We start from the raw sequence: 268952 nt of genomic DNA on the forward strand, positions 1-268952 counted from the left end.
TCGTCCCATAGAATGTAACTGCCTGAGAGCAGGACAACAAACTACTTGAATTACTAAAGCGTCAGAGTTGGGCTTTGAAAACAGCTTCTGGATCCTCCGACTTGGGGGGATAGCAGGGAAGGAAAAGAAGGAGGGGGCCCTGCCCATAGATGGCGTCAGGCTGCAGGGCTTCTTGAATAATTCACCATAATAACAACCTAGCTTCAGGGAGGGTTAGGGTGCGGCCAGACGACAAAATGAGATAGGACGAGACGGAGATCGGGTTTCCCAATGGGGCAGTTTCAGGGCACTGAACGTTCCCTAGCTTGACGCTCCATTGTAACTTCAGTGGGCTGGACTTAAGGAAGGATTTGAACTTCCCCCAACCCGTTTAAGCATGCAGGGCGGAGGATGGGGCTCGGGTACGCAGAGGCGCATGCGCTTCTCGCCTTCCGCGCCCACTTTTCACGTGGATTCCAGACTACGTTTGCGCCCTATCTCTCTTACGGCTGGTCAGCGAAAGCAGTCCGTCCCGAGAAAGACCAATAAAACGTGCGGTCAGGGCCTTCGTCCCGCCTCCCGACGATTAGGGGGCGCTCTTCCCCATAGAGGCCCCGCCCCGCTGACCCTGCGCGTCCCGCGGCTGCGCGTGGTGTGGCTGCAGCCCAGCTCGCACGCCGCCTCTGCTGGGCGCTGTTCTCCGGCTCCGCCCACTCCGCTCTGCGGGCTGCAGGGAGATTTCCCTTCGCCTCCGGTTGGGGCTGCTGTTTAGCTTCGCCCACGGTAGCTGTGATGGTGTCGAACTGCTTAGACGGTAATTCTCCCCCTTGCGTTTGCACCTCACCTTTTCATCATCATTATTAATTGTAGCTACTGTTATATTTTACTAATGAAAAAGAGAGGATAAAATCTTCAAATCCTCATCTATCCACTTGCTTTTTAGAGGGACGGAGTGGGAAAAAGGTCTGGATTTATTGTTCAGTCATTCGGCAAACGTTCACCGAGCACTGGACCCTGTGCCAGGCCCTGTGCTACACAATGGAATATAGCGGGGAGCCAGGTCAGACTGGTCTCACCCTTCCGGGCTTACCCACGGACAGATCAGCAAGCAAACGAGTTAGCAGGCCACTGACATTAAACCATTTGTACAATTAAGTACAACTGTGATAAGAGCGGCCAAGGAGATACAAGGGCTATGAGCTTGTGTTTACAGGAGAAATGTGTGTGAAGGGAGAGAATTTCTTGGAGAAAACGACATGTGAGCTGAGTTATGAAAAAAAGATGAATAACCAGGCTAAATGTAGGTGAGTTGTGATGTACACTGAAGGAAATTGCCTTTGTGAGGATTCTGAAAGGATGTAGAAAAGGGCAAGGCTTTTCTTTACAAGGCAGGCTGAATAGGAGGCTGGTCCCCCTGCCTTGGTGCTTGCCCCTTACAGTCTGATTTCTGTATAATAACCAAAGTGATCTTTTAAAAATATAAATCTAATCTGGTCATTTCCCTGTACCAAACCCTCCAGTGAATTTCCATGTGGGAGCAAAATTCAGACTCCTCACTGTGGCCACCAAGGCCCTACAGAATCTGACCCATGTCTTCTCCATACACATCTTACAACTATCCCATTCACTTGCTCTGTCTAGCACTCCCTACTCCTTTACTTTATTTTGCTTGGTTATTCTCATGGCCACCTGAAATTACCTGGCTTTTTGTCTGCTACCACCGCTTAGAGGATAAGATCCATAGGGACATTATCACCTTATTCATTGCTATATCCTCAAGACCTAGAATAGTGCCTGGCCCACAGTAGATGCCCAACTATTATTTGTTGAATGTGTGAGTTGGGGAGCACATGGCAAGGGTGCCTAACCCAGCCAGAGGCATCAGGAAAATGGTACTGATGGCAATGACATTAAGGCTGAGGCCTTAATGATAAAAAGGAGTAGCATGCATTTTTTTCAAGAGAGGGAAAGAAGACAATACTCATGGCAAAGGGGAGAGCAGCAAAATGGAAATGTGATTGGAGCTTATGGTTCAAGTGGAGAGGTTGGAAATGAGGGTGGAACCAAGATGTCAAATCCTTTAAGACCTATTACAGGTAGTGTGGAACCACTGAAGGGTTTTAGGAGGCAGAATGACAGTTTCAGAATTTGTGTTTTAGGTACACCACAGAGTTCTTCTTGGAGAATGGACTGGAGGAGGAAAGTGGAGACCAAAAGAGAGATATTTCAGTGGCTTAAGAGATAAATAATAGGGGCAAGAAGGACGAGTGGATTTGGCTGCAGGAGATGATCTCCTGATGGTCCTGCCGGAGAGTCTGTGAGACACCCAGGGGAAAGGTCTGGAGGGCAGAGTTGCCTCTAAGAGTCAATCTCAAGAGAAAGGTTGGGATTGGAGGTAGAGATTTTGATACAAAAGCAATTAGAAAAGAATCAAAGCCCTGAGGTTGTCTCTTTGGAGGGAGCGTAACATACAAGAAGAGAAGACCTAGGACAAAATCCTAAGGAAGCCCCTGGCCCACTGCAGAAAAAGAGGAGGTGAAGCCTGCAAAAGAGAAGTTGCAGCCAAAGAAGTGGGGGCATTTCCCAAGCAGCAGAGTGTGGAGTCATGAAAACAAAAGAGAGCTTCAAGAAGGGGGGATCATGTGTCAACAGAGGTCAAAAGTCAAGTCAGGTAAGGGCTGAACCTTATCCATTGGATTTAGCAACGGAGAGATAATTAGATTAGTGACCTGGGCAAGAGCAATTTTGGAGCAGAGAGGGTCCACAGCCCTGTGGAGTGTGTGAAGTGTGCGAGAGGACTCATCAAGTACAGTAATTTTTTCAGGAAGTTTGGCTCTGCATAATAACATCACATGCCCTGTGCATTGAATAATCATAACAAACCCTTGAGACAAGAGTTTTGGAGGTGAGGGAACTAAAGCTCTGGCTTGACTTCTTAGTCAAGTAACTAAAGAACTTGACTTCTCAGTCAAGTAACTTCCCAGTCTCAGAGCTAGGGAAATAGTAAGGCAAGGATTTAAATGCGGCGTCTCTGCTAAAACGCCTCCCACTTTGCCTCTCCTTAAGGGGACGAGAGAGAAATGGTGGCATCTGGAGAGGGTCAGGGCAGAAATAGGTCTTGAACAGAAGACTCCGTTGACTACACCTGGAGGAAAGAAAGAAAGGCTGAATACCTAGCACTAATAGTTCCTGCCAGCTATATGGAACTTTACAGCTCACATGGAATTCCTTCACAGACATTATTTTCTTCCGTAAGCTTTATTACAGTCCTGTGTGGGAGGCCCAGAACAGCGAGGAATGAGGAATGCGCATCAGGCTCATACGTGTTCAGGATTTGAATCCGTATTTCCTCCAGCCTCAACCAAATCCCCTCCATTAGGTCTCACTTTAGCTCTAATAATTGTGTTCAGAGTTAGCATCATTCTTCCTGAAGTTCATCACTCCTTTGCTTCAAATCACACCAACAACAGTCTCTGAAACAATGATAAGCAGCGCCTTGAATAGTGGGGTGTGGTTGGTAGCTTAACCCATTCAGTCAGCCAATGTTGAGCTCCAGTTTTGTGCTTGCCTTTGAGTGAAGAGTTCCTGAGGGTTCAAACAGGAACCATGAATTTGTTCTGCAACCGTTTATAACCTTTAAGAAAGACTAGAAACCTGCTGCTGAAATATCTGGGAGGTTACTTGACATGACAGCTAAGAGCTGCTGGGCTTCCAAGTAGGACAGATCTGAATTTAGGCTTCACACTGACAGTTAACTTCTCTAAGTCACAGTTTTATCATCTGGAACATGGAGTTATCATGCTAGTGGCTGTAATAAGCACTCAAGAAAAACTGGCTATTGTCATCTTGTGGAAAATTATAGGCCTGCATGTGAGGTACAAGTATTTTCCATTTGCATTGGGCCTTACAATGAATGCTATGGTTATTGTTTCAGAGTTGGTTCATCAAACTAACCTTATGATGGTGATCATTTTGCAGTATATACGTGTATCAAATCATCACTTTGTACACCTTCAACTTACACAGTGTTATATGTCAATTATATCTCAGTAAAACTTGGGAGAAAAAAGACCTGGGTGATCAGATGAATCCAAGTGTGAAGCCACACACTAGTGAGTAAGGAGCTGAAGGGGTCTCACTGGAGAAAGAAGTCATTTTGGGGGTCAGTAATCCATAGGAATGATGTATCTTCAGATAAGAAATCAGAGCTGAAAGGACAGGTGCTGGTAAAGTTTTTTATTCATTCATCTAGTAAATATTTTTGAGTACTATTCTCTGTGCAGGGAATAAGTGTCTCTCTTTCACTTGACCATGAAAGTGACAGTGGGACTAGGAGGGGGCACTCTCCTTGGGGAGTTGGTCTGAGGCTTAAAGAGCAAGGAGCCTGTGCAAAGGTACTTGCCAGTCTCCAGGGCTGGCGTTTGCTGTCTGAGCTGAGCCTACAGCCCGGCTTAGGGCAGGCTGAAGTGAGATCAGAACTCCTGTGCTCGGTCAGCCAAACTATTTTTGTACGTCTGCTTTTCGATTCTATTTATTTCTCAGTTGTCCTCTCTTGGTGTTTAGCTAAGTCTTTTAAAAGTGCTGTGCAAAGAGGACCAGGAAGGCATTTGTGGCCACCTCCCGTGCCCCTAGTGGCCACTGCAGCAAGGCCTAGGCATTTAAGGTGCCTCCCCAAAGGCAGTGGTCCTCAGTCGCCCCCTAGGGGGCATTTTGGAAACTTGTGTGTTTAGTGGAGGCTTTGATCAGGCAGCATTTTGAGGATTTAGGGGATGGATGGAGGACAGGAAACATGTTCCATATAACGTGCAGTACAGTCCTGTGCAAGGCAGAATTGTCTCTCATTCTACTGGCCTTTGGCATGTTCTGCTCAACACTGTATGCAAATATAAATTCAAATATAAATCAGCAGGACTTTATTATATAATAATGCAGAAAAGTTTTACAAGAACTTTTTTTTTTAAAAAGCCCAATAATTGCGGAGAAAATCATTATGGAGGAGGATGCTTAAATAAAATACATTTTCCTGAAATTATTGTATCAGTCCACTCAGTGGGTTAGAGCATTTCCAACTATGTGATGTATTGAATTGAAAAGAGTTTCACTGCAGTATTGTAGTTTGTTGGAAAAGCTATGAACTGACTCCAAGTACATAACTTTTTTACTAGTTTAATTGAGGTGTGATTTACATACTGTAAGTCTTTCCTTCTAAGAATACAGTCCAATGATGTTTAGTAAATTTACTAAGTTGTGCAACAGCTACTCTCCATTCTCTCTCCAGCTCCAGGCAACCACTAATCTATTCTCTGTCTCTGTAGATTCACATATTCTAGAATTTCACGTAAATGGAATTACACAATATGTGATCTTTTGTGTCTGGCTTCTTTCACTTAAGGTTTTTGAATTTCAGTCATGTCATAGCATATATCAATATTTGTTCCTTTTTATTGCTGAATAGTATTCCACTGTATGGGAATAACATAATTTGTTTATTCACCAGTTGATGGACATGAGCTCACCAATTGTTTCCATTAATAATGCTGCTGTAAACATCAACTGAAAGTCTTTTTGTGGACATATGTTTTCATTTCTCTTAAGTAGATACCTAGAAGTGGAATTGTTGTGTTATATTGTAACTCTGTTTACCATTTCGAGGAACCACCCAACTATTTTCCAACTACTCAACTATTTTCCAAAGAGGCTGTCCCATTTTACATTCCCGCCATTACCATATGAGTGTCCTAAGTTCTGCACATCCCTGTCAACACTTGTTATTGCCTGTTTTCTTTTATTATAGCCATCCTAGTGCATGTGACATGGTATCTCATGGTGGTTTAGATTTGCAGTTCCTCAGTGACTGAGTTCAGGGTTTTTTATGTGTTTGTTGGCCATTTGTGTATCTTTGGAGAAATATCTATTCAAATCCTTTGCCCATTTTTAAATTGGGTTATCTTTTCATTATTGAGTTGTAAGAGTACTTTGTGTGTTTTGGATACGAGGCCTTTATCAGAGATAAAACTTGGAAGTATTTCCTCCCATGCTGTGGGTTGTCTTTTCACTTTCTTGATGGTGTCCTTTGAAGTGCAAACACTTTTTGTTTTGATGAAGTCTGATTCATCTTCTTTTACTTCTGTTACTTGTGTTTTGAAATTACATATAAGAAACTATTGCCTAATGAGATTCTGGACTTTAGCTATAATAAGATGAGATTTTCGGGGACCTTGGAAAGAAGTAAGAGTATTTACATGTGGGGTGGATATGACTTACTGGTGGCCAGAAGGTAGACTACAGTAGATGGCTCCAAATGACCCCTACCTCCTGGTGTCTCACCTTTGTCTTCCCTCTACCCCACTGTACAGGGGTGACCTGTGTAACCAATAGGATATTGTAGAAATTTATGATGTGTGACTTCTGAGGTTAGGACATTGTGACTTTTGCCTTGCTTTCTCTTAGATCTCTCACTTTGGAGGAATCCAGCTGCCATATTGTGAGGGAAATCAGGCCCTATAGATGAATCCACGTGGTGAGGAACTGAGGCCTCCTGCCAACAGCCAACCCCAGTTGACACTCTCTGTTAGTGGCTCATCTTGGAAGCAGAGCCTCTGCTGAGTCAAGCCTACAGATGACTCAGCCCTGGCCAATATCTTGGCCACAATCTCATGAGAAATCTCAAATCTGAACAGTCCGCTAAGCCACTCCTGAATTCCTGACACACAGAAACTATGTGAGATAATGTGTTTTTGTTGCTTAAAAAAGAAAAAGAAACCATTGCCTAATCCAAGGTAACAAAGATTTCCTCCTGTGCCTTCTTTGAGGAGTCTTAGAGTTTTAGCCCTTACATTTAGGTCTATGGTCTATTTTGCTTTAATTTTTGATCATGGCATGAGGTAAGGGTCTAAGTTTATCTCTCCTATGTGGATACCCACAATTATCTCAGCATCATTTGTTGAAAAGAGTATCATTTTCTTTATTGAATTGCCAAACTTAGAGTCAAGTGTTGAGTTGGTTGGAGACATGTGCAACGCACTGATGCTTAGTCACAAAGATTGGCCTTTAAACATCTCAATTTATCATATATTTTACATTTTTGCAGCAGAAAGATAATTATGTACTGTAAAAATGACACGACAGTTACATATTGAAATTGTTTATTAATTCATGGGTTGTTAGTTGCTTCTATTAAATCCAAAATTGTTCCAGTTAGGTTAGTGCAAGATCTGAGTACATTCTGTCTTCTAGGTAGTTGTACCTAAGCATTTGCTTATTGAAAACCTAGTTTTTAAATAAAAAATAGTGCCATTGTTGTTACCTTATATTCCAAATAAAGCAACAGTATTGATTCTTTTATATTATGTTTGTAAGTAGGTCATTATTATCTATATGTTAATTTCAGGACAGTAAAGAGTATGTCAGGAAATACTTGTTATGGAAGCAGGGCGCTCAGGTTGTTGGCCTGAGCTCTCCCAGGATGGGGAGAGTGAAGCTCATGGACAATTTTCCTTCTCCAACTGAAAATCAACTATTCTTGCCCAACCTGGGAGTTCTGGAATTTGTTTCATTATCGAAGCGGTATCCCCTGACCAGTGTGCCTTTGGGGCACGTGGATCCAGAAATGTTGCCACATAGTCAGCACTCCAGAAGCCAGCTAGGGCTTCACCTTGGGCAGGTAGAACATGTCCTACACAACAAGGCACAACTTTAAAACAATACAGAGCAAACACTGCAGGCCAACCACAGCTGCGTTGGAAAATAACCAGCGCCTGGCATTGCATTTGGCATACTGGAGGCACTCATTAAGTATGTGATGTGTGCCACAGGACTGTGGACATGAATTCGGATCCTGTCACTGAGGAGCCAAAGGCCTTTGGGCAATTTAACGACCTTTCAGAGTCTTAGCTTCTTTATAGCACCTGCCTTGGGAGAATGAAATAAGACAATGTAAGAGGCACAGAACAAGCGCTCAACGACCATTAGCCTCCATAATCAACTTTATTTAGAAAATGAAATGTAAAAGCCTCTAGGGCAAATCACCGTGTGAGAGAAATCTGAAAGGTGAGATAGTATCCACTCTGAGAAATGTTCACAAAGAAAGGATAAGAAGAAGAAACAAAAGACTCACAAACTTCCTGCAGAGCAAAACCAGTGGGGAGAGGGTCTCCAAAGCCAACAGAGCAGGCAGCGTATTTGTGGAATGAATGAACTAGAGGGAAGTAAGGTATTAGGTATTACCTGCTGCCCTCCAGAAAACAACACTTCCTGGAAAAACAGGAAGTCTAGATGGGAAAGATTCTGACGCAGTGATGATGTTTCAATCCAATTCAACAATTTGGCACCTACCTACTTATTGCATGCCTGGCTGCAGAGAATGAGGAAGACATGCCTTCTCGGAACTGCAGGCTCCTTCCATAAACACAGACCTAACTTGTTGCAGTATTTGGTGCAAAGCAGTGTTCTAGACACACATTATCGTTCTTGAACCTCACAACAGTTAAGGTCAGAGTTATCACCCCCCTTTAAAAGCAGATGAGAAACAGAGGCTTAGAGTGACTGTAATTTGTTGAAGGTCAAATGGGCAGGAAATGATCACGCCAGGATTCAAACCCAGTTCATATCACTGAGACCATACTTATGTGCTGTAAGGACCTAGAAGAATAAATCAATTTTTCCTGGAGTGTGTCTGGGAAGACTTCACCGAGATCACTTAAAAAATGACCCTATAAGGTTGTGGTATTGCCTTCATCTTACAGGTGCAGAAATAGACTTAGGGAGACAGGTAATTGTGTATCACTCCCACTAAATCATGTATGACATGGCTCATGAGGCAATGTCATGGACAACCCCCTTGCTCACATCCACTGAGAACACAGCTTTGTACAACATTTTCCAGTTACTGAATTACTTTACACAGCCTCCCTGTCCAGACAGAAAGGAAAAAGTTATTAAAATCTGCATCTGGTTATGAAACAAGGGAGGCACCTCCCTCCCTTCAGTCAGTCTGCCCCTCTGCCTAGAGCCCGTCCTCCTGGCTCTTCGTGAGTTAACAGTGTCAGCTCCTCCTCCTCCAAGAAGCCATCCAGGATAACTCCCCACTGCAAAGGGTCTCTCTCCTTGTATACCTGTTACTATTCTGTGTCTCCATTTGTAGCTGTGTAAGTGCCAACTCGCCTGCCTACGAACCTCTGTAGGCAAAGGCTGTCTTTATCATCAATCAATGTTTTGCACAATGAACCTCTATTGTTAATATGATCTTTATTCGTATTCTTCGAAAATTTTGTCTCAATAAAGCAGTGTGCCTACTGTGGATCCCATACTCTGGGATTTGGGGGCCTCTACCCAATCCTTCACTCAGATCTTTGATCGAGATTCTTCCTTAAGTTGTCATCCACACGCCTTTCCGAATATCACAGGGTGTAGTATAATCGCCAGCAGCCCAGAGGAAGCCAGTCGCCCTTTACAAGTATGGTTGCAATTGCCTCACTTCCTGTATCATGTGACTCCCGTAGTCATCATATGACCCATCCGTTCCATTAAACCAGAATTAACCTGCGGGGCTAATCTGGTCTTTATAGCTACCCGTGGGACTTGCATCTTTGTTTTTATTTAGTGGATCCTCTATCCATCCGAGGCTCAGGAACCCTACAGTCTTCTGGTGATGGAGCCTTCAAGCCCTTCCAGAAAGGTGAGTGCACCAGGGCTCCCAGTCGGTTTTGTCACGCTGCTTCTAGAATCCTGGCTATCCGGACTCTGGAATTCAATGAACGGTAGACTCTCCTCCAACCCAGGCTATCAGGGCTCTCTGATGAAGTGACAGATGGAGGGAAGATGAAGTCGAGAGAGAAATGGGTAGGGACCGGGGTGGAGGAGGGTCCTCATTGGGATGGGCAAAAGAGCTGTTGCTAGTAGCCGGCTTGAAGGGAGGGCGGCACGCAGGTATCTGGGGGCCTTGGTCTATCATTAAAGGTCGGAGGCCAGGCTGTTGGCACTCATAGGCAGCTGGGCCTTACCTGGGAGAGTACTTGAGGGGTGGAGAGGGGCTTGCCCTCTAACCTCTCATTCTGTTCTCAGGGCTGCCTCAAATCCCTGGGCAGGGCTGGCATTGTGACTGCCAGCCTCATGGGATTGCTTCTGCTTCAGGCAGTATCATGGGCATCAGGTGAGTGAGTCTAGGAGTTGGGGGAGCCCTGAGGCTCCCTTCTGCCCTCAGGTCAGTTGGTCCTTCTGGCATACTGGTGGTTGACCTCAGGAGGTGCTAAAGAAACCCTTTTGAGTGATTGAGACCAACCTGGGGGTGCGAGTACAGCAAGGGGATTTTTGAAACTAGCATTTAGTGTCCCTTTCAACCAGTGTGTCCCTTCTCCCCATATTCATCCTTTAGCCCTTGTCTCTCACCCAGGTGCCCACCCCTGCATCCCTAAAAGCTTTGGCTACAGCTCGGTGGTCTGTGTCTGCAATGCCACATATTGTGACTCCCTTGACCCCCTCTCCCTGCCTGCCCCTGGCATCTTCAGCCGCTATGAGAGCACACGCAGTGGGCGCCGAATGGAGCTGAGTCAGGGGACAGTCCAGACCAACTACACAGGCACAGGTAACAACTATACCCCTTGCCCCCAGCAGCTGGGAGCCTCCTGGAACTAAATCATACCAGTGATCACCACGGGGCTGCCCCACTGCACACTGACACCCCTTCTTCCCTGTGTATGTCCTCAGGGCTGCTACTGACCCTGCAACCAGACCAGAAGTTCCAAAAAATCAAGGGATTTGGAGGGGCCATGACTGATGCTACTGCTCTCAACATCCTTGCCCTGTCTCCCCCCACCCAGAATTTGCTTCTCAAGTCATACTTCTCTGAAGAAGGTGAGAAGGAGAGGGACAAGATGACAGTGCAGTTGATACTTTGACCTTTCCTTTGACCTGACCTCCTCCCAGCCCTGATATTTGGATCCTCTCTTAATGCCCAGGGAGACAGGGCTGCCCTGTCCATCCTCTGCAAGTGCTTGGGGATGCTCAGGCTCCGATGCACTGTGCTTTGCCCAAGTGCCTGATCCCATGTGCCCAGGTTCCCTTTGGTCTTGACTCAGACATGATTTAGGACTGGCAAGTGATAGACCAGGTCCCAATTCTCTTACTGACTCAGAGTCCCATATCTTGGTCTTCCTTTTCTGCAGGAATCGAATACAACATCATCCGGGTACCTATGGCCAGCTGTGACTTCTCTATCCGTGTCTACACCTATGCCGACACCCCTGATGACTTCCAGTTGCACAACTTCAGCCTCCCAGAGGAGGATGTCAAGCTCAAGGTGGGCATTCTGACTGCCTTGGGCCCTGGTGGCATTAATTCCTGGTGGTTGCAAAGCCTTGGGCTAGCGGTCTGCAGGAGACGCAGAACCAGCCCCCTGCTCTCTCTGTTTTTTCCTTTGGGTGTGAGGGTGGGGACTGATGGCTAGGCCTGATGCACTGGTTGGGCCAGTCTATGTTCCAACTCTGGGTGTCTCTATCCTCACTGCCTTTGTTTCTAGATACCCCTGATTCACCGAGCCCTGGAGTTAGCCCAGCGCCCTGTCTCACTCTTCGCCAGTCCCTGGACGTCACCCACTTGGCTCAAGACCAATGGAGCAGTGAATGGGAGGGGGAAGCTCAAGGGTCAGCCGGGGGATCTCTACCACCAAACCTGGGCCAGATACTTTGTCAAGTAAGGAAGCAGCAAGGCCACGGGGTCTGGACTAGCCTCCCCTCTTGGATACCCTGGTTTATGTCCTGTCTCTTGACCGAGCTCCACCTCCAGATCTGACCCTCCCGAGGCTCACCTCTCTACCTTCTGGGCCTCTCAGACTCAGACCCCTCAGCTTCCTCACCTCATCAGGCCTCCCAGTCCCCAGTGTCCTGGTCCCCTTTCTTGGCCACTATCGCTCCTACTCTTTTCCCTGCCAGGTTCCTGGATGCCTATGCTGAGCACAAGTTACAGTTCTGGGCGGTGACAGCTGAGAATGAGCCTTCTGCAGGGCTATTTAGTGGGTACCCCTTCCAGTGCCTGGGCTTCACCCCTGAACACCAGCGAGACTTCATCGCCCGTGACCTGGGACCCACCCTCGCCAACAGTACACACCACAATGTCCGTCTGCTCATGCTGGATGACCAGCGCTTGCTGCTGCCCCACTGGGCCCAGGTGGTAAGGCCCAGGACCTCCGTGGGTTCCCTAGTGACCCCCAAGCCTGGCATACAAATGACTAGCTCCCAAACAGAGAGCCTTCTCTGCCCCAGCTCTCAATCCCAAGGGCAACCGGGCTTGGGCCAGGTACCCAGGTGGCACTCCTGGGATGCTGGGGCTGGTTGATAGCCGTCTCTGGATCTCCAGGGTCCCGTGGACCCCCCTGGTGGTCACTTTTCCCCCCCTCTAGCTGTGAGTAGCCCACTGCCTAGTTCTCAGGTCTCCAGTGCCTCTTCCCGAACACTCCTTGCGGGGCCCAAGTTCGATGGCCCCTTTCCCCAGGAGTCCCTCCCCTTCCCTGTGCAGGTGCTGGCGGACCCAGAGGCAGCCAAGTACATTCATGGCATTGCTATACATTGGTACCTGGACTTTCTGGCTCCAGCAAAAGCCACCCTGGGGGAGACACACCGCCTGTTCCCCAACACCATGCTTTTTGCCTCGGAAGCCTGCGTGGGCTCCAAGTTCTGGGAGCAGAGTGTGCGGCTGGGCTCCTGGGATCGAGGAATGCAGTACAGCCACAGCATCATCACGGTAGGGCACTGCGCCCCTTCCCAAGAGACCACCTCGGCCCCTTCGCCCCACTGAAGGCTAACAAAAGGCCCTCCTCTCCAGCTTCTCCCAGCTTGCTCTTTGGGGCACATTTTGAGATATCATGACTCCCTGTCTTCCCTTTGCTTCAGACCCACACACCCTGTCACCCTCCCTCTGAATTCTTCGGCCTCAGCAGTTTTATCTACCTTGGATTCGTCGTGCGAGGCCTCCATCCGCAATCCCTGTCCTGAGGTATATAGCAAGGATGTAGTGCACCCCCATCGCAGGGCCAGGGCGCCAGTGCCTCCCTCCTGTGACCCTTGACTACATTCTCCAGGGAGCTGGTGTGGAGTCTTTGTCTCTCTGTCCTGTGTCACCCTAGAACCTCCTCTATCACGTGGTTGGCTGGACCGACTGGAACCTTGCCCTAAACCCCGAAGGGGGGCCCAACTGGGTGCGCAACTTTGTTGATAGCCCCATCATTGTGGACATCACCAAGGACACGTTTTACAAACAACCCATGTTCTACCACCTTGGCCACTTCAGGTGAGGGGAAGGGAGGCACCCTCACCCCTACCAGGCCTAGCACTGGGCTTACATCAGCTGACACGAGGAAGCAGGGAGGTATTTAGGGTGGGAACCTTGGGAGAGGCACCGTTCCTCTTGCACCATCTGGGCAGGAAGCGACTAGATGCATCAGATAGACAAACCCTGAGTGTGCGATGCTGAGCTGAGGCAGCAGGGCAGGGAAGGCCCGGCAGCATGGCGTGAGGCCTGGAGAGTAAGTGCAGAGCTCTAGCAAGGGTTCTAGTGGGGAACTGATGGGAGCTGCCATCAGGGCCAGAGGGGCCAGCTGGGTCCCTGATGTGATGTCTGTTCCCCCTTCAGCAAGTTCATTCCTGAGGGCTCGCAGAGAGTAGGGCTGGTTGCCAGTGAGAAGAGCGACTTGGAGACAGTGGCACTGATCCGTCCCGATGGCTCTGCAGTTGTGGTTGTGCTGAACCGGTGAGAGCAGCAGGGCCTGGGCACTGGGCTGACAGGAAGGTGGGCTTGGCAGGATCGCACACTCAGTTCCCCCTTCCCTCCATCCCCAGCTCCTCTAAGGACGTGCCTTTCACCATCAAGGATCCTGCCCTGGGCTTCATGGAGACTATCTCACCTGGCTACTCCATTCACACCTACTTGTGGCATCGCCAGTGATGGAACAGATACCCAAACAGGCACCTGGGCTCAGCATGGGCATTAGAGGGCCAGTCAGCTCACATGCCATCTGTGGCTAAAAGGGCATAGCAGGGCCAGGGTGAGCTTAGGTGACGTAAGCCCAGGGGCAGTGGTTTGGGTGACTCACGCTCCCCTCTAGCTGGTGCTAGGGGCTGGAGGCCCCTAGGGGTTGGATTGGGAAGCCCCAGTGGCCCCCGCCCCCATGCTCGTGTGAGCGTGTGCAGTGTGTTCATTGCTGGTGGAAACTGGACCCAGGCCCAGGGTGAGCTCACTGTCTGTACAGACACAAGATGGGGGTGGGGGGAGGAAGACTAGGAAAGTTGGGCCCAAAACTGGGGACTGTCTGTCTTGGAGATACAGAACTGGCCCGGAGCAGAAGCAGTGTCAGCATCAGGGCACAGGCAGCTGAGGAAGCCAGGTACCAGTGGGTAGGCTCAAGCACCCAGACACCCCCTTGGCACCAGCTTGGAAAAATGGCAGCCCCTTAAAGGAAAGAACATCTGATCCCAGTCAGTGTGAGCAGTTTTATTCAAGGGGTGATACCCCATTTCCGGCCGTACAGGAGACACAGGTCTCTGGAATGCATCAGTAGAAAACTCAGTCCTGGGAGCACGAAGACCTATCATTCCTCTTCATCCTCCTCAGCCATGCCAAGGGCCCGCGTGCCTGGGGCCCGAGCAGGTGTCGCCCGCTGGATAGAAATGATGCCACTGAGCAGGGCGTAGCCCACCATGGCTGCCAGCCCGGCCAGCACAGACAGGATCTGGTTCCGGCGTCGGTATGGTTCCTCCTCAGTCTCTGGGCCCACTGGTGTCTGGCGTGGAGGTGGCACCTCAGCTGAGGGCAAGGAAGGAAGGTTCCTGGATGCCTGCCCTGTTCCCCCACAGCTGGCACCCACCCCCCACCCATCCCCCTGTACCTCCATCCCAGGGGAAGTAGAGGCTGAGGATGTGGGTGCAGTAGGAGCAGAGGTTGTGCAGTCCCTGCAAGTGGGCCTGCAGCTTCCCACTGGGCAGCTTGGCTTGCAGCAGCAGGGCCAGGTAGCTAAAGACAAAGGCGTCCAGGGAGGCAGGGCTGGAGCAGAGAGAGGGTGGGATGAAGGACGATGACTGAGGCAGAAGGGGTAGAGTTGGCCCTGGGAGGTGGGCTCTGGGCAGCAGGGGACCACCAGGGGAGGAGAGGATACAAAGTTCTGGACCTGCTGTGGGGAAGGCTCCCCAATGGCGCCAGCCCATCCCTAAATGGGCCTCTATCCCAGGACTGCATAAAGGGCACATTGAACGCCCCACAGCTCTGCAGGCCCCTCCTGTGCCTGGCAGCCCTTCCACCCTCCTGTACCACTGCGGCGGCTCCGGCCCCACACACAGCCCTACTGTCACCAGGCCGCATGTCTGTCCCAAGCACCTCTTGTCCAGAGCCTAAGGCCACCCCCGCCCTGGCAGCTACATCTGAACCTGTCGCTTCTTCCAAGCCACATATTATTCCCCCGGAGGCAGACTCACGCATCTCCAAAGAAGAACTTCTGAGAGCCCAGGCGCTGAGAGAGAAGGGTCAGGCATTCCCGAGCCTCTCGGTACAGCTGCAGGGAGGACACGGTCCACTGGCAGCTGTGGGCACAGTGCCGCCTCCCCTCCCAAGCACTCCCATTCCGGGCCATCATCCCTGGGACTCTTCTCACACAATAGCCCCGTCCCAGAGTTACCTCCTTCTCCAGCTCTTCCTCGTTCTCAGGCCTGTGCTCCCCACACAGCAGCTGTAGCCGCTCCAAGTACTCCCGCTGCATGCGGCCAGGTAGGAAGAAGTTCAGGGGAAAAGGCATAGCCTCTGCGTACCATTTCCGGGTCACTTCCACGTAGTTTTTGGTATCCACCCAAAAAGTATGTATCTGGATGGGATAGGCAGGAAGGAAGAGGCAGCTCTGAGCCAGTGCACCTGCTGGACTCAGGATGGGCTTCTGACCCCCACGCTGCTCCGAGCCTGTGCATGGGGTGTCAGTGCATGTGCCTGACCCCCACCCCTGCTGACCAAGAATGCTGGGAGGTCTGGGCACACTCACCAGCACTGGGAGCAGCTTCTCCTCTAGCAGAGACATGAAGGCCAAGGTGTCTGCCCCTTGCCGGGCCGACAGATCATAATCAGCGTTGTACTTCTATGAAGGAAGTGTACGTGGTGTGGACGCTCTCCAGAGGTGCTTCCCCAGGGAGGGAGGCATCCTGTCTGGTACCCTCACTGGCCTCGAGTGTAGCAGAAGTAGAGCAAGGAGCTTCTTCTCCCGTTGAGGCCCCCTTACCTGGGCCCAGCCAGTAGCCTGTTGCTGTTGGCAGACAGCCTGGGCCTTGAAGCCTGCTGGCCGTCAAGGTCCTGCGCCCACTCGGGGGAGGAGGGAAGGCCCAGCCGCAGACCAGGAGCAGCTCCCAGAGTTTCCACGGAAAGCTGGCAGCACGCCCGCTGACGGCAACTTTAACAGTAGCTCCCAACCCAGCCACCACAAGGCTAGCAGGGCGGCACTCAGATGCAGTTTAGGCTTCGGTCCGTGCCCCATCCTCATACTCTTGGGACCCAGCGAACCCATGCCAGGGCCCCCTGGCTTGTTCACTCAATACCCAGCTCTTGGCTATTTCTTCTATTTCATTCCAAGGTCTCGGCGCCGCCACCACACATTCCGACCACATCCCCAGGTCTTAGCCTGCCCCACCTTCCTAGGCCCCAGTGTCTGCTCCTCAGCTCTCCCCTCCACATCCTGGGTAAGATTTGTCCCCAGAGAGCCTCTTGAGCATGATCCTTAAGTCTCTCTAAGCCTCAGTTTCTTCCCTGGGAAATGGGGGTAATAATCTTCTCTCAATGAGGCTGTGTTATAAGAAAACTCTGAAAACTGGGAAAGCTGTTTGTACGTGAGGGATCAGGGCAGCAGCCCAGTCCCTGCCAGGAACTTTAGCTTTTACCTGGGTCTCTTCTCTCCATGCTTCTCCAACCACCATTAATTCCCCAGCTTCCTCAACTCTGGGAAAGTAGAAATGAAGAAGAGGGTCCCACTTCTGACGACATGCTTCCTTTTGGAAACAGCCCATGAAAGTCAGAAGAACCCTTGGGAAGCCCCCTAATTTTATAAATCCTCTTCAAACTGCCTCACTGTGGCTCAGCCTTGTCCACCCCGAGTCCCATATCCAGCCCGACCTGGTGTCTGAAAAAAGGGAGGGCAATGGCCCATCGAAGTCCCTGCTGTCCCTCCTCTAAGGGCCGCATCTGAGCCAACTGCTCTCTCCTCCTCTGCCTTCCATGTGTCATCGGCCTGTTCCTCTCTCCCTCCCCACTCTGAAGCCAGAAGGCACTGTGCCTCCAGATGGCCCGAGTGTCCCAGCTTACTCACCGGCCTACTGTTACTTCTTCACAGCAACATTGTGTGTCTCTCCCACCAAACTGCTCCTTGAAGCTCTGGGTCACCTGGGTTTAGCTTGGCATATACTTGGTGCTCAATAAATATGTGCTGCAGTGAATTGACTGGCCTTCTCTCACTGGCAGCTCCCAGCACCCCAGCCCCAAGCCACCTACCTCTTTTCGAAGGTGGGTGATGATCTTGTGTGGTAATAAAATGACCTCTCCATGACTGGTCCGAAGGGCAGGCAGAGTTCCTGACATTCAGAAAGAAGCATGCCCACCAGACCCTTAACTGCCTATCCACACATTCTCCTGCCACATTGCTGCTTATCTCCTGCTCCTCCCCTTATTCACTCCCTTCCTCACCCACCAGGGACACTGGTACCTGAAGGGCTCCGCCACGGGTTGGTGATCTTGTGCACCTTGAGGGGGGCACCAGTAAATCTGGCATAGGTCTGCAGGGAAGGAAGCAGAAGGCAGAGAGGCCAGGGATGTAGCCCCACAGGGGAATCAAAAGCAGAAATAACACTTATTGAATACCTTTTGTGCTATGTTCTATGCTTAGTACTTGCCTCACAAAAAAAGGTAGGCATTACTGCTTCCATTTTACAATAGGCAACATGGTTTAGATTATGGATACGACCACAATTACAAGTCAGCCAGGAAAAACCCTCTATTTCCTCTCCTGCCATCTTCCTGGTGAACACCTAGCTTCATAATTTTGCCCTAACCAATATCTTTTTTTGGAAGCACTGACCACGCCCTTCTGCAGTCTCTGTGGCCTGTTGCTACTTACACCTTAACAGCTGAACATTTTATGGCATTTATTTGCTGACATGTCTGCCTTTCTGTAAACAACTCCAGGGGAGGGACCAAGTCTTATTCATCTTTGCATGCCAACGTTTGCTATTTGGAATAGGCCTAAAACATGCTTATTAAATGCCGGAGTGAGTGCGTGAACTAGTCTCTGACTTCACAGTCAGAGAGCCTGACTGTGGACCTTCTGGTTCAATAAGCAATAAGCTCAGTAAATGTTTCATGAGGAGGATGAAGAAGGGTAGCTGAGGAGAAGACAGGTATACCAAGCCTGAGAACTCAGCGCATCTGGCTTTAGTAAACCTCCAGATGAAGAAACAGCGCTCCGAGAGAAGGGATCGCCCCAAGGTCGTACAGCCAGTAAATGGATGAGCAAGATCTAAATAAAATCCATTTCCTAAAACCTCCACCAGGTCTTTTCCTATTGCTGCACAAAACCTAGGCTGCTAAGACGTAAGACACTGAGCCCAATAGGCCAGGCACGCTCTTAACTGTCTCAGTTTCCCCCACTGCTCCCGTGCAGAGGCGCCCTGGCAACATTCGGATGATCGACTAGGTTGGGGCCCCTCCCCGGTCCTGCAGGGCAGCACTGGGCGCCGGCGCCACGCCTCACCAGCACCGCCAGGCTGTCCAGGTCCACGGACGGCAGCCCCCAGCCCCCCGACCAGCAGAACAGCTCCATGGGCGCCGCCATCTTGCCCGCCCTCTGTCCCGGAAGCACCTCCCCCCGCGCTTCTCCTCCCGCGCGCGGACTCGTCCCCGGCCGCCGCCCGCAGGCCGCTCTTGGCCGGCGGCCTGAGGGAGGCCCTCGGGGAGGCGCGGCTTCTGGCGGCCCGAGAGGCAGCCCGCCGGCGGGGGGCGGAGCCCAGGGCTTCCCGCGAGGGCGGCCGCCGCCTGGTCCGCTCGCGGCTCCCGAAGGAGGGGAGGGCTGTCGGTCTGGCGCTCCTCGGACAGTCGGGGCACCTTTGCCCGAGAGCCCCGATCTCCTGAAGGCGCGGTTGGCCCGGGAGAACGGGGTCTTGTGCGCCTGGGCCGGCTCCGGGGGCTTTCGCAAATCTGCACGTGGCCTGGACTGCTCCAGGGGGCCCGGCCCGGAGCGGGGCTGCTGGTTGGGGGTGTCCCCCGAGCCGCATGTTTTCCATAGCGCGTTATGTTTGGAGCGGGCCCCGCGCCGCCTGTCGCCAGGGAAACAAAACAGGGGCGGTGGCGGCGGCCGGAGCTGGGCCGGGCTGGGGGAGGGGAGGTGGGGGCTCGCGGACTGTTGCCTTGGTAACGGGAACTGAGGCGCCCTTCCGCGTCATCCGGGTCATGGCCCGTCCGCCTGCGTCCACAGTGTTCCCAGTCTGGCCCCTGGCCCCTGGCCTACTCCTGTCCCTGGTGTCTCTTTCCTGGTTTCACTCCGACCTCACGACCACTGTTTTAAGACTCTCCAGTTCCCATCGGACAATGGGACGTTTTCCTAGGAATGAGGGAAAATGGATGCACAGGCACATGTCAGGGGACCCTCACCTTAAGAAAGAGCACTTGCTCTGAGCGGCAAACTTCGTGCCATGTGGGCATCCTCGGCACTAAAGCAAGCTAGTTTCTGCACTCCCTTGGCATCCTTTTCATGCCAGCCGTGGAATAATGCCCACTGTCTGACATTGCCACTGCCAGGGGTTCCTGACTTCCAGAAAACAGTAGCATTCGGTAGTGGTTCCCAGTAACCAGATGCCAAGAGAGGGAGGCATCTGGGGGAGAGGACCTTTAGGGAAAGACAGGAGGCAGGGAGGCCTCCAGGACTCTTCCCTGGTGACCCTGGTTCCCAGAGCTGGGGATGCCTCCAGGGTGATTGGCAGCTCTTTGTTTCAGCCCCCCCTCACCCGCCTGCTGGCCCCCCCCCTTCAACTCCCCCTCCAGTCCCTCCGCCCCCCGCTCGGTCTCTCTCCTCTCTCCGCCTAGCCTTTTCCCCTCCCAGCCGCCTGCCTGCCAGGGGTAGTGAGCCAGCTGAGCGGCATGGAGACGCAGGAACTTCGGGGGGCCCTGGCTCTTCTCCTCCTTTGCATTTTCGCATCTGCTAGTCAGGACCTGCAGGGTAAGCCTATCTCCATCCTCCTAGACCCACCCCTCTCTGCCTTCTCTCCATTTGCCCCCAGCCTAGTAGCAGGGACCATGTAGGCAAAGGGAGAGGAGGAGAGTCCTGAAATTGAGTGGGAGGGAACAGTTGGTGAAATTATGGCCCTGTGGGGAGGAGAGAACACCAGAGGGTGGTGGGTGGGTGGGAACTGGCCAGGGTCAGCATGAGGCCAGGGCAGACGACTCAGGAACTGGATGCTAGGGCTGCCTGGCTGGGTTGGTGTCTGAGCATCCACAGGCACCCCGGAGTCTGGGAGAACTGCCTGAAGTTTTGCGCACCGTGTGGGCCCCTCGGCTTCTTCATCCGTTCGGCTCCTGGCTGCCCAAGGACTGCGTGGGGGTGGGGGCCGAGAGGTCTGGGCTCTCCTGGAGGTCTGGTGGTGAGATGGGCCAGTGAGTTGTGGGAGAGGTAGCTGGAGCAGATGACACAGGCACAGCTTCTTTACTGGCTGGAAGGGAAACCACAGATTGGCCAGGACACAGGAGGCAGAGGAGCTGGGTCCTACATTCCCGTGGGAGAGGGCCAGACTGGGAGGGTCGGAGCCCTCAGTGGGCAGCTGTTCTCCTCCAGAGTGACTGTGCTGAGCCCCGGGGATAGGAGGAGGGGCATTAGGGTGTGGAATGAGCCAAACCTAGCAGCGTAAAGATAAACTGCCTTCCCATTTCTGCGCTGTGGGCACCAGGTGCTACTTCTGCCTGGGATCAGCAGAGTGACTCCTTTGCGCCACCTGGTGGATGCATATCAAGTTTGTGGAATGCTATTTCTGTATTTCCGAGTGAGCCTCAGCCCTGGAGGGCCCCAAAGGGTGGCAGTAGGCAATATTGAGGAAAAGGAAGACACGATGCCTTTTCCTCTTATGGCAACAAAGGTTCCACTTCAAGAAAGTGACTAATACTGCCTGGTGGTGGTGGGGAGGCAGGGAGGAGTGATGAAGGATGCTCCACCCCTGAGGGCTCAGGGGAGAGGGCCGGCCTTAGCATTTGACCCCTTGATAATCTTGCTCTGACCCTGATAATTCCTGCCTGGCCAGTGATTGACCTGCTGACTGTGGGCGAGTCCCGGCAGATGGTAGCAGTGGCAGAGAAGATCCGGACAGCCCTGCTCACTGTTGGGGACATCTACCTCTTGTCGACCTTCCGCCTGCCCCCCAAGCAGGGTGGTGTCCTCTTTGGCCTCTACTCCCGCCAAGACAACACACGATGGCTGGAGGCCTCTGTTGTGGGCAAGATCAACAAAGGTGACTGGTAGCCATCTCCTTTCCTGCAGTGGTGACCCCCCTGAAAACTCTCCCTTCTCCCTACTCCCACATCGCTCTTAATTCTCCTTGGGCTCCACTGGGGACTATGGACCCATCAGGCTGTGTCCAGGCACCAGGGGGCACCTTGTACGGGGTGTTTATGAGGTGCCACAGAAGGCCAGGTATTTGTAGGGATGGAGTGTTGTACTTGAAGATGCCTAGGAAGAGGGGGAGGCATGTCTCTGCATCCAAGCAGGGGTACAGTGAGGTCCCACAGATTCCTGGGGCAGTTCAGTGGGTACAGAACCAGCTGTTAATCTAGCAGGGGACAGAGTGATCTGTGCTCCTGAAGACTAATAAAATCCTAGTCTTTGAATGAATTTGGAAAACATTTATTGTGTACCCACTGTATACAAGGTGTTGGGAGAGACATAGCTGAATAAGGGATGATAGCCCTAGAGATGTGGTATCCAGAAGAGTTAATCCAAGGCCCACCTGGGAGATAGGGGGTGGGGGACAGTGCCCATACTGACCTCCCCTCCTGGGCAGTGCTGGTGCGGTACCAGCGGGAGGATGGCAAAGTCCATGCAGTGAACCTACAGCAAGCAGGCCTGGCTGATGGGCGCACACACACAGCTCTCCTGCGACTCCGAGGTCCGTCCCGACCCAGCCCTGCTCTGCAGCTCTATGTGGACTGCAAACTGGGTGACCAGCATGCTGGGCTTCCAGCACTGGCCCCCATTCCTCCAGCAGAGGTCAATGGGCTGGAGATTAGGACTGGACAGAAGGCTTATTTGAGGATGCAGGTGAGCAGGAAGGGAAGACCCTCTGAATTTCTGTGGAAACACACTTTGCACCAATGGGAGGAGAAGTTGGTACGTCCTCCCACCCTACTGTGCTCCTTTGTCCCCAGGGCTTCGTGGAATCTATGAAAATTATCCTGGGTGGGTCCATGGCCCGGGTCGGAGCCCTGAGCGAGTGTCCATTCCAAGGGGACGAGTCCATCCACAGTGCAGGTAACACAGAGACTTCTGTTCGCTGACACCCTGGACCCCAGAGCACACCCTGTGGTCTTTGGCGACTGCCATCCTCTTGACTTCCCCCTTCACACTCATTCCTTTGGCTCACCTATTCCTCGGCATCTGATCCTGTTACCCCCACATCTCCATCCCCTCTGACTCTATCATCCCCAAATATTACAGTGATCCCAGGATGTGTAGGCCAAAAAAAAATCTCCCTGTTCAGGTCACCCTGTCTACCAGGGTTGCCAGAAAAATAAAAAAAAGAGAATGTAACTCTGAAGAACTTCAACTAGGAGTGAGAAAGTTAATTGCTTGGTCTTGGTTGACTGAGATAAGGGTCTGAGTCTTCTTTAGTTCACATTGGTAGCTGTCACCTACCAGCAGTTTCTCTGAGCATTGCCCATCTGCTTGGTCTGACAGGGATGTTCGGAGATTCTTACGTAAATAAAATGCCCACTTTTCCCAGATATTTCAAAGAAAGAGCTCTGGAGGAAAAAACTGGGGAGGGAGGAAATGGAATGTACTGGGGCCCTGGCCCTACTCAGCATCGCCTCGCACTTGGACCCCTTCTGCCCCTGCTGTGCCTGGGAACCAGGGGGATTTGGGTTTTGACTACCACCCAGTGTAAAGTCACCTCTGCCCTCCTACATTCCAATACCCCAATCTTTATTCCAAAGCTCCAGTCCTTTGTCCCTGTCCTTCTTTTCCCTCCTTCCTTTCACAGCCTCCACCTTCTGACTGTTTTCTTCTCCTCCCTAGTGACCAATGCACTCCACTCCATCCTAGGTGAGTAGGCCACGATGAAGTGCAAGGAACACGAGGGTGGGGAGGAGGCCTCCTGCTCTGGCGGTTGCCTGAAACTAAGCCAGGAATGGAGTGGGGTTTAAAGGTTGGGAGGGGTAGGTGGCAGTGACAGGAGCTGGCTTATTAGCCAAAGAGGGACCAGGGCTGGTGCCCCAGCTCTGAGCCTCTCCACACCCTGGGCCCTGAACAGGGGAGCAGACCAAGGCTCTGGTCACCCAACTCACCCTCTTCAACCAGATCCTGGTGGAGCTACGGGATGATATCCGAGACCAGGTTTGAGGGGGCCAGTGAAATGTGGCACTGATTCCGGGGTGGGGCGACAGATGCCGAGAGCTGACTTCCCCCCCATCCTGTCCACCAGGTGAAGGAAATGTCCCTGATCCGAAACACCATCATGGAGTGTCAGGCATGCGGTGAGAGGGAGAGTAGGGAGGGCTCAAGCGGCATTGCTGTACTCCCTGCCCCGTGGCTTGGCTTCCACTGGTGACCACCGGGGGGCTCTGACTGTGCCCACACCTCAGGCTTCCACGAGCAGCGTTCGCACTGCAGCCCCAACCCCTGCTTCCGAGGCGTGGACTGCATGGAGGTGTATGAGTACCCTGGCTACCGTTGTGGGCCCTGCCCCCCGGGCCTGCAGGGCAACGGTACCCACTGCATGGACATCAATGAGGTGAGGGAAGCAGCATCTGACGGGCACAGAACGCTGGGGTCCAGGAGTTAGGATAGGCCCAAGGAGGTGGGGTGAATGTCTATCAGAAGCAGAGGAACCTTCTTTAGGAGAGGTTGGAGACCAGAAAAGAAGTGTGAAAAGGGAGACAAGTCTGAGGGAGAGACCAAAGGGCCACACAGGGAAGGAGCTGGGGGAGTCTGAGGGCCTAGTGAGGAGGGAGCCCAGAGCAAGGCTGGAGGAGGGGACCCGCACAGTGAGGTGGGGTAGGGAGGGCTGCACATGGGAGCCCAGGAGCAGTGGTCCTAGGATCACAGGCAGGGGCCTGATCTCTCCCTTCTTATCTGGCCCCCAGTGTGCTCAGGCTGACCCATGTTTCCCTGGCTCCAGCTGCATCAACACCATGCCTGGCTTCCACTGTGAGGCCTGTCCTCGAGGCTACAAAGGCACACGGGTGTCTGGTGTAGGCATCGACTATGCCCGGGCCAGCAAGCAGGTTAGGTTGGGTAGAATATATGGAGAGATCTTGGCCTTGCAGGGGCTACTGGGTTGGACATGGCACCCCTGTGATACATGGGATGAGGCTGTTGGTTTATCTGCTGGCTTTGCGTTTGTTTTGGGTCTGGGCTTCACGTCAGTGTTCACAGATAAGGCCACACTAGTGCCCTTTCCTGTATCTGAGCACACCCATCATGTGTCTGGTTCTACCCGAAGTCTGTCCCTTCAGGTCTGCAACGATATTGATGAATGCAATGATGGAAACAATGGTGGCTGTGACCCAAACTCCATCTGCACCAATACGGTGGTGAGCTGAATACCCTGAGTGTGTCCAGGGTCACGGGAACATGCAGCAGCCCGTCCCCCTTCAGATTTCCTGTTTCCCTTCCTCCTTCTCTAGGGTACTACACATAATAAGTGTTCCACATGGCCCTGCTTTGGAATTCTGGTTCTGCCACTTACTAGCTGTGATCTTTAGCAAATTGTTTAGCTTTTCTGAACCTTGGTGTCCTCACTTGGAAAATGGGGCTACCTGGAAAGGTGGTCAGGAGAGCCTACAGGGGATTATCGATATACCTGGCATATAGCTCTGAGTGCCCATCCTGTACCTTTTGGGTGGAACAGTGCTGGTCCTGGGCACCTGGTGGGCTGCCTTCCTTCCTGAGCCATTGTTCCCTACTTTCAGGGTTCTTTCAAGTGTGGTCCCTGTCGTCTGGGCTTCCTGGGCAACCAGAGCCAGGGCTGCTTTCCAGCCCGGACCTGCCACAGCCCTGCCCATAGCCCCTGCCATGTCCACGCACACTGCCTGTTTGAACGCAATGGTGCGGTGTCCTGCTCGGTGAGCAAGGGCTGGGGCTTGGAAGGCAAAGGGAGAATCTAGAGAAAGGAGTAAGGCTAGTGACAGGTTTGGGGCCTGGGGATGGGGGCCTGCAGGGGAAAGGGAGGTGGGCCCTGGCCCAGGAACTGGTTGATGAGAATAGAGCCAGAGCAGGAAGAAGGGTGGGGTGTGGGGAGCCAGCCCAGACTGCTGAGCCCCACCCTTTATGTTGCCCCAGTGCAATGTGGGCTGGGCTGGGAATGGGAACGTGTGTGGACCTGACACGGACATTGATGGCTACCCGGACCAGGCGCTGCCCTGCATGGATAACAACAAACACTGCAAGCAGGTGCTGGGGGCAGGTGAGTGGGGCGGGCGCCCTGGCTGGGCAGGCCGGACCTCACTTGACGCAGCTGCCTCTTCCCCCTGACCTTTAGGACAACTGCCTTTTGACGCCTAACTCGGGGCAGGAAGATGCTGATAATGATGGTGTGGGGGACCAGTGTGATGACGATGCCGATGGGGACGGGATCAAGAATGTTGAGGTGGCTTCCCAGGGGTCCTGCCCCCTCCAACTCATGCTCTCCTCCATGTCTCTATTGCCTTGTCCAATGACCCTGTCCCCTTGGCCAAAAAGCACCTCAGTATTCCAAATGAGAGGCATAAGCCTGGTGCCCAGAACTATACTATAGTCCAAGGCGGACTACGTGGAGGCTGCGTGGGTGGGCCTGCACCAAGCAGGTGGACTGTGATAAGAGTAGTGATCACAAAGGCCAGTGGTTTGAGGAAGGTTTCTTTCCCTCCTACCCCAGGACAATTGCCGGCTGCTCCCCAACAAGGACCAGCAAAACTCTGATACAGATTCATTTGGCGATGCCTGTGACAACTGCCCCAACGTTCCCAACAATGACCAGAAGGACACAGATGGCAATGGGGAAGGGGATGCGTGTGACAACGACGTGGATGGGGATGGTGCAGGCCTGGGGCTGAGGGGGTAGCTGGGAGAACTGTTTTGGATACAGGTGGGAATGGAGCAGGCAAGCTAGGAAGTCTGTGAATTGTGGGGTCGGTAGGCTGCTTATGGGAGTCAGCCTGGGCGACCCTACCTGGGGCAGATTTGCTGGGAATGTGAAGTGGGGTGTGTTGGGCAGGTAGTGGGCAAGAATGTGAGACAAAGTATAGGCAGATTTCCTGACCCGCTGTCCTCTTAATGGGAGACAAAGCTTGGGGCTTTCACTAATCTAGAAGTGCGACACATGCTAGTGACAGCCTTATGCTACCCCATGTCTTCTAGGCATCCCCAATGGATTGGACAATTGCCCCAAAGTCCCCAACCCCCTACAGACAGACAGGGATGAGGATGGGGTGGGAGATGCCTGCGACAGCTGTCCTGAAATAAGCAATCCTACCCAGGTACACAGGAAGGGGTGGGGGGAGCTGGTGGATGAAGCCCCAGGCCTTTGGATGGGAAGTGGTTGGGCTACCCTCTTCAGTTACCAAGCAGCACTGGTGAGAGCAGGCCCCTCTCAGACAGATGCGGACAGTGACCTGGTGGGGGATGTCTGTGACACCAATGAAGACAGGTAGGGTCTTGGCCAAGAGATGGAAGGTCAGAGATACTTTACTTTCCTCTAGGATATTTTCAATCCCTTCTATGGTTTAGCCCTAATCCTCTACTCCTATTGGGCAGGAAGTCATTCTCATTGTCCACCCTCTCCTTCTATTGCTGGATCTTCACCTCATCCTTGCCTGACTGCAAGGGGTCTGGTTGAATGGAGGGTATCCCCCAGAAAGACACCTATGCAGGAGAGGGGATGTGGTACCTTTAGAGCCTTCATTTGGTGTCTGTTCTCCTGGGCAGTGATGGGGATGGACATCAGGACACCAAGGACAACTGCCCCCAGCTGCCCAACAGTTCCCAGCTAGACTCAGACAATGACGGACTTGGAGATGAGTGTGATGGGGATGATGACAATGATGGTGTCCCAGATTATGTGCCTCCTGGTCCTGATAACTGTCGCCTGGTACCCAATCCCAACCAAAAGGACTCAGATGGTAAGGCTGGCGTCCCCCAGAGGACTGGATTGGTGTAGGCTTTGCTCAGCAAGAAGTGGCAGGTCCTGCTGGGGGGCGAGGAAGAGCAAGAGGGAAGAGCTCTCAGGAACGCTAGTGGCAGCAGCCAGGGCCTTCCTGAGTGCCTAGCCTCACTCTGCCCAGGCAATGGTGTTGGCGATGTGTGTGAAGATGACTTTGACAATGACGCAGTGGTCGACCCCCTGGATGTGTGCCCTGAAAGTGCGGAGGTAACCCTCACGGATTTTCGGGCCTACCAGACTGTTGTCCTGGATCCTGAGGGTGATGCTCAGATTGACCCAAACTGGGTCGTGCTCAACCAGGTACTAGGGCAGTGGGCTGGGCAGGTACTGTCAGACCAGACCACCAGAAGGGGCTGCGCACCTGGATCAGGGCTTTCTTCTTTACTGCACACCACTAGGGCATGGAAATTGTTCAGACCATGAACAGTGATCCCGGCCTGGCAGTTGGTATGTAAAGGACACCCAGTTCGATAATTTCCACAGAGGAATCCTATAGGGGCAGAGAGTGGGGGGCATATGCAGCAGGCATCCCTTCCACCCCCCACCCCACAATGGGCCACCAGAAGCTTTGCTGCCCCTGACCTTGATCCCACTCCCCACCCCCCCCAGGATATACGGCCTTCAATGGTGTGGACTTTGAAGGGACCTTCCATGTGAACACAGTGACTGATGATGACTACGCAGGCTTTCTCTTCAGCTATCAGGACAGCGGCCGCTTCTATGTTGTCATGTGGAAGCAAACAGAGCAGACCTACTGGCAGGCCACACCTTTCCGGGCTGTTGCCCAGCCTGCACTACAGCTCAAGGTCCCACAGCTGCCCAGATTCTCCCATTCAGGGCCCTCTCCTAAAGCCACCTCATGCTAACCCCAGGGCCTCCCCCACTGTCTGAGTGGGCACCCTCTCACCCAGACCACTGGCCTGGAGGTTGGCTCCCTGGGGCTCCACAACATTCCCCTGACCACCTTGACTTCCTTTTACACCTGCACTTACCAACCTCTTCTCTCCTTGCTGGGGTCCTGTGGTTGATCTACTGTCTTTGGCAACGCCCCGCAGGCAGTGACTTCAGTGTCTGGCCCAGGTGAACACCTCCGGAATGCCTTGTGGCATACTGGCCACACCCCAGATCAGGTGCGACTGCTGTGGACTGACCCACGGAATGTGGGCTGGCGTGACAAGACTTCCTACCGCTGGCAGCTGCTGCACCGGCCTCAAGTTGGCTACATTCGGTGAGAGGAGGGCCTGAGGGCTCCTGAGGGACTGCAGGCCCAGTGTTGCCTTTGCCTTTAGCTGGGACTTACCAGTGACCTTCTCTCTACTCAGTTCTTTGGTGCCAGGGGCTAGGCCTGGGCCATTTCTCTCCATCTCCCCTTTCACCACAGGCTGCCCGCCTTAGCCCAGCTGTCCTCCTGACATCAGGCAGCCTGGGCTCTGGTGCCAGTGTTGCCAAATATCTACAGGCAACATTGGGCAAGTCCTTCCTTTTTGGTGCTCCATTTTTTCCCCTCTGTAAGACGAGGGCACCTCTGGAATGCCAGGCCAGTCTGGGGAGAGGCATATAATATCCAGAGCCTCCACTGGTACAGCCCAGAACTTGCCTCATCAAAGTGTCTGACCAGAAGGGATCATCATTTACAGAAGAGTAAACCAAGGCCCAGACTTCACACCTTTTCACAGCAGAGCTGGGGCTTCTCACTTCAGCACTCTGTCCACAATTTTGCATGTCCTAGTTGGTGGTGATGACAGGGGAGGGAGGGGAATGGTCCAGAGTCCAGGGACTTGGGTTGGTTCCCCTTTAAGGTGCCTGGAACTGCGGGGTGCCAGGGCAGAGGATAAGGGGGGGGTGGACAAGAGCCTGGGAAGCGGGTGACTTCACCCCCCAGCCCATTGTGCTCATCGTCATGGCAACCCAATCCTCGCTTGGAATGCGGCTGGTGCTTTGAGATGCAAAGGGGGCTGGACAAAGAGCCAGGGGCCCCAGGCCTGAGAAAAGCACCCCCCTTCCCTCCCCTTTCCTTCCTCCCTCTCCCTTCCTCCTTTCTCTCTCAAGCCCGGTGAGCTCAAGGGGGGTTGGCAGTGAGCAGGGCCCTGGCCAGGGTGGCACGGTGCCCACTGGCACCCCAACACCAGTGGACACCCCTATCCTGGACAGAGTGAAGCTCTATGAGGGTCCCCAGCTAGTGGCAGATTCTGGGGTGATCATTGACACGTCCATGCGAGGGGGGCGTCTTGGTGTCTTCTGCTTCTCTCAAGAAAACATCATCTGGTCCAATCTCCAATATCGATGCAATGGTGAGACTCTAGATCAAGATCAGCCTGACCTCTCATGCCCTCATGGGAAAGTCACATTTTCTGACCTTGATCATTTCTTCTTCCTCAGACACAGTGCCAGAGGACTTTGAGCCATTCCGGAGGCAGCTGCTCCAGGGAAGAGTGTGAAGAGGAGGCCACCAGATTCAGAGTCCTGATTTTAGACCTTTTGGCCTTGGGGGTCCATTCCGGAGACCCTGGGGTCTAATCTACAGCCCCTCAGCCAAACACAGACCCTCCTCTGGCACCTGCCAGGAGTTCAGCCCCGTAGGGGTGGTGACCCCACTGTTCAGGAGATGGGGATGTTTTCAAGGGGTATTTCTCAGGCACTAACCCCAGGAAAGATAACAGCACATTGCCATAAAGTCCCAGCTGTTTTCTAAGCCAGTGCAATTGCTTATTTTAGGGATTCTGGGATAGTGTGGATTACAGGAAGGAAACTGAGGGAGGTGAGGGAGAAGGCTGGTTGGAAGGAAGTTGAGATCTAGAGGAAGTTTGGCTGAGTGTGGGTGCAGGTGAAGGATGGGGGTGGGGGGGTTAGGTGAAAGATGAGGTGCTGGTTGGAGGATGGCTAACGTCCTCCCAGCCCCCTACTCACGGTGGCAGTGGCGACACTCCAGTCTGTCTTAGATCAGCCGGGATCGGGAGCCAGGAGGGCTGTAGCGACCCCGCTCGGGGTGAGGGGGAGGCCGGGAGGCCGGGGGGTCGGAGGGGCCGGAGGCCGGGACGAGTGCAATATTGGCGGGGGAAAGAACAACACTGCACCGCGTCCCGTCCCTCCCGCCCGCCCGGGGCCCGGGATCCCGCTCCCCACCGCTTGAAGCCGGACCAGCTGAAGAGTCGGGGGCACGCTGAGGAGCTGGGTTCACCTTGGAGGCCAAAGAGATTTGGCGCCCAGTAGAGGGTGAAAGGGAGACTATAAGGGGGAGGGGGTGAAGGGAGAAGGGGAGACCGCGGTATCCCGAAAGGCCGCTTTCCGACTCCCGGGCGTTGCGCGCGCTTGCTCTTTAAATACTCAGACTGCGCGGCGCGGAGCCGTCGCCATGGTGACGCGTGTCCCAGCAACCGAATTGAATGGCTGCTGCCAGGCAACGCTGAGGACTGAAGTTTTGGGGCCGCCCACCTAGATACTCGCGTTTCTCTAGCCTGCTTGGGGGGGATGGGGGGCTTCCCCTGCGCGCTGACGTAAAGGGCCCGCGGTCCGCGCTAGTGAATCTCTTGGCCGCGCAAAGCAGCGCCAACTACGCTGCGCCCAGGAGCTGGTCCATAGCTTCAGACTCGGCTTCTCTCCACTCCTGCCACATCCAAGTGTTTTTAAAGTTTGTCAGTCTGTATTCATTGAGGCTAAAAACTGTTTTTCTAAATAAGACGTAACTGCTTCCATTGGCCTAGACCACAACCCAGGGGGACCCCCGCATGGGGACAGATAACCTGAGCTCCACGTGCCACTATGGCGCCATTCTGCCTTTCGAGATTTCTCGGGATTCACAAATTACGCACCCTCACATACAGTTTTGACCCCCATCATGGGCCTACCTGCCCCAAATAACCCTCTGCTCCCCAAAGGATAGTTTGTGCCCCCAAATGCCTGTTCCGTCGCCCACCCTACTCTCTGCTTCCTAAATACTAAAGTAACCTGTACCATTGCCCCTCCCACATTCCGATGTCCTCTCCTACATACCTGGATGCCCCTTCCCCGGACCTCAGGTCCCCACCCACTTAGCGCCATTTCTTCCAGACACCGCCGCCACGCGCCCCAGAGTCCCCTCTTAAAGTTCCCAGCCCTTCAGAGGTGCAGTACTTTCCTCCCCTTTTCTGTCCAAACCACTGACTCTTCTCGCCGGGCCCCAGCCCTTCCCAGGCTCTGTCTGTCCCCGCTTCAGGGAGTGCCGCCCAATGTCCTCTCCCCCGACCCCGGCAGCCCCTCAGCCTCCTGGGTCACGCCCCGCGAGGCTACCGGTGACCACTAGAGGGCAGGAGAGCCCGGACGGCGACGCCGGTTGGCCGCCGCTACAAGGTGGACAGGAAGGAAAGACCTTAGGGCTCGGCGGAACCCTATTTCGCTAAGTGGAAATTTCTTCCCCCGCCCCCTTCTCGGGAGAACGCCAGGAACTCAGGCCGCCGTAAAGCCCGGCAGGGGCGGGGACTGTGGGTTTCGGGGTAGAACTGCGAGTGGAACGGGTCAGGGGGCGGTTGGAAGGGGGCGGCTATTCCGGGAAGTGGCGGGGTGGGGGGTCCACAAGGAGCACCTAGTCCACCCATTATCAAGCCTTCTAATTTCTTCTAGCCCCAAGAGTGGGCCTTCAAGGGACCCAGTGAGAATGGGGACGCGGAGGGGGCCCCGAGGGTGAACTTCCCCGGCCTTGCAGTCCAGGACGTTGACCTAGCCCACTTTCTCTGTTCCTTTTCTCACCTTGTTGCCCTGGGGCAGAAGCCAGAGCCTTGGGGACCCAGGTTCCCCCGACTCCCCCCACCGCCTTCTGGAGTCAGGGAGTGGTTGGTGAAAGGGGGGAGGCCCGTCGGAGAACAAACAAGTTGTCAGAGGGTTGAGTGATTGGGGCCTCCGTACCCCTCCTGAGGGGCCAGGAATGGTTGGGGAGGAGGAGGAAGAGGTAGGGAAAGGGGGAGGGGGCGGGGTTTGTCCCCTGTCACCTGCCCTGGCCGAGCCTAGGGCGGGCGGGGGACCGGTATAAAGCAGAAGGCGCCTGCGCCCGCTCCACCTCTCTCAGCGCCGGCCTGAGGCTGATCGGCCCCTTCCCCACCCGGTTCACCACCATGACACCAGGCTTCCAGGCCCCCTTCCTCCTCCTGCTGCTACTCTTCCTGGTGCTTACAGGTGAGGGGCACAGGTGTGGAGGCGGCTGGTCGGCCCAGGCGTCTTCCCAGTCTTTCTGTGGGTTTTGTTTCCTAGCGAATGGCACCCCAAGAGGCCAAAGTTGCGGACAGGGGTGGCCCAGTCTGTACCAGAATGAAGGAGAGGAGCTAAGGACAGGCTGAGAAGAGATGGCCCCCAGGAGAGAGGGTGCCAGGGCCAGGCTAATGTCCTGAGAAGCAGCCTGGGGTGGCGGGAGGGGAGAGTCCTGGGAGGTAAGTCTTAAGAGTGGAAAATAGGACAAGCTAGAAGCAGAGGAGAGTGGAAAGAGAAAAGGAAGCTGCCAGGCAGGAAGAAGAAATTGGCCCCACTCCCCATATCTTTCTCTGGCATTACTTCTTCAGATTCCAGAGGATGTATTTTCCCATTGTTCTGATTTGTCCCCTACCTGGCTCTGTGACCTCAATTTCTCACACCTGTCACTCTGGCAGCCTATAGCAACTCACTAAATACTGCCGGCCCCCAAGACACCCCGTCCCTGGCCACCAGCCTGACCTCAAGCCCGGCCACCACTCCACCGCACCAAGGTGCCCTATCCTGGGCCACCAACCCGGCCACCGCTCTGCTGCACCAAGGCACCACATCCCCCGCCACCAGCATGGCCTCAAGCCCGACCACCACTCCGCCGCACCAAGGCACCCCATCCCCGGCCACTGCTCCACCGCATGAAGGCACCCTGTTCCCCACCACCAGCCCAGCCACCACTCCGCCGCACCAAGGCACCCCGTCCCCAGCCACCGGCCCGGCCACCGCTCCGCCGCACCAAGGCACCCCGTCCCCAGCCACCGGCCCGGCCACCGCTCCGCCGGACCAAGGCACCCCGTCCCCAGCCACCGGCCCGGCCACCGCTCCGCCGCACCAAGGCACCCCGTCCCCAGCCACCGGCCCGGCCACCGCTCCGCCGCACCAAGGCACCCCGTCCCCAGCCACCGGCCCGGCCACCGCTCCGCCGCACCAAGGCACCCCGTCCCCAGCCACCGGCCCGGCCACCGCTCCGCCGCACCAAGGCACCCCGTCCCCAGCCACCGGCCCGGCCACCGCTCCGCCGCACCAAGGCACCCCGTCCCCAGCCACCGGCCCGGCCACCGCTCCGCCGCACCAAGGCACCCCGTCCCCAGCCACCGGCCCGGCCACCGCTCCGCCGCACCAAGGCACCCCGTCCCCAGCCACCGGCCCGGCCACCGCTCCGCCGCACCAAGGCACCCCGTCCCCAGCCACCGGCCCGGCCACCGCTCCGCCGCACCAAGGCACCCCGTCCCCAGCCACCGGCCCGGCCACCGCTCCGCCGCACCAAGGCACCCCGTCCCCAGCCACCGGCCCGGCCACCGCTCCGCCGCACCAAGGCACCCCGTCCCCAGCCACCGGCCCGGCCACCGCTCCGCCGCACCAAGGCACCCCGTCCCCAGCCACCGGCCCGGCCACCGCTCCGCCGCACCAAGGCACCCCGTCCCCAGCCACCGGCCCGGCCACCGCTCCGCCGCACCAAGGCACCACGTCCCCTGCCACCGGCCCGGCCACTGCTCTGCCGCACCAAGGCACCACGTCCCCGGCCACTGCTCCGCCACACGAAGGCACCCTGTTCCCCACCACCAGCCCTGCCTCAAGCCCGGCCACCGCTCCACCGCACCAAAGCTCCCCGTCCCCGGCCACCAGCCCGGCCTCAAGCCCCGCCACCCCTCCTCACCAAGGCACCCTGTCCCTGGCCACCAGCCCGGCCTCAAGCCCAGCCACCGCTGTGTCACACAAGGCCATCTCTGCCAAGACTTCCATAACCCCAGTTGACAAGAGCACTCCATCCTCAGTTCCGAGCCACTACTCAGATACTCCAACCACCCCTGCCAGACACGGTACTAGGACTACTTCCAGCAGCACTAAGCACAGCTTAGTACCTTCCACCTCCACTCATAGGACTTCTACCCAGTTGTCTATTAGGATCTCCTTCTTTTCTCTATATTTTTACATTTTGAACTGGCAGTTTAACTCTTCCCTGGAAGATCCCAGCACCAACTACTATCAGAAGCTGCAGAGAAACATTTCTGAATTGGTGAGTGTCAGTCTCCCCTCTGGCGCGCTCAGCCGCGGCAGCTTTCCAAACCGCTCAGACCTGTTGCATCAGGCCTTAGCCCTCTCCCTCTCATCCCAGTTTTTGCAGATTTACAAACAAGAAGGTTTTCTGGGACTCTCTAGTATCAAGTTCAGGTACAATTCTGGGTGTGGACTATGGGGGTGGCGGGTGTGGACCGTGTGGGGCAGTGGATGCTGTTATGATGTGGGGAGGGCCTGGACTTCTGGCTGGGGTACGCGCTGACCCAGAAGCTGGGATCTGTGGCTGAGCTGCCCATTTCCCTGTGACCAGGCCAGGATCTGTGGTGGTAGAATCAGCTCTGGCCTTCCGAGAGGGTATCACCAGTGCCAACATCGTGCAGACACATCTTGTCCAGAGTGCAGCAGAAGCAGCCAGATATGACCTGGTCATCTCAAACATTAGCGGTAAGGCCCCTCCCCTGCTGCTGGCCGGCCCTAAGCCTCCAGGGCCCCGTCCCCTCTAGCATCTGGGTTTCGGCGCTTCCCCTTGGTGCTAGTAGGGGGAGGGTCACCTCTTTAGGGAGACTCCCTGACCACTGCTTTTCCTTTCAGTGAATGACATGCTATTTCCTTCTGCCCAGTCTGGGTCTGAAGTTCCAGGCTGGGGCATCGCCCTGCTGGTGTTGGTCTGTGTTCTGGTTCTGCTGGCCATCATCTATCTCATTGCCCTGGTAAGTGCTCAGCCTCTGGCCTTGACCGGAGTCCTCCTGACAGAAGGAACTCCAAGGCCCCTCATAACCTCGTCTCCCCAGGCTGTGTGTCAGTGCTACCGAAAGAAGTGTGGGCAGCTGGACATCTTTCCAACTCGTGACGCCTACCATCCCATGAGCGAGTACCCCACCTACCACACCCATGGGCGCTACGTGCCCCCTGGCAGTACCAGACGGAGACCCTATGAGGAGGTGAGGTTGGGCCCAGGCCTCACAGGCAGAGGGAGGTGGAAGCTTTGGCTGGGCAGGGGTTCCGAAAGGGTACTTGGAAAGCCCAAATAACTTAGAGGAGGTGAGAGGGGCTGTAAGGAAGCAATGGAGGACCTGGCAGGGATGGGGGTGGAGGTCAGAAGAGTTCTGGCGGAAAGTTCTGGAGAGGAGAGCACGGGAGACCGGACCTCAAGAGGGAGCGCCCCGCCCACCAGCATTTCCAAAACAGCATTCACTGCTCACTCAGCCGCCTGGAGGTGGAATGGGTGGGGCGCTGGGCCCTCGGAGCCCTTCATGCGGGACTCCCCAGCAATGACTTGGCTCCTAAGAATGGAGAGTAGGTCGAGAAAGGCTGGTAGGAGGGGAGGAAGACGTGTCACTGGGCCAGGTGAGTCTTGGGGCTGGTGGGGTCCTTGGGAGTCTCAAGGAGTCCAAGACTCCTCCTCCCTCTTTCCTCTCCTGGCTTTTCAGTCCAGGACCTAGTAAATAATTACTTCAGTCACCTGGGGCTGGAATGCCATTCCAGGTGGGGGACGGGGAAGTTTCCTTTTCTTGACCCTGTTTTGACTCTGCCTGGGAATTTTCTTCTCCCAGTTTTACACAGATGCACACACACTTCCTTGGGCTGGAAGAGCAAAGAATGGAGGGAGAAAGGGGGAAGGAGGAGCAGGGGGGCTGGTTAGAGCCAAGGGGAGGGAGTGCAGGGGAGCAGAGAGGGAGCAGCCCTGTTTACAGTCACCTGGTGGCTGGCACTGGAGGCAGGTGCTGTCTCCGAATTAACCCTCTGAGAGCCAGTCAGGCTTCTGGACCTATCGCACCCTAGACCTGCTACTGGGGTGCCATTCAGGAGCCCTGGGGCGGTAGCTTCTCCCAGGAAGGCTCCTTCCCTTCATCCTGGATTCCTTTTCTCCCACCTAGGTTTCTGCAGGCAACGGTGGAAGCAGCCTCTCTTACACAAATCTAGCAGCCACTTCAGCCAACTTGTAGGGGCACATGGCCTGCTGAGCATCCAGCCAGCGCCAGCTGCCTCCCTAGGATCTTCACTGCCAGATCCCCCACAGCCCCCCGTTTGGGCTGGTGAGCTGGGAATTCAGGAGGGCTGCTCACAGGCCCCACCAAGCCCCCTAACCCATCTCAGCCCTGGTGAAGCCCATGCCCTGGAGGACCGGCCCAGAAAGCCCTGGGATGAGAGTGGGAACCTGAACATAGCTGAATAAAATGTGGGCCTCCTCTGCTCTGACTGCCAACCTCTGATCTGTCATCTGTGACCTGTATGTAGGAGGGATGGTCACCATGTGTGTGTGAGGGGCCTCTGTGGGAGAAGACAAGGAGGGAAAGAGCAGGGCTCATCTGAGAAGCAGGAGGCATGGGGAGATGACACTGGGCCGCAGGAGTGGCTGGTGGAGGAGCTCCAGTCACCTCTGCCTGATCCTTGGTGGCACAAGAGGAAGCAGGAAATGAAACCTTTGTGGCTTGCACAGGCCAGCGTGACCTGTCCCCACCTGTGTGCCTGTGGCTCTCCCCTTCTCATTCTCAGACCTGGGTTTCACTTGGGCTGAGCACTGGCGGTGGCTCTCCCCTTGGCACAGTGCCCCCAGGCAGCTCTATTCTTAGCTGCCGGGGTGTGAAGTAGGTCCTCAGGCAGCGATAACATTGGCAGAGTCAACATGGGCATGATAAGTGTGGTGTCAGATCCGGGGGCTGGCACCAGGCCAGTTCCCTTGCTGACCTGCAGGCTGCCCCCACCTGTCCCTGGGCTCTGGGGTCTGCTCCCAGTGCACCCTGGGAATGAGGAAGTGGTTCTGGTTCCCTGACCCTTTCAGGCGCGGGCACAGTGCCTGCCCTCCCAACCACATTCCCTAGGGCTTGGGTGCTGTCTCCTCCTTGATGCCCAGTTGGGGAGCTGACGCAAGCAGCCAGCAGAGCAATGTGCCCCCTGGTGGCCGTGGGCAGCTAGGGCCTGGGTCGGGTACCTGTGTGGCAAGAGGCTGGGGAACCTTCTCCCTCAGGTGCCACATCTGCCGGGCACCCCTCCTCTGAGCACTAGCAGAATGCCCTGGATCCTTCCCAACTGGCCACACGCAGCCAGAAACTAAGAGGAATGCTCAGGCTCAGGAAATGCAGAGATGTGCCTGCATCACAGTTTATTGTTTATAAACCATGACAATAACAGCTGTGGCTTGGCACAGGCCTAGCAGTGCCCACTGCAGGGGGGCAGCCGCAGGTACCAGAGACCATGCCTGGCCCAACCCAGTGGGGACATCCACCCTCCACTGGGGTCCCAGGGGAGGCTTGGCACACTGGCATAGGTGCAGGACAGGCAAAGCATGCAGAGGGAGAAGAGGGGCAAAAGAGGCATGCGGCTGAGGGGTGCAGACACCCAAATAAATAAAGCAGGACGATAGGGGCCCCTTCCCCTCACCAGGGAGTGCCTGGGCAGGAGTCCTGCTGAAAAGCCTGTCTGCCCCAAGGCTGTAGTCCGGAATGGGGCAGGGAGCTTGGCAGGGCAGAGGGCAGAGCTGGGACATGCCCAGTGTCCCATGGGCCTTCCCTCCCCACCGGCCTGGGGGACACCTCGGGACAATGATGGGGAAGGGGCTCTCGCCATGGCTTGGTAAGATGCCAAGAGCAGGATGTGGGGCAGAGACTTGGCAGTGGGTGGGGCCTGGGTTAACAGGCAATGGAGAGAATGGGGGACATCCAGAAAAATGAGCAGAGGAGAGCCCCTTGATAAAGAGAAGACCCTGGGAAGGCATAGGCGTAGTGTAAGGGAAAGTTCAACATGGTAGGAGTAGTTTGGGGGAGAAGCTGCCGGAGGAATAACCCGGCTCCCGGAGGCTTAGAGGGCCAGGGCCCAGGACGGGCCTGAAAGGGTCAGTCCAGCTTGGCAAAGCCGCCAATGGTGACCTTCCTCTCGGGCTTAGTGCCCACGGGCTCCTGAAGCTGCACTGCACCACCCCCAATGAAGCAAAAGGCAGGGCACACAGGCCCCGAGCAGTCCAGGGGGCACTCCAGGAGCCCGCGGAAGGACACAGCATCCAGGAAGGAAACCCGGCCCCGCTCGTAGTCCAGGCAGATGCCCAGGCGTGGCGGCAGGGGCACTGTGCAGCTGGCTGCCGGGCCATCCCTCCCTGTCAGGCCTGCGTTTGAACTGGCCCCGGATCCCAACAGGATCTTGCCCATGCCAATGGTTAGGAAAGCGAAGGGCGGCGACGCCTCCACGGTGGCATCCTCGGCACCGCTGTCATGCCCACTGTCCGGGTCGTACCTGCGGGAGCGGGCATTGGGGAGGACGTTGGGGGGGTGGAGCAAGGCAGCAAGGGACAGGGTACCAGAGGGCTGAGATGGCGGAAGGATGGGATGTGGGCAAGAAGTGTTTGAAAGGATCGGTTTGGGGACTGAGGAGAAAACATGGGAGAGACGGGGTTAGAATAGAGGGCTGGGGGTTTGGTTTGGTGGGAAAGAGGAAAAGAAAGCACATTGGCAAGAGAGTTGTCATGGGGAAAGGAATAACAACATCTTAGTAAAGCACATTGAAGAAATGTGCTCCGGGAGACTAGAAGGTGGTGAGGAAGATGGTGTTTTGGATATCAAGCTGGGAGGGTCAGAGAATGCTGGGAGGTGGGGTAAGGGACCACAGTGCTGGGGAGAGGGGACAGCAGGGAAAGGGGGTTGGGAGGGAGATGAGGGCAAATGCCACAGATGAGGGAGGTGAGAGGGATGCAGGGATGGGAAGGATGGGTTAGGAGGGAACTGGTACTGGGAAGGAAGCATTTGGAAGAAATGGGGTGTTGGACCCAGTGTCAGGAGAAAGGATTGGGGGAGAAAACAGGACAGTGACAAACAGGATGTTGGGGTAAGAGGCAGGAGATGGAAAGTATAGGGGGAGAATTTTGGGACGTTGAGAAAAGATGTGGCAGGATGTATGGGAGAGAAGAGGTTTTGTGGAGAAGGGATGTGGGAAATGGGGTATAGGGAGAAGGACATGGAGGCTTGAGGCGATGGGTAAGAGTCATGAGCGACAGATGGAAGGATGTGGGGATGGGTCCCACCTTCTGTCATTTGCTTCCCCAGCCATACTGGAAAAATCAATCCTCAAAGCCCACATCTGCCCTGGCCACAGGATGCCAGTCTGACTTCCAGGCTCCTGCTGCTTCCTCCCAACCTCCCCAGCTCCATCCCAGTGGCTCTGCTCCTCCTGCTCCCCTGTCTGGTCCCCAGCACCCCCGACCCCAGGGGCCCCACCCCCATCCCTTCCAGAGTCCTGACCTGGGGCTGATCACATCGGGGGCACCCTGGAAGCTTTCCTGAAGCTTGCTCTCCAGCCCGACGCCCACCTTGACCAAGTAGGAGGCTGGGTCTACAATGCAGGCCCAGTAGCTACGGCCCTGGGTCACAGCCACATCGCCCAGGACCACATCCACGCTCAGGTGACAGCCGGTCAGCAGCCGCTCAGCAGCCAGCAGCAGGGGCAGCCCTGGAACGCTCCGCACGGCTCGCTGGTCCTTGCTGATGGCCAGCCGCTCACGGCTTGCGCCCCAGCGGCCATCCAGGAAAAAGTGTAGGACTGGAGCGGGGTTAAGGTTAAGACAGAAGGAAGGATTTCAGGACAAACACTGGCACAGGGGACCATGAGGTGTTGGTTAGCACAAGACACTGGGAGATTTCAGAATATGGAACAAGTTGCCAAGGGGTGGGCAGGGGGCTCTGGGGAACAAGGACCAGAGAACTGGAGTGGGGGCACAAGGAAAAAAGAGGGGCATCCCAGATGGGCGTGGGACCGCAGGAAGGGTCTCAGTGATGACTAGTGGGCACAGAAACCAGTCCCCCAGACTTGCAATGTTTCCTTCAATCCCCTTTCCCCGGCTGGCCCCCCTTCCAGCCCACACTCTGGTGCTCACACCTGGCCCTTGCACCCCACCCTTACCTATTCTGCCTTTGTGGGTGGTGATGCTCCTTTATTATACCTACACCCCAGGTTCCACACTATTTTTTGGAAAGTCGCTTTCCTAACATTTATTGAGCCCTTGCTATGAGCCAGAAACTCTGCTAAGACTTTACACCTATCATCTCACTTAATTCTCACCACACCCTATGAAAGAAGCATTGCCATTATCCCTACAGAAGGGGAACTTGAAGTTCAAAAGGGTGAATGATTCGCCCAAAGCCACACAGCTGGCAAGATGCAGAGCTGGGATTTGAACCCGGGCACTCTAGCTCCAGAGCTGGTGAGTGTGACCCACTATGTGATACTATCTCTCCAGTGCCCATCTGGCACCAGCTATTAGTGCCTGGGTCCCAGCATGTCCTGTGCCCTTCCCAGGCCATGTTGTGCCCACCACCTGCCCACTCACCAGGTGCTGGAGGTGTGTGCAGATGCACGTCCTCACTATACTCGCCATAGCCGGCCTTGTTGCAGCCACGGACACGCAACACGTACACCGAGCCTGTGTCAGGGTTCTCAAGCAGGGCGCTGGTACCCCTCACTTCCTCCCGCCGCTGCCAGCGGGTGGGGCCTGGCTGGGCAGGCACATCTGTGCGCCGAAACTCAATGGTGTAGTGCCAGGCAGGTGGCGAGTGGGGGGGCAGCCGCCAGCACAGGAAGATCTGGTCGTAGGCAAAGGTGCGCTGGGTGTCAATGACGGGAGCCTCAGGCACTGTTGGAAGAGACAGTGGAGGGGTCAGTCAGGGCTTGGCGCCGGCCTGGCATGGAGGGCAGGCAGGACAAGGGAAAGCAGCGGGAGCCGGGGGGTGAGTGTGGGTGAGGGGGAACTGGGGAGAAGGCCCATCGATGCACAGGGCAGGGATGGGCAGGCCAGAGCCCAGGGCAGAAGGAGAGAGGCAGCAAGCCCTGCGCAGGGAGGCAAAAGGCCTCTGTGCAAAGCCGGGTCTGCCGCTCTCACTCTGGCCTCAGGTCGGTCACTTCCCCTTTCTGGGCCTCAACTGCATCCTCTGTCAGATGAGGCCATCAGACCAGGCAGGACCCTTCTTTCTATGACTCTTTTTATTCTATGAATAAAGAGGAGCCCCAGGGAAAGGCAGACAAAGGCCAATGGAACCCAGGCAAGAGGGCACTGAACAGGGAAGAGGGGCCAGAGCGGGAGGGAGACAGACTCGAGAGTCAGCAAGACAGGAGATGGGGGACAGGGGAGGGCAAGCAAAAGCTTTGCGGCAGGGACGAAAGTCACGGAGAAGAGAAGTCCAGAGGACAAGATCGCAAGGGCAAAAGCCCAGAGGGGCAAAGATGAGGCAAGAGCCTTAGAAAGGCAGAAGAGAGACAGAGGGTACTGGGTTGGGGGAGGATCGATAGTCTGGTTAAGGCAGGAAAGAAAGGCAGCAATGAATGGGTGGCTAGGCTGCATGGCGGCAGCAGGGTGGTACAGGGCAGGAGGCCTGGGGGGCAGGGCCCGGGAGCAGGGCCGCTGACTTGCCTGGGGTGCTCCGGAGCAGAGTCCGCGATGGCCACAGCCTACAAACAAAGAGAGGGAGAAGCGGGGCTGAGCGCATGGGATGGTGTGGCCGGGTGGGCAGGTGGGAGGGGTGGCTGGCCAGGCCGAACAGGAGGCTGGGGAGGTCCCCAGTGGGCACTGCCCCCCGGGCCCGCTGCTGGGGAAGAAGGGAGGAAGGCTCTGATGGGGCATGGGGCCTGGCCACCTCCTTACCTCGCAAGAAGTTCAGCTCTGTCAGCAGCTTCATTTCACGCCCTACGTCCAGCTGGCAATGGCGGAAGGAGGAGCTGGCAGCCGGCCGGTAGGTCTGGAGGGCCTCTGTGGCTCGGGCAATCCTGGGATGGGGGCAGGCGAGGGTCAGGCACTGCCGTCTGGGCAGCCGCCCTTCCCCTTGATTCTGCCTTGCCCGCCCCTGAAGCTTTGGCATCTGCCTTGGGTCTTCTCCTTGTGCCCTCAGCAAGCTACGTATGAGTTTGGCCTGGTGAAAATTCCCAGGGCCCAGCTCTCCAGCAGGCAGCATTCTGGACATTGTCTTAGACATTGGCTACACCCACGATGCCCCTGCCCCGAGGAGCCATGCCCCTTTGCCATGCCCCTGGTACCTGTTGTGCAGCTGCTTGGCTGCTTGCACAAAGCAAGGCTGGTCTGTTTCCTTAAGAACCTCCTGGGCATAGCCCACTAGCCCTGAGCCATCCAGCAGGCTCCGGTGCTCCTGGATCTGGGCGCTGAGATGGGCCAGCCGCTCCTGCTGGCATTCCTCAATGGCCTGAAGCAGCGATGCCCGCTTCTCCTCCAGCAGAGCCCCCAGCCCCCGCACCAGCTGGGACACTTCCTCCTTGGCCTGCTGACCACTCACCTGCCCAGAGACCAACACTTATTATCTTCTTCTTGAAGGCAGCACCTGTGCCAGCCTCCTGGGGCACCACATCATGGCTAGGAACACAAAGGATCTGGGGAAATCCTACCCACCATTCCACTAGGGCCAGGCTCCTGGCTCCAAAGGCCCCTGTACACCTTAATGGGCTCAACTTCTGACCATCCAAGTTAACCTTCCTGGATGCCCACACCCTAATCCTGACCCTTTAAGGACTCCCCAGAGAGGCCCTGAAGGCCCTTAATGTCCATTTGGACTGTGCTAACATCTACCAGCACCTATGCCATCCGAATTGCCCATCCCATGTCCACTGACTCAAGTAATCTGGCAGATGGTATCAGAGCTTACCCTAGCTCCAGGGATATGTGCCCATCTTTAGCAGGAAGCTGAGCCTAAGGGCATCTGAGCTATATTCCTGGGGCTTTTCAAGCTCTTCCTGTTCTGGGCAAAGCCACCCTATCCTCACTGTAGCCCCAGGTACAGCCTGACATGGTCCACTGACGTTCCTGCCAACCTGGTTTAACCAGAACCTCGGCACATCCATGGGCCCACATGGACTTCCTGCACTTACACCCAGGTGACTGGGCCATGCCCATCCAACACTCTTCCGGCTTCCACCCCCAGGCAGGGCCCAGGGCCCACCTCCGTGTCCTTCCTCACCTCAGTGTGCCTTACGGTCTCCTCAAGCTCACAGATCTGGGTCTGTACTGTGTCCTGGTTTCCCAGGATGTATGTCAGGCTCTTTGTCAGTTTGTCCTGAGGAGAAGAAAGAGGTGGGCATCACGCCCAGCTCAGCAGATGCCAGCAGTTCAGAGGAGGTGCGAGAGGGTGTGAGTATGAGTTAGCCCTGGGGGCGAGTGAGGCAGGGTCCTCACCTTGAGGGCCTGGTAGGCGCTGAGCACAGGTGTGATCTTGTGCCCGCTGTGGGTGCGCCTCACTCGGCAGAGTTGGCATACCAGCCGTTGGCATGTCTTGCAATAGTGGGACACCTCCTCCTTGTGGTCTGGGCACATGAGGCCCTAGGGACAGAAAGAGCAGTGACACAGTCAGCCAACGGTGCGTGTAAGGGTGCTGACCTACCAGAGGGGCAGTTTGGGGCCCTCCCTCCATGGGCCCTGTGGGAGGAGGTCAGCTGGTGTGCTCCACAGTGCCACCTGGTGGTACACACCGGCGTCAAAGGGGGCCTTTCCTGCACCCTCCAGGCATCAGCATTGCTTTCATCTATCTTAAGATGTGTGGTAACAACAATAATGATGATAATCCTAGCCTTGTGGTTAATAGTTAACGTCCATCTTGTTCACTTCCGTATCCCTAATGCCTAGAATAGCACCAGGCCCAAAGGTGCTCGATAAATATTTGTTCAACGAATGAACGCATAAGACATTTTTAGTATACAGGTAACTTTCACAAACATTGTTTCCTGTGATGTGCTCAACCCTGTGGGTGTACGTACTGCAGGGCAGAAATTATTGCCCTCAATTAGCAGATGACGTGGAGACTCAAAGATGTTCAAAGATTTGTCCAGCGCCTTTTTTTGTTACCAAATAAGGAGCTTGGCAATGGCAAAAGCCCTGACCACCTCCTTTTGGAAGCCCACAATGCCAGGCAGGCACGCCCACTCCCCATCCAGCACTACATGCCCCTCTCTTCCCAAGCCCTGCAAGGACTGGCTCACCTTGGGGCGGAAGGAGAGGGTGGGTAAGGTGGGTTCATGCTGGGCCTTCTGGGTGCCCCAGGGGTGGAAGAGCTTGAAGCACTCGTTGCAGAAGGTAGCGCGGCACTCGGTGCAGCCCTTGGTGGCCTCTAGTGGTGGGGGCTTGCACAGCTGGCACAGGATGGCGCCACCCACACTCACACTCTGGCGATACCGCTCCACCACACGCTCCAGGGTCAGATTCCGGAACAGCCCTGCCAGGCCCCGTTCTCCCAGCTCCACATCACACTGGCAGGCTGGGCACGGGAACATGATCACCTGGGGGTGCAGAGTGCCTCGCTTCCGCCCAGGGTATGTCCCAAAGCCTGTGAATGGGCCGGGGAGGTAGGGAGGTGAAACTACAGCTGGTTCGGGGTGGGGGAAGTCTGTTAAGTTAAAAAAATTAATTTTTATTGTGCCAGAGCTCAGCTCTCACTAGAGCCTAAATGAGCATCATATCCACCCTCTGAAAAACAGATGCCCCTGACCAGCAGTGGAACTCTTCCATCTTTCTGATGGACAGCCCAGCATCCCCACCCAACGCCACAGGCCCCAGGCCCCAGCCCCACCTGACTTAAGCAGCCGGTCCAAGCGGTCTGGTTTGGGGAGAGTTCTGCGGGAGAGGCGGGGACTTCGGGTGGAAGGGGTGGAGGCAGGAGAGGTGGGTTCCGAGCTGGGGTCCCCACCATGGCCTACATAGCCCTGCTGGCCCAGCACCTCGCGGGCACAGGCCTGGCACACGTTGTGGGTACAGGGCAGCACTAATGGCTGCTTGTACGTCTCTTGACACACTGGGCACAGCAGTTCCTTCTCCATGTTCTTCATGCTTGTCTGCGGAGGGACCAGGACGTTGGGTCAGAGATTGGACACCTGAGCATATCTCCACAGGCCCCTCAGAAGCTCTTAGAGAACCAAGGGATCTTTGGAAGGGGCAAGACAAGCTCCTTATGGCTTTTCCCCAACGTCAGTCTCAGCATGGTTCACAGACCTTCCCAGCTCTGTCCCTTGCCTCTGTTTCCCTCCTGCAGAGCTAAGGGACTAAGGCAGAGGGCTGGCTGGCACTCCCGGTTGGCGCTCACGCCTCCCCCAGCCTCAAGCCCCACCCTGCTCTCCCTGCCCCAGGCCGGCCTGCAGGCCCACCCACCTGGCCATTATCCCCATCCCCCCATCTCTGGGCCTCCTGCCCCTGGCACTTCTCTCAAGGACACCGCCCATTCTGCAACTCGGTGCGGACCCTCGCCCCCTTCTCTGGCATCCCACCCCGCTCCCTCGCGGTACTCCTCCCTATAGCCGGGCACCGCCGACTGTCCATCCTCTAGCTCACCCGTCCTCCCTTACGCTCTGGCTCTGGCCTCGGTCGCCCCAGCCTCCATTCCCCATCCTTCACTTCCCCATCCGTCTCCTCCAGTTGCGCGATACTAACCCATTCCCTTTCGTCCCCCACCACCCAGCCCTCCCGCTCGCGCCCGGGCGGCAAACACCTTCTCCAAGCAAAGGGGGAAACAAGCGCCCCGCCTACTTGCCCCCTCCCCACCGGAAGTACCCCCTCCCTTTTTTGGTAGCGGGGGGTCCTCAAGCTTTGCCCCACCCCCACACCTCACCTTGGTCCCCCTCTTCGCAGCCATCCCGGTCAGGGGCGCAGCTGACACAAAGGAGGGAGGGACAGGGAGCGAGGGGGAAGGAAGTGGTGGGGGGGAGCAGGGTTGGCACCGCCCATGGGAGAGCCGGGCACGGGTTGCCATGACAACTGCTGGCTCGGAGGCAGCCCAGAGTGGGGGTGTGGTGGGGTGGGGTCTCGCGGAGGGGTCCAAATTGGGAACTGCATCCTGGGTTGGCTCCGTCATCGCCCCCCATCTGTCCTCAGTTTTCTTGGAAAATATCCAAGCTCACACACACCCCTCCTCACAACATAGCCCCGTTGCCCTGCAGCCCCACTCCCGGTGCGCCGCTGGCGGCTGCCCCAGCCCACCCGCTGAACTCTGGCAGCTCCTGGTTCTACACACCCGAGCAGATGGACGCTCTCACGGCACTCACCTCCTGGCTGCCCCCGGAATTACCCTCTCAAACCTGCATCCCGACCTTCCCAATCTTTTCTGCCATCGCCAGCCCCCTGTCTACACCGCAGCGTCTTGCCGGATCTCCACCTGTTCAAGGTCCCGGTCTACCCCGGACCCCTATACTCCTCCTCCCCTTCCCCTCGACCCCACCTTAACTCACACTGATGCGGACCAGGGCATCCATGATGGAAGTGAAGGTTTGCATATCCTCACCCTCAGCCATGGCCCTACCATGCCCGCCCGCCCCCGGTGCCCGGTCCCGGTTGCGGCTGCGAACCCCGGGCTTAATGCTGGAGACGGGTGGGGCTTTGGGGAGGGGTAGGGTGACATGTCACTGCGCATGCTCCAGGGACTAGCCTCGCACAGCGCCAGTCGAGGTAGGAGGTGGGAAATAGTTCTTCCCACGTGGTTCTCAAAAGGCGGTGGTGGGCGATGGGGCGCGCGGGTTGAGTAATGTGGAGTGGTATTTGAGGGAGAGCCATTTATGCTCGCATTCCTCAGTGGCTCCTAATCTTGCTCAGAAAGCAGAAGAATAGGAGAAAAAAGGGCTCCAGGATGGGAGGAATAGATTTGGGTTTAGGCGAAAGTCCACGGACCTGCCGAGGCAATGATCATGGGGAATGGAGGTTTGGGGAACAGGCACTAGAGTGACATAAAATGAAAAGGAGACAGAGGTGGACTAGAGGCTATGGACCATTGGCCCAGCGACTTGAAGAGATAAGTGCAGCTGCCCTGGGAGGCAGCAGATGCTCGGGATGCTGGGGAGGGCGGCGGACCAGAGCGGCGGCCAAGAACGCTCTTGTACGCAGTATTTCCTCCCTGGCTTAAGAGGGCGCTGCGTCCATGTCCCGCGAGGAAGAGAGAAAGACGTGACCGGGAAGCAAGTCCACGTTGGGGGGTGACGCATGCGCACAACCAACAGCTCCCGGTTCGGCTTCTTTCTTGGCCAGAGGCGCCGATCGCACCTAAGGGCAGGGCATGATGGGTAATGCAACCAGCGGGATCCCCCGGACCGACTAGTCGGGGTCTGAGTTAGGTGGACTACTTCTCCCGGCCTTCTCCCTGCAGAGCTGACGTGTCTTTGGCTCTAGGGAGCAGGCATTTCCACGGGACGGGAGGTTTTGGGGAGTCCTGGGCTGAGGAATTCTTGGGTGTCTCCGCGGGGTGGAAATTGGGGAGTGTGGCTGCAGTCCCAGTAGCGCTTGGAAGCCGACCGGCCTCGAGCTCCGGGACCTGCCGAATCTGCCTGCGGCTCCTGAAGGGAGGGTCGGGCCTAACTCCTCTACTCTTATCCCCTTCAGTGGTGGCTACGGGCACCTCGCTGGCGCTCTCTTCCCTCCTGTCCCTGCTGCTCTTTGCTGGGATGCAGATGTACAGCCGCCAACTGGCCTCCACCGAGTGGCTCACCATCCAGGGGGGGCTGCTAGGCTCCGGCCTTTTCGTCTTCTCTCTCACTGTATCCTCCCTGCGGTGTAGGGGGGAGGGCCACGCAAGCTTGTGCTCTTCTCATTGCCCACACAGCTCTGCCCCCATTGCACACCTTACTCCTTAACCCCCTCAATCCAGGCCTTCAATAATCTGGAGAATCTTGTCTTTGGGAAAGGATTCCAAGCAAAGATCTTCCCTGAAAGTAAGTGAAAATTCGGGGTTGAGTATTTGAACCCTCTCCTCCAACCTCCCCCCAACATGGTGCTGAAATTCCAGGTGCTTAGATGGTAAAAGTTGTTTAGGAGAAGAAAGACGTTTGCTAGATTGTTTTCTGTTTGAAACAACCCTTGGATTGCTTGATGATTTAGTTATTTATGAAGAATTAAGTTCATAAAGCAAATTAGGTATCAAGGCTGAATATCCTAGGGAATGCCACATGCTCAGAATTGACAGCAGATGCCATCTTGTGTGCAGCCTTCATCTGGCAGAACAAAGACCCATCAGTTTTGCCCTCAGTTCTTAGCCCCTCCTTGGATCTTGCTGTCTCTGCCTAACCTTGTTGCAGGCTTCCAGAGGTCCTTCCATCCAGCAGTCCTGGACTTCTCTGTGTTATGTTGTGTTTCCATGTGCATTGTCTTTATTTGCTTCTGGAAGAAACCTTTGTTGTCTGGCAAGGTGCTTGGCCCTCTCTGCCTGCCTTGCCCTTCCCCATGTGGGCATGTGGGGTTTGCTTTCTGCCCTCCCACCTTCACTGCAGCTGTACTCTAAATACCCTGAGACCCATTTCCTGCCACTGTGCACCTGTATATCCAGACACTTTGCCCTTCAACTTGTGTCCAAGGAGTGAGGTCCTCAGCTTCTACCACTGGCCAGTTTAATGAATTGATCCCCATTGGCTGGCTTTTGTTGGAAAGACCTTGACCCAATAGGAACAAGCCTTGCCCTTTAGACTCTGCTGTCACTTTTCAGTTCCATTTTGCTGGAGGAAAGCCAGGATAGGCAAGTAACCGATACTTGGGGCACAGCTGGTAATGAGCATGCATCTTCTGTCATGGATGTCCTGGGCATCATGAAGGCTGTCTAAGATGCTCCTGCTGTTGTCATGCCATACCCCTCCAAGCAGGTTCCCTAAGATTCAGAGAGGCCCAGATTTCTCCTAGACACCACATGCCTGGCATGTCCATTCAGACCACCACCCTCTTGCCTCCCCAGTTCTCCTCTGCCTCCTGTTGGCTCTCTTTGCATCAGGCCTCATCCACCGAGTCTGTGTCACTACCTGGTAAGTGCCTGACAGCTGGGGAAAGGGTGCAGCATCTTGTCCTTTGGTACCGGATGCTGCTATGATGGTTCCAGACATCCCCCATACCTCTTTTTCCCTCTGTTCTCCCTCCTTTCCCCTTCTCCATTTTCCCAAATCTGAGTTTGGATTCTTTCCCTGATGCTGGTGTCTGCCCTAGGAGGCACCAGGCTGGCAGTATGCCCACTGATGCTGTGACCTTTATATCTGTGCCCTGTAGCTTCATCTTCTCCATGGTCGGCCTGTACTACATCAACAAAATCTCCTCCACTCTGTACCAGGTGACAGCTCCAGTCCTCACACCAGCCAAGGTCACGGGCAAGGGCAAGAAGAGAAATTGACCCTGTGTGTCCAATAAAGTTGATTCTTTGTAGCTCTGTGAGCTGTGATATGTTATGGGCCTCTCCTGCCAATGCCCACCTGGGTGTGCCCAGTGCTAGGGCAGATGGGCACCTGTTGTTCTCAGACCTTGGGGATGGTGGGGCTTTCCTTCCTCCAAGGTTCCTTTTTACCAGGTATTCATTGAGTGCTGTCAGGGCCAGGCATTTTGCCGCACACTGGAGTGGCATATACTTGTGTAAGAATCTCATCATGGAAGAAAAGTGTGTGAACGATCTGCAGTCTTGACCTTTGGGGAAAAAGCTAAAGGCAATACAGGAAGGCCTGGCCATTGGAACTGGAATAGATCTTGGAACAGAAGAGTAAAAGAAGTAAAGGCCCTTCACACCTACACCTCCCCATGGGGTGGAGTTCAGTTTACAGCCGTGGGGGCTTTGTTATTCCAGCAACAGCTCTCCAGCCTGAGCAAACACGCCTCTTGCCCCTTCTGCTCCAAGTTCCAGGGGGGATTTCTTCACTGCCCTTGCCCTCCTGGACCCATCTCTTCTACTCCAGCATGGACTTACACCTGTTAAGAAAGACTCCCAACGTTGATCACTGCCTCATCCTCTGTGTTCGGATGCCTTTCTTTTTCTCCCCTGTCTCACATCTAAGAGATTAGGAACATCTTAAGTTTTAGCAAAGTTCATAAAATGACAGGGACGAGGCCATCCACCTCTGAGCCAGCCTTGATAGAAATAAGGGATATGGCTTCTCAGGTCCTACTCTGCATTGCCTGCCAAGAGGAGTGCCTCTGTGTCCAGATTACCTGCCCTTTGGCGCACCTCGGCACCCTCCCTCCTGCTGGGTGTTGTGGGCTTTGGGGTGCACACAGTGCCCTGGTCAGTTTTGTATTCTCCACAGGGTCTAGTAATGGGCAATAGACTGGTGGGCTGGTTGAAGGATTCTGTCCTAGAAAAGAAAGTCCTGTACATAGGATGTGCTTTGGTTAGGGAAGATGATCCAGTGAAGATGCAGAAGTGAGTCAGAGGAGTTCTGGTCAAGGATGAGAGGTGTCTCCCTGATTAGAGGTCCACTCCACCTACTCCCCTTTGCTGCTGCTATCCCAGACCTTGCTCCTGTGTCCCCAGGCTGAGGGAGTGCTGTGCAGTTTATCCGGGATGCCTGCAGGGGGCGCCATGAGCTCATGTCTCCCAGACACAAGCAGCACTCTCATGAAGGCCTGCCCTGAGGGTCAGGGGATGTGGCACTGGGGTCTTGGGGTTCTTGCTGAGTCCCTTTGTGGAAGCCAGTGTTCCGGGAGGGCCCAAGTAACTGGCTCACTTGGGAGAACTGAAGCCTGAATCACCTCTCCTTGCTTCCCTGGGCTGTGAGTAGGGGCAAAGAGAGTTTATTGGGGACCAGAGCCTCCCTGAGTGAGAACCGCAGATCTAGGCTCCAGCTTACCCACTGTTGGTTGTGGTGTGTGAGACCCTCTGGGGCAAGAGAGGTTGTCTAAAATGGGCCCTGTACCTGCTGGGAGGCTGGGTTTGCTCTAGGTCTGTGTCAAACCTTGACTTTCTCCTGACCTGGGATGGGAGCAGTGGGTGGAGGGTCAGGTCCTAACCCAGGAGAGCAGAGACACAGCCAGGGGTCTGGTCACCTGAAGGCACCACGCCTTCCAAGATAAGTGATTGGGTGGGGCCAGATTAGGGGAAGGTGAGGAGCAGTCAGAGAGCAGGGGCCAGGGCAATACCCAGGGATCTGGGCACCTGCTGCCACCCACTGTGAAGGCACCAGGGACAGCATGTGGCCCAGGAATAGTGATCTCTTCCTCAGGAATGGGAATGAGTGTATTTGCATTTACAAGGCAGGTTGGCGCCGACCTGATCTCTGGGGTGCCTAGTTGCAGGCTGCCTGCGCCTGACCTACCAATTAACCCTGGCAGGGGTATCCCAGCCACCTAATCACCATCATTAAGTGACGGGGCGTGAGGCCATCATGGCTTCTGGAGGCCTGAAGGTGAGAAGGGCAAAGGTGCCAACCTCTTGGCCCCTGGACTCCTGGGGCTCTGCTCCACCCCGGAGGCTGGAGGCCTGGGGGAGAGAGGGGCCTTCCCGCCCCTGGAGTGCAGAGGGAAGCCAGATGTTTCCTCCTGCTCCCTCACACGTGGCCCCGACACCCGCAGGCACCCGCCACCAGCTCCGGAAATAGGAGTAAATAATACGGGTGGTGGTGGGGGGCCTTGGATGCAAGAGGGGAGGCTGGTGGGGGAGGGTACACTTGCAGGCTCCTGGCCCTGGAGGCATGCTCCTTGGGGCAAAGGTGATGACCCCCCAAAAAGAGGGTGGTGGGAAGGTGAGACATGGGGACTCCCCGGCCCTGGCAGAGGCTGGGTTCCCTTCACACTGGCAGTGGCAGGAGGGGATGCCTGGCATTTAGGGCATGCCAGAGGGTCAGATCGGGGGTGGGGGCGCCCAGGGCAGGCAGGGAGGGGGAGTCCGCGCCAGACCTTGGCTCCAGCCCTTTCCGGCCCTTATTGTCGTTGGTGAGAACAGGACGCTGTCCCGTTCCCACTGCCCGGCCCCCCCAGCTCTGCTCCCCAGGGGCTCGGGAAGGATGTCGGGGAAACAAGAGAGAGCCAGAGACGCGTGGAGACAGAGATGCAGAGACACAGAGACAGATACAAAGGGGAAAGGTTCAGTCAAAAGCGAGCATTGAAGCTCATTGTGAGCTGAACCAGCCCTGGGCGCTGTGGGAACCACAAAATAATGGGAAGCTGGAGGCCCTGCCCTCGGGGATCTCCGGGCCGGCCTGCCCTGTGCACACTCTTCCTTGACTTGGGGGTCACTCACAGAGCCAGCTCCTAAGCAAACAATGGCTGGAACCCTTGTGCTGTCACAGTTGGTGGTGCTTAATGGCTTACTTAAGGCACATTTCTTTGCCTCCTTCCCAGTTGACTGGAAGGTCCTCAGGGGGCAGGGCTGAGATCAGGCTCCCAAATCCCACCCCCTACCCACACCTGAGAGCTCATCTCACCCCTGCCTCAGAGACTGTGGACTTGGGGTGGGCATCCTTCCTCCCATCCGCTTCTACCTGGGCCCACAGTTGTCAACAACTGCTTCCCTGGGAGACTCGTCCTCTGAAGGATGAACAGAGGTCCAGTCACATCCCTCCTATCTAGTGAGGCTCCAGGTGCACTTCAAAAAGAAGAAAAACTGAGGTATGTTTGGAAAGTTTATATTTAACAAATCAATACTTTTAACACAAAATCACAAATAATATAATCATGCGATTGCAGGATCATTACAGGATTTTTAGATATTTTTTCCTTTACAGGAAAACTTTCTTCTGCAGGCCCTATTTTATAATGTAAAGTTCTATGATAATGGGCATGTCATATTCATTGTACGATTCTTTCTACTTTTATATATATTTGAAAATTCCATAATAAAAGGTAAATCACTTGTATGGTAAATCCCTTCTTTCCATCCTGTCCTAGAGTAACAGTGTGACTGTGGGTAACCACATGTGGTGATAACATCAGAAGTCTAAATTTGAGGCCCTGTGTGACGACAGGCCTGAGCCAAATGGCCCCTGTGCCTGTGAAGAGCCCCTTCTCTGAGACCTCCTTTCTCTCTAATGAGCTCAAAGAGCAGGGGAGGCTTCCAGTACCAATCCGAGGCTGAGGCTGCCCTTATCAAGATGGACCGAAGGAGAAACCTTCCACATACCCCCGTTTCTGGGCCAAAGTTGCCATGAGGGCTGGCCTGGGATGCTTCAAGGGAATTTCTGGGGCTGAGGTATGTGAAGATCTAGGTGGAACCCTAGGGAAACCCTCCCCTTTCTGCTCTCAGCCTCCAGCGCCATTTTCAGCTTCTGTGACTTGGGCCTTTATCTGACTCAGTTTCAGGTTTTAGACACTATGTGGGACAGTAGGAAAGAGCCCGGATCTTGAAATCAGACAGACTTGAGTTCCAGTTTTGGCCCTGACACTTAACAGGAGAGGATCCTTGGGTGAGTGGAGTGACCTCTCTGCACCTGAAAGTCCTCAGCTGTAAAATGGGGATAATAATTCCTTCCTCAAATTGGGGCAGAGAAGATCTGAATTAAATAACAAAATGGAAGAGCCTGACCTACTAGGCATTTGAGAAATGTTATTTTTTTTCCTTTTGTGATGACAACATTTAATTGAACATTCACCGCTTGCCAGTCAATGTATTTAGTGCTTTACAGATATTCTGGATTCCAACCCTCACATCCACTTTACGAGACTAACCTTTTTACTCTGTGTGATGTATCAAGTCGGCTGGGCCATGGTGCCCAGGTATTTGGTCAGACATTATTTTGGATGTTTCTGTGAGGGAGTTTTTAAATGAGATTTGTATTTGAAAGAGGAGTAAAGCAGATTGCTCTCTGTAATGTGGGTGGGCCTCATCCTGTCCATTGAAGGCCTACATTGAACAGAAGACTGACCTCCTCCTCAGAGGAGGAAATTGAGCAGCAGACAGCCTTCAGGCTTGAACCAAAGCGCTCATTCTTTCCTGGGTCTTCAGCCTGCTGTGGCTCCCTGGCTGTGTGTATGCTCCCCTGGGCTTGGACCCATGCTTTTACCCCGGGTCAGGAGGAAGTCAAGGTTTTACAGAGTGAGACCCTGCAGATTTCTTACTTGCCAGCCTCTACAACCACATAAACCAGTTCCTTAAAATAAATCTCTTCATATATATATATATATATATATATATATATATATATATATATACACACACACACACACACACACACACACACACATCTTATTGGTTCTGTTCCTCTGGAGAACCCTTAGTAATACACTCATTTTAGTGAAATGAAATGGGATCAAATGGAAGGGAGGTTAAAATAACCTTGAGAGGGTAAGTGAGGGCTGGGCTGGAGCTGATGCCCAGATCCGCCGGCGCTGGCCATGCTGCCTAGCCAGTGTGGTCAGCACACACCTTTGGGCCCCCACCACCTCCCTGAGCTCATCTCCTGCCCTCTTCCTGCTCCTTACCCATCCCACCCCTGCCTCTGTGCGTCCCCTGCGCCAGGCACGCTTCCACCTCCCGGCCTTTGCACGTGCAGTCCCCAGTGCCCAGAGCACTTGCTCTGCTGATCTCTCCGCTTCTCCCTCCTTCACAGCATTCAGGTTTCCATGCAAGCATCTCCTTCTCAGAGAGGTCTTGCTGACTATGCTGTTACAGCACAGTATGCTCTGTCACCCTTTAGCCACTTACCTAGCTGTATTTTTCTTCAGTGTTTCTCACTACTTGATATGCTAAATATTTATAGGTTTGTTTCTTGTCTGTCTCCTACCACTTCACTGAGGCAGGGAATTTATCTGTTTTCACTGAAAGCTTCACCTAAGCGGGGGATTTGTTTTGTTCACTAGAGCACTGCTTGAGGTATAATAGGTACCCAACACACTTACTTGTTAAAAGAATAACTGAGAACCCATTAGCAACACACCATTGTTAAACTTTGGCCCCCTGCTGAAACTCAACTTTTACCTTGCATCAACTCCAAATTGCTTAATCCCCAGAATCAACCAAATGTTTCAGCTGCCAGGCCCATACCTGGGTCCCTTGTCCCTTGAGTTATCACCTTGTTCCATCTTGGTCTCCTCTAATTTACCTTCTCCAGGAAACCTTGGGTCATCAGCCCCTTCTCCAATCAGCAGCTTGGGATCTACCATTTCCCCTCAAAGCCTGGCTATCATTTTGTAAGTATATGTGTTTTGTTGATGACATGCGTGTCTGTCCTGTGGCTCCTATGAAACTGGATAACCTAGGACAGGGATGGAGTCACACAATCTGACCACCTGGAACCTTTCCTGAGTTCTCAATAATCACCAGGGTACTTGCAGACACCCAGAAAGCTCTGTTGCCTGACAGGATACACACAGGAGCACATGGGGGTCACCCACTCCGCTCCGGGGTGAAGCCACTGACCTGAGGGATCAACCCCCCTACAACACAAATATTTTTAGGAGTTTTTAATAGTCTGGCGCCTGCCAGCTTTTCCAGCCTCGGCTCCTGCCACTCCCCCATGATGTAGTCTTTGTCCCAGACACAGCCACAAAGCATTACTCACCATGAGTGAACTCTCATGCCTCTGTGCCTTTGTTCAGATTTACCTTGGCCTTGCAAGCCCCACCCCCGTCCCCCATCTGAACAAATCTTACTCATCTTTTCAGTATCAACTCAGGCTTCGGGGCCTCTATGAAGCCTCCCCACCAGAAGGCAACCCCCACTCTGTGTTGGGTATAATTTTGCATATTCCCACATCTTCAGTGCACTTTAGAATAAGGGCTCCCAGATTTGGAATTTGTCTCCCCCTGAAACCAAAGCTTACAAAAGCCAAAAACCCCAACAAAAATGAGCATAGCTGTCTGCAGAATGGTGGTAGGGAGCCTGGGGATACAGCGCAGGGTCTCTGGGACATCCTAGGCCTTGAGGTATAACCAATGACAGCTATTTGTTGTTAGAACAGAGTAACTAACAGCCATGATGCTTCCTAAATGCCACACATTAAGCACCCTACATATATTATCCCCTTTAATCTTGAGAGCAACCCCATGAGGGAGGATCAATTCTTGGTTCCCTTGTACATCTGAGAAAACAGACTACTCAGAGAGGTTGTTATTTGCTGAAGGTCACATAGCTAAGTAAAGCAAAGAGCCAGGACCCATCCTCAGGACAGTGGGGCTCTGAGAGCCCAAGCATTTAACCCCCAGGCTGCACTGCCTCTCACATCCTGCTATCATCTCGTGTTCTGGGGGATGCTCTGCAAAAGACTGAAGAGAAAGGAGTTGAACCATAAGAATCTGCTGGCTTTTGTCCAGTGCGATCCAAGGCCAAAAACCCTGAGTCTGGTAGACAGGAGTCCCAGGAGTAGTTACATTTCCTGGGATCAGGAAAGCCGGGTCAGTTTGCCAGAGTTCTCAAGTGCTAACCTGCCTTTTGTTCGGTCCCTCATCTTACAATAATAGAGGCCTGCTGGGCTTCCCACACTGTGCTTGGTCCTGAAGATACATAGTCCTGGGCAGGACAGGCAGGGAAACAAAAACCCTACAACTCAACATGGTAAGTGCCATCTATAAAAGAGGGTCTGAAAAAAAAAAAAAAAGAGGGTCTGAGGGCCAGAGAAGGAAGATGGTGACTAACCTTGCAAGACAGGCTTAAGGCTCAAAAAGGCTGCCTGGAGGACAGAAGGCTTGAACTGAATGTAAGAGAAATATGTACCCACATTTTCTTGTGGCATATTTAGGGTTTTACTTTCCACATTAAAATGTTTTAATATACTGATAATTTATTTTGGTAGAAGGTGTGGTGTTGAAATCTAACTCAATTTACTTTTTGAAATGATAAGCTGGTTGCAAATGGTTTCCAAACAATCCATCCTTCCTCACTCACTTGGAATGCCATCTCTGTCAGATGCTAAACTGGCATACGTTTGATCTATTTCTTCATTTTTTATTCTGTTCCACTGATCAAGGGAGGGAGGTGGTATATTGTAGTGGCAGTTTTGCAGGCTCTGAAGTCAGATTATCTGGGGTTCACTTTGGTTTCCTCATTGTGAAATGGAGATAATAGCACTTACTTCGGATGGTGGCTGTGAAGATTGAATGAGATGATGCATATAAAGTACTCATTATAGTGCCCAGCACAAAGTGATCCATCAGGGAATGCCAGCTGCCATGAGGATCCCTCTCTGCCCTCTCCTGTACCAGTGACCCAGGAGGGTGAAATTACTGAGCCCATAGCTTTGAGTCAGATGGGTCAGCTGTGCTACTTACAATCTGCATGACCTTAGGCAAGTTACTTACCTTTGACCCTCTCTCTGTTTTACAGGTTTCCTCATTCATACATGGGGATATAAAAGTACTTACTGCAGCATGTTGTAAAAACTAAATCTAACAGTGTCACACAGGAGGACACACAATAGTCCCTCGACGAATGTTTATTCTTCTGTAGATTATTATTATAACAATTTATTTCTGCCTTTATATATTTTAGGGCAATCCCCTTCTCATTCTTTCCCCAACAAATTTTCTAGGAAGGGGCAGTCTTTCAGAGCCAGGCCTACTATAGATGAATAAGGTAGAATTTTTGGATCTGCAAAGCTGATACCTGGTCTCTGAACTGTGTTGAAAGTAACAGTGAACTGTGTTGAAAGTAACAGTGACCGGTAAGGTCTTGAGAAAGCAACTTGTAGGATTTGGGGGGATTTTGAAGTTCATATAGCAGGTTTTTAAAAACGTTTTTATTTTGTCTTCATTTTTACTTTTACAAAGGAATTTGCATAGTTTAAAAAGTTGACTAGTTCTAAAAGGCATTTAATGAAAAATAACAGTCCCCTGCTTTGCTTCTCCCACCCCTACACACACTCTTCCATAAACTAGTCGTTTCTTGGCTGCCTCTTCTGGTACTTATCTCTTGTCTTTCTAAATAACATGCTCATATTATTATTTATTTTTTCTATTTTAGATACAATCAGTTGCCTGCCTGTCCTGGAAGATGAGGATATAGTTCTCTCTAATCCTTACTCTCCTAATAGACTCCCCTCCCCCACTCTCTCAATGCAAATATATTCCAATTTTTAGTTAAATGAATACTCAGTGTTTACAGTATTAGGGCTGTGAAAATATTCTTCACAGCTGAGTTATGCAGTGTTTGTACTAAGACTGTGTGTATCTGTAGAAACTTCTTTTGTTAATTAACATCAAGGACACGGGCTGAGATACTTCCTCCTCTAAAATCATTTAGTCACAAATTGCTGTTTGAAAGCAATCAGTGAGAAAGGAACATTTCATTCTTGCCTGGAAGTCTGGCCATGTATCAGTTTGACACAGAAGCAGATTTCCAAACTCAGTGCAAAACTTCAGATACAGTTTGGATACAACATTCTACATTTAATTATGTAGTTTTTTATTATGTAATTATCTAAAATTGATTGTCTTAATTTTGTAGTTTCAAAGTGGACCCTCAGTTCACCTCTCAGCCCAGGCTTGTTGATTCCTTCTCTTACATCCTCATTTACCTTGATCCTATCAAAACCCTGCTTCATTAAAATATTACCTAAACTTAACCCTTTCCCATATCCTGCAACGACCCTGTTTTTTTCATTTGATGAGCCGTACCATAGTTCCTCTGCCGTGTGTTCTCTCTTGCAACAGCGATTTAATAAACCAAATTCTGTCTAACCACAGTTATGTTCCTAATGGTTTTCATCAGTTTTTATCCATTCTCTTTCTTTTACTCAGTGTTTTCCCTAAGGTTGAAAAATCGCCTGACCTTTTCTTTTACTTGGTCTTCTATATATATATTGTGAATTCATTCCCCAAACTCTTTGAAAGATGTATATACTTTTTCTCAATACCTTAAATGCATCAGGTAATCACGTCCCCACACATGTTTTTTGTTTTAGTTTTTTCTTAAAAACACCTTCCTGGAGCCCTTCTTCCTATGGCTCCAAGCTTTACTAGTTGCTCCCCTGCATTTCTTTTTTAAAATATTACAGCCTCTGTTCTAACAGTACGTCAAGGCATCCCGGTGGTTGTCAATGCAGCATCTGCTTTCTTGACTCCTGCTTTCCCCCGCCTTCGCAGGAGGGGCCAAGTGTTTGTTTCTCCAAAGTCTATCGCGGCGCTCAGGAAACGTTCGAGTGAATAAAAGAGTAAGTAAGTGAGTGAATGAATGAATGGGATCTCTATGCGTAAGTGAAGTTTAAAGAGAACGGTACTACATACCCACCAAAGTGCTAAATTCTACAAGCCCCACGCCAGCTTGGAGCAGGACACCGAAGCCCCTAGGGGCCCAGAAAGGAGTTTGCGGGGGCAGATTCCGTTTAATTCAGTTTCGGTAAGACCGCGGCCGCCAGAGGTGGACTACAAGTCCCATAAGGCCACGCGGAAAGAGGTGCGCGAGCCGTTAAGGACTTCCGGTCGCTGAAGCAGGAGGCGCGCGGGCAACGGAGACCCGCGGCAAAGGGTAAGTGGGTTGAGGGTTGAATGGAAAGCACTACGAGGGCGAGAGCGCTAGAGAAGTGGCACGGGGCGTGGGTGAGGTAGGACAGGGAATTGGTATTAAATGAAGAGGGGGTGGCAACCAAAAGTAGCAAATACTCAGAAGAGGGACCCCCAGCAGGGCTGCAGTCTGAAGGAGCACAGCATGCTGCAGGCGAGAGGGTGGAAGGGACCTCGAGCTTTGCCTTCTCTTCCCACAGTGACATGACGAAATTAGCGCAGTGGCTTTGGGGACTGGCACTTGTGAGCGCCACCTGGGCGGCCCTGACCCTCGGAGCCGTGGGCCTGGAGCTGCCCTCGGCATGCCGGGAGGTCCTGTGGCCACTTCCCGCCTACTTGCTGGTGTCCGCCGGTTGCTATGCCCTGGGCACTGTGGGCTATCGCGTGGCCACTTTTCACGACTGCGAGGATGCCGCCCACGAACTGCAGAGCCAGATCCAGGAGGCCCGAGCCGACTTAGCCCGTAGGGGGATGCGCTTCTGACACCCTAACCCCATTCAGGCGGGCGCGGCCTACGCTCCCTCCCCCATTAAAGAGCAAGTTCTTTTTTTTCTCTAACTTTGTTTAGTGGGAGTATGGTGAGTGGGAGTTAGGGGTTCTGTGTACCAGTTGTTGAGAAATGAGAGGTAGATGAGCTGCCTTCCTGAGATGCCTCTGTTTTTGCATCTTGCTGGTGTTCCTTTTTGTTCGAGGCAAAGACCCTTTCTCAAGGTCTCTCAGGATGGAAATGTCATTTCACTTTCTTAGTCGTTTTAACCCTGTCAGGAAGTACTTCTTTAAGCCTAACTTCCATTCTTCATAACATCCAAGCTCTGTTCTTTTTATTATTATTTATTAAAGTATCATTAATATACAATCAACAGTCCCTGTAATCAGTTTATATTGTGATTGCAAATTATTATGCCCCTTTACCCGCCTCCACTCTCCCCAACCCCTCCCGCCCAGTAACCACTAGTTACTTTCAGCGCCTATGAGTCTACTGTTGTTTGGTCCTTCTGTTTTGCTTTGTTTTTATATTCCACAAATAAGTGAAATCATACGGTATTTGTCTTTTTCTGACTGGCTTATTTCACTAAGCATAATACCCTCTAGATCCATCCATGTTGTTGGAAATGGCAGGATTTCTTTTCTTTTTATGACAGAACAAGCTCTGTTCTTTTTAATGCTTTCCTAGGTCTTTCCAACCTCTTGGTCAGATACCTTTTCTGAGCTAACCTTAGCAACCCAAGAATAACTGCAGGTCCAGCCAGTGCAGCTCTACCCTTCCCCAGACCAGGCAGGCTGAGAATCACTGAACACAGCAGGAACCTTGAGGGGCAAGGATAGGGAAGTTTATTTTAAGGCACATTCTAAAGATTTCACCCCAACCTCCAAAATTAGAAAATAGGATCTCTAAGAAATAAAGTGGTTCATCTCCTAATCCTCTAACTAAAACTGTTTCTTTTTTGGTTTCTCAATTTTCAGTTACTTCTTTCCCACAACCCACTGCACCTGGGGAACTGGTTGGCAGGAACAGCTGAAATTAGGCACTCTCTTTGGTAATAAGTTGGCCTTAAGGTGCCAGTGATCAGGTGAACTGCCTCAGGTTTGCAGGAGCTGATAGTTCCTGTCTTGCTTGTGGGGGTACTTCCAGAAAAGCCAGAAGCGAATGAGGCTGGTGAGGATCCCTGGGAAGTTGGGCACCTGAAATCACAAGGGCCGCCATGAGGAAAGGAGCCGATTGCCCACCTTGCACATCTGTGACACCATCTCTATTCTGCTTACCATGATGTAGGGATCTCTGAGTCGAAACCCGTAGAGGGTCCAGGAGGTAGAGGTCAAGAGGGTGGCAATGGTGAGTGAGAAGGAGAGACGTTGAGTTGATTTAGTCTGAATGACCTTGGCCTGTGGGAAAAGGATGAAAGACAATCCTAGCCCAGACACACAGTGAAGCTCCCACCTTGCCTAAGAATTTCTTTAGAAAAAGTCAAATATCCTCCCTATTCTGTTACCCAAACTTTTCCTCTGGCCTCCCACTCACCCTCTTCTACTGCCCTGTCTCCTTCTAGAGTTTCGGATCTTCCCTTTCTCGTCAGTGTAAGCCACAGTCTCTAGCTAGTAGGAGCCCGATCCTTCTTATCTCCCCCACCTGAACACCCTCACTCACCAAGTCAGCCAGTGGTGAGAGGTACATACTGATGGTGCAGGCACTGGAGAAGAGGCCCAGCTGCTGAAGCCGGGCCTTAGGGTCTGGCACCACCAACCATAAGTAGCAAAAACCCAGGAGAAGGACCCCCAGCAGGACTGCAGTCTGAAGGAGCACAGTATGCTGCAGGGGAGAGGGTAGTCTCACTTGTAGATGTATCAGGAGCCCTCTCTGACTCCCCTGCTGGAATTAATTCCTCCTGCTTCGTCCCGTGCTCCAGTGGCAGAGCCAGCCGTTCTCTAAGCTTAAAGGCTTGCACTTGCCACAGCCTATTTCCCTCCTGGGACTTGAGAACGTGTCTAATCCACCCACAATCACCCAGTGATTCCACCCACTAGAAGTTTCTAGGAGAGGGAAAGGTATTTTTGTGAACCTGGTACCTACATTAGCAGCTTAATAAATGCTTGTGTTGATTGAATGGGGAAACAGAGCTGATCAACTCATTCTCAATCACTGGCCCTTGCTCTAAAGGAACTATGGGGAGACAAAAGCCCTTTCCCCTCAGCTTGTTGGGCAGCAAGGTACCATCAGGCTAGGCAGAGCTACCAGCTTGCCACAATAGGGGGGGTAATGACTGCAAGGCTGGAGCGGCTTTCCAGGAAGAGGTGCCAGTGCCTGCCTGTTAAGAGTCTTCTAGGAAGCACTGTTTGCCCTGCCAGCAAGGCAGGGCGTGTAGCAGAAAGGTGGGTCCAGGAGAAAGGCCTCTACCTTTCGAGGGCAGTAGTGCAGATATACCAAGATATACAGGGTCTGAAGCACAGCACCCACGGTGTTGACGATGATTAGAGTCCCATCACCCTTCAAGGCCCCATAACTCAGCCAGCTCAGGTTGCTGCAGGGTGGAAAGGAGGGAGATACGCCCCGCAGAGTTGAGTGTGGGAGTGGGGCCTGAGAGGGGGGGCCTCTTCCACATTCCTCCTCCCACTCCCTCACCTCCCTTAGATAGCCTCTCCCACCGCAGCCGTCTCCCCTCTCACTTGAAATCCGTGGTGAGAAAGGGCAGGAACTGGACACTGTCCACGCTCCGAGTCATCCGCATGTGCCTGAGGTCCGAGCTGTAACGGAGCCCCGAAGGCATGGGTGTAAGGTGGGAGGGCAGAACCAGGCTGCTGGGAAGTCGAGATCCCCGATACCTGTCATCCTCCCTGCACCGCTGCAGGCCCCCTGGCCCCGCCCTCAGCTCCCTTGCCTTCTTTCTCAGGTCAAGTGATCCACCTCGCCCTCGTACCCCGACCCCCAAAACCCTATTCCACTTTGACCCCAGGTTCCGGACGCAGCCTGGGGCTGCCGCCACGTCTCTGTCCCCCGTTTCTCCTTTCCTGACTTCCTGGTCCTGCCCAGCCCGGCCCGGCCGCGCTCTCACAGGCCGGTGGAGAACATGCCGAGGGTGAAGAGCACACAAGCTCCGGAAAGGAGCGAGTCGGCCACGCCGCCCGCCTCCATCCCTCCCGGAGCCGGAACCCGCGGTCCACCGCCGGCGACGCCGGAGTCCCGCCCCTCGCGTCTCCAGCCCCGCCCCCGTGGCATCGGCCGTCCCACCGGAAACTGAACCGGAATCCCGCCCAGCCCTAGAACCTCAAGCCGGAATCAGGCCCAGCCCCTCCGAGCGCTGGGCCGTCTCTGCGGGCCTGCGGCAGACACGCAGGATTCCTGTCCTGGCGGCGGCCTGCAGATCCCAGCCGGACCCCTTCCTACGGCTCTGCAGATTTGTGCCCGACACCCGCCGTTCCTCTCCTGCTTACTCCCTGAATCATTTAGACCCCCATCCTCAACTCTTTCCCACAGGCCGCGAACCTACTACGTAGTAGACCTCAAAAGCTTGCTAGACCCAACCAGATTTCAACACGCTTCTCATCAGAGCTCCAGATCAGAACCTCAGATACCCAGAGCTTGGTAGGTTTTCCTGAAGCCTCTTGTTTTTTCCCCCAAATAACAGGGGTAGCCAGGTATCACAAGTCTGTCAGGTGCCCTCTCCCTTTGGCCACACTGCCAACTTGCCATGACTTGGCCAGCCCACTGAAACGCGCATCACTGACCTCCTGGTCCAACCAAGGCTGCTGGCAACTTTCCCTCCCAGCTTCCCACATGTCCCTGTTGGTGGGGCTGTGGGGTGGGGTCGCATGCCTCAGCCGGCAGCTGCCCTGACTCACCCAACAGCAAGAGTACCTGAACAACACGCCAAAGCCAGGCACTGAGAAAGTGGGAGTGAGGCAGAGGTTAGACGGGAAGAACTTCCAGAGTGGGGTGCAGCCTAGAACCTGAGCGACTGCTGTGGGGAGTGCTCCTGTGTAGGGCAACCCTCAGAGGAGGAAACACCCCACCCTTTTGGGCTGGTGATGGGCATATTTTTTTCCCCTTTCCACAGAGAGGGGAAAAAATTTCAAACCCAATCGCTACCAGAGTTGCACAGAGCCTAGCACATAGCAGGGACCAGTGTTCACAAATTAGGATGGAGGGCCTGAAAAGCATGTCCAAAAAGACAAACACATTGCTTTATTTTGAGACAAAGAACATTGTATAAAAAAACTCCAGTTGTAGAAATCAGCACAAACACACATCAAGTTTATATACAGACTCTATACACGTGGGCCCTGCCCTTCAGGCTACACTCTAGGCACAGACTCTGTGCTCATGGGCACTGCCCTCAGAGCTACACTCTTAAGAACAAGTTGGCACAGCCCCCCCAGTGGCACAGCTCTGGGGAGTGCTGCCCCAGGATGGGAGAGGATGCACACCCCTCTGTGGCAGGTCCATAGACAGAAGTCTTGGGGGAGATGTGGGGTCAGCCCAAGCGTGCTGCCTCTCTTGTCCCTGGCTCCCAAGCAGGCAACTCTCCTGCTTTTCCTTCAGTTAGTTCATCTGGGCATCCTTGGCTCTCTCTGGGAGGGGCATCTTTGCCAAGCTCAGTGTCCCATCTGCAGGACCCCAGGCTCCTTCCAACTTGGCTCCCACAGTGCCCTTTTTAAGAGGCTGTATCTGCACAGTTTGTTTCTTTGGCTTAAGGGCAGAAATGTTGGGGAAAGAACTGTCCCCACTTCTGTGTCCATCCCTCTGAGGTGGAGGTAGGGGTGGCACTGCCCAGCTTGCAGACCTCCTTTGGGTTGAAACCCTTAATACTGACCCGTTTTGAGGCTGCTGGCTGGCAGCTTGTGCATGTGATGGGAGTGGTTCCCAGGAATGGGGCTTTGGGAGGGGCCCCAGGACAGGTGAGGGGTGCCTGCGCTTGCCTCCTCAGCCCCGTTCCAAGCCTTAGGCCAGATGTGGTATACATCTTCATGGGGTTTGCAGCAGCAGGAGTGGAAGGAGCAACACAGCCCAGGCAAGTGGGAAGAGGCGGGGGGCAGCACTGTGACCAATGCTGTGTAGAACCTGCACCTCTGGGTCATCTGTAAGGTGAGAGGGCAAAGGCCCCCAAGGTGAGAGGCCCAGTTGCTGGCACTGGCCCCCAGAACCCAGTAAGGTTTCCCCAGCCCCTGTCCAGCAAAGGAGCCACCGCCTGTACCAAACCTCCTCAAGCAGTCCCCCTCTGTGCCATGAGCCTAATTTGCTCCAGCTACCTACCGGCTGGAAGTCTCTTCTCTTGTGGATTGGCATGGACCTGAGGGCTGTGAGCTGAAAGACAAGAGTGGCTGTAGATCAGGTACTGGACTGGGGAGGGAGAGGGATGGGAGTGCTGGCTGGGCTGGGCAGTGGGATCCTGGATCACTAGACCAGGCCCAGTACAGAGATGCAGGCAAGAGGCCCCCAAGACCCTGACACTCACTGATTTTGCCATTGACGGTCACCTTCAACCTTAAGCACCGGTGGTCTTGGTGGTAGATGGGTTTGGCTGCAAGATAAGCCCACAGGGTGTTAAGGAAGGAACCTTTGTTGGAAGAAAATATAAGCACAAATGCCTCTGGCCCTGGTTTCTTTGTCTCTACTCATTTTAATCCCTCTCTTCCCTCTAATCTTTAATCCTTACCTTCCTTAGTTTTTGCCTACTTTCTGAAGTCTTTGGGATACCATTGGCTTGATCTTGTAACTCTTAAAATCCAATACTGTCTCCACTGTTCTCAGGATGAAGTCGAACCTCCTTAGCACTTCTTAGGCCCCTATGATCTGCACTGTCCACCTCTCTGAGCCCTCCCCACTCCTGCCAGGCTGAGCCACAGGGAGTTCCCTGAAGATACCTTGCTCCCTTTGCATGTGTTGCCTCAAACCTAGCCAGCTCCTCTGCTTGTCTTAAGCTTTTGGGTTTTCTTCCCCAGGAAGCCTTCTCTGAATCCCCACCCCTGCCCGGCAGGTACCGAAGTCATTTTGCCAGGGCCCCTGTGCTCAGATCTAACCATATTGTACTGTTCTAATGCTATGTTAATCTATGTGTGTCCCTTCCCAGCTTCCTGACAGGGATCCTGTAATGTTTTATTTATCTCTGTGCCTATAGTGCCAAGCAGAGTGTCCAGTGCACTGTAGAAGTGCACTCCACATTTGTAATGTGAATGAATGAGAACAGAATTCAGGATTGGAAGGGGCCATGTGCTGCCCGACTCCCTAAGCATGTACCCAAGCATATGCACCACACTGGCTGAGGCCCCCAGTATAGGCACCTGTCTGCATGCCTCCCAGGTACTCACAGATGTAGTAGTAGCTGTGTCCCTCTTTGAACTCTTTGCCCAGGGTAAAGGGTGTGAAGCGCTGAAACTTCTCTGATAGCTTTTCCGGGCCATGTCTGGCATTGGGCTGGTTGCACTGCCAGCGGACCTGGTCTTTGGATTGGGGTTGGCACAGTTGGTACTGTTCATGCTCCACCAGGTACAGTGTGTACTGCTCCATGGCAGCGTCTCCCACAGTCTCATCCTCGTAATGTGGGCAGATGATGTCCAGGTAGTCATTCAGCCGCACATGTACTGTGTAGTCCTCATTCCGGAACCTGGGCATGCGCAGACGGGAAGGAAGCAAGGCGGCTCAGAAGCCAGACCAGTCTTGAGCCTCCAAATGTTTACATGCCCCTTATATTTCATACTGCTCCCCCTAAAGGTTTTTTGAAAGTCTCAACTCTTAGTATTTACTGATCTTGATCTCTTAAATATCCTTCTACCATCTCCAAACATTCTCCCCACCATCACTGTCTCCCATTAGTCCTCTAAATAGCATCCACTTAGTATCTTTCAGGTACCAAAGCACTTCCCATAACCCCCTGATATTTACTAAGGATGGGCTTCTAAATACTTCCTTAGCTCACTCATCATTCACTTCTACCCATAAATATTTCCCCAAATCTGTTTCTACCAGTTGCTCCTTTAAATGCTCTTAGACCTCAGTCTCAGACCCTAGTGGCCCATTCTATAATCAGGATCCAGAACCCCTTTCTCTTCACCATGCTAGCCTCAGCCCCCACACATGCACATCTTCACCTTTCGTACTCCTCTCCTTTTGCTGAGCCACCAAGTGTATCTCACATTTCTCAGCTTCGCTTTCCTCCAGACGCCCAATACACCCAGGCTCACAGATGATGCCCAGACCTTCAAATGAAATCACTTACAACAATTCATTCTAGCTATTCGTACTTATGCTCAGGTCTCCTTGTCCACTTCTCTCAAAGCACTCCAAAACTTCTGGGGCCCTCTATCACCAAAAGCCACACACTCCTACCTCCCTGGAGATGAGCTCCCGAAATGCTGGAGTTCTCAGACTTGAGACTGCCTCTCCCCTCCCTCCCCTCCTCCCAAGGTGGAGCCAGCTCCCCTCCCCCAGCCCATTCCCCCCAGGCTCCACAGGCTCCAGCCTGACTGCCCACCGGCCCCTCCCCCAGCTCCAGACACCTGGCTCCAGTCTGGGTGGGGTCCTAGCAGGGGGAAAAGTGCCTCCCCACCTCCCTCTCTAAGCTGGTCAGCTTCTCTAAACTCCCCCAAGCATTGCCAGCTACAGACTCATCAGAGTTGGCTGCCAACTTGCTTCAAACCAAAGCCCAGGGCATGGGGGTGGGGTGGGGTGGAGGGGCAGGAGTTAGGCCCAGAGGCCTCTGAGGTGGGCACCCACTGTCCAGTCAGCATGACCCCTAAGAGGCGGGGCCTTGCAGCAGCCTGCCAGTACTCAAGCTAGGCTTACTAGGGCCCTGCCCCCACCCTGGGGAAAAGAGAGAGAGAGAGAAAGAGAGGAGCAGAGAGAGGCTTTTAAAATTCCTCTCTGGAGAGATAAACATAGAAGCCATTTCAGAACAGGTATTTCAGCTCTGGGCCTGGCGTCTTTCCCCCATTCCCGTGACGGGCACTGACTCATTCCTCACCCACCTCTGCCACCCGCCCCAGATTCATGAGAGCCTGTACAAATTCACCTTGGCAAATGTGGACATCCCCCAGGACCCCAGGATGACACAGTGCCCACTTGCCCTAGGCACTGGCAGGTCTGAATGGGCAGGCTACCTGCCCCTCCAGCACCAAGGAGGCCAGTGCCAAGCTCACAGGGGCACCACCCTTCTTCGCACGCTGCCCCAGCCTGGGGCCTGGAGATCTCCATGGCCCATGCCCACTGCCCTGAGTCACCCATGCCAGCCTCACACCCGAGCAGCTCATGGCCACCTCATCTTTGCCCTCAAGCTGAGCCCACTTGGCTGCCTGTAGATTCCACTCTGGGCTGGCTTCTCTTTAGTCCTGAGTATGGTAGGCTGTGTGTGTGTGTTTGTGTGTGTGGCCAGATGGACAGGGGAGAAGCCGTGCTTGGTGGGGCACCCATCACCCCCCTCCTGGTGGCACAATCTGCTCCACTTCATGCTCCTTTGACTCCTGCTATCCATCTGGGAAAGGGGACAGCGGCGTCAGGGAAGGCGGGGAAGGGGGGCAAGGAAGAGGCTCCTTCCTGAAAGAGAGGAAACCTGGGAGCTTGGGAACGGAAAAGGCTAAGGTCCCCCCCTCCCTACTCCGGCTTCCTGTTCCCTCCTCCTCCTTCAGCCAACACCTGGCATGGACATAAACAGGGACTTTGCTCTCTCCCACTAGAACAAGATTGGGTCAAGGAAGCAAAGACTAAGCAACAAGGAGTGGGGTGGGGGTAACTGGATGGCGAGTGGGCAAGAGGGCATTGCTCTCTGGGGTTGGCAGCGGGCTCTTTCCTTCCCGCGCAACATGCCACAGACGACAGACCCCCCACCAAACAATGCTGCCACAGGGTCAGAAGAAGCTGGCACAACATATTTCTCAAGGGGAGTAAGGGACAGGCACGCTAGGGCTGGGGTGGCTAAGCTAAGTGAAGCATTTTTTCCTGACCCCAAGCGGCACAGCCCTCCTCGCCCTGCTCCACCCTACCCCCCTCTTCAGTTTTCCCGCAAATATTGTTCCTATAACTACAGAAAACTCAAGGGCAAGAACAAAGGGTGTAAGCAGGAGCTTCTTCCTTTAGTACCATTTGCCTCACAGCCCTAAACGTACCCAGCAGAAATTAACTCCTTCCTGCCCAGCATCCTGGCAACCTTATTAACCCCTTCCATTCCTTCTAAACATTTCCCATGAACTCCCGCCCCACCCGTTTTCAGTTTTACAACTTTATCTAAAGAATAGGTGACTCTCTCAGCCAACCCCCACATAGCATGTGCCTCATTCATGCTACCTCAAAAGATCCCTTGTGGGAGAGGGCTTCCCAGGGACACCTTAAATACAGAATGAACTTCTAATGTCCACAGCCCAGATCTCTCCAGAAGGGTCCTTCCAGGATTACTGTGAAAATTCTGCTTACTTCTGATGTCATATCAAGTACCTGTCACTGTGGACAGATGCCCAAATGACACACAAGGAGAGGCAGGGAAGCTTCCGTGGTGGAAGGGCCTAGAACAAGAGCCCTGGCCGCCAGGGAGGTGCTCCATGCAGGAGGCAGGAACATCAGCATGGATCCTTCACTTCGGAGTAATAGGGGTGCCAGAGGGAAGGAAAGGAAGTACAGAAATAGTGGCAGTACAGGCAGGCAAGGGCAGGTTCTTGCTCTGGGGTCGGGCATTCCCAGTTAGGGGGGAAGAAGTGAGGGGAAGAAAACCTACGAAATCCCTCCCTCCTCTGGTCACCTCCCAAGACACCGGTCAGGGGCTGGCCAGGGCAGTTAACCTGGGTGGCGGGGGCGCGGTGCTAATCGGGCACCCAGGCTGTCAGCCACAGACTCGGGGCTTACTTGGGGTTTGAACTGTTCCAGAAGACGGTGTGGCGGTCAGCAGCGGCCAGACTGCAGCACAGACCCAAGAGAGGGGCCCAGAGGAACTCCATGGCGCGGGGCCTGGGCAGGCCGGGCGAGGACGAGGGGCTCCTCTCGGGGGTCTGAGTTCCCGCTGGCTTTCTCCGCGGCGCTCTCGGCACAGCGCTCACAGCTCTGGCCCCTTCGCCTCTCGACTCCGCCTTTTGGGCCGGCGCCGCCAGCCACCCCGCCCCGCCCCCGCCCCGCCCCGCGTGAGGCCCTGGGGCTTGGGGGCTGGGGAGGTGGAGGAGGGGAGGATCCGGGACGCTCGGGGAGCGACGCGCAAGCCCCAGCCCCAGGACCAACCTGCCCAGCGCGGCGTGTTCACTCACTTGTGGGTCTGCGTGCAGCTTTGAGGGGTGTGCGGAGTGGTGGGGCCTTAGTCCCCCGGGCACGAGAAGGTGGGGCTGAGTCCCCGGGAGGGAGAAGGGAATGAACTCCACGTGCAGGTCCGCCAGCACGCGGGTGCGGGACCCAGCTTTGCTGCGCCCCGCGCGCATCTTGCAGGGTGCAACATTGTTGATAGGTCCCGCACCTTTCCCGAGCCTCTCACAGCCAGGCTTATGCGCCCGCCTTCCCACACTTCCCTCATACTCCCCCATCCCGGACTCGGCGCTCGGCTGCTCCTCCCCACACACGCGGCTGTTTGTTTTTGTTGGGTTTGTCAATGTTGCCTTTGTTCGGGAGATTGTGTCATCGCCTAGATGCCGGGAACAAAGTGCGACCCTGTGTGATTAAGTGCGTAACGTGTGCGGTCGGGGCTAAGGGCGCCTCTGTCCGCTCGGGACAAAGGGAGGGACACTCGGGATCCTGGGCCTTCCCTCTTGTTTCTGGTGCGCCAAAGGGCACTAATGACCTGTGTGTGTGTGCGCGCGCGCGCCGCGCCAACACACGTGCACCCTGCAAACGGGCTTTGAATATGGACTGTGAGAATCTGGGCACTAAGGGTGACAAACTGTAACCACACATGTGCATCTGGCATGTGTAACTACGTGTGATGGAGCGCAAGTGTGAAAGCATTTGTTAGTAGTATCACAGTCGCCTGTGGGGAAGCGTGTGAAACTTTGACGTATGTATACTAATGTTTGTGAACTGCGTGTGGAGAGGAGGGGAAAGGTGTACGGACGAGCAGCGGTCGTGGGGACGCGCGGGGTGTTTGTGCGAGTCGCCAATCTGGGCTTGGTCTCCAGTCAGTCAGGCCCCAGTTCCCAGTTCGTCCCCCCTCCCCCGCGCCATGAAAACAAACCCGCTGGAATTCGCCTTTCGGGGCTCTTCACCCCCTCGGGAGCCACTGCAGTCTGGAGAAGGGTTGGCGGGTGGTGTCTGCCTCCCGGCTCTCCGAGTGGAGAGGGCGGGCTGGTGTTTGATTAGGCTCGTGTGTGTGTGTGCGTGTGTGTGTGTGTCTAGAGCGGGAGGGCCAAACGTTATGTTTCTGCGGCATTTGGTGGCTTATGTGTGATTGTGTGGCTGTTTGTATGCGCCCCCCGCTTGGTGGTGCGAGTAGTGTGCACCCCTGGCCAGCACTTCCACGCGGGGGCGTACCGCGGGAAGCTACAAACCCGCGGCCCCCAGCAGGCTCAGGCCCAGCTTCCCCGGTTCCCAGGCCGTTTCATCCTCCTCTTTTACGGCCAGGCCTGGCGACAGCCTCTGTAATTACGCGGGGCCGAGACGCCGCGGCTAGTCGGGCGCTGACCGCGCCGGGGAGGAGCTTGGGACAGGGGACGGCCCGGGCCGGCCCCCACCCGCCGTGGGGCGCGAGCTGCTAGAGGCCTGACTTGCCGAGCTTAGGATAAATATTTACCAAGGTGCTCGCAGCCGGATCGGGTCTGCTTTTGCACACAGCCTCCACCCCTTACCCCCTCCATCCCCTGGCTTGCACCTGCTGCAGGCGACGTGCCCAGCCCCGCGTTTACGGAGGTGCGGCCCGCCCCTCCCGCTGGGGCCGAAGTCTACCCGCCGACCAACCCCAGGGCAGCGCCTCACGCGCGTTTTGCTCACCTGGGCAGACATCTGGGTGTCGTCCTTCCACGTGCCCCCCGGAGAGATCACCCCATCCCTGCTCGTGTGTCCCATAGAACCGAAGCCCCACGAGGGCAGGGTTTTTTGATTCACTGCTGTTTGGCCAGCGCCTGGCACAGCGCCTAGTACACGTAGTAGATGGTCAATAAATATTTGCTGAGTGAGATCACAGTTCAGTGAAGGTACTTCTAATGGACCTACTGCTCTGAAAAGAAACCAGGAGAGGGGTTACACAGAGGAAGGGTGGTGGTAGCTCTACAGAGACGGTGGCCCAGGATTGCCCTCTGGAGGTTTGGGGCATGTTTCCCTGTGTCTCTGACAGCTGGACTGCTTGCTGGACGGGAACGTGTGGGGTCCCTGGGCTGCACCGCTAGGGCCGGGCAGGCTCAGGCTCGCTTGGCCCAGCCCGGCGGGGCCACGTCCGTTCCCGCCCTGCCTGCGTCTAGGGCTGCAGCAAGCGGAATGCAGAAGAGGTGAGGGGAAATTCTGGGCCAGAACTTGACATGGAACCCTCTTTCCCAGGCTTGGCGCTCTCCCCAGTATTCTCACTTCAGGCTTTGATCTCATCACTCTTCTGTCCAAACAATGGTGCGTTTGGGGATCATTGGTCAGACCTAATGGCACCCCAAGGCGCCGGGTGTTGTAATGGGCACCGAGGGTAAGGGTGTTTCTAAGTTCAAATCTCTACCCTTGGGGAGCCCCTTGACCAGGAGGGGAACTGGACAAGCCACCGTTCATAGAAAAACTTACCAAGTGCTAATAGCTCAGACCCACAGCACGCACTCGCACTGCCCGGACACCCCTAGAGCTGCTGTGACGCCTGGCGGACCAAGAGGAGAGTTGCAGGCACTGTGCGATGCAATCGCAGCCCAATTTAAGGGATTAAAGACTGCAAGCCTGGACCTCAGGCTGCAGACAACTCAGCCTCCATCCCGTCCCATCACAGCCCCCAGCCTGCCCGGACGGGTCTAGTCTTGGTTCTTGCTGTGGGCCACCTCTCACCACAAAGTGGTGCGCCTGAGCTGGCTTTCAGCAATGCCACCCCCAGGCAAACATCTGTGCTAGGTGGCAGGAGCTGTCTGAGGTGACTGTCTGCCTGTCTGGGAAATTCCCCTGGTGAGTACTCTGTGGGAATTCCTGAGGGGCTTAACTCTTTGAGTGCCTTGGGAGAGGCCTGACCTCTGGAAGCGGGGTACTGTCCACTTGAAATGCTATTTCTAGTCTGGAACAGGTAGAGCTATTTTGATTGTTTCTCCCTTGCTGAGCGGCCAGTGGTTTACAGTGTGTGGGGAAGGACAGAGCCACAGGGCCTTGGGGCACCCATTTATCTGGTGCAGCCCCTGAGGGCATCTCTGGGCAATGGGGTGAGGGGAGGGCTGCTTCAGTGGAATCCTGAGCCTGGAGCAGTCTCTGCTCCACTCCTCACCGTCATTTTGAAAAATAAAGTGTATGTTTCCCATTTTATTAGTAATGTGTGTACATTTTTCAAAAGTTAGAAAATAGAGAACAGGGGAATAAAGGGAAGGACTCACCAGCCACTATTCCCATCTTTGTCCCTTCCATGACAGCCTTTTGCTTGGAGATTTTCTTTGCTCGTTTTTAGATAGTGTGATAAACATGACTCATTTCTACTATGTACTTCTTCTCCCTTTAACTTTACAACAGAAGACATTTTCCATGTTGTAAATGCTATATAAACAGTATTTTTCACAGCAGTGTAATGTTTCATTAAGTGGGTGTTTCAGAGTTTGCCACTGTAACAATACAGGGTAGAAATAAATGCATTCACACGCACACTCAAGCATGCCTCAGCTGCTAAGCAGTTGAGTTGACTGGCTCTTAGAACTTAGAAATAACCCTGAGATTGACTTCCAGTCAACAAACATTTACGGAGTACCCACTCTGGAATGGGCTCTGGACTGGGGCTGGGAACTTAGTGGAGGAAAATAGGTGAAGGCCCTGCTCTCATGGAGCTTACGTTTTAGATGAAATCTGGGCATCTTCTTTTCTATATTTTAGAGAATTTCACAGATGTGAGTAAATGCTTTTGATACTGCCAAACCAGAGCCAGAGTCTTTTGACTACTAGTTAAGTTGTTTTACTGAGGACCAAGGTGACCAAAACCTAATGGATCTGTCCCTTCCCCACATCCAGCTCAGGATGGGGCCAGACTCCATGGGAGAAGGTGGAATTCTTCCCCTGGGAGCCCACTGCAGGGAAGGGTGGTTTGGGAAGGAGATGGGAGAGACATTGCTAAGGAGGGTGGGAGGGACTGTGGTTTCTGCACAGAAAACACCAGAAGGTGTCTTGTACTGTCGCCTTTTCCAACAAAAATTGATTGATCGCTAATGTTGAACACTGTCCTGGGAGGCCCTGGCAACTCTGAAATATATCCTGGCCCTACAGGAATCTAGTCTGCTGGCAAATATATAATTAGAATATAGGAATTTAATAAAAGTACAAGTGGAATAACAGGCTTCCTCACAGAAGAAGCAATGTTTCTTCGGGCAGAGGAGGGGATATTTGAAATGGGTTTTGCAGGATAAGTAGGCATTCACATTCAGGGATGAGGAAACAAAACACAGGTAGATGGGTGAGAGCTTGTGCAGCGAATGCTCTCGTGTAGCTAGAATTACAGAATGGGCCCGGGAGAGAGGCGGGAGGTGAGAGCACAAGGTGGTTTGGGGGCCACACTGTCAAGGGCCTTGCATGCCAAACTCAGGATTTTGAACATTATTCTGTAGTCTGTAGATGCGTAAGTAGGAAACATACTCAGACGTGCATTTTAGAGAAATCACTGTGGATAACGGAACTTGGGTAGAGGAGGGAGCTCAGAAGTAGGGGGCTGGCTAGGCCTCAGCTGTAGGAGCTCTGTGGGAGCGAGGAGGGCTTGATGCTGAGTAGTGACAGGCTAGAGAGCAGAGCTGAACTGTGGGCATGAGGCAGGGAGGGGTCTGGCTGGCTTGGTGGGCAGAAGGGCCACTTGGAGACAGAAAGGAGAGGAGCAGACCTGGGAAGGATGGATGGAGAGTGCTGTTTTGGATGTGTGTCAATTAGGAATGATCTGGGCTGCAGATAACAGAATACCCACCTACTAGCTGAGTAGACAAGAGGTTTTATGTTTCCCCCATAACAAAGCACTTCTGGAAGTGGGACAGCAGCTCAACAGTGTGGTCAGGGACCCAGTGCTCTGGGCCTTTCTGCTTTGCTGTCTTCCTGACCCTTTTTACAAGGTGGCTGTGTCAGCCATAGAGCTACATTCAAGCTACAGGAGCCACAGGAAGAAGGGGTGGGAGCAACACAAGGCATCTTGCAACACAAGACATTCTCCTTACAAAGGTCCCCTTTTATCTGGTAAGAAAATTTTTTCTAGAAGCTTCCTAGACAACTTAGCCTCAGGAGACAGAACTGGCTTAGAGTCCATGGCAACACCTGCATCTGTGAAGGAGGAGAAGGGACTGGCCTGACGTGGGCGGGGGCCCTTCTCCCCTAAATGGGATTGGTTCTGCTCCCCAAAGAAACTGGAGCGTGTTAGGCTGGCAGTAGAGATGAGTCCTGAACGGTGCCTGCCTACGGCAGACGTGTTGCATTTGAAGGGCCAGCAGAAGAACTTCCATGGGGAGGTGTCCCAGGGGCAGCTGGAGGTGGGGGTCTGGAGCTCAGGGGGGGAGTAGGAAGCTCAGAATACTTACTGCTTTGGAGTGTCTTTGTGCGCCTTGAGGCTCAGAGAAGGGCTTCCTCTAGCGTCCTGCTGTAGGCAGGGAAGAAGAGCAGAGCGGCCGTAGGGGCAGGAATCCCTTCCCTGTGATGTGGTTGGAGGAACAATCCGTCCTTCCTGCCCCCCAGCTTCCAGCCTTCCAGAGTAGAAAGGCCAGGTTAAGGGTGGGCAGGAGGACATTCACTCGCAGGGCAGCCCATGAGCCTCCTTTCAACCCCTGGCTAGAATCTTTCACTATAACTTAGTTTTAAAGCAGGAGTCTCAATATTTTTATTTCAGAAGTATTAGTTTATGTAACGTTTTCTGCCCCTGATTATAAAAGGAATACACGATCAGTGCAAACAGCTTGGAGAAGCTCAAACGAAGGAAAAAAGTCACGCACAGAAGTTAAAGCTCAGGAGCAAGCACATGTCTTGATTTTTTCCCCGAGGCTCTGCAAATTTTTATGGCAAATATCTTTGAAAGGTTTCGTTTTAATGCCCATGTTAAGGCCTGCTCAGAATCCCTTTCATTTGTGTAACGTTTTACGATCTTCCAGGGTTTTTGGCTGTGTATTTTGTCACATACTATTTCATCTTTATAGACTCCTGCACGTTGGATGGTGGGCAAAGAGGGACTTATGCCCCCACTGGCTAGGTGAGGAAACAGGGGCTTAGAAGTGTGATGGAATTCAGAACTTGAGGGGTTCCTCTGCGGGGCTTGGGTGGGTGGGTCCTGCCCTGCATTATTCCTTCCACACCTTGTGGCCGAGCTGTCCTAGGTCTAAGGGAAAGACCTGCACAGAGTGCCGAATTTGCTGTGCCCGGAAGGAGGAAGGGTGTATTGAGAAGGAAAAGCAAGGGGTGGAGAGGGGGCAACTCCTTCCAGCACCAGAGCGCATGGGTGCGGGAAGGGGAGAGGGGACGGGGAGGTGGGAGGATCCTAGAAGGCACGGAAGGGGGTTTGTGGGAGAGGCTTGTGAGATGCAGTCCTCCAGGGCATAAGCCTGCCCTGGCCTGCCTCTGCAGCCAGTAGATGCCCAGATAATGGCTTACTTTCCTCTTCAGCAAACATTTACTGAGGTCAGTTTGTTTATATGTCAGGTACTCTGATAGGCCCTGCAGGGGAGGCCAGATAAGGCCACCTGAGAACAGGGAGAGAAAGCAGCAGAGTAGGCTGAGGTCTCAGCTGTGAAACCTGAGAAGCTCATTTAACCTCTCTGAGCCTCCGTTTTTTTCATCTGTAAGATGGGAGCAAGATGACTTTCTTCACAGGGATGAGATGAAATGGTGGCTGTGACCTGAGGAATGATGGAAATGTCTGGCCTCGGCTGGGGAACAGGTGTTGATAAGCACTGGCTGGCATGTGTTTCTCTCTACATGGGCGGCCCTCCTGGGTGGACTGGGGGGGGAAAGTGCTGATAAGGGGGTGTGGAGGGGAGCCTGCAGGATGTAGGGAAGGTGGGGGAGGACGAACCCCAGGAACACAAACATTTGCTCTACCAGTGAGTACTTGATAAATGCCCCAGGAACGTGGCAGCCAGGAGCTCTGAGGGTCAGTGGGGGCACAGATGAGTGGGCAGGATCCTTCTGAGGTTTCCCCAGGTAGGAATGGTGGGCAAGGGTGTTCTATGCCCAGAGGGCCAGTGCAGGCCCTGCTCACTGACCTGAAGGGGCGAAGTAAGGAAGAGAGGATCTGTCCCTCCGAGCTGGCTCTTCTCTCTTCCAGTTCCTCACTGGCCCCTGGTTCTACTCCAGCCCATCCCTCCTCCTCCCCAAGCCCCTCTTTCTCAGGCTCTTGGCATCTTCAATGTCTGCTAACGGTGGGCCAGTCACTGTAGGGTCCTGGGGAGCAAGTGGGGGGAAGGCACGCAAGAATGGAAGGGAGACAGAGCTCGGGGCTGAGCAAAGGGTCAGAACCACCCAGAGAGGAGGGGCAGGAGGTACAAATGACTGGGGTGCAAGGTGGAACGTGGTAAATACCTTGGGGGAAAGCTGCAGAAGAAATAACTCCTCTCAGGGCCTGAATCCCCATGTCCGGGGGTGTCCGTACAGACACCCTGGACGGGTCCCTTCAGAGATGTGGCTAACAGGGAGAATGTCCTCAGTGCTGAAGACATTCCAGATTGGGTTGGAGAAGGGCCCTTGGGCCAACCCAGCCTGGCCTCAGAGACAAGCCAAGGGCGTTGTATTTCACTGGGGAACCAAAGCCGAGGGAAGGCAGAGGGAGCATGAGGGTTTGGAGACTCGAGAGTGGGTAAAGGGCAAGATGCCCTGGGAATAACAACACCCCTCATGTTTATACATCATGGTCTCCATTCCAGGCTCATCTGAAGCACCTTGAGTACATTAATGCACTTCATCTTCATAATCACCACAAGGGACAGGTAGTAGTAGCCTCAGGAGCAAACTGAAAGCACAGAGAAGTTAACAATTTCCCTGAAGTCACACAGCTCTTAAGGGGTGAAGCCAGAATCTGAAACAAGGCAGTCTGGCTCAAGCATCCTGATTTAACCACTGCGCCATCCAGCTGATCAGGCAGCTGCCCCTAGAGATGAGCAACATGTGCTGGCCTGGGGTGCAGGCCGCTGGGGACACAGAGATCCAAAGCAATTCTGGAAATTATCTCTACAGGATGCAGCAGCTGTTTGGATGTGGGGAGAAGATGGGGTTCTCTTCAGCATCAGGAGCCCACGTGGGAGGCACGACTGCAGATAAAATGCTTGCTCTCCCAGGTCTTTTCTCTAGAGCTCAATCAGATGCCCCACCCAGGGCTCCCCATGCAAAGGGAAGACGCAAAGTTGTGGGGAGCTTAGAATTCATTTCCTACTAGCTATTTCCAGCTGTAGTTCTGGCTGCCCCCCTGTACTTGGTCCCTGCCCATCTCTCAAGGCAGGTTCCCAGCCTTCCCATTCATTGTAGGAGTGACCACATTCCTTCCAACACATCCCCTTTTCTGTGTCCTTGAGATGGTTTCTGTTACTGGCCAGCCAGAACCTGGACTGGTACAGAGCAGGTCAGTGATGGTGCCAAGGTCTAAAGCCTGGGAGACCAGAAGGGTCAGTTGCAAGTGTGTGTTTTTGGGAAGGACAAGGAGTTCTATTTCTATTTCAGCAGGTTAAGCTTAAAGTGCTTGAGAAAGCCTGGAGAATGGGTTGAGAAGCTGCATAACAGGGGCTGGGCCTGGGGACAGTGCCCTGAGTTAGAGGTGTGGGGATGCACCAGAGAATTGGGGTTTGAGGCCCTAAGATTCATAAGAGAGAGTAGAGAGCTGACTTGCAAACACAGTGCCTGCCAAGAGCCAGGCAGGAATCATAAAAGAGGGGGCTGGGTACATTTGTCAGGGAGGCAAGGTACAGGTTTCTGCCTGACATCATGTCACCTTAGTCACCCCAGGAGAACACCTCTGGTATTTCAGCAGGAACCCAGGGAAGATGCCCATTATCCTGCCTTGGGCCACAGGTCCATTCCCAAACTAATCCCTGCGGCCTGGAGCTGCGGTGCTGACACTGGCCAGGCTAAAGACACTAGCTTGCCACCGGACCTGGAGGTGGAGGGAGAAGGAGGGGGCCTCACAGGAAAATTGGGATTCTGTGACCCCAGAGTGGGAAATGGAGCAGGGCAAGCAAATAAGCAGGTGTTTATTAGGAGAGGTAGCTTGAGACAGCTTCAGAATGGAGGGAAGGATTTGTTTTGAATGGAGAACTCTGGGCCCAGTTGTAGATGAAGAGGAAAGAACCACCGGGGAAAACTTGTAGATGCAGAGGGGAAACTGAGGAAGCAGGCCCCAGGAGGAAGCCCATGTGGGAATGGGGTTCAGGGCAGAAGTAGGAGTCCATCTTGGCCAAGGGGGGAGCAGCTGTTTTTCAGAGGAGAGGCAGCGAGGGAGAAGGTGGTGGAAGGAGGGCTCAGGGGTGTTAGAAGGAAGCCACGAGAACCTGTTTCCAGGTCACCTGCTTCCCCAGGCCTCACTCGTCTGGGCTAAGGGACAGACTTCAGGGATTCAAATCCCAGCTCTGTTCCTTCACTAGGTCCCTGGCACTAGGATGTGACCCTGAGCAAATCACATCTGTGCCTCAGTTTACTCATGTATGAATTGAGAGTAGTAATAACAGTGCCTGGCAAAGAATCATGGTGAGGATTAAATGAAATAATGTATTCAGAGTACTTAGAAAAGCTGGCGTGTCTGGAATATGGAAGGATCTTGGTGTGAGCTCTCATGGTGGTAATTACCATGACTTTTATCGCAGAGGGCTCACAGTGACAGGCGTGAATTCCATTCCAACGCACTCCTGCTCCTACCTGCTGATGGGGGACTTCAGCCCCTTGCAAAGTCCTCCTCAAATACTGCCGATGGTCCCCACAGGTCATGTCACTGGCTCATCTCGACGGCCCGTGCTGGTTGAGGGCTGCAGCTGCTCCTCAGGGTGCCTGGTTTTTCTGCTGGTGGGGGTGGGGTGGCAGGAATCTCTACCTCCCCTCCCGGGTCCCCTCTGCTGGGGGTCCCAAGAAAAGCCCCATGTTAAGCTTTGCTGGGGCTGGACAGGGGGTGGATTTGGGTGTTGACCACCTTGCTCCCTTAGCAGTGGGATTTCCAGCCCTCTCTGAGGATGGGCTTTGCTGCTGAGCCTTGTGGGGCTTCCTCAGCCCCTCCAGCAAGGACACTCCTGTGAGGTGTTCCCTCCTGGCTGCTTGGTGGTCTCCAACCCCAGGGCACACTTGAGCCATCAGCTTTTGGTGAATGTCCTGCCAGTGTCCCTTCTCAACAGCAGCCCAACCAAGTCCCTCTGCAGAAAGCTTGGGCAAAGAGAGATGTGGCCTTTTTTCCTGAGGAGAGGGCAGCCAAGGGCAGCAGGGGGGAGCTGAGGCACATCGTGCTGGGTGGAGCTGGGTCCCCTGCTCAGGTTGGGGGCAGGCCCTCAATCCAACTCGGTGGCACAGTCACCCAAAGGCCCAGAATCAGGCCCTGAGACCCCAAAGCCCTTATCGAGCCAGTTATCTGTCTTCTGCCTCTACCCTTCCACCAGGCCAAGGAAGTACCCAAGACCTCCTTCCTTCCCAGGCTCCTGTCTCAACAGAACTCTCTCTTCTTTCTCCTTATAGACAAAAACAAACAGCCCTGTGTGTCATTAGATGGACCTGGACACTCGGTGTGCAGCCGTAGAAGGGCCAGGTGTCAGGAGGGAGACAGTGCCTGACCCCAGCCAGCGAGCCTGCTGGGAAAAGTGAATTGGTTCTGAACAGGTAAATCTAATCTTCAGTGACAGAGCGCAGGGGGGTGGGTGACCAGAAGAGGGGGTCAGGTAGGGCTGAGCCACTGACTGGAAGGGGGCACAAGGAAACTCTCCTGGGGACGGAAATGCTCTGCATCTTGAGTGGGGTGCTGGTTACAGGGTGAACACATTTCTCCAAAGTCATCATCAACCTGTGCACTTAAAATGTGTGAATCTTGTTGTCTGTCAACCATACTTCAACGAAGGTGACAAACCCAACAGCAGCAAAGGGTGCCTGGAGCCTCCAGTTTGTGACTCAGTGAGCAGGACAGGGGGCAAAGCAGCCTGGTGATCCTGAGGGCCCCCTGTGGATAAGGTCCCTGGGCCAGGGGCTGGGCCTGAGAGGCTCTGGCCCACCCAGCACTCTCTGGGGACCCCCAGCCCCCGCAAGGAGGAGAAGGGCCTTGCCTCTGCCCACAGCCACCCTGATTGTAGGGACTGTGCGCTTCCTGGCCAGGCAGCCCACTCCTCGGGATGGTTCCTCAAAGGTCCACCCAGAGCCTGCGAGATGGTTTTCCCCGGGCTGCTTGTGTGGCTGGTGCGCCGAGGTGCAACGGCTGCTCCTCCTCTCCATGGGCTACTGGGAGTGCCTATAAAATAAACATGGCGAAAAAGCCAGTCACCACAGAAGACACAAGTGAAGTGAAAAAAAAAATTTTAAATAAACAAAACCTGGCAAACCCACCCCGAGCCTCACACAGAGAAACCGAGATCCCCGAGCTGGGTGGGATGTAGAACAGGCCTGTTTGGGGTGGTATTTATATAAGGGCCTTGGTTCCTCCCTCGGGCAAGTAAAGCAAGTTGTAAAATTTGAAGGCACATTTTAAAATTGTTTAAAATCCTCCCAATATGTTTCCTGTCTGGCGCTATGTATGGGGCGCTGGTAGTACGCGTGCATGTGTGGCCTGGAGTATGTGTTAACGAGGGAGTTTAGAGGGAGTGATGCCGAGTCGCTGACAAGAATAGGGGGGCAACAAAAGGAGGCTCTTGTTGGTCAGGGTGTGTGTTCCTAGTGTTGGAATGTGTGTAAAGGGACGCACGTAAAAGGGCTTGGGTTTGGGGAGGCTGGTTTACCCTGGGAAATTAGCATGTTTCGTAAAACCACTATACTTACAGATCATTAGTTCAAGGCCTATAGGGGTAATAATGCAGGCATGTGATTTTTACTGCTAAAGCAAGTAGGTGTGACACTATTTGACAACCTATAATAATTAGAATACTGCAATATACATTTTGGTAAATTAGATAATGCGTCTTCCCGCACATCACGGCCCACCTTTGCATAAACTCTTTCCTCTGCCTGGGTACGCCTTCCCCAGCTGTCAAAACCCGAGTCCTACTTGGCGGCTGGCTCAGGACCACCTCCCCACAGTGTGAATTAATCACTCCCTCTGCCGGGCCCCCATGGCATTTTGTCTTCTACAATGTTTACTTTGCTCCTTCCATTCTGAAGTCCAGCTGAATACGTGTCCCTTCCTCATCACACGTCCTTTGAGGACCAGAACTACGTCTTGGCTGTCAGTGTCTTCCCTGCAGCTCCATGCCCAGAGTGGGCGCTCCATCATTTGTTGAATTAAACTGGGTTTTTTTTTGTGTGTGTGTTTTTAAAGAGGATTATTTGGCAGACAATAAAGACCGTGCAGTGGTACAGATTTAATTTGGTAAAAGCCATCACACTTCAGGATTTTTTTTGTTTGTTTCATGGTCTTTGAATTTTGCCTCATTTAGAGCGTATATATAAGGGTACTGAATTTAGAATGGGTGGAATTCAAAATATAATTGAACAAAATGTGGTTTTATTTTATTATAGTTTATTATGTAGCAGATACATCAGTCTATTAGGAAATCCTTTGTGTGGGGACAGCATTTGTTGGGGGCAAGATGATTTGTGGCAAATTTGTCTTTATTATGAAATTTTCTGGTACTTACTGATGAAAGATAGTGACACTCTGGCAACTGGGCACCACTCCCTGTGGTGCTTTCTGGGATGGATATCATAGAACTTGCAACTGTGCAGGGAAGGAACAGTTGAGTCACATGAATAATTTAAAGACTCCCAAAAAATGCCACCTGGTTAAATGGAAATGTTAAAGGGAGTGGCAATCTATAAGTCTGGCTGCTGTGTCAGCTCTCAATAAGAAACCACAAAAAAGGAAAATAACAGGCTTATGGATCCTTGGCGTTACATAGTGAGGCTGTACTGGAACAGAGCTGGGACATATGCCTGGCGTGGGCTCTCACACAGGGTTGCGTGTTCGTGCTTTTCCCTTTGCTTCCCTGCTGCCCCAGGGAGGATGTGGTGCCTGGAGAGCAGCAGGTGCCTAGCGGCCAGGCTGACTAGGGGCATAAATACTGACTAGCAGTGTGAAAGGGTATTTCGCCATGACCCTCCTTACCCAGAATGACTCAGGAGACACGGGCCCACGCAAGAGACGTTATTATCTGAAAGAGAGAGTGGCTCCCCCAGACGGGGGTGGGGAGAGAGAGAGAGGGAGCAGCATAGAGAGCAATGGGACAGAGAGAGAGAGAGGGGAGAGCAGGGGGACAGAGAGACAGAGACAAACACAAAGAGAGCAGCGAGACAGACAGACACAGAGAGAGAGAGAGAGAGGGCAGCAGCGTGGTGCCTTTTATTGTGGTAGATCTGCTTGGCCTGTTGCCTTTCAGGAGGGTCGGGATGTTTAGAGATAAGGCGGGGTAAACCCAGGCAAGCCTAGACATAATTCTCACCCGCTTATGTGCTTGGGACCATGGGGCAAAAGGAAGATAAATTACATATTCTTACATTCCTCCCTTTTCTGTTTTATAAGTGGTAGAGGACTTGGGAAGGGGTGCAGGTCAGTCTTCAGTATTTGCTTCCTGCTGATTAGGGGCGATGAAGTTCATTTTTGTATTGATGGGGGGTGGTCCTCAGATGAGCCCTTGGTCTGCAGTGGCGATGGCGTGTTCCAGGTTCAATAAGGATCAGAGTGTTTGGAGAGGGGTTGGTAATCCTGTAATATAAGCTGGTTAAAGGTTTGGTTAGAAATTTTTTGCATTTGGGCTGATTGCTATGTTTACATAGGGTGGCTGAATTATAGCATTGATGGGGACCTATGTGTAGGCAGCAAAGCAACCTGTAGGGCAAAGGGAATCCTTGATGGTGCAATCTTTTGGACAGTCTGAAAGAGAAGAAAAGGCTGGTATTGGGAAGATAGGTCTGGTGAGAGAGTAAGTGTTGAGACCAGGGTTAACGATCCTGAGGCAGGAGGCATGGCGGTTGTAAGGGAGGTCTTAGGACTCCGTGCTGGCAGAAGCTTCTTCAGTGATGAGTGGAAGTGGAGATGAGTGCCGCGAAATGCAGAGAGTAACAGGTCCCGTCAGGGTGGAGTAGGAACATGTGGGAGATTTGGTGGGAGGGGAATAAGCTGAGACAAATGGCTTTAAGGTGGGAGTTGTGTATCCAATGGGGAAGACCTTGGAGTTTAACTGCAGTTGGCGTGGAAAGTATTACTGTGTATGTATGGTCTTTGCCATTTGGGAATTAGGGATGGTGTTGCTTGGTGTTTGGAATGGGCATGGTTTGGAGAAGTTTTTTACTGTCTATGGTAATGGCCTTGTAGCGCGGGGAGAGATGAACTCTCAGGTATGTGACCTGAGCGGCAGACAGCTGAACTTTGGAGGGTGAAACTCAATAGCTGTGTTCTGAGAGAAAAGTTTAAAAGGAGAATAGTATCCTATTGACAGGTTTGTAGGGAGGGACTGCACAGGAGAAGATCATCTACATATTGAAGGAGGGTGGAGCTCGAGAGAGTAAGGGATTTGAGGTCTTGTGCTAGAGCCTGTCCAAAAAGGTGGGGACTATCCCTAAAGCCTTGGGGGAGGACTTGTTAAGTGTTCTCTGGATATTAAAAATTAACATAAGGAATTTCCTGCCTTGATTTTTCTCTGGGATACTGGCGTCTTGGTCTGGGAGCGTATCAAAAGGCTGCCTGCTCAGCTCCCAAGGTGGGCTGAGGTATTGTCTATTTGCTAAATAATCCTGCCTTTTACCATGCCGTCTACAGCTGGGTCTGCATGCTAAATTAGTTGCTCAATTTGCAAAATTATCTCAGTCAGATCTGAAGGAGGAAAGACAGCACATAGGCCTGGGCCTTTTAGCATGCTAAAGTGAATCTTATACATGATTACAAATGATTAGCATAATAAAACATGTGCTACTCTTCTTTATCTGGGGAACATGAACTGATCTCACTGAAGAATGATTCTAGAGCTTAATGTTCAACATAGTTTTAGTAGGGGGGGGTTCCTAGCATGTAGTTTTACATTGCTCTGACTGCAAATATCCTGCCTTGCTTTCTCCAGAGGCTCTCACCTTATTCTGTCTAAGCCTATGGTCCCTGTCTCATTCGCCCCTCTACAGATAGAGACTCTAGCTGCTGCTAGGGAAAGGGGGCGATGACCGCTCTGGCTGCTTCATGCTGAGAGGGGGGCGCAGTAAAGGGTGCAGCTAGGTCTCCATCACTGGTCAGTTGAGAGGGCCTCGGAAGGTTGGCGCTTCTATTCTGGGTTTCATTTCTATTACTATTTGCAGTTTTGTGGCTTCTAGGCAAGATAAAACAAATTGTGTTATTAGGTTATGTAGCAACATCTGGAGTTGGATTTTCTATTCTGGAAGGACAAACTTGACGAGATTAAGAATGCATGGCTGAACATGAGAACTAGGAATATGAAGAGTCTAATTGAGAATCATAGCCAGGTATCACGGAGAAACCAGAATTCTGGATCGAGTTTACATCTCAATGACTAGTATTAGGATTTAGTATAGATAAGACTGCATTATTGAAACAATACTTTTCTCTAAAATCACCCTCATTTTTATTAGAAGTAGCCAGATTAAGAAAATAATTAACAGTTGGCTTGATTATTTGCATAAGTGCAGCAAGAAGAGTAATTGATTACATGGGATCTTTTAAATGTGCTTTGCTGGAACTTTTTGTAAGGAATTTCAGATTGAACTTTTAAGGGCTTCTTGAGGCCAAAAAGCCAAGCCAGACTTGCCATCAGCTTGTGCCTGCAGTACCTGTAGATTTGGGTGAATTCCTCTCTTCCTGAGGTTCCTGCACCTGCCAGGAAGTGACCTTCCTTACTCACCTGGTAAGGCTGCTGGGAACTCTGTAAGCAAGGTACCAGGCCAGTTCTTCTAAGGGGCTTTGTTGGCTTTATAAAGTCAGTCTTAGTTCCTTAAAGCTGTCTGTTCATATCTGAGTTTACACACGTGTCTCTCAGGTATGACGTTCCAGTCAAAGCCTTGGTAATATAACCAGTGTTTTTAATTAGTCCTCTTACAAGGAAAGCAGATTCTTGTTGAACTTGTGCAAATAAACATACTGCCATGAAATATAAAAATAGTCACTGAGAGTTTTTAAATTCTGGAGGGATCAGGTTGAGAGAAAGATAAAGTTTCAATTCTGCTTATAAAAGCAGTCATTTACTAAACTGTTGTCAGCTTAAGAGAAAAAGCTTAAAACATTTCATCAACAACATTTGAAACAAAAAGCCACCAAATCATCTTCCTTAGTTTACTTAGTTCTATGTAACTAATACCTGTTCTGCTGAAATCTAGTTTTTTGCTAGTTTAGGAGTAATGAAACAGTGAGTATAGATGACAAAAGACTTATAAATGACAATGGTTAAAGATCTGATGAGAGCTTACTATAAGACAGTTGTCATAAGGAAATTTGGATATTTTTGTAACATAAAACATTCAGTAACAAAGTTTAGTATTATTCTCTGTGATAGTGCCTTCCAGGTAATTAAGCAGGTAAATAAGCCAAATTAGCCAAATATTTTCTCCAATGAGAAAAAATTCCTCTGACATGTTCCAGGGGCCCTCTGGAAAATATCAGAGTAAACTATAGGTAAAAAGCACTTTTTTGAATTTGATTTTGGGAAGCTGTTAAAAAGTTTTAAGGCACTTGCTTAAATAGTTACTCACATTAGACAAAGCTACACTTTACTTTAAGCATTTTTCTTTGAAAGATTTAACAGATACCATCAACTTAAATGACTTTAGATGAACTTAGGCAGCTGATAACCATAAGGACATGTCTATTCAGTTCAACTTAATGCTTAATATCTTCTATTAGAATTTTCTGGAAATTTTAGAATGCCCAATTTTTACAAGCGCTTGTCTTTAAATCAATTTTTATTAATACCATCTGGAAGTAGAAAAATATTTTTTGTTTACACACTTAGACACAAACATACAGATTGAGACGTAATGATACAGTGAGAGGACAGACAGAGCTCCTGGCGTGAGCCAGGAGGGGACAAGAGAGCCCGTGGTGGTGCATTTTCTAGGGGTTTTATAGGCAGTTGAGAATATTTGGGAACGTGAAAAAAGCTTAGGGGTGTGGACTTTAAGGCAAGTAGTAGGTGTTTAGGATTTTAGGGGAGACAGAGAGAGAGCTTGGTTCGGAGGTTGGAGAAAGCCTGGATATATGGGATCTCTTTCATTTGCCCATGAGCTCACAGAAGTTGTATAAGTCGCAGAGAATTTTAGGATCTAAAGAGCCATTTGGGGGCCATTTAGATTGATTGTCCAAGGGATATTGTGGCCAGATCTCATTCCAGTAGCGAACAGGTTTGAGGTCTGGAGTGCGGTGGAGGGGCTTTAGATTATTGAGTAAGCACCCTAGTGGTGAATCTGCGGGAACAGAGGGGCCAGATCCCATGGTGAGAACGAGACCATTCAGAAGTCGCTGAGGCGTCCCTGAGCGATTGAGAAGGTCATGGAGAAGACCAGGCACAGTTAGGGAGTCATCACCACCTCTAACTGTGGGGTCGAGGCAAAAATGCCAGGGAGGCTCGGTACCTGGTACCAGGAGTTTTCGAGTTGGGTAGAAACATAGATAAAGGGAGACTGGGCCTCAGTGGATGAGGGTTCTCACCATGGGGAGGCAGAGAAGGGTCGACTATGGGGATCAACCGTGACTCTGAAAGTCGTGGTTGGGGGTGCCCCTGTCCCAGAGGAGCCCTTGGGGGTGCCGGACACTCAACGGTCACTTCCCAGGTTCCAAAGAGACATTTAAGTCGACCATGAAGGGTAGACTCACCAAATTGAAGGCCGGTGTTGGGTGAGAAGATGAGCAACTGGAGAAATGGATGGTGAGCCCGTGGAGGAGGATTGGGCAGTGAGGATTCCCAGAGCAGCTCAGGTTCCCAGAGGAAGAGCAAAGTTATCTGAAGTCATGGCACCAATGAAAGGGTATCTCGCCGTGACCTTCCTTACCCAGAATGACTCAGGAGACATGGGCCCACGCAAGAGATTTTATTATCTAAAAGAGAGAATGGCTCTTCTAGGAATTTACCCTAAGAATGCAGCACTCCAGTTTGAAAAAGACAGATGCACCCCTATGTTTATCGCTGCACTGTTTACAATAGCCAAGATATGGAAGCAACCTAAATGTCCATCAGTAGATGAATGGATAAAGAAGATGTGGTACATACACACAATGGAATATTATGCAGCCATAAGAAAAAAACAGATCCTACCATTTGCAACAATATGGATGGAGCTAGAGGGTATTATGCTCAGTGAAATAAGCCAAGTGGAGAAGGACAAGTACCAAATGATTTCACTCATATGTGGAGTGTAAGAACAAAGGAAAACTGAAGGAACAAAATAGCAGCAGAATCACAGAACCCAAGAATGGACTAATAGTTACCAAAGGGAAAGGGACTGAGGACGATGGGTGGGAGGGAAGGGAGGGATAAGGGTGGGGAAAAAGAAAGAGGGCATTACAATTAGCATGTATAGTGCGTGGGGGACACGGGGAGGGCTGCACAATACAGAGAAGACAAGTAGTGATTTTACAGCATCTTACTATGCAGATGGACAGTGACTGTGAAGGGGTATATGGGGGGGGACTTGGTGAAGGGGGAAACCTAGTAAACATAATGTTCTTTCTGTAATTGTAGATTAATGATACCAAAATAAAAAATATATATATATTCAGGGATGGAAAAAAAAAAAAGAGAGAGTGGCTGCCCCCAGAGGGAGGGTGGGGAGAGAGAGAGAATGGGAGGGAGCAGCAGAGAGCAGTGGGAGAGAGAGACAGACAGAGGGCAGCGAGACAGAAAGACACACAGGAGAGAGACAGAGACAGAGAGAGACAGAGGGCAGCAGAGAGACAGAGAGACAGAGACAAGGACAAAGATAGCAGCGAGACAGACAGACACAGAGACAGAGAGAGGGCAGCAGTGTGGTGCCTGTTATTGTGGTGGATCCGCTTGGCCTGTTGCTTTGGGGGAGGGTCGGGATGTTTAGAGATAAGGTGGGGTAAACCCAGGCAAGCCCAGGGATAATTCTCACTGGCTTATGTGCTTGGGACCATGGGGCAAAAGGAAGATAAATTATATATTCTTACACAGTGGCCTTGAGTCTTAGTTCCCTCATCTGTAAAGTATAAGGAATAATAAGGACCTTACAAGGGTTTGTGATTCCTTGCACAGTGCCTGGCAGGTGCAAGCACACATATGCATGTTAGTTCCCCCACTTAGCCTGGTAGGTCTCTTCCATCCTGTCCTCCCAGCCCAGTGAGGCAACCCTTTCTTCAAGTGTAGGCTTACTAGATATAGCAAGTAAAAATGGGTCATGCCCAGTTAAATTTTAATTTCAGATAAACAATGGATACTTTTTTAGTTGAGTGTGTACCAAATATTGCATAAGACATACTTTACTGAAACAGTGCTCATTGTTTATCTGAAATTCAAATTCAAGTGGGAGTTCTGTATTTATCTGACAACTTCATGTCGTTTCCCTTCCTCCACTAAGCCTCCCTGGAGAGCTTAGGAACAGCCCCACCCTCTGAACTCCTACTGCCCTCCAGGACTTTGGTGCTTAACATCCACGAAATAACACCACTTTTACCCATTACTAATAACCTGTTGAGAATCTGTGATGTACCAGGCACATAGATGCTTTCTCTGTCCCATCACATTCATCTTCACAGTAACTGCATAAGGCTGGAATCAGTGTCATCACAGAGGCCCAAGGGGGGTCAGTGCCACCTAGCTGGCACCTGGCTTCATGCTTCAGGCCCAAGTGTGCAGGACTAGACTCTGCCCCCCACGCTGCTGCTCCTGGAGGGCAGAGGCAGCGTCTGACACCTTAGGTCTCTGCCGGTGCCCAGCCCACAAGGGCATCTGCCCCTGTTCATTGTTATGGAGAAAGATATTTCAAAGGAGCAGCAGCAGCATGAGGATTGATATGGGGAGCATGGGGTTGTGGCCAATTTTCTGCGTTGTAAACAATATTGTCACAAAGATATGGGCTTTCAGACCAGAACAAGAACGTTTCTACACTTCTAGAAATTTCTAGAGTGCTGTTTGCTCTAATGTATGGCTAACTCTTGCATTACTGCCTGAAGTGTTGTGAAACTTGCCCCTGAGCAAAGTCCCTTCTCGTGTGGCTTGTGACATGGTGCGGTGTGGGATGCACAGTGTGTACGTGGCATGCAGCAGAGAGCTGGAACTGGTCAGGACCAAAGACATCCGTACTCCTATGGGTTTTGGGTTTAAGTTTGGTAGTCAACAGAAGGAAGCTGTGGTCCTTTTTGGAGAGGATGTTAGGCACAACTAAGCAGTTGTTTCGATATCTAACCTCCTTGGATGTTCACCCAGGCGTCAAGGTTCTGGACGCAGGGGTGGGGAGTAGGATAGGGTTATGATCGCCGAATGGAAATGCAACTCCTGCTATTGTTTGGCCCTCAATTACATTAATGTCACTTCCTTGCTTGTGCTTTGAAGTTAGACAAATGCATCGTGGTCAAGCACCTTTAGTTCCCAGGATAGAGAGAAATGGTCATGATGAGCGGGAATGGATATAGTTGTGAATATAGTTGAGCCAGGGTTGGACTTTTGTCCCTGATTCGCTGGCTGCCTCTTTTTTCTCATCCCTTTTTTGTCCATTTTTATTCCCATTCGAGTTTATATTATGTTCTAGGGAGGTGTTTTTATAAGGGGGAGGTGGGAAGAGTGAAGGAACCAGCCTCTCCTCACGATAACCAAGGAGTAGGTACTTCTCCGCTCCAGAGTGGGCACAGAGGAGGGTTTGAGCTGGGACTTGGACTCTTTCTGTGATGACACTCAAATCCTGTCCTTCAGAAGACTTAGGGGAACATGAGGGGTTAATCACACATCTATTTCTCAGAACCACACTACAGTGACTGTGAGCCATTAGACAGTAACAGTGCAGCTCCCCTGAGGATGGGTGAAGAGACTATATGATGTGCAACATTTAACACAGTTTTGGAAGATGGACAGCAGGTGGGGGTGTGGGAACTGATGTTTTTGGGAGAAGAAGCTCCAAGGTGTTAAGTTCTGCAGAGTTGAGTCCTGCTAACAGGTCTGTTGGCTTCTCCAGAACCCAGGGAGGGCTCAGGAGTTGGGAAGAGTACGGCAGGATGCAGCCCAGGGCTGGACTGGTGATGGGGTTGGGAAACGGGGCCTAGGACAGTTAGGCCCCCAGGTTTTACCTGAACACCCCCAAACTAAGCAATTACACCCCTGCAAACCCCACCCCATGGAAACCTCCTCGCAGCCCTGAGTACACGAACTTCCTGAGAGATCTCATCCAGCTCCTTGCTGGAAACACCATCTGTAAGCTGAGGTCTCAGGTGTATAGCTGACCTATCCCTCACCTAATCTTTCCACTTAAGATGCGCTGCTTATTGGGCATCTCCATCAGGATGTCTATTGGGCAGCCCACCCTTAACATGGCCAAAGCACACCCTCGATTTCCACCCCAAACCCTTTCCTCCTCCAATGTGTCCCTCCTCAGAGAATGGCACTGCCCAATCGCCAAAAACAAGAGAGTCATCCTTGAAAGCCCTTTCTCTCCCCTGTCATCCAGCGCTCAGCAGATCTTGTCAGGCATACCTTCCCAGGTACGGGGATCTGACTCCACCTCTACTGCCTGGGCTGGGCCGCCCTCCCTCTCACCTGGACCTAGGCTGCAGGATCCCCTCCAGCCACCCAGCTTCCTGTTCACTCCTCATCCTACTGTTTACACAACAGCTGAGAGATCCTTTTAAATGTAAATTTTATCCTGGCTTTTCTGGCCCAGCCCTCCAGGGCCTCCCAATCACCCTTCTGTTGAAATTCAGGTGCTTAATGTGGTCTATCACACCCTGTATTGTCTGGACCCTCCCCACCTCACTCAAACCGTTTTTCTCCTTACATCTCCAGCCACAGTGGCATTCCGGATGCTCCTCAACATCCTCAACTATGCACCAGCCTCCGAGAACTTGTACTTTGAACCACACATACTTCCGTTCCTCTTCATCCTCTTAATGTTGTTTTATTTATCCTCATAGCACTTGTCAATATCTGACATTGATATATATGTATGTATGTATACATATATTCTTTCTGTCTATTTTATGTTTTTCCCAAGCAGATTGTAGGCTTCATGAGACAGAGAATTTGTTCTCTACTGTAGTAGGATTTGAAAAAATAGGAAAGGCATGACTCTAGCCTCAGAAACACCAAGCAAATTAGGTACATGGAACATATGGATAAAAAAAAAACAATCTGCTTATTGAATGGTGAAACCTCTGCCCTTTTTGCTACCTGCTTCTTGAAAGCCAGGAAGGAGAACAGGCAATTTTATGGGAAAATGTCCCAGAAAATGGTCTTAGAAGAAAAGATGTCCTTTTATTCCTCCCTTCCATTCTTCATTCCTGCCATCTTTCCCTCCCTTCCTCCTTTCCTTCTGGCCACAAATATTTATTAAGCACTTAATATGAGCTAAACAGTATTCTAGGTGCTTGAACTTTATCTGTAAACAAAATTGACATAGATTTTTGCCTTGAGGAGTTAATGTTTTGTTGGGGTATAATCACAAATCCAGCTTGTACATACAGTTAGTTACCCAATGGCATTTTTATGCCACATGCTGAAATATGAATGGATAGCCAAGAATCAGCAGGCATTTGAGGAAGCATCCAATGGAAAAAAGACTGAGATCAAAGCACACAAAGAAAAAGAAATCTCAAGAGGATAAGAATGATGCAGGGAGTAGAAGAAAACCTAAAAATGGTATCTGATATTTTTAGAGAGGTGAGGATTCATGAGAGAACAAGATTATTTTAAAAATAAATTAGAAATTCAATTAATTAGAAATTAAATATAGGTTAGTAAACACAATTAACCAAAGGAAAGGAAAGTCTAGTGACAATCTCCAAGAAAGCAGATTAAATATACAAAAAGTTGGGGGATAAGGGAGAAAAATATAAAAATTGGAAAAACAACCCAGGAGATTGAACATCCAACTAATAGGAGAAAAGAGAGGAGAGGAAATTATCAAAGACATAATACAAGAAATTTCCTAAGAACTGAACCTTTAGAATGAAAGGGATAAAGATTTGCATTTATACAAATATTCAGGGATCAGTTTCATCTTAGATTCCTCAATAGCAACACTAGAAGATAGGAAACCTGAAGAAATGAGGAGACCTTGAAATCCTGAGGGAATATATTTTCCAACCTAAAATTCTATCCCCAGCCAAAGTAGCAATCAAGAATTTGGTTAGGATAAAGAACATTTACAATCATTCAATGAAACAAAACATTTCCCTCCCATGCAATGTTTCTCAGAAGCTCTTGGAGATAGGTGTGCTCCACAAAATGAGAAGTAAACAGAGAAAGAATGAGATGTGGGATCCAGGAAACAGAGCTGTAATACAGGAAGGAGGGGAAGGGAATTCCCAGACTGTGGGGGAGGTGGTGCTCCAAGGCGGCAGCTAACAGCTGGAACTAAAGACTAACCCCGACAGAGCAGAGGAATGAACTCCAGGAAGAGAATCTCCAAGAAAAAGGGCTCTGCCAAGCTACCTGATGAGTTTGACCACATTAAGAGGGAAGGATCAGAGAGGTTAGGGATACATTAGCTAGCAAGAAACAAAATTAAAATAAGTAAATAAAAGTATCCAGGCAGTAACTTAAATTTAATTCATTTTTGAATAGGTAATACAGTCCAATGATCATAAAATCAAAATGACATAAAAAGCAAAATAACCGAGTCCATGCATCCCACCTCCTTCCAGACAACCATTTTTTTTGTCAGTTTCTCATAGATGCTTCCATTTTTAAAAATTGTGGTAAAAAGAACATAACGTAAAATTTACCATCATAACCATTTTTTGACCATTTTGACTATTTTTTAGAATTTTTTATCTTGATATCATTAGTGTACAATTACTTGAACAACATTATGGTTACTAGACTCCCCTCATTATCAAGTCCCCTCCACAAACCCCATTACAGTCACTGTCCATCAGTGTACTAAGATGATGTAGAATCGCTACTTGTCTTCTCTGTATATACTGCCTTTCACGTGTCCTCCCACCTACATTATCTGTGCTAATCGTAATGCCCCATTTTCCCCCTTATCCCTCCCTTCCCACCCACCTTCCCCAGTCCCTTTCCCTTGGTAACTGTTAGTCCATTCTTGGGTTCTGTGAGTTTGCTGCTGTTTTGTTACTTCAGTTTTTTCTTTTTATCACTTATCCACAGATAAGTGAAATCATTTGATACTTGTCTTTCTCTGCCTGGCTTATTTCACTGAGCATAATACCCTCTAGCTCCATCCATGTTGTGGCAAATGGTAGGATTTGTTTTCTTCTTATGGCTGAATAATATTCCATTGAGTATATGTACCATATCTTCTTTATCCATTCATCTATTGATGGACACTTAGGTTGCTTCTATTTCTTGGCTATTGTAAATAGTGCTGCGATAAACATAGGGGTGCATCTGTCTTTTTCAAACTGGGCTGCTGCACTCTTAGGGTAAATTCCTAGGAGTGGAATTCCTGGGTCATATGGTATTTCTATTTTTATTTTTTGAGGAACCTCCATACTGCTTTCCACAATGGCCGAACTAATTTACATTCCCACCAGCAGTGTAAGAGGGTTCCCCTTTCTCCACATCCTTGCCAACATTTGTTGTTGTTTGTCTTTTGGATGGTGGCCATCCTAACTGGTGGGAGGTGATATCTCATTGTGCTTTTAATTTGCATTTCTCTGATGATTAGCGATGTGGAGCATCTTTTCATGTGCTTGTTGGCCATCTGAATTTCTTCTTTGGAGATGTGTCTGTTCAGCTCCTCTGCCCATATTTTAATTGGATTATTTGCTTTTTGTTTGTTGAGGTGCATGAGCTCTTTATATAATTTGGATGTCAACCCCTTATCGGATATGTCATTTAGGAATATATTCTCCCATACTGTAGGGTATCTTTTTGTTCTAGTGATGGTATCCTTTGCTGTACAGAACTTTTTAGTTTGATGTAGTCCTATTTGTTCATTTTTGCTTTTGTTTCCCTTGCCTGGGGAGATATGCTCATGAAGAAGTTGCTCATGTTTATGTCCAAGAGATTTTTGCCTTCATAACCATTTTTTTTTACAGTGCTTGTACATGTTTATTTATATGTAAATGTATAATAGAAAACAGACATGGATAATAATAAAATGCGATTGTCTTATTCTAGGAAAGTGTACTTACGGGCAGATTGTTGACAGTTCTTACCTCTGTGTATTCAACAGTCATGTATGGTGACCAAGCTACACAGTTGCTTAAGTCAAAACCCAGGTGTCGTCCTTGACTGACCCCTTCAACTTACCCCACATATCCCATCACCAAATCATAACTCTTCTATATCCTAAAAAAAATACTATATTTAAATCATCTATCACTGAGTGAAACTTTGCCATTATATTATAAATTCTATGGAGGTATGATTGTGTTCAGCATTTTCGTATTTGTATCTTTAGTACCTAGCTCAGTTCATAACCATTTTTAAGTGCACAGATCAATAGTGTTAACTATATTCACATTGTTGTGTCCCAGTGTTTTTTTTTAACAAGATACAAGTAATATGAATATACTATCTTATTTTTCTTGCAGTTTTATGCAGTGTTCTACACTTTGCTGTTTCCACTTTACATTATATCCTGGAGATCTTTCCATGGACAACCTCCTCATTCTTTTGTCCAGTGCCTTAGTGTTGCATTGTGTGGATATATACAGTAGTTTATTTGACCAGCTCTCTATAGAGAAGAACACTTGGGCTTTTTCCAATGCTTGCTATTGTAAATGAATGCCACAGTGAATAACTGTGTACATACATCGTTTCAAATGTGTGCAGACATAGCTGCAGGACAAATTCCCTTAAGTGGGATTGCTGGGTTAAAGGGTAAATGCATTTGTAATTCTGCCTGATATCTTCAGCTCCCCTTCCCTGTGAGTTGCACCTTTTTGCCTTCCCACTGGCAATATATGAAAATGCCTGTTCCCTGAAGCCTTATCAACAGACTGTGTTATAAACTTTTGGAATTTTGCCAAGCTGATAAATGAGAAATGCTATTTCAATGTAGTTTTAATTTTCATTTATCTTATGTGTGAGATTGAGCACTTTTTAAAACTTTAAGAGCCATTTGCATTTATTTTCTGTGAAATGTGCATGTGCTTTAGCCATTTCTCTATACGGTTGTTGGATTTTCCAGATAATTATTCACTACAAGGGAAATTAAAGATTTTAAAGAATAGAATGGATCACAGGATATTATATGACTCAGTTGTGAAAAACTGTTACAGTTTCACAGCAGTCTAAATGCTAAATATTAGCTTATCTAAAATTTTGGATTCAACTATATTGGGAAGATAGAGGCAAAGCGTGTGTTTGTGCATTGAGGGTAGGACACAGAGGACAGAATCCTTACCTTCCATAAGAGGAAGTCAATAAAGTCTAAAAGTGAAAAAAGGAAAAAACATCTGCACCAGTAAGTAAGATTACTTAGAAACATGAAGGAAAATATCAGAAGAAATAACTAGAGGTTTTGGGGTGATCGCCTCTGGGACCTGCGGTTGGGAGATAGGGAGGGGTGTGGCGGGCGCTATCATTCTCATCAGAGCTATTGGTCCTACTTGCCTTTTTAAACTATGCAATACTGTGATAAAGCAAAATTAGTTATATGCAATTAAAAGGGATGGTGTATGGTTATAAAATAAAGCCTCCCCCTTTTCAGTAAAGGGATATTACAGAATGTGATGTACAGGAGTCAAAGTCAGTCAGAAAGGGTTAAAAGACCAAAGAAGACCCAACAAGGTCTTTTTGAAAAATAAAAGTCATGTTTGGAGGAAAGTCTCCTCCAAAATCATAGGCGGACTCTCTGATTCTGGCCATGATGGAGTAACAGGGAACACCCTCTACCCTCCTACATAAACAACGAAAATCCTGGACAGACTATATGAAAAAATTACATCCAGACATTGTACAATAGGCGAAACAGGACAGTGATCCCTGAAAGAGAGGAAATAGATGAAGTGTGCCCTAAGATTGCTCGAACTTAACTGCCCAAAGAGAATTTCTAGGCTGTGGCATAGAAAGAGTCACCCAGGCTGATCTCCTGGAGTTGAGGAGACGGAGCTGGGAGTCTGTGTAGGCCAAGGTGGGCAGCTCACAGGGCTAAGGACTGGAGGAGAGCTGCACAGAGAGTTCTAGAGATCTGTAGAGTTCCTCTCAAGTCTTCAGCTGCACGCTGAGCAGTGCATGCATGTAGGAGAAGAACTGGAGGAAAGGAGTGGGCAGTCCTTAGAGCTTAGAGAGGGCCAGGCATACTATGTGTTCCCACTAGCCAAAGTGGCAAGACCTCCTAACAGCTATCACTTTGTACCAGTCACTAATTCATTGTTTCTCAGCTATTAATGGATTCTTCATTGTCTGCTCTGTGAAAATGGAGATGAGCCCTTTAAATATGTTTTCTTTGCCAGTAGGCACAATATTAAACTTTGTGAATGGAGGGTGCTGGAGAGACAGTGCAAGGAGTTTTCCTTCCAGATTCTGGTGTGCTCTCTCCACGGGTTTGTGTAGCACATGCAGCTCCTCAGGTGCAGCTGGAGAAGGCTCCTCCTTGAACTCTCTACTCAGTCCCGGCAGTACTAGCTGCTCCTGACGCCTGCTATTCCTATATGCTTTTAGAGTTCTGTTTATTTCTTATTAGCGAATCCCTTGTGATGTCAATCTCTTGTTACAGTTAATGATTTTTCATATTAAACTCTCCCTGTTCAAATTACTATGTGGTTTTTGTCTCCTCAATGGATAGTGTCTGATGCATGGGCATCAGGTAGAGTCCTCAGAAGGGTATTGCCTCAGTGGCCAGACCAAATTAGTCCTGAGCAAAATGTTGTTTTGGTCCTGCCAAATGGCACTTAAAGACAAGTCTTAAAGAGGATCAGTCTACTTCCAAGTAACTTAACTGTGTCCCTGAACAAGGCTCAAAAAATATTCAAAGTAATAAAAAAAAAAATTCAACACCAAACAACATAATATTCACAATGTCTGGCATCCAATCAGCAATTAGCACACGTGCAAAGAAGCAGGAAAATATAACCCAAAGTGAGGGAAAAAGATCAATCAAAACAGATCCAACAATGACACAGATGATAGTCTTTAAAGGTTGTAAAGGCTTTAAAATAGCCATTGTTAAATATATTCCATATGTTAAAGAAGTTAAAGAAACATGTGAACGTGATAAGGATAGATATAAAGATGTAAAATAAGACCCCAATTGAACTTTTAGAGATGAAAAATATACTGGATGGGACTAAAAGCAGATTAGACACTGTGGAAAAAAAGATTAGTGAATTTGAAGACTGAGCAATAGAAACTACCTAAAATGAAAACAGAGAAGAAAAAAACAAGAAGACAAAGAAGGAGGAGGAGGAATAATCATGAACTGTGGAATAATATTTATCTGTTTGGAGACTCAGAAAGGTGGGAAGAGGGGTGGCAAAAAAATATTTGAAGAAATAATGGCCAAAAGACCTCCCAGTTTTGATGAAAACTCTAAATCTATATATCCAGGAAGGTCAACAAACTCTAAGCACAAGAGATATGAAAAAAAAAAGAAAGAAAAACTGCATGAAAACATATCAACACATCATAACCTGCTTTAATCACTATTGAACACCAGTGTTAAAGAGAAAATCTTAACATCCAGTGGAAAAAACACTTTCTGTAAGGAGAAAAAGAGCAGCAGACTTCTCATCAGAAACAATGCAAGCTTGGCAGACAGTGGGGCAATGTCTTTAAAGAACTGAAAGATAAAAACTGTCAACCCAGAATTCAGTGAACAGTCTTTCAAAACTGAAGTTAAAAATAAAGATGCTTTCAGACAGTCAAAAGCTGTCCTGTATTATAAGTTTATAAGGCCTTCAGGCAGAAGAAAAATGGTACCAGATAGAAATCTCCAGCTATACAAAGGAATTAAGAGCAGTGGAAATGACACATATGTGGGTAAGTATAAAAGACTTTTATTTTAAAATTCTCTTTAAATGATAGTTGAATGCTTAAATCAAAAATAATATGTGTGGGATTCATTCAACATGTAGAAATAAAATGCAGGAAAACAATAGCACAAAGGCTGAGAGGGGAGAAATAAGAAGTAAGGTACTTACACTCTAAGAAAAATGATGTACACTATTCCTTGAATGAGACTATAAGTTAAAGACGCATTCTGTAATCTTAGAGGAAGCACGAAAAAAAATTTTAATGTAAAGCTTAGTAAGCCAATAAAGGAGATACAACGGACTCACAGTCATAAGCATCCGCAGGCGCTTGCGGCTGCCCGCTGCAGGCAGCACTCGGGTTGCGTTCCCTTGCGCATGGCGGGAGGGGGTGGGGGGCACAGAGCCTCCAGGTGTTCGGGACAGAGGAAGTACTGTCAGCAAAAAGCTTCCTCTCCTGCCACCTTCTGGCAGTAAATCCAGCCTATTTTTAACTCAGGCCTCTGCTTAAGTGCTTTTGGCGAAAAGAGAACCTGCTGCTTCTACGCCCCCAGGCGGCTGCAGTCTCCCTGGCTTCCCCGCTCTGCCCAGCCCCGGAAAGCCCTTGAGTACTCAGATGCTCCCAGCTTCCCAGCCTCCTGACTCAGAGAGAGGCCCACAGGGTGGGTGCTCACTGTGGGTGCCCCGCACCGGCGCCCCACAGCCCTGGTGCAGGTGTGTGAGAGACCTGTAGGGGGCGCCATGCTCATAGATACTGAGGGGATGGTGTCCGCCCGGTCGTCCTGGAGGGAATGAGACCGCAAATTTGTGCCCAGGGAGCCAGCGTGTGTGCCAAAAGGCGCGCTTTGGGGAAAGTGTGCTCTGCTGCGGGTGCGACTGTCTTTGTGACCGCTCGCGCTATGAAACAAACACACCGGCCTCAGCCCTTCTGGTCACTCTGCTCCCGCTGCCGGGCCAGTCGCCCCTCCCGGGCCCTCCAGCCAACACGCGCACCCTCGCTGGCAATCCGACAGCCATCTCTCAAGCCTCTGAGCTCTCCAGAAGCCTGCCTTCCCTGACAGCCCCTACAGGCCCACCCAAATGGCCCTTTGACTCTGGGCTGTGTGCCTGGGGTTTAGCCCAGTGCCTGGATGTGCTTGGCCTTCAGTGAGTGAGAAACACCCCCACGGCTTGACTGGGGTCCTTTCTAGATGTCTCCTGAGACCATCCCCATTTCCCACTGTCAGGCCTGAAAGGGCACCCAAATGACAGGCCTCAGGGCAGAAGGGTGCCAGGATCACCTTTCATGCCCAGGACTGGGCCTGGCGGGGTGGTCTGTGCCCAGAGTGGTCAGTGCTGGTGCTCAGGGAGGTAGGTGTGGGGACAGGGCCCTTCATGGACTCCGGTCCCTCTCCCAGGCTCAGGGTCTGACATCTGTGTGTGTGTGTGTGTGTGTGTGTCTGTGGTGTGGAGAGGGAAGCCGCTCTGGTGTGAAACTCTCTTCTGTTGTCTCCTCCATCACCAGCAGAATGGGAGAGGCGCCCAAGGTCCCTGAGAGAAGATGAGGTGAGAAGATGAGACGCCAATGCCAGGCGTGGGCTCATGTCTCTGTGTGCATGTGGATGTGAGTGAGAAGCCCCTGCCCCGCCCTGTCTTTGTGAGCATGTCTGGGTACATCCCTGGGGCCCTGTGGGTTGTTTTTGTGCCCAGTGTGGCTGTTGACATGACCTGTAGGTTTCCAGAGTGTGTGAATGTGGCACTGCTCACCCCAACGCCCCACCTCCTCCCTCCCCTGGACTTTCCTGGAGTCCAGGCTTTGTCCAGTCGTTTGGCCTCTGCCCTTCCCAGCACAGAACTGTCGGCGTGGTCGGTGGTGGGAACTGTCATCACTGGATGCCAGCCCTCAGGTGTATCACCCTGTGTGACCCTGAATGCAAGTGTGGCTGGGTGTGCCTGTGAGTCCCTCCACCTGTGTGTTAGACAGTGACGTTCCTGTGTGATGCCTGTGAAAGGTGTGAGGGTGGCTTTGAAGTGTGTTGAACATGCACACCTGAATGCATGCAGAAGCGGTGGAGGAGCATGTCAGCATCCTGTGGTGGAGCAGATGGAGGTGGCTGGAGGGCCTGAGGTGCCTGGGCTGCTCCCTCTGGCCCAGTGAGGCCCCTTCCACTTCACTTGTGTCAACAAAGCCCCTGCCGTCCTTTCTGAGGCCCTTCAGAGTTGTCATCCCTCACCCTCGCCCTGAGCAGTGAGTTTGATGGACTGTGCGGGGTTGCAAGGTTGTGAAATTGTATGGCTGGTTGTGACTGAAGTGTGCAAATCATGTATGACCGTGAATCTGAGGCCCAAGAGTGCCCTGGCTAACCCCACCCTCTCTGGGCAGGTCAGGGGACTCCAGGCCACTTGAGCCTAGCTCTGGTAGGTCTCTGGGCTGGTTCATTCTTTGTTCACCCTTTTATAGCCAGGCTTGGTGACAGCTATCTAATTACCCTGGGCCAGACGCTGTGGTGAAAGCAGAGTTTAGCCTGACCCTCTGGGGGAAGAGCCAAATCTACCCTCATCCAGGGCCAAGACACAGGAGGCCAGACCTCCCCAGGGTCAGGCCCCAGGCCAGTGTCACCTGGTTCACCAGTCTGTCTTCCTGCTCCAGCTCAGAGAGTCTCTGGCTGGCCCAGCACTAGCATCTGGGCTGGTCCCTGTGTCAGCACCACACTGCCTGGTCCGTCATCCAGGGGCTGAGCCACCCAGCCTGTGTGTCTCCACCACTCCCCACCTGGGTTTCTCATGCCAGCCTATGCCTTCTACCAGCTCACGCCCTTCATCCCCACCTCTGTTTTCCATCCCAGTCCGTTTCTCCTGGTCCTAGCTCATGTCCCTTTATTCCAATCTCTGTCCCCTCCCAGCCACGTCACCACCACATCCAGCCCATACCCCCGCCCCAACCTACGGCACCTAATCTAGCCCATGCCCCCAGGTTTGCCAACAAGGGGGGTAAAGCTTTGGAGCTGAGCAGTTCTGGGCTGGACAGGACAAGTCCACTCCTAACCCCAAAGCCTTTAGGACTGGAGGGAGGGAGCAAAGCGGGGAGGGGTAAGAGACATTCCGGGTGGGGAAAGCGCTGGCCCCTCCGGCCTGAGAACAAGGGAAGGGCTGAGCCCAGAGCCGCCTGCAGTGCCGCACCTGGCTGTCCTCACGGGCCAACACACGCCCTTCCAGGCGTCCAAGCCAGGGGCCAAGGCTCAGAGTTCAGCCAGGCCTGCAAACAGCCCTGCTCCTCTTTCGTCCTCACAGCAAGGCTAGGGTGACCTCTCACCCAGAAGGGTGGGGCTCAGCTGACTCTAAACCTCACTCCCCAGACTAAAAACCCATGTTCAGTTGTGTGTCAAGCTGTGTCCTGGGGCATCCCCGTGCGAACCCTCTAGGTGTGTTCATAGGACCCCTCTTGAGGCCCCTGTGGCAGCAGCTGGGATGAGACAGGAAGAGGAGGAAGACCCTGCTCTGAGTGGGCATGCTGCCCATCTGCAGCTGGCTTTACCCATCTGGAGTGGGCACAGCTCACTGAACTGAACTTCCCTGCCTCAGGGACCTGTGCTTTGGGGTGGAGACAGCACAGTTGCTGAGTGTCTGGGCCCTGAGGCACCATCTGGCAGCCATCAGCAGACCCTGGGAGCACCGCAGGTGCTGAGGTGTGGCAGAGGAAGGAGGTGGTTGGCCTGGCTTCCCCTTCCCCACAGTTCTCCCATGGCCCTCTGCCTCACACTCCCATATCTGAAGTATTCTGTTTCTTTCGGTGAGAGCCTGTCCTCTCCTGCCCTCTTCTACCCATCAGCACATATCTGTCTGGTCTGCGGGTCCCCTCCTTTCCCCTGTGCTAACTCCTGCCCTCAGGCTCTCGCTCTGGTATCATCTCACCTTGTCCATGACACCCTGGGCAGGCAGGCTCAGGGTCACTGGCGTTTGTCCACCTGAGTGTTGAGCCCACACCCCATGCCCCCTTTACATGTTCTGGGACCTAAAGCCCCTTGCCTGAGGGAAGGTCCCTGCTCACCCCAAGCTTCTTGCTGCCCCAGCAACCTGAGGAATGTAAACGGGTCTTTGAGGTGAGGGATGCTTCCTCCTTAATCACTGCTTGGGGTGGTTCAAAGTTCCAAATACCAGCTTTTAATTCCTGGAAGATGTAAATCTTCCCTTCTGGGGCACTGAAGTATAATACCAAAAAAAAAAAAAAAAGATGGGGCCTCAGGACCCTTGAGCTCCAGTCCAGGCTCTGCCATAGACATCTGGGTGACTGTGGGCAAGTCATTTGCTCTCTCTCTGAGCCTCAGTTTTCCCATCTGTAATGTGTGGGGGTCAAGTTGACTCACCCAGTTCAGATCTAGGGTCCTTCCATGTCTCTGATTGGCTTCAAAAACTCTGATTGGCTTTGGTGGTGGTTGACAGGACACAATCAGGATTTGTGGGAAATGGTTCCAGTGGTCAGACCATAGCGATGGTCAGACCCACTTTGAATGGCAGCCCTACCAAGTTGTGTGACCCTAGTGAGGGCACATAGCCTCTTAGACTCTCGATTTCCCCATCCATGCTTCGGGATAGTAAGGCTTCCAAGGGTACACTGCTCACAATGGATGTAGAGCTGGGCACAGAACAGGCACCGGCAAGTGGAGGCTGGCTTGTTCTGGCTGCTGACCCAAATGCCTGGCCCTTTCACAGTCTTCCCAGTCCTGGATTTTTTAACCTACTAGGCCCACGCCATCCCAGCTGGCCAGATCCTGCCCCACATAGCCCTGGCATTAGCAGAAGCCTGCAGCCTAGGCCCCCTGCTATGGCTCCTTCATAGAATGAACCCACACTCCTAGGCCTTCAAGGTCTTCAAGACTCTCCCCAGCAGGACCCCAGCAATGTGTACCTCCTCCTCTGTGCAGCCTGCCTGTGTCCCCAGGCAAGGGTGTGCTTTCTCCTCCGTGTTCCCACAGCCCCCTGGCATATAACCCAGTAACACCTGGCATTATATTGCCCGATGCCTGTGTGTTACTGCTTCCTCTTCACACATCAACACATGCCAAATTATGCGCTTTTTTGAGGGTAGAGACTGTGTCTTCTTTGTATCCCCAATACTCAGGACAGAGCCTGGCACTCAGCAGGTGCTCCCTAAATGTCAGTTGAATCCATGAACCATTGGATAGATGAGCTAACCTTTGCAGTCTTGTCTCCAGGTGGGGAGCCTCGGACGGGTGCCCTGGCTACCCCTGATTCTTCCCAACCTGCCCTTCCACCCTCATTCTTCTCTGCTCCACCAGTGGGAAACCTACCCTCCCCCTGCCCTGGGTCCAGCTGAATTTCCATTGCCGACAGTTTATGCGCAGAAGGGGTGACAGGCTCTGCCAGCAAGGGCTTGCTCTCAGCACGCAGCCGGCAAGAGCCGCAGGGGCACACAGGAGGGGCCCTCATCCAGGGCCAGTTTGCCCACACAGCGCCGATTAGAGAACCTGGGTGGGGTGCTCAGCTTGGCAATGAGAAACAGGTGTCACCTCCCTGGTAGATTTTAGCCCCTATCAGTACCTCCTCCCACAGTGCCCACCTGTACAACCCTGACCTCACTCAGCCTGGCAGGGCTACAGTTCCTGAGAAGTCTTTGACCGCTTTGGCCACTCTCCTGTCTTCTGTCCCCTCCTCTCCTCTGGCAGACACAGGGTACCGTAGCTATGTGTGGCCCCAGCACCAGCCAATTCTCAGTCCTTTGTCATAATGTTTTAAAGGAATAAAATAAAACTACAAAAGGTTATACAGGAAAATAATTATATTGAAACACAGTTATCAAAACACGTTTTTTTGATATAGTAATATAGATGCTTCTTTATTAACACATTAAAAACAAAGAAGGTCTAACTATGGTCATTTCAAAGTAGTGATGAGAGTAAACTGATTTTGAGATATCTCCAAAGACTATAACATAGTTTGAAAACATCTGTGATTTCTATGGGTTACAAGGTCACAGGCACTGTTAAAACTATTGAGGCTTGTTGCCCAAGTACATAAGAGAATGTTGTATTGCAGTTACAGGTGAGTGAAAATAAAGATGTAACTTTTTTTCTACTTAGGTTCACAACACTCCTGAAATCCATACACCCCAGTCAAGAGCCTCTGATTACAGAATGGAATGTGAAGGGGAAAAGCATCATTGATTGAGCCTTATACTTCCTGTCATCTGATCCTTACAGCAGCCCTGAGAGAGGTGTGTTCTGACTCAAGTTTTCTAATGAGGAACTTCAGGCTCAGAGAGGTAGGATGAGCTGTCCAAAGTCAACCAGGTCCAGCTCAGGGCCCCCCGACACTCCCTCCACACAGAGGTGCCTCCTTCGGGGAGTCAAACCACGGAACAAGGTGTTCAGTTGACCTTTGGCCCCAGAATCCCCTCCCCCAAACAGAACCCATGACCTGTGGGGTTTAACCAATGTACAGAAGGGTGATGGCCCCCGGAAATCACACACACTCAGTTATTTTTATCTCCAGTTTATTTTTTTAGACTAAGAGCAGAGTATGAAAGTCACAGCCAAAGCACTTGAAAAAGGCCCAGGAGGATGGGTGGGGACCACAGAGGGTGGGCAGGGCGCGGTCCTGGGAGTTGGGTCCAGCTTGGGGAGGAGGGAGGGGGTGTTGTTGTTTCACGGTCTCCAAAAGTGTCTGTGCGTTGCATAGGTCCTGTCTTCACAGAAGACAAAAGAGGGGCCAGGGGGTCCCCCAGTGGGAGGCCTAGCCTGGTGGGGAAGGGGTCTGAAGCTGGAAGGGGACGTTGAGGAAGGTCATGGGGTTAAGGAGGGGGAGGGACTCTGTCCGTCTGTACATTATATATAGAGATATAGAGTCTGTACATGCCTGCCTGGCACCCAATGCCCACCCCTTGTCACCCTTGTCCACTGCCCCAGGGGTGTCTACTTGTAAACTTGGATTTGATCCAAACCACAATCCTGGGAGTAGGAGTTGGGGAGGAGGACATGCTTATTGCTGTAAACAGAGGAAGGGGCAGTGGGCAGTGCCACCCCCTTGCCCATCTAGTCCCCTCCCCATGTTCTGCCCCTGGAAGAGAGTGATGGGGGTACCTCCCATGCTTCAGTGTTCTCTCTGGGGCATATTGTCTCTCAGGGGGACAATGAGAGAGGGCACCAGGGGTCAGAGAAAGGTACCAGGGGGCAGGGAGTCCTGAGCACTGCCCTTTACGGGCCCCCAGTTTGGTGCCAAACATTACAAGAGTCACAGGCCACCTGGAACCTGTGGCTGTCCCTGCACCTGGTCCACTACAGTGCCCTGTGTGGGGGGAGAGGGGGCAAAGGGGACGGGCACAGATGTATGGTGCAGACCCAACTTCCAGCCACCAGAGGCGGGATCTAGGCCCCACACCTCAGCTTCCCTTGGGCAGGCCAAAGGCTCCCTGCTCTTTCCCAGCCCTGCCCATCTCTCCCAGCCAGGGGATGGGACAGAGCTAGGAGGCCAAGAGTGTCATAAGGAAGAAGGCGATGCCCACCGCCAGGGGCAGGTGTTCCCGCTTGGGGCTGGTCCCGCTGATGCTCTTCTCAAGCTTGGGCACCTGGGGGTTCTCTCCCTCAAAGTCTTCTGTGGACAGATGAATAGACAGACTGGTGAGGGCTGGGCTGCGTGCCTGGTCTGGGGCACGCGGCAGCGGCAGCAGCAGTGGGGCGGGGACGTGACCACCCACGGGGTAGGAAGGCTCAGTGCCTCCAGGTGTACGGCATGCAGGTGAGCAGGCACCGGGGAGGGGGCTGCGGTTCCAGCAGTGGCCACCAGAGGGCGCTGCGCAGACTCACCCAGCACGTTGATCTTCACATTGGGGCCCATGGTGAACTGGGGGAGAGTGGGGACCGGCTTCTCCCCGGAATGCGATGCTGCGGGGTTGGGGTGCGGGTGGGGAGAGAGGAGGGGAGAGTCAGGGCCAGGACCCCCTACCCCTGCTACAGCTAGGGAGCGAGTCCCCCTCGCCTGTGCCCTTCCTCCACCCCCAGGAAGCCAGGGGAGCCCCAAAGCGGGGGAGCCGAGAATGGGGTCGCGGCTAGAAGCCGCTTGTACTCACTGGAGGCGCAGCAGACGAACACCTTCATCCTCAGACACTTCCAGTGCAGGTTGTGGGTGGGCGTGGCTGAGGAGGAGACTGGGTCTGAGTCACTTTCTCCCTATTTACACCCCATGCCCTCACTCAGAATCTCTCCTCACCGCTCCCCGCCCCATCTGTCCCTCTGGGGCAACGTCCTTCAGTAGCTCCCCCACCTTTCGGACATGGATCACGGTGGCTCCCGGGCAACCCTAGAAGCCTCTTTGTTTACATCCCTCAAGAAACCCTGACCCCTGATGTCCCGCCCGGAATGTCCCTTAAACTCTGCGGCCCGAACAGCCTCACGACTCTCTCTCAACTGAGATCGTGAAGCCCCCCATCTCCCGCTTCATCCCGGGGTATCACTCCTAGCGACGGAGACTTCACGGCCGCGCTAGCCTGTTCCCCGGCCGCTTGGGACCCCGCCCCTGGCTGTCACGGAGACACGCCCCTCGCCGCCCCGCCCCCGCCGGCGTCACTCACAGATGTAGTAGTACTCGTGGCCGGCGTGGAACTCGTAGCCCAGCGAGAAGGCGCTGTAGCGCTGGAACTTCTCCGAGAACTTGATGGGGCTGTGGGGGGCGTGCGGTCGGTTGCACTCCCAGCGCTTGAAGCCTTGGCTGGCGTTGCAGGTGCGGTAGCCCGCGCGGCTCACCATATACAGCACGTACTGCTCCGCCCCGCCTCCGGGCCCTGGCCCCGCCCCGGGGCCCACCCCGGAGCTGTTGTAGTGCGGACAGTAAATATCCAGATAATCGTTCACATTCACCTGCACAGTGTAGCCCTCTCGCCGCAGGCTGTGGGAGAAAGGAAGCGGGTCTGAGAGAAGAAACCCCAAAAGCAATCCGCTTTCCACCGCACCGCTCCGCAGGCCTTCCCCAGTGCCCGCCGAGCCGCCCGGCTTTTCTTCCGAGCTTCCTTTCTCGGTCTCTGTCTCTGTCCGCAGGGCCCTAGTGCCTCCAGTGCCCGCTCTATTCTTCCCGGCCCACTCCTTGTTCTGTCCTACTCCTAGTGGCCACCAGAGGGTAGCAAAGGCGCAGGGAAGCCCAGCCTGCCACCAAAGGCAGAGGCGGGGGAGTAGGGTGGAGGGGAGAAGGGAACGTCTCCTTCGGTTACCACAGAAACGGCGCAGGCCCCAGCGACTCCCAGACCCAGGCCCGGATTTCCACCGTCCGACCATCCCCCATAATTCACTACTGGGGAGGAGAAATAGAAGGAATGGAAGGGAAGGGTGAACGTGGGAGGGATCCCTTCCGAGGGATGTGCACGCGCCATCGCCTCTCCCAGCACGCTTTCCTGCCTCTGCCAGTCCACAGCCAAGGCTAGTCCCACAGGACCTACCCTCACGTACGCCTGTGTGGAGGTTTCATGCATATACATGCTTAAGTTTTATGGCACACACACAAATGTGCCTGTGCACCGCCCACTCATAGGCGGCATACACATAGGAAAGCTAGGTTGTGTGTGTGCTGGACTTGCATGCCAGTATTGGTTGACCCCAGCAATCTCAAGCCCTCTCCTTGCCCTTCATACACACACACACACACACATGCTGGCACATGTTCTCTGTACAGTATCACTGGCCTCTGTACCTTGAGTCCCACTGACCTCCACCTTGAAGCCACGGGTTATTATGTGCCCCAAAATGTGACACAACAGATCAGGGAGCTAAGGGACTATAACGCCAAAGCTCCATGTGGAATAATGCCAATCAGCCTAAACTTCTGGCCCTATATACCTTCCCTCCCTCCTCAACCTGGGCACCACGACCCCCTTAAAGATGCTAGGCAAAGTAGCGGGCATAGTGCCCAGACAAGATGGCTGTGCCGCTTCCTTCCCTGCTCCCTCTCTGGGACACAGAGGGAGATGCTGGGTCCTGTGTAATCCCACCTGACTTGCTCATCATCATCAAAGTGTTGGTCTTACCACCCTTAATGGTGGTACTGAGTGGTGTGGGAATGGGAGGAACACCTGAATGGAGTCAGAAACTCAGAGAAGCAGGCAGGAGTTTCCCCTAATTCCCTCGGAGTAGGCATGTACACATCTTGGCAGTGAGAGGGGGCTGTGGTGGACATGGGGGTACTTGGCAAAATGTCAAACCACTGGGGTCCCTGGTCCCTGGAAACTCCCTGGGAGGAGGGAGTGACTTCTCATGTCGTCAGACACCTCCTAGTTCCACAGAGATAATTAGATCCATCTGAGAGAGGAGCTTGGAGGCCTGTGCATGGGGTGAACCTGTGAGGGTCCCTCCCCACCTTATCTACTTCCTGTCCTTGCCTGTGCCATCCCTCCCCAAGCACTCCCCAGCCTGACAGTAGGGCAGATAGGTGAGAGCTGGTGCTGGGCCACCCCAGTAAGAATGGCACAGCCTCCCTGAGTCATCAGGAATGCCACCAGCCCCACTAGGTTCCCACGGGAGTGATGGGTCACTCAGGCCCCTCCCTGGCCCTGGCACTCAGGTGGGCAGGAGTCTCAGCCTGGGGCACTGGGAGCTGGAAAACGAGTTAGACCAGGCCTTGCTCCCAGCCGCCACCCCAGGTTTGCTTCTCTATCCCCAGTCCCAAAGTCTACTGCTCCTCCTCCCAGGCTCTGAGGAGGGGGCCATCAGTGCTGGGTGCCAGGCCAGAGCAGCTGTACAGCCACATTGGGGCCTCAGGGTTTCCAGCCCTCCTCTGCAGTGCTTCCTCCCTTGGCACTGCCCAGTTCCCCCCATGACACACCCCATTCCAGCAGGGAATAAGCTAAAGCCAGAGCTATTCCTAAGATGCCTCGGTTTCCTCAATGGGGGCAGAGACCAACCTTACAGGAAGGTTGCTGAGCACCCACAGTTGAAGAGAAGCCATGTCTTACCTACCCCTGGGCTGGGTGGCAGGAAGAGGCCCTGAAATGCCCCCCAAGCTGGGCATGTGGGAGAAAGACCGGCTTGTGGAATGGCTGTGCCCAGTTGGTATCTGGTGGGCAGGGGGCAGAAGGGCCTGGTGCCAGGAATCCCCAGCCACAACTCCTGGGAGACCTGAGGTATCTGCCGGGCTTGGGCGCTTTAATTGAATCTGTCATCCTCCCAGCCCTGGCAGTGAAGTGCAGAGGGAGGTGCCGCTAGGCGCTGGTGAAGCTCTGCACTAACTCCTCCTCCGAGGCTGCACCTCCCCAACCTAGAGGCGCTCCCCCACCCCCTTCCAAGGTGGGGCAGGTGGGGATCTGGGGAATGGGTTGTGCCTGCCTCTTCAAGCAGTCTTCTATTCTTCGGTACTTCATCCCCTACTAGCCTCCCATCTCTCTTGCAGAAAGACGAGTGCGGACACACCCCAAATGGAGGGGTGTCCCTTCACCCCGTTATTCATCTCTCCCAGCTCGCACCACCCCCAGTATGCTTTCCCACCCCTCTCTCACTCCTTCAGTGCCCCGCCTACTCAAGCCTGGTGGGGTGGGCGGCAGGGGAGCGGGGAAGGAGCAAACCTCTCCTCCCGGGGCAATTAAGGGCAGGTAAACAGGGTGTCTAACAAGACGAGGGAGTAGGGAAAGGATCCCAGGGGACCCTCAACTTGTTAAATCCCACCCCCCACCCCCTAGACGCAGAGCTAAAGAAGTGAAGAGGGATGCAAAGATACCGGACCCAGGTTCCCTCCCCTGTAGCGCACGCCCCCAGGTCTGCGTGCCCTGTGCCCCATCAGGCAAGGCCGGACCTCTTGTGCTCAATATGGGGTCCGCGCGCGAGGGCGGGTGAGAGGGTAGGTAACGGGAAGGTTCGTGGGGCAGCGTGTGTACGCAGACATCCCGCACCCCTCCGGCGTCCAGGGCGCCCAGCTCTGAGGGGTTCTGCCGTCTGGGACTGGCCTCCAGGTTTCTCCGGCAGCGTCGGGTGGGAGAGAATCCGCGCGCCTCACATCCCCGCCCCTCCTCCCTGCGACAGCGGCGGCGGCGGCGAAGGTTTATTGATCTGCAGCGGCGGAGAAGAGCGAGAGACCCGCCGAAAGGGAGACACACCAAAATGGAGGAGACACGCACCGAGAGGGGAGATTAACAGATCGGATTCACTGAAAGGGGAAAGGGGGTGAGACACTGTGAAAGAGAGGAATCCAGACACCGAGAGAAAGAAGGAAGAGACTGGGCACGGAGAGAGACTTGGAGAAAGGGAGAGGCAGAGGCTGATCCAGGGAGGCCCACAGACAGCAGAGAGGCAAAGAAGAGTATCAGGGACAGGGAAGGGGGTGCAGGGCAGAGCCACGGTGACGGAGAAAACAGAGAAAGACCAACAGGGACGTACTAGAGCCTCAGTAAATATTTGTTGAATGAATGTATAAAATGGAAGAGATCAGCAACAGAAACATTTCAGAGATAGAGACAGGTAGGGAGACTGCTAGAGAAATATGTTCCGGCGGCTTCTTGAGATAGGGGCGAATACCTACACCCTTGTTCGATTCTGCAAAGAAATGAAGCACAGGCCAGGGGGGTAGAATATTTGATCAGGTGCCGGTCTCCCTACCCCCCCAAATTCAATTCCGGGCTCCGGGACCTCTCGACCTCATACTGAGGCTTCCCTCCAGTATAGTTCCCCGATCCCCAGTTCTGGGCCAGGTTAGGAACAGGTCTCGCCTATTCCTGGGGACCAAACGGAAGGGCTGAGTGGGGAGCAGGAGGCGATATCGCGAGGGCATTACCCCCAGGTCTGTCAAAGGAGGCCGCCGCACGTGTCCCACAGCACCTCCCACGTGACCCCAGGAGGCGGGGTCGCAAGACCCTCTCCACGTGACCCCGAGGGGCAAAGACCCCTCCGCACGTGACGCCGAGTGGGAGCTAGGAGCCCGGCTCACGTGACCTGGGGGAGGGGGCGCGGGAGCCTGTGGCTCGGCCCCGCCCCCAGTTCCCTGGCCCTCTCCACTCCCGGCTCCGGAGCACGTCGCTCTCACGATTTATGGGGCCGCGGCTGCCGCAGTGAGGGAGCCGGGGAGAACGGGCGCAGCGGCAACAAAGGCCGAGGAGGCGAGGCGGGGGCGGCGGCGTCCTCGCGGCCTGATGAGCGCCCGCTCCCACCTCTGCCCGTCCAGACCTGCGGGGTAGCGGGGAAAACAGAAAGGAGGCTGCCGGAACCTGTGCTGCCCCACCCCCTCCCAGGGCTTTCACCTGCGCCCAGGTGTACGCGGGGGAGGGGAACCTGATCAACAGTGTCCCCCACCCCAGGCCATTCCCGTATCCCCCGGCTCTGGCTTCCCCTAAGAACGTGGGGGTGCCTCGAGGGTGGTGGGGAACTCGGGGACCCCTCACCTGCGTGCTCTCCGCTGCCCGCCAGACACTAGCGGGGCGGGGGTCGGACGTGTGAGTCTGGGGGTGGGGGAAGAGCTAGACAGAACAGGGAAGTCAGCCCTCAGCGCCCCCCGGAGTTCTCCGAGTCCCGCTCCGGGGAGAAGAGGCTGCATCCTCACCCCCGAGGTTTCCATGGGAAGCGGGAGGGGGGCGTCGTTGGCTCATCCCCACCCCCAGTCTGACACTCCGGGCGCGAGGAGGGAAGAGAGGGGGAGGCGCGGAGCCCCAAACAACAAAGAGCGGAGCGGCGAGCAGCAGCCCCTCCCCCGGGAGGTTGGGGGTCGCGGCCTCCCGGCTTTCCCGGTCCCTCCCCTGGGTCCTTGCCATTTGCTCCCAAGTCAGCCCCTGGGGCGGAGAGCCAGAGACAGTGCCGCCGCCGCCGCCGCCGCCGCCGCCTGGGCAGGTGTGACAGTGACCCCCGCGTCCCCAGGGATCTCCCCCTACACGGAGACACACACGGAGGCGGCCAGGGTGATACACACGAAGGCTCGGCGGGGAGAAGACAAGGGCAGCGAGGACTGAGCGGAATATGGACCTGGCCCCGCAGCCGGCACCCAGCCGCTGTGCCACACACCCCGGGAAACCACACGGTCGCCCTGACACCCACCCAGACCGCGGCGGCGCCGACAGCCACCCCAGCCCAGACGCGGCCGGCCACGCGGACAGCGACCGCAGCCCCCTCCCCAACCCGTCGCCCGCTCCCACCCCCAGACGATCGCCGACGCAGACACACAAATCACACACGCAGACACACACGCATACTGACAGCCGCGCACGCCCGATCACACTTGGAGCCACACGCCATCCCCAGCCCGGGCGTGTGTGACACGCCGACATCTCCCTGCCTCCTTCTTTCACCGGTACCCCATGTTCCCATCCTCACCAAGCAGCACCCCTAGGGCTCCCCGACTCGGTGACCCAGCTCCAGCTCATCCCCGCCAGACTTATCCACACAACCAGGGTAACCCATTCGCCTTCTTTCTGAGGAGGTGCTCGGTCGGATTCCCGGCCTCAGCTCTGGACCCCACTTTTAAAAGCAAGAGTACTAGAGAGAACCCCCTGAAGCCTTCACTGCCGAAAACAGGTCATCCCTGGGCCCCCCAAGAGCAGAGGCCTGTCCCTGCACAAGGGCGCTACCAAAGCCCGGCCTGGCGAAGTGGGTGACGGTGGGGGTACTGTGGGACGGGGCACGCTATTCCCGCGGCGGGGTAGAGGCCGAGGTGGGGCGGGCTGTCCCCGCACGGCGTCCTCCGCGCGGCTTGGCCCTCCGGGCTGGACCTCACGGCCTCCGAGTTTCGCAGACGCCCGCGGAGTGTGTGCCCCCTCCCCAGCCGTGGTCTCCGAGGACCCCGCCCCAGGCCCCGGCCCGGCCGCACTCACTGCTGGTTGGAGCTGTTCCAGTACACCGCGTGCCGGTTCCCCAGCGCCCCGCCGGGCCCCTGGGCCAGCAGCGGCAGCAGCGGCACGGGCACGAGCAGCAGCAGCAGCAGCAGCGGAGCCGCCGCCATCCCCGGACCGCCGCCGCCGCCGCCCCCCGACTGAGCCCCGCGCGCCGGCTCCTCGCTCCCAGCGCCCTGCAGCCGCCGCCGCCGCCGGCCCCCGGCCCTAGGCACCGCCCCCTGGCCCGCCCCCGCCCGGGCGCGCCCCGAAGTCCCGCCCCAGCGCGCCCCCGCCAGGCCCGCCCCGCTCCGTCTCGGAGCGCGGCGCTGGGGCGGCGGGAGCGAGCGGCGCGCCCCCCGCCCTCCCTGCGGGGCTTAATCCGCGGACGGCGGCACCGGGCCTTCTGCTCAGGGTCCGGAGTTCCCAGGGGAAGGGTTAGGGAAGCCAGGACAGGGACCTCGCTCTCATGTGACCAACATTCATCTCTGGGAGGGGTGAAGGAGCCTTGAGAAGAAGCCGGGGGTCCAGGACCTCTTAACAAGGGGAACGCCCTCCTTTCTGACAGACAGCTCGGCCCTCTGCTCCCTCCGTGCCCCTCTGCCCCTGTGACTGAGGTGTCACATGGGTTCCAGTAGGTGGTGGAGCGGCCCTCCACTGGTGCCAAGGACCTGACAGCTCCTGACCTGAACAAGAAGCTGTTTTTCTTGGAAGTGGGGTAGAGGAGCTCAGCCCCCAAGAATGTCGATTCTGGGTGCTGGAACAGCCTTTGGCAGACCAGGGCCCAAGGCGGAGGAGGGACCAAGGAGAGAGTAAGCTAGAGCCAACTACGCTTTCCTGGGACACCTACAAAGGATTCTTCACTCACTCAAGTGCCCCCCCCCCCCACCAACTGCGGCCAGCGGTGTCCCCAGGCATTCTCACTCCTACTCTCACAGATGCTGACAAGAGGGCAGAGGGCAGAGCATGCTGTGTTCCAGCTCTCGCCGTAGTCATTCATTGTCCTTACTTTGACACCCAAGCACAGGCATTACCTACACACCTTCAGGAGAAAAGGCACAGATACCCAGAGGCAGAGAACACAGAAACACAGGCACTTGACACAGACGTACAGACATACACAGAGGGAAAGGGACTATCAGACAACTAGAGATATGTAGAAACACAGGCACTTAGACACATAGAGACATAGGAACACACACCCAGCCACACACACACACAATGACCCACACACAAACCCACGTGTAACCTCGGACATACAGCTCCCTGCTGTCTGTTCTCTCTCCTTTTCCTTGGAAATAAATGTTAAGGGAAAGGGTCTAGAATCCAGACCTAGGGGGTGTCCACCCTCATCTCTTCTCTTTTGAGAGGCTCAGACTAAGACCAGAAGGACCAGGTCTCAGGCCAAATTCTCAGAACCCAAGCCAACCACCTGTGCCCAGGGAGACAAGTGTGATGTGTTTTTCTCCTTTACTTTGGAAGTGAGGACATCCAGACACTCTTCATCAGCTTCTCCTTGGCAGGACAGGGGTCCTGGCTACAAATAACCTTCAGGTGCCAGATTTGGGGGAGGAGCAGCGCCATCCAGAACAGGCCCCGTGCCTTGCTACTGCCAGGCTAGAACAGGCTCTGTCCTCCCTTGGCTCCTCTACCCCAGTTGTGGTGAGATCTCCTCTCCCTTCTCAGGAGCCATAAAATAAATTAGGTCCCTTGGGGTGGGAATGGGGGACTTTGCAAACAGGTCTCCCTCCCCTCCAGAATCCTCATCCCCAGGGAGATTTGTTTCACCCAAGTGATGCTAACCTGCCTTCTCCAGGTGCCACAAATCCCAGCCCCCGGCCCCCTACTCCCTGCTTCTCAAAGGGAGATTTTTCTCTGTAGGGCCTACAGGTGACAGAGTGGCTGCCCATATGCAAATGGGGTAGGAGCTTGCTGGTCTGGTCTAGGACTTTAGATTCCATTTTAGAAGATGTAAATTCCTATTGTAGAATCTGGGTCCCATTTATGGATTAGGCCCTTTTCTATAGGGCCCAGATACTGTTCTTTTGAACCTAGCACCTCCATAGCCATCCTCCAATAATAACTGGGCTCTTCCCTCTAGAATTTGGAGGCCTCCCTATAGGATTTAAGCAGCTCTGTTGAATGTAAGCCTCTGGTTTTTAAGTTCTGGGACACAGTCCATAGGGCTTAGGCCTCTGTCCATGGGATATGGTGCTCAGTCTATCTAGGCTTCTATCCAAATCAACTGGCTTAGGGTACATCTGGCAAGTGGTCCCTTTGTGCAAAAACAAAGGTGCTGCTTCCTTCAGTGGAAGGTGGCCCTATATGTCTCCCCATCTTAGTGAGGGAGCTTGGGCTGATGTCAGCCTTTACTAGCCCCTTGGGCAGCTTCTTTGTGCCATGCACAAACTGCACAACCGTATGTACAGCTGGGATATGCACTATGGGGTATTCACCTCCAGTTATAATGCCAAGCCTGTCTATAGGCCTCTACTTATGTGGTCTGGGCTTCTCTAGGGATTGGGTCCCTGAGTATAAGATCTGGGCCACTGCTGCATCCCTGGGACCTGATCTGGAGCCTGAGCCTCTTTGTATAGCATCTGGGTCATGGAAGGACTCAAGCCTCCATCAGTGGGGTCTAGGCCTTTGTGACTCAAATCTTTCTTGACTGTGACCCACAGTAAGATGATATATATCTTGCATTGCAATATAGTACACACACATACACACACACACACGCACATTCACACACACATATTCACAAATAACTGAAAGAGGTTCATGAAACACCCTTACTACAGAGGATGTACTCTGATATTTTCTTCTGTTCTAGTCTTAAAATTTTTTCAAGTGAAATATAAGGCTGACTGAGACCCATAATAATGACTCCTGATTTCCCCACCTCATGGGTCACAAGCTATAGTTTGAAACACCGCTAAATCCTAGTCCTGATGGACACCTCTCTAGGGTGAGGGTCTCTGTCAGCATTGGGGTTCTTTCCATGGGGCTGATCCTCTCCCTAGGGCCTCAGGCCTCGTTTCTCCTCACCTGCAGGCTCTGCCTTCATTCTGACCCTCAGGCTTCCCAGTACACTGCTGGCTACCTTGTTCTCTCCAAGGACACTGAGTTCAGGCCCCTGGGAGCTCTCTGAACATAGTGCCTAACACCATCCCCCACATGCCTACCCCGCCCACTGGGACCAAGGAAGCAGGGAGCTGAATAGGTTGGGGACAGAGAGAGTACTCAGGCTGTGTGGCCCAGAGGGCTCCCAGGACATGGGGTGGCAACTGCAGAGCTGAGCTGTGTTCAACAGATCATGGAGGCTAGGGCCTGGGGGAGGGGGAGGCCAAGAGGGAAGAGGGGCCATGAATAAATAATTCATTAAACAAATAAACAAGGAGCCTGTGAGAGCGAGATCTGGGCACGTGTGTGAGCAGGAGAGGGAGCTGCCAGCTACAGACATGAAATATTCACAACCTGTGCCTTGCACGGAGCCTGTGTGCCCCAGTGTAGGCAGGCTGTTGGTATGGTCCTAACATGGAAACCTGGGTGCCAACAAGGAGGGTGCTGCATGTGTCTTCCAACTTGTGTGTGTGTCAGCACAGCTACATGGAGATCTGACGTCATGAGTTGACATGGAACCACACACATGACTACAGCAGGGAACAGGTTCCCTGATGTGTGGGCCAGGACATAGGAAAGAAGGGCACAGGGCTTGGTGGGTGGGGTCAGGGTGTAATAACCTCTGATTCTAGTCATGCCCTGCTCCCTCTAAAGAGTCGAGCAAGTTAAGAAGTTTGAAGCAGAGAAGATCTCTGGGGTGCTACACTAGAGGCGTGTGTGAATCCTCTGAATGTGCTTCAAGACAAGCTGAGAGGAAGGCAGTGTGGCTTAGCAGTTCACAGGATGGACTTGGGTTCAAATTCCAGTTCTACCGCTCGTTGGCTGTGCTAGTCACCTAACTCCTTTGAGATCTATAAAATGGGAATAATAATACCCTATCTCAAGGAGTTGGTTGTTATGAGGATTAAGATCCATGTCTGGGAAGCATTTAGCACAGTGTTTAGGGCCCACAGGTGCTTGATTAATGGAGGATCATTATTGTTAAGAGGTTATCTCCTGAGGTCTGCCCACCTAGACTATACCCAGACTCTCTTTGCCATTCATTTTTATCCATCTCCAAGCTTCTCCAATAGCTATCTTAGTGGGAGGGGTGACCTAGGGCTTGGGAAATAGGGATGGGGTAGGAAAAGATGGATGAAAGCAGGGGGAGGGGAAGTTACAGCCAAAAAAGGAAGACCTCATCCTGGACAGTGCGGAATGAGGGGGTCCTTGACTTTCTCAGATCTCAGACCCTCTTCTTAAACCCTCAAACTCTCCCTAGATCCAGCCTCTTTTCTCTTTCTTGTTGCCAAAATTTAGTTTTCTAGCAAATAGCTTCAAGGACAGAGCAAAGGAGGGCAGAGGTCTCTGAGCAGCTTCACAACCCCCACACGTCCCCCAATTCTCACTGCCAGGGTGCTAGCCCCCACCCTCTGCCTACAGCCCAGGACTTCCCTGGCAATGATGGCTATGTCTGGGCAAAACCCAGAGAAGTGGCATCCAAAGTGGGTGGGGAGAATCCAGGCTGGAGAGAGTCACAGAGGGCCAGGGTGGAGTGCCTGGGGCCTCCCAGTAGGCCCAAGCATTCCCCAGCCCTCTCCTGTCCCCTGGAAAGGATCTGCTCCCTGTGGGAGAAAGCGGGCAGACAGGTCTGGGCCGGCCTGCTCTTCTACAGACAGAAGAATGGGCTGGGGGAGGGGGCCTAGGATCTTGGTGGGGTGGTGGCTATAACCTCCATGTCTCTTCTGGGGAGCCAGGCGCTGTGTAGACTATGGCCTATACATACCCTACCATATAGCCTGAAGCCCAGCCCTTTGCCTCCCTTGGCCAATATGCTGCTTCTAGGGATCCAAGGGTCTGGGCCCCCAGGTGGGAAGATACTGCCTGCCCACCCCTTCCCAAACAGCCAACATCAGTTCACTACTTCCCCTCCCCTGGGCTGGGCAGGTTCAGGCTAATCTGCAAAAGAGCTTCACAGCAAACATTGATCTGTAATAAAACCACAGTGTGTGTTCAGAAGGAATTCCAGACACAGAGAGATGCAGACAACACACATACATACTCACATGCATATATACAGATGTAAAACACACAGCTCAGGGAGGGCAGACACCAGCAGTCCTAAAAACAAAGCTAAACGTGGACCCACACTGAATCAAACACACAGCATTATTAGTTCTACACGTTCCCTCCCTGCCATAAACTTTGTCCTTCAAAACCTGAATTTTCTCTGACAGCCCATTTTCCCCTGTGCTCCACAACATTCTGTACATAGATCTATAATAGCATTTGCACTTGGCATTATAATTATTTGTTGACCAGTTAGTCTTCTTGAGTAATCTGAAGATTCCTTAAGGGAAGGGGTCTTATCTTATGCAAATGTGTATCTCCAGCATCCAGCAGGCAGCCCGGCATTTTTTTCGTAGGAGTAAGTGAGGTGCTTAATAAATAACTTGAATTGATGAGCAGAAGAATGAATGCATTCAGACAGTGGGACATCCACACCTAGATCCCTCAGAAGAGTACAGAGGATACCCAGTGTGTGCTACCCAAGCCCGGGGTCCTTCCCTCTTGTGCCCTGGTTGCTTGACCTTACTGCCTCAGCTTCCTCAAAGGCCATTCTTTCTTCCTCTGCTCACTGTGAGACCATGAATTGGAGTTCCACCTGAGGGCTGGCAGGCAAGGTAAGGGTTAATGACACCTCATTAGTGTTTAATTGGAGGAAGGAAGCTACCCTGGCACCAGACAGGTGGGCAGGCCTGCCCCTGGCTGGAAGCAGGCATCCCTGGTTCCAGCAACCTGCCAGAAGTGTGGGTGATTTGGCCCTGGAGACCCTCCACCTAGCCCGGGCACCTCCCCCAACTATTTGCTTTGCCAATTTAGTCTCTAGGCAGTACAGACCAGCCCTCCCCATCTGTCACCCAACATCCAGAGGGAGAGGCAGACTTCTTGTCCTTTTGCTTTAGCTAGGATCTGCTCCCTCCCACCCAGGAGACACTGGCGGCTGGGAAGACGGGTGGGGTAAGGAACTGGACAACCAAGAGAGAGACTAAGCAGCCGCTAAGGGATAGATTTGGGATACAGACAAGCGACAGGCTGGGGGTTTGGAGATGTCTGCCCAATTTGACCTTAAATGAAGAGAATGCAAATGAGATGCAGAAGATCTGCAGAAGAACACGAGTATCTCAGAATTAACATTCCAGGCGGCAGCAGCTCCGCACTCAGGACCCTAACGCTGTTGCTAATTCTCCCTTCCTAACCTCCCTGGGTTAAGTGGCACTGACATTACTTTGAGTGAGCAGAAATATCTCAAAAAAGATGAGCTGGGTTGGGCTAAGACTGCAGAACCTGGAAAGCTGAGCTCCACCTCGGCCTCCCCTCCCCCATCCCAAGCAAGCACCACCCAGGATGCCACTGAAGCAAAGACCACTCTCCAGGTTACGTTCGGACGCACCGTCGGTTGCTATGGGGACCTCCTCCAAAGTCCAGACCTGAACCAATGGGCATTGCCTCTGATGACCTCATGCCCCAGGCCCCAGGAGTCTATTGGCCATTTGGAAACCAGAGTGCCCCTGTCCAACTGCGTCACTGCTGGGGATCCCCCGACGACCACAGGGGATGTGGCCGACTGAGAGAAGGGAGCTCTGGGAGATCATAATTCGCTGAATGAATGAATAAAGAAAGGAAGGAAGAAATTACTGAAAGAGAAGAAGAAAAAGGGAGAGGGCACTTAAAAAGACCAAACCTTCAGGGTTTAGCTTCTAGGGAAAGAGGGCGATTTGCAACCCTGGAAAGTGTGGAGCAGGATCCGGGTCGCGGTGACTCGGTTTGTCAGGCTCTCGGACTGCGAGATAGACTGACACAAAGGTGAGGGGAGTTTTCACTTCTGCTGGGGAGAGACTAGGGCAGCCCAGCAAATTGAGGGCCCCACCCTCGGCCGTCTAGCGCTGCTGAGTTTAGGGGGAGATCGGTGACGCCCCAAAACTTGCAGCCTGCCCAGCCTCCTGGAACCGCACCCCGGAACACGCCTCGAGGACTTCTCATGGGTAGGGCCCATCCCAGAAGACCGCCCAGCGCCTTCAGCCCGTCTCGGCCCCAAGAGCAGACTTGGCCTTTGCTTTACAAGGGGACGCACCCCGGACTGAATCAGCTGTCAGCGCAGGGCCCCGGCTGTGAGGGGAGTGTGTAGATCGGGCTGGCTTGGCTCGAGGCCTGCGGCTGGGCGGGCCCGAGTTTGCGATCCCACCCCACCCCCTCCCGCACTAGCGCGCGGCTGCAGAGGTGTCCGCCCTCGCACCTGCAGGGAGCTGGGCGGCCGGCGAGGGCGCGTGTCTGTGTCAACTGTGCGAGTCTGACAGAGTGAGGGCGTGTGTCTGGGTGCGGGGAAAGCTGACTGGGCCCCGCGTCTCTTTCGCACATGCGTTCTTATCAGCAGCGGATCCGCGCGCCGGCCTCAGACTCGGGAGCGAGCGTTCCTGGCTTATTCCGAAGGAGGGAATGTCTGGGGCCGCTGGGAGCCTGGTGAGACCCCCGCCACAGTCCCAGTGTAGAGCAGGGGCTACTAACCTTCTAACCGCCCCTGCCCGTCCCGCCTAGTTTTTCTGGAGAGGGGCGAAGATAGCGGTACAGTGGGTTTCCACGGCGACGCATAGACACCTTCCTAGATAACAGTAGAAATGGAACTCGAACCCAGGACCAGAAGGCTGAACCCACAGCTCATGCTTCAGCTCAGACTCCATCTTCTCCGCGCCTCAGTCTCTGGCCTCCGCCAAAGCGCGCGGTTTGGGGTGAGGACCCGGACGCACAAATACGCAGGCACCTGGACCTACAGTCATGGCATTTTCTCAAAGTGGCCTCTAATGAGGGAAGGAGTTGACACGTGTCTGCTCCGCCCGCGGTTCCATCCTCCACCCAGGCCTCTGCCAGAGCAATGGAATTAACTGAGGGGGGCCTGGGTCCCACGTAGGTGTGCAAGGGGGTGGGGTAGGGATTCGTGATTTCCAGCACATCGGTGTCTGTCAGTCTCTGGACCCCCGGCGTCCTCCGCGCCCTCCCCCGGCGTGTTCACACGCCGCTTCTCACTGCCGCAGCCGGGCCGAGCTAATCAGCACAACATCCACCTATCGATCGCTGGCTCGGTGCCAGACGGGCCTGCACGGTGCCAGTGGAGGCTGCGGGGCACTGGGGCGGTAGGGCACAGCTGCAGGGGAAGGGGCGCCCCTTCCCCTGGCTCCACCCAGGACACTGTTCAGAAAGCGGGCCCCTGTTGGGCTTGAGGGGATCATAGCCCTGCCAGAGGTGGGAGACAGTGTGGGACTGAGAGCAAACGGGGCCCTCCCTCCTCGGCCCCACCCCCTCCTCATAAAAGCGAAGAACAAAGAGGCCGCTGGGGAAGGCTTTGATCTGACCCCACCTTCCCCGTTCTAGGCCAGGCACCGCCCAGACTGCCCTTGGGGAGGTGGAGGGACACCCAGCTCTCAGGTGCCCAGGCATCCGGAAACCCAGGTGCTCAGAGGGAGCACGGCTACACAATTGGGTGGGCTGTCAGGGGTATCCAAACCCTCCTCAACACAGGAAGCCAGCCAGGGAGGTGGGCCAGGGTGCCAAGCTCCACAGCTGCTGTTGGCACCTACCCCACACTGCCCAGAAGGGTGCCCACTGAGGTCTGGCATGGATGGCCTGGGCACAGCTGGCACGGAGGTCAGGCAAAGCCACACTGAGGGCAGAGGCTGCAGGGAGTCCTGGTGTCAGGGAAGGAGCCAGAGGGCAGGAGACTGAGGAGAGCAACAGAAGGATGGGCGATTTATTGGGGATTTGGTCCAGACACTTACAAAAATACAAACTGGTATGAAATTCAACCTCATGGCAAGTCCGTCTTCACAGAAGACAAATGAGTGACCCTCTGGGGAGAGAAAGTTGCAGCCCAAGGAAAGGGGCCCACAGGGCATCAGGCACAGACTGCAGGCCCAGGCATCTTCCTTGCCCTGGTCTGGCAATCAATCTGTCCCCAGGTCTTCGGCCTTGGCCCCTAGAAGGTTCAAGAATTTGATGCCTCCAAATCCCAGTCTTCCCAGCGGATGAGATGAGACCATCAAAGCAGCTGACAGAGACCCTACATTTGCTTGTGCCAGCACCAGGGGGCTCAGGCACCCCAGCAACTCCACTTCAGCCTGATGGGGGCCAGCCGTGAGGGTCACCTCGACCCCCACCTCCCCCATCACTCTCCCATCTTGTCTGGCTTGGAACTCCCAGCTCAGGTGGCAGGGGCTCCTCCAGTGAGTCTTGGGAGGACTCTAGCTCCTGGGGGTGGCAGAAGGGTCTGCTTGGCTCAGAGAACTCGCAGGAACCGCAGAATTGGGAGCAGCAGCAGCAGCAAGAGACAGAGGGGGCGGGGAGCACCCCCCCCCTCGCCATCCCGATGTGCCACTCTCTCCAGGGCTCCCAACTGGATGGGCTGACTCCGACTCTGTGAAGGAATAGGGTGGCACTGATGGGTCTTTGCACTTTGGCAGCCTCTTTCCTGCCTTGCCCATTAGCTATTCTCTCCCATCCCACTCTCTATGCTCTCCCACAGCAGCCACCCCCTTCCCATAACCTACCACCTGGTCCTCTCTAAGCCCTAACTTCCAAGTCTCCCCCAAACCATCACTACAGATGGTCAGTCAAGGTCTGGAAGGGTCTTGCCCTGAAGATGCCATTCCTTGGCCCAGCATAAAGGGGTACAGTGGAAGCTCTCACAAGGCTAAATGGGGAGAAGAGGTCGCAGCTTACAGCCCCACCAGGGCCCTCAGGGCCTGTTACTCCCAGATATTCCCCATTTTTCCTCATTCCCAAGGGCCCACACTGGCCCGAAGTGTTGCTCCCTGTTCCCCAATTCACTTACTGCTCTCTTTGCAGCAGACAGACACCTGGAGCCTCAAGCACTGGCCAGAACTCTCCGGAGTTGGCACCGCTGGGTGGTGGGAAATTGGGAGGAAGAAGTGATTTAGCACAGGCTAGTTTGCACACCTCAGATTCTGCTTCAGCCTCTCCCAGCTCCTCTTCTCTCCAGTTTCCTGCAAAGCTTTTCCTTATTTTTGGGCCATACCCAGATGCCAGGCCCCATCCTTGCCCCTCTTCACGTCCCCTTTCTTAACTCATCTTCCTTTCTCCTCCTCTCTATAGACTCACTCCAGATGGCCCCCTGCTCAGTCCTGGGCTCAGGCCCCCTGCCACTCCCAGGCCTCCTCCTCCTTTCACCTCAGACAACGGCAGGCCACCCCATTCCTCTCCCCACCTTCCCCAAGAGGTGGTCCGTGTGCCCGTCCTCACTCACAGATGTAGTAGTAGGTCTCTCCAGGCAAGAACTCGAAGCCAAGGGAGAAGGGTGTGAAGCGCTGAATCTTCTCTGAGAACCGAACAGGGCCAAAGGGAGCAAAGGGGAGGGAGCACTCCCAGCGCTTGAAGGCACCCGGCCCCTCAGCCTGGCAGGCCTCATAGCCTGGCCACTCCACCATGTATAAAGCAAATGTCTCGGGGCCCTCCGGGGGCCCCGGGCCTTCATAGTGTGGGCAGAAGATGTCTAGGTAATCGTTGAGGCCCAGCTCCACCACGGCGTCTCCCTGAAGCAGCCTGTAGGCATAAGGTCAGCATGGGCTGAGGTGTTATAACAGCATGCTTGGGCCACCAGGATCTGAGATACCCCTCCTGCCAGCCCCTTCCCCACCTCCTGGAGAAGGAGCAGCTCCAGAAGGCCTGAGTTCCCCAACAACTCAGAAGAGACAAAGACAGTGCAAGAAATGGAGGAGGTAACCAATTCACAGGTACAGAGAGGTTAAGGAACTGCCGTGCCCACAGCCACGTGGCTCAAATGTGAGAAGGCCATTCACTACAACCTACCTTTCTGGTTGGAACTGCCACCCATCTCTCTAGCCCCAGTGTCCAACACAGCCTGGCCCAGCACCAGAGCCTGATGAGTGTCAGGTGAATGGCTGCGGCACAGAGGCAAGAAGTACAGGTGTGGACCCACAGTGCAGTCAGACACAGAGATGGAGACTGGGAACAGTATCTTAATTAACATATGCAGAGGGAGGAAGACTGCCCTGAAATCTCAACCAGTGCTACAAAGAATGCAGGAGTGAAAATGAAAGGGGGAGCCGATGGTGGGTGTCCCCCCTTTTTTTGCAGGACAAAGAAATGCCAGGTGAGGAGGGGAGCCCCTCCGCATATCACCCATACTAGCCTCCTTGGGGCTTCCTTCCCCATCTCTTGGGAGCTACCTGGGGGAGCCAGTACAGGAATGGCTGGAACAGGCTGCCCCCCAACATGGAATACAGCTGGAACTGATCTCCCACCCCCACCTCTCTGAACTTCACATAGCCCACTTTAACCTATGAAAGGCCTCCAACTATCCCTCGATTAGGGGTATGAGGACCACCTGCATCAGGAGTTCTGAGTAGAAATGTAGATTCCTGGGCTCAGCTCTGACCTAGAACACAAGCTGAGCCTTCGTACATGTTGTTCCATAGCCTCCTCAGTGCCTGGAAAAGTGTCCCACACAAGGACAGGGCTCAACAAATTTCTGTGGACTGAATGAATGAACCAGAAACCTCAGGGCTGAGGGCTAGGAACCAGAATTTTTAACAAGTCCTCTAAGTGATTCAGAGGCACTGGTCTGGAACCGAGAGAGGAATTCACATGAAGGACAATAGCTCTTATCACAGGGTTTTGGTATTGTAATGACCTGTCTTGATGCCTGCCCTCCCAGGGGGTCTTTGGGCTCCCAGAGGGCAGAGTTTAGGTATCCCTCATCTCTCTAATCCCCAGCACCCTCACACCAGTCCCAACACAAGTGCACACTTAATGTTAGTGGGTTAACAAACGAACAGTCACAGATTGTCTCAAGTAGAAAATCAGAAAGGAAAACAGATGGAGAAAGTAGAGAAAGGCAGGGAGAATTAGGGAGGATGAAAACCGTAAAAAAATATCAAGGTTCAAAAGCAGGCAGCTCAGAAGTAAGTAATAGCTTAGATCTGTGCGGCCTGCACCTCCCTCACACACATGACCTCAGTTAGCCCACCTTATTTCCCAGGCTTCTAGGTATTATTAGCCCATTTTACAGATGAGATAACTGAGGTTAGGGAGGTCAAACGACTTGCCCAAAGGTGATTCAGCGAGAAGGGCAGGGCCGCGACTGGACAGAAATAAAAGGACCAATAAGGACAGAGATGAAAGCAGAGATGCAGAATGAGTTCAGGACACAGCCAAGCGTCAGAGAAGAGGCCGAGTGAGCAGGAGAGGCCATGCTCTTTCTCAAGAGTGAAGCCCCCTCCCTCCCCTCACGTCCGCCCGCCCCAGCTCGGGCCGAAGGCAGGCTGGGGATCACTGGGCGAGAGAGAAGGGGGGCGGGGCTCACAGCTGCCGGCTCCGAGACCCCGCGGACCGCTCTTGGGGCTGGGGTCTTCCGTCCGCCCCCTAATACTGGCGGGCGGGGGGAGACCCGGGGAGCGCCTCGCCCCTCCCCCTCCCCTGCCGGCTCAAACAAAGGAGCCCCGGCGCGCGGCCCGACCCAGGCGGCACCGCGCAAGGAGCGAATGTCGGGCGCGCGCCAGGTCCGGGAGCGCGCAGGCCCGGCTGGCAGCTCGCCGGGTTCGGCCTGGCTACCTGGGGTTACTGGAGTTCCAGTAGACGGCGTGGCCGAGGCCGGAGCCCCCCCGCAGAGGGGAGCCGAGGAGCGCGGCCCAGAGGACAGTCCGCAGCAGGGGCAGCAGCCGCATCGCCCCCGGGGTCCGGTCTGGTCTGGTCCGGCCGGTCCGGCCCGCTTCCCAGTCGCCGCGAGAAAGGTACAAAGTGGAGGTTGGTGGGGGGGAAGTTGAGGGATGGGGGTGGGGTGCGGCGATCCTCAGGCCACGCCCTGGGTAACTTTTCACCAATGGGGGCACATCTCGGCCTCTCCACTCCGAGCCAACTCTTGTTAACCCTCTGTGCGCGGTAGCGCGCGCCCGGTTAGCCCAACTCCAACCGAGCCTGGATCGCTTCGTGAAGGGGCGGGAGGAAGGACGCATACACTATCCAGGAGTTTTTATTTTTTTAGGGAGGTCGCGTCTGTCGTGTCTGTACTTATTAGAAATCTGGAAGATTTAAATAAGAGCATACACCCTTTGCTCAGAGAAAGGAAAGTGAGGCACGGACGAGGATCCGCGAAGCCTGTCCAGCCACCTTAGCAGATAGCTTTTTTCTTTGCTCATCCAGGGATCCAGGGACAGCGCGAGGGGAAGGGAAAAATCGCCGCTTGGAAACCCTCCACCGCCCTCGTCCGCTTACAGAGCTTTAGGTGGCGAGCTCGATGCCCACCTGTCCTTTTCCGCCCCACACCATCCTTCTGGGCTGGGGCCCATGGGCCCCAGCCCCGAAGACAAGTAATGAGATGGTCGCGGCTTGTACAAAGCACCTTTGTTCCCAAGCCCTCAGGTGGGGGTGGAGTGGGGGGAGGAGGAGGAGGCAGGTGCGCGGTCTAGGGATCGTGGGAGCCGCCGCCCTGCTCCGGGGCTCCGAGAACACCAGCTAGATCCACTTTTTCCAGACACTGGTCATAGGGTGAGGACGTCGAGTCCAGCTGTTTGTCCGGTTTGTTCATAGCCGCCTCCAGGGGCTACACAGTGTTTGGAGGCGAGTTCTTGGCGATTGGGGGTGGCAAAGGGTGTACAACTCTCCGTGATACTGGATTGCGCAGAGAGCTATTCCGGACTGGGTAGAAAGAAGCCTTGAGCATCCCGCGAACACGCGCTGACCCAGCGTGAGACTGTCGCCCTCCCTCATCCCGTCTGCGTCTGAGGCGACAGCGTCTCCTAGCGGCCATACCTGGAACCGCAGCAGTGTCACCTTTCCCTGAGCCGACAAACTCCGAAGGAGGCACGTCCCCCAAGGTCTAAAGTTTATTGCCACTGAGCAGAGACAGGCTGTGCGCACCTCCGTCAGCTCGATTCAGTGCCCGGTCCCTCCCCAAGCCCCTGCGACAACTGCATGGCTGGGTCCCCAGGGCGCTCGCTGCTGGAACTGCGCACGGAGGTGCTGGGTGTCTTAGGATGCCTGTTCCGTAGCGTCCAGACTCCAGCTCCCTCAGTCACTGCGGGAGACTTACGGGGCGTGTCCATCTTTGAGTCCTAAATCCGGGTTGGAGGCAGCGGAACCTCAGGAGAGGTCAGAGGTAGAGCGAGGAGGACACTGCTGGCGGCGGTGGCGCAGGCCTGAGGTCCAGGAAGAGGTCAGAGGTCTCCTTTCCCTAGACCACTTACCCCGCCCACCCAGGTTCAGGACCCCCCCTCGCCGACCTGGAGGGTACCACTGGGGGCGGGATTCCTGCTTCTGGGCCAGGCAGGTCACCCAAATGTCGCCGGTCCTGGGGATTGGCAGGTAGTGGCTTCCTCGGGGGTAGGGGCTTGGCAGGCCCCTGGGACTGAGAGAAAGAAGGCAGGAGGCTGGCTTGGGAGGGGGTGTCATGTTGCCCACTCCCGACTCACTGGTGTTGGGGAACACCAGATTGTCAGGGGTAGCATCAGAGGTCACCTTTGTCTCCAAACCTGTCACCATTAAAGATGCCATTCGGGTACATGCCCCTCCGGCACAGAGAAGGTATCTCGCCAAGGCCACCACTGCCATGGCTACCAGCACCACAGCCCTGGGTTGGGGGAGAGGCTGTGCCCTTCTCTCCCCCACTGTTACCTTCGGGCGTCTCACCACCGGGTCAGCGGGCAGAGGGCGGGTGGGGGGATTGGGTCGGTCAGCCAGCTCAGCCTGAACAGAGAGAGGGGCAGTGACTGTGAGAGCACAGCCAGTGGCGGTGGGCATGCAGTGGTTCTCCCAAGGGGTTCAGGTCAACATGCAAAGTCAGCCGGGGGCAGGAGAGAATGGGGACGTGCACACAGGGCTGGGGAGCATGCCAGCAGATGCCTCTGGGCAGGAAGGTATGGGTATCCAGTTGTGTCCCTGGCCGACTGCAGTCCTGCCAATGACCACCAGATGGTGGTAGAAACCAAGGCGGGAGGCTCACCCTTTGCTGCTTCTGGGGCTCAGTGTCTGAAGGCTGAGGGGTACCCTGGTCCCCAAATGAAGAGCACTGGCAGGGAACTGGGATGAGAACTGCCGTTGGGCACCAAGCCTCCCACCTGTCCTGGGCCAGGGCGGGGCCTGGCCCAGATTTACCTGGAGTCTCTTGGGCACTGGGTCAGGAGGCAGCGGCCTGGAGGGGGGCGCTGGAAAGCCAAGAATACTAGCCTGCTGAGAGAGCAGGAGGAGCAGACAGCACAGAGTTGGGGGTGGGGTGTGGGAGAGGGAGCAGAGAGACAGATGTGGGCAGAGAGGCGTTAGTGCCTAAGGAGGGGCAGCCAGGGCCCCAGGGGCAGTGGGGCTGTGCATGCGGTTATTTACTTGCGTGCAGAAGGGGTGACAAGTGGTGGATTGGGCATGCAGACCACCTCCACACACATGCTCCTGTCCTCAGATCCGGAGGGCTCAGAGCAGGGACACTCACCAGCCCTTCTACACATGGTAACCTGGGCCTCATCAGGTCCCGGCACCCTGAAGGTCATTCTGAGCACACACACCCCTTGCCCTCCAGGGCCACTGCTGGAAGCACTGTAGACCTATCTCTCAAAGCCACCAGGCTGGCCAGCTCAAAGAGCTGAGCAGACCTTCTAGGTGACTGCCCCTCCCCACTCTATGGTGCACTCTGCTTCTCTGCCCGACTCCCCTACTGACTCTTGGGCAATCTGCATCTTTCTCTGAGTCTAGAGCCTTCAATACCTCCCAGCCCAGGGCCCAAACTGGATGCCTGGCCAAGGTGGGGCCCTATCTCCTCTGGCATCTGGGACTTACCTTGACACCTGGCATTAGCAGGGCCCTCTGCGGGGGTCCTGGGCGTTCCGGGGGACCAGACTGGGCTGCCCTGAGGATGGAGAAAAGCAAGGAGAGAGAGGGCCCAGGTTCAGACCCTGTTCTGCACCCATATATACCTTTGAGTGGGATTAACCCTTCGCAGCTCCTTGGAGAGGAGCTTGTGTGTGGCTTGGGCCAAAGCAGAGGTGGGGAGGTAAGTGGATCAGCCTGAGGGAGGCCCCACTCACCCAGCACAGGGGCTCCTGGGGAGAAGTAGCCCTAGCATCCCAGTTGCCCCATGCAGGTCTGCATGTGAGGTGAAGAGTGTGTGTGGCACATGTGGGGAATGGAGGTGTGTGAGTATGGTCCGGGGGCTTTGGGGTCAGAACCAGGGGTCAGGAGCTGCCGAGGGGTTGTGGGCAGGGCTCCAGAGCTGTCTTCCACAGAGCCATTGAGGAAGCTGGTAGCAGGGAGGCTGGTACCTGTATTGGCAGCTGGGTCCCTTGAGTTGGCAGAGTCGCTGGCGTAGGCGTGCACGGTGCCAGTAGCTGGCACCAAGCAGTATCAGGATGACCAACAACAAGAGGCTGAGGGGCAGCCCTGTGGTCAGGGAGCTGGTTGCTGCAAGGGGAAGGCAGGTTTGAAGTGGGCAGTGCTAAGAACTCCACACCCAGGAAGGGGTGGTGGCGGGGGGCCACAGGGACTAATCAGAGTGGTCAGAGAAGGTGGAGGCATCAGGGGTCACAGAGAGGGAGCCAGCAGGGAAGGGGTCAGAAAAAGGGGGGGTAAAGGATGAACCACCTTGCCCTCCCAGCTGCCGCTGCCCCCACACTACCTCTGATGTGGGTGGTACAGTCAGGGGGCGCCCAGCCCTCCTCACAGTGGCAGTGTCTATTGCTGTCGCAGACCTAGGAGGTACAGGATGAGTAGTCAGGGGCTCTGCACTCTGTGGCCGTGTTTCCCTGGCCCCAGCTTTTCAAGATCTCAGATTCCACAGCTGGAAGTTGTGCTGGGGATGATGGGGTGGAGAAAAGCAGTGCTCTGGAGAGAGGGAGTCTTTGTGCAGAGAAAATCAGATCGGACTAACACAGTGGGTGCTGTATGTGTGCACTATATATATTGGACATGTGCTAGAAGCTTTTATACTCATCTCATGTGCCCCAGGAAGTGGGTACTATTATTATGCTCATTGGATAGATGAGGAAACTATGCTCAGAGAGGTTTTAATAACCTGACTCAGGTCACCCAGCTAGGAAGTGGTAGAGCAAGGACTAGAACCCAGGTATGTGTTTCCAAAGCCCATCATTCTCCTCCCTGGAGACTCCCTGCTTCGCTTTCATCTCCCCCATGCCAGCTCACCCCATGCCCATGGCATTTGCTTCGACATTCCTGTGCTCCCAGGAGATCCACGGGCTGGCACTGATGGTTGATGCATACCTGCTCAGTGGGGAGAGAAGAGCAAAGACCACGTTCTCACAAAGATTTACTGGTACTGAGGCCAGCACAGCTGAGGCCACACCTACTTTTACAGGTGGAGACACCACGGCTCACGGGATGAGACAGGACTTCGCTCAATCTGAGCTAATGGTCAGAACTCCCCTGAGAGTTTGGGCCTTTTATACCAGTGGATGGTGAGGCCTGGGTGCTGCTAGCCAGTTCAGGTATTCCACCCCACCTGGCCTTGCCCACCCAGGCTGCTCACCAGACCAGGGCCACAGGCCGTGCCAGGCAGAGTCAGGAGGGGCTGGGCCACATCGTTGCCCAGGTCCAGGCGTACCCAGCTGCAGTTCAGCTTCAGCCTGGTCCCATTGGCTTCCAGCATCTCCCAGTGCAGATCCTGGGCTGAGCCCAGCAGAGGCTGGGCCCTACCCCCTTGACACTGGAGTTGCCCACACACGGCATCTCTGGGGTGAGAGAGGAGGGACAGGGTCAGGCCAAGGCTCCCAAAGACCCGAGGAGGAGCCAGGTTTCCTCACTTACCTAGGGGCACAGGACACATAGCTGCCATTAGGGCTGCGTCCACAGCTCCCAAAGGCATCCCCCCGGGTGTTGGCAGTAAGGAGGCAAAGTGGTGTGGCGGGCTGGGCCCCAGGTCCCCAGAGAGCCTGGCACTGTTGGGCATAGGAGGCGCAGCGCCCTTGCATGCATACAGCCTGTCCACCAGCACATGGCTCGCCGTCCCCCAGGCTGACATCGGGGGGGCACTGGGAGCTGTCTCCTGGGCAGAACTCGGGTAAGTCACAGTCCCCTCTGGTAGGGCGGCACTGCCAACCAGCTGGGCACAGCTGTGGAGGGTGGGGGAGCATCAGTGAGGGTGCCAGGGAAATCCAGCCAGGCTCAGAATGGCCCTTTTCACCTGCCCCTGGCAGGTGAGCTCCAGGCGGCCGGTCTAGGCTGTGCCCACCTGGCAGTTTTGACAACAGAGTCCGTCAGATGCACACTGTGCCCCTGGCCTCAGCTGGCAGGTGAAGTAATCACAGCACGGATCAGTGCAGTCCTGAGGGCAGGGCACAGAGGGCTGGGTATCAGCAGGCTGGGCCTGAGAGCCCCCCTCCAGCCCCCATCCCAGAGCCTGAGTCAGCAGGAAGCTCACAGCAAGTGAGAGCTGGAGCCCAACAATGCATGTGCTGGCCCTGCAGACAGGGAGGAGGGGAAGAGAGGAGAAGGGTGGGAGGGCCCCTCGGAACCAGAGCGCTGCTCAGGGGCCTCAGAGAGGGGTAATGAGCCAGGGTGAAGGCACAGAAATGAGTGGGGCGAGGGTTTGGGTGAGGGGCTCACATCCGGGAAGCCACAGTCACACTGCTCGCCGGGCTCCACAAGCCTGTTTCCACAGACAGCAGCCATAGAGGGCAGGCCGGGCAGCCGTTCAAAGAGGCAGCTGCCCATCCCATCCAGGAGGGCTTTCTCCAGGGCCTGTCGGCTGCAGTTGCTGAAGTTCAGGCCTGGTAGGAAGCTGGGGATGGCAGAAAGGAAAACTAGGACTGTGGACCACTCTGTGCCCCAGCCTCAGCCCCTCTCCATCCTGCAGTTACTCACTCTGTGGAGGCCTCCATGATGCAGCTCTTGGCTGGGGCTGGACCTGGACAGGGGCAGCTGTTCCCAGGTGAGTCGTGGTCCAAGCCCAGACTGTGGCCCAACTCATGGGCTATTGAGGAGGCAACTCCCAGGATACTTGTGGAATGGTCCTGTCATTGGGGAGGGGTACCCCAGGTCCAGCACCAGCCTGAATGCTCCTCATCTCTCCTCATCTGACCTCCTGGGTACTCAGCAGTCACCACCGCCCTCAATTGCTTCTAAAGTAGTAGGGGAGCCCAGGCCTGGGTGGCTGTAAACCTGAGTTCTAGTTCAGCTCTGTCCCCATTCCTCACTGTGTGGCCTGGGAGATCACCTGTTCTTTGAGTCTTAGTCCCTCTGCTCTTCCCCCTAGAAATGGGAAGACCTCATATGTAAGGTCTGTGTACACTGGTGAGCTGGCCACAGGTGAGGGGTGCCCTGATAGCAGAGCACCTCTGCCCTCTATATGCTCCACTTTGGGGTATGTAACTTTGTAGGGGTTTCAGTGACCACAGTTGGGAGGAACTGAATTGGGAATGAGGACGAGACCTGAAATAGCTCACCATGTTCACACCTCCTGAGAAGTCAGGAGAGCAGATGGAGTTTTGAATGGCCATGCCCACCCTGGGCCCAGAGAATGAAGTAGCCCTGTGGGATTGAGAAGTCAAAAGTTCAGAGCTGAAAACCAAGGTTCCCAGAGCCGCAGGGCCTCAGGTGGGGAGTTGGGTGGGAAACTGGCCAGGCCAGGGCAACACCAGGCCTGGCTGGCTAAGCTTGCGGGGTCTTACGTCACCAGCTGGGCACTGTCATGGGGCAATCGAGGCAGCAAGTCTGTCCGGCGCCAGCGGAGGAAGTTGCTTAGCGTGAGACCTGGGTCCTGGCTTATCTCCATCAGGTCATGCTGGGTCCAGGCCTCCAGGCCTACTAGCACCACCCGTACATTCAGGGGCCGGAAAAACTGAGAGAGAAGTGGAGCTCAGGATGGGGTTTGCCATGGTCAGGGGGGCTGTGAGGATGCTGCCCAGCCAAACACTCACTGTGTCCAGGAGAAGGGCCACTTCCAGCGTTCTGTTCAGCAGGTGCTGGAAGTCTGGGTACCTCCGGACCTGTGGGTCAAAACAAGTGACAGTGAAGTGGGGCAGGGTAGGCAGGTGTTGCGGGAGCACACGCAAAGCCAACACGCTCACCTCGGAATGATCAGCCACAATCACCAGCTCAACGACCTTGGTCTCTGTCACCACATCCCGCCTCCACTGTGGACAAGAAGAAGGAGCATGAGGCACACCCCCTGCTCACTGCCAGCAGCCACGGAGGGCCGACCAAGCTGTGTCCACTCCTGTGCTGTGTGGGTCAAACAGAAGAGAGTGAGGAGCCCATTTTACAGATGAATGAGAGCCTCAGAGGCCAGGGACTTGCCCAAAGTGGATCAAGAAGTAGGTTATGAAGCTGGGAGTTGAGTCCTATTTTTCTGGCTCCAAATTGTGCTTTTTCCAAATTATAAAAAATAGTAATAATAGCCAGCACCATCAAATACCAGATGCCAGTCACAGTTCTAAGCACATTGTATATATACTGGTTCGTTTAATCTTCACAGTAACCCTATAAGGTAAGTAGTTTTAATGTGCCCATTTAATAATTTAGAAAACTGGGTTCTTTATGATTGGTGACTGTATTTTCTACACCCAAGTGAGAGCACTCTGCATATGGAATCATGAGATACATGAGTTTAAGTCAAGTACCTGCATCTAAATCTGGGGTATATCAATTTTTAGTTGAATGGCCTTGGCCAAGTCACTTAACCTCTCTGAGCTGATTTTCTCACTAAAATAGAGCGATTGCTAGTATCTACCTCCCAGGGTTGCTGGGAAGAGTAAAGGAATTCAAGGGCCTGGCCCAGGGAAATTATTCCATCAGTGGGAGGTGTTGTTACTGTGTACAAACAGCTCTGAGGGTTGGGGGACCAGCCCTCCCACCAGGCATCCTCACCCGGCGGGTGTGGTGCTCTCCCAGGGGGTGCTCGGGAGGAACCTGAGTGGGCACAGAGGCACGCCAGCTCAGGGCACAAGTGTGGCCTGGCAGAAGGAGGTCTTGGATCCGGGAGACAACGGGGTTACCCTGAAGGTCCCCAGGCCCCAGCTCCAGGGTGTAGCTTCTTTGTGGGGACAGGATCACCAAGCCCCTAGGAAAAGACAGGAAGTCAGAAAGTTCTTCAGTTCCGTGCTTCGTGCTTCCTCACTTGGTCCACCTTCCCAGGCCGCGCTGCCTTACCTGAGCCCAGAGCAGGTGCAGATGGAGACCTGCGAGTCTGCGTGGCCCTGTACTCCTCCCTGGTAGCAGCAGTTCTCCTACAGCAGAGAAATGCTAGTGCCAACTTGAAGGAGAGGCCAGGATTTGAGCCCAGGAGACTAGCCCATTGGTGAAGGTATGCAGAGTCCTCCAACAGCTTCTAGGGATGGCACCCTCCAGTTACCTCCTCCCTTCTTCCCTTAGGCCAGAAACAGGGCACAAGAGGCCCGACTCACCAGAGTGTGTCCCTTACTGACCACACGGGTGCCATCAGGTTGGTACCATACCAGCGTTGGGCGGCCTGGGACTAGATCCCTGCAGAATGAAGAAAAAGGAGGGCAGTGTCAGGGGCTTCCCAGGGTGGTACAGTGACAGCCTGAGGCCTTGAGGTGGACTGGTGGCTGGGAGCCAGGCAGTCCCCCAACCTTCCTGCTTCCCCCAGAGGCAGCAGGGTATAGTGGCTAGGCCACAAACTCTGCCAATCTCTGTGGATTCCAATCTGGTTTTCATCACACCCTAGCTGCGTGATGTTGGACAAGCTATTTAACCTCTCTTTGCCTTGACTTCTTCATTTATAAAATGAGAATAATCTTACAGGGATGTTAGGAGAATTAAATGAGTTCAAGCACTTTGTACGTGGCACATAGTAAGTGCTATATGTAAGTTGTTAGCCATGTTGTTATTATTAATATTACCACTATCATTATTACCTATTCTGTAGCAGCTCCAGGATATGACTCTCACCATCCAATTCCAATTTGATCCTCAAAGCCTCGGGCAGGTTGGTCTGTGGGCATCAGAGGGCATGTCACCTCCCTGGTCCTGCCAAACTCCTAATCCTTTCTAACCAGAAAACCTCGGGCCCTTAGGAGAGCACCAACAATTAGATCACTGGTGGGGGATCCCGAGGGAGGGGCCCGGAAGCCCTGCCTGGCCTGGGGCATTGTTCTGGGGGGTTGTATGGGGAGGTCAAGGAAGGTATCTGAGCCGCCCCTTCTCGGCTTCCTGCCCGAAGAGGAAGCATCATAGAGGACCCAGTGCAGGCCCCAGCCCTTCCTCTGACTCAGCTTTAGAATTGGGGTGGGAGGGAGGGTACTTGGTAGGTCTTGACCCTCTCCAGGCCCCCCACTGAGAAAGCCAACAACATGAGACCAAGAGAGAAGGTTTGGCCTCCGAATTTCCCCACTGGAGATGGATGGGTTGAGTGGGGCTGAGGCCAGCAGATGTGTGTGAAGAGGGGAGAAGGAGGTAAGTGAAGCCAGGTGCTGGGGCATGGTGAGAGAGGCAGCCCTGCGACAGTGAGGTCCACTCACCTGCTCCTCATTCAAGCTTTGCCCTGAGACACTTTAGTCCAGGTGGCAAGGTGGTGGGGGTGTATGTCTTTGAGGGGAGAGAGAAGCTTACCTGAAGCACCTCCGCTAGGCTGAGTGTGAAGTTGTCCTGAAGGATCTGGGGCTCCAGGGACCCACTTAAGGTCCTCTCTGGCCTTGCCTGCTCCTCCTCAGTGCCACCTGCAGAGTCCCCAGGATTTCTCAAGAGTGCGGAGAGAATCCGCGCCCCGGGTGGGGGTGACTGGTGCCCTCTGACAGCCCCCAGCTCCCAGCAAGCACATCAAGGCCTTGCCTAGCTTGAAGAACTACTGCATTGCATGCTGGGACTTAAAGGAGAATACTAGAAGGAGGGGGTCTTTTCTCCAATGTTTTGCTCTCATCCCACCAACCCATCCACAAGTCCCCAAAGAAGTTCAGCTTGCAGAGCCTGTGGCCCCTCTTCCCCCAGCCCAATCCCAGGTTCTCACAGGGACCCCCCTGTTCCCCCTTGCTCCCAATCACAACCCCCAACTCCCAAGAACGCACCCTCAGAGGACTGGGCAAAGCCCCGTGGCCCGGTGCCCACTCACCCTCCCCTTTCCTCACATCGGAGATGCCGGGAACGCCCGTTTCTGGGTGAGCAGCGCAAACAGCCCCCTCCCTAAACACCCTCATGCCCGGTAAGGCACACCCGCTCCCCACAGTCTCTGCTTCCTCCCGGAGTCCTCCTCCCCTCCCCACAATGGCTCTCTCTCCTCCGGACACTCCACCCCGCCTGCCCTCTCGGTCCCCGGCCCAAGACAGCAGCGGGAAGTGAAAGTTCCAAGGAGGAGCTGGTGTCCCAGCCGCTTTCCCGGCCAGTTCTCCCTTCCCTCCTCTCCCGGCTCCTCCCGGGCCCCTCCCGACCAGTCAGGTCTCTGATGGCATCAGTACCAAGGTTAGGAGTGTCGGACTGCTCAGGCCTGGGATAAACGGCCAGGAAGACTCCTCTTCGCCAAACCCTACAAGCCGTGCCCACTCGGTGCCCTGGCACCGGGTGGCACAGTCGGCTAGGCCCTAGAGGAGCGAAGCCGTCAATCTTGGGGAACAGCGACCCTCTCCCAGGATGGGGCGCTGGGCCAGGCCCCTCGGTGCCTGGTACAGAAGTCTGGAAGTGTCCGCGGGGACCGCACAGAGGATGACCGGGCAGGAGCGCCGGCGTTCCCCCTCGTTCACTCTCCGCTCCACTGCCCAGTCGCTGGGCCCTCGGACCAGAACAGTAGACCTAAGCGGCCCGCGCACTAGGTGGGGTCTCTGTGGGACCCTAGGAGCCCGACGCCTCCAGACTTCCCTGCGCCTCTCCCAGTCCGCCCCCTCCCTGGCCCACTGCCGGCCGCGCACTCACCAATATCTGGGAGCGGCCGGGAGGACGGAGGGCTGCCCGCGCCCAAAAGCCCCAGGGCCCAGAGCAGCGCCAGCCGCATGGCAGCGGCGCCCCGGGCCGGGCGAGGGCAGCAGGTGCTGGGCCGCGCACCGAGGAGCCGATGCAGCCGGGTCTGTCCGCTTTGCTCACCCGGCAGCGCAGCACAGCCTCCAGGCCCGGCCCCGCCCCCTCCCACCAACTACAGCGCCAGGCCCGCCCCTGCCCTCACGAAGCCCCGCCCCCGCCGCGCGCTGGGTCCTAAAGACTCCAGCTCCTCCTCGCTCTGCACCTTCACTTTCACGCTACACAGCAGGGTGGGAGCCGAGGCCGGGTCCGACAGGCTTGGGCGTCGCGCCTCAGCCCTGTCCTGGTCCGGACCCCTTCCCAGAAGCTTCGTTGCTCTCCTTCTTCGCGTCTGCGGTCCGGCTCTGCGGGGATCAGGCGTCCAGTCTTCCCGATTGCCTGCCAGACAGTGCCCGGCTCACCCTGAGTCCAGACACCTGCAAAGTGTACTAGCAGGAGACTGTGCAAGGCATTTTACTGAACAGGAAGCAGCTGGGTTTGAGAGCGAGTGGACGCCTCTTCACTCTGCGTAGATAGCGTCATCTTCGCTATCGCTGTAGGCGGAGGAGGAGAGCTCCTCGCGGGGTGTGCAGGCCGGACACCGCGCCTGCATATCGTCCCAGCACGATCGACAGTACACAGCCTCGCAATCTGGCGTTGGGCACACGTAGGACTCGGGTGTCTCGGGTGCCTGGCACACCACGCAGCGCCGGCGCAGCCAGCGGCGCAAGAAGGGGCAGTGACGGTGCAGGATGTTCGCCAGGTGGCGGCGCTGTTGGGAGGCAGGAAAGGTTTACAGCCGGTTGGGGAGCGAGACAAGAAAGCGAGCGCGGGGTGGAGGACTGGACAGCGCTTCTCGCCTGGCATCTCAAGGCCTGACAATGCCCACGTATTCGAGGAAGCTGGACTGGGGAAAGACGACCCCTGGAGGGCAAGGGTGCTATGGAAGTGGGTCCTGGAGAGCCTCCCTTCCTCACTTCGTGATGGAGAGTGGAAGGATACTCTTCGATTCTCTCCCTGACAGTAATAGCAACCATCATTTGCATTTTCCTATAAATCATCTTGTTTGGTTCTCACGGTGGGGCTGAGTAGTGATATAAGACTATTAGTACTGTGTTCCCCACTTGTCAGATGAGAAAAATGAATCTCATGAAGGTTAAGTGACTTTCCCAAAGGCTTTACATAGATAGTAAACAAACCTGTATGGACCCAGGTGCCCTGATTCCAAATCACAATCCTGGTTTATAATGCCCCCATCCTCTCTCCACACTATTGCCACCTTTTCAGGTCACCACTCTTTGGTCAAGGAACCACAGGGGCCCCACTGTCTGGTAGAGGAAGGCAGAACTCCTGGCCTCGGCCTCCAGAGCCTTCCACAGTCTGGTCCCTTTCTCGTTTCTGCTCCAACTTACCCCTCCATGCACTTTGCATCTCCTGTGCCAGTTTCTCCTCAGACTAGCCCTGGCACTTGGCATTCCTTTTGGACTCTGAGTCTTTGCACATTCTGTTCCCTCAGCTTGGGATGAATGCCCTTCACATTTCCATCAGCCCATCCACATCCAGTTTACTTCAGGACTGGGTCATGGAATCAGAGTATATTCATTCGTTCATCAGACATTCATTCAGCCCTATTGTGTGTCACGGGGATGGGAGATCTAGGCACTGGTGGGGAAAGTTAAGTAAACACAGTCTCACTTTGAGGAGCTTCGTTAGGGCTGATTAAATAGTGGCTGTCACTCACATTTTTAAAAAAATAAATGTTGGGCCCTATACAAAGAAACTGTAAATTAATTAATTCAAACAATACCCATATAAGGCAGATACTGTCATAATCATCTCTCCTTTTTTAGGTGAGAAAACTGATGCTTGGAGAGGTGGTCACTTGCCTAGGGTCACATGATGGCAACTAACATGTACAGAACTTGCTCTGCCTGTACCATGAGAGTGAAACTCATCTAATCCTTATGGTAATGGAGTAGTTAACTCCATTTTATAGAAGGGAAAAGCCAAGACCCAACATTTAACTGCCCAGCATCAGCCAGCTGTCAAAGTAATAAGGGGAGGAGGCAGGATTGAAACCCAGGCTCTCTGCCACCAGAGCCCCACACCCAACCACCATTCTTTACTGATCTCTATGAGCAGACCTTACAGATCTGTCCAGCCCCCCACTCCCCATTCTTTAAAGGGCAAAACTGAGGCCCGGTGAGGACCATGGCCAAGGTTACACAGCTTAATAAGGGAGTGCGGGCTGGAACCTGGTTCTTCCAACTCTGTTCTTTCCCTATATCATATGCCCCTTCGTGAGGCCTCCCTGACCTCCCCTTGGAACTGCAGTGAACTTCTGTTCTGCAGCCCTCTCAGTTGAGCCTGTGGCTTTGCCTTGGGCCCCTTGTTGTTGATGAGCCCCTCTTACTTTCCTTGTGACCAGACTGTATCAAATCTGATTCCCCTTTTCCACTTGCCTCCCAGGGGTCCACTGAGAGTCTTGGGCTGGGCTGAATACTGTGATGCAGAGATGGACACAGCCCTGACTTTCCAGTTGCTGGGCAACCGGGGCCTTTGGCAGGCATCGTGTCAGGACCCAGCGAGCTCCAGCAGTCTGGGACTGTGCTGGGGTCTGGATGGACTGTAGGGAGGTGCCCTGTCCCACAACTTTCCAGCCTATTCAGGAGGCACCGGAGCGCAGGCCCAGACTTACTGAAGCCCTCTGCTGTCGGGCCTGCCTCAGGATGGCAGCCCTTCTCAGCTTGGTGAAGGCTGCTCTCTTCCTCAGGAGCTCATTGTAGAGGAACAGGATCCGCTTCTTCTCTCGCTGGGGCCCAGGAGAGGGGGTCAATAATAGTGACAGTGCTGAGGAGGATAGCCTCCCCTAAAGACAGGGCTGGCAGGGGCTGGGCACGGGCTGGTGTGTGTGCTAGTGCATAAGGGGAGTGAGGGCAGGGCAGGGCCCACCTTGGGGAAGTAGAAGGCTGCGATGACCCTCCGGAGCCGGTAGCCGAAAGCCTGGAGCAGGCAGAGGCTCACTAGCAGACCGACCGGTAGTGCAGCCCTCAAGTAGGCCCCGGCATTCAGGCACACGGGCTGGGGCAGGCAGGCTGGGGGGACAGGGCAGCCCTAGGTTGAATTCACCATCCCAGTGGACGGTGCAGATCAGGTCTCTGATTACCCTGCTCTCCTCCTACCTGCCCCTCCCCCTTTACAGCTGAGCTGTCAACACTGTAGCCACTAGGCCCCTGAGGCTATCTGTTCTGTATGGCACAGATGTAGAAAATGTCCGGGACAGCAGAAAGTTCTGCTGGACAGTGTTGCTCCAGAGGGCTGCGACCTTTTGGCCCCAAGGCTCCAGCCCCCAGACTCCTCTGACCCACGCTTACATCATACAGCTCTTCAGGCCTGACCTGATGTTTCCTGCTTTGATTTCTCCACCCCTATGTTGCCACACCCAAGGCCTGGTCCCCCAGCTCTTTGCTTTGGAAGTACCCTTGCCCTCCAGCCCACAAATCCTCTGCTCCAAATGTTCGGCATCACTCACGCATGGTGTTTGACTCCACCACTGCCTCCGAGGAGGTGTTCAGGGCCCCAATGGTTTTCCGAAGGAGTCGGGCAAGCATGGAGTCTCCCCCGACTTTCACCTCCAACTTATGACTGCCTGTGGCCAGAATAAGGGCCATGTGGGAGTCAGGAAGGAGTTGGGGTTCAGGGGAAGGGGCAGGATGGGGAATGTCGGGGAGAGGGCAAGGCATAGAAGTGCTCCTCACAGGACTTCCTGTCCCCTCACTGAGCACTGTCCCCCACCCTGCTGCAGGCAGACAGGGAGTTTAGAGGCTGGGGTTCCCACTGGCAGCTGTCAGGGGCAGGGCTGAGATTTGCCCTGACACAGAAGGAGGCCACGAGATTGGAAGGACTGGGGTGGGGGGGCTGTGCAGAGGGACCCCGGAGCAGGACTCGGGCTCACTGCGGAAGGAGTACTGCCAGAAGGCATGGTGGCGGATGGTGTCGAAGATGGAGTAGAGAGCCCTGTCCAGTCCACACAGCACCAGTAACAGCAGCAGGAGAGGCAGTGTCCCCACGAGCTCCCCCATCTGCCCAGACGGCAGGAGGGGCAGAGCTGGCCAGTGCCGCACGGAGCCCTCTCTGCCGCCTTTGCCCTCCACCCCTCAGATCGTGCCTGTGGCTGGATGTGGAGGCCCAGCCCCATGCCCTCCTTACCACATTTCTCATTTCTGAGGCCTGGAGAGTGGGCTCAAAGGGGAAGATGACCTTTTTTTTCTCAGCTTTGCGGAGTGGCAGCAGAGTCCTTTTGCCCTGGAAAGGAATGTCCTCGCCACAAGGAGCAAAGGCTCTCTCCCCTTCCTCCTCTGCCCTTCTGGAGAAGGAAGCCACACAGGGCACCCGGCCAGGCACCCTCGGGCAGGGCTGTGACCTCTCACCAGCATCTTCCTGCGCTCATCGATCTGACAGAAGTAGGTGCTGATGTAGATGTTGTCAAAGCGGATGTCCCCATTATAGCTGTCCATGTAGGAGAAGGACCTGTGGGGAGGCTGCCTCTGTCCCTCCAGGTTCCCTTCTCCCACCCCCAACCGTGGGCATCTTCCACTCAGCCAGTGTGCACTGAGCGCCATCTGTGTCCCAGGAGAAGGCTGCCCTGCCCTCCAGCAGCCCCCAGGCCATTGAAAGACACGCACACACAACTGACGAGACACGACAAAGGTGAGAAAGGGTGGCAGGGTGGTGTGAGTGCATGTGTGTGGCGTAGGAGAAGGGTTCCCAGCCTCCATGGGGCAGGATGGAGCCGGGAAACCCCTCACAGTTTCAGGGATCCCCTGATTCATTATGACTCCCATATTCACCTCTCAAGTCCCTGCCTCACAGCTGAGCCCACAAAACATCTCCTGGAAGTCACTTCAAGCAAAACGCATCCCAAACCACCATATCCATCTCTAACACACCCGTGAGCACAGCAGTTTTCTGTGTGTGTGTGTGTGATGTGTGCACATGCCTATGCAGCTCTCTTCTGTGTATCTCCCAAAGTCCCACATAACGTGTCAGTTTCTTAAGACAAAAATGTTAATTGTTGGAGATGTGCTTGAAACTGTAAGATTACATTAAATGAGCTCTGTAAACTGTGAAATCTAAGTTCCAATGCTACTAGCTCTGGGACTGTAAAAATCCACATCTTTGCCTTTGAGAACGAACTATAAATGCAAAGCAAGACTGTGAGCGCCCCCTTGTGGAGAGACCTGTCGCTGCTGCGTCGGGGCCTCCAGAGCCAGGGCCCCGCCTTCTCACCAGCTCTGCCCCTTGTGTGGGTGACCTCACCCAGGTTGAAAGCCTGGAAGTGGCTTTTGACTCTGGGCCTCCTTCCTTCCCTCGTTTAGCTGGCTTTGAGAGCTGCGGCACCTCTCCCTTTCCTCCCTCCATCTCAGGCCAACTTCCTGCTGGGCCCCACTCCAGCCAGGCTCCCTCCTAACCTCTGACCCACCTTGGCCTCCCTGCCTCCAACCTGCCTTAGTCCATCCTGCAAACACTCCCCAGTTCAGGGCCCTCCTGAAGGGCTTTCTAGACTGTTTTGGCCGTGCCCACTTCAGGCCAGTGTTCAGCCACAGCCTCTGCCACGCACAGCCCACAGATGCCAGGATCCTCGCCTGAGAGAACGCCCTTCCTCTCCTCGGCCACAGCTCCCATCTGCAGCCTCTTGAAACCAGTTATGGCCCTTGCAGAGACACCTCAGCTTCCACCCCTGTCCACAGCTGGTGCATAACAGAGTGCTTGAACTTTGTGGATGCCTCTCCTGCCTCCCTAGGCCATGATCTTCTTGAGAGTGGGAATATGGCTCATTCATCTTCGTCCTCCCACAGAGCCCTCAACACACACATAGCCACTCACTTGCTGTCACTCTAGGCCCCACAAACAGGGGCAGACAGAGCCAGAGCCCCTGTGGCTGTCCTTGCCCATCCCCTGCCCATCTGGTGGTGGGGACAGGAAATAGAGGGTCCAGAGGTCAGCAAGGAAACAGAGTGAGGCCCAGGGCAGCCCAGCTGGACGCCAGGCTGGGTGGGGTTGAGGACTTTGGTCCAAATGGAGGGAAAGTAGCTGCCAGCGCAGCAGGCGGGAGAAAATGAAAGCAGAATTGGAGGATAAAAATGGCACAAAGTCAGAGCCAAGGGGAATATGAAGGGCAAGAAAAAAATAAAAAGTCAAAGCTTAAAGTAAAAAAAGTCAGCGTTGGGATAAAGGCTGGAAGGAGGTAGATAAATGAAGATGGTCGCCCTTTTAAGGGTGAGAACACGGGTAGTGATTCTTCTGACAAAAAGTCGGCATTTCCTTTAATGTTGTGTAAACAGCAAACGCAGCTTAATGAAAAGGCCAAATTAAAGGCACAAGAACATTCACAGGCAGTCCCATTCTTACAGCCTCCCTCGGGGCGGGGCTCCCCTCTGGGGTGGAGGCTGGGGCCTTGGGGAGGGGCCATGGCTCACCCGTGGAGGACGAGCAAGAAGGTGCAGGAGAAGAGCACCCGCAGGAGCCCCAGGGACCACTCCAGACGCGCCTCCTGGCGGCTCACGTAGTCACGCACCTCGGTGCTCACGTGCTTCCAGCTCGTGTTGAGGCCCAGCACCCCAGCCTGCTTCTCTTCCTGGCGCAGAGCAGAGCTGCAGACTGTCTCCCCCAGGCGTCTCTCCCCCGGTGCCCCACTCCTGTTCCCAGGACCTTCAGGATTGCCGCCTCCTTCTGCTTGCCACCCCCCTTGACAGAGTCCGGCCCCCCTGCACCTGTAGGCCTGACACCCTCTCACACCTGGCTGACCAGTCCTTCCCAAAGCCAGGTCCACGTATACCACAGACTTGCCCTCTCCCCTTCCCTGTCAACCGACCGTTGCCCTCCTTGTCTCCCTCCCTCACGTCCAGTCGCCTCTGCCCTGTGCCTTCTCACTTGCTCTTCCTCATGCCCTGCTCCCTGTGCCTGCCCTTCACTCTCTAACCCTGGCCCACACGCCCCTGCTTCCAACCTTGAGTTCAATGGTGGCGGAAAATTCTCCCTCCAGGCTCTGAACAGACTGGTTGAGAGAGTCGTAGGTCTGCCCAAAGTTGCCTTCTACTGGGATACGGCTGCGGCACCAAACTTCCATTGCTGGTTTGTGGGGGTGGGCAGGTCAGGGGCCGCCCTGTGCCTGGCCTCCAGGGCCCCCTTCCCATGATCCTCTGTATCCTGCTTTTTGTCTCTCTGCCCGTGACTTTTCGTCGCACTGAGTCTTTCCCTTCTCCACTCTCCTTGAGTTATTTTTCCCAGAAACAAGGCCTGACTTCCCCCCATTTTTTCATGGTCTATAACCATACCAAATGTTAATAGTCATAGCCAATATTTATAGAGCTATTCCTGTGCCAGCTCTGTGTGTCAACTGCTCCACACTTATTATCCCCTTAAATCCTCAAAAACCCTTAATGGGACAAGTACTTTTATTATGACCATCTTTCACATGAAAAGATGGAGCTCCAAGCCCGGCTGTAAACTCACCCTGGGTCAAGGTCAGTCAGTGCAGGGGCTGGCTCTGAGGGGGCTGGGTCTTCTGAGCCTAAGTCCTCACTGCCTGATTGCTTTCCTGCCCCACAGGGCCCCAGTGGTCCCCAAGGACTCAACATCCTAGCCCTGGTGTGCCCCACCCTCCTGCCACTGAGCTCACCCTTAGCAATGCCACAGAAGAACTTGAATTTCATGGGCAAGCAAAGCAGGTGGTTGAGGAGCGGGACCCAGATGCGCTGCATGCACTGTTCATGCTTTTGGTCAAACCAGCGGCGGCAGCTGAGCATGGCCTGGTTCACCACATCTGTGGGAAGGCACAAGGAGTGTGAGGTCCCCATGCCCTGACCTGGAGTGCTGGCCCTGTGGCCCACCCACCCTGCCCTGCTTGGGGACCCCCCGACACTCCTCACTGGAGCAACGCAGCTTGGTCTTCAGCTCATACATCTTCTGTGTTGAGAGGTGGTGTCTGGAAGCTAGGGCTCGGGGGGTCTCTGCCTCTTGGGCTGTCTCCTCTGAGCCCATGGCGTCCTCTGGTGTGTAGCCAGTCTCACTATTCACCTGGGCATCCAGGTCCTCAAAGGAGTTGGAAATGTTATGAGTCTCGGCTTTCAGTAAATCTTTGCTGCCCTGGAATTGGAAGTGGGGAGGAAGGGGCTCAGGGATGGAAGCTTAGAGCTTCTATCTAATAGCCTGTCCTCCCCTCACCGGCCAAGCTTTGGACTCTTACCTCAGGCCTGTAGGGAGCTGGGCCCTGAGACAGCCTCGTACCTCAAATACTCCACAGTTCATAGTCCTCAGGAGCCCTCACTTCACCCCAGTGCCTCTGCTCTGCTCTGCTCACCTCCCAGGCTCCCAGCAACTCAGACCTCCCATCCCAGATCCTTGCTAGTCAAGGTCGGGCTCCCTAGGTCCTTGGATTTCACCTCTCATCACTAATCTCTCAGACCACTGTGCCATCTCAATGTCCCTAATTCCCAGACCCCTGAGCTCCTGTCTTGCCAACTTCTCAGCTCTCCCAAACCCTGAATCTCCAGTCCTCCAATACCTAATTCCATGATACCCTGGTCCTCAAAGCTTCTGAACTCTTCAAGGCCAAGGCTCCCAGTTTCCTGATATTCTAGTTCAGTTGCTTAGAGAAATGCCTACTCAGGTGTTTGGAAATGTGTGTGGGGCATGTCCCAATGACCGGGGTGGGAGGCTCTCCTGACATTTAGTGCCCAGGGACCAGGGCACATCTAGCAATGTTTGGGGACAACCCTGCCAGTAGTACCCCCCCACTGGGCAACTGCAAGTCCAGGGTCACAGCTCCCAGCTCAAGTCATCAAGGCCCCCAGGGAGAGGGACCCCTGGGCCTTGCCCATGCAGGGTCCTGACCAGCAGGTCCTTGAACACCGCCCGTAGTGGGGCTGTGGAGATGCGCCAGGCCGTGCGGGTACTGTTGATCTGCAGCTCCACAGTGCAGCCCAGCGATGCTATCACCTCGTTGATGTTGTGCCGCAGGTTGGCCACTGGTCCTGGGGGAAGAGGCCCTGATGGATCATCTCCCTCTAGAGCTAATTAACTTTTCTAAGCCCACCCTCAGCTCCTGCTCTACAAGCGGTGACCACCTTCTAGAACTGTATAATCATGCGGCTCTGAAACCTGTGAGAGGCCATCTTGTTGAACCCCCAATTTTTTTTTTTACCTGTGAGAACTACAGAGGCCCAGAGATGAGAAGGAACTCTCTCAGGGACACACAGCAAGTTGGAGCAACTGGAATTAGACTTGTACTCTTTCTCCTTCACCAAGCCTGGCTCTCATTGGATGGCCCACCCAGGGCCACTGCTTCAGTGTCACTAATTGGTACCCAGGGGCACAGACTCACCCTCATAGATAGCAGCCAAGGCATATCCCATCACAAAGAGCCTGCCCTCTTTGCCCAGCATCTTGGGTACTAGCAGGAGGCTGGCACAGCGGATGTGAGGGGAGGTCCCCCAGCCAATGGCCCCCAAGCCTGTCAAGAGAGTACAAGGCGAGGGAAACGAGGAAGCTGCCTTGTCCACCAGGTTTACCAGAGCACTCACCCCCCGCATCCCTTTCTAGAACCTTCACCATACTGCCCTTGTCTCCATTTACACAGAACCGACTCTGATGGCATTCTGCACCACTCATTTATTCATTTATTCAACAGCTCTTTACAGAGTTCAACTGTATGGCAGTCTCTGGAAGGACTTGGAGAGATGGCTAGATACTGAAAAACTACGGCATCATCAGCTGTGTGTGTGTATTTGAGCGTGGGTGTTTACGTTAGGGAAGGGGGCCAACACTTCCTGTATCCAGGCTGGATTCACACTTACCCTTGGTCCTGAGGGGGCAGAGGGAGTAAGAAAAACATTCTGGAAACAGACACTGGTGCTCAGAGCGATTAAAGGGGAAGCCAGAGCCACCTCAACATGCCCCATATCCCCCATGCTGTGACGCCTGCAGCCCTCACAATCTCTGTCCATCGTTTTAGCCCTTGGTCAAGTACCTCCCGGGATGTTTTAGTAGTTTCCCATGTGTCTCCCTGTGGTCTGCAAGGAGACAGGGAGCTCCTTGAAGCTCATAATCCAGGGAGAGCGACAGACGAGTAAACAAATGACTATAACACAAAGTGCGAAGTGCACAAGGGAGGTGCTTATGAAGAGCTATGGGAGCTGAGGAGGGAGTAGGTATTTCTGCAGGGAGGGGTGGAGTTGGGAAGGCTGGACAAAGGAGATGTGTCAGCTGGGCCTGGAAGATGAGTAAGTGTTAGGAGGCACAGGCAGCATTCCAGGCCAAAGGAACAGCGTAAGCTGGTTGGGGAATCTAGAAGCTTCCCATGTTGACAGCACGCTCCCCCAAGCATCAGCAAAGCAAGCCCCATGTCCTTCCTTTTACATCCATTTCCCGCATAGAGTCTCCCGGGGACTAACTGGTCTTCTACGTTGTGTCTTGCTAACTTACACTTTAATTATCACAAGGCAGCCAGAGTGACACTGTTAAAACTTAAATCAGACCATGTCCCTTTTCTGCTTCAAACCATCCAAAGACTTCCTACCACATCCAAGATAAAATCCAAACTCCCTTAACATGGCCTGCAGACCCTCGGGCTCCGGCCACTGCCTACTGTCTGAAGGGATCTCATTCTGCCCAACCCTTCACCAGCCAGGTCAGCGCCCCCAGGCCCTACTGCTGCCCCCGGGACAGCCTAGCTCACTCCTCCTTTCAGGCCTTGGCTTTCACTGGTCACGCTGCCAGGAGCACTACTGCCCTCGTTCTTCACCCGGCTGGCTCCACCTAGTCATACAGGTTTGCCACAAACCCTTTCGGGTGCCACCCAACAGTTTTTCTGCCTTCCTTGCTAACACAGCTTGGGTTTTGTTCAAGGGTAATGGCCTGTCCCTGCCCTGGCCCCCAGGGGTAAATCTGGATCTGTCTAACCCAATCATGGTATCACAGGATATTGAAATGGGCTTGTTCTATAGTCTCGGACTTTTGGCCAGACTCAAGTCGAGGACAACAGTTGACAAAAAACAGTTGGCCTATGTTGTAAAGAGAGCCCCAGATATCCTCTCTGGGCTTACCTAAAGAGCACCACTAATCTCTTACCCCTCTACCCCAACCAGTCTGTATAAAGACAAGACCAGAAATCTGAATTTTCTAGAAGGGGAGAGAAGTGGTTTGAGTAGGCAGACAGCAGGAGGAGGTCTGAGGCAAGGGTGAGTCTTCACTTGCCCATGTCACGTGAAAGACTCCAAGAGAACCCTCCAGAGAAGGCAAGCTGGCTCACCCCTTCTGGGCTGGACTCCTGCTGAGCTGAAGGGCCTAGTAGGGCCCCTCCTGGGCTGCTACCAGAGCACAGAGTGGGACGGGTGTTCGTGAGAGCGCTCAGGAGCGACTCTCCAGGAGGCGCCCGGGGGAACCTGACCAGGAGAGTGGCGCTTGCTTCTCAACGCCACAGGGGAGAAGGCAGCTGCAGGGTGCCCTGCTGTCCCAGTCTGGCAGGACAAGGATGCATGCATTTCCTCTGGGACAAGAGGAAATGCTGGAGGGCAGCAGGCCTCAATCCATCTGTGAGATTCTCCATCCCAGGGGGCAGCCTGCTTGCAGGGAGGGATCCAAAGGAAGAAGCTGCGGGTGGCCCAGGGAGCTACAGGGAGCTTGACTCGAGGTCAGCCGAATAGAACTGCCCTCAGCAGGAAACTGGGTACTGCAAGGTCCACACAGAGCCTCTGAAGAGCCCCTAAATGGCCCCCTGAGACAATCAGGGTGTGAACACTTGCCACAAGAGGCAGTGGAATTATACCAGTATCGATGACTTCAGACTTTTGTCCCTTTTCCTCTAATTCTTCTAATCCCCTTTCTGACATCAGAAGAACCAGAAGGGGAAGGAAGTGGAGAAGAAAGTGAAGGGGCAGGCCATGCCCCCTTCTCTGCTCAGGACCCCATGCCAGGGATGGGGCCTGAGCTGGGTGCAGGGGCGGTGAGGAGGGAAGATAAGCTTGAGAATGGACATGAGATTGGAATTTTGAAGCAGATGGGATTGGACCTTTTGAACCCTAAAAATAATCCTTATTACTGAAGCAGAACTCAGTCTTCTCAATGAAATAACCAGAAAGCTAAGGGTCTGTGTGAAAGGTCATCAATGGGAGAACAGGTGTGAATACAGCGGTCAGGGTAAAAGCTGTTGGTATCCCATGGAGGTCAGTTCAGTCAGTAACCTGGAGATGATGCCAATTCTATGCCCCTTGCCTGGGAGAGGGTTAGGAAAGGGCATGTGTTGCAGTTCTGACTAAAGAGGTGTGAGGGGAAGTTGGCCAAGGAGATTACAGGGAAGTTTTCCTTGTTCTTAAAAGGGACTTGAGGAAGGAATGTTCTGGTCTTTGCCATTGTTGTATGAAGACGTGATACCTGGATTTGCTGCAGCCATTTCTTGACCTGAAGAGGAGTGGTTGACAGGCCAAAGAGGGCAGGAGAAAAGAAGGCAAAAGGAACCTGGGTCCTTGGTAGGTTTACTGAGCTGCTGAATTCTCCAAACTCCAAAACCACTCTACTCTGAAACTTGTCATATGAGATAATCAACCTTCTCTTGGTAAAACCACTTTTAGGTGGGTTCCCTGTTCTTACAGCCCAATGCCTCCTGATACAAGGTCACCTTCTCTGAGGAGCCTTCCCTGACCGCTCAAGCTAAAGTAGCTCCCAGTGCCTTCCTATCATATCCCCCTGGCACACTTTTTTCATATCACTTGTCACCATCAGAAATGCTCTTGTGTATTTTTGCTCATTTATTGTTTAAATGTTCACTTACTGTCTACTCTCCATAAGATGTAAACTCCAAAAGAGCTGGGTGGTTGTCAGGCTTATTCACTGCTGAATCCTCAGCAGGTGCTTAGTTAGCGTGGAATGGATGAATGAGTTGAATTTATCAGGAAGAGCAGGAAATAAGGCCAGAGAGTTCAGGAGAGATGGGGATCATGAAGGGCTGTGGGTCTGGACCACATCTTGAGGGCAGTAGGGAGTCCCTCAGATTGGGGAGGCTCTAGAGGGCAAGGACTGTGTCTTCTTCCACAGATGGGGCCTTTTGCTCTGGGTCTGCACTCAAAGCCAAATACCAGGCCAAGGCCACATGGGGTGCTTGGGTGCAGAAGAACATGCCCAGACCCCTTCCTGGGAACCTAGCGCTGGGCTGTGCTCCACAGGCCTCTTGAGTGTCCCTGACCTTATTAGCGTTAGTCCAGCACTAACCCACCAAGCCGTACAAAGTCATCATCTTCTGCTCTTCATAGATGTTCATAGGGTTCACCAGGAGCTGAAAGAGACCTGAGGGCACAGGGTTAAGTCAAAGGTCAAAAGTTGGGTCCCACCCCAACTCTGCTCCACACTCACCTATGGCCAGGAGCCCCCCTGTGCCTGCCCCCAGCAGGAAAGCAGTGACTGGAAACTGGCCTGGCTGGCGCCACAGGAATCGGCTACAGAAGACAGGCAGCCCCCAACTCAGGAGCCTCTGCACCGCTGAGGAGTTGAACAGTTAAGCCCCAGTAAGACCAACATCCCATTCTTCTGGCCGGGATGTGGTTCATTATTAGGATTAGGGGCTTGCAGCGGGGGTAGAGGTTTGGGGAAACTGGGGAGGGTGGCAGGAACTTGGGGGGTCCTGACGGAGGAGATGGGCGGAGATGAGAGAGAGAGAGGAGAGAGCTGGACTGGAGGAGGGCGTGGGTGGGAGGGGCGGAGGCGGGGAGATGTTGAGGAGGGCGGGGTCTCTAGTGACAGACTCACTGGTGCGGGGTGGTTTCCTTGTTTGCCCCTTTGCTCTGTTCTGATGACGTGTGATGTCCATAAGTCTGTTCTGGGGAACCCTCGCTCATTCCACAAGTATCTCAAGGATGCCCTTGGACATGAGCTGCTTCTTTCTCCTCTGCCTCACCACAGCCTGTCTGAAGTCTGTGTCTTTCAATCCCTCTGCTCTGAGATAGGAAGGAGACTAGAGACCTACCTATCTCTTTCCCAGTCTCTGCTACAGAGTAAGGAATTCTAAGATACACACAGTCAAAGCCCTCCGGAACCTTAGAATGTGGTGAGAAGTTCCAGGCCCCCTGTAGAGCCACAGAACCTGGTGGGCATCTCCTGGAGACGGGAAAACATTTGCTGTCAGCAGCCATGTCCAAAGTCAGGAAAGATGTTGTGCGCTCCTTGGGGCCAGAGGAGCCGAGCACGGCGCGGGCTGTGGTCCGCAGCATGGGGGCCTTCATGCTGGGCTTGTCCTTGGCCACGGCCTACGGGCTGCTGGAGCTGCTGGTGGAAAGGCGCAGCCCCTGGGGCTGCCTGGTGAGCACTCTCACTCTGGCCGCCTTCCTCAGCCTGGGCATGGGTTTCTCCCGCCAGATCCGAGTCACTGTCTTCCTTCTGCTGCCCCAGGCCTTCTCCAGTGAGCTCACACCCAGGGGAGGGGACAAGTCCTGGGGCAGGGGCTGGGGCAGGGGGATCTCAGGGAGGGGTTATTCTGGTTATTCTGAAGGCTTCTGGAAGAGACTGGGGGCAAGGCTGGGGCCCTGTTCTGATGGAACGGTCTCCTCCAGAGCAGAGCCGGACACTGCTGTTGGTGGCTGCCTTTGGGCTGGTGCTGCAAGGGCCCTGTGCCAACACGCTGCACAACTTTACCCGTGCCAGCGAGGCTGTGGCCTGTGGGGCAGAGCTGGCCCTGAACCAGACTGCCGAAATGCTGGAGCGGGCCCAGCAGCCCCTCGTCAGTAAGCTCCCCCACCCTGCCTGGCCCCCTGTGCCCTTGTCCTGCGTGTTCTACAGTCCTGTTGTTTCATTCTTCCCTGCTGGTACTGGGCACTGACCTCAAGGCGCCCGCTCAGACCCTCTTATCCTTGCTTTCCGGACTGCTCCTCTGCCACATTAACTACCTCCCAGACGGTAGCATCCAGGCTTCCCTCCTCCCTGGGGGCAGACCCCCTGCACTCTCTACCAGAGGGGCAATGGTGAGAAACAGCCCCTAGAGGAGGAGACCCTACAGTGCCTCTGTCCCCTGCTTCTCAGGTGCTCTGAACAAGATTAAAGCCATTGCCCAGAAGGCCAAAGAGGTGGCGGACCGGATTCGCAAGTTCTTTCGGTCAATCATGGATAGCGTGAAGCATGTAGGTCAGTACATTTGCATGTCTGCGTTTGGGTGGGGGGGTCAAAATTCACCCAGTCTCCCTTACCCTTTCCTGTCCAGGGCTTTGTGAGCCCCTCCTGGGTGCTGACTAGTCCCCACTAGTCGTATACAGCACAGCCAGGCCCCTGACTACAGGCTTCCGTGGCCCCAGCCGTTGTGCTGGTGTTCCCCAGCCCTCCAAAAGGTGCTGCGGGGCCCTGGCCCTGAGTACCAGCCCTGCGGTCATTCTCAGCCAGGGCCCTGAGGAATGTGTGGTCCTGGCTCCTGCACATTGGTGATGTGTGCAACTCGGAGCTGGGGAACCCTTACTTGAAGTGTGCGCGGATCTTCGATGATGCCAAGGACAACTGCATGAAGGTCATACCGCAAGCCTACCACCTGTGTTATGTGCTCATGCCCTTCAAGCTGGTGCTCTGTGGACTTGCTAGCGGTGAGCCAGGGGCCTGCAGTCAGGATTAGGGGTCCAGCAAATGTGGGGCCAGTGGAAGGGTGGGGCCAAGGGGCAATGAATAGGGGACCAGTAAGGATGCTGGGCTTCAAATGGGGTGGCCCGGGGATAGGGAGGAGTTGGTGTGGGGGGTGAGGTAATGGGGAGAAGCTAAAGGGTTTGGAATCAGTGTGGAGGCCGGTAGGAAAAGTGAAAAGTCAAGAAGGCCCTGGGGCCTGGGCTGCATCTCTGCGCCCCTCCTGACACCCGGCCTCTGGCTCGCAGTGGTCCAGGTGTTCTGCATCATCCCCAAGTACATCCAGCCCTTCCTGCGCGAGACCATTGTCACCCGTGAGTGATCCCCTCCTAGCCCTGCCACCTGCAGTGCTCCGGGGCAGTCTCCTCCCCTCGTCACCAGCCTGGGAGTGTTCCCAGTCCATAGGCGAGAATACAAGGGCAAGAAAGGACCTCAGGAGGTTATCCGGGCTAAGGTCCAGCCTGTACAGATTAGGAAATTGAGGCCCAGGGACGGGGAGGTACCTCACCAAAGCTAGACCCCAGAGCAGGGGCTTAGAGAATCAGGGCCTCCTGGCCCCAGGGCAGGTCAACGGGATGTTCACTATGGTGTCACGCTGATGCTGAGCATGCGGTGGCATCGACTGGAGGCTTTGCCCCCTCCTCAGTCCATGGGTTCAGATCCTGGGTGTTCCTGGCTGTGAGCTGTGTGACCCCTGGGCTGTGCAGGCCCCTCCCCAGCTGCACCCCTGCTGCCTTCTAACTCCCCTCGCTCACATCTCCCTGGCCCTGCTGGCCCCAGCTGTGATAAAATTGATAGACCGAGTGCGTGAAGAGTTTGAGTTCAACGTGACAGCCACCCACTACTTCTCTGTGGATCTCAGTGCCTCTCGGAGCCTGTCCCAGGTAGCTCTGGACCTCCAGGAGGCTGTCAGGATGAAACTGCACCGCATTGGAGAGGCCCTGACGCTGATGGGCTACGCCACACCCCTCCTGCTCGTGCTGCTCTATCTCCAGTGAGAGGCTGGACGGCGGGTCCGGGGCTCGGGGAGCGAATGCTGCTGGGGAACAGCGCATGCCCGGGTGTCCTGGGAGACTGGAGTTTCAGGGAGCGGGTGGAGACTATGGTGCCCTATGGGGTTGGCTCAGGGGTGCTGAGGGTCTTCACATGTGCTCCACCAGAGCCCTGTTTTACTGGTACTGTTACCTGAACCTGGACAGTTACGACAACATCTACATCACCGGCCGATTCCTGCACATGGAAGCTGTCCGCTCCAGGGTGGGATTGCCCACGGTGCTACCGCTCAGAGCCCATGAGACCAGATACTATATCCAGCCTGGTGAGGGACTCTGTGGGGGCCTAGGGCATCCGCAAACCCCATTGCCTTGACCTTAAGCCCAGTGCACAGGCCTGGTTTGGGCAGGGCCAGATGGAGAAGAGATAACCATAATCTTAAGGAAATTTCAGGCTGAGGGAGACACAGCCCTGTCCTTGGGGTGCCCTCAGTCTGAAAGAGGAAAACAGGGATGCTCATAGCATGCAGACAGCAAGAAAAGGGGCTGACGAGGCCTCTGGGAGCCCTGGAGTGTCAGGAACAGAGGTAAGGGTAGGTGGGAGTAGATAAGGAGCAAGGGAAGAGAAGGCACTGGGGGTGGGGGCGGAAGCGTGAGTGTACAAATGCACAGGAGGTGTAACCTGGGGGTGCCAACTGGCTGTGAGGCACGGGCCAGGCAGGGGGTCGGGTGCCCCAGGAGGGAGGGTTCCTAGAGCTTGGAAATGGGCCACTGGGCCCAGGTGGACATGCTAGGCCTCCACCTCTAGGCATGGAGTTCCTGCCCATGAAGAATGCTTCCCACCCTCACCCCAGGGTCCTCACAGCCTCCACATCTTCCAGACGAGCAAACAGGCCCTGGTTGATCAGGGGCAGGAGCCCCCTTCAGGAGGGAGATCTCAGGACCAGGGGCTGGGGGGTGGGAGAATTGGGACGCATTCTCCTGACCTTCCCATCCCCCACCCAGGCTCCATCTTCCTGTCTCACCGGGAGCAGATCGTTTATACCCTGGCGATCTTCAGCCTTATCAAGCACCTCCTCCTCGTGCTGCTCCTCATCTTCCTGGACTATGCAGTCTTTTGGGTGCTTGACCTGGCCCGCTACCAGCTGCAGGGGGAGGTCGTGGCCCGCAGTGAGCACCTGCACCTCCCCGACCCATCCCCTGCCCTTGGGCTGCTGCTGCACCCTCCCCATCTTCCTCAATCCAGTGACTGTTCCCATGTCACTGTTACTCACACCAGCCCCTGAATTCTCCCCTTTTCCAACTCTACCCTCCGCCTGATAACCCCTGAGTCCAGTTCAAGATTACACACTAATGGTGTAGTTAAAAACATGAGTTCTACAGCTAGACTGGCCTGGGTTCCGATCCCAGCTCGGACCCTTCCTAGAAGGTGACCTTCCACAAGTTGCTGAGCCTCCTGAAGCTTCAGTTTCCTAATCTGAACAACCGGATAATAATGGTGGCAACCTCTCTGGGTTGCTCTAAGGAGTAAACATGCATTGAGTGCTGGGTAGACCACTGATGAAAATGTGCCACAAAGCACGAGATCTAATTAATCTGATCCTGTGTACAGAGGTCCAACTGAGAAAGTAAAAAAATACCCCAAACAATCAATAAAACACTTAGTCTAGTACCTATGACACAGTTAGTGTTTAGCAAAGGCTTTACAGTACATGCCTCTGGGTGGTCGTGGAGTCAGGGGATGGAATCACTGACCATTAAGGTAATTTCAGATCTGGTGGCCTGAGCAGGCAGACCTGTGCCAGCCAGCTCTGGACCATGGAACCAGGTGCCAGGGGCTGCAGTTGGGGCCCAGGACACCCCAAGGGTGCCTGGGGCATCACAGCATGGCACCATCTCTGTGACCTGCACTGCCCTGTTCTCACCTCCCAGGAGGTGCCCCTCACACACTGTCTTGGTGCCAGGCCCTGTGGTAGTATCCATAACCGTGGAAGGCACTGGCTACACTGGGAAGATTTACCGTGACCTAGTGTCAGCATTTGATGTCCTACAGCAAGGCAACGTCAGTATCTTGTCCCGGCGCTGTCTCCTGCAACCCTCGGAGCCGGACACCACTGGTTACACAGTTATTGGTATCAGCCACATCTCTGGGGGCACTGGGGAAACAGACACCATTCAGGGCATTGGGGCACAGGGATGTGAGGGATGTGTGGCTGGCAGCCTGTGCCCGCTGGCTTTGGCTTACTGTCTCTGTTGTGTCCCCAGGCATCCTGTATGGCCTGTGCTTCTTTGTTACTCTGTTTGGCAAGTATGTCAGCCGGCTGCGGCGGGTCATCTGTGCCTCCTACTATCCATCCCGGGAGCAGGTGAGGGGTCCACCGCCAGTCCCTACTTCCCTCCCCAGGATTCTAAGCTTGTGGCTGTCTGTCTTGGTTTTGGGGAGCTTGGCGTCCTTCAGCAGCCCCAGCCCTCTCTCCTCTGGGTGAATCCCAGAGCAGATTACCACGAAGTAGGTCTCTGGACCCCAGGGGGCGCTGGGAGATGTGGTGCCTCTTGGAGCAGAGCTTCCTGAGACAGAGCTCGCTGCCAAAGCTTGGCTGAAACCGTGGGAAGCTGGGGCACCGCGTGTGGTGAGGTGCGAATGGAAGCTCTGACGTTTGTTTACTCATTTACAAATCATTTACTGAGCATCTATTGTATGCCAGTCACTGAGCCAGACACAGTCAGGAGCTCACAGTCTTGAGGCAGGCCAAACAGGCTTTTAACAAGACATTACAATTAAAAAATGGGTTTGTTTTTAAGGAATGAATAACACGCTGGGGAAACTCAGAGGAGGCAGTAGGTAGGTAATCCTACCTGAGCAAGTCCAGAAGGCTTCCCAGAGGAACAGGCGTTGAGCCAAGCCTAGAGGGATTCACAGGAGTTGGACAAAAGGCAGAGGCCGAAGGAGTGGGGTGGGTGCAGAGAGCAATTCCAGGCATGTGCAACAGGACTAAGGGGACTCCATCCCTGCTCTCCCTGCCACCAGGAGAGGATCTCCTACCTCTACAATGTCCTTCTGAGTCGCCGAACCAATCTGTTGGCTACCCTGCACCGTGCGGTGAGGCGGCGGGCAGCTGACCAAGGCCAAATGAGTGTCCTGCAGATGCTGGCCAGGCGGTGAGCCCACTGTCATTCCTTATAGGAGTGGGTGAGAGGGGACAGAAAAGGAGCCAGAGGTCAGAATGGATCACTGTCCCAACTGACTGTCCAGAGGTTTAGTTGAACAGGGTGCCTATTTCATGCCATTCAGGCACTGAGAGGGAGAATTAGGGATAAGAATTCTTAGGGATGGGGAGTGAAGGAAGAAGGACAGGAAACAGAGGTTGTTGCAACAGTCAGAGGGATGGAAGTTAGACTGCAGAAAGGCCTACCCTTGGTTTGGAGGGTGGCGCTGGAGATGGGGAGGTCTAGGTTGGCTGGGCTGGCCTGCTTGGTATCTGGGACCACTCTTTTCAGGTGCTCCTGCCTGGCTCCATTTATCAGCCACTTCGGGCAGCCCCAGACCTACTGCCTGGGCTGTGGGCAGCCCCAGGACAGTGAGGACGCGGAGAGCTCTGTGTCCTGCAGTACCCCAGGCTGCCGAGGTGGGCCTCCTGGGGAGCATGCCTCTCCCTGAGGGGACTCACCTCATTTGTGTCCGACAGTCACCTGTGATTCTTCCTTTACGGACTTGTCCTGTACCTCACCTTCTGCACCCCTCCCTCCCTTCAGTACTATAAATGTTCTCATTTACAGAGAACCCTCGGGTAGCTCTTTTTTCCCTGTGTTTGCCTTAATTCTCCCATGTTTGAGCAGAATAGATGCATGTGGCATTACAGCAATTCCTTAGGGTGCACCGTTTGCCCAGGGTGGTCCCCCCAGGAGTGGGGTGGGGAAGGCAGGCGCTGGAAGCCAGGGGGCGCAGTGGATGGGTAGGAAAGTTCGAGCTCACCTCCTTCCCGCCGCCCCCGCCCCGGCCTCTAGGTCTCTTCTGCCGCACCTGCTTCCGCCTCCTGGACAACACCTGCTCTGTGTGTGCAGCTCCTCTCTCCTACCAAGGCAAACTGGACCTGGAGATGTGAGTCTCCAGTGAGAGGGGTGACTGGCTGGAGTCTGAGGGGACAGTGGGAGCAGTCACCCCTCCCCCAGGTCCTCTGTGGGCCGCTGAGCTAGGAAGCTTCTCCAGGGACTCCAGTGACGAAGAGGACCCCCGGCTGTGGCTGGCCGCTGCTCGCAGAAAGGACCCAGAGCAGGAGGTGTTACTGCGGCAACAGCTCCAAGAAGCCCTGGGCAGAACCCTTTCAACAGAGTCCAGCTCTGAGTTCAGGTGAGCAGAAAGCAGGCGGAGATGGCGCCGGGGAAGGGAACATGCTCTGTCACATTTACAAAGGGTTTCTTGGGTGCCTGGCCCTCTGCTAGAGCTGGAGACAGAGATGAATGGAGGGAAGGGAATGGAGGTTTGCCGGGTGCCTGCTCTGTGTCAGCACCCCTTCCCTGGAGGAGCCCGTAGCATGGTGGCAAGAGTGACATCAATTAGATAAGTGACAGCGGTGGCGAGAGCAGCACAGACAGACTGCCAATTTGCGATGGGGATCTATGATGAAAGCTTCATAGAAGAGGTGAAAAAAGGTGGATTTGGGGGCAACCTGGTGGTTTGTTAGGTTGAGGAGCAGAGGAAAGCATCCTAGGGGAGGCCTGTGTGAATTTGGAGAACGCGAGACATTTAGGAGCTTAGTGCCTAAGGTGCGGATGTGTGTCCGGGTGGAGACCTCAGAGGATGCTGGGAGATGAGCGTGGACGTCAAGATGGGGAGAGATGAGACAGCCTTAATTGTCATTTGAAGATCCTTAGTCAGAAGGTGACAAGTTCCTATTTGTCTTTGAGGACAAGAAGTTAAGAACACAGTATGGAGGCTGGTAGGAGCCAGGGGATCAGAGGGGAGGCTGTCGTGGCTCAGGAGAAGCTGGTGCAGCCTCAGGATTGAGGTGCTGAGGGTGACCAGGGGTTTATGTGAGACTGGGTGGGTGCTAGGATGAGAGGCGTGACAGGAAGGAGGAGTGGCCCACATGGAGACCTTTGTGGCATCTGCAGGGAGTCCAGCTGGAGATGCCTAGGGGACAGTTAGAAAAGGGAAGAGCTCTGGGTCAGAGGCATAGTTTGGGGATTGCCAACCTAGAGACTAAGAGAGGGGGAGCTGGAGCATTCTGGTGGAGGGCATGGCAGGAGAGGAAGAGGGGAGAGGGTCAGACCCAGAGGGGCTCCATCCCAAACCAAAGATGGGAGAGGCCCACGGACACTTGGCCATGCAAACCAGATGCTGTGAGACCGATCAAGTAGGACGAGGACTGAGGACCAGCCCTTGAACTTGGCAGTCAAGAGATCACTGGCGTGGCTCATGGAAATATTTTTCATGGCATCGGGAAGGCCAAAACCAGATCATGATGGGTTGAGGGGTGGCTGGTAGGGAAGACTTAGAAACAGAAACAGGGTACATGGCTCTGCATCACTTTTACAAGTTTGATAATTCTTTTTTAAAACATAACTGCTGTGGTTAAAAAAAAAAAAAAGAACTTGAGGAGGGAGTTAGCATCACAGCAAGAATAGCTTGAAGGGAATCCAACACTAAAGGGTTTTTCTTTATCCAAGGATAGGGAGAATTGAGCATTTAGGAGGCAAAAAAGAGCTGGAGAGAGAAGGAAGCTGGGGTTGGGTTCCGGGCCACAGGGACAGGGTGGCCTTGGGTAGGAGCAGGCTTGCCTGTGGCAAGAGGGCAGAAGGGACATTCTTTGGGACAGAGTTGCACCTGCTCCAGGCTGGCAGCTTCACTTTTCTCTGGTGGGAAGGAGGCAACACGACTGCTGAGAGAGCAAAGAAGGGGACTGGTAGTGGAATGAAGGTTTCAAGGTATGGGTGGTAGAGGCTGAAATACCTGCCTTGGGGAATGTGCAAAGAAGCCTGCTGGGGAGGCTAAGGGATTTCTGGGTAGAGTTAAAGTCCTGGATGATGTGGGAAATCATAACCTCTAACGATGGACTCTGGTGCACTTGGTTAGGCGGTTTTCTTAGGCAAAAGTGGTAGCCATGAATAGCATTTGAGGGTTGAAGGCTTTTTCTGGGCTGGCCAGGGGAAGGACAAGATGGGGAGAAAATTGGGGTGTCTTCAGCAAGAGTGTCTTAGGTGACTGACCCTGGGGAAAGGAAGGCGCTGAGATCCCAGTGGGGTAGTTTAGGGTCTGTGTTTCAGTAATGTGTTAGAGCAGGGGCTGTGGGCAGGAGGGACACAGAGACTGGACTATGGCCAGGGAAGAGTTCTGGGATAAACCCAGAGTGGCCCAGGTTAAGGGCATGTTCAGGTGGGAGCAGAGGTGAAGGTTGTTATGGCCAAGGAGGTCGATTCCAAGGCGAGAGAGTTAGAGAAGCCCTCCAGTGAGGTGGCTTCTGGCCACACAAGCAGCTCAAGTCTGGTTCTGGCCCTCTGGAAGGTGTGGCAGGGTATGTGGGAGGCCCGGGGAGGTGGCTGCAGCCCTGGTTGGTTGCGTAGCTGCCGTGGGACCCCGTGGCTTTGCCATACGCCATGGGCCAGCCATGTTGAGAAAGACAGACAGTCTCCACTTGGAAGGATTGCAAAGAAAACTGTCCAGTGAACACATTCTGGCATGAATGGGGCAAAGGAAGTAGGGATGAGGTGAGAGGTCAAAGGGGAAGCAAAGCTTTATTTTTAGATGCTCAGGAGGGCTCAGTGGAGTTAAAAGCTGGAGTCTTGGACAGATATTATCCCTGAGGTCTCTCCTGGTTCTGTCCTTATTAGCCAAATGACCTTGTGCAAATCACTGCCCCCTCCTCTCTCAGCATCAGCCTAAATCAGAAGATACCTACAGTCATGGACTGGTGTGCCTCAGGGGTGGCAAATAACAGGAGCCACATGTGAACAGATGGGGCGGGGCAGGGGCAGGAATACACCTGTGAAAACAGTGTTGGTGAAAGCGTCACTCCCTCTCTCCTCACTAGTGACCCGGATGAAGAGAAGGGGCTTCTGCAGAGGACACACAGGTAGCAGCTCCACCTGCGCTCCAGTCTGTCAGCATTTCCCCACTAACCACCTCGGAAATCCCCAAAGCAGCCCTGCCCAGCTTCAGAAGCCTCAGTCCCTCTGTCTTTCATCTCCTTCTCCTCCTGATCCCTCCCACCTACCCCCAAAATAAAGCAACCAAAGATGGAGACAAGTGTGAATCTTAAATTATTATTATTTCTTCCTGTCGCTTACACCCAAGGTTGGGGGGCAGGGGAAGGGGAGAGGAACGGGAGAGGGGGGATTGCCTCCCCTCCTAAGGCACTGAGTGGAGAAGCCACAAGGGGAGGAGGGAGGTCACGCTGCCCTCACTCCCTGGGGCTAGGCCCCAGGTCTCCCCAGCCCTGGGCTCCCCCATCACCTGAAATGCTAAGATGAGGCCCAGGGCAACCCGACCTTCCCCACCCCAATATATTACATCATCATTTTTTAAATAGATACAGGGACTGGTCCCGCTACCCCTCACTGTGACCCCCCCAACTATTGGGGGTACCTGGGCAGCTGTGCAAATGGGCATGGGGGCGCGAGGGAGGGAGAGCACCCGGCCCCTGAACCTGCCCCTATTAGGAGGGGGAGGGGCCGCCAGGCCAGGGAGGGGAATAGTGCAAGGCAGAGCCCAGGCCGCAATGGGGGTCCAGCACCCAGCGAGGAAGGGGAGGGAGATTCCCCCGCCCCCAGCAAATTGGGTAGTTAAAAATCTGAAACTAGATTTCAACAAGGCCGAAAGAAGAGGCTATGTACAGAACCGGATGGATCCAATCGTAAAGGGAGACTGAAGGGATTACTACCCGTCCCCCGACCCCACAGGAAGCCAGGCTAGCAAGGGGCAGGGAAAAGGACTCCTTTCCCACAGGCCCGCAGCCCCCTCTCCCAGCGGCTAATCAAGAAGCTATTTGCCCGCTGCCTTGGCAAGGGGGCGCCGCTCACCAGCTGCGGTGGTTGAGATGCGCGGGGCGGCTCGCCCCAAGTGGCCGCCGGGGGCGCGCGCCCGAGCAGGGCACGGCCGCCAGATGGCGCCCGCCCGCCCAAGGCTCGCCAACCCCTCACCCGGTCCCACACCCTGCGCCGCGCCAGCCCGGGGGCGGCGTGAGTCAGGGGCGGCAGCGGTGGCGGCGGCTCCGGCTCGCACCTGGGCGGGGAGGAGAAGAGGGTAGGACGCCACCCGGCCCGCCCTGCCCTCTGGCCTCGGGGAGGGAGCGGCGGGAACAAGACATTCCCTGCCTGGGGACGCGGGAGGGGCGGCCAGGGGCGGAGAGCTGAGCGGAGCTGCTCCCCTAGCTGGGCGGGGCCCGTCCCGTTGCCCCCAGGGGCGGGCGAGCCAATCAGGCCACCCCGCCCCCTTCTCCTCCAGGACCCCATGACTCAGCGCTGGGAGCAGGGCGGAGGGGGACTAGGATGGCTCCTTCCTTACAGGCCCAGTCCCCGGGTCTTTCAAGCTTCTACCTTGCTTTCCCCCACCTACCCTTCCTTTGCCGCCCCCTTTGCATAATTCACTGTCAGGAAAAGGGAACAGAAACCAGGAAGGAGGGGTCTCGGAAGGGAAGGGAGGGGCAGTCCTTCACCCCCTTACACAGCCAAAACCCCAAGGGGCATGGGGGCGGGGCAAGGCTTTGGTCCCAAGCCCCCCACCCCCTAGAAACCCGCATAGCCGAAGAGGGACCCCACAAATCAGAAATACATTATTGCTTCTACTCCCCAGGAGCAGCTGGGGACAGGGACCCCACTTTTACAATCGAGCTGTAGATATATACATAATATCATATGTATCACTCCTTGGGAGATCACCCCAATCTGGGGAGCCTCTGCCCCAAAACCTTCTCAGCTTGGAACTGGAATGAGGGCTCTGGGGTGTAGGGGCTGATTTCTGATGCCAGGGAGGCTCAGTGCCCCGACCCCAGCTCTGTCCTGTACACTCCCACTGCTTGGCATGGGCACCCCAGCCTTGTGCTGCTCCAGCCTGGCCACTCATCTCTCTTTAAGAGGACTCCATGGCACCTTCAGCCTGAGGCGTGGTGGGTGCCCCCTCTTCTTCATCATCATCGGGGGGCCCTGGAGTGGAGACTGGGGGCCCGGTAGGGGCTGACTGCTCCCAGAGTCGAGCCAGAGAGAGGCGGAAGTTGTCCAAGTGGCCATTGGAGAGGTCAAGGCCAGCAGGGGACGGGGTGGTGGCAGAGGGTGGTGGGTAGTGGGGAGGCGCATCGTCCTTGCGGCGCCGCCGGGTGCGCACCTCCAGACAGTTCTGGCCCTTGAGGTGGCGCTGCAGGTGGTCCTCCTTGGCGAAAGCCTTGTGGCACAGGTGGCACTCATAGGGCCGGTCCCCCGTGTGCAGGTGCATGTGGTTCTTGAGGTCGTAGCTGTGCAGGAAGCGGGCTGGGCAGTGCGGGCACGAGTAGGGGCGCTCTCCGGTGTGCTTCCGCATGTGGATCTTCAGCTTGTCATTCCTGGCACAGGCAGGGGTGAGGGGCAAGATGTTCAGGATGGGATGGGTTTCCAGGCCTTGGCCAATTTCCGTCCCTCACCATTTGTTTTCCTATTGCTACCCCAGGATACCTTTGCTGACTTGCCCCTAGCTTAACCAGGGCACCCACTCCTCTGTGTCCACAGCCTTCTCGGACGCCATATCTTTCCTGTCCCAGAACCACCTCCCTTGACTTTCTTTCCCCTGGTCTCTTCTCTTTCAGGGAAGCCACACACACCCCCAGTCCCTCTAACATCACCCACCTCCACACCTCAGGGCTCCTAACGTGTTTCTCCCTGCCCTGACATGGCCCCTGCTGGGCCCCGTCCGGACAGGTACTCACCGAGTGAAACGGACACCGCAGACTTCACAGGCGAAGGGCTTCTCGCCCGTATGGGTCCTCATGTGGCGAGGCAATTTGCCTGCCCCATGGATGATCTTGTGGCAGACCGGGCACTCCTGGGGCATCTGGGAGCGACGTTTGCGCACCAGCTTGTCCTGGCCATCTAGGCCGGGTGCCAGGGTGTCCTGGTGCAGAGAACTCAGGTAGGCCATCAGGTCAGGGTCAATGGCATCCTCATCCGAGCCCAGCTCCTCTGGGGAGAGCGGGAGCCCGCTGCCCTGCGCCAGCCCGTAGGCTGGGGGATATACCAGCTCTTCCTCTTCTTCCTCACCCTCATAGGCCTCGTAGTTCAGGGACCCCTCCAGGGGCGAGGCAGGCCCTGCTGGGGGGCTGTAGCTGTCCCCCAGCCCACTGCCCCCACTGTTGCCCACTCTGCCTGCCACCTCCTCTTCCTCATAGGTCAAGGGATGGGTGGGCACTGTGGGCACCTCGGGTACCAGGTGGTTCGCCCGGGCCCCCTTGGTCTGCAGGAAAGCTTTTCGGGGCTTGCGGCTGCGGCGGGCAACAGGCCGAGGTGGCGGTGGTGGTGGTGGGAGGGGCACATGTGGAGGGCTGTCTTCGCCGTTGGGAACTCCTGAGGCCGTAGCCTTGGCGAAGGCCTCCAAGTACTGGCGGGCTCGCTCACAGTCATCCTCGTCGGGGCTGGGGGCTTCTAGCCCGCTACCCTGCAGAATCTCCATGCAGGCGGCGATGACACAGGGGATCTCCAGCAGCCGGGCAGCCTGGAGCACGGCCGGCATATTGGCACTGCTGGTGGTCAGAGTGGCTGTGTAGGCAAACTCGAGCAGGGCACCCAGCGCTTCTGGCCCCACAAAGTCCAGCTCACACACGCCGGCCCCTGCTCCCCCAGAGGCTGTCCCGCCACCCCCTGCCCCCATGATGGCCCCACCACCACCCTCCGTGAAGAGCTTCTTGAAGTAGTGGCTGCAGGCAGCCAGCACAGAGCGGTGGGTGCGATATTCAAGGCCCTGCGTCCGGATGGTAAGATCGCATAGGTGGCCCAACTGGCGCTGCTCGTTGAGGCAGCTCAGGAGCTCACTGCTGTGGTCTGGGAATGGAATCCCGATCAGGTCGTCCTCGGGGCTCCCCATCTCCTGTGGGGTCAAGTAGAGGGGGAGTTTAAGAGCACTCAGACCTGCAAGGGGGTCCACGGCCAGCACTGATACTCTTCTAAGCATTCACCCCCATTTAATCTTCCACAACCCTCTAAGGAAGGATTATCATCCATTTCACAGACAAGGAACCTGAGGTACAGGCAGTGAGGTGACCTTCCAAGTTAAGGGCACATGGGCGTCCAAACCCAGGCAGTGGGCCCAGAGCCCATACTCTCTCTTCCGCCTCTGTTAGGGCAGGAGCCCTGATTCCCTGGCCCTTTCCCGGAGACCCATCTGCTTCACCTGCCCCATTCCCCATCCCCTTGGAAGAAACCCTGGACAGGGAGAGGGGATGGAGGCCTGGGTCCTCGATCAGGCTCCATGAATAAGTGGCCGAACGGTTCTGGGGGGCTCTGGCAGCCAGTCTCAGGCATCTGAAAAGTGGGGTAACTGTGATGGAACTTCCTCACAGCCCAGAGAGGCACCAGTGGGTTCAGATTCACGTTGGACCAAGGTCTGCCGGAGTGGTCAGGTGCCTTAACTCCCTAAAGCATTTGGGGCACTGCAAAACACTACGTAAACGGGAGAGGCAGCTTCCCAGCACCGTCTTCCTCCTCCTCTTCCTCCTGCCGCCCCCCCACGCCCACTAAAAGTTCATCTCCCCTTCTAGATCCCCCCCTTCTAGAGACCAAAAGGGAAACACAGCTCCCAGCATCCCTCACCCCCCCACATACTCCCCTCCCCCCTGGGGCCAAGGAGCAGCCACCCTTTGCTGGGGTGTCGCTGGCTGGCGCGGGTGCTTCCTGCCCCGCACAGATAAGCATCGTCCCCGCCCCCTCCCCCATTGCCCATAGGCCAAGTTCCAGTCCCCCTCTCCCCCATCAGCTACCAGCACCACCCCTCTCTCCCTATTCCTGGCCAGTCCAGAGAGCCCCCCTTCTCCAGAGGGCTTTCACCCTTTATGCTTTCCCTTCTGAGGTGCAGCCACAGAAGGCACAGAGCTGCCAGTCATCTCAAGGCTGCTGGAGGCGGGAGGGAGAGGGGGGCAGTAGAGTGAGCCTGGCCTAGAAGTGGGGAGATCAGCTTCAAGCCCTGCCTGTTACTATCTTGCTGAATGACCTTGGGCAAGTCATTTCTCTGTGCTTCAGTTTCCTCAGCTGTACAAGGAGGGGGTGGGAGTGGAAGCCTCAAGGGCTCAGCCCTACAGCCCTGACATTTGGTGGGTCAGGAGCAACAGTCGACAGAGTTGGGGTGAGGAAAGAGCTGGGCCCTGGAGTCAGCCAGGCTTTAGTTAGAATTTTCATTCTGTGGCTGATTCACTCTGTGACCTTAAACAAATGATTTAATCTCTAAACCTCTTTCCTCATCTATAATATTCCACCTGACTCCTAGGGTATGGTGGTGGTTATATGAGACCACGTGTGGCCCAATGCCTCACCCTCAGTAGGGATCCAACACGTTTTGGTCTTAGGATGGAGAAACAAGGCTTCTGCTGGGGACAGATTCCACTATTACAGATAGCCTTTGCTGGGAAAACTAACTGGGGACAGTTCTGTCTCCTCCACTCAAGTCAGGTTACTACTAGCTGCACCTTGGACACGACTTCCTTTCCCCAGGAAGTCTGTTTCCTCATCTGTAATATTAAAGGCTGACCTAGATGGTCCTTAGGGCAAGTCGCACTGACATTTTGTCAGTATCTTCTCTGCCACTCCCAACAGCTGATCAGCTCTGGCCACTGATGGAGTAAGGATTTTTTGGGGGGTTGGGGGAGTCAAAGGCCACAAATTTCCTCTTCAGACACAAGAACTACATTGTCTATCAGCCTCCCTCCAATGGCAATACCAGGACTCCTGCACAGAAGCCTTGCGTGAACAGCACCCACGTGGTCTTTGCTTGGAAGCCACACCTAGGTACCGGTAGGAAGTCCACCCATTCCCACCTTAAATCTGCGGTTCAGTTCTCTCCCTGGGGGCCATGCATTCTGGGAGCTCTCCCAGTTCCCTTTGGTCCTCCTGCTTGTACTTTACAAACAGTACAAGTGGCACATGGCCCCAGGACTTGGGTAAAAACAAAAACTGGGTGGGCAGCAGCAGTAACCGATTAAGCAGCAGTGGGCACCCTCCTGAGCCCAGGGGGATCCAGTCCCTCCTGAGGGGGGCTGTGTGGGGCTGCCCTCACTGTCCATTGGCCAGGAGCTGGGCACCCACAGGCACGTGGCTCACCCCATCCCTCTCCCTCCTTCCCTCCCACCCCACCCATTCCTACTGCTAAGCCCGCCTCCTTTCTCCCACCCCAGGGCTGGTCTCTGAGGCAACTTGGTGTGGTGGGGGTGCTGATTGGCTGACCCTGCTGTCAGGTCACAGGCTCCGGCTGGTTCACCACACAACTCACACAGGGCTTGGGCAAGGGTGGGTGTTTAACCCGTTAGGCCCAATTCCAATGCCCATGGCCATGAGGTTCTAGCAAAGGAGGGGAGAAGCAAAGGGCACATGTGGGAATGGGAGGTGTTCATATGGTTCTTGAGTCTCTGGGAAACTCCCCTAACCCTTACCCAGGGCCCTGGCACCCATGCCAACTTAGGTGCCACCTGGAGCTATGCTGCTGCCAACCAGGCCAAGGGGGGCACTCCTAGCCCCATCATCTGGGAGAAGCGGGTGGGGTGGCCACCTCCCCCTTCTTTCTTCTGGGATGGGGCACTGGTGCCAGGATGCCCACCCCACCTTGGGCACCCTTCCCACCTCTGCATCCCGGAGGGCCCAGCCCCCCACCACCCTACGAGGGCGGCCCATCCCTACCCAGCCTGGCATGCCCCCTCTTGCTAAGACCTTGTGGGCATGGGCGTGTGTGGTGGTTGGAGGGGGGCAGCTGTGCCAGGGAACCAGTCAAGGTCTATTTGCCTGGTAGGGGGAAGAACTGGGGGCCCCGCCCTGTTGCCCCCCCTTCCCCCATGCCTGCCACCCCCCCAGGCTCCCCTCATTGTCAGGCCTGCTAGACCGGCCAAGCCGGTGGGCAGCTTTCTTGAAACTGGGCCCTGAGTCAAGCCTGCCCCATCTCTGGTCGGGAGAAGACTTTGGGGTGAGAAAGGGGGAGGGGGCTAAGGTGGGAGCCCTATCATCTACCCCTCAGTCCCCAATGGCACCTGGCAGGGTGTGTCCACCACCGAGAAACCAAAAGGTAGAGGGCACTGGCCCTGGCTTAGAAAGGAAAAGGAGGCTGGCACTCTTTCTAGGTGCTGACCTCAGGCAATGTCCAGGACAGGGCTGGGGGCACTGGGGCCAGGACTGCTGGCTCAAGCCAGCTGGAGAGCAGGGATATGAGGCCCTGATGCGGGCAGCTGAGTAAAGCTGGCCACCCTTCCCTACACCCTGGGGATTAAGGGACTGAGGCGTAGTGTGGGGGGCAGCAGGCGGAACCAGGATTAGCGATGGAGAAAATAGATATGGGCCCGAGACACAGGCACCCAAGCCCCCCCACCCTCCCGGGCTTCTCCAGGTGCAGCAGCTTGGGCTGAGGAAAGCTGAGGACCAGGCTGTGGCATCCTTCTGCCGGGGGTGATGGAGAGACCCGACGCTCTTTCCAGCGCCCACCCCCCCATCCCCAGTGCCCAGGGCACCTTGGCTGGCCATCCCTCCCTCTTCTTTCTCCTTTCTTCCCCCACCCCCACCCCAACTCCAGCTTCAGGTTCTCTTCCTGTTTTTTTGGAGTTAAGTTTGCACGAAGCCAGGGCTTTGGCCTGTGGCTGGATCAGGGGGTGGGGTGGGGAAGCAGGACAGCCAGTCCAAAGTCCTCAGGGACCCAGGAATCCTAGTTCCCCAGCGTCTCCCACCCCTTCCCAGGGCCTCTGGGGCCCAGGGGCTGAAGCCATCTGGAGAGCTGTAAGGACTTCACGGGAGTCCCTGCGCCCAGGGATGCCTCAGGCCATTATGGAGCCCTTTACTGCCCCCCAGCCCCTCCAAGCTAGTGCCTACCTTCCCCATCCCCCAAAAGCCGCTTCCCCCCTCCTAACCTCACCACCCCCAGCACTCACACTTCCTGGGGGCCGAGGCGGGGAAGAGAGACCGCAAGCCACGAAGGGGGAAGGAGGCAAGGGGAGTTGGCTGCTTCCCGGGGCCGTGGGGGTTAAGCCTCCCCTCCCTCAAAATCCCCAATTCCTGGTGGTGCCACTCCTGAAAAGAGGGAGACCTCAGGTCCCCCCTCATTTACTTTCTATGACACCAGCCCTAGTCTACCGCTTCTCAGGCTGCATCAAGGAAAATTATGAGGGAGATAAAAGATGGCGGCGGAAGGGATGTGGGCATCTCCCCCTGCCCCAGCCTTTCCTCTGTCACCTTTGGGGACTCCAGCCCATCAGCCACTCTCTACTCCTAGCCCTTTATCTTGGTCCCCTCTTGCTGTGGCCTCACTGCCTCCTCTGGCCCTTGTCTCCCCTCTCCGCCACTACTCCGGTGCTCTCCTCTCTCCACCCCTGCCAGGACCCTGCCTGCTCCCTACATCTGAGTCCCTAGGCCTCCGGAACCATCCTTACCTCTCCCTTCTTCTCCCCTGCAGCTCACCTGCTCCCGCCTCTCCTGCTCCCGCCATTTCACCTTGCTGGAAGCATCCCTTCTCTTCTCCCCAGGCCAGCTGGTGTAAAGGACCGGGGAATCCAATCAAGGAGCCAGGCCTGCCCTCCAAGGCCTGGTCTTGCCATTGGGTAGCTGCATTTAGGGAACCCATGCCCCTCTTCTGGATGAAGCATAGGACCAAAATATGGGGGCCAGTTGGGGAAGATGGATGAGGGGTGCAGTGAAAGCGGATGTGGGGGGGTGGCGGACAATCTAGGCCTCTCTGCCCGTCAGAGTTTCCAGCCCAGGAGCTGCCCACCCTGGCCAGGCAGCTGGGCACTTGGACAGACCCTGGCCATCAGGGTTCCCAGTGGGGTCAGTCTGGGCAGTGTCAGCTCCCCTGAGAGCTGGAGGAGACGGCAGGAGGTGCCAGGGTCTGCCCTGTGCCCACCCCCTCCCCCCAGCCTAGCGTCTCCGGCTGGGTAACCGAGCTGGCTGGTAACCCCACACCCGCCAAGCCGCCTGCAGAAACCTGAGCCCCCCAGCCCCAGAGGACACCCCAGCCTGATCCCCAGAGCCCGGCTCCCTGCCAGCCTGTCCAACCTCCTGTCCTGGCTCAGGGATCCCTCAGCTCCCATAGGCCCTTCTGCTCTCCTGTCCCCTGGTGCCCTAGACACCGAAGCTTCCCCACGCTCTGGCTCCTCAGCCGCTCAGCCCCCGAAGCCCCCAAGTGAAGTTTGGACACCCTTTTCCTCGCCTGTTTCTCAGTCCCTCTCTGACCCTTGGCCAATTCCAGGCCTCTGAGCCTCCCCCGGAGCCTCATCTCCCAAGGCAGAGCCTACTCACCTGAACGCTGAGGGGCCTTGCCGGCAACTCCTCTGGGCCCCTGGGGGGAGCCGGTGGGAGGGGTGGGGAGGGCCTGGCTTGGGGGGGAGGCAGGGTGGCTGTTCCCCGCTCCAGCTCCCTCCTTCAAAGGGGCCGCCCACGACCTGGCCCAGCCCCTCCCCCCTGCAGCCTTAACCCTCTGGGTGCTGTCCCCCCTCCCCCCAGCTTAGAGGGAGGGGTTACCAGAGGGCTGGCAGCGTGGGAGGGGGCCTAGAGTCTCTGCCTGTGGTGCCTGAAGCCCCAGCTGTACCCACCCCCGCCCGTCCTTACTCAGTCCTAAAAGGGGAAAAAGGTGAGAGGCAGGAAAGGTAGGAACTGGGACAGTCCAGGAGGACAGAGGTGAGGAGGAGCCATGGGAGAGGCCGCTGGAGGTGGGACCAGAAGGAAGGAGGGAGGGGAGGGGAGGGGACGGGAGGCAGTAGTGGCCAGGAGAGGGAGGAGGGGAACCCTGGACAGTCACTGCCAGGGGTGACAGGTGCCCAGGTCCCAGCCCCTTAGGGAGTGTGGTATGGAGGGGGACCATAAGGAGGCCCTCCAGGTGCTAGTGCACCCCTCAGACCCCCTGAGAGCTGGCCGAATTTTTCCCACCCTGTACTGGGCTGGGGCCCTCAGGGGCTGGGCAAGGCAGCACCCCGCCCTCCCCATGCCTCACCCCAAACCCACTCACATACCACAGTTCCTTGCCCGGGCACCAGCCCCTGCCAACCAGGCCAGGGGGCAGCACTCATGCCAGCCCCCAATGACCAAGGGGATGAGGGGGACAGAGCTGGCCTGAGGGGGGTGGACAGATTGGGGGAGCTGTGGGCACCGAAAGAGGAAGGAGCTGGGAGGGGGCATCTGCTGGGAAGCGCCTAGCCTCACCCCTTGCGCAAGCTGCTGCCACCCTGGCCGGTTGGGTGGGACCCGCCTGGGCCTGAGGGGCAACTCAGGAGGGCTCTGAGCCCAGAGATGGGTGGGCCACAGAGTTCCACTTAAACAACTCCTGGGGTCTCCTATTCCTGGAATGAGGGGTGACCTTGTGTCCCCCAGATACTAGGCCAACCCAGGTCCTGCTGGGCTACGGGGGACCACAGAAATGCCCCCTAAAACATCCCCTCCCCTTTCCCCCCAACAGCTGCTGGCTCAATGCCGCTGGCCTGCTGCCCCTCACCAGCTCCCGGCCCGGTTGGCACCTACCCACCAGGATGCTGGCAGTCCTGCCCTCCTCTCCCTCCTACCCCCCTGCTCCCAGTGCCCCATGCCAACTGTGGGCCTGGGGTGGGGGAGGGTCACCCCTGTGCCTTGGTGCCCGCCAGGTGGGCCAGGCCCCTCGGTCCTACAGATAAGGCCCAAGACCCTTTTCTCAAGTCATCTCAAGAGGCAGCACACAGGTCAAGGCCTACACAGTGAAAGCCCAGGAGGCTATGGACAGCCCAATGGGCAGTTACTGCAGGCTCTACTCCCCAAGGTGGGGGCAAGTGTCTCTTCCTGCCACCAGGCGCCAGCCGGCCGCCCAACATTCCCCCTGCCCAAGCATTTGCTTGGGCACCAAAGTCCTGTAATTCCTGAGTCCTAGTGCCCACAGCCTGCAAGGGGATGGGGTGGGGCTGCTCTCTGCCCTTTGATCCCCATAAAGGGAGGGAACCAGCCTAGAAGGCAGGGGGCAGGGAAGGAGTTCATGGGGCCCCTCTACTTCATCCTTGCCAGGGGCAGCAGGGCAGGGTGTGGGCATTCTCTGGGTGGGGCCCTAAGGTGGGAATGGGTAGCATTCTCAGCAGAGGAGATGGACGTCAGTCATGTGTACATGGTATCATGCGGGAACAGGATGGCAAGAACAAGGTGGGGGGATACAGAGGGTATTCCATTCATCCCATGTTCCATTCATCCCAGTCCTGACTTTTCTCCCATCCAGAAACATATCCAGGCTTAATCAAATCAAGAGCAAGGAGGACTACAACTCCCAGTATGCACCACAGTTGCTTTGCATGTACCTGGGAGTTGTAGTTCCCTTGAGAAGCCCTGCACTCTCTCCTTCCCCAGAGCCTCACTGATGGCTTGGGGAGAGCAGAGCAGAGGACTTGGTCCCAAATCTCCAAGGGGACTGCTTAGAAGAGGTAAAAGGCTAGGAGGTCCATGGTAGGGGGAAGAGGACCCCTGCTCCCAGGCAAAGGGGGTAGGAAAGGAGGAAGGAAGGAGGAGAGGATGTCTGTTGAAAGGGGCATATGGGTGGGGAGGAGTTGGGGGGGGTGGAAACAGGAAGGAAACTGAAGCCAGAGACATGAGGTCGAAAGCAAAGACCTGGTGGAGCCTCACTCCAAAGCTTGGCAGGGACTGGGAATGCACTTCCCCCTGCCATTCTGGTGGCCTGGGGAGGTATAAGAGGAATTAATGATGCCAAGTGATAGCAAAATGGTGTGTTTGTGGTGGTGGTGGTGGGTCACTGACTCCATTTGCTTGCCACCCTTTTTTGACTGATGCACCCTCAACCCTTGGATCTGGCACAGGTATTTGCTGTCTGGGGAGCTCTGCAAGCTGACTCAGTCCTGGGACACTAGCAGGTCGAGAAAGGGGTTGAGGGAGGTCAGGGCCAGGCCTGATGGGGAGTGTGGTGCAGGGAGGTATGCATGGCATTAAGCCCAGGTGTGAGGTCAAGGAATCATGCTGGCAAATGAGGATGCTATCCTCTGGGGCTGAGGCCATGACAGCTGGGAGGTCTTAGTGAAGAGAGGGCTAAGATGTCAAGGCCACCATTCTCCCACCCACCCCAGGCTGAGGGACAGAATGAAGAGGGCAATCCCCTCTCTTGTCCCTGCAGAATTTACCAAAGGTAGCTTTTCCCCTGTGCCAGGCAGCTTGTGAACATTAAAGGTAGTAACTCAGGGGTCCAGATGGCAGCTGGATGCCTTTCCTTAGTGAGCGTGAAGGTCAGAAGTGGGCAGAGGCTCTGCTTCAAGGCTACTTTCTCTGGGCTCCCCAAGGCTCTGGGACAGATGCTTACAGGCCACAGCCAAGACTCTTGCCAAGACCAGGCAGGGTTGGAGGGGGGGTCTCTCTTGCCCCTCCAAAGTCCGTGATAGTGAACAACAGGAGCTCTAACCCCTTCCTCCTAGTCCCCCAGGCCCGCCTTGGCGCCTGGCCGCCTGTGTGTTGGCAGGACTGGGTTGGGGTGGGGGGGCGGCAAGGCAACTTCAAACTGTCCGGGCAAAACGTCAAGTTTACTCACGAGTTTACTCAGCAGAAGGAGGGGGAAGAGGCCAGGGCAGGCACACCCCATGCCAGGGTCCTATCCGTCTGCCTGTCCCCACCTTCCTCCCCCACTCTCCTCTTATGCCCTAGGCCAAAACAGGCATAGGCCCCAAGGCCTGGTGGCAGGGCAGTCTTAACTCACAGAAGGTCAGGGAACCAAGCAGGCCAGAGGCAGGGAGCCCTGAAGCTGGCCTATAGGCTTCTATTAGAGGGTAGTGCCCTGCCTGGAGCCCATTCACTACCCATCTTGAGCCAGAACTAGTCTCTCAGCTACCAAGAAGGGGACAGTACCAGGCCAGGCCTCCCCGCTATGAGCAGTCCCCTGGGCAGTGACTTCTGACCCTAGTCTTAGGTGGTTCCTCACGCAGCATGATGCCATCTGGGCAGCCATGGGATCACGGACTGGTTCTCTGACATGGCTTGGTGAATGGGGGGCCAGCACCCTATCTGACCTACTTCCCTTTCCTCCCCACCTGCTCTCATTCTCTGCCTCTCTCCCCCAGCCTTCACTGTCCCCACCCTAGAGGCGCTCCGCCCCCCATGCCTGCTGGGCCCCCTCCCCCACCCTTCCCCAGGGTGCCAAGTGCAGGCACACAAAGGGCCCGATGGTGCATTGTTAGCCCAGCCCCCGCTGCCCGCCGCGCCCTCCCAGGGCAGGCACTAGGCCAAGCAGGAGCTGGGGGCCCTGGGTGCCAGGGGGCACCATGGGTAAGCGGGAAGAGGTCAGCACCTGTCTGCCAGACACTGGGGTCCGTATCAGTCAGAGCTCAGTAGTAACAAGTGCCCCATTAGAGCAGGCCTCTCTCCTTGACACCTGAGCCTAGTGGGCACTGCCTTCTTCCCCAGAGCCCCTTTGGGTGGCATTAACCCTTTCCTGACCCTTTTGCTAAGGCTGGGGGGTGTGGTACCCAAGGGAGGGGATAGTGTCTGGGGGTGCCATCAGGCTTCATCGTGCCCACAGCAACCATGTAACAGAGGCACGCTGGGGGAGCTGGGGTCCCGGGGGCCAGAGACAGGAGGCAGTGACAGAGATTTCTTCTTGTTTCATCAGCTGCTCCAGGGGGAGCCCCCTGCCCTTCTCCCCAGTCACCACTAAGGAGGAACACTAACTACCACCCAGACTCAGTCACAAATATGTCCCTCTCCAGCCCAGCACAAAACTTATGCTCACTCTCCCCTCCCAACCTGATGCCCACTCTATGCCAGCTCTCCCAGCAGTGCCAGGCAGGTACAGGGGTGACCAAACCAGTTGGTGTATGTTGGGGAACAGGAGGCAACCCCATAATACTCCAGGCCTCACCCCCCATCCCCACCCCCACACACTCACACCTTCAGAGGGCAGAGAGCTCCCATCCTGGTTTAACCCCTTACTGGCCGACCTGGCTCCCCCTGCCCCTGATAAACTGTATCCCTCCTCCAGGAATATGTTGGGGGAAGGGGAATAGCTGCGCTGACTCATTCCCATTCGCAGCTGCAGCTAGGGGTCTCCAAGGCATTCGGGTGGGGGTCAGTTCAAGAACGCCCTCCACCTGGCCCGGAAGCCAGGACAGTCTGCTGGTCTCCCACTCTCCTCAGCACCCACTTCCGGTGTCCCAAACTAGGTCAGCAGCGCTCGTTTCCTGTGGGTCAGCTAGCACCCGCGCCTCTGCCCCTCCCCTGCTCTGGACCCACGCTCCCCCTCCTCCCCAGGGCGCCCCGAGGTCTCACCACGTCTCAGCCGCCCTTTGATACGTGGGGGTTGTGCGGGGCGGGGGGCAGGGGACCCGCCCTCTCTCCAAACACCAGCAGGGCCGGGGCGCCGGGGCAGGCACGTGTCCGGGCACAACCCGCTGCCCACGCCGCCCCCCCACTCCCGGCCCCCCCTCGCTCTGGCCGGGACACGTCGCTCTCTTACTTGGGGTGGGGTGGAAGGAGAGAGAGAAAGCTGGAAATGGAAAGCAGCGCCCCCCACCCCTTTGAATGGCAGCATTCTGCCAGCGGCGCTCACAGTAGGATTCTACAACACAGTAGCGACCCCCACTCCGGGCAAGGGCAGGTGCGCCGGCGCCAGCTCGGGGACGGGTGGTAGGTAGGCTTCTTTGCAGTCACCCACCCTCGCTCTTGGGTTCTGGGGCATGAACTGGGTTTGGAAAGGTGGCGGCAGGGCTGAAGCCTGAAGGGAGTGGGATTGAGGGGCGGCGGAGAAAGGGGTCATTCTATGTCGCTCGGAGGTTGTCTCTGAGCTCCACTACCGGAGAGAAAACGCGGCTCTGGAAGCGCAAGAAACCGAGTAGTTCAGCCGGTAACTTTCCCCCAACCCGCGGCTCCTCCTGTGCTCCCCCCACCCCCCATGCAACTGGCCCGGGTCCAACCCACCGCGCCAGGGGGCGCGGGGGGGGTTGGAGGGGGTAAGCGCGTTGTTCTAGTTAGAGTCCGTCAGCGTTTCCATTCCCTCAATTCGGTCGGGTCGGGGGTCTCCCCCTAAAGTCACGAAGGAGACTGGGGGAGCGCTCGGCGCCTCCTCACCCTCTCTCCATCCCGCACCCGCCAATCTGATCCCAGAAGTGCAGGGAAAGTTTCTGGGGACCCTCCGCCCCGGGTTGGGGGTCGGCCGTAGTTCCTTCTCTACCTTTCCTCCCAGTTAAAATCAACTCCAAAGACCCGGTGTGTTAGTAAGGCACAGGGAAGGGGAGTGGTGGGAATCTGGCCTGCATGCGTTGGGGGGGGTCCCACTTACAGGACGGACGAAGGACACTGCAGTAGTCTTGGGTCTGGGGGATCCCGAGCCGGGAGACAAAAGTGGGGTGCACTCACCTCTCCGTCTTTGGGTCCGCTGGCTTGAGCTGCTGAGGCACAGGGTGTGAGGAGAAGCGCGTCCCCCGCCAGGCCCGGGGGCTTGGGGCCCTGCTCCGGTCCTGGTCAGAAGGCCGCGGTCAGTCGCTCGCTGCTCTCTGCTGGGGGGCTCCTCCTCCGCAGCCCTCTGCCTCCTCCTGCCGCCCTCCCCCCCCTCGGCTGCCAAGAACCGTACATTCACCTGGCTCCCACCCCCCCCCTCGGGGCCCGCCTCACCTGTCCTGCTGTCTCACCTGTCCTCCTGCTTGCTTTCCCCCCATCCCTCCCCTCCCTCCCCCCCGCCCCCTGCCACCCCCCAAACTCCCCCCCCAACCCTTAGCAACACCCTCTGTCACTTCCTGGTTTTTCACCCGCCCCCCCAGGTCCCCCTCCCTCCGCCCAATAAGGACATAAACTTCAACCCCTTGGTCCAGCCAGTCCCTGCAGGGCGCAGATGGGTCCCTCCCTCTTTTTTCTCTCCCTTCCTCCAAGCTCTTACTTTGCCTTCCGAGCCTTTCCCACCCTCCTCTTTTTCCTTCCTTCTTTCCTTCTCTTTCTGTTTTTCCCTTCACCTGCCGCGTTCCCTCACCCCCGCCCTCTCTCCCTCTCCTCTCTCTTTTCTCTTGCCTCTATCTATCTCAGTCCACCTTAACTCGAGCTCCGCCCCGGACCCCCATCCAGCCTCCGCCACTGCTCCGCCCCACCCCCTACACTCCACCGCCCTGTCTGCCTATTGGCCTGAATACCCGCCCATCCCAAGTGGGTCCCGCCTTGAGTTCTGCCAGAGAGAGGGCGGAGCCGAGGGGCGGGTCTGAAACCTGGAGGAGGGGAAGGAGGAGGGGGCAGTGTCCGCAGAGGCAGGGAAACTAAGCACCCACTTAGGGATCTCACTCCCTCAAAAGGGCTTTTGTAGGGCCAGTACCCCGGGAGGGACGGGTATGAGAGGCTAAAGATAGGTTAGGTGGACGTGAGACGGGGACTTACGGGATTGAAGGAAGGGGGTCCCGAGAGGTGCTATAATCAGGTCAGGGCCCCGGGAGGTAGGGGGAAGGGAGCCACCAGGCCGTCAGCTCCTACGCCCCACCCCTCCTCAGTGAGCGGGGGAGTTGAGGCTGTGGTCACCCTGCGTCCGTCCCCACGCGTGACGGCGCCCTGCGGGGAGGGGACGTCTCGCTGGGCAAGCAGCCGCTGCGCTCCAGCCGGTGCCCGCTGCGGCCTTGGCATTGTCAAAGGGGAGGGGCCCGCTCCGCGAAGGGGGAGGGGGAGGCGTGCTCACGCTCTTGCTCCCCGCTTCCATTCTAGCCTGTTCCCTAAGCGGAGAAACTGAGTCTCCGCAAGTGGGGACCTCTTGACGTCGATTCACTCAGAGAGCTACGTGGAGAGGGGGACCTGAGTGCCTTAGCATGTGTGTGTAGGTTGGGGGGCAGGATACGTACTTCAGTGTCCCCCCAACTGTGGAGGGTAGTCTGTGAGGGACGCTTCCAACAGGGCCTGCAGCGCTGCAAACCCCAAAGAGCCCCTCCCACTAGTGTAAAACGGAATCAAATCCGGCTATCTCGGGCCAGGTTCCGCTCCCCGCGGCCCGGCCGAACCGGGTCGGACTCGCTTTCTCCTCCTCAACCCCCACCGCAGGGGGCCGCCCTCCTTTTCCAGCAGGTGGCTCCGCGGGACACCAGCTCAACCTGTTGGACCACAATGGGCGGCGCCAGGGGGGCCCTGGCCCTCACCCGGGCTGACCCGGGATCCCAGCGCAGAGGGAGGGGCGGACTCCCGGCCCCTCCCTCCCTCTCTCTCCCGCCGTGACTCAGCCTCGGGGCCGCTGCCCTGCGCCCCAGCCAGGGGCGGAAAGTGTGAGGCGCCCCTTAGGGCCCAGGCCAAACCAAACAGCCCCCGACCCCAGACATTATCTCACTGGAGAATTAGGGTGGTTATGGAAGGAGGGAATAGCAGACATGGGGCGCTGTCGCTCGGGTAATCCGCTCCGGGTTTTCCTATCGTCCCTGTCCCCCTTGGGTCCCGGGGCTGGTCACTGCTCCGGGTTTTCTTCTTGGCTCTGTTGGACAGATTCTGGTTCGTGAGGGCCCGGGGTCGGTGGGGTCCAGGCCGGAGTTTTTCCCTCCCTTCTCCAGCCGTCGGGTCGCTCTTAGCCTGGGTAGGGGCCGTACCAGGGGCCAGCCGGCAGTGCCAGATGCACTAGTGAAATGGAGAGGGGGCTGCTTCAGGGAGGAGGGGGCCATGGCCGAGGAAAAGGGGGGCGGGAAAGTGGCTCAGGGAAGGCAGAGCCAGAGCTTCCAGAGGCAACAGAAGGACGGGCATCTTGGCACCAGTCCTTAGGGACGGATAAGTGAACGGTGCCTGGTGCTTCGGACTCGCCCTGTCCCCCATCTCTCCGGGTCGTGTCCGGCGCCTTGCTGGACCCAACCTGGATCTTTCAGCGGTAAGAAGGCCACACCCCACTTGAGTCTCCACATTCCAGGGACCTCTTCTTAGTTCCTCAGTGACCCACCCCACCTACCCCCTTCTCATCCACACAGCTCCTTTGCTCAGAAGTCGGAGGGGGTAACCCCGACTTGAAATTCCCACCTATCCCCCAACTCTGGGTCCTTGCCACCCGAAACCACTGAGACAGCGGAGGCCAAGAAACGCTGACTTGGGGCCCCACCCCCTCCCGCGAAACCCAGGCCGGGGCCCCAGGGGCCTTCAGTCACCCCCGCCAGCCACCAGGCCCGGACCAGAACTGGGAACTGGGGGGCAGGTGTGGGGCCTGCAGTGACCTCTTGGGGATAGGGGAGCGTCCCAGATCTGCACGTTCAGACATAAATTTTCAGGTGACCAAATAGACCTTAATTTTTGGAGGAAAGTAGGAGGAGGTAAGCAAATACCCTCAGAGTGAGGCTTTTGATCAATGAGAAGGATAAAAGCCCCGGCTGAGAGTTAACCCCTGTTAAGTGGGGACCGTATACCTGGGGCTGGGGACAGCGATTCTGAGTGACGGCCAGGTGCGGGGACTGTCTGGGCCACGTGCGCCCAGGGGCAGCTGTAGAGTCAGATGTTCGCAGAGGCTGGAGGAGAGAGGGCTTCTGGCGGGAAGAAAGACAAGGCTCTGCCTGGGCGGGGTCCTGGGTGAGTGGGTCTGGGGGCCTGTTTTGGAATGTAGAGGGGCTGCGCTGGAAGCGGAGCATCAGCCTGCTCCAGACGCCCACCTCTTCCCCGCTCCCCCCCTTCCCCGGGCTGCCTCCGCTTCCCTCGAAAAACCCGCCGCCCAGGAAACCGCTGGGGGCGCTCAGACCGCAGCCCCGCCGCCTGCCGCCCCCCGGCGCCCCCACCGCGACCGCCCAACCCACCTGAAGGGGCCGTGGCTGCCAGGGTTGCCCCCCTCCCGCCGACTCCCCCCACACCTGCGGGCTGCACTATTTATAACTCGGCGCCTATTCCGGGCCTCTGGGCTGGAGCCGGCTGCCGTGCAGCGCTAATCGTCGACGGGATCTCTGCGCCCCCCAGGGCCGGGGGAGATAAATTTAGCCTCAGGAAGCTCGGGGGAACATTTTCCAAAACTCCACGTCCCAGAGAACGCGAAACAGAACCCCTCTGCCCTCAGACTCCCTCCGGACAGCCACCAGGCGGCGCAGGTCCCCCCCCCCCCCCCCCCGCCTCCTCGCTCACAGCGAGAAGTTCGGGTGGCTGCTTGGAAGATGGAATACGTAGAGAGAGATGGTAAATGATGGAAGGACACTGAGGGGTGAGGTCAGAGGGACCAGAGAAATGGCCGGGAGAATGGATACGCCCTCGCGACCACTTTGATGTAAAAAGTCTCAGCTGGGAGTAAGTGAAAAAGGGGTGTGGACCTCTGGGTTTTGAAGGGGAAATAACTCATATGCAAACAATATGCAAATAAGAACGCAAATAAGAGCTGATGCCGTGAGGGTCTGCGCTCTGGTACTGGTCAGACCACTGCTTTATACAGCCCCTCCTACCCGCCTCTGTGTTGATGGCAAAACTTGGGACTCTCTACAGAACATTACCATAATATCCAGTTTATTGCGCGCGGCTCCTCATACCCCTTCGCCTTGACCATTCTCCTCCACCTGCCTTTCACACACCATTAAAGGCCTTATATCCGACGCCATCAGCAGGGATCCACGATGTGAGGCTGGTCCTGCTCCTCCTGTTGTACTTGGGGGCCACTTGCAGCTCTGCCTTATCTCCTTCCCCGTTTTACCCTGCCCATTCCCCTACTCCGTGTGGCCGTTAGACGGCCCCCAGGGGCCAAGGAGTAGAAGACGTCTTACCCTTCCCTCCCTATCTTGGCATTCTGCTCCTTTCTACGGCCACCCCCAACCCCTTGACCCCACCATGGGTTCCTGAGAGAGTAGTTTTGGACACGCAAAACCCGAGCTAACTGTGCTTAGGAAGAGAACATTGCAGCAGAGCTGCTGCATCTTTTTCCCTTCCAGCTGGTCCTGGCCTGGGTGGATTACATGAAAAGGGCATAGCTGGGCCCCCAATGAGCCAGGGAAACCAAGAACAAGGGGAGGTTAGGGTTGATGTGGACGTGGGCAAGTACGGAATGGGTGCAGAATGGGATGGTAGTCCCCTCTGCACCTTTGCTCTTGGCCCTGCCTCCCAGGCCCCATAGGCCACCATCCTAAGCTTCCACTTTGGAAGAGGAAGTAAGGCTAATTGAGAGAAGCCCTGAATTTGAGATGGGAAAATCTGGGTTCACTGAATGATTACCCTACTGCAGTGTGCTGAGTATGACTCTGGATGGTTTACTTCACCTCTCTGGGCCTGTTTCTCTCATGTTAACATGTGGTAATTACCCTTACTCGTGTCCTGCCTACTTCTGAAGCAGACTCTTTTGTAAGGCTCTAGCTCTCTGTAGCGTGAAAAGGGCTCTCTCAGAGTGGCATGTGAGGTTTTGTTGTTCTCTTCATCCCTCGCCTCAGCCTATTTTCTGGGCTCTCTTTCTAGTCTTGTTGTGCCCCTTGGGCCACTGACAGTCTCTATTTCTCTCCCTCTGCCACCCATTCCACCAAAGGCCACAGCCCAGGGCCCTGCCTTCCTTCACCTACTACTTCCCCAGTGGTCTTTGCCAGACATCCCCTCCACTGGCAAAGGTTCTGGTGCTCAGAACTCTCAGACTCCAGGGTCCACTCTCAGGCACTGTCCCAGCTTGGTGGTAGTGGAGCCTAAAAAGGAAAAGGAGGCAGAAGGCCAGAGCTTGAGTCAGGAAAGGACTGGAGCTGGCTAAGCAGGGTGCAGGCTATGGCGGGAGGGAGGAGCCCCAGATTCCTATGGGAAGGTGAATTCTGTGTACCTTACCACTAACCTCTCTCTGGTTGGATTGAAGACCTTACCTTACCCCTGCTCCCTGCTGTGCTCTGGGGCATGGGGGGCGCTCTGAAGGGCAGACAAGAGCAGTGACCTGCATTTTGCAGTTCCCTAAAGAGGGGTGCAGAGCAGCCAGGGATAAATAATCTTGAGTGGGAGTGCTATAGAGTACTATGCTGCCATAAAAAAGAATGGGCAGGTTCTAAAAGTACTGATGTGGAATCCTATACAAGGTGTGTTAAGGGAAAAAGGCAAGGTAAAGAACAGTGTGTTGAGTATGTTATCAACTAGAAGAATAAGTATATGCAGATTCTAGTGGCTTGTCACCAATGCTATTGCCATAATCCTGCTCTGAGCCCCCAACATGTCTGGTCTAGATTAGGCCCATTACCTCCTAATAGGTCTCTCCTATTCCACCTTGCTCCCCTAACGTCTGTTCTCAACACAGCAACCAGCATGAGCCTTTTAAATAAAAAATCAGTTCACGTTCAACACTGTAGTAGTTCCTCATTTCACTCAGCAAAAAAGCTCACGTTCTTACCATGGCTTATTACTAAGCCCTCCATGACCTGCCCCGACTGTCATCCCCAGCTTGAATTTTTCTTTTGTCCACAGCACCTATCACCTAATAACACCTATATACATATTTTTTAATGTTTATATTTTCTGTCTCCAGTCTTCAGAACTTAAGCTCCATGAGTCCAAGGACCTATTTTATTCACTGCTGAATGTCAATCACCCAGACTGGTGTAAAGTAGATGCTCAATAAGATTTGCTAAATAAATGAAGATGCATTATACACATACACCATCTCTGGAATGGCCTCCAAGAAACTGGTAACCATGGTTACCTGCAGGGAGGACAGCTGGGGGACTGGGGAATAGGTGTGGGAGGGAGACTTTTTAGTATCAAAATTGTTTACTCTAGGCATATATTACTTTTTCAAACAGAAAAATCAGAGAAAAAGGAGTTAACTGAGAAGAAGGCTGCAGAAGAGCTGGTTCTTAGGAGTCAGGGGATTGCCCCAAATACCATCTCCAGGCTAGGGCTCCTGGAGGGTGGGGGCAATAGGTGGATCCCAAGAGGGCCAGGGAATGCTGGGTAGAGATCCCAGGGACACTTTGAACAAGCGTATGGCCTGCTCTGAGGTTGTGTGGGGCTGTGAGTACACACGTCAGTAAACATGAGCAAGAGGGTATAAATGGCTGATGTGTACCTACCACTGAGAGTCATTCAGGGAAGGCATGTGTTGGTGGCTGCCAAGGGGAAGTGAAGAGTCAGTTCTGCTCATTCTGGCTGTTCATGTCGCGTGCACTGTGATAAGCCTGAGGGACTTGTGTGGCCACAGGTGCCTTTCTTGCAGCTTTGTGTGTGAGCCAGAGGAACAGGACCTTATTTCTTCTGTGAGCTGGGGACTAGGATCAGCCCAGGCTTCCCCACAAGATTCTCAGATGCAGGGAGCTGGCCAGACCAGGTCTTCTATTTGGGTTCCCACCCTAACTTGCAGGCCTCACAGAAGACCTCACCCAGGCTGGACCCCTCCCTATCCACAAGTTGGGAGGACCCTGGCGTTTCTACTCTCCACCCTCCCACTCAGGCACCAGTGAGTCAGGAAACCTGGCTTTCAGTCTCAGTTCTACCCAGGACAACCTCCTTCCCTCCCTCTGGATCCTTCAAGATCCTCTGGAGCTGACTTTCTGATTCTGCTTCGGACACTGAACTTTGGGCCTCAGGGCCTATTTATTATGTATATATAGTTCAGTGATTCTCATACAGAGATATTAGGGGGCAGCCCATTGCTGACACTAACTAGGTATCAACCATCTGGGCTGGTGGGCTTGCTGTGCCAGGCTTGGAGTGCCAGGTCCTGTTGCAGTCTTATTGGGGACCTAGCCAGCAGGCCAAGCTCCTGCAAACCAGCAGTCCACCAGAGGTGGGGACCAGGAACAGAGGCCCAGAGATGAAGCAGATTTGACAGATGGCACATACTCACATCAAGATCTACACTTTACTCATTATTTGTGACCTATCCTTGGTCAAGCATAGCTGGCTCCAGGAGTCTTGATGGGGTTGGGCTGGGCTCTGAAGGAGAGAGTGGGAAACTGAGAGGCAGGCTCTGCCACAGAAGCTGCAGCCATACCTCGTTTGCCCTACCCTGCCCACCTGAGTGTTGCCAGCCATGGGGCTGGTGGGGAGGAGGCAGTTCCCTGCTGCCATTAATCCAGCAGCTCCTTGATACACCAGCAGCAAAGGAGAATGTAGGCGACTTCCTTCAGGGTCCGCTGCAGGCCCTCCCACCCGGTGCCCATCTTCATGACAGGCGCCCGGAGCCCAATGTCTCGCAGGGCCCCTCCAAAGGAGAAGGGTAGGGCCTGGGCTAGGGGCTGTGTCCGGGGCTGCATGTGGGCAGCAGCTATGAGGAAGGGTGCGGGAGTTGCCTCCAGTGCCTTTTATCAACATTGTCCCCACCCCCCTCAGACCATATGACTGTGGGGACAAAGGCCTCAGGGTCTAGCACAGGGAAGGTTCTGGGGCTGAGAATGGGCTGAGTCAGCCTCTATGGACAGGGATAGAGGGGTTGGGTTATGAGGAGGGCCTGGCCGCTCCATCTTTCATTCTCTGCTGTCAGGCCAGCTCAGCTTCTCTTCTTCCAGCCTGGGCCTTGAAACCTCGGGTGCCCTGCCTGTGTTGCCTCTGCCCATAGTGGTTGGCAGTAGGCCCTGCTCCTGCCCTCTCGTGGACTCCTGCTGAGGTTGGCATTCAGGATCAAGAGCTCCTTCCCAGTCTGTTCTACCCCACCTCCCCTACCCGCCTGCCCCTCGGAGTGAGCCCTCCCAGCTCAGAGTTGGCAGGGCCTAGCCCACTTGTGCTTCTCCCATCCTATGGAGCAGGAAGACAGCCAGAGCAACAGGCACGTGAGAGGCACAGTTTATTGACAGGTCACACCCTGGGACAGCCTCCTTCCTTCCCTCCGGGATTGGAGGTCATGTCCGGGAGTTACGCTCCTCGTCTTCATTCTCAAGTAGGTAGGCTGGGCGGTAGGTGGGTTGCCCTTCTGGACTCAGGTACTTCAGGGCTGGGTTTCGCACAGTGTTCTCCTGACTTCCCAGTGACGTGTAGCTGGAGCCCGGAGAATGGAGGGTAAGTGTGCAGGAAGGTATCTCCCCGACCCCAGCACCCTCATGTCTGCCTACGCCCATTTGCTCCTGCCCAACACCCTTACCCTCGGTCATACAGGATACAGTATGGGACAAACAGTTGGCGCAGAAAGTCCCAGATGTCTCTGTAGGTCCAATCCTGGGAGGTGGAAAAGAGTCACAAAATCTCCCCTCTCCCACACCTATTTCCTCCCCTCTGGGAATGTGCCCATCCAGGGCTCTTCTGCGGCCTCAGCCTCTGAGGGAAGGTCTGCTGTCGACACTAGGGTATATCTTCCTTTGTGTAGGCCAAGCAGTGCAAAAGAGAAGGCCTTCCCCTTGTCCCTTCTCCATCCCCAATCCACCCATGACCTGGGCTAAGCTCCAGGCAGAGGGGAACGTGAGTAAGCCAGAGCTTCCCGGCAGAACTTTCTGAGAGACAATGGAATGTTCTGTATCTGTGCTAACATGGTGGTCACTTGACATGTGGTTAGTGCAACTGAAGAACTGAATTTTGAATTGTATTTAATTAAAAAAATTGAGATATAAATCACATGTCATAAAATCCACCCTTTAAAAGAATACCATTAAATAGTTTTTAGTCATTTGTATTTTGTTTTCATGAATTACGAATTGAGTATAAATGGTCAATGGTTACCATGTTGGGCAGCACAGGTCTAAGCCACTGTTCTGTCCATGGCGGAAAGTGTGATGCCTGCCATTGAGTCAGTGCTCAATAGGAACTGGTCCAAAGGCTAAATGAACAAATAGCACAGCCTCCGTTGGATAATGGGGCCCCTTTATCCAAGCCCCAAGCTCCAATCTCTCCTACCTAGGAAGGCCAAGGTGTACTGGATTGGATATGTGAAGGTAATGAGTCCTCTTCCCCATTACCAGCAGTGGGTTGATGCGCATGAACGATGGCCAGCCTGGGTCGGTGGGGCTGAAGGCGCAGAGGCTGCAGGAGTAGGGGTCGGTGCGGCGGGTGCCCATCAGGACGGCCTCTAGCTGGGGGTGCTGTGCCTGCAGCTCAGTCAGGGCCTGCTTCATGTCACCATCGGCCTCCAGCACCTGCAGATTATACCTGAGGAAGGAGGAGGGGGTGAGGGTCAGGAGTGGGCCCGGCTAAGCCCCTCCTGGAGCCCAAACCTCCTGGCCCCTCGTACCTCTTGATGGTATCCTGTAGAAACTGCTCCAGCTCAGGGAAAGGGGAGACACCTCGGACGTACAGGATCTGGATGGGTTCTTGGGCTTCAGGATATTTCCTGGGGAGGGTAAAGAATATGTGGCTTGCCAGCAAGGGCAGGAAAGCCCTTCGGAGAGCTTACACTGTTCTCTTTGGCTCCTGGGATGGACACCCAACCCCTGTTTCCTTTCCTTGTCCTTCCCATCCACCAGAACCCACTTCCAAAGTCCACTCTGATCTCACCTCTCAAATCTGGAGCACACTTCAGGTCTGTCCCACCTCCCCAACAGGACCATGACCTCCCTGTGCACTCAGGGACAGGCATGTGTCAGACGCTCAGTAAATATGTGGGGGACTTGAACTGAAAGGTCACCATGGCTACTTCCCTCTCAGACCCCACCCAGACACTCTCTTTCCTCCCTGCTTCCCAGGATGGGCAACTAGAGGATGGGGCAATCAGGTATGTCTGGGGGCTTGCCTCCAGGCCATAGACTCACCTCTGCACAGCTGCATGGAAGAGGTGCAGGAGGGCAGTGCAGTCCTTGCCCCCATTGAAGCCGACACACAGCTGGGTGAGGCTGTACCGAGCCAGGGCAGTCTCAATGGTCTGCAGGGCACCTGCTACCTTTTCCCCCAGAGAAGACTCTGCCAGGCAGGCAAGGGAGAGGGCATCAGATAAATCTGTATGGCTATTAAAGGACAGTAGAACCACGCTGCCCTTGCTTAAAACTCTTCAGTATCTTCCAAGTGTTCCTGGATAAAGTCCAGACTCCTGCACACCCCCCTGGTCTGACCAGATCTTCCTTATCACTAAGTTTATATGTCACTTGCTCAGAGAAGCTTCCTCTGACCCCAGATCCAGGCTGATCTTCCTGCTGTAGGGTTCCCCTCATCACTGACAACTCATGCATGATTACCTGTTTAATGTCTGCCTTTCCTGTGGTCCAGAAGAGTAGGCCATACATCTGTCCTGTTGAGCTAGATCCCTAACACCCAGCACAGTGCTGCTGAAAGTAGGTTCTCAATCAATATTTATTGGAAGAACGAATGAATCAACTGTGGCTATGTTCTACCCTCTTCTGGATATTTGGGATGCCTCCAATGGCCCCTGCATTCCTGAGACCCAGGGTGGCACCTGCGGCCTGATGCATGCTGTCCCCACCCGGAGGCCCTTACCTGATTCGGTGAGTTGGTATACAGCCTCACTGGCCTGCTCCACAGTGTTGGGCATGTAGGGAACCAGAGATCCCTGGGGCAGACTGGCTGTCAGGTAAGCCAAGCATTCCTCCAGGGGCCCTTCTTCCTCTGAGTCCAGAGTCAGCTTCACCTGATAGTAGTTGCTGCCCCAGTCAGGGTAGGAACCCAGGCCAATCCTGCGCCCAAAGTGGGCTTGGGCTTCAGCCAGGATGGGGGCAATAGAGGCCTCATCTGCTGCCACAAACAGCTCCCGTGAGTGGAACTGCACAGCTGTGTTTCTGAACAGTCCCTTCAGCCCTTCTAGCACCCGCCGCAGCAGCTCTGGAATTCCTGGGAAGAGGTAGACATTTCGGACAGAGACCAGAGGGAATTTGAAAGGGCGGCCAGTATGAGGATCTGTGCCGTAATGCAGACGAGCAGAGGTGGGCACCAGGGACAGCTTCTCCCAGCCCTTCCCTCCTAGGGCTTTGATGGTGGCTTCCAGCTCAGGGTGTGGCTTGAGCTCATCCCCAAAGGCCTGTGCTACTGCCTCAAAGGTCACATCATCATGAGTGGGGCCGATGCCCCCTGCCGTGAGGACGTGGGTGAAGCGGCTGGAGAAAGAGGTGACCTCAGCTGCAATGGTGGCCACCTCGTCCGGTACAACAGAGACTCGGCACACCTGGACCCCCAGGGAGCGCAGTGTCCGGCACAGAAAGTAGGTGTTGGTGTCCTGAGTGTGTCCCTGGGAGATTGGGGATGGGGAAGAAGAGTGTCAATGCTGTGGGGGTGGAGGACAAAGGGGGAAGGGGTGATAGCTGCATCTCCCAAATGATGGGGCGTTCTGCTCTTTAGGAGACACCACCCAGGTGGCCAAGAAGCCTGGACTGGGCAGAAGAGTGGGAAAACCCATGTGAATGGAGTCAGGAATAATGTGACCCACTTTGGGCTTCCTCTGTACTCTGACTTTGACCTCATCTGTGCTATGGATTATCAATTCTACGTGGATAACTCATCCACTTTCTAACCAGCCGGCATGGTTTCAGTCTCCAGCTCCAAGTGCTTGTCAGGTATTTTCACCATATCCCTGGCTGTGTCGACTCTGTTTCTGTAATGTCTCCCCATCTGCTCTCTTCCCTCTGTCCCTACTGCCACCAAGCAGGTCCTTGGCACCAGGATAGTGGCAACAGCCCCCTGGCCAGGCTCCCAGCTTCCAGCCACAGCGCTCTGCCCTGTGCCTCCTGAATAACCTTCCTAATGTGTCACTGTGATTGCATCACTCTTGGGCTCAAAAGCCATTTATTGTTTCCAATCCTATACAGAATAAAGTTCAAATTCCTTTGCAGAATATCTGAAGCCGTCTATGGTTTCTATCCAATATTCTTTCCTCCCAATCTCCTACTTCTCCACAGGGGGTTTAGTGGTTAAGAGTTACCCTGGAGTAAGAGAGAATTGGGTTGGAATCCCCTATCTATCACTTCCTGGCTGTGTAACCTTGGGTGAGTTTCTCAACCTCTCTGATCCTCAGTCTCATACTTTATTGACACTTACAATAAAAGTACCAACCTCACGCAGTTGTTGTAAGGATTAGTAAAATCACTTAAGTGATATAATAATAAGTACATTGCCAGGCCCTAGTGAACACTCAGTATAGGGGTCAATATTACTATTACAAACTTGATGCCTACAATGACTTCTAGTAGGACAAGACTTCCCTGATTTACAGATTTCTCATTCCTAGTACCTTCTTCCTTCTGTCTGGCTTATCCATTCTGCTGAATGTCTTGGATCATTTTCCAAATAGGCTGGACATAACTCTTAAATAATACTTGCACCTGTATCTCCTTAATATGATGAACTTGTCGTTTCTGTAAAGCCCTTCCTATCCCTATTGTACTGCTTGGCAAATTGTAGGGATTTTGCTACCAGTTTTTCAACAGAGTAACTGACAGAACGAGGGCCACTTTTCCTCCAATATATTGGACTCACTCCAGGGCCCTACTGCAGCAAGGGGTTCCCACCCCGATTCACCCTCTCTCAAGAGAATGTGGAGCAGGCTCTTAAAAGGTCAGGAGAACGCCGCACCCTCCCCCCTCTTCTGTCCCACACACACCTTGAGGATCTCATCTCCAACAATGATGATGCCCGCTGTCACGCTGCGCCCTGGGGGAGGTTCAGAGGCCCTAGATGCCATGGTTCTGCCTTCTCTGCCCCTCTGCATGGCCCTCCAGTAGCCACCCAGAGCCCCAAATAGGGGTCGCAAGCAGGGGGGTCCCGCCAGGTCTACAGGGCACTGGGGGCCATAGTCTGGGAACAGGGGGTCCGGGAACAAGGGAACCTGGAGGAGCCAGAAAGGACAATGGTGGAGAGCAGGAGTGCATGTTCTTTCCCAGAGGAAGACCTCACCAGGCCCTTAACAAGTGACTTTATCTCTGCCTCTTTAAAAAACGTGTTCTCAGACCCCAGCCCATACCTCTTTAAGCGTCTTATAAGCTTGCCCCTAGTCGTCTCAAAATGTCCTGCTCTCCGGAGCACCTACAACTTTGTCTTACTTCCGTCGGCTCTGATCCTCTAGTGTCTGCTCTATCTTGGGCATCTGCACCTTTAAATTTCTCTTCTCTTTGGGGCACCTGTCCCTTTAAATGTCTACCTTATCCTGGGCCTTGGTCCCTTTAAATGCGTTCCCTCCCTCCGCCCCGAACAGAACTCAGTCGCTTTCTTTCGCAGGCTTCTGCACCCTTTCTGTCTTGGAATCCTGTCTCTTCCCACCGCGCTTCAGACTACTGAGCTCCTCCAGGTTCTCACCTGCCTCTTCTGCCCCTTCACCGGGTTTTTTCCCTCTCGCCTTTCCTTCTGTCCATGGGCAGCTTCCGTACTGAGTCCCGCCTTAAATCCGCAATTTTCACGCGTTAATTGGTTATTTTGGCTGTCGCTCAGACTACCTCTAAGGATCCATTGGTGTAGTCGATTGTCGCTCGCGAAGTTTAGCTAGAGGGCGGGAGTAGTGCTAGGTTGTTATTAACGACAACCACGTGGTCACTCCTCCCCCGGAAACCTGGGGGCCGAGCTTTTGGGTCGGGGAGCATGGGTGGTAGGGCTTTTTCTCTCAGGTTGGGTTTAGGAGGTCTGGGGTGTGAAAGGAGCGGTTGTTGGAGGTGTTCTAAGGACTTTGGGGTGCTCCCTTCCGGTGCTGGAAGTAAAGGGAGGCATGACTCTAACCTCCGTTCTCAATTCAAATTATTGTAGGTATATGCTGTGTTCATTAACCATGACTTATTCTAGGCTAAGGGGTCAGGGGTTGGTACTGGTGTCAGGGATTTTACACTGTAGCCGATGGAAGTTGGAGGGACACCCAAGAGTAATTATCAGCTTTGCCCTTGAGGTAGGAAGGCGAACAATCACCTTGAGGTGAGCTTTTAGTGTGTGTCACTTCCATTTCTCTATTATAAACGATAAAGCTAATTAACCCTCTTGACAAGTCTTGCCTCACCTTGCTCCGAACAGTGCTTAAATATCACTACCAATTACTGGTTTCGTAGGTGCAAGCAAGGGCAGCGACTAGGGGGATGCCATGTGCCCACTTTGGATTCTCACATCCTAACTTACTCATTTCAGTTGCCTTTGGTCTAAAAGTGCTTCTTAACCGATAATGTTCACACTAATCATCTGGGGACATTTTTAATGTGCTCATTAAATCTACCCGATTCAGGAGGCTTAGGGTGGGGCTTGAGATCTGCATTTGATCTGTCAAGTCACGCTGGTGTTACTCGTCTGTGGTACTGTTCTCTGTAATAAAGGTCTAAAATCCTTTCATCATTTGGAGGACTGCTGAACAACACCTGGCCTCATTTTACTCTCCTAAAAACCCTCTTTAGATATGATGTCCATTTTACAGATGGGCAACAGGCTCGGAAGGGTGAAAGGATGCCACACAACCACTACAAAACACTAAAGTGAAAGGCAGAGCCAGGCTTCCGGGCCATTCTTTCTCAAGTAGTAAACCCTGTTTTTTTTTCCGATTAAAAGAACCTCAGCTCTAAAGATTTTTAAAGAGGCAATCCTTGCCTTAATGATTTGTCATGTGCTTCATTACCTTTATTAGTAATAATGGTGATATTGATACCTCCACCACCACCAAAACCCCACATCAGCTCTGGTTCATTAACTTTACCAGTGGGTTCTTAGGCTTAAGCGTGCACCAGAATCAGATAACTTAAAATGTTGCCGGATCCAGCCCTCAGTTTCTGACTCAGTAGGTCTGGGTGGAGTACAATAATTGGCATTTCTAACAAGTCGGGTGACGATGCTTTCTCTTAAGGGGCCACACTTGAACTACTGCTATAGGAATAAATATGACATAAGGGGGGGAGGGTAATCTCACTTACTTAGCACTACTGTTATTTTTTAAAGCAGAGGGTAGTTACTTGGCGAAATGTTTTCTTAAACAGCTACAGCTTACACCTGTTTTCTCAAAGGTTAGCGCTCTACCTGCGTAACAATGCTTGAAATCCCCACATGGAGGCCACACCCCAGACCAATTAAATCAACATCTCTAAGGAATGAGTAGGCATCAGTGCTTGGAAAGCTACCCAGGTGAATCCAATGCTCAGCCAAAATGAGAATCACTAAAAACATGCCCCAACTGATGGTGCACAGTAAACAGGTCCTAGGTGTGCCTGAGCCTTACTTAGGCGGGGCAGGAAGCAGATCATACTAGTAGACTCTGGCAGATAGCCTCCTCTCTTCCCAGTCACGTGTTCTTCAAATATCGAGATTATGTTAAAGGCAACATCCCTGATTATAGGAAACAGTTCATTTGTTTTGATGAGATGATGTTGTCCCCATATAACCTCTATCTTTGGCTAGTGGTTAGAGCAAAATATCTTTCAGTAGATGTTGGACAGCAAGTCTGCTTAAAGTAGATTAAAAATCAGTTACCTAAATGTTGAAATAAACCTCATTAGCGGCAAAGACCTAAGCCTCACCATCTAACTGAAGGGCATATAATTAGAACCAGAATACTAAATGTGATGCCCACTCTGAGAGGGGGGAAATAATATATACAATTAGAGAATTACATTATAAAAATTTCCTCTTTAATCAAGGCTCATAATGTGGAACAGATTTCTTGGATAAAATGGAAAGCTTCCAATACATTGAAACAAATCACCATATATACAACACCTGGCAGGAAAAAACCAGCAAGTCAACACAATCCCTGTTAACAGCCATGGTCTTATTCTCAGATGCTTCTTCCATCTGCCAAGTGTGTTCTGCTGGGTACAGAGCTCACCATGGCTTCTGGGATGACACTCAGCTGAGCTGCAGCCCAAAGAACACTCATTTGGCTGGGCTGTGGTGCTGTTGGCTCTGCTCAAGAAGCAAAGAAGTCATCAGCACATTCAAACAGTGTATTGAACATTCTTTAAATATCAAAGTGAGAAACAAGAAGGCAACATAATAATGTTATTAGAAAGATGTCGGCAAGCGAGGACAGCTGTGTAAAGCTTGAGGCTGAAAGGTGGCTTGCCAGCTTCATTTCTTTGGCTTCTTGGGCAGTGGCCGCCGGAACAGCAAGATGTGAGGTTCTGAAAGAGTGAGTGAAATCTAAGAGACAAGCTCACACCATTCTATGCACAACCTATACTGAATTCCACTCCCACTTGCCTGTGATCACCCACTCAGATCTTTGTAACTAAATTAAGACAAGCATATGGCCTTGGAAGCAGACCCAAAAGCCTGGCCTGTCTGCCAAGTACAGAATTGCTAATATCAGTCTTTTTGCTATGTTTATACAGCCTCAGGGTGTCCTTTATTAGTTTTGCCTGGCAGCTTGGTGTCTGGTGTCTTACCAAGAAATATAGTTTCCTTGGCTTGTTTGGAACACATCCAAGAATTCGCTTTCTGATGGAGAATGAAGCAGAGACCGTAACCTCTACCAGGGTATACGTGGCCTTAAAGAAAGTACCCTTTGACTGAATCAGAGAATTAAAGGAGGTTTTTCAGTGACAGCTTGTCTCTGAACTTCCCAGATACTTTACTCTTATTCTTATTTTGGATCACTCCCAATTTTTCTAGATGGCTGGGGGGTAAAGAACCAGTAAACTACCTCCACCTTTCCCCCCTGTTTCTTTGGGTTGTATCATCTTACTCCTTTCTTTCCCTCAGTGATGCAGTCCTACATGGCTGCTTTCAGCCAGTGCACTGACCTGGTTCATGGATCATATAATGGACCCATCCCTGACTCTGCTGAACACCAAGATTCCTCCATTCAGATTCAGACATCAAATGGGATTTAGGGACCAGCTTGGCTATGTCCTTGGGCAACATGACATGCCTGTAACAGAAACAGGGAAAGGTGGGGAATTCATGTCAGTATTGGGTACAGACTGAGACAAGTGCCTGCCTGTGTAAGAAGCTAAGAGAGGGAAGAAAAGAGAAACAGATTTCTGATAGCAGGGAGTTTATGTCCTCTCATTGTGGGGTAGAGACAGCTAGAAATAAAGGCTGAGTTAAATGACTCCTCACAAAAGTATACTAAAAAGTATAAATTAATAAATAACTCAGGTAAATGAGCACCTAATGCCAGGCACTGTTGAAATATTGCTTATGCCTTTCTGGAGCTTAGTCTTCTAGTTGACTACCCAAAAACAATACACTCGGGCCCAAGACACACATAGTGTTAATAATTAAAGATGGTTTTCAACAGGATTGGTAAGGAAGGGAAAAAAGTGATTTTGTAGAGAAGAAAGTCCTGTTATGGAGTGCTGTGTGGAAGAGCTACTACAAGGGAAAGAAAAAAAAATTTTTTTGAAGTATTTACTCAATTTCATTTTCCTAACTCTCATGTACCATAAGACCTCCTTTGGGAAACACCATGCTTTCCAACCCAAGGTTAAGTCTCCTTTTGTGGCAAAGAAATGACTATTCTTGACTTGAATTGGGCTAACTCGGATAGACTTCATCATGCTCAGTGACAATGTACTAAATGTTCTCTGTGCTAGTAACAGATTTTTTCCAAAGAGATAATTCTAGTCCAAATATCTGAAAATAGCTTATATTCTACCAAGCCTTTGGCACAAAGATTGGCTCAACAATGGTTATTTGTCAGCACAGTTTTCCAGAGGGCTCAGAGCCCTGCACTAGGCTGGAGAAAAAAACACAAGAAAACCAAGTTTCTATTTTACCTTTTTCAATGCAGAGGACAAGAAATAAACTAGGAAGTTGTGTTTAGTATTTCACTTAATACAGATTAGTAGAATGTCAACATTTGTAGAATCCATTGTCTTATTTTCCAACCTAGAATTATGGATTTATACTTTATCAAATGCAAACTCTGTAGGGACTCCTTTCTTTACCATCCTTTGCAAATCCTATGTATACCATAACAGACTGTGTATCTCTATTATTATACCAGCCATCACCTTCTTTCTGAAGTCTTGTCAGTATTTTCACAGATTTTTAGGGTTGGAAAGCAGAGACCATGGCTTATCCTTGCACTTTAACACAACACCTGAAACCTGTGAGTACTCTATAATTGTTTCCCAAATAGATGCCCTTCGAAAATTGAAATTCAACTTCAGTTATCTGACGGGCACCTGTCAGGTCCATTCAAGTCTTGTCTCAATGTTTCTGGCTAGTTTTATTTCACTCCAGTTCCTCAAGGCCCCCTTCCTAAAACAAGCCAGACAACTACGGCCCTTTTCCATGAATTAATTAGCAACACTCGAGCGCTCTCAGAGCTTCCCTTGCAGGGAAGACGGGAGGAAAACTTGAGCTCCGCCCTTTGCCATCCTTTCCCAGTAGGCTCGATGGTTCTGTGGTGTAGCCAAAATACAGTCTCATGAAGGCAAGTTCAACTTGGTCAGTAAAGGTGAGAGAATGATCCAGAACCCCGCAAGAGTGAAGGTGGTCAGCATTTTAACAACGTCCACCTATGCCTCCTCCCAAAACAGTTCACACCAAATTTGCTACCACTTTGTTTCTTTTACCAGCACCGCCAACCCTTCACGCATGCGCTTTACGCTCACGCCCGCCCTGTTACTCTTCTGCGCATGCGCTGACTCTGCGGTTTCATTCCCTTTTACTAATTCCTCGTACCCTCACTTGTCAAAGTTCACGACCTCCTTATGGCCCCCGCGCCGGCACTAACCGGTACTCGAACTCCTCGTCGTCGTATTTGTCCGAATAGTAAATTTGTTTGTGCGACATGATCGCTCTGCCTGAGGACCGTCAGCCCCGCGCCGCCAACCTCCAAACTCCCAGCAGCACGCGCTCCCACCCTCTTTGGCCTCGCTTTCAAACACACCGCCTGCGGTTCCTATTGGTCCCTTTAGCTTAAGGCGGGACAAATCCATCTTCAAGCCTTTGATTGGCTTGGATTTGCTTTTCCTCGAGTATTTATTGGCGTGCAAGTCTTACATATCTTTAGAACGAGTTTAGGTAAAAATTAGGCCTCTTATTGGCTAGCTCTACTCCTGTGAGCATTCACCCGCTGCCATTGGCTGATTCCGCAAAGTGGGTAGGAAGAGGGACGGTGAGGTAGAGGGTCAGGGGTTAGTGAGGCCGGAAGTGAGTACAATAAAGTTTCTTCAGGGAGGCCAGGCTAGGGCAGAAAGTTGGAGCGGCAAGCTAAGGAGGCACTGGCGTGATCCGGAACCAAATCGGCCGGCGGTGCGGTGTGGAGACTCCATGAGGTCCTGGTGAGTTGGGACTTTTTTCCTCCTTAGGTGACCCACCCCTCCACCCCGGAACCCCTCTCCCGGGACCCTACTTCCGGTCTTCATTTTATAAGTCCCGCCCCCTGCGACCCTCTCCCCGGAAGTCCCACCTCCCAACTTCAGGGGCTCCCCGAACCCCGACTTTTTTTTTTAATTGTCCCGACCCCACCTGTCGGCCAGCTTTCCTGGAAGTCCCACTCCCCAGACATGCTTCCAAGCGCTACTGCAAGAAACCCTGTTAGTCCTTCCAATTCCCCAAAACTCCGCCTCCTCGCAACGACTCTACGCTCCTTCTTTCAAAAGCCTATCTCCCGAAAGGGCAGAGCCCTACCCCTCGAAGAACTCTTCGAATTCGCGAAGCCACGCCTCTCTAGGGGAGCCGCCCCTTTCGAAGCCACGCCCCCTAACCCACGTCTGATTGTGCAGAAGCCTGGCCTCCTGGAAGTGTGTGGCACGCATTCTCGGGGACCACGTCCCACCAGGAGTTTTATCTTTGTGAGACCCAGGTCATCACCTGAGGAGCTTTGTCTTCAAGCCTAGAAACGCCACCTGCTTACATTTCCCTGTCTTTTTTTCTCTTTTGGACTTTGGATTCAGTTTTCCAGAGCTCTCATGCTCCAGCGATGGGAAGTCAAATTTCCCGTCTCTGGCTCTGAGGTGTGAGATTAGAGGCAGCTCTTTTTCTGTCCCTTACCCCATTCCAAGTGTGGACCTACTTGAAGGGGCTGGATTGGGGGTTTGGCACAAGAGTGGGAGAGAAGACTTGTTCATAGATTTCCAGCTCTACTGAGTTTCCCTTGCCGAGACCGACTCCACCCCAGAAATAGCTGTTATATCTCATACCTGTTCGTCCGGAGAAGGGTAGGGCCATACATTTGTTGGTGTGTGACGTGGGTGTGAAAGGAGTAAAAAAGTTTTCTACCACTAGAAAACGGTCGCTTGGAGTGGGTGTATGGGACAGTGTCCTTTCTGCTGTTTGATTTTTTTAAAGGGACTCCGCAGCCCCCACCACTTTTCTGGCTCTTCCCCTCTCCCTAACCAGAACTCCTGTCTGGGCATTCCTCCTGGCCCCGTTTGCCAAGCTTTCCCTTCTGGAAACATTCCTGAGGCCTTCGCCATTTCCTGCTACTTGCCTCCCCTCCCTGCTGGGCTGAGCAGCCACAGGCAGTTTCTCCCCCACTCCCGTCACCCGGACTCCCAGTAGGCATTCTTTCTTCCTTTGCAAATTTGAAGAGCCCTACTTCCTTTATTTCAAATGCCCACACCTGTTGGTCCTTGCCTCTGGATCCTGCAGGCTCCCCACCAACGCCCAGCTGTAAAGGTGACATCCTGGAATGTGTCAGGCTGTGAGGCTATGGCAGAATCCTTTCCTTATTCTATGCCTGAGCGCTATGACCTTAGGAAATGCGGTAACAGAATTCCTTCTCAGGAGTGCTGGATGGAGTGACAAAGCTCTCCTCGAATGAGGAATAAGGAGAGGTTGAAAGACTTTAGCGCAGTATCTGACACGTTTTAAGCGCTACTATGCTGATCACAATAATATATTATCTGCATCTTTTTATCTTAAGTAAATATAAGAGTAAATAATTCCTAGGTGAGCCTGAGGGGTAGATAGTCTTCTACAACCTTTTGGTAACTTTACAACTTCCTCCATGGCCCCCCCTCAAGCAGAGCTGTGGCAGGAAGCTGTGGGTGGATGGAATGGGTTTGACGCTGTTCCCTGTTTCCAGCCTCAGACCATCTTCTCCTGGCACCCCTCTCTCCTGTACTTAGCACAGATGTGTCTTCTGGCCTCTCTATCCCTTTATGGCTTGTAGCCCTGACTGCTTTTGGAGAAATGTTTTATTCTCCCACCTCTTCCAGCCAGACTCCCTGCTGGTGTAAGGGGCACTGTGCTCCATGGTGAAAACCTACACGCTCCCCAGTCACCACAAGAGGAGGGGTGTGAGCATAAGGGGAGGAGACCTTAGTGCCAGTTCCCTGGCCTGCCTCCCACCTTTGACAGCTTGCTTTACTAACTAGGCCTGTGGAAGAGGGGCAGAAGAGTGCCTGGCCATGAGCTGCTGCTCTTTGGCATGGTAGATGCCATGCATAGAGAACGGGGCTCCACCAACCCACTCCTGTGCTCCAGCTCCTTCCTGGTGGCTCCTTGATGCACCCACCACCCAGGTTGGACTTTATCTCCCTTACTTTCCCAGCCTTGATGTTCCTCTTGGCCCCTTTCTGCCCCCACTGGGACTGCTTCCTTCCTTTCTGCATTTCTTTAGCTGCAAGTCCACAGCTGTTGAACCCCACTCTGTCGTGGTGGTCATGGGTGGCCTGGGCTGGAGGGTGAGGGAATTTGTTTTCAGCCAGGACCAGAAGGGAAATGCTGAGCTCAGGGGTCCCCTCCCTTTCCCACCCCTAGCTGCCTCTGTTTCCTCCCTCATTCCCACTACCCTCCCTCAGCTTCCTGTACCCTTTGGCCTGCCCGTGTCCGGTTTGGATTCATCCAGACCTCCCCTTATCTCCCTCCTTTCCTTCTCAGTCTTCCATCCTTCCCTCCCACCCCCACTTTACTCCACCCCAGATTACTAGCTGTTTGTATGGGGGCAGGGAGTATTGGATACCTCTACCCCAGCCAGAAGTCCAGGTTGGGGTAGTGCTGGGGGCTCAGCCCCTCGGAGCCTGTGAGTCAGCACTGTCCTCGGGATTGGTCTGTCCCCTCAGCTCCCCGCCCCTGGGGAGGAGCCAGGCGGCTCTAGGTCCAGCCTGTTCTCCACTCCGCCAAAGAAGAGGCTCCACGCTGGGCGGGGATGGGGCCTGAAACTGTCCAAGTCTGAGCAGGGGGAGCTGGAGCCACTAGTCCCTCTCCCTCCCCAGGACTCTTGAGATCCCTGGGCTATAGAGGTCCAATTAGGCCAAGGGCTTGGGGATGCCCTCTGCCTGGCCCCCTTGCCCTGACTGGCAGGGGGGCCGGGCTGGGCAGCAGCCTTCCTCTGCCTCCAGCCATGGATCTCCTGCCCCCCAAGCCCAAGTACAACCCACTTCGGAATGAGTCTTTGTCATCGCTGGAGGAGGGGGCTTCAGGGTCCACCCCACCGGAGGAGCTGCCTTCCCCATCAGCCTCGTCCCTGGGGCCCATCCTGCCACCTCTGCCTGGGGATGAGAGTCCCACCACTCTGTGCTCCTTCTTCCCCCGGATGAGCAACCTGAAACTGGCCAACCCGGCTGGGGGGCGCCCGGGGCCTAAGGGGGAGCCAGGAAGGGCAGCCGAGGATGGGGAAGGGAGTGCAGGGGCAGCCATGCTGGACTCAGGCCCCCTGCCCCTCCTCCAGGACATGAACAAGCTGAGTGGAGGCGGCGGGCGCAGGACTCGGGTGGAAGGGGGCCAGCTGGGGGGCGAGGAGTGGACCCGCCACGGGAGCTTTGTCAATAAGCCCACGCGGGGCTGGCTGCATCCCAACGACAAAGTCATGGGACCTGGGGTTTCCTACTTGGTTCGGGTGAGTGAATATCCTCTCAGACAGACCTCTGTTCGCTCCAGCTCTGTTGGAGTCTCTTTTTTTCTTGCTCTATCCTAGCAACTCCCTTGGTTTCAGTGCCCTGTTCTTAAACCTTTCGTGCCCTTACTCTGATTCTGTAGCCCCTTCCCTTCTAGCTCTGCTTGGCCCCCTTCCCTCTTGTGATTTGCCCAACCCCACCCTGCCATGCTTAGCACAATGCGCAGCACCTCCAAGGCCCTTAGTAAGTGTTGGAATGAGTGATTCTTGATTATCCCCCAGTCTCCTCTCCCTTTCTGGAGCTGTCACTCCATCCCACCCAATGCCTGTCTCTTCTTTCTAGCTTCTCTCCCCAGATGCATGAGGTCCTCCTAGCTTGCTCTTTCCTTCTCATGCCCTTTTGTCTTGCATGCTGTGGGATGTTGTAGGATGTAGCCACAAGAAGTAGGCAGAACTTCTGCATCTTCACTTCCCTTAAGGACCACATAGGGAAAAGCCCAGGGCCCTTTGTGAAGGGGGTGAGGGAGGCGGCTGACTTGTTATCCTCCCATCCCTCCCCTCAGTACATGGGCTGTGTGGAGGTCCTGCAGTCAATGCGTGCCCTAGACTTCAACACCCGGACTCAGGTCACCAGGTTAGTGGGGAGGGGGCAGAGTGTGGGAGTCCTGGGATTAGATTAGGGGAGGAGGAGGGGAGTGGGTCGGTTGGTGCTAGTGATGGTTTATCTTTGGGTGGTGAAGGGGATAGAGAGGAAGTTAGGGGAATGAGGCTAAGTCTGAATGAAAAGCTGCAACTCTGGCCTGGATCTTGCCTACTTATCTAGCCTTGGGGGCTGTGGGGGAGGTGGCAGAGGCAGTTGGCAGCTGGAGCTTGTGTAGAAAATGGGGATAGATGGAAGGTTACTGCTGTCTTCGGGAATGAGTGGGACATTTGGTAGCTGGAAGGGGGCGGGGCCAGACCCATTGAGGCCCTAACCCAATCAGCCAGGAAGCGGCTTCTCAGTGTCATCAAATATTAAAGGCCCTTAATTCAATCCACCGCGACAAAGAGCCTGGAGTGCCCCTGGAGTCTGGCCGGGCCTTCCCCTCCCCCCTGCTCTGTGGCAGCCCCAGCTGAATGGGAGACAGGCTCTGGGTCTGAGTACCCCCTCTTTCCCCAGGGAAGCCATCAGTCTGGTGTGTGAAGCTGTGCCAGGTGCTAAGGGCGCGACAAGGAGGAGAAAGGTACTTGGGGTTGATGGGGCTAGGGCTGCTGCTGGGTGATGTGGAGATGCAGTGGGAAGGCACATGTGGGGCACGTGGGGAGAAAGCCCAAAGGCAGGAGTGTGGGAGTTTCCCGGTGTTGGGAGACCCCAGCTTCTGAGACCCTTGGACCCTTTCCTAGCCCTGTAGCCGCCCACTCGGCTCCATCCTGGGCAGGAGTAATCTGAAATTTGCTGGAATGCCAATCACTCTGACCGTCTCCACCAGCAGCCTCAACCTCATGGCCGCAGACTGCAAACAGGTTGGTGGGGTGGGCAGGGAGGCCAGCAACACCACTGGGAGGGCTAAGCGGGGACTGATCATGAGGGACAGTAGGGAAGGAGGAGATGAGGAAAGTGTGGATAAGAAGCTGAAAGGATGAGACTGAGATTTCGGCGTTCTGGGCCAGGGATGGGGGACGCTCAGGTGGGCAGTGAAGCTGTCTGACACATGTCATTCCCTCCCTCCTCCATCCCCTGCACTAACTCTCAGATCATTGCCAACCACCACATGCAATCTATCTCGTTTGCATCCGGCGGGGATCCGGTGAGTTGGGGAACAGAAAAGAGGTGGTGGGAAAAGGAGGGGCTTGCGGGTGGCTAGAGAAGCGGGCATGCTAGGATTGATGTGGTGCTGAAAAGGACTGGGTTTTAGGGGTCAGGAGTGAGGTGGGGCTATGAAATGTAGCTGAATGGCCTCTTCTGACTCTGTCCACCTCAGGACACAGCCGAGTATGTCGCATATGTTGCCAAAGACCCGGTGAACCAGAGAGGTGAGGCACTGGGAGCACTGGGTGGTGCCAACTGTGAGGCACGTGAGCAGGAGCCAGGGAGCTAAGCAGAGGCCCCTGCGGGGGAGACACGACCCCTGTCCCCACCCCCTCCTGGCAACCCACTGACACTCTGCTGTGCCCCCAGCCTGCCACATTCTGGAGTGTCCCGAAGGGCTTGCTCAGGATGTCATCAGCACCATTGGCCAGGCCTTTGAGTTGCGCTTCAAACAATACCTCAGGAACCCACCCAAGCTGGTCACCCCCCATGACAGGTGAGCGGATGAGGAGGGTGTGGGGCAGCCCCTGGGCACCCATGAGAACGGGAAAGTGGGTCTGCCCTTCCGATACTCCAGCTCAGAGAAGATCAGGGAAGGAAATAACCTGTTTGCCCCTGCTTCCCACTTCCTGCTATTCTGCAGTTTCCTGTGGCCATCAGGAAGGTCTGTCGAGGCCCTGCCTTTCTGCGGCAGGGGCAGCTCTTCCTTCATGTGCTTGTGGTGGAACTGTAGTCTGGGACCCTCATGCCACCACTCTTCCCCAGCTAGGTGGACTTTTCTGTTCCCAGCAGCCTCATTTCTGGCCTTACCCTCTTTCTTGCCCATTTATCTTTAGTTGTTTATTTTCCTGCCCCTAGAAGCCATCAAGAATTTGGATGAGGGGGGATGTCTCTTTACTGAGAACCCTACCTTTTCCCGGTAGGTAATTATTTAGAGGAAGTTAAAATATTCTGGAGCCCCTTCCCCATTTTCCTGTACTTAGTGTTTCCTCTGCCTCTTGGGAGCCAGCATAGGGCCCAAGGACATGAACTTTAAATCCAAATCTGAATTTGCAACACAGCTCCACAACCTTTTAGTTGTGACTCCCCAGGCAAAGCTTTACCCCTCTGACCCACATTCCTCATCTATCAAACTGGGGAAGGAAGTAAATACCTACTTTACAGGATTGCCAGGAGGATGAAATGGTGCAGTATATAAAGCACCCAGCCTCAGGCATCACCCCGCAGAAATGCCCCTCCCTCTGTCCTCCTGCCCGCCCCTCACTCTCTCCTGCCCTTCAGGATGGCTGGCTTTGACGGCTCAGCTTGGGATGAGGAGGAGGAAGAGCCGCCTGATCATCAGTACTATAATGACTTTCCGGGGAAGGAACCCCCTCTTGGGGGGGTGGTGGACATGAGGCTTCGGGAAGGGGCCCCCCTGGGAGCTGCTCGACCCACTCCGCCCAGTGCCCAGACCCCTAGCCACCTGGGAGCTACGCTGGTAAGTTGCTTGGATGGAGGTGGGCTGGGCTTGGGATGGGAGTGGTTCGTTAGGGCCTCTGGTCTCATCTTATTTGGGTTCCTGCAGCCTGTGGGACAGCCCACCGGGGGAGACCCAGAAGTCCGCAAACAGATGCTGCCGCCGCCACCCTGCCCAGGTATGAAGGGAGCTGAGGGGCAGAGCCAGCGGTGCAGGAGGCAAGGCTGGGGTCACTGTGAGGCCTCCTTTTCCTCAGCAGGCAAAGAACTCTTTGATGATCCCTCCTATGTCAATGTCCAGAACCTAGACAAGGCCCGGCAAGCAGGGGGCGGGGCTGGGCCCCCCACTGCTGCTGTCAACGGCAGTGCGCCCCGGGACCTCTTCGACATGAGTGAGTGTTCCTCCCTCCTCTCTGAGTCTCTGTCTTTCCACTTGGCTGCTCCTCCTCGCTTGTCTGTCTGCTCTTTCCTTCCTGGCCTCCCCTTCCTGAAGGTCTGGGTCCTCGGCATGTGTTGTGCCAGCTGCTTCTCCTAGCCATCTCTCTGCACCTCCAGAGCCCTTTGAAGATGCCCTTCGGGCGCCTCCACCTCCCCAGTTGGTGGCCATGGCTGAGCAGCTCCGAGGGGAGCCCTGGTTCCACGGGAAGCTGAGCCGGCGGGAGGCTGAGGCACTGCTGCAGCTCAATGGGGACTTCCTGGTGCGGGAAAGCACGACCACGCCTGGGCAGTATGTGCTCACTGGCTTGCAGAGTGGGCAGCCCAAGCACCTGCTACTCGTGGACCCTGAGGGTGTGGTGAGTGTGGCAGAGGTGTGGGTGTGGGTGGCAGCCCTGTTCCTTCCCCTGTTGCTTCCTAGACTTGCCCTGCTGGGCACCTGTATCTGCGCATGCCCCTCCATTGGCTTAGGGTTCCTTTCCTTCTCACTTCCCTGAGCTGTGTTCCTTGCAGTCCCAGCCAGTCTTCAAGTCCCCAAATCTTAAGCCCATCCAAGCTAGAAGGTGCTCATCCCATGTGAGCCTCTCTTTGACAAATGAGGAAACCATCCTGGAGAAGCAGTGATGCTCAATTGCAGATGGTTACAGGCTAGACATTCCCCAAGTTTTCTCTTATAAGAGGAGCCAGGGGCCTCCCCAGCTCCTCAAGACTCAGGTCTCAGACCAGTATCCTGTCTCCTATCTGTACTGTCCCACTGCCCATCACAACTTTGGTCTCTTTCCTAAAGCAATCTCCACCTCCTTTCCACATCTTATTTTGTTCTGTGTATCCTCTGGAACAGTCAAGGGAGGAATAGATACCCCTCAGCTTCCCAATTTCTGGGCTGACATCCCTTCTGCCTTTTCCCAGCTCACTGAGCTGCCCATTCCCGTGGCTACCTCTAGCTTGTTTTTCTAGAGATGCCTTAATGATTTGGACTGACAGCCCTCCCACTGATGCCATTTTTTTCTCCTTTCTCAATCCTCTTGAATATTCTAACATCCTCCGCTGCGGGGCTGAGGTCTTACTTGACTCTTCACCTGGATTGATCCTATTTCTTACCACCTCCCAGGTTCGGACAAAGGATCACCGCTTTGAGAGTGTCAGTCATCTCATCAGCTACCATATGGACAATCACTTGCCCATCATCTCTGCGGGCAGCGAACTGTGTCTACAGCAACCTGTGGAGCGGAAACTGTGATCTATCCCAGAAGGGGCCCTTCAATCTCTTCTACCCAATCCCCTGACTCTCAGGACCTCATTTGGGAGCATTCTGTGGGCTTGGCCTTACGTAGGAGCTGGGGGTAGTGTGGACTCTTGAGTTCAGCGTCCAGCTCAGTGAGAGGGTTGGAGTCAGGAGCCTGGGGGTAGAATCCTGCTTCTCCCCAAACCTAACCAAAGTATTAATGTACAGAGTGGCCCCTTTTCCTGTGCCAACCTAATACCCCCTGCCCCAAGAAAGTGCTTGAGGCCCGGGCCGTGTGCTTCCTTGTAATGGAAAATGTCCTGTGGTTACAGGCCCAATGGAGCAATCACCCAGGGAAGGGGGAACGAATCACACTTTTGGTCTACCCCTGGGCTCAGGGTACCTCACACCCCTCTCAACAGCCCTCTCTTCCAGTGTTTAAACTTTGTGCCTTTGACCGTATCCTAGGTCTGAAGATATTTTATGCAAAGAGTTCTTGGCCCCTGAGGTCAAAGATGGGGGAGCTGACACCTTGGCTTCTGGGACCTGGCCCTCTCCTTGCTCAGCACCTCCAGTTTAGGTTGGGAGAACAGGCAGGAGTAGTAGATGTTCCCTCTCTGTGGGGATATGCAACCCTGAGATTGCCTCAGATCCCCACTCCTGGCTGTCGGGGGAGAAGGACCCCTCCCTTGCTCAGTGCCTCTGGGTGGGGGCCCTCTCCCAGGGGTCTGTATATACATTTCATAAGCCCCACTCCCCCCATGTTGCATGCATGTTAAACTACAGCCAAAGTGTAGCCTTTCTACCTTGTAGCCTCTGCCCTGCGTCCCCCTGCTGGGATGGTGGGGGTGTGACTGACTGGGGGCTTCCTGGGCTATAACTCTCCCAGCTGGATTTTGTGGAGGCCAAACAGAGGCATAGAGACTTTGAAGCAGTAGACAATCCCCAATACCACCTGTAGATTTGGAACTGCATTTATTTCTTATGTTATATGCATATATTTTAGGGCTGTAGAGTTTCTTTCCTAATTTGTTTTCCATGGCTTATTCTTGAGCACAAAATGATAATCGATTACATTTATACATCACCTCTTTGACTTTTCAAAGCCCTTTTACAACTGTTGGCATTTTCCTCACTCCAGTCTGTGAGGCAATTGGGAAAAGCAGCATTCCTTTTTTACAAGATACCTGAGGCAGAGAGAAATCTATTATGAGCTAGGACTAGAAAATCTTGGGCCTTTATCGCTAGGCTGGGCGGCAGAAATTTGGCTGAATGAGTGTTAGTTTCACAAGGGGTAAACTTAAAACCGGGCCCTGCGCCAGGCATGGGGCTGCCACATCGACGGAGGCTGACCCTGCTCTGTCTTTAGGCCGTGTGGATAAGGGAGAATTTACTTTTAATCATGGCCTCCTTGTTTGGATGTTTTCACGGGTCTCACTTATACCAAAGGGAAGTAATCTTCATTAAAATCCGTATTTCTTCTACCTCGGCCTCTGAGTCCCTGTCGCTGCCTATTGTTCGCCACGGGCCCTTTACAGCGGGGGGCCGTGGCCGCCACTGGGCGCGGCCGGACCCACCTGGCCTCGCCCGGGCCGGGCGACCGGCTGGCACCGGTGGGGCTGCGGAGGCGGCGCGTCGGGAGGGCGCAGGGGGATGGGGCGTGCGGGGCCGCAGTTCGCGTCGGGGGCCGGGGTCTGAGGAGGGGCTGGGGCAGGCGGGCGACTGGCCGCCCGACGCCAGACCCCAGGCAGCCGGGGCCTGCCGGGCGCGCGCTCCTCCGCTGCGGCCTCTCGGCCCGGGTTGGTACGATCCGGCGGCTGCCCTCCGCGGGCGAGCCGGTCCGCGCCGCTCCTGCCGCGGAGAACGGCCTCCCCGACACGCTCGCGCTGTGGTACGCTCCCCCTCGCGGGCTCCCGCCGGGTCCGTCCTCGTCCCCCCTCCTCGCCGCGCCCAGTGGTGGCGGCCAAGCCGAGTTCCGCTTCCTGTGGCTGTCCCGGAGGGCGGGCGGTGAGACCGGAGCGGGCGCGCAGTGGGCGCTTCGGCGGCTTGGCACCTCCCCTTCGCGGCACCTCGGGGTTGCTGCCGCGCGGGGGCCTGCGCTGCCCCTGAATCCCTTTCCCTGAGATGGTGCAACTCGAGGGCGCGCCCGTCCCACGCCTCCGCTGACCCGGGTCCCCCACTCCATGGCTGCCTCGGCGCCGCCCCCACCGGACAAGCTGGAGGGAGGTGGCGGCCCCGCACCGCCGCCTGCGCCGCCCAGCACCGGGAGGAAGCAGGGCAAGGCCGGTGAGAGCGCTGGGAAGGCTGGGGGGTGGAGAGGCCTTGGACTTGGGGATCTCGGAGGGAGCGTTGGAGGGTCGGGGAGGTGGTGGTCCTTAGGCTGAGGGGACCTGAAGGGAGGCTCGGGAGAGAAGGATGCGTAGGTGAAGTCCTCCAGGGATGAGGGACAGGTGTCACAGATTGAGAACTCTCGGGTTTGGAGGCACGGGGCATTCAGGAACCACTTGGGAGTCTGAGCCCATCAAGAGATGGGATATCTCACCTTTAAAGGAAGAGGCAGCTGAGAGTGCGTTCATACAGTTCTTCACATCACGCTTTTGCTATAAGTAAGTAAGCAAGCGTGTATTGACGTTAGAAGCGTTTCTCAGAGCATGGCTGGGAGAGAGAAGGGTGGGGAATTCTCAGGGAAATTTGTCTGTGGTTGCTTTTTTGCTGCTCTTCCAGGTCTGCAAATGAAGAGCCCAGAAAAGAAACGGAGGAAGTCAAATACTCAGGTGAGTGGTGGCTGGTGGTGGAATTAATTCCTATCCATCTCCGTGTGCTCTCTGCTCTGCCACTCCAGTATCTGGCATCAGGTATCTTGCAGGGAGAAGAGAGAAAGCTGTGCTGTTTCTGGTCCTTTACCTCAACTTCGTAACACATTTGGTGGGGGAACGAAATTACTTAAGATCTTGTCATCAGGATTAGCATCTTCCTTTCCCTCATTTTTCCTGTCCTGGTTCCTTCATACCTATCACTTACTGAGACTTCCCCCAGTGTCAGGGATTGTGCTGAAGTGCCTTAATAGTTCTGGGAGAGAGGCAGTGTCTCTTTTTTACAGATGAGGTATCTAAGGCTTAAATCTAAATACCTGCTCCAGGGTCTTGAGGTTATTCAGTTGTCAACTGGGATTCCGGGGTAGTTCTGTCGTTTTGAAAACAGTTACTGCCCTGCCGGTTCTGCTGTCCACCCTCTTTCTCTGTTGCTTTCAAAGGTCCCTCTCGATTTTAGATCTGAGCTGGCCAGGACCAGCCTCCAAATGTATATTGTGTTTTTGATGCTGTCCTGGTTGAGCTCTGTGCCTCCTGCTTGAACCTTCTCTTCCTGATCTGTTCCCCACCAGGGCCCTGCATACTCACATCTGACGGAGTTTGCACCACCCCCAACTCCCATGGTGGATCACCTGGTTGCATCCAACCCTTTTGAGGATGACTTCGGAGCCCCTAAGGTGGGGGGCGCAGCCCCTCCATTTCTTGGCAGTCCTGTCCCCTTTGGAGGGTTCCGTGTACAGGGAGGCATGGCAGGCCAGGTACCCCCAGGCTATGGCACTGGGGGTGGAGGGGGTCCCCAGCCTCTTCGTCGACAGGCTCCCCCTTTTCCTCCCAACCCTATGGGTCCTGCTTTCAACATGCCCCCCCAGGGTCCTGGCTACCCACCCCCAGGCAACATGAACTTTCCCAGCCAACCCTTCAACCAACCTTTGGGTCAAAACTTTAGTCCTCCTGGTGGGCAGATGATGCCAGGCCCAGTGGGAGGATTTGGCCCCATGATCTCACCCACCATGGGACAACCTCCCAGAGGGGAGCTGGGCCCACCCTCTCTCCCCCAACGCTTTGCTCAGCCAGGAGCGCCTTTTGGCCCTTCTCCTCTCCAAAGACCTGGTCAGGGGCTCCCCAGCCTGCCCCCCAACACAAGCCCCTTCCCTGGTCCGGACCCTGGTTTTCCTGGCTCTGGGGGTGAAGATGGGGGGAAGCCCTTGAATCCATCTGCTCCCACTGCTTTTCCCCAGGAGCCCCATTCAGGCTCCCCAGCTGCTGCTGTTAACGGGAATCAGCCCAGTTTCCCCCCGAACAGCAGTGGACGGAGTGGGGGCACTCCGGATGCCAATAGCTTGGCACCCCCTGGCAAGGCGGGTGGGGGTTCCGGGCCCCAGCCTCCCCCAGGCCTGGTGTATCCATGCGGTGCCTGTCGGAGCGAGGTCAACGACGACCAGGACGCTATTCTGTGTGAGGCTTCCTGCCAGAAGTGGTTCCACCGCGAGTGCACTGGCATGACTGAGAGCGCCTACGGGCTGCTGACCACGGAGGCCTCTGCCGTCTGGGCCTGCGATCTCTGCCTCAAGACCAAGGAGATCCAGTCTGTCTACATCCGTGAGGGCATGGGGCAGCTGGTGGCTGCCAATGATGGGTGATGCTGGCGAGGCGGCCCATGGAAGTGCACTCATCCCTCCCTGTTCCTCCAGGGTGATGTTTCCCTGTCTGGCTCCTGGTCTTTGTTTCCACTGGCTTCCCATCGTGATGGGTCAGAAACACAGTGGCTCTGGGGGGCAGAAAAGGACTGAGGTGGGCAGACAGAAGAGTCTGGGCCACCCACTTTTCTGGATACTTAACGTGTTGAGATCTACAGAGATCCGGGAAACCAGAGCCCTGCTGAGCAGAGCCATTTTTTGGTGGCCATCTGGAGGCCTAGGGGTATTGTTGCAAGAGAAAAGAGGCTGGAGGAAGATCTGGGGGGCAGGGGTGCCCTTCTGCTGCTGATGGATGCCCCAACACCTGTGCCTAACTCCTATCTAGCCCCATAGCTCCAGCCTAGGTTTTGGAGTCACGTGTTCACGGTTTTTGGCCAAGGGCTTTGGAGTCTCTCCCCATCCTGCAGTAGCCCTTCCATGGGCTCTGGGAGACAGCTTTAGGGAATACGCGGGGAGTTTTCCCTTCCCTACTCCCTTTGTTCCCTCCAAGACCTGCTCAACAGCTCCCCACTCAGAGAACCAAATAGTTTGAAGAAGCAGGAGGGTTCTTGGCTAGGAAAGTTTCTTGGTGATTTGGGGCTTCAAGACAGTAGGTAAGAGATGCTGGCAGGACATATCTCCCTCATACCAAAGTCACTGGTCCTTTCTCAGCTTCTCTTGTACTTTAACTCTAATGACCACTTTTTTTGCCAAAAGTTGGGATATGTGGTCTTAAAGACCAGAATATTTGAAGTTTGAACTGTCCTGGAATCCTGGACTCTGGTTGTGCCACCCTCCCCAACCTTGCTCATCTGTTGCACATTATTCTCAGCACCTGTCTTCAACTTTTGGTGCCCCTATTCCCCTGCCTCCCTAGCTGGACTGAAGATAAGCTTGAAAGGCTCAGAGCCCTTATACCTCATTTCTTCTGATAAAAGGATCTCCGTCACAGCCTGTGGCTGGAGGAGATGGTGGGACCTTCGTTGCCATGGTACTAAAAGGCAATTCAGAGCCTGGTGGTTTTTTGCTTCTCGCTTCCCTTGCTTCATGTCTTGGGCCCAGCAGTTCTTATTCCTCTCAGCCAGGGTCCTGCGCTGGGCTTTATTTGTTTTTATTTTTAAGCACTGCCTTGCCATAGATGGGCCTGGGACCTGGTCAGGAGCCCTTCATAACTGTTCTTCCTCCTTACAGCTCATGAACACATTCCTCAGTGGGGTGGGGAAGGCAGGATGGGGTCTGGCACAGAGGAGTTAGTGGCCCCCTGCTCCCCTTCTCTCAAGACCCTAGCCTGGGAACAGAAAACAAAGGTGTTCTGCAGAAGTCATTTGCCTGCCCAGGTGGAGCCAGTAGTCCCGAGGCCAGGTGAAAGGAGGGAGGGGACTCTGAGCTTCTCTCTTACAGTGTTCCCCCATGTTAAAACAGCAGAGATGGCAACACAAAAGCTTTGTGTTGCGTTTGTGGTTCTGTTTGCCCCCGTATCTGTTGCTATTTTTATGCTGTCTCTCCCATCACTGCGTTTTGTAAAATGGCTCCTGGGGGAGTGTCTGTTCAATCCCTTTTGCTCCACTACTTTTTTGGAAGAAAGGGGGGTTGCAAGGTGTGGTGGTGGGGGTCTTTTGTATGGTTGCATTAATAAAATGACTTGAAAATCCAGATAAGGACTCCGCTGTTCATGTGCACAAAGGTTGGAATGAACTGTCAACCGCTGGGAAGAATGGAGGGGGAGGGGGAGATTAGGGGGGCTCCCTGGAAGTGGGAATGGTGTAAAGATTTCAGGCTCCTCAGTGACCATGGTACAAACTGCTGAGCCAAGGGAGGCCAGTGTGCCACACCCCTCCTGTCCCTGCTGTAACTGAGTTTCCTTTCTGAGCACATTCCTGGGCCAGGCCTGGAGCCAAGCTGGAACTTCAGCTCCAAGGCCTCTGGGAGTCAAGTGCCCTTAGTGCTTTGGCATGTACTGCCTCAGCACCCCCGCCCCCCGGCCCCCGCAGCTGTTTGGATTAGGGGTCGAGGGTAGCTCCAAAGGTGTGGGAAGGGGCTGCCCCTGGTCTAGCAGGTTTCATTTTTAGAGGCTTTTCAGGCTCCTCCATCTGACTCCTATTCAAAGTAGCAGTGGCATCCTTATCTGCACTGGCTCAGGAAGGGAAGAGTGGTGGGAGGACTCCTTCTAAGCCGCAAGTTGCCACTCTCCCCTCCCCCCACCCTGCAGCTGTCTCTGTCTATCCTGGGACCAAGCGGGACCCTTGTCCCTGTCGTCTTGGAGATGCCTCCCATTGCCTTTCAGTTTTGGGACTCCCCTTAAGAAACTTTAGACACTGGGAAGGAAGGGGAGGCATCGAAAATTCAGTTTGCTGGAACCCCCAGTCTCCCGCGGGAGGTAAACCCAGGTTTAGGGACTGTGCGGGTCTCCCTGACCCCCTCCCTGGCTCTCAATTCCAGCTCTTATTGGCCAAAAGTTTACGCCCCCTCCGGGAAGTTGACTTTCTATTGGCCAGCCTATGGTCACATGGCTCTCCTTTCTGGTGTTGGAAACCAGGGGAGGCAGCAACAAAAGCTGAGAACTGAAGCCAGAGCCGGGTCAGGTAATGCCCTAGCGGGGAAGGGTCCCACAGACACCCTGTGGGAGGCAGGCTAAGAGAGGAAGGGCAAGACCCAAGGGTTGGCTCCGCCGGGGATCTGCAGAGCCGCTTGGTCACTGCGGGGCCGGAGGTGAGGGGGGGCATGGGCCGCTGTTTAGAAACAGGAACTTGCTCTGGGTCCCCTAGGCCAAGTTCTTGTGGCTTTAGGTCCTTTGCTTTGGAGGTGTCGGGGAACAGCTCTTAGAGGGGTTGAAGTTAGCTAGAGGAAACTTCCAGCTTTGAGCAGAGTGGGAGAGCTCCCCCTTTAGCTGTCTTTTAGAAATAGCAGAAGTCTCTGATAATCCTTAAGGGATGTTTTTCTTGAGTCCTGCCTAAATGAAACCGTGGGGAGGGGGTGGAGGTGGATTTTCTTCCAAGGGGTTGATGAGAAGGAAGAGATCCGAAAACACAGCGGGGAAGGGTGGAGATTAGGCAGTAGAAGGAACTTCCTAATAAGGCAGTGAGATGCTGGCTTGGGAGAGCCCGTTTATCTTTCTGAATCTTGGTGAACCCAGCCAAGAGAGGTACCAGGGTTTGGAACCCTGAGTACATGCAGGGGTTGTACTCTCCCCGTTGGGGTCCCAGAACTTGTTTGTCTTGTTGACCCAAATACCATTGCTCGTTTCCATGGAGACAGTGGGTCTGACATCATCCTGGTTACCATGGTGCCTGGTTCTGGAGGACCTGAGCAGGCTGTACACAGCCAGGGATAAACAGGGACTTCAGCCCAAGCTGGTGCCACTTCCTTCCTGCCACCACCTGTTAACAGTCACACGCAGCAGCTGGGGATGGGGGGAGATGGCAGAACAGCGGGGGAGGGGCCTGAGAGCCAAAGGCCGCACAGTCACGGCCTTGCGTCTGCCTGTGGAAGCCGGCTGGGGGTGTTCTGTTAGACGCGGGATGAGGAGTCACTGTAGCCATTCTGTCGCCCTGTGGGCTGGGTGCATTTGTCTGGGAGACCTGGGCATTGCTGAAGACACCATGAGGTGTCCTTCACCTGTCAGGGCGTGGATCTTGAAGGGCCTCAGGAGGTTACTTGGGCACTGCCCAGCCCTTGCCCCAGCTCAGACAGAAGGGCAGCATGACAGTTTCCTACAGTAGAACTGCCGTCTTCCCTTCCTTTCCCCAGGGTTTCCTTACAGAGTCCTTTTCTACTTGCCACCCTTCAAGGCCCTCAGTCATTTATCCTCCTCTGAAGGATCACAGACCAAGACCCTGGGTGGTCGGCGGGGAGGAGCGGTCAGTTCATCTACCCGTCCACTTTATGCCAGGTCCCAGTTGCAGCAGCCCAGCCTGAGGGGACAGTCTGGGCTTTGGATGAAGAGGGTAGGTCTCTCTCCTTGCCCTCCTTATGTCAGACTTTGGAAACTGGAGTGACTTCCCACCCCCACCCTGCCAGGTCAGAGCACATTAGCAGGGGACAGGACCTCAGCCTGGACTTTCATCCTTGCATCGCAAACTGTAAAGTCCTTATTCACGATAGTTGTCATAAAGCCCTTTTTCCAGTCAGCTCCAGGTGTCCTAGGACAAAACTCTGGAGATTACTAGGAAGGGAAACAGAATTTAGAATGGGAGTGAGAGTGACAAGGAGGTTTCCTAAAGGGACATGCAGATGGATAGAAGCTGTCAGGTGTGCTCAGCCCTGGCTCACTTGCCACCATCGGGCAAGTTTTAAAAAAGACGCACGCTAGAGCCTGACCCTGACACCAATTGAATCAGAATCTTAGGTGATTGCCGTCTGCAGCCAGCATTGAGGACCCCTGAACTAGACCATACAAAGGACTTAGGGCGGGTGGGTGGGTGCCGGGTGCAGGGAAACTTTGGGCTGAAGGAGGCCAGTCTTCCCTTCCAAGGCCCCGGGGAGGAAGCAGGGGCTGTGGGAGAGCCTGGGGTGGTGAAGGGAGGCCTGTGTTTTCCTCACTCCTGTTGGCTGTTTGTCTTTGGTAGGTTCAGTCAGTCAACCTTTTTGACCCTCCTTTTCCCTGACTAAAACATGGATATTCCCCAAAGCCTTCTCAGCCCTGTTCTTCTTTGACCTTTCAAGGCAGTTCAGTTTCCCAAGCTGCTTTGTCCCTAGGAGAAGCAAGCTTCACTGTGCCTGTTCTGATTTGCAAGGCAAATAGAAGTTGAGGTGTTAGGTCAGAAGAACTGGAACCAGGCTGATTCTGGAAGCTTCTGTGTGGCCCTTAAACTTTGGAAGCCGGCCAAGGCTGCTGTCTGCATCCTGCCTCTCCTGAAGGTAGCTGGGGTCCTTAAGTGAGCTTTTCTCTGCAGGTGGCAGCCACAGCAGCCTCGGGGACCTCAGCCACTATGGCCTCCTGCCCAGACTCGGACAATAGCTGGGTGCTTGCTGGCTCAGAGGTAGGAAAAACAGGCCTGGGAACTACATGGAAGGGGGGTTCCTGCAGGGCTGGGCTGCTTTCTGGGTCTGTCCCCTTCCTTGGTCCTCATCATCTGCATCACCCCCTGCTGGCTGTGAGAGGAACTCTAGAGGCAGAAGGAGATCAGGCCTTAGGAGTCAGGTGCTGGGACTTGGACCATGTCTTGACAGAAAGGTCCCACTGGGGTAAGCTCCGAAAAGTAGGGGAGAAGTTCTGGTGGGGATACCAGCATTGAGCAAAGGTTCTGGGGCAGCAGTGGTAAAGCCATTTTGGAGGAGACTCTGTGGAGGTCCACTGGGTGAGGTGGAAACATGGGTCAGTGTTGGTGTGAGGTTGGGGGGCAGAGCCTGGGGTGCCCTGGAAAAGGCCTGGAGAGCCTGGCGTAGGCATTCATGCCTCGTTCTGGTGGGAAGTCACTGATGAGCCTTGAGTCTGAGGGAGTCAGGACCATCACTGCCCTGGAGGTGAAGCCACTGTGTGGGCCAGGTGGGAACAGGGGAGCGTGTTTGGAAAGTCCTGCAGTTCAGATAGTAGAGGTGGGGCAGTAACCTAGTGGACTCCTGTGTTCCCGGAGCCATTGGGAAGGGAGAAGGGGCCACAGGCTGGGGGAACTGAGAGACTGGAGAAGGTTTCCCAGGGATGAGACCCAGTGGCTTGGTAGGGTAGAAGCACCAAGAGGGGAGACAGGAGGAGTTTGAGTGCCCTTGAGGGGCCCCGTGGGGAGGGAGGAAGCTGGCCTCAGGATAAGGCTGGAGCAGGGCACGGGGTAGGGCTTGCTGGCAGAGGAGGAGGCACACCGTGCTCTCAGCCGGAGCCCTAGCTTCTGTGGGGTGCCTTTGCTGACAGCTGGGCCCTGCACCTCTCCTCCCCTGGGAAAGAGGGGTCGTGATTCCTGCCTTGTAGGGGTGGTCGTGAGCAAAAGGCAATTTGAAAATGCAAAGAAACACACTAAGGTGAAGAATTATTCTTGGAGTCGTGGGAGCTCTGGTTGGGGTGAGCAGGTGGTGGGCCTGCCGGGGGGTCTGCAGGGAGGGGACAGGCTGGGCTGTGAGCTGGACAGGACAGAGCACTGGGAGACAAGCTGTTTGTGGCCCCGTGAGCAGGCTTCTGTCAGCAGCTGCTGGGAGAGGGGTGTGTTGGGGGCAGGAAAGGAAGTGAAGTGGGTGGCCTGTGGTGAGGACAACTGCAGGGAAGCCCATTGGGAATATGACTGTGACCCTTAGATACCCAGGGGACTTTGTTCTCTTGCCATCCTCCTGCCTTGTAGCCAGTAACTGGGTTGTTCATTTGTGAGGCAGGAGGGAAGTGCTGGTGACCTTGCAGGTGGGGGAGACCTGCATTCTAGCTGGTTCTCCGGGTTGGGGGGAGGGGGCCCGCTGCAGGTTTGGTCTGGTGCCCTGGTCCAGTGGCACCTCTTTGTTTGAGAAACTTGGCCTGTGAAAGATCCTGGTAGCAGTGAGTGAGGCTAGGGAATGGCCAAATACTGTGTGGAGCAGAGAAGTGCAGCCCCACCCGACCCCACGCCTCCCTGCTGTGGATCAGCTCGCTGCTGGATGTGCTATACTTTTGTAAAATGTGGGTTGGGGTCCTGCGCCCCAGCAGAGCACCCCTGCCCACGGTTTTGTGCTGCTGGCCTTCTTCTGGAGCAACCTTCTGCCTGTGCCCCTTCCCCCAGAGCCTGCCTGTGGAGACTCTGGGCCCAGAATCCGAGGGAGCTCCGCAGGTCCCTGGGGACCCCTCCATGGTAGCTGCTGAAGAATTAGCTGGGACCTTGGATGGAAAAGGTAACAGGGGCCTTCTGGGCGTGGGTGCAGCCACCTCTCCTCCATGGCCTGGCATTTCGCAGTCTTTTCAGGGAAAGGGAAGCTAGTTAGTCTTATTTCTTATGTTAATCTCAGTTTAAAACTTTCTTCCCTCATCCATCCTGGCTTTTTTCTTAACTCCTTCCATCTTGGTAGGGGTCTGCAGGAGCCAGAGGCCTGTGTGGGGAGTTCAGCTGTGGGGCAGTGGTGTTTTTCCTGGTCATTTCTTCCACTACAGAGACCCTCTCCCAGAGTGAAAGCTTCCAGCCTGGTCCCATTCATCCAGGGGAGACGGAGGCCAAGGTGAGGACTTTCACCAGGGGATGGGAGGGGACAAGGGAGGCCACGAGCTGCTCACAGTTGTATCTGCATCAGAGTGTCCTGGAAGGTGACAGTCCTGGTATGGAGGCCCCTGCTGGAGACACAGCAGCCCAGGGAGACCTGGATGAGACCCCTGTGGCGGCAGACCTTGGACCAGACCCACAGGACCTGGAGGATCAGAGCCTCCCACAAAGCCTGCCCTCATCCCCCAAAGCAGGTAAGAGTCCTTCTTGTCTCCCTCTGTCTCTATCTTTCTAGAAGGTATGGGAGGGGGAGTTGCCGTTACTACTGAGCTCAGCTGTGGTCCAGGCCCTAAGACTTAGCAGCTTGCACCCTCCATAAATTTTATTAGTGAATCCTTCCCATCACCCCTAAAGACACTGAGGCTCAGAGAGGTTAAGTGATTTGACCAAGGTCACAGAGCTGATAAGGAGCAGGGCCCAGGTCTGTTTAACTTATTCCTGTCTGCCGTGGGGCTTCTTCTTTTCTTGTCCCTGGATTTAACTCTCATTCCCTGCCTGAGTCCCTTTCATGTGTCAGCTCTGGCCCTGGGGAAGAAGGGAGGGTGGGTGGTTCATGGCCTATGCAAGAGGCAGACTAGGCCAAGCCAAGATGCAAGCCAGACCTATGGAGGGTGCAAAAAGGGGGTGTAATTAGGGTGTTCCCACAGGGGGAGGGTGGTTCAGTCAGAAGACAGAGTGGGGGGGAGGGAGAAACAGGGACATCTGGGAAGAGGTTCATGTTGGAGGTGACATTTGAATGGATACTTGAGTCAAGAGAAGGCTTTTGGTAGGTAGGGCAGGAAGAAGAGAACATTCTAGGCCAGGGCTGCAGCATCAGCAGAGGGATGGGGGCCACCTGGCCTGTGCTAAGGAGGCTGCATCCAAGGCTTGCAGCAGAGGAGTGTATTAATGAATCCATCTCTGCTGAAGTGAGGCAGGGTGGAAGGAGAGGCCAGGGCCTGGGGCTGGTTAGGAGGCAACTGCAGGGGCCAGACTAAGCTGATGACCTGAACTACGCACATATGGGGTGTGTACTACTGAGACATTTAAGTGTCGAACTGTTGAGTTGTCTGTGTGTGAGGTGAAGAGGGAGGGCTTAGGTGGGCCAGGTGACAGCAGTGGTCCCTTGCCCTGAACTGGGGGGACACCAGAAGACAACCAGTTTGGAGGGCAGTGTGTTGAGTGTTTGGTCCCCGAGGGACTCCCAGGAAGGTGTGGCCACTAGGCCATCAGAGGTCGAGGCCTGGAGCTCCAGGGAGGCTGAGACGGAGTGGCCAGGGTTAGGACAGGAACCAGGAAGGGGCGCAGCCACAGAGGCTCCACGGGAGGCACAGCCGAGGAAGGAGGCTGCTTTGCGGATGAGAGCTGCCCGTGTAGCCTGTAGGCAGAACGCTGGTCTCCCATCTCCAGGGCAGGGTTGTCATCGATGCCCGGGCAGGGTCTTCATGAGCCCCTCTCTGTGGTCAGGACTGGGAGCTTTCTGCACCTTCCTCCACTCCTGTCCTTCCCTACGTCCCACTCTCCAGTTGCCTCACTGCCTTGTCCCCATCCCTCCCTCCCAGCGTGGGTCCAGGAGGAGGTCCGCTGCTCCAGCAGTGAGGATGACACCGATGTGGACATGGAGGGCCTGCGGAGACGGCGGGGCCGGGAGCCCAGCACCCCTCAGCCTGCGGTGACCCTGGGCATGGAGGACCAGGCCGGAGGCGAGGGTGCGGGTGGGGAGCTGGGCATCTCTCTCCACATGTGCCTCCTCGGGGCCCTGGTTCTGCTGGGCCTGGGGATCCTTCTCTCTGGTGAGTGGTGACTTCCCTGCTGGGGCCTTGAGCCTCCACTCTGGCCCCTGCTGCCCTGCTTTCACCCAACTCCCCCCTCTCCTCCGAGGGCCTTACCCCGCTCCTGTCTCCATCTTCAGGTGGCCTCTCAGAGTCTGGGAGCGGTGAGTGGGGCTGGCCCTGCCTATTCGAGTCTGTCCCCCCGACCCCTGAGGGAGGCCGGTGGGGGCGGTTCCCTAGGCCTGAAGTGGAGATACTGGGGCTGTACCTTCACTGCTCAGTTATTGGCCTTAGCTGTTCAGGGTGACCCTTGGCCCTCTACCTCACGGGACCCCCATCCGCGGGGTGGGTTTAGGGCAGGAGGGCAACTGTGGGAGAGTGGGCTCTGTGTGCCTTGGGCCAGTTTCAGGGCTTCTCCTTCCCGCAGGGCCCATGGAGGAAGTGGAGTTACAGGTCTTCCCGGATCCTGGCTTAGATACTGAGGAGCCGGGTGCTGTGGGGGATGGGCAGGTATGTGTAGACTTGTCCCTAGGTGGTGGGGCCTGAGAGACTCAGGTACGCCTGGGCTGTGGGGCAGGGTAGGGTAACTGACTCCTTTGCCCTCAGGATGGGCTAAGGCAGCAGCTGCAGGCTTCAATGCCCCCTATCAGTGTCCCCAGCCTGCAGAACATGGCCCTTCTGCTGGACAAGCTGGCCAAAGAGAACCAGGACATTCGGCTGCTGCAGGCCCAGCTGCAGGTAGGCACAGACAGGAGGGGGTGGGTTCTGCCTGTCTCCCCTAGGCCAGGTGTCCATCCTAAGGTTCTCCCTGGAAGAAGTTCCCTCTATTTATCCATATACCTTAACCCTCTCCCTTTCCTGCTACAGTTGGGTCATTTTCCTAGTTCTCTATTCCTATCTGTCATGCTAAGGTTTAGTCCAGGGCTGTTCTATGAGGTACACGACCTCTGATTGATGGGTATGGTCTGCTTGGAGCACTGTCTGGAGAAGGATTTGAGGAATATGTCAAGGCTCAGTGGGAAAGAAGTGCTGTAATCGATTAATAATGTCTAGTCTAGGTATGGGAGGTGGAAAAAGCAGTGCCAGCCACATATTGGCTGTCCTTAGGTGAATCGAAGAAATGTGTGCTTATAAAGGATGTAGAAGTTGAGGCCTCTGATGGAAGCTGGGGATTCTAGGGTCTGCTGCAGGTTGTAGATGGGAAGGATGATGAGAATCAGATCCTTTGAGTGTCCCAGGCCATCAAAGGGGCTTGGGCCACCTGCCCATTGTAACGGATTTGGTGTAGAAGGCACCCTGCCAAGGATCCTCCTGTGGTGCCCTCCATTCCTGCCCCCATTCCAGGCCCAGAAGGAGGACCTTCAGAATCTGATGCACCAGCCCAAAGGGTTAGAAGAGGAGAATGCCCGGCTCCGAGGGGCCCTGCAGCAGGGTGAGGCCTCCCAGCGGGCCCTGGAGTCAGAGCTGCAGCAGTTGAGGGCCCGGCTTCAGGGGCTGGAGGCTGACTGTGTCCGGGGCACAGATGGGGTATGCCTCAACTGGGGCAGAGGCCCGCAGGATGGCACGGTCCCCAAGGAGCAAGGCCCCTGGAGGCAGGAGCCAGGCCCTGGCTTCCTGGGGCAGAAGGAACGGCTAGAAGCTGAGGCCCAGGCATTACGGCAGGAGTTGGAGAGGCAGCGGCGGCTGCTGGGGTCTGTGCAGCAGGACCTGGAGCAGAGCTTGAAGGCTGTAGGCCGAGGTGACCCAGCTCATGGTGGTCTGGCTGAGCTGGGCCACAGACTGACCCAGAAGCTACAGGGCCTGGAGGCCTTGGGCCAGCACCCTGGGGTTCCTGCCAATGCTTCAGAGGCTTGGCATAAGGAGCCCCCCTTCCAGAATTCCAGGGAGTGGAGTGGAAAAGGAAAGTGGAGGGATGGGCAGGGGGACCGGAAGGCTGAGCCCTGGAAGCGCAAGAAGGAGGAATCTGGCCAGGAAAGGAAGAAGAGCTGGGAGAGTGAGGAGGATGGGGAGCTGGCAGGGAGGAGGAAGGAGGGCAGGCCGAGGGTGGAGGAGTCGGGCAGCAAGAAGAATGGCAAGCGACAGGGTCATAAGGAGCCCCCCAGGAAAAGTCGGAGTCCCCATTCCTCTGGAGAAGGGCAGAAGCACCCTCCATGGAAGGAAGGGGCTAAAGACAGGCCTGACCCCCTGCCACTCTGGGCAGAGCTGTCCAGGCACAAGTACCGGGCACCACAGGGCTGCTCTGGTGTGCACGAGTGTGCCCGGCAGGAGGGCCTGGCCTTCTTTGGCATGGAGCTAGCCCCAGTGCGGCACCAGGAGCTGGCATCGCTACTGAAGGCATACCTGGCACGGCTGCCCTGGGCTGGGCAGCTGACCGAGCAGCTACCACTCTCGCCTGCTTACTTTGGTGAGGATGGCGTCTTCCGCCATGACCGCCTTCGCTTCCGGGACTTTGTGGATGCCTTGGAGGACAGCCTGGAGGAGGTGGCAGTGAGACAGACAGGTGATGACGATGAGGTAGATGACTTTGAGGACTTCATCTTCAGCCACTTATTTGGAGACAGAGCACTGAAGAAGAGGTGGGTAGCTGTGGGGGAGTAGAGTAGGGTGGGAAAGAAGGAACCAGGTGGTGGGGGATGGTGTGAAGGAGCAAGGCCTTTGGTTTGAAGTGGCATGTCTACTTTTAGTTTCCCCCTGGCTTCCCTTCGAGAAGGTGTCTCAATACTTTCCCATCTTCCCTTGAGGGCAGGAAGCTGCCTGTGCTGATCCCAGCTTGGCCTGGGGAGTCCCCTTTTAGGCCAGGGGCCCTTTTCTTCCCGATTTGTCCTACCTATACCTGCATGGCCCAGGGGGTAAGGGAGATTGTTTCCTCCTTCCATCCTTCCAGACTTCCCAGCTGGAGACTTCTTCCTGGGAGGCCAGGTCTGGCTCCCAATATGATTGGTGGTGGCTGCCTTAGGAGGAACAGGGTCCTCTCTCCCCAGGGGCCCCTTCTCATCACATGGCATTTTCCTCTTAAGGCCTCTTCCTGCCCCCTCCCCATGTCTCCCCACAGGTCAGGGAAGAAGGGTAAACACGTTCGGAGTTCCAGAGTTGTGGGGCCCAGGGAGGAGGACAGCCACCACCGCCAGGACTGAGGCCTGGGGTTACCTAACCCTGGGGACTGTTGAACTGCCATCTCCCCTGGCCCGTTGGACTCCTTGGATGTCCTTCACAGAGGAGAGTGGAATCACCCAGCCCTGCACTGATGCCACTTTTGCTAGAAAGAGGCCTTAGCTGGACCTGTCTTGCTGTCTATGCAAATGTATGCAAATGTCCAGGGCCCTGGGATGTGACCCTCTGTGGCCTGATTGTGTCCTGCCAGTGTGATGGGGATAGGAGAGGGTGGGGGCAGCATTCTGATTCTGAAGCCAAAGAGCTTTCATCCGTGTGTGTGTGTGTGTGTGTGTGTGTGTGTGTGTGTGTGTGTGTCCGTCCGTCCCCAGAAGGGCCCCTTGGCTCCATACGCTGACCCAACCCGTGCCCCCTTTCTGGCTGGAGGCCCAGCCCCGGGCTTTCCCTGGGGTTTTGTTAGATTTGGAAGCAGCTGTCCCCAGGGGGTGAAGTCCCTTTTTCACCCCTGCTTCTCACATGGCCTCACCTTCCTGTGTGAACTGTAAATTCAAATCCCAGTAAACTGCTGCTGCAGCTGTGACCTTGTGGTTTAGGGGAGTGGCACTCTGTCACTTGGGGCGGGTACCGTGCACAGGGGATGCTCACACCCACCACCTCCTGGCCACTGGCTCTCACTTTCTTCTCCCTGTGCCCCTTCGCCTCCCCGTACCCTCACCGCACGGCTCGGGCCCTCTGCTGGAACTCCCCATTTTGTTCACAGCTGCCTTGGCTGCACCCCTGGGAGAGGAGAAAAATGAACGTAGGTTTTGGAGTCTGAGTCTTGGGCTCCATTCCAGACTGAGTGATCTTGGGCAAGTTATTCTCTGGGAGCTTTGAGTTTCTCTTATGCTCAAAAAAGGGGATTGAGGGGCTTGGGGAGAGATTAAATAAAGTAATGTAAACAAAATGCCTGTCCTGTATTTGGCATTCAAATTCATCCCCTTTAGGGCATGGAGGAGGAAGGAGAGGATGGCTCTCACCCAGCTTCTGGGTTGGGGAGGTGAGGGAGCCACTAGGTGGCGCCCTGGCTCCACATTTGCTCCGGACCCCGCAACCCCCACTACTTAGTGCCCCCAACTCTTTGGACCCCATCTGCTGGGCCCGGGCCGAGCACTGGGTGCACAGGAGTCCCCTTGGCTCCTCCGGAAGTCCTTCCTGACTGGGCTTCTTGACTGCCCTGGAGATACCCTAACCCTAGTGAGTGCAGGGGGCTGATGTCAGGCCAGGACTGCGCAGTGCTGTGAGTAAAGGGGGGAGGCCTTGCAGGCCCCAGAGGGGGGCTGGAACTGGCAGCACATGCTTCTGTGACACCCCATCTCATGTTGTGTCACTGTTACAGGGCTGTAGGCATGTTAGCTCATTTATTCTGGGGAGGCTGAGAAGGGGGGCTGGGGCCAGAACAAGGACCACTCATTCAACAAACATTTAGAAGTCCGTTGTGTACCAGGAGCAGTGAGGCACGCGGACTGCAGAGGCTCACTAAGGAACTTAGTCCAGTGCAGCCTGCTTTCTGTAGGAGGGACTGCAGCTAGACCTAAGGAAGAACCAGCCCCCTAGGCAGGGTCAGTGATAGGGGCTGGGGGCTCTAGGAAAGGAGGCTGCTGCTTCTAGAAAGTGGCTTGGGCAGATCAAGCACAGGCTGGCCCAGGGCCACGGCCTGGATTTGGCGTCCTGGCTCCGTGGACCTCCGCCCCACAAGAGGAAGCCTCTTACTCTGCTCACGTCGCTCGCCTTCTGCAGGTGCTCATGATTTATGTTGCCTGAAGAGCTGACAGGTAAACTTGGGTTTCCAAGAGGGGGATCTGGACTGGAAGGCAGGCAGGATTTTGTGTCCTGGGGAGGGGTCTGGGCTTAGGGGAGGGGACACAAACTGGCCTCCCTGGGTTCCTGGAGGGTGTGGGCTGCTTGGGGCGTCTCCGTTTCATTTCTAGGGCCTATCTCCTTCATTTGCATAACGGACTCTCAGGAAAGCTAGGAAGTTCCCCCAAACCTCCTCCTCTTCCCTACTCAGGAAGTAGTATGCTGAGTGGGAGGCTTCTGAAACTGCTGAATCGGGGAGCAAAAGGGAGGCATAAACCCAAGGGGTATGTTGGGGAGGGCCAGGACACTGGGGACGTTGGCCACTGATGATCCTCTCTCTGGGGTGCCCTTGGTAGGTGATCTGCATGCCCGTCAGAAGTCATGAGGCCTCTGTCCATCACACCCATGTGCCCCAAGCAGCCCTGGTAAAGAGGGGGACCCCAGGTTCCAGAGCATTTGGTGCTCTCCGGGTCACGGGGCCAGCATGTGGAGATGAGCTGGAGGAGGCTGGAGCAGGGGATAGCACTCCTTCCAGCAGGGCCTGGGGGCAGCTCCTGGCCGTGGGGATGGGAGGGGCCTTCCAGGTAGACCCCTGGCCTCTGCCACCCTGCCCTGCTTGGCTTCCTGGGTCTGCTCTGGGCCCTTCCAGTTTAAGCACTTGGTATTTTGAGCACTTGGCCTTTCTGCCCTTTCCTCTGGGAACTCCCCCTCCTAAGAGCTTGGCTGTGGGGTGCTTTGGGGCAATCACTGGAGTTGGGGGTAGCCCCCCTGGGCCTTCCCCTCTCAAATGGAAAAATTCTGCTTCCTTTGGTAGTCCCCCAAACCCATTTCCCAGCTGTCCCCCACTCTGCCAGTCCTCCCTCCCGTCCCTGCCCGTGTTCTTTGACCCCCTTTTCCCACCGCCTGCAGCTCAGTCTTTGCACTAGTGCACCCCCCCATCTCCTCCATCTTCCCCTGCCTCCCCAGGTTCTCTGAGTTCCCCCTTTCCCCACTGCCTTCTACTCCCACCCATCCTGGGGTGACTGGGGAGTGTGTGTGGGGTCACTTTCAGGCCCGTACCACCCCCGCAAGCTCCTTGAGGGTCAGAGGCATACATTCCTTTTGAGAACTGCTCCTCCCCGCTCTTCTGGGCCCAGGGACATCTGCTGGCCTGGCTGGCTGTTGCCATGGGAACCTCTCAGGGTCACCCTGGCGCAGGGACATTTCCTTATCCAGTCTTGTTCTGGGCCACAGATGTTCTTGGTCCCTTCAACTTCACAGGCTCACAGCGGGTCTAGCAGGGACACAGCAGTGTGGGGGTCCTACACCCGGACAGCAGTAGGTTCCCCCTCCCGTTCCACCATTTAGCCATCAGAGCCAAGAAGCCCCTTGTTGTCAGTTTTGTTCAGCTGTCTGAGTTCCCTATCCCTCCCTGCCGTCCCTTAAGTTGCTGCCCATCTCTTTGGTAGGCTTGGCTCCCAGAAGAGGCCCTGCCCACAGAAAACAAAAGCAGGCCCATCTCCACGCACCTCGTCTTTTCTTTTTGTGGGCTAGATGGAGGCCCAGCCCAGGTCTCTTCCACCCAGACCTTGGGCCTGGGCAAGCGCTGAGGTCAGGAAACCCGGTCTCGGGTCTCCCCACTAGCCACCTGGGGGCTGCGGGTAAGATCCCTCTTCTCACTTTAGGGTTCTGCTTTCTCATCATTGAAGTGGAGGCTGTTAGATCCCCCCTCAACGCTGCTGTGAGGACAGAATGAGTCACTACAAGATACATCAAAAGGCTTTCCAAACTGTAGAGCACTGGCCAAAATAGTGGGTGATTTTTTTTTTTTTGTTATCATTAGTCTACAATTACATGAGCAACATTATGTTTACTAGACTCCCCCCCATCATAAATAGTGGGTATTTTTATTTTACTTAACCTCTCAGGGGGGAACTGGGGCCTCTGCAGGCTATGTATATGGGAGGAGGAGGTTTGGTTCCCCGAGCACATAGTAGGAGCTCGCAGCACTAGCAGTCACATCCCAACACTGCCTTCCCATCCTTGTCCCTGAGGCTAACTAGTTTAGTTTAACACAGAGTAGAATTTTGAAAGTACTTCTCTTCATGGTGCCAGGGTGGAGTCAGCCAGGTGGGTAAAGAGGAAGGCAAGATGGCCTTTGAACTGGATCTTCAAGGACAATAGGATTTGTTCGGGGGAGTGGACTTTAGGGGGCAAAGGTGAGGCCCGAGGGGAGGGTGGGGCAGCCTCGGGCCAGATGGTGAAGTTCCCGTTCAAATTCTCCCACAGGCATGCCCGCGAGGCTACGGGAGAGCTTTAGTATCTGAGATGGGGAGGGATGCCCCTGAAGGCATTTGAGGGGCCTGGGGCACCTGTGTGAAGGAAGGTGCACTCTGGGTCGGTATAGCTGGCTGGAGGAAGGGTGGGAGGGAGGGAGAGGTGTGGGCTAGGAGGCAGTCAGGAGGTGTCAGCCGACGGCTCAGAAGAGAAGTGACTCGTCCTGATTTGGAGCAGTGACTTTGAACGGGCAGGCCTTGGAGGGGACCAGGACAGAGAGCGGAGGAGCCAGGGCGGCACTCAGCTTCCCAGCCTCCTGACAGGCACATGACTGCCTCCTCGTGCGGGTGCTGGGAAGGAGGAGAGGCTGAAGCTGGTTTTGAGGTGGTGGGTGGGGAGTGGGGGGAGGGAGCCTCTGGCAGTGGCTGTGCAGGACGTGGGGGAGGAACAGAGTGAGCCTTCCTTCCTTCAGGTCACCTCTTTGCTCCACTGAGTTGCTTATCCCCGCCTCCCAGTCCTTGTGTCTCCCCACCCCCCACCACCCCCAATTCCTCTCCAGGGCAGGGCCCCTTTAGAGAGATTCTTACCAGCATCCAGACACTTAACTATGAAGCCTGAGGGGTAGCACCCAGAAGACAGGAGTGACCCTTCCACTGAGGTTATCGCTGAGACCCTTTCCAAAGTCGAAGGGACAAATCATGGGGCTGAGTGGTCACTGCCCAGGACAGGCAGGAACCTGAAGCCACCCGCTGTGGAGAGGAAAGTGTTGGGTGGCCTGCTTTGGAAGGTCAGTCACCTGTGGGCCAAACAGACCTGCTGTAAATGCTCACCCATCTGGAACAGAGAAATAGGTCACCCCCTCATCTACTTGGGCTGTGAACTTCCAGAGCCCTTCTGTACCTTTTATGTCACTGAGAAGTAGATCTTAAAGAAGATGTCTCTACTGTACAGATGAAGAAACTGACATAGATGAGGGAGACTTGCCTAAGGCCTCATCTAGCTGGACAGGACAGAGGAGGAGGGGCCCCAGGCAGCCCTCTGGGCACCAGCGGGCATTTGAATTGTCCAGTGCTGTTGTTGGTCTCCCTCCCCTTCCCAGAGGTTGGAATCAGTGTCTGAGCTCCTGTCTGTGTCCCTGTAGCCGATGCCTCCTGCCTGGCCTGTGTGCCCCTGACTTCAGCTCCCTGGAGGCTCTGGAGGCATTTCTTCTTTGGCCGCCAGCTGCCATCTTGTTGGCTCCAGCTTGTGGAGAGGAGAAGACCAGCCCTGGAAGGGCTTCATGTGTGTTACTCCCACCTCTTTGGTGTTCAGAGGTGGAAGCTAAGCCTGGACAAGGAAGTGACTCGTCCAGGGTCACTCGTCCAAGTGCTCGTTCAGAGTGGAGACCAGAGGGCAGGGCTGCTGACCCCTGACCAAGAATCCCCCTGTTCCTCCTCCTCCCTTCCCCTCCTCTCTCTTTGGCTCCTTAAGCTTAGAATTTAGGCTCTGAGGTGAGGTCGGGAGCAGCTGCCTGCTACAAAACAGTTTCTTCCTCACCCTGTCCCAGAGCGGGGACCTCACACACGGCGCCTTCTGCAGAGATGGTTGGCAGTGGCCACAGGAGGGCAGCATCAGGTGGGACAGGAGGCTGGACCTGCAGATGACTGGGATGGGAGGGGGAGAGGGGCCTCCAGGAGCTCCCCAGGAACCTGAGCAACTGGGTGTGCGGTTATGAGGTCTCAGTCTTGAGGAGACCCCCACAGAGCTGCCCTTCATTCGCTCCTTCATTCATTCCTCAGTCATTCCTGGAGCGCTTCCCCTGTGCCTGGACCCACACAAATGGCCGGCTTGGGAGCCACACAGATCTGGCCCCATCAGTTATAGCTCTTGACTTCCAGGCAAGTCTCAATGTCCTTTGAAAATAAACACCAACCTTTATCACTCAGATTGTTAAAGAACAGTAAAATGAAATCACCAAATCACTCTTTAAAGTAGTTCAAATTGTGTTAGTCCCCCAGTTCCAAGATTTGCATTCTCTATAAAATAATCCAATAGAAAAACAAAAAAACTTCTCCAAATCAGGAATATTTGTTTTAAAACAATCTCTGTTCTCCCACTATAGTCCAGATTCAGGTGTGGCCACTATCCCTGGGTACGCCAATTAAATTTTTGGAGACCTTTTGTTTTGAAAATAGGAGGATCCTTTCTTTGTCTACAGTATGGATGTGATAAAACGGTAGTATGAAGTTAGGAACATTTACAGACCATAGTAAATGCTCTTTGAATGCTAGAGGCATGTCTTTAGATAAGCTGATATTAATTTACAGATTGTTGCACAATACTTACTGTAATCGTGCCTTAGTTTCCCTCAGCCATAAAAATGAAGGCAAGTATATCTTCCTCGTAATCATGGAAATAATTTGTAGACCAAGTACTGAACTTTCTGTTGGTTTGCCGGAGGGGGCACACTGGTGAGAGGATGAAGCCACCTCAAGCAAGCAGCCTCTCACCTCCAAGGACATCTGCCTGTGGCCTTCCTTGAAGCTTGAGGACCCTGCAGAGCTGGCCAGTGCCTTATATGTTTGTTCTCTGGCTTCACCCTGACTGGACACTTGAGGAATGTGGGGGAGGGGAACTTCTGAGTCTCTGGCTCTTCAGTTGTGTGTCTGTGAGGTTTTTGCCCTTTCTCTCTGGAGTGGGATCCCAGGGTGGCAGACATATAATAATAGTCTATTATTATATATGCACAATAATCTATTTGATAAACACCTGGGGAAATCTCTTCATTATAGCGAGCCTCAGTTGTCTCACCTTTAAGTTAGGGATAATAGTGTTAATGTCGTATGATTGAGAAAAGGCCTGGCACATAGTAAATGCTCAGAAATATTAACCTTCAGCTCTCGGGGGAGAGCCATATGAGTCAATGGATAATTATAGTGTAAGATGCCCTGATGTTGGTGAGTACAGGGTGTATCAGGTGCAGGTATCTAAGTCAGGTGGAGTGGGGAGCTGGGGAAGGCTCACTGGAGTGGGCAAGACAAGCCAAGTGCTTAAGTCCAAGTCAGAGACAGTTTCACAGAAACAAGAGGGGAAGGGTGTTTCTGGCAGAGGGAACAACATGAGGGTGCGTAGTTAGAGCCATTTACAGCTTATTTCATAGTGTCCTGCTAGTGTTAATTTATATCAATTTTCCTTCTCCAATTTTGGGATAAAGTCTCTCATGCTCCATTTTTCAGCTCTCTTATAATTGCCTGTCTCCCATGGGAATGAATGTCTTTGAGAGCAGGCCCTGCTTTGTTGATTGTTGCATCTCTAGCAGGACCTGGCACATTTTAGACATTTAAATACATGTTGAATGAATGCATGAATGGCTAGACTTTGCTCCCATCAGCTCCCAAAGACTCAGACTCCCTCTTCTCTTCTCCTATTGTACTAGTTGCTTGCAACCCCCACCCCATTCTGTTCCTTAGCTGCCTGGGTCCATTGCCTCTGAAGCAATGGTCCTCAGACACATGACGACTGATCCCCATGTCACACTTAGATTTACAAGCACTGGCAGAGGGGAACGCTTGGGTCACCTGGACAATGGCACGAGGGGAGAAACTGGAACCAGAAGCATGGAATTGAAACAAGGAGAATTAAGGGTGTCACTGAGCCAGGATGGCATCTGGTTCCACTATAGGACAGGCTGGCCTTGGCAAGTGGACCTTGGTACCTTCTGCTCAGGGCTCCCTCCCCCTGGGCACACACAAGCCCAGCTCCTTCCTCCTCTGGGCTCTGCAGAGCTATATGAGGGGTCCTGGGCAGGCTCAGACTGTCTCTAGGTAGGTTAATACACTAAGCAGGCTTCCTGCAATCAGGCCTGGAGTTGACTTCCAAACTGTTCTCTCAGTCAGAGGCCAACCTCTCTTTAAGGGATCTGCCCCTTTAGTGAGAGGTGGCTCTCAGAGGTAGTTGTTTTCCTGAGTTTTTGGGGCACTTCCTCAAATATCATCTTCTGAAAGCCCCAGGAGGCAGCGGCGTCTGGCGTCTCTGGCTCCCAGTCTCAGTCCCCAAGGACTCTGGCCACTCCCTCGCCGGTCGTCTCTGCTCCTCTTGCCCTTCCCACCTCACTGGCCGCGGTGTCCCCGCCTGGAGTCTGCTCTTCTACCCTAAGAACAGGGCCTCACGGTTGTGCAACCCTGTACAGCTTTCAAAGACTTTCCACATGTATTAACTTACCTGATGTTCCCTTTGGCTGTGGAGGGAAAGGAAGAACAGATGTCATTTAAGATGAAAAGTTTCTTGGGAGGAGAGCACTGCTTTGGGGACAGTATTTGAGCACATGACCTTGGAGGGTAGGGAGGCTGAGCTTGTGAATTTGCAGGTTGAAAAGTTTCTGGTGATGACAAGGCCCAGGTGTGTCCATGGGCGCTGATAGCTGAGAAGGAGGAACAAGCCTTTGAACATCTAAGGCCAAGGAATTTGAGCGTTGGGTGGGCTGACCCTGCAGACAGTGAAGTCACTAATGATGACAGCAACTGCATTGAAAAGACCAGGAGCCAGCGGGTAAGTCTCAGTAAATGGGAATATGCCTCAGGATTGGTTGTGTTAACATGAAGGAGGGAAAGAGTAGCTCAGCCAGGTGGCCTGAGCCTTAGAGAGCCAGACTTTTCCAAGAGGCAGGGGGAATAAGGGCCTGGAGAGGCTGAAATGGGGAGGGTGGGAGGCCAGAAACATGAAGTCCACGCTGAGATATGAGCCTCAGGGGTAGAGTAAAGAGCCCCCACTTGGGAGGGCAGAAAGGGACTGTGAGGGGCAGTTGAAACAGGGAGCAGGATGGAAAGTTCTGAGAGGAGGCTAGGATTTTTCTGATTACTAACTGGAATTCCAGGGAGCTCCATACCAGCTGGGAGAGGGAGGGCAGGTGTGTGGTTTGCTTCAGAAGAGGGAAGAGACTCTAGGAGGAAGTTCTGAGTCCTTCCTAAAGGTGGCAGAAGTGGGATTCGGGTTTTTAATGGAGTCCCAAATAAATGCTTACTGCAGGTGAGCTGGAAAATCTGATTCTGTGTTGAATTATAAACTGTAAAATCACAAAGTGCTCAGAGTAAATAACAACTTCATATTTGGGTGAACATTGAGAAGTTACAAAGTATTAACATATATTTTCCTTATTTCCTTCTTACTGCACCTTCTTACTGCAACTCTGTGAGGTGGGCTTTATCAATAAGTGATGCTGACATTAAAGCGCCTCTCTGTACCGCCTTCCAAGGGCATTGAGAAGTATAGTGCCTTCAAAGGTCCTTAAAAAGCAACAGCAACTAAGCAGCCCAGTTTGAAAAAGATAGATGCACCCCTATGTTTATCACAGCACTATTTACAATAGCCAAGAAATGGAAGCAACCTAAGTGTCCATCAGTAGATGAATGAATAAAGAAGATGTGGTACATATACACACAATGGAATATTATTCAGCCATAAGAAGAAAACAAATCCTACCTTTTGCAACAACATGGATGGAGCTAGAGGGTATTATGCTCAGTGAAATAAGTAAGGCGGGGAAAGACAAGTACCAAATAATTTCACTCATCTGTGGAGTATAAGAACAAAGGAAAAACTGAAGGAACAAAACAGCAGCAGGACCACAGAACCCAAGAATGGACTAACAGTTACCAAAGGGAAAGGGACTGGGGAGGATGGATGGGAAGGGAGGGAGAAGGCAGGGGAAGAATAAAGAGCCGGGGCACGGGGAGGGCTGTGCAACACAGAGAAGACAAGTAGTGATTTTACAGCATCTTACTATGCTGATGGACAGTGACTAATGGGGTATGTGGGGAGGACTTGGTGAAGGGGGGAGTCTAGTAAACATAATGCTCCTCATGTAATTGTAGATTAATGATACCAAAAAATAAAAAATAAAAGCAACAGCAACTACAAAAACCCTTCCTGAAGCTCTTTTTGATCTGACTTTTTTTCCTCAGTGTCTTTGCCATTTTTTAAGTTTTTGGGGAATTAATGCTTTCTCCCAAGTAGGTCTCCACACCTCACCTTTTCTATCTACATGACTTTATAGGTCATGAAGTGGAGGCAGTGATGGGTTACAAGTTCTGCCTTGACAAGCTCAGAGAATTGCAGGACAGCAAGTCATAGCTGAAGACGTTTTCATTTACTCAAGTGGGACTGGCTGGCTGCTGCTGTAGGCAGAGGCAGAAGTGGGAATTCAGGGAGGGGATAGATCGGACCCCCTTACTTCGGCCCCTCTACCCCCAGCTGGGAGCTGCACTCCGGATTAACCTAGGTAATGTCGACCAGCGGTGGCTTCAAAGCCTCTTCTTAATTTATGCTATTGATGTGGCCCACGTCATTCCAAGCTCTCTCGCTTCCAAAAATCTGTGGAGAGGAGGCTGCGACTAGAAAAGCGATGTAAACTTTTTTGCAAGGTTGAACGGGCGGCCCAGCAAGCAGCCTCTTAAGCAACAGAAACTAGTTAACAATAAAACAGCGTGCGTTAGGCTAAGCCCCGCCCATGTGTGACGTCACCAGACAACCCTCTGGATTTTAGGCTTGGTTCATCTCCAGAAAGACCGATTTTCACTGTGGAGCGAAAGGAGATTTGCTTTAGCATATGTATTATGATGCACAAGCTAAAAGGCAGTTTTGAAAACTCCCGGAAAATCGCCATGTTTTTTCATTTTTCATAACGTTTGCAGGCTTGCTAGGAAAGCAATGCAGGTTTACCTTTGGGAAGTTTAAGACGCCAACCCCCTAGGAGGAAAATAGTTGCGTCCAATTCTCGGCTGTCAACTAAGAAGGCTGGGCTGTGACGTCAGGTTCTGGGCGGGTTGGACTGTTCTAAATGAGTCTGGTAGGGGAGTTTCTTTAGGGTGGAAGTCTGCCCCTGAAATTAACCTTCTTTCTCTCTATATTTAATTTGCTTAGACATTAACTAAAATGTTCGGGAGCACATATGCGGGCTGACAGCCTTTCTACAGCTACGAAGAGACGGGGGGAGAATTCTTTCTGCTGCGGCTCCACCTAAGTGGCCTCGTCCATCCCGCGCCGGGTGGCGTGATGTAAGGAGTAGGGAGCAGCGTCAGTTTTAGGGATCGCTAAACGTGGCGACCCCATGGCCCCGCTAGGAGGCGGCCCGCGGCTGGTGCTGTTGTTCAGCGGGAAGAGGAAGTCCGGGAAGGATTTTGTGACCGAGGCGCTGCAGAGCAGGTGTCGATGGGGCGGGGAAGGAGGAGGAAGGGGGCGATCCCCGCCTAATGTGACTCGAGGGGAGTGTTTGGGTGTGATGCAGTGAGCTTTGCAGTAGGGGTTCTCAGATTGCAGGGCAGGAAGAACACGGGGCGGTGGAGGTGGAGGATTCTCCACATAAACCCGCAGTTTACACGCACCCAACTCAAAGGATGAGGCGACCACCTTTCCAAAGACCCTAAGCTGTAGGTCTCTCCAAGAGGCATTAATAACTTACCTACAAGGCCATTTTTATACACCATTCCTGGTCTTCCGACACTGTTGCCTGGTAACTGTTACAGATGAGGAAACTGAGTCAAGATAAAGGATGTGTCTAAGACAACACCCCAGTTGTGTCTGACTCCAAAGGCAAATGCTTGCCCAGCACACCACTTGATAGCTGGGGTTTACTGAGCCTTTATTGTGTGCCAGGCACTGTGTATATATACGATTTCATTAAATTCTCAGAACCACTTTTGTTAGGTACTGCGTGGTGTGAGTATCTCCATTTCAGAGTTGAAGAAACTGAGCCTCTGAAAAGTTAAAACAAACAAACCCCAAACTTGCCAGGGTCACAAAGTAATCGGCAGATCCAGGACTCAAATTTAGCTTTAGTCTGGCTCCAAGGAATGGGCTTACCTACCTCACTGCCTCCCCGAATAATAATACTGTTCGCCCAGTGTTTTCTCTCAAAGTAAGATGTTCTGTGTGGGAGCTTTTTTGCTGGGGCACGGGCTAGGGGAGTAGAAGAACCAGGGGGGAAGAAGGGTGGGACTCCTCTCCTCTTGAAGGCCAGTGTGAGGGGGCTACCTGGATGGAGGCTGCTTTGGGACATCACAGGACATCATAAGAGGTTGTCAGGGAGCCCAGGGTAGGGGTCACCACCTGAATTTCACCACCAAGTATCCACCACCTTTTTCAAAGTTGCATTTCTCTTTCCCCTCAAACACCGAAGTCAAATGGTGGTCAGAAGCATAGGCTGTAGAATCTGACTACTGGGATTGAAATCGTGAATGTTGGCTATTATTTATATTTTACTAATACTAGTTTCATTACCGGTAATGGTGCTTTGGGTGAGTCGGTCTCATTCAGAGTCACTTTCCTCTTCTGAAACATGGAAATAAGAACACCTACCTCACCATGTCAGTGTTTAAGTGAATCTGTGAGCATCTCAAGGTCAGGGAAGGAATCATGTATCTTACTCACATTTGTGTCACTTGGACCCAAATAGAGTACCCAACAAATGGTTGGTTGGGTAAATTGAACAACTGAATGAATGAATTATTTATGTTGTGGTGACAGAGTCAGTAGAGACTGAGGTAACCCTGACTGTGAGAGAACTAGTTCAGGGACCCAGCAGTAACTAACTGACCCAGAATATTCCAGACTTGGATGTTCACACTGTAATTGTGATTTTATTTGTTTTACCTGTTAGTTTCAGGGCTCTTTCATAATAGTCCTATGGGAGACGGGACAGAAATTGTTATCCCCATTTTGCAGATGAGGAAATAGGATCAGGGAAGTTGAGACCTGACAAGGTTCCATAGATGCCAATAGCAGAAATGGGACTTTAGTCCTCTGGACTTCTCTTCTGGGGCCTGGAAACTAGGTGAACTGGGTTCGGATCTCTCTGTTCCGTAGACTCGGAGCTGACGTCTGTGCGATCCTCCGGCTCTCCAGTCCACTCAAAGAACAGTTTGCTCAGGTAGGTGGTGGCTCTGAGGCATCTGGTAGGTTGGGAGGGGCCAGCTCCTGGCTGTGGTTGCTAGGCTGTTCCTTGAGTCACTAGCAGTGTTCCTAGGACCTCTGCTGGCAGGGTGGTGGACAGCTCTCAGTTTTCTGTTGGTGGATCTCTTGGGGGCATTTTCAGCTTAAGCTTCTTTCCCATTGGCCTCATTCACTTCAGGCTTCGTCCCCAGAGCGTGTTCAAGAAAATGTGCTCAGGAAAGGCTTTAGGTGTGAGCTGGGAGCTCCAATGCTGTAGCATTAGTAAACGTCTGCACGTGTCCCTGTACTCAAAAAAATACGACACGATGCATCAGTCCTGCTCAGCTGGCTTGCCACAACTCTTGGAATTTTCCCCTTAAGAAACTTAAGGACGCAAGTTGTCAAGATACACTGTTAAGTGAGAAAAGCAAGATGCAGAACAGTGTATAGAAAAGGGTACATTGGTATAAAAATGAGGAAAAAATTGCAAATATATTTGCTCATATATTTGGCCATTCAACAAATATTTACAGGTACTTGGGATGCTTATAAGCCCGGATACATAAGAGACTGTACCATTGGTTGCCTCCAGGGAGGGGAGCTAAGGGTGGGAAAGAGATTTTTCAATGTAAATGAGTGTTTATCTTTTGAATTTTGAACCATGTGGATTAAAAAAAAGATTATAAAAAACAAACAGGAACTCCTAGAACCTTAGGCTTCAGAAAGGGAACCTGGAGGTGAGGTCAGCTTTCCACCCAGTGAAGAGCCCCTCATTGCTTACATTTCTAGCCTTGACCTCTAGGTGCCCCCTTCCAGGGACCTGTGCTCAAGGCTCATTGGTCATTTGGGGCCACACAAAGTAAATTGTTCCCCCACTTCCATGTGACAGCCCCGTCTTCACAGGAAGTTATCCTGGCCACTGGGTCTTCTCCCACTAGGGAGTCAGACCCATTCTTAGGGGAGCAGCCTGGGAATCCCCATATAACAAGTTTGCTGGTTTTCATATTTTTTTTATAATGGGAAACTTTTCCAAATAAAATGGGGAAATTGGGATGCAGAAGTTTCTGTATCTGGTAGACAGACTGGAAAGCGACTCTGATTATGGGCGAGGAACTCTGCCTTCCCCAGAGGGGTCTGGGCGCTTCTAGAGAACCTGAGCTCTGAGGATCAGCTTGAAACCACTGATCTACTTCCAAAGATCCCAGATTAGGCCCACGCAGACCTATGAGCCAGGAAGGACTTGGCATTTTTAAAACCTCAGTAGGAGACTCTGATAGGCCAGCCTACCCCTGCTGTTTCCAGTCCCACTCCATCCCCTCTTCCTACAATTAGAAAACAAACCCCAAATGAAATATGTTAATGCATTGGTTTCTCAAGTTGCAATGGGAAATGACAAGCAGACCGTAATGCTCCTGGTGGCCCCTCTTCTCCTGTGGTCAAGAGAACGTGGGAAACTAGTTTACAAACAGGAGGTGGCTGCTGTGTTTACCTTGGAACAGGGTGCAGGTGGGTGACTGACTGGCGGAGTCATGGCTCCCTCGGTTTGCAGATGAAGAAACAGTCCCACTGGAGAAGGTCTTGCTGCAGTGAGTGAGCAGGGAAGCTGGAACCCGAACCGAGTGGCATTTTTCAGACCTCTTTCCATCCTGGGCCCTCTGGAGGGATCGCTCTGCTTGTCAGTGTTCCTGGAGAAGGGCAGGCCAGGTCTGGACCCAGCTTCTGGGGCTGGAGGGAAAGGGGGATCAGTGCAGCCCCTTCTGCCCCAGGGGTCTTCCGGGTGGGGGCCCCAGAGTGTCCTGAGCCAAATGGTGTGATGCTGTTGCAGCAAAGGTGCCAGAAATTTGGGGACGAGGAAGGGAGTGAGGGAGAGAGAAGAGAGGCAGGAAGCCTAGTCTCCTGGGCTTTGGATGGGGCAAATAATGCCAGAAAGGGTAGTAGAAGGACATGGAATGAGATGTTGTCAGATTCCCCACTTTGGTTGAAGGCTAAGCCTGTGCCCAGGGCATGGAAATTAATTTCAGGATTACTTTAAGCCAGAAATAATTGGGAAGGTAAAATTGTTGCAACAGAGAAAACCACATCATACATTTTAAAGACAAATTGAAACGATTTCCGCATTATCGGAGACCTTTCTTCCATCTGCCACTGTTCGGGGTTTCTGCTTCCAGGTCTTCCCTTGCAGGCCTCTGGCCAGGCAACAGCCTCTTTAGCCCTTTCCTTGGCCCTCAGGGAGGGCGGGCAAGGGAAGCGATGGCCCTTCCTGTTTTAGGAGGACCAGCAAGGTCGAGAGGCTGGTGGCGTAGACATGATGTACTTTGGGCAGGACCATGGCTTGGACTTCCAGAGGCTCCTGGGCGCCAGCACCTACAAGGAGGCCTATCGGAGGGACATGATCCTCTGGGGGGAGGAGAAGCGCCAGGCTGACCCGGGCTTCTTCTGCAGGAAGATCGTGGAGGGTGTTTCCCAGCCCATCTGGGTAAGTGGGCTCCATGGCAGCATCAATAACACTGGTTTCCCCAGCCCTCTGCTCCTCCAGAAATATCTGAGATGTGTCCTTTTCTCTGTCTGCATTGCTACCCCCTGGTCCACACCCCCACCATCTCCCACCTGACAGGCCATGTGGGGCCTGGCTTTGGCTCTTGTTCCTTATGACACATTCACCACACAGCAGTCTGAGTGACCTTTTAAAGCACAAACCAGGTCATACCACTTCTCTGTTAAGAACCCTTTGTCCCGTTGTTCTGATGAACACAGTCAAAATCCTTCATGTGAGCTAGGCCTTAAATGATCTGGGCCCTGCTACCTTCCTAGCCATCTTATTCCTTAAACTGTAGCAACATTGGCCTTCTTTCTGTTCGGCAAATAAATCAAGCTACTTCAAGGTCAAGACCTTTGAAATAGCTGGCCTACCTGCCTGGACTACCCTTTCTTTCCCTCTTTCCCTGGTTAGCTCCAGCTCAGCTTACATGGCACCTCTGCAGGGAAGCCTTCCTTGATCCCCAGGTCTTAACTGATGCCCCCTGTCAGGTGTTCCCGCAGCAAGCACCTCACCCTTTCCCTTTGTCATTCATTCTGGCGGCCCATATTACCTCCTCTACTAGACCTGGTTCCAGGACATTTGGGGGTCCATAGATACAAAAGTACTCAGTCAGGGAGCTTACATTATGCCTGGGGGTGGATGGAGTTAGGCCCTAAATGAATAGAGAATATGTCAGGTGGAGATACGTACTAAGAAGCAAAATAAAGCGGGCCAAGGGCATGAGGAGGCTTGGGTTGCTGCTGTATTCAGGCTCTCAGGTAAGGCCTTACTGACATGATGATGTGAGCAGAACCTGAAAGAAAGGAGTGAGCCGGATGGACGTTTGATGGGTGACGGGTGAGTGGTAGGAGTGAGGTTAGATCATGCAGGTCTTCGAAAGAGCCTGGATTTTACTGAGTGAGGTGGGGGCTCACGGGAGGTTTTGAGCAGAGGAGAGACATGATGTGATCAAAGGTTTAAAAGGCTTACCTGCTCGGGGAGGGCAAGGGTGGAAGCCATGGGGTCTAGGTAGAGGGTCTTTGTGTAGGACAGGCAGAGTGGCGGTGGCTCAGCTCAGAGTGGCGGTGGAGCGGAGAGAACGGGTCGATCCGGCACAGATCTTGAAGGCAGAGCCAATAGGATATGCTGGTGCATCAGCATTGGGATTTGAGGATGGGAGACAGCACCAAAGTTTTTGTTCTGAGTGGCTGGACGGACAGGTAGTGTCATGATTTTCTGAGACGGGGGAGTTGTGGGAGGAACAGGTGTGGGGAGACAGTGCAGTGTCAGTGGTGCTGAGATGAGATGCCTGATGGTAGGCGCTGTGATTAGGGTTATTTGTGAAGCTGCTTGTGTAGTGTGTGGCTCTCCCGCTAGGCGATAAGCTCCGCGAGGGCAGGCACCAGGGCTGTTCTGCTGACCACTATCCCGAGCACCTAGCACAGTGCCTGGCACATGGTAGGTGTTTGCTGTAGTACTTGTTGAGTAACTGGGTGATTGAACACGTCATGGGCAAGAGCAGCTGGTCTCCTTATTTTCTGATTCATTCATTCATTGGAGACATGCCTCTGAGTGCTGGTCATGTGTCAGGCAGTGCCCTTGGGGCCAGGCATAGAGCCCTCATGGAGCTGACTGTGGGGAAGACAGACAGTAAACAGATAAACTAATAAATAGTGGTGATTTTCAGAGTACTTAGTGCTCAGAGGAATGTAAACTGCATATCAGGACCCAGAGGGGCAGGAAGGGAGCCAGGATGGTAGGGAAAGCCTTTCTGCAGAGGTGACATTTGAGTGGAGACCTCCGTGAAGTGAGGCTTACCTTGTGATTCTCCAGGCAGTGTGAGTAGCATGTGCAAAGGCCCTAAGGAGATAGGGTTGGTGTGTTTAAGAAACAGAGAGGAGGTCAGTTGGCTGCAGTGGAGTGAAATGAGGGGAAAGATGATGGGAAATTGGTGCCAGATCTTGGAACTTGTAAGCTGGGGTGAGGGCTTTGCATTTTGTTAGAATGATGGGAAACCTTTAAGAGGTTTGGGCAGTGGACTGACAAAAATCAGACTTACATTTTAAAAGGTACTGGGAGTAGTGACCAGTCCAGTGATCTTTGTTTCTGGCTTCAGTTTGCTTATCTATAAAATGCATATGTTGGACTGGCTGATCTGACTCAAAGCCTGAGGCCTCCATTTCAGCCCAGTATTGACTGACGTGATCACAGAACATGAGTGTGTCCATGGCAGAGACACTGTGGGCAGGGCGGGCTGCAGGCTGCATTGATCAGGCAGGGCTGTCTGGAGGGAGGAAGGGCACCTGTCTCAGTGGTTGGGTGAAAATGGGGAATGGGCTACACTTGTCTGCATTCAGTAGCCCTGCCTGCCAACCCTGTTGCTTATTTAGTATGGGGCTGGGTCTTTCCCTCTTTTCCCCTCAATCCCAGTGTCCTGTACTGTTGGTCACCTGTGTCCCTTCCCTGCAGCTGGTGAGTGACACACGGAGGATGTCCGACATCCAGTGGTTTCAGGAGGCCTATGGGGCTGTGACACGGACGGTCCGAGTGGTGGCCTCAGAGCAGAGCCGACAGCAGCGGGGCTGGGTGTTCATTCCAGGTGAGCTGCTCACAGCCTTTGCGCCCAAGGCCTGACACACAGGCCAGCCACCCCACCTATCCTCCAGGGCCACCTGTACCTATACTTTAGGTCTTCTGCTGTGTCCCTGGCAGGCTAGTGGGGAGTGAGTGAGAGACTATAAAAGATTCTGAGGCCTGGGGCTCAGGACTGCCCCCAGATCAGAAAGTAGAGTAGGGTGGGAGAGGGTGTCCTTGGGGGTAAAGGTTCCCCCAGGGCCTTGGTTGGTGCCCTTCCCTGGGCTGTCCTCTCTAGGCCAGCGGGCTTCTGGAGGTCTGGCTGGGATGCACCTGCGTGGTTCACCTTTGCTTTCCAGCCTGGTGGGGGGCTGAGAATAGATCAGAGGGCAGGCCTGACAAACCTCACTCCTGTTTGATTAACAGAGTGGGGGGACAGCAAGAGGAAGCTCTACTAGTCAGCCCCGGTGGTGGGAGCCCGGGACCTGCTCTGTGGCAATTTAGAGGCATAGCTCAGGCCTCTCTCCTGCCCTTAGTCACTGTGACTTGGGGGGGTTCGGATCCAGGGGTAGGGCCGCTCCTGATGGCTGCTCATCTCCTGGGCACACAGCACAGCTGGCTTCGGCAGGGCTTTACACACGTTGTTTTACTTTATAGTAACAATATAGCCACCAGATAAATGTTGTTATTATCATTCTCATTCAGATGAGGGTGACACACACTGGCTCCCTAGAGGACTGAATCAGAGCTTTAGAGCTAGAAACCAACACAACCAGCTTCACTTGAAGTGTAAACACAATGCCCATTTGGGTTGTCTGGTGTCAGATGACCCAGTTCACTGTCTGTAGGCAGTGGCAAGTGAAGAATTAAGTCAGCGGGACCCTCTGCTGGCTCAGGTGGCTATGGGCTGCCCAACCTGCTCTCATGGTGTTTCAGGGGATGGGGATGCCGTCTGGGGTGGGTGCAGCCTCGCTCTGGAGTGGCGGAGGGGAGGCAAAGAGGGCAGTTCCATTTGGGGCCAGTAGGCCTCCATGCCCGGTGTGTATCTGGAGGGATGTGACCTGACCTCACCGTGTCTCTCCACAGGGGTGGACGATGGTGAGTCAGAATGTGGCCTGGACAACTTTGGGGGCTTTGATTGGATCATCGAGAACCATGGAGATGAGTGGCACCTGGAGGAGCAGTTGGAGAACCTGATCAAATTTGTCTGCTCCAGACTGTAGTTGTGAGGTCCCAGGGGTAGGGGGTGGGGAGCTGCCGGAGTGAGGGTGGGTCTGGCTCTGCCAGACATGTGGTCGCCGATGCTGGCTGAGGTGAGGCAGCAAACAGAGGACCTGGGTCTAGATTTCTGGAGGCTGGTAGATGTCAGACAGGTCAAGAAACCTGCAAGGACCTCAATTCTTTACGGAGAGGACAACCCTACCTCTTTAGGGAGTAGATGTAAGGGGCCAAGGAGGGTCAGCTGGCTGTGCTTGGAGCAGAGTCGTCACCACCTGCACAAGTGCTGGGCCTGTCATCTTCCCGTCTGATGCTCACAGCCTCTTCCTCTGGGCAAGAGCTCGGGGCCCCCATGTGGATGCTAATAAACCTCCTTGGAGCACATGCTCAGAGTTGGGCATTTTTCATTTCCCAGATGCCAGCCCAGTCTGTACGGGGCTCACAAGGGCCTGGGTTGTCCTGGTGGCTGTGGCTTCCTGCTCTGCCTCCCAGCTGGGATAGAACTTATCCTGCAGAGGCTGACCTTGGCCTGGGCCACGCCGATAACAGGGTTTTTCATATCAGAGGCAAGACTGGGGTCTGAGAGTCTTGTCTTCTGGGGTGGTCCCAGGAGGGGCTCAGTGTTTGACTGAAGGTATCATCAGCAAGTCCCCAGATGGACTGAGGTGTCACAGGTGGGTAGAGCACCACAGATCGATGGTCTTCTAGTAGCCATTGTGTGGCCCTGAGCAAGTCACATTACCGTTTGGAGCCTCAGCTTTCCCACGGAGGGTCTTGGACTTGACCCCTTATATTTATATAGCCTTATACAATTTCTAAATTTCTTCTAGATTATTCATGGCCACCTGTGCATTGGGTAAGGAGCCAAGAACTCAGAGAAGTGGCACTTACCAGGATTGGAGCGTTAGTATCGGATGAGAACACAGGCTGCCTGACTCCTGACCAGGGTCTCTGTAGCCCCGTGCCCTTGGGCGCGATACCAAGTCCCCTGGCTCCTTGCCCGAGCACCCCAGCTCTGTGGCCCTGACTCCATTCTCCTCCCACAAATTCTGTCTATTCTCACTGAGAAAGGGACAACTGAAGAAGCCACATGAGTTTCACCATGACCCAAATGGAACTTAGCACATTGCTGCCCAAACCTCCTGTCTACATCACCGTTTCCTAGTACTAGCTCCCTGGCTCTTCCAGTTAACCAGGCTGACAGCTTGCCAGTCGTGGTGGACTCCTCCGTGTCCCCTGACTGTGTGGCTAATCAGAACCAGGTTCGGTTCCCCTGCCCTCCCTAGCCTGCCTTCTGGGCTTCTCATTGGAAGGTAGATTCCCTGATGGCTAGGCCACATCTGTCTTCTAGTTGTGTCCCTGGCTCTTAGAGCGATGTTGGCCCACAGTTCAGAAAATGGATGTGACTGAATGTACGTTGAGACTGGATTACAGAAGCCATGCTGGAAGCAGGCAGGTGGTCGTTTCATGCAGTACTGTTCCTCACCGCTCACCAGGAACCTCTGACCCAGATCCCAAGGCCTGGTACCACTGCTCCCCTGCTGGCATTGAGCCAGGACTGATTGATTCAGAGCTGCTGGCAGAAGCTGAGGTTCCCCACCTCCTCTGACTGCATTAACCCCGGGTTGTGACCTGAAGAATTACCTCCCGTATTCACCAGTCTCAGCCCCAGGGCCTTCTGGTCGTTTCCACGACTGGGGATTGTGCAGCAGCCTCGACAGTGGGCTCCGGAGGCACATCTTGGCAGCTGTGGCAGTGCCTGGGGTCGAGGGGACAGTGCTTGCCTGGATCGTCAGCCCTGGGGATCACGGGATCCTTCCCTTGAGGCCCCACAGCTGTTCCCTCTGGCACTGACTCCAGGGGCCATGGCACCTTGGGTGAACCTCTGTCTGTCCCTTACACCAAGAGCTCCTTGACAAGTGCGCCCGTGCCCCATTCTTCTCTGTGTCCTCAGTGTCTGGCATCCAGTGAGGGTGGCGACGGCCGAGGATGTACAGTGATTACTGAGCGCTCACCACACACCAGATGTCATGTTACATTTTTAAAATAAATCCTCCCAAAGAGCTTTTAGAATTAATGAAAAAATGAATGAAAGAAAAGTATTGATCAAACTTCAAGCTCTTGGGCACTGGGTTAGCAGTCGTCGCCTCAGTGGTTTTAACAACAATCATGCGTCTTTCAGGACTGCTGTTTGCCAGGTGCTGTGCGGAAGCCTTTCATACAGAGGTAAACGTTTTCATTCCCACTTAACTGGGGAACAGCCTGCGGGCCCATCTGGGTCTTCCCAAGGGCACAGTAGTGACTGCAGAGTGAGCACTGTGGCCAGTGTGCCTGCCTGCAAAGCTGTGCCCGACGCCCTGTTCTAGCGCGAGGGTCCCATGGGCGAGGAAGCGCTGCGGGCCCTCCGCGGATGTGAAAGCAGCCAATCCCTGCCTTCTCAGGTGAAGGGATTCAAAGCTCAGGATGGATCTGAACAATATATGTGGTACCAGCCTGAGAGACTGCTGGCTTTTTTCCTTTCTTCCCAGCTTTATTGAGATATAACTGACATATCACCTATTAAGTTTAAGGCACACAACTTGATGATTTGAAACATGTATATATTGCAAAATGATTGTCACAAGATAAGGTTAGTTAGCACCTCTGTCACCTCACATAGTTCTTTCTGCGTGTGTGTGTGTGTGCGTGGTGAGAACACTTAGGATCTACTGTTTTAAGTATAAAATTGTTAAGGATTGTTAAGAATAGTGACCATGCAGTATATTAGATCTCCAGAATTTATTCAGAAGTTTGTACCCTTTGATCAACGTTTCCTCATTTCCTGCAGCTCCCAGCCCCTGGCTACCACCATACTCTGTTTCTGTGAGTTTTGGTTTTGGCTCCTATGTGTAAGTGAGATGATACAGTATTTATCTTTCTGTTTTATTTCACTTAGGCATAATACCCTCAGGGTCCATCCATATTGTTGCACAAGGCAGGATTTCCTTTTCTTTTTGGCTGAATAATATATATATCTCACATTTTTTCATGGTCATTTAGGTGATTCCGTGTCTTGGATATTTGTGAATAATGCTACAGTGAACAGGGGTGCACGTATGTCTTCACGACAGTGATTTCCTTTCCTTCAGATACATACCCAGCAGTGAGAATGCTGGCTGATCGCTGACCGATGTTAAGTTTGACATCAAGGAGGCAGGGATGAAGCAGAAAAGGGAAGGTGGGACTGGTAGATCTCCTCATTTGTCCCCTGGAGGGGTGCTGACCTGGTTCCTGGCTCTGGGTTTTTGGAAGAGTCACAGTAAGTGACTGGGGAAGCCAGCGGGTCCATCCCACACCCTTTGACAGATAAGCACTGAGGCCCCACTAGCTAACCAGAGTGGGGCCTCCTGTTTTAAGGAGCTAACTTCTGTTGAACTTGAAGTTCCTCCATACTTAAAAGAAAAACCCATATTTTTCTAAATATCAAAATCAAGAATAATCCTAACTTTTGATATTCTCTGTTATGATGAGAACTTCAGCTGCTTTTATTTCAAGACATTCTCCTCATCCTACTGGTTTTTGCTAACTTTGTGGTTATAATTTCAGAGTATTGCTATTAAGTTATTTTTTTATATTATGTATATTTTTAAGAATAATGACTTGCAGCCCTAATATCCTCTTAATTTTAATATTTTATTATTCCATTTCTAAAAAGCTTTATTGAGATGTAATTGGCAGGTAATAATCGCACGTATTTAAAGCATACAATTTGACAAATTTTGACATTTGTATGCAGCATGAACCCACCACCACAGTCACAGTGGACACATCTACTGCCCCCTAAAGCTTCCTCCTGTCCCCTCCTCTTGTCCCACCCTGACACCCCTGCCCTTGTCCCAGGCAACCACTGATCTGCTTTCTGTCTCCATCGATTAGTTTGCATTTTTCAATAATTCTATATAAACGAATTGTATAGTATATATCCTTTTATTTTGGTCTGATTTCTTTTACTCAGCATAACTATTTTGAGGTCCATCTGCGTGATTGCACATATCAGTAGTTCATTCCTTTTTAATGCTGGTATGTGGTATGACTATCCTGCAAGAGTTTAGCCACTCACCCGTTGATGAACACTTGGATGGTTTCCAGTGTTTGGATATGACTAATAAAGCAGCTATGAACATTCATGTACAAGTTTCTGGGTGGACATGTGCTTTCATTTCTCTTGGGTAAAACCCTTTTTAACTTTTAAGAAATTGCCAAACTGTTTTCCAGAGAGGTTGTGACACATGCTTACATGAATGAGAGTTTCAGCTGCTTCACATCCTCCAGTACTTGGTAGGGTCCTTTAAAAATTTTTTAGCCATTTTAGTAGGTATGTAGTACATTCTCTACCTGAAAAGAACATCTACAAAAACCCTACAGCTCATAGCTTACTTAATGGTGAAATACTTCTCCCTGAGGTTGGGAACGAGCGATGCTCACTCTCATCACCTATTCAGCATCATACTGGGGGTTCCAGCCAGTGCAATACGACAAGAAAAAGAAAGAAAAGGCATCCAGATGAGGAAGGAAGAAGTAAAACTGTCTTTATTTATAAATGAGAGGATCATCTATGTAGCAATTTGATGGAATCTCCAAAAAAAACTACTCGAACTAATAAGTGGGTTCAAGATTGCAGCATACAAGTCAATATAGAAAAACTATTTCTATTTATTAGCAATGAATCCACCCAACCCCTCCCCCAAGGTAACTACCAGTCACTTCTCATGGTTAACATCCAGTTGTAAAACATATTTACATCAATAAATGATTGGTTAGACTTAACTGGTTTACTGCTCACTTTTAATCTTTTCATGATACCTCAACTTCCCCATTAAAAAATTTTTTTTTTTCAATTACATGAAGAACATTATGGTTACTAGACTCTCCCCTTCACCAAGTTCCCCCCCACAAACCCCATTACAGTCACTGTCCATCAGCGTAGTTAAGATGCTGTAGAATCACTACTTGTCTTCTATGTGTTGCACATCCCTCCCTATGCCCCCCCCCATTATACATGCTAATCGTAAGGCCCCCTTTCTTTTTCCCTGCCCTTATCCCTCCCCACCCCTCCTGCCCAGCCCCTTTCCCTTTGGTAGTGGTTAGTCCATTCTTGGGTTCTGTGATTCTGCTGCTGTTTTGTTCCTTCAGTTTTTCTTCTTATACTCCACAGATGAGTGAAATCATTTGGTACTTGTCTTTCTCTGCCTGGCTTATTTCACTGAGCATAATACCCTCTAGCTCCATCCATGTTGTTGCAAATGGTGGGATCTGTTTTTTTCTTATGGCTGAGTAATATTCCATTGTGTATATGTACCAAATCTTCTTTATCCATTCATCTACTGATGGACGTTTAGGTTGCTTCCATTTCTTGGCTATTATAAATAGTGCAGCGATAAACATAGGGGTGCATCTGTCTTTTTCAAACTGGAGTGCTGCATTCTTAGGGTAAATTCCTAGAAGTGGAATTCCTGGGTCAAATGGTATTTCTATTTTGAGCTTTTTGAGGAACCTCCATACTGCTTTCCACAATGGTTGAACTAATTTGCATTCCCACAAGCAGTGTAGGAGGGTTCCCCTTTCTCCGCAACCTCGCCAACATTTGTTGTTGTTTGTCTTTTGGATGGTGTCTATCCTTACTGGTGTGAGGTGATATCTCATTGTGGTTTTCATTTGCATTTCTCTGATGACAGTGTGGAACATCTTTTCATGTGTCTGTTGGCCATCTGAATTTCTTCTTTGGAGAACTGTCTGTTCAGCTCCTCTGCCCATTTTTTAATTGGATTATTTGCTTTTTGTTTGTTGAGGTACGTGAGCTCTTTATATATTTTGGATGTCAACCCTTTATCGGATCTGTCATTTATGAATATATTCTCCCATACTGTAGGGTACCTTTTTGTTCTATTGATGGTGTCCTTTGCTGTACAGAAGCTTTTCAGCTTGATATAGTCCCACTTGTTCATTTTTGCTGTTGTTTCCCTTGCCCAGGGAGATATGTTCATGTCAACTTCCCCATTTTTGAGGTTTGTATTTTAATTCCTTTCCAGACAGTTGATGCACCTTCAAAAATTTTTTTTCAGAAAGGGCATGTGGGTGACACTTTCTGAATTCCTGTGAATGAGAGAATGGCATTAGCTTGCTTCTACACGTGGACAATGACTTGGCTGGGATAAGATTCATGACCTGGTTCCACTGTCTGCTAGTGTTTAATGTTGCAGAGTATGAGGTCACCTTGTGTTGTGTTCCTTTGAAGTTAACCTTGTTTTTCTGTCTGGACGCTTTTGGATTTTTTTTTTTTTTGCCTTCATTTTTGAAATTCAAATTCTGGCATTCTCCAAGGCAGGACATGGAAATGTCTTAAGAGAAAAAAGTTGATGCTCATTGTTCCCTGTAAAGTGTTATTGAGTAATGAGATGGAAATTTAAATGGTCTTGTGCAAACAAGTACCTGCTGCCACCCAAGGTAGTCACAGTGGGAGTCTGGGCTCACACACTTCAGGGACACTGTCTCTATCAGATGTCTTTGGGAGGTACTCTTTGCTTTGAGGAGCTGGTCACAGGGATGGCAAATTCTCACCCCTTGAAAGTGGATTTGGGTCTTTTATAAACAGCCAAAGGAAATTTGGTGCTACAGTCTGCCAAAGGGGGCAAGGTGAGGGGTGCACTTTTTGGCTGGAATAAATGGTACTTATAATGTCACAACTCTAAAACTTACTGGAAACCAGTTCTTGGAGAGGAATTTTAGAAAAAGCACCCATGCTCTGTGCCTTTGCATATGCCATTCTCTCTGCCTAAGGCACCCTTTCCAGTGGCTTGGGCTTGGACCTCCATGCCCGGGGCTGGACCTCTCCACTCCCAGGGTGTCCCATAGTGTGTGTTGTCACTCCCCTACCATCCTGTGAGCAATTCAGGAAAAGGTTTTTTGTTTTTGTTTTTTTGGAATCTTTATCTGGTGCCCGGCACATTGTAGGTCTGAATAAATGTTTGTGGAAATGGAAAAGTTGTAAGTGTTAAGAAACAATATGACCTCCTAGGCTTACTGCTTGAAGAAGTCAACATTTATCTGGACGTATAAGGTGTGTGTGAAGCAACAGCAGACTCACTCCTGACGCCTTTTACTCTCACTTAAATCCTGTGGTGCTGGGCAATGTTGAACAATTAGCTCTCTGGGGAAAAACTGCATCTTGACCACTTTTGTGATTTACATAATAAGGTGATGTTTGATAACACTATTTTTTACAGTTTAGGGTTTTAATCCTACTATGGCTGATTTCAAGCTACTAACATGATGTCAACTGGCTAGCCAAATTTCCAAACATTAAAAATCTGGCTCTAGCAAGCTGGCTCCAGGACACCACTGGAGAAATTCCACACCTCTTTGCCTTTCCACCCGTTCCTGTGCGTGGCCCTCTTGCTGGGCTTGCAGCACCTGTCTTTGCACTGTTTGTTTGATCCCTTATATTGACCCCATTATTACTCTTATCCTCATTTAACAGCAAGTAAAAATGAGGCCCAGAGTCTAAGGGACTTTTCAAGGTGGCAATGCTTCCCCGTCTACTCGTGGGCGCATCTGTGTCTTGAGCTCACTGCCGACCCCACGAGGGGCTAAAGGGGTGTGGGCTTTGGCTGGGCTTCTGTTTGCTGGTGCTGAGGTGGGGCTGCCTGGAAGCACCCAAAGACTGTGGTGTCGGCCCAGGATATCCCTGCTGGCAGACAAGCTGTGGCGAAGGCTGGCCTTTGTCATACTCAACTGTGACTTGATAAACAGGCGACAGAGCATTTAGCAACTTTTATGGGAACTAGCGGCTGTCATTGTCGTGGCCTAATTCAGGATCTGAATAATGCTTTGTTGTCTGACAGCCAAGTGACATGATGAGGCCCTGTTTACAGTTTAGGGTTTTAACCTTGCAGGTGAGTCCAAAGCCGAGTTCCTGAGGAAGTCCTGGCTGAAGGCAGGGGCGGCTCCCTCAAGAGGTGAGGGGTGGACATGCTTCCTGTGTCCTGCATTGGGTTGTCTTACATGGCTTCCAGATTCAGTACTTGTGGGAGGTTTGTGTCAGGGATGGTGTGAGACTCTTTGAGGGGGTCACCAAGATATGTGATGTCATGGAAAGCAAGCATTGTAATGGGCCTCAGTGATTTAGTTCGAAATTCTTCGCTTACAGAGGAGGAAACTGAGGCCCAGTGAGGGGAAGTGGTTTGTTCCAGGTCATACAACAATTGGGGGCAATGCCAGGATGAGGCCCCAGGTCTTCTGATGCCCTGGCCAGGGTTTGTCCCCTGTCCTTCATGTCCCTAAGGGAGCATGAGCCTTGTGCCCTTTATTGGTGGGTGGCAGAGAAAGCCCAGCTTGAGCCCTCAGGAGCTTGGCCTGCTTCCCTGCTTCCTGGCTTTTTCCAGACATCCCTGAAGAGGCCAGGCCACCTGCCTAGGCCACCTGGCATGTGCTGTTCAGGTGAGTCAAGCTGTACCAGAATGCGGAGGCCCCAGAGGCCACTTCCCAGAAAGGAACACTGTGCCGGCTAAGTGGAGACATTCCCAGCAATGTCTTTCTGTCGTGATGACTCTGGTGACTTTCAAGACACTCCCAGACCTGAGCCAGTGGTGGCCTGGCACTTCAGGTCTCCTGCAACAGCGCGGCTGCCCCTGCAAGATGGTTGGGAGGCCTTAGGACAACTGGCGCGGGTTTGGCATTGTGCAAGCAGATCCGGGATGTTCCAGGAACTGTGTGATAAATCTTGCTGAGTACTGGCCAAGCCAGCCAGGGAGGGCAGGGCGCCAAGGCCTTGCCTCCCTTGAGCACCTGTCCTGTCCCAGTGAGCACCAGGGGCAGAGGGCTCAGACCTTGACCCTGCCCAGGGAGGGCCATGGGGTAGACAATGACGCCTAGGGGCTCACCCACACCCGTGAGCTATGAGCAGAGTGTGATGCCAATCTGTGTGATGCTCGCCTGGGGCTCACCCACACCTACCTGCTTCCTTGCCCCTCTCAGCGTGTCTGGCTGGCCTAGACTTGCACAGGCACCCCAGCAGGCCCTCTGAGGTCCTCGGGCACTCCCAGAATCTTCTCCCACCCACTCTGGGGGTGGGCCCCAGCCATGGGCTCCATGATAGATGGTTTGAGCTGACCTTGAACTGGGAGGGAGAGGCCAACAAGAATCAGTCCTGGAGCAGGCTCAGCTGCCCCCTTTGGGGGCCCTGGGGCTGCTCTGCACACCTCAGGACTTGAACCTCTTCCCACTGTGGCATGCAGGTTTTCTAATTGACAATTGGCGAGTCTGGGAGGCCCTCACTCAGGGTGTGCTGGCTCCAGTCAGGTGCAGTTCACGGCATGTTCGCACCTGGTTTCCTTCTGTCATTCTTCCTGGGCTTCACTTTCATGACATCTGATGGGATTGAACTTGACTAGCTCAAAACACAATAATCAATTACTTTCAGCTCCCATTAAGCCAAGCCGGGACAGGCCTGTGCCTCCCTCTCCCTTCCTCCCTCCCTCCCTCCCTCCCTCCTTCCTTCCTTGTTTCTGATGGTCACTGATTGAGCCATTGCAGTTCTCTTCCCCATAAGGTTATCCATTCTAGTCAGTACACAAGGTACAGCTTGTGTTGGTCCCAGGAAATGGTGACCTATGGAAGACTCTACTCATAATTAGGTAATATTTTATTTTGTACTTTTTGCTAAATACCTCAGGCAGGCTCTGTCCCTATGGCCGCAGCCCCATCCCTTGGATGACCATCTTGCACTCTGTTCTCTAGCCACCCCAACCTTTTGGGTCCCAGATGCTGGAAGCACCAGGCTCTTGCTCACCTCCATACCCTTGAGTGACCTGTGCCCTCTGACCGGGACACTCTTGCCCCCGCCATTCTCCTGACTCACCCGTCCACCTGTCCTCTGGCGTTGTCTCTCTGCTTCTGTATCCCTTCCGTCCCTGGTTTTACTACCCCCTGTGCTGGCTTCCCCAGGTGTGCTGGAACTCCACGGTGTCCTCTGTGTAGCCTTACCCCACTGTCAGAGTCTGCTTAATGGTGCTTCCTCTGAGCTCTGTGCAGCCTAGGCCTGGTCCCTCTTACTCTGGTCCTCCCGGCGCTTAGTGCAGTACCCGTCAACCAGGAGAGGGCAGTATACACTGCTGAATGAGTGAATGAGAGATTGAAGCCATGGCAGGTCAGGAGGCCATGATGATGACACGAAAGTGATTGGGCTCAGGGCATGCAGCCCCTTAGCTCAGGTCCCAGACACACAGTGGTGGTGTGGCCACAACGATGTGTCTTTTCCAGATATCAGTGATGGCAGCCAGAGTGACCGAGCCGCAGCCCACCTGCCGTCCCCAGTTCCATTCTCCTCTGGTCTCTCCTGCCTTGCTGGTGGAGGGCCTGCCCCTGGTTCTTGCCAATGCTTAACTCCCGTTAACACACCCTTGCTAGGATTTTGCTGCATCGCCCTGGGATTTCCCACGTTCTCCGTCTTCCCCGGTTCTGAAACAGCTTTTCTTCCGTCTGCTGAGCCCTGCGGTGCATCTCAGTTCTCTCCCCTCCTTCGCTCTTCAGCACTTTGCAGTTTGACCTCTGCTCCCACTGCCGGTGACATGGCTTCACGAAGGTCACCTCCCATGGGCACAGTGTTTTAATTTCTCCTTCATGACGTGCCTGCCTCAGCCCATATGCTCACCTGCTCTCTCTTGAATTCTCTTTTTTGGTGGTTCTGCCTTTTCTATTTCCGACTCCCCCTCTTTTTGTCCTAGAAATACAGGTGTTCCTCAGGCCCTCGCCTTCCGTTCTCTCTCCTTCCTCTTCCCTTGGTGAGCTCACCTTGGTGTGGATGAGTCCCAAATTTTCTTGTTTCTCTTTGTGGGTGTCCCATGAGTTATCCTCAGACCTGCTCATCATCGCCCCCCAGCCTGCTCCTCCCGCTGTGCTCCGTTCTGATGATCAGACTGCCACAGGGTGCCATGGTGCACTCGCTGTAGTCCGTCCGTTCTGCTTTGTAATACCAGCTTTTGGAACCAGAGCCCTGCCTCTGAGATCCTCTCATTTTACTCGGGGGTGGGGTGTGGTTTGTGGGGTGAAATATTTCTTAAATCCGTGTGGATTTAGGAGTCGCTGAGCTGCAGCCTGCTGTTTGCTCTTTCTGGGCCAGGAGCCTGTTGGGCACCCGGAGTGGAGTGATGCGGACCCTTGGCAGGACCCTGGCGCACTAACGCAGCGTCTGGAGCGGAGGTGGGCCCCGGGGCAGTCGGGCACTAGCGCACCCATCGGGACCGGCTGGGCTGCGGGTGGCTGGTCTGTGCTCTCCTGTCGCTGCCGCCCCACCAGACTGAAGGCAGCACAAGGGCCCGGACTGTGCAGCTGCCATGGCACCGGATGATTCATGGATGAATAATGGTTTCTGCTGGATGAATGAAGTGTTCTGCTGTACCCGGGGCCACAGAGTGAGGGCACCTTCTCTTAACAGGGCTGGGGTTTCTTCGAAGGGCCCACCGTCCCGGGAAAAGGATGCTCCTGGGTGAGGAAGGCCGGTTTTCTCCTGGTTACTGGGGAGCCTGCTTTCTTCCCGCTGTAGGCGGCTGGGGTGCGTCCTGAGGGGTCTGTGAGCCTGGGGGTGGCCCCGTCTCTGGGAGCTGGAGTTGTTTCTCTCTGGTCTGCTTTCCTTCTGTCTCCCTCAGCGGGCGCCTGGAGGCACAGCCGGGGGGCCGGCCCTCCCGTTTGTGGGCTGGGGCAAGAGGCCTACACACTGCAAGTCTAAATATTTAAAAGTTATAACTGTTGAATAAAATGTCTACCCTCCCACTTTGGCAAATATACTTTTATAATGACAAAATTGGAAAATGTGTAACTCAAAGTTGGCAAAATATCAAAATTGATAGAATTTAATTATTATTGTGCCTGTCTGTGTGTTCTGTTGATGGGTCAGAGATGATTGGCTAAATAATAAAGGCAAATATCATTCATAAATTATTAGATAGCTTTCCATAAAATGTATTTTTCTTGCCTTTCCATTAGTAAAATCACAAATTTTGGCTACTTTGGTCACAATTTTACCTAGTTTGTGTGCTGTGGATCTAGAAATATAAAAGTACCAAGAACATTTTCTGGAACTTACAGAATTAGAATTTTTTCATTAACATCTGAGACGGAGTAAATGTAAAACATTAAAATATTAAAATTAAGTTCCATATGTTTTCAAAGAAGTTTCTTTTCTTCTAAAATAACCTATTAAAATAAAAAACAAAATACTCATTTACATAAATTAATAGAGACAATTTAAAGCAAAATTTTAGAATAAAGTTGGTGATTTAAAATTTTATTTTATGAAAGTTCAGTTAAATCTTATTACATGTTTTCATAAAATAAAATTCTTTCCAATTCTAGTATTCAGTGTCTCTCTGGAGGCCAAAGTGAAGAATTGGTATACCAAGCTTTATGCATTTACACCTAGACCTACCTATTTATAAACTTGAGCATACTATGAATGATTTTACATTGAAAAATATCCCTCAGTCATCAATGGTTGCAAACAGTCCCCTCATTTAGGAATAGTTTCACAGTCATAATTGAAACAGGGAGAGAAGCAAGAAAATGAACACTCAGCCTCCTGGTAAAGGGTATGTTGGTATATTATCTAAAAGGAAGGATTTGACAAATGAATTAATTTGTCTTCTCTTTTCCTTAAGTACTCCTCCACTGCCATCTTCCCTAGCCTCTAAGGCAGGTTCATCTCCAGTGTTGGCTGTGCCACAACCCACACGCTGTCTTGGCATTTGGCTTCATTGTTTTTGTCTGGAAGCCATCGGGCAAGAGACATGGAGAGACGTTAGTCACAACAGAGGATGTTCAGGGCTGTGGTTCGTACTGTGTCAGCACTGAGCCGTGCTCCCGAGAGAGGAAGGTGCCTGTGTGTGTGCGTTTTATGAGAACAGCTTTATTATAACTGTATTCACACACCGTACAATCATGCATTTCAAGTGAAGAGTTCAGTGGCTTTTAGTTATGTTCAGAGTTGTGCAACCATCACCACTGATTTCATAGTGTTTTTTTTATCACCCTCAAAAGAAATTCTGTACCCATTAGCAGTCACTTTTCACTCCCCCCTCAGCCCCTGTCCCTGCAACCTCTTGTCTACTTGCTGTCTATGGATTTGTCTATTCTGGACATTTCATATAACTGGAATCATATACTATGTAGCCTCTTGTGGCTTCTTTTACTTAATATAATGTTTCCAAAGTTCATCCATGTTGAGGCCCAGATCAGTACTTCAGCCCTTTCATGGCTGAGTAAGATCTCAGGGTTTGGGTAGAACACATTCTGTTTATTCACTGCTGATGGACATTTGCCTGGTTTCCATGTTTTGGCTATTATGAATAGTGCTGCTGTGAGCGTTCATGTACAAGTTTTGTGTGGACATAGTTTTCTATTTTCTTGGTGATATGCCTAGGAAAACTGTGGGGTCACTTGTGCTCTTTAATGTGTGTGTGTGTGTGTGTGTGTGCGCATGCAGGTGCCAAGGCAGGGCCCCTTTTGCCTGACCCTAAGGGTGTTGCTGGCATCCGGTGTCTGCTATGCAGTGGGGAATGAAGGAAAAGGCTTTTGTCACACTGGGGCTGAGTGGCCAGAAAAGAGTAGGGCTAGACGGGTAACCACCATCTATGGGAGACAGTTAATTGTCCTTTGGGTATTTGCATGAAATGTGACCTTATTTCATGGTTCCAGTCTGGTGAAATGTGAGTATACCATTATGGCTCCCCATCAACCAGGCTTAAATTTTGTGGCATGGGTTCTGTGGACCCTGTCTCTTCATCCATATGCTCATGTCCATCCTGTTCTCTCCATTTCCTCTGCCACTGTCTTAGTTCCACCTCCATTCATTCATTATGTGTTTGCCTTTTATAATCACCTTGTTCTTCTATATGTAGTCTCCTGTGTGATACAATAGTTTATATACCAGCCTCCTATTTATGGACATTTGGGTTGTTTCCCAGTTTCTGCCATTACAAACAATGGTACAATGAATGTTTCTGTGTACATATCTCTTTATGCATTTGTGGGAATTTTTCTGTAGGATAAACTCCCAGAAGTGGAAATGTTGGGCCAGAGGACGTAAACATTGACTATTTAAAGTAGATTCCACCAAATTTCCCTCCAAAAGCATTATACAATTTATACGATCATAAAGAGTTTGCAAGAATACTGGTTTCCTGCCTTTTGTAGATATTAATGATTTCTGTCATCTTTTTGGGGTTTTTTCCATCTCGGCTGTATGCCCTCTGGCCTTCCCTTTTTGCATCAGACTCCTTAAACTCTTTCTATGCCCAGCTTCTCTCCTTTTGCATATTACTCTGTCCAGTACCTAGTTCTAATTATGACCTTGCCAACCCAAAAACCCTTTTGAAAAACCAAAATAGGCCCTTCCAGGACGCTTTATTCATTCAACCAACCAATAGTCATTGACTATCCATTATGTGCCAAGCACTGTGAAAGCATGCATTGAATGAAGTGATAAGGTCTCTGCTATTGTGGACTTTAATTATAGTGGGTGACAGACCACAAACAAATGAAGAAGCAAAATCACTTATAATTATAATTTATATATTATTTATAATTATATATATTTATTTATAATTATTTATAAATATATTTATAATAAATATATTTATTTATAAATATATAATATTTAATAAATATATTATATATCATATATATTATATATAATAATATATATAATATAATTATAATATATAATAATATATTATAAATAAATATATAATAAATAAATATATAAATATTATTTATTTATAAATAAATAATATTTATAATAAATATATATATTTAATATATAATTAAATATATATTAATCCAAGGATTAATATATGGAGATACGATGGTTACTGGGAGGCTGGTTGAGATTGGATGGTTGAGGAAAGACTTTCTGAGGAGTAAAGACTTAAATTGAGCTCTGAGTAACAAGATCAAAGACTGGGGAAGAGCATGGTGGTCACAGGGAACAGCATGTGCAAAGGCCAGAAAGTAGGAAGAAGCCTGGCATGGTACGAAGAAGAAAGAAGTCAGAGTGCTAGAGTGGCATGGAGGCGTGTTGGTTAGAGTGGGGTGTGATGAGGGTAGGGGCTTAGTCAGGGTCTGAACAAGTAGCTTTGTGAACCAGGGCAAGGGGTTTGAGTCTTAAATGTGATGAGAAGCCCCTGGAAGACTTTAATCATGAACGTGTCCTGATCTGAGTTGTTCTCAAGATCACTCTTATTGGGTGTGAAACATGGATTATAACCAGGCATGAGAGGAAGTAGGGCCAACCAATCAGGAGAGACCGTGTGGTTTGGGCAGTGCAAATGGGAGAGGGCAACAGATTTTGGAGGGAGTAAGTAGGTAGATGGTGGTGTTATTTAAGACAGGGGGTGGGGGAAGATGGAGGAGTGCATTTAGGGCCCAGGCAAAGTTGGAGTGCTTAGCAAACATTCACAGGGAGATGTCCTAAGCAGTTGTGTGTTTGAATCCAGAAGTCCTGGGACATTCAGCGTTCTAGGTTTGGGAACCAGAAGCATATGGATGGAATTTAAGACCGTGGGACAAGAGGTGGTCACTGGTGTGGACAGAGAGGAGAAGGAGTCCTGGGATAGAGCCCCGAGGCCCTCAAGGTTGGAAGGTCAAAGGAGGAAGAGCTTACAAAGGAGGAGGCTGAGGCGGAGCCGGCTTGGTGGGTGGAGGAAATCCAGATCAGGAGAATACGGTGTGGAGAAACCAAGAGAATAACATGACTCAAGGAGGGAATGGTCAGCTATGTAAAATACTGGTGGGAGGTGACTGTTGGATTTAGCAACACGGGGGCCATGAACCTCCTTTATCTGCACAGTCTCAGGGGGTGTGTTGCAGAGAGAATGAGGGGTGAGTGGGTGGGGTCCCGGACAGCAGTCATTGTCCTACAGGAGTTTTGCTGTGTGCGGGGAGGGAAGCAGTGGGGGTGTGCCTAGAAGGGGATGTGAGGCTGAAAGAGGATTTTTAAAGACAGGAGATACTAAAGCACATGTACATACTGATGGGTGGATTTGGTAGAAAAGAAGTTAAGGATGCTGGAGGGAGGATACGGGCAGGAGCCACGTCCTTAAGAAGGAGAAAAGGATGTGGTGCAGGGACACTATCCCTCTGCACACAGAGGAAGAAGAGAGGGTGGTCTCGATGTGGGTAGGCTGGTGGTTTGGTGGTGGAGAGATGAGGGGCTCTTGTCAGACTGCGTCAAGTGTTTACCCAGGGAGCACGAAGCAAGCTCATTGGCGTGGTGGTGGCAGCGTGTGGTGGCGGGGACGGAATGGAGGAGGTCTGAGGAGTGAGGGGAAGGAATGAGCTTGTCACTTCAGAGACTGGGGTCATGCCCATTCCAAGGAAGTATGCTGGGCTCCCTGGGAATGCTGGCACCCATTTGAGAGTGACTTAAATTGTCCGTAGCTGTTTATTCAGAAGGAAATCTTGTCCTTTCTCGAGGCTCAGCTTTTCCACTTCCGTAGCTTTGCTCATTCATTTCCTCAGGGGGGCACGAGGTGGACACCAAGGGGGAGTCTGAAGTAGAGGGGGATGGAAGGACGAGGTGGGCCAGGAGGGAGGCTATGCAGGGCTCTAATCCCAGCTCCGGAAGCCCCACCGGCACCCTGGGCTGTGGCAGGAGACCTGGCTGGGCCCACCTGGGCAGGGCTGGATGCATTGCTGGCTAGTTTCAGGAGGCCTCCTTGTTCTATTGTTCTGGGTGAGGCCAGGCAGCAGAGAGGAGGTGATTTTAGGCAGTGATACCATTGTGGGCAAGGAAGCATGGTCGCTATCGCTGCGGCATGAGAAGGATGGAAACTGTGAGCGTGGTGTAAGCTCTGGTTCCCACGGAGCAGGTAGGAAGTTGCCCTTTCCCTGACCCCATGCTGCCATGGGTGGCTTTTCCATCGTCCCCGTGGAGTGTGGGGTCTGCTAGAACCCTTAGCTCCCACGCCTGCCAGTTTTGGGGGGCTGTTTCCCCTCAGGCCGGCCCAGGGGTGAATGCCAGCCCGTCAGAGAGCCCTTCGGGAGCACAGTGACCCTGTTTGATTCTCCCCACTGCCAGGGAGGCAGCTGATCGCCATTCGCATGAAGAGATTTGAGGCTCAGACACATCATATGACTTGCCTAAGGCCCCACTTAAATAGCTGAGCCCTGTCATGGCCCACTGGGTAGTCCCAGATTTCTGGAAGCAAGGGTGTTTTACTGTTCCGGAAAGGTTTGCTGCTGTTTGTATGGCGATTGGGTAGGCACAGTGAAGATGGTTTCTCTGAGAATTTTTGTGTAAGAAGAGAGGCAGTTCTGGAGTCCAGGAACAAGCCCCCAAGGCCTGTGTCCGCATCTTGGCTCCACCAGGGGTCAGCCTCCTGACCTTGGGCAAGACATTTAATCTCTTGGAGCCTCTGGTCCTCAGGTGCTACCTGGACTGGTTCTTGGGCTGCTGCTGCAAAGAAGCTCCTCTGTTGAGATACTGTGCTGTATAAGAAGGAACTCTTACCAATGGGAAGTTAATAGGCCACCTCAAAGGCTGGATTTTTATCTCAGTCCAAGAGGGAAAGGATTGCTTTTCAAAAGGAAAGAGGATTCATTGTACTTATTTGGGGGTTTCAGGGCGATGTAGATTTTGTTGTTGAAGACTTGTGGCTGATTAGAGAAGGGCACACAGGGGAGCTGGATGAGGCACGCCCAGGCCGGGAAAATTCCAGAGCCCGCAGGTCTCCAAAGCCCTCTTGAAGCGGAGAGCCCTTACAGGCTGAGAAGCCACTGAGAAGGCGACTTGCATGATTTAGAATTCTGAAGATGACTCGACAGCTGGGTATGTTCTTTGTTGCTTAATAGGTTTTCTCCAGCTAATTCTCCTGGGTTCTTTCCATTTCCTGGGCAGAAGGAGTCGGCTTTAATATCTCTCCACACTGGTGATAAGCTGCTGCCTGGTGAATGGAGATGAGAATGAGCAGAATTTTGGGGGAGGGAGGACTGAGGGAAAGGAGTTCAGCAGCAGGGCTGGAGGGAAGTCAGGCAGCCCTCAAGGTCATGTGGAGGGCATGGAGGGCCTACCCGGCTCCCAGCTGCCTGACAGATTCAGCCTCAGTCATATTTACCTCCCTTGTCTCCTGGTGAACTACTCACCCTATAAATCAAAGCTCAAATGATCTCCCCTCTGGGAAGACTTCCCCAGTGTTACCCAACAAAACCAATGGACCCTCTTCCGTAATCCTATGTCAGTAAGGATGCCCTTGGTTGCAACTCACAGAAGAAAATTAATTTAAATTGACTTAAGCAATAAGAAGAAATTGTTGTCTCAGATGACTGAGAAATTCGGAGTAATTTAGCTTCAGACATGGCTTGATCAGGACTCTGGCTCTGCTTATCATTAGCTCTCTAGACTCCACCCTCCTCTCATGTGTTGGCTTTGTTCTTAGACTAACTTCTCCCAAAAAGGCAAGATGACCGCCACCAGCTATGGAGACTACATTCATCCTTGCTCATCCATGCGCAGAAGAGAGAAAGTCGTCTTCCTCAGCCACTGAGCAGAAGCCCTAAGTCTCACTGTGGTTGGGCTGATCTGGGCTGGACAAGAGCATCCATGCACTGATTGACTTAGGTCGGCCGCATTCCCTCCTCTTCCGGAATCAGTTAGTGTGAGGTACAACAGAGGAAACTGTGCAGGGCAGGGACCACCTTGGGACTGGGGTGGGATCAATCTCACCCAAATGTGTGGCTGCTACAAAGTACCAGTGGAATGGTTGCCAAAGGGAGAGCTTTTAGGGACAAGAAGAAGGTCATTATTGCTGGATATTCCACCAACAAATCCCGCTATACTCCCATGGCACTTGGTACACTGTACTAAGATCATTTATGTTAGCCTCTCCAATTCCTCTGAATTTTGGTGAAGTCCACTTTATCATTTTTTCTTTGATTGTGCTTTTAGTATTGTATCTATTGATCTGTAGATTAAATGCAATTCCTATCAAAACCCCAGCCTAACCCATGTTCACAGTTTTTTCCTATGGTCTCTTCCCGAAGTTCTTTAGATTTAGGTTTTGCATTTAAGTCTATGATCCATTTTTAGTTAATTTCTATATATGGTGTGAGGTATGGATCAAAGTCAAATTTTTTTTTTTTGCACCTAAGTACCCAATTGTTTTAGCATCATCTGTTCAAAAGACTTCCTTTTTTCTGCTGAATTGCCTTTGCATACCTGTTGAAAATCATGTGTGGGCCTGTGTTTGGAGTCTCTATTCTGTTTCAATGATTTATCTGTCTTATTTTTGTGCCAACTGCACACTATCTTAATTATTTTATCTTGATAATAAATCTTAAAATCAGATAGTGTAAGTTTCTCAGCTTTCTTTTTCAAAGTCATTTGGCTCCTTTAGGTCTTTTGCATTTCCACAAAAACTTTAGAATAAGCTTGTAAATATCTATAAAAAAAGGCTGCTGGAGTTTTGACGTGGATTTCACTGAATCTATAGATCAGCATGGGGTGAATTGGCATCTTAACAGCCTTGAGTCTCTGACCCATGACCATGGTGTATAGCTCTCCATTTACTTAGATCTTTAACTTTTCTTAGCAATATTTTGTAGTTTTCAGCATATCTTTTATTAGGTCTATCTCTAACTCTTTCCTATTGTAATCGGCATTATTTCAATATTTGATTATTCATTGCTAATAAGTAGAAGTGCAATTGAATTTTTATGTTTTGATCTTGTATCCTGTGACCTTGTTGGACTCATAGTTCTAGTAGCTTTCTTGGAGATTTTTTAACAAACTTCCCCCATAGAGGATTGATTATGTCATCTCTGAATAAAGATGCTGTACTTCTTCCTTTCTAATCTGGATGCCTTTTATTTCTTTTTCTTATCTTGTTGCACTAGCTAGAACCTCCAGTGCAATGTTGAATAGGTGATGCGAGTGTGCATGACTTATTCCCAATTGTAGGGGGAAAGCCCTTAGTATTTAACCATTAAGTGTGCTATTAACTGTAGGCTTTTTTGGTAGATGCCCTTCATCAGGTTGAAGAGGTTTGTTCTATTTCTGGTTTGCTGAAGGTTTTGAATCAAGAATGTGTGTTGGATTTTATCAAATATCTTTTCTGCATCTATAAATATCATCTTATTTTCTTTTTTAGCTTGTTAAAATGGTGAATTACGTTGATTGATTTGCAAATGTTAAATCCCTTGGGTAAATCCCCCTTGATCATGGTGTTTTATCCTTTTTACATAGCATTGGATTCAATTTGCTAAATTTTGGGAATTTTGAATCTATGTTTGGGAGGAATTTGGTCTGTATTTTCTTTCCTTATAACATCTTTGTCTTGTTTTGGTAGCATGGTAATTCCAGCCTCATAGAACAAGTTGGAATATTTCCCTTCAATTTCCTGAAAGATTTTGTGTAGAACTCTTTGGTATTATTTCCTCCTTCATGGTTGGTAGAATTCACCAAGGATGCCATCTGGGGCTGAGGTTTCTTTGTCAGATTTTTAAACTGCAAATTCAATTTCTTTAATAGATGTAGAATTATTCACATTATTATTTTTTTGGTGTGAACTTTGGTAGATTGTGTCTTTTAAGGAATTTATCCATTTCATCTAAGTTGTCAAATTTATTGACATCATTGTTAACAATATTTCTTTATTATCCTTTTAGTATCTAAGAATCTGTAGGTATGTTACCTTCTCATTCCTGATATTGATGAATTTTTGTCTTTTCTCTTCTTTCCTGGTTGGTCTGTTTAGAGATTCATCAATTTTATTAATCTCAAAGATCCAGCTTTTGGTTTGATATTTTTTTTCTAATGTTTTATGTTTTCTACTTTATTGATTTCCACTCTGATATTCCTTTCTTTTGTTTACTTAGACTTAATTTTCACTTCTTTTCCTAATTTCTTAATATAAAAACTAAAGTCATTTACTTGAAATCTTTATTCTATTCTAATATAGGTGTTTGGTGCTATAAATTCCCCCTAAGTACTGTGTTTATGCCTAATTACAATTTGTTATATTTTCTTTTCATTCAGATGTTTTCTATAGTCCCTTTGGACTTCTTTGACCCATGGATTGTTTGGAAGTGTGTTATGCCAAATATTTGAAGATTTTGCTGATATCTTTCTGTTATTGATTTCTAATTTAGTCCTATTTTGGTTAGAGAATATTTGTTATATCATTTAAATTCTTTTACATTCTTTGGGACTTGTTTTATGGCTCTGGATGTAGGCAGTCTTGGTTAATGTTCTATGTGCACTTGAAAAGAATATATATTCTACTGTTGTCTGTGGAGGGTTTTATAAATATCAATTAGGTCAACTTGGTTGATTGTGTTAAGGCATTTATATCCTTACTGACATCTTTGTCCCCTTTATTCTTTGTTCCATTTTTCCTCTTTTTTTCTACCTCCTTTGGATGAATATTCCATTTTATCTCCTTTTTTTTTTTTTCTTATCTATGTGGTCAACAATTTTGATGCTCTTCATTCTTTTGTGTGAAGGCATATACCTACCTGCTAGATTTTCCTTCTGCCTGAAGGACTTCCTTTAACATTTTTTATAGTTAGGATCTTTGGTGATGGGATCTTTTAGGTTTTGTATGTTTCAAATCATTGGGGAATGTGCCTTCATTGAGCTGCTCAAGACAGGAATTTGGAATGACTCTTTTCCTCTTTTAACTCATTTTGTTACCAAGTCCTGCCAACTCTACCTCCAAATGCCTCTCTAATTTCCTTCTTCCCCTCCTTTCTGTCCTCGCTGCTTCAGTTTAGGCCTTTATTAGCTCCTTGGATTACTGCAGCAACCTGCAAATGGATGTCCTTATCTCCAGCCTCAGTCCTACACTATCCTTTCTTCACAATGCAGCCAGAATGTTCTTTTTAAGAAGGTCACTCGCCTGCTTAAATCCTTTGGTGCTCTCCATTCCCTTACCAAACTTCCGTTCTTGGTTGTAAGACCCTTCAATCTGCCCCTTACTTAACTCTTTGACCGTCTCTCTTGAAGTACTCTCACACTTAGGTGAGGCCAAAGCTACGTGGGATTATTTTCTGTCTCACCAAAGCAGAAGACTTTTCTCTGCCTGAAGTGAGAATCTCCTCCCTTCTGCCCCCAGTTGGCTCATGAATCCTCCTCCTTCAGGACTCCGCTCAAGCTTTACCTTCCTGGGAAATGCCTCTCTCATCCTTGCTTGCTGTCCAGGGTTGACCCAGGTGCCTCTCTGTCCTCCACTGCCACAGCTCCTGGCTCTATACAATAACTGTCATGGAGGTTTTGTAGCATCTTAGGTGCTTCAAGCCCTAGGACAACCTGTACCCACTCTTTGGAGCTTCCGTTTTAGAGGGTGTCAGGGTGGAGGGCTCCAACACTAAGTACATACTATTTGATTACAACTGAGACAGTGACAGGGAGGAAAGGTACAGGGTTTTGATGGAGTAAATAGCAGAGGGCCTGCCTTAGCCTGCAGAGTCCAGGATGACTTCCCTTTGGAAGTGGTGGGTAATTGGGAAGTCTAGGGATGGGGAGGAGTTGGTGGTCAGGTAAAGAGGGCTGGGGGAGGGGCTGCTGGTGGCATTCCAGGAAGAGGAATATCACTGGAGCGTCCTGAATGGTGAGGTCACCTGGCTCTTTGAGGAGCTGGAGGGAGCTGGTGTGGCAGGTGGGCAGAAAAGGATGGGGGTGGTGGTGAAGGACGACACAGGGGAGGAGAATGAGGCCTTGCAGGGCCATGAGGCCACATTAAAGAGGACTTTGACCTTTATCTGGAGAGCTCCTGGAAGCCATTATGGGGTTTTAAGCAGGGGAGCAATGTGATCAGATTTGCATCTTCAAAAGATTTCTCTGCTGCCATGTAGAAGATGGATTTGAGTGCTGGAGTGGTGAAGTGGGACCAGTTAGGTGTTAGAGTCATGACTTTGGGTTAAAGAGGTGGAGAGAAAAGGAGGGGCGATGTCTCAAGCCGTTTACAAAGCTGGGTCAACAGGATCTGGAGAAGCAGGTGCCAAGGATGGCCCCATCGTCTGGCAGGCGATGGCCCTCCACCTGTGGTGGGGAACAGTGGACAAGGGGATGGTTCGCGGGGGAGCAAATCAAGAGCCTTTGTGGGACATAAAGGTGAGCTCCTCAAGGACGGACACACACATCTTCCCTCTTCCCTCTCTGATACTCGGCGTTGGGCTCAGCAGGAGCCCAGGAACTGTCTGTAGAGTGAACACCCGGCCAGACAGATGCTCTGGGGCTTGCTGACCTGCTTTGCCGGGTGAACAGCCAGCACATGGTGCGGATCTTCAGATGACAAGGGAAAGTCCTGTTGTCTTCTTGCTCACCCAGCGGGTCGTCTGCCCAAACAGACTGCTCTGGCAATTACCCCAGAGAACAGAGAGGCACACAAGGGTAAGTGTGGGCGTGTGGGTGGGTGTGAGAGAGAGAAGGGGAGCCTGGGACTTGGGGGAACCATGTACTCAGCATCTCAGCACCATTCATTAGCATTACTGCTCAGCTGGAGGCATGGTCTGGCTGCAGGGGCAGTGCTTTTAGTCCAAGGACTTGGAACACCTTCCCACAATTAACACACAACATTCCCAGATCTCCCCAGACCTTGGGGTTCAGGGAGTACAAGACACAGAAGGCTGAGACACTGCTGAGGTGTCCAAGCACCCTTCATCCGTCCACCCAGCTAGGTACCACTCATTCATTCACGCGCCGTGTGCCAGGCCCTGTGCTGGGCCCCAGGTATGTCATGGCAACAAGATTGGCCTGGCTCTGGCTGTCTTGAGCTTACACACCAGGTGTGCCACCATCATCACAGCCACCTTTAGAGTCAGCTAGCAGGTTTCAGAGCACATTATCTTTACTTCCATCAAAGCTGGCTCCAATACAGCCCTTCCAGAGTCCTTGGATGTTACTATTAGAAGTTTTATCTCCAACCACACATACCTGCTTGATGGCCGGTTGGAGAAGTGATATTTATAAGGGCCAGAAACTTGACACGTGCCCAAGAAAAGTGAATGGCTGGGCGAACTACAGACAGACGACGGGAGAGCATGATACTATCTAACACAATGCCAAGTAGGTGGGATTGTGTTGATGTGTAAATGAGATGGATTAAATGTATCTGTGAGGTTTCCCTTAATGAAAAAAGCAAAACATAAAATATCACTAATTACAATTGCTCTGAAACCTATGGATACGCACTATAATTTCAATTACGTAGGGAAAACACATGTCTAGCAAAGACTGAAATATGCCAAATATTAACATGTAATTTAGGAACAGGGATTATGCATGACTTATGTTCCTTTATTGTTTTCTATTCTTTCCAAACTTTTTGTGATGAGCAAGCAAGTATATATTATGAAAATTCAGAAAAGTAGACAAACTAAAACACTGGAAACTTTCTGTGTTTATAGATTGGCGTAGATCAGAAAATTATTTTCAGGGATGTAAGAAGAGCTTGGTGATACTTTATGATTATGTATTCTGTTCACGTTTGTAATAAAACATATGCTGATATTTGAGAGCTGGGCTAGGTGGGTGCCAAGTACCCTTTGGCTCTAAAGTTTTGTGATTCAGTTTAATTCCATACAAGTTGAGAAGCTCCCAATCTAGTTAGGGAAGCATTATTTATTTACTCACTCATTAATTCAAAAAATATCTATGGTGTCCCTGCTATGTTCTTGGCATTGCCCCAGATGCTGGGGAACATGAACATATAATTACAGTGTCATGTAAGAAGTGCCTTAGTGGAAGTCCCTGCAAAGTATTAGAGGTACATAGTAGAGGAAGCAGCTGACTCTGTTTGGGGCTGTGGGGCTCAGGGAAGTCCTCATTGAGGATGCTTAGTTGAACAGGGCCTTGAGGGATGAATAAGAGTTCTCTAGGCAGCATACAGAGGGAAATGGAGCTTATGTTATATTGGGAATTATTTTTGGAGATGCCTATGTGTGCTATGAGGGATGATGGAATAAGCGATTGTTTTTAGAGTGTTGTCCTCATCCCGGACACGGAAATCAGGATGAGAAATGAGTTCAAAGGTCGGAACTCACAGAGTTAGAATAACTCCTTTGCATCCTGGCTATTTCTTCCCTCACCTTTAAGCTAGAGTCATGCGTGGTCAAGCTCTCTCTGAATAATGACCTCTTTGACCCATCAGTACTGTCTCATCCAGGAACTGGAAACATCTGGATCCTGCTGGGCTGGAAAAACAGTGTGTGAATCCTAGATTTCTGTCCTCATGTAGAGAGTGAGGGTGACTTCGAGAAGACAACCAAGGGCTGGAAATTCCAACTGGTAGAGTATTAGCATGAATCCTTGAAAAAGTGACCCCTGAGCGTGTCTTGTCTGTCTAGTGCTGACTTTCTTCTCTCTCCTCTTCTTTCTCTTGCTCCGGTTCCTTGTTTCTCGCTCCTTCTTTGTCACATCTACCTTTCTTGAGTCATTTTCTCCTGTCTTTAGTCTCTTGGTCTCACTCTGTCTCCTGTTTCTCTGAGGGCTTCTCTGTCTCTTTTCCCTTGTCATGTCTCTTGCCTGGCATCAGGTCCCCCACTCAGTTTGCTCCATTTAAGGGAGCCCCAGGTTGCCTTTGAGGGCATGTGGAGAGGGCACAGTCGGCTTGACTCTGAACTTGTTTGTTCTCCCTTGTCAAGCGTCTCTTTTTAAGGAGTCTGAATTTATAGCATGAAAATATACAGAGCACTTCCATTCCAGCTCTCATATAGCCCTACTTGAGCTGAAACATTTCCAGACAGTCATCAGGTTTCCTACCGGAAATTAAAGACCACGGCACTGGGTAGCTGCTCGCATCACCTGCGTGGCCCGTTCGGTTTCCCGAAAGGCTTTGCTTCCCTGGTCTGTGATAGCACACATCCTTCATAAGATTTCTTACCTGAATCTCTCTGATGAAGTTGGTTTTGGTATCTTCTAGATAATGGGCTCACAATAAGGCCAGTGGTGTGAGCCAGTGCCTCACCCCTTCTTATCTGAGCTCCAAGAACATTCAGCTGGCGCATGTCCTCATGACCTACACTGGGGAGCAGCCCTGGGGGCAAGACTCCTTATAATGAGGTGCATTTGGACCCCTGGCTGGCTTCACAGATGCAGCACGTGCCTCACTTTCTTGGATCCGCACTTTGTCAGCACTCCTCCGGTCAGCATCTGAGTCAGAGGAAGACAGACCCCGACCCAGCTAACATGGCAATCCTACTCTCCTTTGCCAGGGATTGGTTTAGGTTTGGGCGTGTAACTCATTTGTGACCAGTGAGATGTGCAGGACAGTTTTCTGCGAGTTTTCCTCATTATTAAAAAGAGATCCAAGATTGGGGTGCTTCCCTTTAGTGTCTCTCTGGACTTTGAAGGGTGATGATGGGATGCCTGGAGGTGCTGCAGCCATTTTGTGATCTTGAGGGAGTGGTCAATGTGCTGAGGATGGTAGAGCAGAAAGTCAGAAAGAATGTATGTTCACGGTGACATATGCCACCATATTAAAGGCCCCTGGAACTGTCTTACCTCTTGAGTTCTTAATGTGTGGGATAATGACTGTCTTCATTTTTAGACTCTCTTGAGTTGGGTTTTCCTTTCTGGCAACTGAAAGCATCTTAGCAGAGACAGACAGGGAGGTCCACAATGGGGCCCCCAGGCTTATAAGGGAGGTATGAACTCCCTGACAGAGGAGTGAGGTGGGGAGGTGGGCCTTGGAATCAGATGATCACATGCTAGAGCATCAGCTGTGTTGTTCCATACTGTGACAAGTCACGGGCAAGTCACTTAACCTCTCTGAGCTGAAGTTTCCTTGGCTCAAAATGAATATCGAGTACCACACAGATGCTCGGTGATTGTCAGTTCTCCTCTCCCTAGATATGTTTCTCTCTCAGCTATTTTTAAAGGGACTGAGAGGTGCCAGGCGCTGAGAGCTATTTAGTGACATTTCAGGGCTGGGGGGAGTTTTTTTACAGAGACCGTTCTGAGTCCCTTACCCACTGTGGCTCCAAGTACAAATCATGTCTCTAATGCCAGCAACAGTGCTGAGGGGGAGGCAAATACACCCAATTCTCAATTCTCCATGGTGATGAAGGATGTGGATAATTGAAAACAGCAGATAATCCCCCAACCTGCTTTGAGTCATTGACTTTCACTGCCTCCCCCACCACCACTTTTCTGGTGCAGCTGACAAACTGCCACATGGCTGCACGTCTCTCTTCCCTTCTCTTCTGGTCTATCACTTGGCAAAGCTGCTTCCAAATGGCCAAAGCCAGGGTGACGGAGGAGAAGCAAGGGGGCTAATGCCACCTCCCCAGCCAAGAGCAGCCTGGAGGCTGCCTGGCTGAGCTCGGCCTGGGAGCTGGCCCTGTCTGACCCTTGGGCTAATTTGAAGACACTTCAGTTTGTCCGACTTCTGTAGGAGGTCAAAGACAAGAAGGCACAGGGATCCGCTGGGCAGAAGTGATGGCACCAGAAATGCAGGCTTCTCCCCTCAGATGGGCCCTGGGGGCTCAGAGCTCCTTCCTGTAGGCCGTGTATTCCTTGGACACAAGAGCATCTATGCTTCTGCCTCTCCTGAGCAATGGCGTGAACTAAGATTAATTGTACTTACTGAATTGAGAGCTTTTGTATGCTTGATCCAGGTAACAGAGACCCTCCTGATTTACCAAAGTTCCCCCTTTCAGTCAGTGAAACACCTTCATGCAAGAGGGATGAAAAGTGAGGACAGAAGAAAAGAGCATTTACTGAGTACCCCTGCGGGCTGGCATTGTGCTAAGCACTTCACATCTGTTACTTCATACCTT

The 268952-nt window shown here is 53.4% G+C and overlaps 22 protein-coding genes and 2 long non-coding RNA genes across 66 annotated transcripts; 12 read left to right on the top strand and 12 right to left on the bottom strand.

Moving 5' to 3' along the window:
• The first annotated feature begins 651 nt into the window (after positions 1 to 651).
• On the top strand, positions 652 to 14444 carry GBA1 (glucosylceramidase beta 1). 3 transcript variants are annotated; one of them, XM_017676503.3, is made up of 12 exons: positions 652 to 793; positions 9581 to 9655; positions 10042 to 10129; positions 10370 to 10561; positions 10684 to 10830; positions 11142 to 11275; positions 11495 to 11667; positions 11907 to 12144; positions 12490 to 12714; positions 13097 to 13260; positions 13603 to 13719; positions 13809 to 14444. In XM_017676503.3, the coding sequence occupies exons 2-12, from the start codon at positions 9629 to 9631 to the stop codon at positions 13912 to 13914; spliced, it is 1611 nt and encodes a 536-aa protein (XP_017531992.1). In that variant the 5' UTR covers positions 652 to 793; positions 9581 to 9628; the 3' UTR covers positions 13915 to 14444. The 3 variants fall into 3 exon arrangements, with proteins under 3 accessions (XP_017531992.1, XP_073078257.1, XP_073078258.1); XM_073222156.1 differs by lacking the exon at positions 652 to 793 and having other exon boundaries at positions 9424 to 9655; XM_073222157.1 differs by lacking the exons at positions 652 to 793; positions 9581 to 9655 and adding an exon at positions 9781 to 9819.
• A 1-nt stretch (position 14445) lies between these two features.
• Positions 14446 to 19686, bottom strand: MTX1 (metaxin 1). The gene is given in 11 exon segments (XM_037016708.2): positions 14446 to 14772; positions 14855 to 15009; positions 15438 to 15514; positions 15638 to 15820; positions 15992 to 16084; positions 17485 to 17564; positions 17696 to 17765; positions 18740 to 18863; positions 18865 to 19095; positions 19097 to 19476; positions 19636 to 19686. Coding segments are annotated over 11 exon segments (1659 nt in total). The 3' UTR covers positions 14446 to 14557.
• Positions 19687 to 19994: 308 nt separating this feature from the next.
• Positions 19995 to 30079, top strand: THBS3 (thrombospondin 3). Of its 5 annotated transcripts, XM_017676519.3 has the most exons (23): positions 19995 to 20200; positions 21273 to 21479; positions 22029 to 22285; positions 22393 to 22495; positions 23261 to 23287; positions 23496 to 23578; positions 23667 to 23718; positions 23827 to 23975; positions 24328 to 24468; positions 24700 to 24777; positions 25156 to 25308; positions 25526 to 25636; positions 25725 to 25832; positions 26100 to 26259; positions 26582 to 26700; positions 26818 to 26870; positions 27149 to 27342; positions 27505 to 27683; positions 27782 to 27830; positions 27993 to 28189; positions 28439 to 28611; positions 29535 to 29674; positions 29763 to 30079. In XM_017676519.3, exons 1-23 carry the CDS (start codon positions 20122 to 20124, stop codon positions 29819 to 29821), a joined length of 2871 nt encoding a protein of 956 aa, XP_017532008.1. In that variant the 5' UTR covers positions 19995 to 20121; the 3' UTR covers positions 29822 to 30079. The 5 variants fall into 5 exon arrangements, with proteins under 5 accessions (XP_017532008.1, XP_017532010.1, XP_073078254.1 ...); XM_017676521.3 differs by lacking the exon at positions 29535 to 29674; XM_073222153.1 differs by lacking the exon at positions 29535 to 29674 and having other exon boundaries at positions 28464 to 28611.
• Positions 30080 to 32368: 2289 nt separating this feature from the next.
• Positions 32369 to 36816, top strand: MUC1 (mucin 1, cell surface associated). Its single transcript, XM_037016845.2, has 7 exons — positions 32369 to 32528; positions 32996 to 34608; positions 34708 to 34763; positions 34921 to 35054; positions 35202 to 35320; positions 35402 to 35551; positions 36488 to 36816. Exons 1-7 carry the CDS (start codon positions 32468 to 32470, stop codon positions 36554 to 36556), a joined length of 2202 nt encoding a protein of 733 aa, XP_036872740.2. The 5' UTR covers positions 32369 to 32467; the 3' UTR covers positions 36557 to 36816.
• A 1121-nt stretch (positions 36817 to 37937) lies between these two features.
• On the bottom strand, positions 37938 to 46964 carry TRIM46 (tripartite motif containing 46). 5 transcript variants are annotated; one of them, XM_073221403.1, is made up of 10 exons: positions 46803 to 46962; positions 45155 to 45416; positions 44568 to 44911; positions 43768 to 43911; positions 43553 to 43648; positions 42621 to 42874; positions 42232 to 42353; positions 40924 to 41226; positions 39839 to 40136; positions 37938 to 38837 (listed from the first exon to the last, which is right to left on the bottom strand). In XM_073221403.1, the coding sequence occupies exons 1-10, from the start codon at positions 46863 to 46865 to the stop codon at positions 38444 to 38446; spliced, it is 2280 nt and encodes a 759-aa protein (XP_073077504.1). In that variant the 5' UTR covers positions 46866 to 46962; the 3' UTR covers positions 37938 to 38443. The 5 variants fall into 5 exon arrangements, with proteins under 5 accessions (XP_073077504.1, XP_036872745.2, XP_073077505.1 ...); XM_037016850.2 differs by lacking the exon at positions 46803 to 46962 and adding an exon at positions 46187 to 46757; XM_037016851.2 differs by lacking the exon at positions 46803 to 46962 and adding an exon at positions 46187 to 46760 and having other exon boundaries at positions 38718 to 39008.
• A 508-nt stretch (positions 46965 to 47472) lies between these two features.
• On the top strand, positions 47473 to 49740 carry KRTCAP2 (keratinocyte associated protein 2). 2 transcript variants are annotated; one of them, XM_017676443.3, is made up of 5 exons: positions 47473 to 47627; positions 47944 to 48098; positions 48209 to 48272; positions 49283 to 49349; positions 49588 to 49740. In XM_017676443.3, the coding sequence occupies exons 1-5, from the start codon at positions 47621 to 47623 to the stop codon at positions 49706 to 49708; spliced, it is 414 nt and encodes a 137-aa protein (XP_017531932.1). In that variant the 5' UTR covers positions 47473 to 47620; the 3' UTR covers positions 49709 to 49740. The 2 variants fall into 2 exon arrangements, with proteins under 2 accessions (XP_017531932.1, XP_017531931.1); XM_017676442.3 differs by having other exon boundaries at positions 47525 to 47673.
• A 9805-nt stretch (positions 49741 to 59545) lies between these two features.
• DPM3 (dolichyl-phosphate mannosyltransferase subunit 3, regulatory) lies at positions 59546 to 60586 on the top strand. Its single transcript, XM_017676444.3, has 2 exons — positions 59546 to 59695; positions 59931 to 60586. The coding sequence occupies exon 2, from the start codon at positions 59935 to 59937 to the stop codon at positions 60211 to 60213; it is 279 nt and encodes a 92-aa protein (XP_017531933.1). The 5' UTR covers positions 59546 to 59695; positions 59931 to 59934; the 3' UTR covers positions 60214 to 60586.
• A 453-nt stretch (positions 60587 to 61039) lies between these two features.
• On the bottom strand, positions 61040 to 64248 carry SLC50A1 (solute carrier family 50 member 1). Of its 3 annotated transcripts, none has more exons than XM_017676439.3 (6): positions 63279 to 64248; positions 62893 to 62970; positions 62624 to 62747; positions 61877 to 62038; positions 61495 to 61614; positions 61040 to 61413 (listed from the first exon to the last, which is right to left on the bottom strand). In XM_017676439.3, exons 1-6 carry the CDS (start codon positions 63440 to 63442, stop codon positions 61312 to 61314), a joined length of 750 nt encoding a protein of 249 aa, XP_017531928.2. In that variant the 5' UTR covers positions 63443 to 64248; the 3' UTR covers positions 61040 to 61311. The 3 variants fall into 3 exon arrangements, with proteins under 3 accessions (XP_017531928.2, XP_036872616.1, XP_017531929.2); XM_037016721.2 differs by having other exon boundaries at positions 63298 to 63430; XM_017676440.3 differs by lacking the exon at positions 61877 to 62038.
• A 137-nt stretch (positions 64249 to 64385) lies between these two features.
• EFNA1 (ephrin A1) lies at positions 64386 to 72129 on the bottom strand. Of its 2 annotated transcripts, none has more exons than XM_037016720.2 (5): positions 72110 to 72129; positions 66532 to 66827; positions 65679 to 65744; positions 65477 to 65527; positions 64386 to 65301 (listed from the first exon to the last, which is right to left on the bottom strand). In XM_037016720.2, the coding sequence occupies exons 2-5, from the start codon at positions 66728 to 66730 to the stop codon at positions 65189 to 65191; spliced, it is 429 nt and encodes a 142-aa protein (XP_036872615.1). In that variant the 5' UTR covers positions 66731 to 66827; positions 72110 to 72129; the 3' UTR covers positions 64386 to 65188. The 2 variants fall into 2 exon arrangements, with proteins under 2 accessions (XP_036872615.1, XP_017531987.3); XM_017676498.3 differs by lacking the exon at positions 72110 to 72129 and adding an exon at positions 70052 to 70402.
• Positions 70444 to 105774, top strand: LOC118972112 (uncharacterized). Its single transcript, XR_005060930.2, has 3 exons — positions 70444 to 70849; positions 80930 to 81070; positions 105509 to 105774. It is a non-coding gene; the product is annotated as an uncharacterized lncRNA (long non-coding RNA).
• A 130-nt stretch (positions 105775 to 105904) lies between these two features.
• On the bottom strand, positions 105905 to 114408 carry EFNA3 (ephrin A3). Of its 4 annotated transcripts, none has more exons than XM_017676501.3 (5): positions 114193 to 114404; positions 107995 to 108308; positions 107494 to 107559; positions 107231 to 107308; positions 105905 to 107018 (listed from the first exon to the last, which is right to left on the bottom strand). In XM_017676501.3, the coding sequence occupies exons 1-5, from the start codon at positions 114318 to 114320 to the stop codon at positions 106888 to 106890; spliced, it is 717 nt and encodes a 238-aa protein (XP_017531990.2). In that variant the 5' UTR covers positions 114321 to 114404; the 3' UTR covers positions 105905 to 106887. The 4 variants fall into 4 exon arrangements, with proteins under 4 accessions (XP_017531990.2, XP_073077508.1, XP_036872617.1 ...); XM_073221407.1 differs by lacking the exon at positions 114193 to 114404 and adding an exon at positions 110366 to 110583; XM_037016722.2 differs by lacking the exon at positions 107231 to 107308 and having other exon boundaries at positions 114193 to 114408.
• Positions 114409 to 123069: 8661 nt separating this feature from the next.
• Positions 123070 to 127963, bottom strand: EFNA4 (ephrin A4). The gene is given in 5 exon segments (XM_017676441.3): positions 123070 to 123697; positions 123699 to 123757; positions 124175 to 124243; positions 124607 to 124902; positions 126934 to 127963. Coding segments are annotated over 5 exon segments (903 nt in total). The 5' UTR covers positions 127335 to 127963; the 3' UTR covers positions 123070 to 123619.
• On the top strand, positions 126975 to 144189 carry LOC118972126 (uncharacterized). Of its 2 annotated transcripts, none has more exons than XR_005060958.2 (4): positions 126975 to 127112; positions 142533 to 142721; positions 142860 to 142968; positions 143117 to 144189. It is a non-coding gene; the product is annotated as an uncharacterized lncRNA (long non-coding RNA). The 2 variants fall into 2 exon arrangements; XR_012124939.1 differs by having other exon boundaries at positions 142864 to 142968.
• Positions 128190 to 138382, bottom strand: ADAM15 (ADAM metallopeptidase domain 15). 11 transcript variants are annotated; one of them, XM_017676475.3, is made up of 23 exons: positions 138178 to 138381; positions 136888 to 136994; positions 136194 to 136270; positions 135720 to 135798; positions 135466 to 135542; positions 135184 to 135376; positions 134385 to 134450; positions 134235 to 134303; positions 133986 to 134155; positions 133761 to 133845; positions 133180 to 133328; positions 132922 to 133096; positions 132548 to 132640; positions 132124 to 132428; positions 131846 to 132047; positions 131503 to 131580; positions 130979 to 131051; positions 130626 to 130764; positions 130144 to 130213; positions 129472 to 129543; positions 128992 to 129063; positions 128601 to 128725; positions 128190 to 128516 (listed from the first exon to the last, which is right to left on the bottom strand). In XM_017676475.3, the coding sequence occupies exons 1-23, from the start codon at positions 138254 to 138256 to the stop codon at positions 128471 to 128473; spliced, it is 2601 nt and encodes an 866-aa protein (XP_017531964.3). In that variant the 5' UTR covers positions 138257 to 138381; the 3' UTR covers positions 128190 to 128470. The 11 variants fall into 11 exon arrangements, with proteins under 11 accessions (XP_017531964.3, XP_017531963.3, XP_017531962.3 ...); XM_017676474.3 differs by having other exon boundaries at positions 129472 to 129546; XM_017676473.3 differs by having other exon boundaries at positions 128601 to 129063; positions 138178 to 138382.
• Positions 136227 to 152903, bottom strand: DCST1 (DC-STAMP domain containing 1). The gene is made up of 18 exons (XM_017676487.3): positions 152059 to 152903; positions 151666 to 151791; positions 151525 to 151599; positions 147644 to 147772; positions 147154 to 147293; positions 146190 to 146406; positions 145940 to 146083; positions 145268 to 145389; positions 144738 to 144895; positions 142689 to 142788; positions 142468 to 142563; positions 142214 to 142340; positions 141791 to 141907; positions 141211 to 141353; positions 140957 to 141070; positions 138485 to 139030; positions 136888 to 136994; positions 136227 to 136270 (listed from the first exon to the last, which is right to left on the bottom strand). The coding sequence occupies exons 1-16, from the start codon at positions 152117 to 152119 to the stop codon at positions 138779 to 138781; spliced, it is 2121 nt and encodes a 706-aa protein (XP_017531976.2). The 5' UTR covers positions 152120 to 152903; the 3' UTR covers positions 136227 to 136270; positions 136888 to 136994; positions 138485 to 138778.
• On the top strand, positions 152440 to 162148 carry DCST2 (DC-STAMP domain containing 2). Its single transcript, XM_017676484.3, has 15 exons — positions 152440 to 152707; positions 152859 to 153029; positions 153325 to 153426; positions 153675 to 153872; positions 154155 to 154220; positions 154687 to 154900; positions 155067 to 155224; positions 155904 to 156068; positions 156863 to 157030; positions 157164 to 157264; positions 157927 to 158057; positions 158397 to 158524; positions 158904 to 158997; positions 159106 to 159246; positions 161927 to 162148. Exons 1-15 carry the CDS (start codon positions 152440 to 152442, stop codon positions 161970 to 161972), a joined length of 2151 nt encoding a protein of 716 aa, XP_017531973.3. The 3' UTR covers positions 161973 to 162148.
• On the bottom strand, positions 162145 to 177722 carry ZBTB7B (zinc finger and BTB domain containing 7B). Of its 2 annotated transcripts, XM_037016819.2 has the most exons (4): positions 177645 to 177722; positions 177390 to 177490; positions 164789 to 165942; positions 162145 to 164428 (listed from the first exon to the last, which is right to left on the bottom strand). In XM_037016819.2, the coding sequence occupies exons 3-4, from the start codon at positions 165937 to 165939 to the stop codon at positions 163963 to 163965; spliced, it is 1617 nt and encodes a 538-aa protein (XP_036872714.1). In that variant the 5' UTR covers positions 165940 to 165942; positions 177390 to 177490; positions 177645 to 177722; the 3' UTR covers positions 162145 to 163962. The 2 variants fall into 2 exon arrangements, with proteins under 2 accessions (XP_036872714.1, XP_017531975.1); XM_017676486.3 differs by lacking the exons at positions 177390 to 177490; positions 177645 to 177722 and adding an exon at positions 171333 to 171674.
• Positions 177723 to 182416: 4694 nt separating this feature from the next.
• Positions 182417 to 185186, bottom strand: LENEP (lens epithelial protein). 2 transcript variants are annotated; one of them, XM_037016646.2, is made up of 2 exons: positions 184902 to 185186; positions 182417 to 182596 (listed from the first exon to the last, which is right to left on the bottom strand). In XM_037016646.2, exon 1 carries the CDS (start codon positions 185138 to 185140, stop codon positions 184955 to 184957), a length of 186 nt encoding a protein of 61 aa, XP_036872541.1. In that variant the 5' UTR covers positions 185141 to 185186; the 3' UTR covers positions 182417 to 182596; positions 184902 to 184954. The 2 variants fall into 2 exon arrangements, with proteins under 2 accessions (XP_036872541.1, XP_036872540.1); XM_037016645.1 differs by lacking the exon at positions 182417 to 182596 and adding an exon at positions 184728 to 184820 and having other exon boundaries at positions 184902 to 185180.
• Positions 185187 to 185650: 464 nt separating this feature from the next.
• Positions 185651 to 191168, bottom strand: FLAD1 (flavin adenine dinucleotide synthetase 1). 2 transcript variants are annotated; one of them, XM_017676525.3, is made up of 8 exons: positions 191043 to 191168; positions 190351 to 190575; positions 188238 to 188982; positions 187559 to 187706; positions 187042 to 187140; positions 186770 to 186959; positions 185962 to 186035; positions 185651 to 185858 (listed from the first exon to the last, which is right to left on the bottom strand). In XM_017676525.3, exons 2-8 carry the CDS (start codon positions 190456 to 190458, stop codon positions 185723 to 185725), a joined length of 1500 nt encoding a protein of 499 aa, XP_017532014.3. In that variant the 5' UTR covers positions 190459 to 190575; positions 191043 to 191168; the 3' UTR covers positions 185651 to 185722. The 2 variants fall into 2 exon arrangements, with proteins under 2 accessions (XP_017532014.3, XP_017532016.3); XM_017676527.3 differs by lacking the exon at positions 191043 to 191168 and having other exon boundaries at positions 186708 to 186959; positions 190351 to 191036.
• Positions 191169 to 193311: 2143 nt separating this feature from the next.
• Positions 193312 to 196547, bottom strand: CKS1B (CDC28 protein kinase regulatory subunit 1B). Its single transcript, XM_017676493.3, has 3 exons — positions 196390 to 196547; positions 194447 to 194574; positions 193312 to 193825 (listed from the first exon to the last, which is right to left on the bottom strand). The coding sequence occupies exons 1-3, from the start codon at positions 196446 to 196448 to the stop codon at positions 193773 to 193775; spliced, it is 240 nt and encodes a 79-aa protein (XP_017531982.1). The 5' UTR covers positions 196449 to 196547; the 3' UTR covers positions 193312 to 193772.
• Positions 196548 to 196777: 230 nt separating this feature from the next.
• On the top strand, positions 196778 to 206830 carry SHC1 (SHC adaptor protein 1). Of its 4 annotated transcripts, XM_017676491.3 has the most exons (14): positions 196778 to 196939; positions 198980 to 199126; positions 200275 to 200442; positions 201003 to 201073; positions 201599 to 201662; positions 201823 to 201942; positions 202173 to 202226; positions 202401 to 202452; positions 202598 to 202724; positions 203510 to 203708; positions 203796 to 203865; positions 203944 to 204078; positions 204242 to 204480; positions 205233 to 206830. In XM_017676491.3, the coding sequence occupies exons 2-14, from the start codon at positions 199040 to 199042 to the stop codon at positions 205359 to 205361; spliced, it is 1515 nt and encodes a 504-aa protein (XP_017531980.1). In that variant the 5' UTR covers positions 196778 to 196939; positions 198980 to 199039; the 3' UTR covers positions 205362 to 206830. The 4 variants fall into 4 exon arrangements, with proteins under 4 accessions (XP_017531980.1, XP_073078188.1, XP_017531978.1 ...); XM_073222087.1 differs by lacking the exon at positions 198980 to 199126; XM_017676489.3 differs by lacking the exons at positions 196778 to 196939; positions 198980 to 199126 and having other exon boundaries at positions 199201 to 200442; positions 203947 to 204078.
• A 147-nt stretch (positions 206831 to 206977) lies between these two features.
• PYGO2 (pygopus family PHD finger 2) lies at positions 206978 to 211490 on the top strand. 3 transcript variants are annotated; one of them, XM_017676517.3, is made up of 3 exons: positions 206978 to 207632; positions 208071 to 208120; positions 208729 to 211490. In XM_017676517.3, the coding sequence occupies exons 1-3, from the start codon at positions 207530 to 207532 to the stop codon at positions 209794 to 209796; spliced, it is 1221 nt and encodes a 406-aa protein (XP_017532006.1). In that variant the 5' UTR covers positions 206978 to 207529; the 3' UTR covers positions 209797 to 211490. The 3 variants fall into 3 exon arrangements, with proteins under 3 accessions (XP_017532006.1, XP_073078190.1, XP_017532007.1); XM_017676518.3 differs by lacking the exon at positions 206978 to 207632 and adding an exon at positions 207648 to 207952; XM_073222089.1 differs by lacking the exon at positions 208071 to 208120.
• An 845-nt stretch (positions 211491 to 212335) lies between these two features.
• On the top strand, positions 212336 to 222785 carry PBXIP1 (PBX homeobox interacting protein 1). 6 transcript variants are annotated; one of them, XM_017676508.3, is made up of 12 exons: positions 212349 to 212414; positions 213580 to 213776; positions 214725 to 214811; positions 216507 to 216615; positions 216872 to 216936; positions 216994 to 217171; positions 218519 to 218749; positions 218869 to 218892; positions 219156 to 219238; positions 219335 to 219466; positions 220073 to 221304; positions 221781 to 222785. In XM_017676508.3, the coding sequence occupies exons 2-12, from the start codon at positions 213768 to 213770 to the stop codon at positions 221860 to 221862; spliced, it is 2232 nt and encodes a 743-aa protein (XP_017531997.3). In that variant the 5' UTR covers positions 212349 to 212414; positions 213580 to 213767; the 3' UTR covers positions 221863 to 222785. The 6 variants fall into 6 exon arrangements, with proteins under 6 accessions (XP_017532001.3, XP_017531997.3, XP_017532000.3 ...); XM_017676511.3 differs by having other exon boundaries at positions 212351 to 212414; positions 217009 to 217171; XM_017676509.3 differs by having other exon boundaries at positions 212370 to 212414; positions 213621 to 213776.
• Positions 222786 to 232940: 10155 nt separating this feature from the next.
• Positions 232941 to 241532, top strand: PMVK (phosphomevalonate kinase). 2 transcript variants are annotated; one of them, XM_017676507.3, is made up of 5 exons: positions 232941 to 233113; positions 234773 to 234836; positions 237162 to 237314; positions 239826 to 239955; positions 241017 to 241532. In XM_017676507.3, the coding sequence occupies exons 1-5, from the start codon at positions 233019 to 233021 to the stop codon at positions 241151 to 241153; spliced, it is 579 nt and encodes a 192-aa protein (XP_017531996.3). In that variant the 5' UTR covers positions 232941 to 233018; the 3' UTR covers positions 241154 to 241532. The 2 variants fall into 2 exon arrangements, with proteins under 2 accessions (XP_017531996.3, XP_073077323.1); XM_073221222.1 differs by lacking the exon at positions 232941 to 233113 and adding an exon at positions 236338 to 236542.
• The last annotated feature ends 27420 nt before the right edge of the window (positions 241533 to 268952 follow it).

This window comes from Manis javanica, chromosome 14 (assembly GCF_040802235.1).
Source record: "Manis javanica isolate MJ-LG chromosome 14, MJ_LKY, whole genome shotgun sequence".
In the NCBI taxonomy this organism is placed as follows: Eukaryota; Metazoa; Chordata; class Mammalia; order Pholidota; family Manidae; genus Manis; species Manis javanica.

Excerpts from the sequence above, each read along its gene's own strand:
- ADAM15 (XM_017676472.3), bottom strand. The coding sequence starts at position 138,256 with ATGCGGCTGGCGCTGCTCTGGGCCCTGGGGCTTTTGGGCGCGGGCAGC. Across the intron at positions 131,052-131,502 it reads GCAAATGCCATGGGCATGGG|GTCTGCGACAGCAATAGACA; the intron begins GTGAGCTGGCAT and ends TGTACCTCCTAG. Across the intron at positions 130,214-130,625 it reads GGACCCAGCTGCCAATACAG|GGCAGCCCAGTCTGGTCCCC; the intron begins GTACCAGCCTCC and ends CTCCATCCTCAG.
- KRTCAP2 (XM_017676442.3), top strand. The coding sequence starts at position 47,631 with ATGCAACCAGCGGGATCCCCCGGACCGACTAGTCGGGGTCTGA. Across the intron at positions 48,273-49,282 it reads AGCAAAGATCTTCCCTGAAA|TTCTCCTCTGCCTCCTGTTG; the intron begins GTAAGTGAAAAT and ends TTGCCTCCCCAG. Across the intron at positions 49,350-49,587 it reads CGAGTCTGTGTCACTACCTG|CTTCATCTTCTCCATGGTCG; the intron begins GTAAGTGCCTGA and ends TGTGCCCTGTAG.
- SHC1 (XM_017676488.3), top strand. The coding sequence starts at position 199,948 with ATGGATCTCCTGCCCCCCAAGCCCAAGTACAACCCACTTCGGAATGAG. Across the intron at positions 202,227-202,400 it reads TTGCATCCGGCGGGGATCCG|GACACAGCCGAGTATGTCGC; the intron begins GTGAGTTGGGGA and ends TGTCCACCTCAG. Across the intron at positions 202,725-203,509 it reads CTGGTCACCCCCCATGACAG|GATGGCTGGCTTTGACGGCT; the intron begins GTGAGCGGATGA and ends CCTGCCCTTCAG.
- DCST1 (XM_017676487.3), bottom strand. The coding sequence starts at position 152,119 with ATGGACATCACACGTCATCAGAACAGAGCAAAGGGGCAAACAAGGAAA. Across the intron at positions 147,294-147,643 it reads CTTGGCTGCTATCTATGAGG|GACCAGTGGCCAACCTGCGG; the intron begins GTGAGTCTGTGC and ends CTCTTCCCCCAG. Across the intron at positions 144,896-145,267 it reads CCGCCACCATTGAACTCAAG|GAAGAGAAGCAGGCTGGGGT; the intron begins GTTGGAAGCAGG and ends GCTCTGCGCCAG.
- DCST2 (XM_017676484.3), top strand. The coding sequence starts at position 152,440 with ATGTCCAAAGTCAGGAAAGATGTTGTGCGCTCCTTGGGGCCAGAGGAG. Across the intron at positions 153,427-153,674 it reads GGATAGCGTGAAGCATGTAG|CCAGGGCCCTGAGGAATGTG; the intron begins GTCAGTACATTT and ends GGTCATTCTCAG. Across the intron at positions 159,247-161,926 it reads GAGTCCAGCTCTGAGTTCAG|TGACCCGGATGAAGAGAAGG; the intron begins GTGAGCAGAAAG and ends TCTCCTCACTAG.
- ZBTB7B (XM_037016819.2), bottom strand. The coding sequence starts at position 165,939 with ATGGGGAGCCCCGAGGACGACCTGATCGGGATTCCATTCCCAGACCAC. Across the intron at positions 164,429-164,788 it reads TGCGGTGTCCGTTTCACTCG|GAATGACAAGCTGAAGATCC; the intron begins GTGAGTACCTGT and ends TGCCTGTGCCAG.
- PBXIP1 (XM_017676508.3), top strand. Across the intron at positions 216,937-216,993 it reads CAGGGGAGACGGAGGCCAAG|TTGTATCTGCATCAGAGTGT; the intron begins GTGAGGACTTTC and ends AGCTGCTCACAG. Across the intron at positions 219,467-220,072 it reads TGCTGCAGGCCCAGCTGCAG|GCCCAGAAGGAGGACCTTCA; the intron begins GTAGGCACAGAC and ends CCCCCATTCCAG.
- EFNA3 (XM_073221407.1), bottom strand. The coding sequence starts at position 110,568 with ATGACAGATTCAATTAAAGCGCCCAAGCCCGGCAGATACCTCAGGTCT. Across the intron at positions 108,309-110,365 it reads TCCTGCCACCCAGCCCAGGG|CCTGCGGCGAGAGGGCTACA; the intron begins GTAGGTAAGACA and ends TTTCTCCCACAG. Across the intron at positions 107,560-107,994 it reads CCACGAGTACTACTACATCT|CCACGCCCACCCACAACCTG; the intron begins GTGAGTGACGCC and ends TCTCCTCCTCAG.
- CKS1B (XM_017676493.3), bottom strand. The coding sequence starts at position 196,448 with ATGTCGCACAAACAAATTTACTATTCGGACAAATACGACGACGAGGAG. Across the intron at positions 194,575-196,389 it reads GACGAGGAGTTCGAGTACCG|GCATGTCATGTTGCCCAAGG; the intron begins GTTAGTGCCGGC and ends TTTCTGTTACAG. Across the intron at positions 193,826-194,446 it reads TTATATGATCCATGAACCAG|AACCTCACATCTTGCTGTTC; the intron begins GTCAGTGCACTG and ends TCACTCTTTCAG.
- SLC50A1 (XM_017676439.3), bottom strand. The coding sequence starts at position 63,442 with ATGCCACGGGGGCGGGGCTGGAGACGCGAGGGGCGGGACTCCGGCGTC. Across the intron at positions 62,971-63,278 it reads GGCATGTTCTCCACCGGCCT|CTCGGACCTCAGGCACATGC; the intron begins GTGAGAGCGCGG and ends GCTCCGTTACAG. Across the intron at positions 62,748-62,892 it reads TTTCTCACCACGGATTTCAA|CAACCTGAGCTGGCTGAGTT; the intron begins GTGAGAGGGGAG and ends TCCACCCTGCAG.
- THBS3 (XM_017676519.3), top strand. The coding sequence starts at position 20,122 with ATGGAGACGCAGGAACTTCGGGGGGCCCTGGCTCTTCTCCTCCTTTGC. Across the intron at positions 23,288-23,495 it reads TGCACTCCACTCCATCCTAG|GGGAGCAGACCAAGGCTCTG; the intron begins GTGAGTAGGCCA and ends GGCCCTGAACAG. Across the intron at positions 23,719-23,826 it reads CATGGAGTGTCAGGCATGCG|GCTTCCACGAGCAGCGTTCG; the intron begins GTGAGAGGGAGA and ends CCCACACCTCAG.
- TRIM46 (XM_037016850.2), bottom strand. The coding sequence starts at position 46,429 with ATGACGGAGCCAACCCAGGATGCAGTTCCCAATTTGGACCCCTCCGCG. Across the intron at positions 45,417-46,186 it reads CTGCGAAGAGGGGGACCAAG|ACAAGCATGAAGAACATGGA; the intron begins GTGAGGTGTGGG and ends GTCCCTCCGCAG. Across the intron at positions 42,875-43,552 it reads AGACCGTAAGGCACACTGAG|GTGAGTGGTCAGCAGGCCAA; the intron begins GTGAGGAAGGAC and ends GTCTCTGGGCAG.
- PMVK (XM_017676507.3), top strand. The coding sequence starts at position 233,019 with ATGGCCCCGCTAGGAGGCGGCCCGCGGCTGGTGCTGTTGTTCAGCGGG. Across the intron at positions 233,114-234,772 it reads ACCGAGGCGCTGCAGAGCAG|ACTCGGAGCTGACGTCTGTG; the intron begins GTGTCGATGGGG and ends TCTGTTCCGTAG. Across the intron at positions 234,837-237,161 it reads TCAAAGAACAGTTTGCTCAG|GACCATGGCTTGGACTTCCA; the intron begins GTAGGTGGTGGC and ends TACTTTGGGCAG.
- DPM3 (XM_017676444.3), top strand. The coding sequence starts at position 59,935 with ATGACGAAATTAGCGCAGTGGCTTTGGGGACTGGCACTTGTGAGCGCC.
- MUC1 (XM_037016845.2), top strand. The coding sequence starts at position 32,468 with ATGACACCAGGCTTCCAGGCCCCCTTCCTCCTCCTGCTGCTACTCTTC. Across the intron at positions 32,529-32,995 it reads ACTCTTCCTGGTGCTTACAG|CCTATAGCAACTCACTAAAT; the intron begins GTGAGGGGCACA and ends TCACTCTGGCAG. Across the intron at positions 34,609-34,707 it reads AGAGAAACATTTCTGAATTG|TTTTTGCAGATTTACAAACA; the intron begins GTGAGTGTCAGT and ends CTCTCATCCCAG.
- EFNA1 (XM_017676498.3), bottom strand. The coding sequence starts at position 70,143 with ATGGAGTTCCTCTGGGCCCCTCTCTTGGGTCTGTGCTGCAGTCTGGCC. Across the intron at positions 65,745-66,531 it reads ACACAGCTACTACTACATCT|CCAAACCCATCTACCACCAA; the intron begins GTGAGTACCTGG and ends CTTATCTTGCAG. Across the intron at positions 65,302-65,476 it reads AGAGAAGAGACTTCCAGCCG|ATGACCCAGAGGTGCAGGTT; the intron begins GTAGGTAGCTGG and ends CTCACCTTACAG.
- FLAD1 (XM_017676525.3), bottom strand. The coding sequence starts at position 190,458 with ATGCAGAGGGGCAGAGAAGGCAGAACCATGGCATCTAGGGCCTCTGAA. Across the intron at positions 187,707-188,237 it reads ATACCAACTCACCGAATCAG|AGTCTTCTCTGGGGGAAAAG; the intron begins GTAAGGGCCTCC and ends CCTGCCTGGCAG. Across the intron at positions 185,859-185,961 it reads TGTATCCTGTATGACCGAGG|CTACACGTCACTGGGAAGTC; the intron begins GTAAGGGTGTTG and ends TCCGGGCTCCAG.
- PYGO2 (XM_017676517.3), top strand. The coding sequence starts at position 207,530 with ATGGCTGCCTCGGCGCCGCCCCCACCGGACAAGCTGGAGGGAGGTGGC. Across the intron at positions 207,633-208,070 it reads GAGGAAGCAGGGCAAGGCCG|GTCTGCAAATGAAGAGCCCA; the intron begins GTGAGAGCGCTG and ends CTGCTCTTCCAG. Across the intron at positions 208,121-208,728 it reads GGAGGAAGTCAAATACTCAG|GGCCCTGCATACTCACATCT; the intron begins GTGAGTGGTGGC and ends GTTCCCCACCAG.
- GBA1 (XM_017676503.3), top strand. The coding sequence starts at position 9,629 with ATGGAGCCTTCAAGCCCTTCCAGAAAG. Across the intron at positions 11,668-11,906 it reads TGGGCCAGATACTTTGTCAA|GTTCCTGGATGCCTATGCTG; the intron begins GTAAGGAAGCAG and ends TTTCCCTGCCAG. Across the intron at positions 13,720-13,808 it reads GTTGTGGTTGTGCTGAACCG|CTCCTCTAAGGACGTGCCTT; the intron begins GTGAGAGCAGCA and ends CTCCATCCCCAG.
- LENEP (XM_037016646.2), bottom strand. The coding sequence starts at position 185,140 with ATGCAGCCCCGGACACAGCCCCTAGCCCAGGCCCTACCCTTCTCCTTT.